The sequence below is a fragment of the Rhodnius prolixus genome, unplaced genomic scaffold (genome assembly GCF_049639745.1).
Source record: "Rhodnius prolixus isolate KJV_2025 unplaced genomic scaffold, Rpr scaffold_18, whole genome shotgun sequence".
NCBI lineage: Eukaryota > Metazoa > Arthropoda > Insecta > Hemiptera > Reduviidae > Rhodnius > Rhodnius prolixus.
Genome location: NW_027411636.1, coordinates 2,604,615 through 2,855,031, shown reverse-complemented (window position 1 = coordinate 2,855,031; position 250,417 = coordinate 2,604,615). Strand labels below are relative to the sequence as shown.

The window sequence follows — 250,417 nt, the reverse complement described above, 5'->3', positions numbered from 1 at the left end:
TGGTAGATCTTGGCAAGAGAGAAAGAAGCTGGGTAAAGCAGAATCTCGTGGATGGATAATGATTTGAGGAAATGCTACTGCATGAAACGGCACATGCAGCATGAGTTCCTCAACTCGCTCTCTTTGAAAAGGATATACTCGTATCACAAGAAGAAGAATAATGCCAGTTGGTTGTAATTCTGAATTTGGGATACAATATTTTGTAAAAAGGAAATACCCCTAGAAAGATCGTTTCCTGTTAAAGAGGGCAACTGTTTTCTGATAATTATTAACATTCGGGACGGAAAGCATTATTCAAAATTTCGATTTTTTTTTTGGTAGGGATGGGATTAGCTTTGCGGTTAGCGTATTGGATTCCCGTGCGGAGATCCCGGGTTCGAATCCAGGCTGCTGGCCTTTAGATTTTCTGTTCCTAGAAGCTTATTACAGCTCACTGTGGCGTGGGTAGTGTTGCCTATAAAGAGAGAACATTTCCTGTGGCCGGCAGTGCGCTGAAAAAAGCTCAATAACCTCAGGATGTTGACGCGCCTTAAAATATATATATAAAACTAACGGGGTTCAAATTTTTTTTCACGAACCTAAGTTATCATTGTAAATTTATAAATTCCAAATGCCAAATTTAAATGTCAGCCGTGATAAGCGAAGGTCGAACAAGATAGTTGTAAACTAACGGTCACACCCTGATAAGTAAGGTGTGCTGCATTTCCAAATTGAATTCCCACCTCGTCCAAAAAACTAAAACTAAAATAAAAAATAATATGTAATGTGCAATTTATTAAAATTGGAATATTAAGAAATGGGATACACGTAAAAGTGGTTATTTGATTAAGTTCTGCTCCATAAATTTAACCATTGTAATGCTGAATTTATTTAATTTTAATTTCAAAATTATTTTTAGTATTTATTTTCAAATTTTAATTCAATCTAAGTAAAAATTAAGAGCTAAACTACATATTATGTAGCTAATATGAATATTATGTAAGGTGTTGCCCTCTATCAATAAATAATACAAAACTCTAGTTTTAGAAAGTTACACTAGAGGACGAATTATACGAATAAACGGCTGTATATTTCTGTCTAAAAGGTAAACAGCTGACGGCTTGGACATTGTTGACCAACTGAGTTTAAAAAAAACTGACATCCCAGAGAGAAGACCCTTTAGTTTGACGAGGTTTCACATTAGAACCATCTGTTTTTAAACAACTTAACATCAAAATACTTAACTTTTGGTTAGGTTTGTATAAAAAACTTTTAACACTATTCGAAAGATCTATCTTAGTGTTTAAATCAGCTACTCATTTCATAATGCCTACACATTTTCTTTTATAGTCCATTTCTCCTGATTGAATAATATAAAATGATTAATGAATGTACGCCTCGTAATTATAAAATCGATTATTAGATAAGGAATGATTAAAATGAACGCATACGGGGCCGGATGTAAAACTCGAGTATAATATTGCATGTTTTAATATCGCAACATCATTCTGTATTCATAATTTCTTTGAACAAATTAGGTTAGTTTTTTACTTTACTTCTAAGAGGACGCATTGGGATGTGACAAATTTTTGGAAATTGATTTTTCAAAGTTCAGGAAACTTAGACAATAACTTAGGATTTATCGATGAAAATTCCGCAACTTTCGATACTGAAGGATTTTTTTTTCTTCGAGATTTATCGAAAACCTGCACTACTTTTACGATTTAGTAGAGATTGGATATGGAACCAAAACGTGTTCTAACTGAGACTGCGCAATAGGCCGCTTCATTTGGTTACTGAATGTATGAAGAGGCTTTTAAAATATTTCTTCAAAAAAATTTTTGGGCAAAGTAATTATAGCATTTCATAAGAACCAAAAATCAAATATTTATTTAAACCAGTTTATAGATCAACACGTGCACACTAAAATTATCAACCTATATGCATCTAATCAAAAATTGTAAGACGAAAAACATAACGAATTATCATAAAATAATTAAAATCGATTAAAAAAAAGATGAATAATCGATTGCTGTAAATAAGATATCAAAAGTGCCTTGTAACAGGTTAAACAAGATTATTGTCAAGTTAATTTGGGTAGGTTATTCCGTAATAAGGAAGTGCTCATCTTCAACTTATCGTTCAACTAAACTTTAGTGAAATTACTTTCTCAACTTTCATTTTGCAGCATTTATTACAGACATAATACTGTAGCGGTTTTTTTTTTATTGCTGATCATTTAATTGTGCATACTAATCTGGCAATATTTTAGTATTTGTAGAAATAAGTGTGATTTTATTTCGATCTTCCTAATAAGGTTGTGTTTTTTATTTGTATTTTAAATTTAAAGAACATTTTTAAGTACGAGGTCTGTAAATTAAGTAATGAGACTGTGTAATTCTATATTGTCACCTTCAAAATAACTTCCTTCTGAAGCCACACAGCGCTGGAGACTTTTCTTCCACTCCTCATAGCAGTGCTCGAACTCCGATACTGGAATAGCCTTCAGCTGGTCTCGGTTACAGCCGTTTTGAATGTTTTCGACTGTCCCAAAATGAGTTCACCTTGAGGTGATTTTTTAACTTCGGGAAGAGACTGATGACGAGTCTTGGGTGTTTGAGTACAACCCAGAAACCAAGCGCCAGAGCATGGAGTGTGGCACACTTCAACCTCTCCAAGGCCCAAAAAAAAGCAAGGATGGCGAAGTCGAAGATCAAAATGCATGCTGATTTGTTTTTTTTCGATATCCACGGAATCGTCCACAAAGAGTTTCTACCTCAAGGTCAAACGGTCAATCAACGGTTCTTGAAAACCTCTTCGAAAAAAGGGTCACTCGTGTGAGACCAAACATCAAGAACAATTTGGGTGTTGCATCACGATAATGCTCCTTGTTTCGCACAGCAATTTCAACAAACCAGAGTTTTTGGCCAGTAAAAACATTCCTGTGGCTCCTCAGCCTCCTTATTCCAGCCTGACTTGAGTCCTTATGACTTTTTTTTCTATTCCAGTATCGGAGTTCGAGCACTGCTATGAGGAGTGGAAGAAACGTCTCCAGCGCTGTGTGGCTTCAGAAGAAAGTTATTTTGAAGGTGACAATATAGAATTGTAATTCTTTTTGAATAAAAAATTTTTAAACAATCAGTCTCATTACTTAATTTACAGACCTCGTATACTGTTCAGTGTTCTCTTACAGTGTCGTGAACTATAAGAAGAGCTAGACAACTAGACAGTCTCGTAACTTTCAACTTTATTAATGTTTTTTTGGACTTATTCTGATCAGAATCGCACTTAAAAATAATACGCAAAAAACTTTTTATTCAGGTAATCACAAAATATTTTCTCCCAATGAACATTCAATTTGGAAAAAAAAATATAACGATTACAACACTTCCTTTTCCTGGATGTTACAGGAAGTATATAAAAAAAAAGCCCTGAATATGTGATAACCATAAAGATCGCCTTCAATTAAAAATCCTGTCAAAACAAAAAATAGAATTTCACTGAATGATTTCACATTAGAAAGTCCGGTGATAATTTTAAATACCAAAAATAAAGTAAAACTGAATTAATTTTATAATAGAGAATATTCTAGATTTCTATTTGAAATAATCCTCTTATTACAATATTAAACTTTCTCTTGATTATCTAAATTATGTAAGCGTTGGATAACATGTATCTTTTCTGTATTTACGTCTGTAGAATACTGCAGCTGCAGCTGTAAGAACTGGTGCTGATGTCCTTATTCTGCATACACTAAAAGGGCCAGCAGACAACCTCTTCGCCTGAGATTGGCGTTGGCGTGTGGTACAGGCGACTTCCTGTTGAGGCATGGCAGAAGACAAGGTGACCGTGTTCATTATGGATCCTAGAGGAAGTCGGTTAGGACGATTCGAGGTATAGTACCCCGTAAGTAAAGATATATCATACTAAGTTAGCATTTAGCCTGTATAAATAATGCCCTTCTGTCAACAAGGCTAACGAAAATCCCTAAAACTAAAAGAAAAAAAACTATAATTCTATCGTATTACCCATTAAACGACACTACGAGGGTCGTTTGAAAAGTCCGTGCAAAAATAAAAACTACTTAATTTTTTGGGGTAAACCTTTTTTATTTTTCAACATAGTCTCCTTTTAGGCTTATACACTTCGTCCAACGCTGCTCTAGTTTGTTGATCCCTTCCGAATAATAGGATTTGTCCAAGCTCTGAAAAATAGCCATTCGTTTCTGCAATCACCTCCTCGTTTGAATAAAATCTTTTTCCCGCCAGCCATTTCTTCATATTGGGGAACAAATAGTAGTCCGAGGGAGCCAAGTCTGGAGAATAGGGGGGATGTGAAACGAGTTGGAATCCTATTTCCATTAATTTTGTGACCACAACTGCTGAGGTGTGAGCTGGTGCGTTGTCGTGATGGAAAAGGACTTTTTTGTGGGCCAATCGTGGGCGTTTTTCTTGCAGCTCGGTTTTCAAACGGTCCAATAACGATGAATAATATGCACCTGTAATAGTTTTACCCTTTTCCAGATAGTCGATGAGGATTATTCCTTGCGAATCCCAAAAGACAGTCGCCATAATCTTTCCGGCCGAAGGAACGGTCTTCGCCTTTTTTGGCGCAGATTCCCCCTTGGTAACCCATTGTTTAGATTGTTCTTTGGTCTCAGGAATGTAGTGATGTATCCATGTTTCATCCACAGTGACGAAACGACGCTTAAAGTCCTGCGGATTCTTCTGGAACAGCTGCAAACCGTCCTTGCAACACTTCACACGATTTCGTCTTTGGTCAAGCGTGAGCAATCGCGGCACCCATCTTGCGGATAGCTTTGTCATGTCCAAATGTTGATGCAAAATATTATGTACCCGTTCATTCGAGATGCCCACAGCACTAGCAATCTCACGCACCTTCACTTTTCTGTCATCCATCACCATATCATGGATTTTATCAATGATTTCTGGAGTAGTAACCTCAACAGGGCGTCCAGAACGTTCAGCGTCACTTGTGCCCATATGGCCTCTCCGAAAATTTTGAAACCACTTATAAACTGTTCTAATCGAAGGTGCAGAGTCACCATAATGTTTATCAACCTTGTCTTTAGTCTTCTGAGGCGTTTTGCCTTTCATAAAGTAGTGTTTAATCAACACACGGAATTCTTTTTCGTCCATTTTTTGAAAATCACTCGACTTCCTCGATTCAAACGAATGCCAAACACAAAGAAATAGACCGATCTGGCTGAAACTTGGGTGTGTTCTTCCAAGAGATGCTACTAACTAAACATAACCTCGATACGCGCCAGTAGTGCTATCTCTCTGACTTTGCACGGACTTTTCAAACGACCCTCGTATACACTAAGTTAGCATTTAGCCTGTATAAATAATGCCCTTCTGCCAACAAGGCTAACGAAAATCCCTTAAACTTAAAAAAAAAAAAAAAAAAAACTATAATTCTATCGTATTACCCATTAAACGACATTACGTTTTCATGTAAATAACATTTCTTAGTAGGTAGGTATGTTGGCCGGTAACTGTTTTCAACACAAATACATCTAATTACATCTGGATCAGTTAGCTAGCGGTTAGTACCAACCGGTCTGCCTTGAAAGTAAAAAAATACACAATAATTGAGTGCTTTAGAACTTACTAGGTGTTAGTGTGTGTGTATCTATTGAGAGAGTGGAGTGCACACACTGCTCTGGACCAGGGCGTTACGTCACCGGACAAGGACGCTCGTTCATGCCGTTAGTGGAGTTAGCCACTTCACAAGCTGTGGAACCTACTTTGCTCTACTTTCTTGTGTAAGCTCTTAATTGATCGCTTTGAAATCTGAGATCTTCCCTTAAATCCAATACTGGATCCGCTCAGTCCAAAATTTTATTTCTAAAACAATCAATTGAATGTAATCCTTAGTCCACATGAGCGAGTAATAAATAAATACACAGAGCGCGGATAGTGGTTATGCTTTCTGCGAAGGAAGTGGCTAGTTTACTCTTCAGTTGTTGAGACCCGCAAAGCAAAGATGTATTGTTGGTTTAGTGGGTTCGATTCCTCCGGTCTAGGTCTTGGATTTTATTTAATGGTTAATAAAAGAAATTTACAGTAAATTATGTTTGCTAGTCGCCTCCGTCCACGACACCTAATTTGATAGTTGGACGTAAAGCCCCGCCTGAAAAAATAGGCGATTACTTTACTTTACTTTTACTCTTCACTTCTATAACAGTACAGCTTCTCGTATAGAATCTCTCAGAATGTCAGACTTACGAAGAGCTGAAGATTATTCTAGAAAATTAGCCGTTTGTCTCTTCTAGACTTTTTCCTTGTAGAAGTTCTAATGAATGTAATGCAAAGAATGTGGATGAACTATTGGCTGACCTTTCTGACTACTTCAATCACCTAAGATACGCCGCTGCTCCAGTCTATCAAAGAGAAAGTTCAATTAAGTTCATATCTCTTAGTCGGCTGTATGAAATCACCACACTCGTATCTATTACTCTCTCTTGTACTAAAAGGCTGTCCAAGTATTCCAATCATGCCCAGATTTTCTAAATCGAAATTTCAAATTGAATATGCATTTTGAGGTCCCCTGAATCCTTGTTTTGGGAAATGGTTTGCATATGTATCATGTGTACACTCAACTTCAAAAGGAAGTCAGTAGAGTATCAAGTATTCTTGAAGAACTTGAGAGTAACTGAACATTAAAAAATCCCTCAACCGCAAGTGTCACTCTCCATCACCGGACTGAGAGATGTATGTAGCTTCCAAGAAGAGAAAAATCCAAAGAGCTAGCAGCTGGTTTTCCCAGGGGTCTAAGCATGGGAATCCAGGACGCTAACCCCTTCCTTATTTAACTACTTTAGCTTAAGATTAAATGTGTTGCTAAGATTTCCAATTTAAATACAATTCTTGAAAAATCTACTCATCCTGGAGAGACCCAAAGTAGATGTAGGAACATTATTACGGCATTATCCACACCTTTCAGATTCGCTCCCTCTCTCTTCCCTGAGCTATAACCACGAAATGACCTGGAGAAATATATACCTAAATGGCCAATATCAGTTTCAATGTTCAATTGATTGAGTGGTATCCGTTTCAAGGCAAATATAAAGTTACTGACCGGAAATGAAATAAAACTAAAACTGACAATTTGATACATCATTTCATTCAAGCGGCCAAACAACGGATATGCTTTACCAAAAACTAACTACAAAAACCCCTATAGATCATATTACATATTGACGAGAATAGAACTAGTCAAAGGAACATCCTCGAGTCTCACTAGAGCAACCCCTTCAAAGACTGGGTGTGCATAATGGAGATTGGAAACTCCAGGCTATATGCTGGAGAAGAAGTTCATTATTAGCTGCTCACCTAGGAGGATAACTGAGGTATTGTTCCAAGTTTTGAATGGTTTTAAGTTTGTCTCTTTAGAAAAGAAAATGCTTGAGTTCCAAGCATTACCATGTAGCCGATCTCCAGACTTATTATATATCTAGTCAAACAACCAGATCTGTATCTCCTTTCTGTAGATGTTTAAAGCCATGGATGGCTGGCATAGGCTAACGGTTAATTCATTCCGGATGACTCAGATTGATGGCACGATTGGAAGAGGTTCTGAGTTATGGAAACAATGATCAGAAAACTTATACCCTGACGGCATGACAGTCTCATCATGTTTTGCTTGAACATCTGTTGTTACTGATTGTCATCAACAGTTCTTGTACAACCCATCTCTCATCTCCACCAAAGATTTTGGTTTTGAGCCTTCTTAAGCTTATAAATTTTGCTTCATTTCCTAATACATAAATTCCCATATCCTGATTGAAAATTCTTCTTCAGTAATGCTTCTACTGTCGCCACTTCAACCTTAGAAGTGCAAACAATTGTTTAGGGTTCCATTCAGTTCAGACTTTTTGTTTCTTGAGATAAATTTGAGATACTGTAGCACCTTCAGACTGCTCAGTTTCCAGGCATTCTTAACAATAGGGCACTTTAAGGTTTAAACCTCGTAGTGTCAAATTAACTGTCTTAAAATAAACACCTATTCAGGAAATCACATAGTCTTTTTTTAAACGAAAATGAAAGTTATTATGAAATAGAACCAGTTTTTAAGTTACAATATTTATTAAATAACAGGTCAAGCAAGCCGCTTTAAGCTTGGCCTACATTCTCTATTTAATAAAATCAAATTAGATATCCGCTTTTATATGAAATCTTCACTTTAAAGAAGGGAACGATAAGTTTCGTACAACTTCCTGTAAGAAAACGGCTGGTAATAATAGGATTATTTGTAACAGTGTTCTAATTTTTTTTTTCAAAATTAATTGGCTATTGGTCGCTTTAGGGTAAACCAAAAACTAGACCAGTTTCAAGTCTACCCTCACATCTTTAGCTGTGGCCATCAGCGCCCATAATCATTTTTCTTTCTCATCGTACGGCCACTCTAGCTGATCTGCTAAATTTTATTCCATCTGATTCTCTTCGACAACAATTCGACTCCAGACATCTCTATTGGATGTGTTTGCTTTCCATCCCGATACTCCAAGGATTCTCAAGTCCTCCTCAACATCATCAAGCCAACGGCTTCGCGGTCGGCCAACTCTCCTCTTCTTCATGCCTATGACGGGTACCACGCAGCAGTCTTCTGGCATTCTTGCAATGTGGCCTAACCATTCCAATCGTCGAGCCTTGATGAAACGGAGGACCACATTCTCATCCCCATACAGAGTATATAAAGCTCACGGTTCTTTCTCTCTCCATGTGCGAGAAGTAGGGTCGAAAACTGGACCATAAACCCTCCTTAAGATCAAAAACTTTGAGACTATATATCATGGCAGATGTGAACGTCCATGTTTCAGCACCGGCCTGATTAAGGTTCTCTAAAGCCTTGTCTTCGAGGTTCTGGACAGATAGGAGGGTCTTAAACAATCTCATGTTAGCAAAGTATGCTCGATTTGCAGACATTATCTCCCATTCACTTCGCTTATCATTCTATTTCCCTCGTTTAGTCCAGATCCCAGGTAGGTGAAGCTTTTAACACGTTCGGATTCTCAATATAAATGGTCCTTATGTCCCACAATGGGTGATGGATATCTACCAAACAACATCTTGCTCACCTAGGCTTGATGGAGCCTCCAGATCCCATCAATAACCTCAAAAAAAACAGTAGCGTGTAAATAGAATTGTAATAATTGGATGAAAATGAGAACGTCATATGAGTTGCCACCAGCTATGCTTCTCCAATGAAGTTTCTCAAATTGTGGAAGCCGTATATTTGAGAAAATCGTAAAAAATAAAAGCCCATCCAGAAAAGTGATAATTCTAGTTTATCGATTATCATTTTCATTTACGAGTTATGATGATATACACCTATATTTCCTTTATTAAAAACTCGATAGTCGAAAATCTTACTGCAGTAAGTAAAAAATAGAATTCAGGACAAGGTTACCAATTTATATAGTTTAATACATGAAATCTCTTTTACATATATAAAAAGAAACTGGGAACTGCTAGTATTAGGTAGATAAATAAATGATTACATATGTACTTTAGTCAGGAGAATTATCGATACCGGTTGGAATCGAATCTACTGGCATACTTCCTACACAAAGCGCATAACCGTAACATATATAGCTTTATACCTGAGTATTTATATAATACTAGCAGTCCAGTTATTATTGTTATTTGTATGTCTGTCGTATTGAGACAATATTTCCCCGTTTGTGACAAGCTTTTTTAGTTGGATAAATTATTTGAAATGTAGAGGTCTATTCAACTTTATTTTTACCATTTTTCCAGTAAAATTCTATTAAGGGCACTTTTTTGAGAGAGGGTTGAGGGAAGAATGTACCATTTCAGAAGCGACGACCTGTGTCGTTATAGCAAATAATAACTGTTGTCAAACACAATATTTGATGCACGGACAACAATAAAAACACAAAACAAAGAGTGAGTGGTTAGCGTTATTACCATTTAATATTAAATTCTGACCTGACGATTCAACCATATTTAGCTCTCAAACTAACCTGCCTCCTGCACCCAGATTAATAGCACTACTTCGCACTTCTAGCAAGTATTTTATTAAAATGACTACTGGACAAGGATACTGTTTATCAATATAAATCCCAGATATTTATTTCGACATGCAAAATCCTGCATTGATTCCAATTGCATGTAACGGGTTTTTGAAGGTTGATTTAAAGTTGACTATTTTTGGAAACTTTGATGAGTGGGTTGTGATGAGATTGTTGATTAACCTTCAACTGATATTTGCATTCAACAACTGCCTGCCTACATAATGAAATGATTCTGTGTTAGTGATGTAGAATTAATTTTGTTCATAAATCATTTTCAACTGCAATTTAACCGTAAAATACAATTTCTAGGTGTCTCCAGGGTTGCTTTTGTTTAGATGTAAGTCGAGTGAGCTTAATGACCACAAAATTTTCTGGGATGTAGATGACCTTGTTGGTGGCATGTTGTTAAGAGGTAAACTAGCGTTAAACCCAAGTATTTGGATCATTCTTCTACTTGTGCCAGTTCTACTTATGTTGGGGGTTATAAGAATCAATCTTGTTCTTGTTTGTTACAGCTGGGATACTCGCTAAGACCTAGCCGAATTCCCGAAAGGAAGTAGTAGCTGGTCCATTTACTTCTTTCTAGGACATTGTGAGGATTGAATTATAAGCGTAAAGGTATTCTAACGGGTAGGTTAGGGACTCGTTGTCCTAGGTCCTAAGTCTTAAGGCATCCGTCTCGAATAATAATGTTCTGCCAAAAATATCTGGTAGGAGGGCCATCGTTCGCCCCCCAAAAAAGTTACAGCTGAAAATGAAAAAAAAAAATTCCCTGATATTCTACGTTTCCCTACTACCAACGTCAGCATCGTTATAGGTTAAAAAAAAAAATGAAGTACGAGTAAGTAAACAAATCGTTAACATTTGCATACATTAAAATAAATAAATAAATCCAGTAATCTCTTCCCCAAAAATACGGAAAGAAAGAAATGTCAGTGAAAGTTAAGGAAAAAGATATTTTTGTTTTTAAATAAATTAACCAGGGCCACCTTTATCTGCTGTAGCATTGAAAAATGAGATAGTTAATATAACTAATGAGCAGGTCAGCGTTCTATCTTGTGAAACCTTCTTCTAATACACTTCTAGCTCTTTTTTGTAAGTCAAACGTAAGTAATGGAGTTGTATTTTTGTTTCTAACGTAATACACTAAAAGATGAGAACTGTCTACTCAGATGAATAAGAAACTTAAACCAAATTTAAAATTTAAACTTTCTCCTTTTTTCATCGTTTTTGAGTGATGCTGTGCAATACCAATGTATATATTATACACTATTTGAATACAGGGTTATTATATTTCATTTAAAATTACGATTACAAAACTAGTATATCCAATTTCCACACTCAGAACTGTTTGTAAACACTTCCTTGTTCTACATATGTAAATTATAAGAAAATTCATAATTAATATCCGTTTACTCGATAAAATCTCATTAAGGAAAGAACTAATATTTAAGGTTTATCAATTTTTTATCTATTTTAACTAAAAAAAACACGCATAATTTTGTTCGGCCTTTCTTGTAATGTAACCAATAATTGCTAAATATGTAGAAACAATGTAGAATGCGGTTTACCACTTTTATAAACAAATTATAAGTTCCACGATTGGCTCATAGAGTCCATCTACATTGAAAAAGAAATACGATGTGTAATTTAATGGTAATTTACATGAAATATGTAAATAAAAATGAATCAATCTTTTTTTTAAAAAAAGTAAAATAATAGAAATAAGTTGATAGTTTATATAAAAAAAATGTAACCACAATTGTGGTGATAATAATCAATTAACTAAAGTAAATATGCGTACTAAGTAGTTCAATAGTTTTGCTAACTATCAATAGAAAACAAAAAATAAAAATATAACCTCAAAAATGAAGAGTAAAAACTATAACAGTATGAAACCTTCCACAGGAATGTTATTTACAAAGCCTTACCAGCTGGGTTTTCTTTCAGTGGTGAAGACAGTGAAGTTGAACAGTTATTCTTTGAATGTTTAGGTTAATTTCTCTGGACAGCGTAAGAACTAAATGGGTTGTTTTACTTTAAATGAATGTTTGGGGGAAAAAAATTACTTCGAAACCAATAACAGATAGCCTAGCTTTTTCATAAAGTTTGGCTTCATTTGTTTTCAAACAACTTTGTATATTGTAGTTGTCTCACCTCTTCGCAGAATCTGCATATTATTCAGTAGAGGTAAATTTGCTACACTGATTACGAAGTTGAAGAAAATTCCTTGAATCAGAATTAATGTACGTATGTACTTTTCTGCAATTTTCCTTTACACGTACATAGATCTTTTATTTGAATACCTTTTTTAGTAGAATTCGTTTTAGGACATCCTGGAACGATATAGGATAAAATCATTGTCTTAAATATCATTTTACTGTAATGTAAGGTTTTAGAAATGTGGGTAAAAATGCAGAGTTTTGAAAACGTATAAGTTGGGCCCTGATATTATACTCAGAAAATTATAGTCAGGACATTAGATTTTTAGTTCTTACTTTTACTGTATTCAAAATAAAGTTAAGAAATAAGGATATAATTATTTTATATGTAAGGCAAACTTGAACAGGCTGAATTCGGTTCTGAGTGACCTTTAAGAGACGTTACATTTGAAGACTGGGGCCGCACCTCTAAGTGGTTTTCTAAAACTGATCTTTTTTTAAAATATGTTTTCTCTAATGTAAGGTGTTACGTAAATGTATGAATTCAGTAATTTGGTTACATGCTTTTTTTTTTGTTTTAGGTAAATGGTGCAAAAACTACTTCATCTACATTAAGCAACTTAATATCATTGCAACATTAAAATGAATCATTCATGGAATTCACCAGAGCAGTTGCCAAATTAATTTCCGCCCCAGAGACTATTTTTAAAAAAAGAAAATATTTTTCATAAAATAAATTATGTCAAATATTTGGCTGGAACCAAAAGATAAATTACGCTGTAAATGTGTTGCACTTTTAATTAAGAAAAAATGTGTCTAATAGTCTAAAATTGTGCAAAATTTCATGATGATAAAGGATAGTGTAGTGAAATATTGGGACTTGAATTTTGAGTATTTTAGCAGATACAGAGAGCAGTTGATAACCTCCTGGCTAACCATGAGCATAAGAGCATGAAAGGTTTGTCAATTCTGTATAATACTATATTTTGTTGTTAAACTCTTGGTATTTTTACATTTTTTTTAGGCGATAAAGGTGGCGTTGTAGTTTGAAAAATTATACAGCATTAATAATAGTGATAATGTCCACAAACAATCGGGAAATAAGGGTAATTCTAAATCTAGAAGGCTTATAATGCAAAGAAACTGGAAAAGAGGTTTTCCACTATGAAATAATGTTTATAAAAACAAACAATTAATTATTGTTAAATTATTTAAAACTGATTTTATTTTTGTAGGGAAATATTTTAAACATATTAGGAAGATTTATTTTTTTTGTTCCTAATCTTCCTAAATTTTATCATTTTGTATCTATTATTAAACTTATGGTTTATATCTTTTACTTGTGTGTGTATTCTTATAACCTAAATCTTTCCCTTTACAAACATTTTGCAAAAGAAGAAAGGTTATTTTATTTTGTTTATACAGGGTGTTCATTTTAAGACGGCTCAAATGCATTTCATGCTTAAACGGTTGATCTGAGCGAAAAATGGTGGAGAGGTGCCGCCCCTTCTGGCTCGCAAGCCAGGTTAGCCTGGAGGTTATCAACTGCTCTCTGTGTATGGGGAGGCACCTTTAAAGGCACAGTACATGCTTCACAAGTTGAGTAAAGTGCATTATTTGATAAATTAAGGAATAAGCTTGATCCTTTACATGAAAGATATTGATCACTTAAATATGTGGCAGGAGATTTCCAATTTTTTTGCTAATTAAACGCAACTCTCCCAAAATTACCAAATAATTATTAAACCTTCTTGTTTGTAACAGATGTAAAATTAATTTTTAGCCATTTTGTGTATGCTTGAGAACATCTAAAGCTCTTAACATTTGATTTTTCTTAGAAAATCACTCGGAAAACGACTTATTTCCCCGATATTAAGAAAAAGACTAGCTTTACTGCCATGGCAATATTTTTAGTAGAAAGAGGATGAAAAAATACATAAAAATGACCTATCGCTTGCTCTTCTTTCTCTTTGATAACAAGTTAAAATATTGAAATATGATTAATAAATACCAGATTTTGAAATGGCCTAGCACCTTTAATTTTGAAGATATCGAATTGCGGTTTCCGGTTTCTTTCATAACTTTTTATACTCTTTAAAACTGTGTATATGAAAATAAGGGTCAACTGCGAACCCTCACTTTTGGTTGCGCGTCAGCCGCGTGTAGCGGGCAGGAATCTAAAATCAAGGTCACATATTCTGAAACTAGAGGTGACGGGCAACAAATTTTTCCTCTACCATTTTTTGCTACTATCTGTATTATAGATTGTTTCTTTGGTTCACCACTTTCTTTCGTAAAGCTATTAATCTCTATATAACCCCCAATTGATCATTATAAACCTTTATTGTCAGTCTAACGGTAAACTTAATACTATCGAGCAGGCATATTTTTAGTAGATGGTATACGCGCACGGCTAATATATCAATGTACGTGTTTAAAGCGATAATTGTCAGATGAACCTTTCACTTATCGATATTTATTTCGATATGTAACCATTGGAAAGTAGTCAACCAAAAAAGAAAACTATTAATTATTGTAACCATCTTAGATTTTTATTTAAGCCAACGAGTATATTGTCTTACACCAAAGTAGAAGAAGTATTGTTATTGTGAAGTATTGGTAATAAATTTTATCAAAGTTTTAGTAAGATGTAACATGCTCAAAACTTCAACACTTCTATATGTCCTAAACTGATTCATTCCAAATGATATAATTTCGCTCAATTGTAGAACTAGTTATTCGCTATAATTGAGTAATACTTAATATGTAAATCGATTATAAAAAAATATATAAATGAGAAACTGAAGCTTTACTAACAATATCTAAAATAAAGTCAGAAATTTAAGTTTATTAAATATTTATAAGGATTTGAACCGTGACTAAGTTGAATTGAAGGCTAACCAAATATGTCAGGATCGGCTGCTCTGTTTTATTTAAGTAACTAGTAATGACCCACTTCACTTGACAACAGGACGAATTTTATTTGACTTTTCAATGCAGAAAACTTGACTTTAAATGAAATACGTTTTAATGATTGACCATGACATTTAACCGCAAACATTCTTTGGGCTAGTGCGCAAACTCTAGTGGCTATATTTAAGGGTGCGACTTTCCATCAATTGTGATACATTCCGTTCTTATCTTTTAGGAACAATGTTGGGCATAATTATTGTAAATAGTTGATATTAATGTTTCGACTGCAGGTCGTGTTTAGAATTTGAAAAACTAGGTTTGTTATTTGTGTAAGATTTTGTTGTATATGTTGAGTACAGAAAAGCGAAAGATTTGTTCATTATAGCTTTTTTTTTAAGAAAAGCCGTTAAAAACATATCTAAAATTTCGTTTACATACTTCATATACACTAAGTAGTAACTTAGACCCCTCCATCGGAAATACCACTTTACAGAATGTTTACTTCCGCCCTACAATTTATATTTACGTATAGTTACGTCTATTTCCCTGGAACATCCGATTTAAAATCTAAAAGGCCGTTTTGATGTGAGAGAAAAGTGGGCTCTCACTAATGTAGAAATCGCCAAGTAGTCTATATAGACCACAAAGGGGTCTATTTAACAAAAGTAGGAAGTCGATCTGAGCCAGCGGGTCGAAGGAAAAACAATTTCGAACCCAATATAGCAAACCTTCCAAAGAAACGCCAGGCACACCCATCTCATTAATTAAGAATCAATACTGCAGTTACTTTACTAATTTATAACTACTTATCAAACGAAACCTAAATTTAACTCAAAATATCTCGTTTCCTACTACATTTTACACAATTATATACTAAAGTAGTCTCCAGATACAGGTAAAATATAAATAAAATCTATCGACTAGTTTTCGAGATATTTGAAGTTAAATATTTCCACTGTTTCAAAAACTCAAAATATCTCGTTTCCTACTCGACAGATTTTTACTAGATTTTACACATTTATATACAAAAGTAGTCTCCATATACAGCTAAAATATAAACAAAATCTATCGAGTAGTTTTTGGAAATAATTGAAGTTAAAGATTTCCACTGTTTCAAATAGAAACAAATTTTAACTCAAAATATCTCGTTTCCTACTCGACAGATTTTTACTAGATCTTACACATTTATATACTATAGTTGTCTCCATATACAGCTAAAATATAAACAAAATCTATCGAGTAGTTTTTGGAAATAATTGAAGTTAAAGATTTCCACTGTTTCAAATAGAAACAAATTTTAACTCAAAATATCTCGTTTCCTACTCGACAGATTTTTACTAGATCTTACACATTTATATACTATAGTTGTCTCCATATACAGGTAAAATATAAACAAAATCTATCGAATAGTTTACGAGATATTTGAAGTTAAATATTTCCACTGTTTCAAACAGAAACAAATTTTAACTCAAAATATCTCGTTTCCTACTCGACAGATTTTCACTAGATTTTACACATTTATATAATAAAGTAGTCTCCATATACAGGTAAAATATAAACAAAATCTATCGAGTAGTTTTCGAGATATTTGAAGTTAAATATTTCCACTGTTTCAAATAGAAACAAATTTTAACTCAAAATATCTCGTTTCCTACTCGACAGATTTTTACTAGATTTTACACTTTTATATACTATAGTTGTCTCCATATACAGGTAAAATATAAACAAAATCTATCGAATAGTTTTCGAGATATTTGAAGTTAAATATTTCCACTGTTTCAAACAGAAACAAATTTTAACTCAAAATATCTCGTTTCCTACTCGACAGAATTTTACTAGATTTTACACATTTATATACTATAGTTGTCTCCATATACAGGTAAAATATAAACAAAATCTATCGAGTAGTTTTCGAGATATTTGAAGTTAAATATTTCCACTGTTTCAAACAGAAACAAACTTTAACTCAAAATATCTCGTTTCCAACTCGACAGATTTTCACTAGATTTTACACATTTATATACTAAAGTAGTCTCCATATACAGGTAAAATATAAACAAAATCTATCGAGTAGTTTTCGAGATATTTGAAGTTAAATATTTCCACTGTTTCTAATAGAAACAAATTTTAACTCAAAATATCTCGTTTCCTACTCGACAGATTTTTACTAGATTTTACACATTTATATTCTATAGTTGTCTCCATATACAGGTAAAATATAAACAAAATCTATCGAATAGTTTTCGAGATATTTGAAGTTAAATATTTCCACTGTTTCAAACAGAAACAAATTTTAACTCAAAATATCTCGTTTCCTACTCGACATATTTTTACTAGATTTTACACAATTATATACTAAAGTAGTCTCCATATACAGGTAAAATATAAACAAAATCTATCAAGTAGTTTTCGAGATATTTGAAGTTAAATATTTCCACTGTTTCAGACAGAAACAAACTTTAACTCAAAATATCTCGTTTCCAACTCGACAGATTTTCACTAGATTTTACACATTTATATACTAAAGTAGTCTCCATATACAGGTAAAATATAAACAAAATCTATCGTGTAGTTTTCGAGATATTTGAAGTTAAAGATTTCCACTGTTTCAAACAGAAGCAAACTTTAACTCAATATATCTCGTTTCCTACTTGACAGATTTTTACTACATTTTACACATTTATATACTATAGTTGTCTCCATATACAGGTAAAATATAAACAAAATCTATCGAGTAGTTTTCGAGATATTTGAAGCTATAGATTTCCACTGTTTCAAACAGAAACAAATTTTAACTCAAAATATCTCGTTCCCTACTCGACAGATTTTTACTAGATTTTACACAATTATATACTAAAGTAGTCTCCATATACAGGTAAAATATAAACAAAATCTATCGTGTAGTTTTCGAGATATTTGAAGTTAAAGATTTCCACTGTTTCAAACAGAAGCAAACTTTAACTCAATATATCTCGTTTCCTACTCGACAGATTTTTACTAGATTTTACACTTTTATATACTATAGTTGTCTCCATATACAGGTAAAATATAAACAAAATCTATCGAATAGTTTTCGAGATATTTGAAGTTAAATATTTCCACTGTTTCAAACAGAAACAAATTTTAACTCAAAATATCTCGTTTCCTACTCGACAGAATTTTACTAGATTTTCCACATTTATATAGTATAGTTGTCTCCATATACAGGTAAAATATAAACAAAATCTATTGAATAGTTTTCGAGATATTTGAAGTTAAATATTTCCACTGTTTCAAACAGAAACAAATTTTAACTCAAAATATCTCGTTTCCTACTCGACAGATTTTTACTAGATTTTACACAATTATATACCAAAGTAGTCTCCATATACAGGTAAAATATAAACAAAATCTATCGAGTAGTTTTCGAGATATTTGAAGTTAAATATTTCCACTGTTTCAAACAGAAACAATCTTTAACTCAAAATATCTCGTTTCCAACTCGACAGATTTTCACTAGATTTTACACATTTATATACTAAAGTAGTCTCCATATACAGGTAAAATATAAACAAAATCTATCGTGTAGTTTTCGAGATATTTGAAGTTAAAGATTTCCACTGTTTCAAACAGAAGCAAACTTTAACTCAATATATCTCGTTTCCTACTCGACAGATTTTTACTAGATTTTACACATTTATATACTAAAGTAGTCTCCATATACAGGTAAAATATAAACAAAATCTATCGAATAGTTTTCGAGATATTTGAAGTTAAATATTTCCACTGTTTCAAACAGAAACAAATTTTAACTCAAAATATCTCGTTTCCTACTCGACAGATTTTTACTAGATTTTACACAATTATATACTAAAGTAGTCTCCATATACAGGTGAAATATAAACAAAATCTATCGAGTAGTTTTCGAGATATTTGAAGTTAAATATTTCCACTGTTTCAAACAGAAACAAACTTTAACTCAAAGTATCTCGTTTCCTGCTCCACAGATTTTTACTAGATTTTACACATTTATACACTATAGTTGTCTCCATATACAGGTAAAATATAAACAAAATCTATCGAGTAGTTTTCGAGATATTTAAAGCTATAGATTTCCACTGTTTCAAACAGAAACAAATTTTAACTCAAAATATCTCGTTTCCTACTCGACAGATTTTTACTAGATTTTACACAATTATATACTAAAGTAGTCTCCATATACAGGTAAAATATAAACAAAATCTATCGAGTAGTTTTCGAGATATTTGAAGTTAAATATTTCCACTGTTTCAAACAGAAACAATCTTTAACTCAAAATATCTCGTTTCCAACTCGACAGATTTTCACTAGATTTTACACATTTATATACTAAAGTAGTCTCCATATACAGGTAAAATATAAACAAAATCTATCGTGTAGTTTTCGAGATATTTGAAGTTAAAGATTTCCACTGTTTCAAACAGAAGCAAACTTTAACTCAATATATCTCGTTTCCTACTCGACAGATTTTTACTAGATTTTACACATTTATATACTAAAGTAGTCTCCATATACAGGTAAAATATAAACAAAATCTATCAAATAGTTTTCGAGATATTTGAAGTTAAATATTTCCACTGTTTCAAACAGAAGCAAACTTTAACTCAATATATCTCGTTTCCTACTCGACAGATTTTTACTAGATTTTACACAATTATATACTAAAGTAGTCTCCATATACAGGTAAAATATAAACAAAATCTATCAAATAGTTTTCGAGATATTTGAAGTTAAATATTTCCACTGTTTCAAACAGAAACAAATTTTAACTCAAAATATCTCGTTTCCTACTCGACAGATTTTTACTAGATTTTACACAATTATATACTAAAGTAGTCTCCATATACAGGTGAAATATAAACAAAATCTATCGAGTAGTTTTCGAGATATTTGAAGTTAAATATTTCCACTGTTTCAAACAGAAACAAACTTTAACTCAAAGTATCTCGTTTCCTGCTCCACAGATTTTTACTAGATTTTACACATTTATACACTATAGTTGTCTCCATATACAGGTAAAATATAAACAAAATCTATCGAGTAGTTTTCGAGATATTTAAAGCTATAGATTTCCACTGTTTCAAACAGAAACAAATTTTAACTCAAAATATCTCGTTTCCTACTCGACAGATTTTTACTAGATTTTACACAATTATATACTAAAGTAGTCTCCATATACAGGTAAAATATAAACAAAATCTATCGAGTAGTTTTCGAGATATTTGAAGTTAAATATTTCCACTGTTTCAAACAGAAACAATCTTTAACTCAAAATATCTCGTTTCCAACTCGACAGATTTTCACTAGATTTTACACATTTATATACTAAAGTAGTCTCCATATACAGGTAAAATATAAACAAAATCTATCGTGTAGTTTTCGAGATATTTGAAGTTAAAGATTTCCACTGTTTCAAACAGAAGCAAACTTTAACTCAATATATCTCGTTTCCTACTCGACAGATTATTACTAGATTTTACACATTTATATACTAAAGTAGTCTCCATATACAGGTAAAATATAAACAAAATCTATCGAATAGTTTTCGAGATATTTGAAGTTAAATATTTCCACTGTTTCAAACAGAAACAAATTTTAACTCAAAATATCTCGTTTCCTACTCGACAGATTTTTACTAGATTTTACACAATTATATACTAAAGTAGTCTCCATATACAGGTGAAATATAAACAAAATCTATCGAGTAGTTTTCGAGATATTTGAAGTTAAATATTTCCACTGTTTCAAACAGAAACAAACTTTAACTCAAAGTATCTCGTTTCCTGCTCCACAGATTTTTACTAGATTTTACACATTTATACACTATAGTTGTCTCCATATACAGGTAAAATATAAACAAAATCTATCGAGTAGTTTTCGAGATATTTAAAGCTATAGATTTCCACTGTTTCAAACAGAAACAAATTTTAACTCAAAATATCTCGTTTCCTACTCGACAGATTTTTACTAGATTTTACACAATTATATACTAAAGTAGTCTCCATATACAGGTAAAATATAAACAAAATCTATCGAGTAGTTATCGAGATATTTGAAGTTAAATATTTCCACTGTTTCAAACAGAAGCAAACTTTAACTCAATATATCTCGTTTCCTACTCGACAGATTTTTACTAGATTTTACACATTTATATACTATAGTTGTCTCCATATACAGGTAAAATATAAACAAAATCTATCGAGTAGTTTTCGAGATATTTGAAGTTAAATATTTCCACTGTTTCAAACAGAAACAAACTTTAACTCAAAGTATCTCGTTTCCTACTCGACAGATTTTTACTAGATTTTACACAATTATATACTAAAGTAGTCTCCATATACAGGTGAAATATAAACAAAATCTATCGAGTAGTTTTCGAGATATTTGAAGTTAAATATTTCCACTGTTTCAAACAGAAACAAACTTTAACTCAAAGTATCTCGTTTCCTACTCGACAGATTTTTACTAGATTTTACACATTTATATACTATAGTTGTCTCCATATACAGGTAAAATATAAACAAAATCTATCGAGTAGTTTTCGAGATATTTAAAGCTATAGATTTCCACTGTTTCAAACAGAAACAAATTTTAACTCAAAATATCTCGTTTCCTACTCGACAGATTTTTACTAGATTTTACACAATTATATAGTAAAGTAGTCTCCATATACAGGTAAAATATAAACAAAATCTATCGTGTAGTTTTCGAGATATTTGAAGTTAAAGATTTCCACTGTTTCAAACAGAAGCAAACTTTAACTCAATATATCTCGTTTCCTACTCGACAGATTTTTACTACATTTTACACATTTATATACTAAAGTAGTCTCCATATACAGGTAAAATTTAAACAAAATTTATCGAATAGTTTTCGAGATATTTGAAGTTAAATATTTCCACTGTTTCAAACAGAAACAAATTTTAACTCAAAATATCTCGTTTCCTACTCGACAGATTTTTACTAGATTTTACACAATTATATACTAAAGTAGTCTCCATATACAGGTAAAATATAAACAAAATCTATCGAGTAGTTTTCGAGATATTTGAAGTTTAAGATTTCCACTGTTTCAAACAGAAGCAAACTTTAACTCAATATATCTCGTTTCCTACTCGACAGATTTTTACTACATTTTACACATTTATATACTAAAGTAGTCTCCATATACAGGTAAAATATAAACAAAATCTATCGAGTAGTTTTCGAGATATTTGAAGTTAAAGATTTCCACTGTTTCAAACAGAAGCAAACTTTAACTCAATATATCTCGTTTCCTACTCGACAGATTTTTACTACATTTTACACATTTATATACTAAAGTAGTCTCCATATACAGGTAAAATATAAACAAAATCTATCGTGTAGTTTTCGAGATATTTGAAGTTAAAGATTTCCACTTTTTCAAACAGAAGCAAACTTTAACTCAATATATCTCGTTTCCTACTCGACAGATTTTTACTAGATTTTACACATTTATATACTAAAGTAGTCTCCATATACAGGTAAAATATAAACAAAATCTATCGAATAGTTTTCGAGATATTTGAAGTTAAATATTTCCACTGTTTCAAACAGAAACAAATTTTAACTCAAAATATCTCGTTTCCTACTCGACAGATTTTTACTAGATTTTACACAATTATATACTAAAGTAGTCTCCATTTACAGGTGAAATATAAACAAAATCTATCGAGTAGTTTTCGAGATATTTGAAGTTAAATATTTCCACTGTTTCAAACAGAAACAAACTTTAACTCAAAGTATCTCGTTTCCTACTCCACAGATTTTTACTAGATTTTACACATTTATACACTATAGTTGTCTCCATATACAGGTAAAATATAAACAAAATCTATCGAGTAGTTTTCGAGATATTTAAAGCTATAGATTTCCACTGTTTCAAACAGAAACAAATTTTAACTCAAAATATCTCGTTTCCTACTCGACAGATTTTTACTAGATTTTACACAATTATATACTAAAGTAGTCTCCATATACAGGTAAAATATAAACAAAATCTATCGAGTAGTTATCGAGATATTTGAAGTTAAATATTTCCACTGTTTCAAACAGAAACAAACTTTAACTCAAAGTATCTCGTTTCCTACTCGACAGATTTTTACTAGATTTTACACAATTATATACTAAAGTAGTCTCCATATACAGGTGAAATATAAACAAAATCTATCGAGTAGTTTTCGAGATATTTGAAGTTAAATATTTCCACTGTTTCAAACAGAAACAAACTTTAACTCAAAGTATCTCGTTTCCTACTCGACAGATTTTTACTAGATTTTACACATTTATATACTATAGTTGTCTCCATATACAGGTAAAATATAAACAAAATCTATCGAGTAGTTTTCGAGATATTTAAAGCTATAGATTTCCACTGTTTCAAACAGAAACAAATTTTAACTCAAAATATCTCGTTTCCTACTCGACAGATTTTTACTAGATTTTACACAATTATATAGTAAAGTAGTCTCCATATACAGGTAAAATATAAACAAAATCTATCGTGTAGTTTTCGAGATATTTGAAGTTAAAGATTTCCACTGTTTCAAACAGAAGCAAACTTTAACTCAATATATCTCGTTTCCTACTCGACAGATTTTTACTACATTTTACACATTTATATACTAAAGTAGTCTCCATATACAGGTAAAATTTAAACAAAATTTATCGAATAGTTTTCGAGATATTTGAAGTTAAATATATCCACTGTTTCAAACAGAAACAAATTTTAACTCAAAATATCTCGTTTCCTACTCGACAGATTTTTACTAGATTTTACACAATTATATACTAAAGTAGTCTCCATATACAGGTAAAATATAAACAAAATCTATCGAGTAGTTTTCGAGATATTTGAAGTTAAATATTTCCACTGTTTCAAACAGAAACAAACTTTAACTCAAAATATCTCGTTTCCAACTCGACAGATATTCACTAGATTTTACACATTTATATACTAAAGTAGTCTCCATATACAGGTAAAATATAAACAAAATCTATCGAGTAGTTTTCGAGATATTTGAAGTTAAATATTTCCACTGTTTCAAACAGAAACAAATTTTAACTCAAAATATCTCGTTTCCTACTCGACAGATTTTTACTAGATATTACACAATTATATACTAAAGTAGTCTCCATATACAGGTAAAATATAAACAAAATCTATCGAGTAGTTTTCGAGATATTTGAAGTTAAATATTTCCACTGTTTCAAACAGAAACAAACTTTAACTCAAAATATCTCGTTTCCAACTCGGCAGATTTTCACTAGATTTTACACATTTATATACTAAAGTAGTCTCCATATACAGATAATATATAAACAAAATCTATCGAGTAGTTTTTGAGATATTTGAAGTTAAATATTTCCACTGTTTCAAACAGAAACAAATTTTAACTCAAAATATCTCGTTTCCTACTCGACAGATTTTTACTAGATTTTACACAATTATATACTAAAGTAGTCTCCATATACAGGTAAAATATAAACAAAATCTATCGTGTAGTTTTCGAGATATTTGAAGTTAAAGATTTCCACTGTTTCAAACAAAAGCAAAATTTAACTCAATATATCTCGTTTCCTACTCGACAGATTTTTACTACATTTTACACATTTATATACTAAAGTAGTCTCCATATACAGGTAAAATTTAAACAAAATCTATCGAATAGTTTTCGAGATATTTGAAGTTAAATATTTCCACTGTTTCAAACAGAAACAAATTTTAACTCAAAATATCTCGTTTCCTACTCGACAGATTTTTACTAGATTTTACACAATTATATACTAAAGTAGTCTCCATATACAGGTAAAATATAAACAAAATCTATCGTGTAGTTTTCGAGATATTTGAAGTTAAAGATTTCCACTGTTTCAAACAGAAGCAAACTTTAACTCAATATATCTCGTTTCCTACTCGACAGATTTTTACTACATTTTACACATTTATATACTAAAGTAGTCTCCATATACAGGTAAAATTTAAACAAAATCTATCGAATAGTTTTCGAGATATTTGAAGTTAAATATTTCCACTGTTTCAAACAGAAACAAATTTTAACTCAAAATATCTCGTTTCCTACTCGACAGATTTTTACTAGATTTTTCACAATTATATACTAAAGTAGTCTCCATATACAGGTAAAGTATAAACAAAATCTATCGAGTAGTTTTCGAGATATTTGAAGTTAAATATTTCCACTGTTTCAAACAGAAACAAACTTTAACTCAAAATATCTCGTTTCCTACTCGACAGATTTTTACTAGATTTTAAACAATTATATACTAAAGTAGTCTCCATATACAGGTAAAATATAAACAAAATCTATCGAGTAGTTTTCGAGATATTTGAAGTTAAATATTTCCACTGTTTCAAACAGAAACAAACATTAACTAAAAATATCTCGTTTCCAACTCGACAGATTTTCACTAGATTTTACACATTTATATACTAAAGTAGTCTCCATATACAGGTAAAATATAAACAAAATCTATCGAGTAGTTTTCGAGATATTTGAAGTTAAATATTTCCACTGTTTCAAACAGAAACAAATTTTAACTCAAAATATCTCGTTTCCTACTCGACAGATTTTTACTAGATTTTACACAATTATATACTAAAGTAGTCTCCATATACAGGTAAAATATAAACAAAATCTATCGAGTAGTTTTCGAGATATTTGAAGTTAAATATTTCCACTGTTTCAAACAGAAACAAACTTTAACTCAAAGTATCTCGTTTCCTACTCGACAGATTTTTACTAGATTTTACACATTTATATACTATAGTTGTCTCCATGTACAGGTAAAATATAAAGAAAATCTATCGAGTAGTTTTCGAGATATTTGAAGCTATAGATTTCCACTGTTTCAAACAGAAACAAATTTTAACTCAAAATATCTCGTTTCCTACTCGACAGATTTTTACTAGATTTTACACAATTATATACTAAAGTAGTCTCCATATACAGGTAAAATATAAACAAAATCTATCGTGTAGTTTTCGAGATATTTGAAGTTAAAGATTTCCACTGTTTCAAACAGAAACAAACTTTAACTCAAAATATCTCGTTTCCAACTCGGCAGATTTTCACTAGATTTTACACATTTATATACTAAAGTAGTCTCCATATACAGATAATATATAAACAAAATCTATCGAGTAGTTTTTGAGATATTTGAAGTTAAATATTTCCACTGTTTCAAACAGAAACAAATTTTAACTCAAAATATCTCGTTTCCTACTGGACAGATTTTTACTAGATTTTACACAATTATATACTAAAGTAGTCTCCATATACAGGTAAAATATAAACAAAATCTATCGTGTAGTTTTCGAGATATTTGAAGTTAAAGATTTCCACTGTTTCAAACAGAAGCAAACGTTAACTCAATATATCTCGTTTCCTACTCGACAGATTTTTACTACATTTTACACATTTATATACTAAAGTAGTCTCCATATACAGGTAAAATTTAAACAAAATCTATCGAATAGTTTTCGAGATATTTGAAGTTAAATATTTCCACTGTTTCAAACAGAAACAAATTTTAACTCAAAATATCTCGTTTCCTACTCGACAGATTTTTACTAGATTTTACACAATTATATACTAAAGTAGTCTCCATATACAGGTAAAATATAAACAAAATCTATCGTGTAGTTTTCGAGATATTTGAAGTTAAAGATTTCCACTGTTTCAAACAGAAGCAAACTTTAACTCAATATATCTCGTTTCCTACTCGACAGATTTTTACTACATTTTACACATTTATATACTAAAGTAGTCTCCATATACAGGTAAAATTTAAACAAAATCTATCGAATAGTTTTCGAGATATTTGAAGTTAAATATTTCCACTGTTTCAAACAGAAACAAATTTTAACTCAAAATATCTCGTTTCCTACTCGACAGATTTTTACTAGATTTTTCACAATTATATACTAAAGTAGTCTCCATATACAGGTAAAGTATAAACAAAATCTATCGAGTAGTTTTCGAGATATTTGAAGTTAAATATTTCCACTGTTTCAAACAGAAACAAACTTTAACTCAAAATATCTCGTTTCCTACTCGACAGATTTTTACTAGATTTTACACAATTATATACTAAAGTAGTCTCCATATACAGGTAAAATATAAACAAAATCTATCGAGTAGTTTTCGAGATATTTGAAGTTAAATATTTCCACTGTTTCAAACAGAAACAAACATTAACTCAAAATATCTCGTTTCCAACTCGACAGATTTTCACTAGATTTTACACATTTATATACTAAAGTAGTCTCCATATACAGGTAAAATATAAACAAAATCTATCGAGTAGTTTTCGAGATATTTGAAGTTAAAGATTTCCACTGTTTCAAACAGAAGCAAACCTTAACTCAATATATCTCGTTTCCTACTCGACAGATTTTTACTACATTTTACACATTTATATACTAAAGTAGTCTCCATATACAGGTAAAATATAAACAAAATCTATCGAATAGTTTTCGAGATATTTGAAGTTAAATATTTCCACTGTTTCAAACAGAAACAAATTTTAACTCAAAATATCTCGTTTCCTACTCGACAGATTTTTACTAGATTTTACACAATTATATACTAAAGTAGTCTCCATATACAGGTATAATATAAACAAAATCTATCGAGTAGTTTTCGAGATATTTGAAGTTAAATATTTCCACTGTTTCAAACAGAAACAAATTTTAACTCAAAATATCTCGTTTCCTACTCGACAGATTTTTACTAGATTTTACACAATTATATACTAAAGTAGTCTCCATATACAGGTAAAATATAAACAAAATCTATCGAGTAGTTTTCGAGATATTTGAAGTTAAATATTTCCACTGTTTCAAACAGAAACAAACTTTAACTCAAAGTATCTCGCTTCCTACTCGACAGATTTTTACTAGATTTTACACATTTATATACTATAGTTGTCTCCATATACAGGTAAAATATAAAGAAAATCTATCGAGTAGTTTTCGAGATATTTGAAGCTATAGATTTCCACTGTTTCAAACAGAAACAAATTTTAACTCAAAATATCTCGTTTCCTACTCGACAGATTTTTACTACATTTTACACATTTATATACTAAAGTAGTCTCCATATACAGGTAAAATATAAACAAAATCTATCGAATAGTTTTCAAAATATTTGAAGTTAAATATTTCCACTGTTTCAAACAGAAACAAATTTTAACTCAAAATATCTCGTTTCCTACTCGACAGATTTTTACTAGATTTTACACAATTATATACTAAAGTAGTCTCCATATACAGGTAAAATATAAACAAAATCTATCGAGTAGTTTTCGAGATATTTGAAGTTAAATATTTCCACTGTTTCAAACAGAAACAAATTTTAACTCAAAATATCTCGTTTCCTACTCGACAGATTTTTACTAGATTTTACACAATTATATACTAAAGTAGTCTCCATATACAGGTAAAATATAAACAAAATCTATCGTGTAGTTTTCGAGATATTTGAAGTTAAAGATTTCCACTGTTTCAAACAGAAGCAAACTTTAACTCAATATATCTCGTTTCCTACTCGACAGATTTTTACTACATTTTACACATTTATATACTAAAGTAGTCTCCATATACAGGTAAAATTTAAACAAAATCTATCGAATAGTTTTCGAGATATTTGAAGTTAAATATTTCCACTGTTTCAAACAGAAACAAATTTTAACTCAAAATATCTCGTTTCCTACTCGACAGATTTTTACTAGATTTTACACAATTATATACTAAAGTAGTCTCCATATACAGGTAAAATATAAACAAAATCTATCGTGTAGTTTTCGAGATATTTGAAGTTAAAGATTTCCACTGTTTCAAACAGAAGCAAAGTTTAACTCAATATATCTCGTTTCCTACTCGACAGATTTTTACTACATTTTACACATTTATATACTAAAGTAGTCTCCATATACAGGTAAAATTTAAACAAAATCTATCGAATAGTTTTCGAGATATTTGAAGTTAAATATTTCCACTGTTTCAAACAGAAACAAATTTTAACTCAAAATATCTCGTTTCCTACTCGACAGATTTTTACTAGATTTTACACAATTATATACTAAAGTAGTCTCCATATACAGGTAAAATATAAACAAAATCTATCGTGTAGTTTTCGAGATATTTGAAGTTAAAGATTTCCACTGTTTCAAACAGAAGCAAACTTTAACTCAATATATCTCGTTTCCTACTCGACAGATTTTTACTACATTTTACACATTTATATACTAAAGTAGTCTCCATATACAGGTAAAATTTAAACAAAATCTATCGAATAGTTTTCGAGATATTTGAAGTTAAATATTTCCACTGTTTCAAACAGAAACAAATTTTAACTCAAAATATCTCGTTTCCTACTCGACAGATTTTTACTAGATTTTTCACAATTATATACTAAAGTAGTCTCCATATACAGGTAAAGTATAAACAAAATCTATCGAGTAGTTTTCGAGATATTTGAAGTTAAATATTTCCACTGTTTCAAACAGAAACAAACTTTAACTCAAAATATCTCGTTTCCTACTCGACAGATTTTTACTAGATTTTAAACAATTATATACTAAAGTAGTCTCCATATACAGGTAAAATATAAACAAAATCTATCGAGTAGTTTTCGAGATATTTGAAGTTAAATATTTCCACTGTTTCAAACAGAAACAAACATTAACTAAAAATATCTCGTTTCCAACTCGACAGATTTTCACTAGATTTTACACATTTATATACTAAAGTAGTCTCCATATACAGGTAAAATATAAACAAAATCTATCGAGTAGTTTTCGAGATATTTGAAGTTAAATATTTCCACTGTTTCAAACAGAAACAAATTTTAACTCAAAATATCTCGTTTCCTACTCGACAGATTTTTACTAGATTTTACACAATTATATACTAAAGTAGTCTCCATATACAGGTAAAATATAAACAAAATCTATCGAGTAGTTTTCGAGATATTTGAAGTTAAATATTTCCACTGTTTCAAACAGAAACAAACTTTAACTCAAAGTATCTCGTTTCCTACTCGACAGATTTTTACTAGATTTTACACATTTATATACTATAGTTGTCTCCATGTACAGGTAAAATATAAAGAAAATCTATCGAGTAGTTTTCGAGATATTTGAAGCTATAGATTTCCACTGTTTCAAACAGAAACAAATTTTAACTCAAAATATCTCGTTTCCTACTCGACAGATTTTTACTAGATTTTACACAATTATATACTAAAGTAGTCTCCATATACAGGTAAAATATAAACAAAATCTATCGTGTAGTTTTCGAGATATTTGAAGTTAAAGATTTCCACTGTTTCAAACAGAAACAAACTTTAACTCAAAATATCTCGTTTCCAACTCGGCAGATTTTCACTAGATTTTACACATTTATATACTAAAGTAGTCTCCATATACAGATAATATATAAACAAAATCTATCGAGTAGTTTTTGAGATATTTGAAGTTAAATATTTCCACTGTTTCAAACAGAAACAAATTTTAACTCAAAATATCTCGTTTCCTACTGGACAGATTTTTACTAGATTTTACACAATTATATACTAAAGTAGTCTCCATATACAGGTAAAATATAAACAAAATCTATCGTGTAGTTTTCGAGATATTTGAAGTTAAAGATTTCCACTGTTTCAAACAGAAGCAAACGTTAACTCAATATATCTCGTTTCCTACTCGACAGATTTTTACTACATTTTACACATTTATATACTAAAGTAGTCTCCATATACAGGTAAAATTTAAACAAAATCTATCGAATAGTTTTCGAGATATTTGAAGTTAAATATTTCCACTGTTTCAAACAGAAACAAATTTTAACTCAAAATATCTCGTTTCCTACTCGACAGATTTTTACTAGATTTTACACAATTATATACTAAAGTAGTCTCCATATACAGGTAAAATATAAACAAAATCTATCGTGTAGTTTTCGAGATATTTGAAGTTAAAGATTTCCACTGTTTCAAACAGAAGCAAACTTTAACTCAATATATCTCGTTTCCTACTCGACAGATTTTTACTACATTTTACACATTTATATACTAAAGTAGTCTCCATATACAGGTAAAATTTAAACAAAATCTATCGAATAGTTTTCGAGATATTTGAAGTTAAATATTTCCACTGTTTCAAACAGAAACAAATTTTAACTCAAAATATCTCGTTTCCTACTCGACAGATTTTTACTAGATTTTTCACAATTATATACTAAAGTAGTCTCCATATACAGGTAAAGTATAAACAAAATCTATCGAGTAGTTTTCGAGATATTTGAAGTTAAATATTTCCACTGTTTCAAACAGAAACAAACTTTAACTCAAAATATCTCGTTTCCTACTCGACAGATTTTTACTAGATTTTACACAATTATATACTAAAGTAGTCTCCATATACAGGTAAAATATAAACAAAATCTATCGAGTAGTTTTCGAGATATTTGAAGTTAAATATTTCCACTGTTTCAAACAGAAACAAACATTAACTCAAAATATCTCGTTTCCAACTCGACAGATTTTCACTAGATTTTACACATTTATATACTAAAGTAGTCTCCATATACAGGTAAAATATAAACAAAATCTATCGAGTAGTTTTCGAGATATTTGAAGTTAAAGATTTCCACTGTTTCAAACAGAAGCAAACCTTAACTCAATATATCTCGTTTCCTACTCGACAGATTTTTACTACATTTTACACATTTATATACTAAAGTAGTCTCCATATACAGGTAAAATATAAACAAAATCTATCGAATAGTTTTCGAGATATTTGAAGTTAAATATTTCCACTGTTTCAAACAGAAACAAATTTTAACTCAAAATATCTCGTTTCCTACTCGACAGATTTTTACTAGATTTTACACAATTATATACTAAAGTAGTCTCCATATACAGGTATAATATAAACAAAATCTATCGAGTAGTTTTCGAGATATTTGAAGTTAAATATTTCCACTGTTTCAAACAGAAACAAATTTTAACTCAAAATATCTCGTTTCCTACTCGACAGATTTTTACTAGATTTTACACAATTATATACTAAAGTAGTCTCCATATACAGGTAAAATATAAACAAAATCTATCGAGTAGTTTTCGAGATATTTGAAGTTAAATATTTCCACTGTTTCAAACAGAAACAAACTTTAACTCAAAGTATCTCGCTTCCTACTCGACAGATTTTTACTAGATTTTACACATTTATATACTATAGTTGTCTCCATATACAGGTAAAATATAAAGAAAATCTATCGAGTAGTTTTCGAGATATTTGAAGCTATAGATTTCCACTGTTTCAAACAGAAACAAATTTTAACTCAAAATATCTCGTTTCCTACTCGACAGATTTTTACTACATTTTACACATTTATATACTAAAGTAGTCTCCATATACAGGTAAAATATAAACAAAATCTATCGAATAGTTTTCAAAATATTTGAAGTTAAATATTTCCACTGTTTCAAACAGAAACAAATTTTAACTCAAAATATCTCGTTTCCTACTCGACAGATTTTTACTAGATTTTACACAATTATATACTAAAGTAGTCTCCATATACAGGTAAAATATAAACAAAATCTATCGAGTAGTTTTCGAGATATTTGAAGTTAAATATTTCCACTGTTTCAAACAGAAACAAATTTTAACTCAAAATATCTCGTTTCCTACTCGACAGATTTTTACTAGATTTTACACAATTATATACTAAAGTAGTCTCCATATACAGGTAAAATATAAACAAAATCTATCGTGTAGTTTTCGAGATATTTGAAGTTAAAGATTTCCACTGTTTCAAACAGAAGCAAACTTTAACTCAATATATCTCGTTTCCTACTCGACAGATTTTTACTACATTTTACACATTTATATACTAAAGTAGTCTCCATATACAGGTAAAATTTAAACAAAATCTATCGAATAGTTTTCGAGATATTTGAAGTTAAATATTTCCACTGTTTCAAACAGAAACAAATTTTAACTCAAAATATCTCGTTTCCTACTCGACAGATTTTTACTAGATTTTACACAATTATATACTAAAGTAGTCTCCATATACAGGTAAAATATAAACAAAATCTATCGTGTAGTTTTCGAGATATTTGAAGTTAAAGATTTCCACTGTTTCAAACAGAAGCAAACTTTAACTCAATATATCTCGTTTCCTACTCGACAGATTTTTACTACATTTTACACATTTATATACTAAAGTAGTCTCCATATACAGGTAAAATTTAAACAAAATCTATCGAATAGTTTTCGAGATATTTGAAGTTAAATATTTCCACTGTTTCAAACAGAAACAAATTTTAACTCAAAATATCTCGTTTCCTACTCGACAGATTTTTACTAGATTTTTCACAATTATATACTAAAGTAGTCTCCATATACAGGTAAAGTATAAACAAAATCTATCGAGTAGTTTTCGAGATATTTGAAGTTAAATATTTCCACTGTTTCAAACAGAAACAATCTTTAACTCAAAATATCTCGTTTCCTACTCGACAGATTTTTACTAGATTTTACACAATTATATACTAAAGTAGTCTCCATATACAGGTAAAATATAAACAAAATCTATCGAGTAGTTTTCGAGATATTTGAAGTTAAATATTTCCACTGTTTCAAACAGAAACAAACATTAACTCAAAATATCTCGTTTCCAACTCGACAGATTTTCACTAGATTTTACACATTTATATACTAAAGTAGTCTCCATATACAGGTAAAATATAAACAAAATCTATCGAGTAGTTTTCGAGATATTTGAAGTTAAAGATTTCCACTGTTTCAAACAGAAGCAAACCTTAACTCAATATATCTCGTTTCCTACTCGACAGATTTTTACTACATTTTACACATTTATATACTAAAGTAGTCTCCATATACAGGTAAAATATAAACAAAATCTATCGAATAGTTTTCGAGATATTTGAAGTTAAATATTTCCACTGTTTCAAACAGAAACAAATTTTAACTCAAAATATCTCGTTTCCTACTCGACAGATTTTTACTAGATTTTACACAATTATATACTAAAGTAGTCTCCATATACAGGTATAATATAAACAAAATCTATCGAGTAGTTTTCGAGATATTTGAAGTTAAATATTTCCACTGTTTCAAACAGAAACAAATTTTAACTCAAAATATCTCGTTTCCTACTCGACAGATTTTTACTAGATTTTACACAATTATATACTAAAGTAGTCTCCATATACAGGTAAAATATAAACAAAATCTATCGAGTAGTTTTCGAGATATTTGAAGTTAAATATTTCCACTGTTTCAAACAGAAACAAACTTTAACTCAAAGTATCTCGCTTCCTACTCGACAGATTTTTACTAGATTTTACACATTTATATACTATAGTTGTCTCCATATACAGGTAAAATATAAAGAAAATCTATCGAGTAGTTTTCGAGATATTTGAAGCTATAGATTTCCACTGTTTCAAACAGAAACAAATTTTAACTCAAAATATCTCGTTTCCTACTCGATAGATTTTTACTTGATTTTACACAATTATATACTAAAGTAGTCTCCATATACAGGTAAAATATAAACAAAATCTATCGTGTAGTTTTCGAGATATTTGAAGTTAAAGATTTCCACTGTTTCAAACAGAAGCAAACTTTAACTCGATATATCTCGTTTCCTACTCGACAGATTTTTACTACATTTTACACATTTATATACTATAGTTGTCTCCATATACAGGTAAAATATAAACAAAATCTATCGAGTAGTTTTCGAGATATTTGAAGTTAAATATTTCCACTGTTTCAAACAGAAACAAATTTTAACTCAAAATATCTCGTTTCCTACTCGACAGATTTTTACTAGATTTTACACAATTATATACTAAAGTAGTCTCCATATACAGGTAAAATATAAACAAAATCTATCGAGTAGTTTTCGAGATATTTGAAGTTAAATATTTCCACTGTTTCAAACAGAAACAAACTTTAACTCAAAGTATCTCGCTTCCTACTCGACAGATTTTTACTAGATTTTACACATTTATATACTATAGTTGTCTCCATATACAGGTAAAATATAAACAAAATCTATCGAGTAGTTTTCGAGATATTTGAAGCTATAGATTTCCACTGTTTCAAACAGAAACAAATTTTAACTCAAAATATCTCGTTTCCTACTCCACAGATTTTTACTAGATTTTACACAATTATATACTAAAATAGTCTCCATATACAGGTAAAATATAAACAAAATCTATCGTGTAGTTTTCGAGATATTTGAAGTTAAATATTTCCACTGTTTCAAACAGAAACAAATTTTAACTCAAAATATCTCGTTTCCTACTCGACAGATTTTTACTAGATTTTACACAATTATATACTAATGTAGTCTCCATATACAGGTAAAATATAAACAAAATCTATCGAATAGTTTTCGAGATATTTGAAGTTAAATATTTCCACTGTTTCAAACAGAAACAAATTTTAACTCAAAATATCTCGTTTCCTACTCGACAGATTTTTACTAGATTTTACACAATTATATACTAATGTAGTCTCCATATACAGGTAAAATATAAACAAAATCTATCGAATAGTTTTCGAGATATTTGAAGTTAAATATTTCCACTGTTTCAAACAGAAACAAATTTTAACTCAAAATATCTCGTTTCCTACTCGACAGATTTTTACTAGATTTTACACAATTATATACTAAAGTAGTCTCCATATACAGGTAAAATATAAACAAAATCTATCGAGTAGTTATCGAGATATTTGAAGTTAAATATTTCCACTTTTTCAAACAGAAACAAACTTTAACTCAAAGTATCTCGTTTCCTACTCGACAGATTTTTACTAGATTTTACACATTTATATACTATAGTGGTCTCCATATTCAGGTAAAATATAAACAAAATCTATCGAGTAGTTTTCGAGATATTTGAAGTTAAATATTTCCACTGTTTCAAACAGAAACAAACTTTAACTCAAAGTATCTCGCTTCCTACTCGACAGATTTTTACTAGATTTTACACATTTATATACTATAGTTGTCTCCATATACAGGTAAAATATAAAGAAAATCTATCGAGTAGTTTTCGAGATATTTGAAGCTATAGATTTCCACTGTTTCAAACAGAAACAAATTTTAACTCAAAATATCTCGTTTCCTACTCGACAGATTTTTACTAGATTTTACACAATTATATACTAAAGTAGTCTCCATATACAGGTAAAATATAAACAAAATCTATCGTGTAGTTTTCGAGATATTTGAAGTTAAAGATTTCCACTGTTTCAAACAGAAGCAAACTTTAACTCGATATATCTCGTTTCCTACTCGACAGATTTTTACTACATTTTACACATTTATATACTAAAGTAGTCTCCATATACAGGTAAAATATAAACAAAATCTATCGAATAGTTTTCAAAATATTTGAAGTTAAATATTTCCACTGTTTCAAACAGAAACAAATTTTAACTCAAAATATCTCGTTTCCTACTCGACAGATTTTTACTAGATTTTACACAATTATATACTAAAGTAGTCTCCATATACAGGTAAAATATAAACAAAATCTATCGAGTAGTTTTCGAGATATTTGAAGTTAAATATTTCCACTGTTTCAAACAGAAACAAACTTTAACTCAAAATATCTCGTTTCCAACTCGACAGATTTTCACTAGATTTTACACATTTATATACTAAAGTAGTCTCCATATACAGGTAAAATATTAACAAAATCTATCGAGTAGTTTTCGAGATATTTGAAGTTAAATATTTCCACTGTTTCAAACAGAAACAAATTTTAACTCAAAATATCTCGTTTCCTACTCGACAGATTTTCACTAGATTTTACACATTTATATACTAAAGTAGTTTCCATATACAGGTAAAATATAAACAAAATCTATCGAGTAGTTTTCGAGATATTTGAAGTTGAATATTTCCACTGTTTCAAACAGAAACAAACTTTAACTCAAAGTATCTCGTTTCCTACTCGACAGATTTTTACTAGATTTTACACATTTATATACTATAGTTGTCTCCATATACAGGTAAAATATAAACAAAATCTATCGAGTAGTTTTCGAGATATTTGAAGCTATAGATTTCCACTGTTTCAAACAGAAACAAATTTTAACTCAAAATATCTCGTTTCCTACTCCACAGATTTTTACTAGATTTTACACAATTATATACTAAAGTAGTCTCCATATACAGGTAAAATATAAACAAAATCTATCGTGTAGTTTTCGAGATATTTGAAGTTAAATATTTCCACTGTTTCAAACAGAAACAAATTTTAACTCAAAATATCTCGTTTCCTACTCGACAGATTTTTACTAGATTTTACACAATTATATACTAATTTAGTCTCCATATACAGGTAAAATATAAACAAAATCTATCGAATAGTTTTCGAGATATTTGAAGTTAAATATTTCCACTGTTTCAAACAGAAACAAATTTTAACTCAAAATATCTCGTTTCCTACTCGACAGATTTTTACTAGATTTTACACAATTATATACTAAAGTAGTCTCCATATACAGGTAAAATATAAACAAAATCTATCGAGTAGTTATCGAGATATTTGAAGTTAAATATTTCCACTTTTTCAAACAGAAACAAACTTTAACTCAAAGTATCTCGTTTCCTACTCGACAGATTTTTACTAGATTTTACACATTTATATACTATAGTGGTCTCCATATTCAGGTAAAATATAAACAAAATCTATCAAGTAGTTTTCGAGATATTTGAAGCTATACATTTCCACTGTTTCAAACAGAAACAAATTTTAACTCAAAATATCCCGTTTCCTACTCGACAGATTTTTACTGGATTTTACACAATTATATACTAAAGTAGTCTCCATATACAGGTAAAATATAAACAAAATCTATCGTGTAGTTTTCGAGATATTTGAAGTTAAAGATTTCCACTGTTTCAAACAGAAGCAAACTTTAACTCAATATATCTTGTTTCCTACTTGACAGATTTTTACTACATTTTACACATTTATATACTAAAGTAGTCTCCATATACAGGTAAAATATAAACAAAATCTATCGAATAGTTTTCGAGATATTTGAAGTTAAATATTTGCACTGTTTCAAACAGAAACAAATTTTAACTCAAAATATCTCGTTTCCTACTCGACAGATTTTTACTAGATTTTACACAATTATATACTAAAGTAGTCTCCATATACAGGTAAAATATAAACAAAATCTATCGAGTAGTTTTCGAGATATTTGAAGTTAAATATTTCCACTGTTTCAAACAGAAACAAACTTTAACTCAAAATATCTCGTTTCCAACTCGACAGATTTTCACTAGATTTTACACATTTATATACTAAAGTAGTCTCCATATACAGGTAAAATATAAACAAAATGTATCGAGTAGTTTTCGAGATATTTGAAGTTAAATATTTCCACTGTTTCAAACAGAAACAAACTTTAACTCAAAATATCTCTTTTCCAACTCGACAGATTTTCACTAGATTTTACACATTTATATACTAAAGTAGTCTCCATATACAGGTAAAATATAAACAAAATCTATGGAGTAGTTTTCGAGATATTTGAAGTTAAATATTTCCACTGTTTCAAACAGAAACAAACTTTAACTCAAAATATCTCGTTTCCTACTCGACAGATTTTTACTAGATTTTACACAATTATATACTAAAGTAGTCTCCATATACAGGTAAAATATAAACAAAATCTATCGTGTAGTTTTCGAGATATTTAAAGTTAAAGATTTCCACTGTTTCAAACAGAAGCAAACTTTAACTCAAAATATCTCGTTTCCTACTCGACAGATTTTTACTACATTTTACACATTTATATACTAAAGTAGTCTCCATATACAGGTAAAATATAAACAAAATCTATCGAATAGTTTTCGAGATATTTGAAGTTAAATATTTCCACTGTTTCAAACAGAAACAAATTTTAACTAAAAAAAACTCGTTTCCTACTCGACAGATGTTTACTAGATTTTACACAATTATATACTAAAGTAGTCTCCATATACAGGTAAAATATAAACAAAATCTATCGAGTAGTTTTCGAGATATTTGAAGTTAAATATTTCCACTGTTTCAAACAGAAACAAACTTTAACTCAAAGTATCTCGTTTCCTACTCGACAGATTTTTACTAGATTTTACACATTTATATACTATAGTTGTCTCCATATACAGGTAAAATATAAAGAAAATCTATCGAGTAGTTTTCGAGATATTTGAAGCTATAGATTTCCACTGTTTCAAACAGAAACAAATTTTAACTCAAAATATCTCGTTTCCTACTCGACAGATTTTTACTAGATTTTACACAATTATATACTAAAGTAGTCTCCATATACAGGTAAAATATAAACAAAATCTATCGTGTAGTTTTCGAGATATTTGAAGTTAAAGATTTCCACTGTTTCAAACAGAAGCAAACTTTAACTCAATATATCTCGTTTCCTACTCGACAGATTTTTACTACATTTTACACATTTATATACTAAAGTAGTCTCCATATACAGGTAAAATATAAACAAAATCTATCGAATAGTTTTCGAGATATTTGAAGTTAAATATTTCCACTGTTTCAAACAGAAACAAATTTTAACTCAAAATATCTCGTTTCCTACTCGACAGATTTTTACTAGATTTTACACAATTATATACTAAAGTAGTCTCCATATACAGGTAAAATATAAACAAAATCTATCGAGTAGTTTTCGAGATATTTGAAGTTAAATATTTCCACTGTTTCAAACAGAAACAAACTTTAACTCAAAATATCTCGTTTCCAACTCGACAGATTTTCACTAGATTTTACACATTTATATACTAAAGTAGTCTCCATATACAGGTAAAATATTAACAAAATCTATCGAGTAGTTTTCGAGATATTTGAAGTTAAATATTTCCACTGTTTTAAACAGAAACAAATTTTAACTCAAAATATCTCGTTTCCTACTCGACAGATTTTTACTAGATATTACACAATTATATACTAAAGTAGTCTCCATATACAGGTAAAATATAAACAAAATCTATCGAGTAGTTTTCGAGATATTTGAAGTTAAATATTTCCACTGTTTCAAACAGAAACAAACTTTAACTCAAAATATCTCGTTTCCAACTCGACAGATTTTCACTAGATTTTACACATTTATATACTAAAGTAGTCTCCATATACAGGTAAAATATAAACAAAATCTATTGAGTAGTTTTCGAGATATTTGAAGTTAAATATTTCCACTGTTTCAAACAGAAACAAACTTTAACTCAAAATATCTCGTTTCCAACTAGACAGATTTTCACTAGATTTAACACATTTATATACTAAAGTAGTCCCCATATACAGGTAAAATATAAACAAAATCTATCGAGTAGTTTTCGAGATATTTGAAGTTAAATATTTCCACTGTTTCAAACAGAAACAAACTTTAACTCAAAATATCTCGTTTCCTACTCGACAGATTTTTACTAGATTTTACACAATTATATACTAAAGTAGTCTCCATATACAGGTAAAATATAAACAAAATCTATCGTGTAGTTTTCGAGATATTTGAAGTTAAAGATTTCCACTGTTTCAAACAGAAGCAAACTTTAACTCAATATATCACGTTTCCTACTCGACAGATTTTTACTACATTTTACACATTTATATACTAAAGTAGTCTCCATATACAGGTAAAATATAAACAAAATCTATCGAATAGTTTTCGAGATATTTGAAGTTAAATATTTCCACTGTTTCAAACAGAAACAAATTTTAACTCAAAATATCTCGTTTCCTACTCGACAGATTTTTACTAGATTTTACACAATTATATACTAAAGTAGTCTCCATATACAGGTAAAATATAAACAAAATCTATCGAGTAGTTTTCGAGATATTTGAAGTTAAATATTTCCACTGTTTCAAACAGAAACAAACTTTAACTCAAAGTATCTCGTTTCCTACTCGACAGATTTTTACTAGATTTTACACATTTATATACTATAGTGGTCTCCATATACAGGTAAAATATAAACAAAATCTATCGAGTAGTTTTCGAGATATTTGAAGCTATACATTTCCACTGTTTCAAACAGAAACAAATTTTAACTCAAAATATCTCGTTTCCTACTCGACAGATTTTTACTGGATTTTACACAATTATATACTAAAGTAGTCTCCATATACAGGTAAAATATAAACAAAATCTATCGTGTAGTTTTCGAGATATTTGAAGTTAAAGATTTCCACTGTTTCAAACAGAAGCAAACGTTAACTCAATATATCTTGTTTCCTACTTGACAGATTTTTACTACATTTTACACATTTATATACTAAAGTAGTCTCCATATACAGGTAAAATATAAACAAAATCTATCGAGTAGTTGTCGAGATATTTGAAGTTAAATATTACCACTGTTTCAAACAGAAACAAACTTTAACTCAAAATATCTCGTTTCCAACTCGACAGATTTTCACTAGATTCTACACATTTATATACTAAAGTAGTCTCCATATACAGGTAAAATATAAACAAAATCTATCGAGTAGTTTTCGAGATATTTGAAGTTAAATATTTCCACTGTTTCAAACAGAAACAAACTTTAACTCAAAATATCTCGTTTCCAACTCGACAGATTTTCACTAGATTTTACACATTTATATACTAAAGTAGTCTCCATATACAGGTAAAATATAAACAAAATCTATCGAGTAGTTTTCGAGATATTTGAAGTTAAATATTTCCACTGTTTCAAACAGAAACAAATTTTAACTCAAAATATCTCGTTTCCTACTCGACAGATTTTTACTAGATTTTACACAATTATATACTAAAGTAGTCTCCATATACAGGTAAAATATAAACAAAATCTATCGAATAGTTTTCGAGATATTTGAAGTTAAATATTTCCACTGTTTCAAACAGAAACAAATTTTAACTCAAAATATCTCGTTTTCTACTCGACAGATTTTTACTAGATTTTACACAATTATATACTAAAGTAGTCTCCATATACAGGTAAAATATAAACAAAATCTTTTGAGTAGTTTTCGAGATATTTGTAGTTAAATATTTCCACTGTTTCAAACAGAAACAAACTTTAACTCAAAATATCTCGTTTCCAACTCGACAGATTTTCACTAGATTTTACACATTTATATACTAAAGTAGTCTCCATATACAGGTAAAATATAAACAAAATCTATCGAGTAGTTTTCGAGATATTTGAAGTTAAATATTTCCACTGTTTCAAACAGAAACAAATTTTAACTCAAAATATCTCGTTTCCTACTCGACAGATTTTTACTAGATTTTACACAACTATATACTAAAGTAGTCTCCATATACAGGTAAAATATAAACAAAATCTATCGAGTAGTTTTCGAGATATTTGAAGTTAAATATTTCCACTGTTTCAAACAGAAACAAACTTTAACTCAAAATATCTCGTTTCCAACTCGACAGATTTTCACTAGATTTTACACATTTATATACTAAAGTAGTCTCCATATACAGGTAAAATATAAACAAAATCTATCGAGTAGTTTTCGAGATATTTGAAGTTAAATATTTCCACTGTTTCAAACAGAAACAAATTTTAACTCAAAATATCGCGTTTCCTACTCGACAGATTATTACTAGATTTTACACAATTATATACTAAAGTAGTCTCCATATACAGGTAAAATATAAACAAAATCTATCGAATAGTTTTCGAGATATTTGAAGTTAAATATTTCCACTGTTTCAAACAGAAACAAAATTTAACTCAAAATATCTCGTTTTCTACTCGACAGATTTTTACTAGATTTTACACAATTATATACTAAAGTAGTCTCCATATACAGGTAAAATATAAACAAAATCTATCGAGTAGTTTTCGAGATATTTGAAGTTAAATATTTCCACTGTTTCAAACAGAAACAAATTTTAACTCAAAATATCTCGTTTCCTACTCGACAGATTTTTACTAGATTTTACACAACTATATACTAAAGTAGTCTCCATATACAGGTAAAATATAAACAAAATCTATCGAGTAGTTTTCGAGATATTTGAAGTTAAATATTTCCACTGTTTCAAACAGAAACAAACTTTAACTCAAAATATCTCGTTTCCTACTCGACAGATTTTTACTAGATTTTACACAATTATATACTAAACTAGTCTCCATATACAAGTAAAATATAAACAATATCTATCGTGTAGTTTTCGAGATATTTGAAGTTAAAGATTTCCACTGTTTCAAACAGAAGCAAACTTTAACTCAATATATCTCGTTTCCTACTCGACAGATTTTTACTACATTTTACACATTTATGTACTAAAGTAGTCTCCATATACAGGTAAAATATAAACAAAATCTATCGAGTAGTTTTCGAGATATTTGAAGTTAAATATTTCCACTGTTTCAAACAGAAACAAATTTTAACTCAAAATATCTCGTTTCCTACTCGACAGATTTTTACTAGATTTTACACAATAATATACTAAAGTAGTCTCCATATACAGGTAAAATATAAACAAAATCTATCGAGTAGTTTTCGAGATATTTGATGTTAAATATTTCCACTGTTTCAAACAGAAACAAACTTTAACTCAAAATATCTCGTTTCCAACTCGACAGATTTTCACTAGATTTTACACATTTATATACTAAAGTAGTCTCCATATACAGGTATAATATAAACAAAATCTATCGAGTAGTTTTCGAGATATTTGAAGTTAAATATTTCCACTGATTCAAACAGAAACAAACTTTAACTCAAAATATCTCGTTTCCTACTCGACAGATTTTTACTAGATTTTACACAATTATATACTAAAGTAGTCTCCATATACAGGTAAAATATAAACAAAATCTATCGTGTAGTTTTCGAGATATTTGAAGTTAAAGATTTCCACTGTTTCAAACAGAAGCAAACTTTAACTCAATATATCTCGTTTCCTACTCGACAGATTTTTACTACATTTTACACATTTATATACTAAAGTAGTCTCCATATACAGGTAAAATATAAACAAAATCTATCGAATAGTTTTCGAGATATTTGAAGTTAAATATTTCCACTGTTTCAAACAGAAACAAATTTTAACTCAAAATATCTCGTTTCCTACTTGACAGATTTTTACTAGATTTTACACAATTATATACTAAAGTAGTCTCCATATACAGGTAAAATATAAACAAAATCTATCGAGTAGTTTTCGAGATATTTGAAGTTAAATATTTCCACTGTTTCAAACAGAAACAAACTTTAACTCAAAATATCTCGTTTCCTACTCGACAGATTTTCACTAGATTTTACACATTTATATACTAAAGTAGTCTCCATATACAGGTAAAATATAAACAAAATCTATCGAGTAGTTTTCGAGATATTTGAAGTTAAATATTTCCACTGTTTCAAACAGAAACAAACTTTAACTCAAAATATCTCGTTTCCAACTCGACAGATTTTCACTAGATTTTACACATTTATATACTAAAGTAGTCTCCATATACAGGTAAAATATAAACAAAATCTATCGAGTAGTTTTCGAGATATTTGAAGTTAAATATTTCCACTGTTTCAAACAGAAACAAACTTTAACTCAAAATATCTCGTTTCCAACTCGACAGATTTTCACTAGATTTTACACATTTATATACTAAAGTAGTCTCCATATACAGGTAAAATATAAACAAAATCTATTGAGTAGTTTTCGAGATATTTGAAGTTAAATATTTCCACTGTTTCAAACAGAAACAAACTTTAACTCAAAATATCTCGTTTCCAACTAGACAGATTTTCACTAGATTTAACACATTTATATACTAAAGTAGTCCCCATATACAGGTAAAATATAAACAAAATCTATCGAGTAGTTTTCGAGATATTTGAAGTTAAATATTTCCACTGTTTCAAACAGAAACAAACTTTAACTCAAAATATCTCGTTTCCTACTCGACAGATTTTTACTAGATTTTACACAATTATATACTAAAGTAGTCTCCATATACAGGTAAAATATAAACAAAATCTATCGTGTAGTTTTCGAGATATTTGATGTTAAAGATTTCCACTGTTTCAAACAGAAGCAAACTTTAACTCAATATATCACGTTTCCTACTCGACAGATTTTTACTACATTTTACACATTTATATACTAAAGTAGTCTCCATATACAGGTAAAATATAAACAAAATCTATCGAATAGTTTTCGAGATATTTGAAGTTAAATATTTCCACTGTTTCAAACAGAAACAAATTTTAACTCAAAATATCTCGTTTCCTACTCGACAGATTTTTACTAGATTTTACACAATTATATACTAAAGTAGTCTCCATATACAGGTAAAATATAAACAAAATCTATCGAGTAGTTTTCGAGATATTTGAAGTTAAATATTTCCACTGTTTCAAACAGAAACAAACTTTAACTCAAAGTATCTCGTTTCCTACTCGACAGATTTTTACTAGATTTTACACATTTATATACTATAGTGGTCTCCATATACAGGTAAAATATAAACAAAATCTATCGAGTAGTTTTCGAGATATTTGAAGCTATACATTTCCACTGTTTCAAACAGAAACAAATTTTAACTCAAAATATCTCGTTTCCTACTCGACAGATTTTTACTGGATTTTACACAATTATATACTAAAGTAGTCTCCATATACAGGTAAAATATAAACAAAATCTATCGTGTAGTTTTCGAGATATTTGAAGTTAAAGATTTCCACTGTTTCAAACAGAAGCAAACGTTAACTCAATATATCTTGTTTCCTACTTGACAGATTTTTACTACATTTTACACATTTATATACTAAAGTAGTCTCCATATACAGGTAAAATATAAACAAAATCTATCGAGTAGTTGTCGAGATATTTGAAGTTAAATATTACCACTGTTTCAAACAGAAACAAACTTTAACTCAAAATATCTCGTTTCCAACTCGACAGATTTTCACTAGATTCTACACATTTATATACTAAAGTAGTCTCCATATACAGGTAAAATATAAACAAAATCTATCGAGTAGTTTTCGAGATATTTGAAGTTAAATATTTCCACTGTTTCAAACAGAAACAAACTTTAACTCAAAATATCTCGTTTCCAACTCGACAGATTTTCACTAGATTTTACACATTTATATACTAAAGTAGTCTCCATATACAGGTAAAATATAAACAAAATCTATCGAGTAGTTTTCGAGATATTTGAAGTTAAATATTTCCACTGTTTCAAACAGAAACAAATTTTAACTCAAAATATCTCGTTTCCTACTCGACAGATTTTTACTAGATTTTACACAATTATATACTAAAGTAGTCTCCATATACAGGTAAAATATAAACAAAATCTATCGAATAGTTTTCGAGATATTTGAAGTTAAATATTTCCACTGTTTCAAACAGAAACAAATTTTAACTCAAAATATCTCGTTTTCTACTCGACAGATTTTTACTAGATTTTACACAATTATATACTAAAGTAGTCTCCATATACAGGTAAAATATAAACAAAATCTTTTGAGTAGTTTTCGAGATATTTGTAGTTAAATATTTCCACTGTTTCAAACAGAAACAAACTTTAACTCAAAATATCTCGTTTCCAACTCGACAGATTTTCACTAGATTTTACACATTTATATACTAAAGTAGTCTCCATATACAGGTAAAATATAAACAAAATCTATCGAGTAGTTTTCGAGATATTTGAAGTTAAATATTTCCACTGTTTCAAACAGAAACAAATTTTAACTCAAAATATCTCGTTTCCTACTCGACAGATTTTTACTAGATTTTACACAACTATATACTAAAGTAGTCTCCATATACAGGTAAAATATAAACAAAATCTATCGAGTAGTTTTCGAGATATTTGAAGTTAAATATTTCCACTGTTTCAAACAGAAACAAACTTTAACTCAAAATATCTCGTTTCCAACTCGACAGATTTTCACTAGATTTTACACATTTATATACTAAAGTAGTCTCCATATACAGGTAAAATATAAACAAAATCTATCGAGTAGTTTTCGAGATATTTGAAGTTAAATATTTCCACTGTTTCAAACAGAAACAAATTTTAACTCAAAATATCGCGTTTCCTACTCGACAGATTATTACTAGATTTTACACAATTATATACTAAAGTAGTCTCCATATACAGGTAAAATATAAACAAAATCTATCGAATAGTTTTCGAGATATTTGAAGTTAAATATTTCCACTGTTTCAAACAGAAACAAAATTTAACTCAAAATATCTCGTTTTCTACTCGACAGATTTTTACTAGATTTTACACAATTATATACTAAAGTAGTCTCCATATACAGGTAAAATATAAACAAAATCTATCGAGTAGTTTTCGAGATATTTGAAGTTAAATATTTCCACTGTTTCAAACAGAAACAAATTTTAACTCAAAATATCTCGTTTCCTACTCGACAGATTTTTACTAGATTTTACACAACTATATACTAAAGTAGTCTCCATATACAGGTAAAATATAAACAAAATCTATCGAGTAGTTTTCGAGATATTTGAAGTTAAATATTTCCACTGTTTCAAACAGAAACAAACTTTAACTCAAAATATCTCGTTTCCTACTCGACAGATTTTTACTAGATTTTACACAATTATATACTAAACTAGTCTCCATATACAAGTAAAATATAAACAATATCTATCGTGTAGTTTTCGAGATATTTGAAGTTAAAGATTTCCACTGTTTCAAACAGAAGCAAACTTTAACTCAATATATCTCGTTTCCTACTCGACAGATTTTTACTACATTTTACACATTTATGTACTAAAGTAGTCTCCATATACAGGTAAAATATAAACAAAATCTATCGAGTAGTTTTCGAGATATTTGAAGTTAAATATTTCCACTGTTTCAAACAGAAAGAAATTTTAACTCAAAATATCTCGTTTCCTACTCGACAGATTTTTACTAGATTTTACACAATAATATACTAAAGTAGTCTCCATATACAGGTAAAATATAAACAAAATCTATCGAGTAGTTTTCGAGATATTTGATGTTAAATATTTCCACTGTTTCAAACAGAAACAAACTTTAACTCAAAATATCTCGTTTCCAACTCGACAGATTTTCACTAGATTTTACACATTTATATACTAAAGTAGTCTCCATATACAGGTATAATATAAACAAAATCTATCGAGTAGTTTTCGAGATATTTGAAGTTAAATATTTCCACTGATTCAAACAGAAACAAACTTTAACTCAAAATATCTCGTTTCCTACTCGACAGATTTTTACTAGATTTTACACAATTATATACTAAAGTAGTCTCCATATACAGGTAAAATATAAACAAAATCTATCGTGTAGTTTTCGAGATATTTGAAGTTAAAGATTTCCACTGTTTCAAACAGAAGCAAACTTTAACTCAATATATCTCGTTTCCTACTCGACAGATTTTTACTACATTTTACACATTTATATACTAAAGTAGTCTCCATATACAGGTAAAATATAAACAAAATCTATCGAATAGTTTTCGAGATATTTGAAGTTAAATATTTCCACTGTTTCAAACAGAAACAAATTTTAACTCAAAATATCTCGTTTCCTACTTGACAGATTTTTACTAGATTTTACACAATTATATACTAAAGTAGTCTCCATATACAGGTAAAATATAAACAAAATCTATCGTGTAGTTTTCGAGATATTTGATGTTAAAGATTTCCACTGTTTCAAACAGAAGCAAACTTTAACTCAATATATCACGTTTCCTACTCGACAGATTTTTACTACATTTTACACATTTATATACTAAAGTAGTCTCCATATACAGGTAAAATATAAACAAAATCTATCGAATAGTTTTCGAGATATTTGAAGTTAAATATTTCCACTGTTTCAAACAGAAACAAATTTTAACTCAAAATATCTCGTTTCCTACTCGACAGATTTTTACTAGATTTTACACAATTATATACTAAAGTAGTCTCCATATACAGGTAAAATATAAACAAAATCTATCGAGTAGTTTTCGAGATATTTGAAGTTAAATATTTCCACTGTTTCAAACAGAAACAAACTTTAACTCAAAGTATCTCGTTTCCTACTCGACAGATTTTTACTAGATTTTACACATTTATATACTATAGTGGTCTCCATATACAGGTAAAATATAAACAAAATCTATCGAGTAGTTTTCGAGATATTTGAAGCTATACATTTCCACTGTTTCAAACAGAAACAAATTTTAACTCAAAATATCTCGTTTCCTACTCGACAGATTTTTACTGGATTTTACACAATTATATACTAAAGTAGTCTCCATATACAGGTAAAATATAAACAAAATCTATCGTGTAGTTTTCGAGATATTTGAAGTTAAAGATTTCCACTGTTTCAAACAGAAGCAAACGTTAACTCAATATATCTTGTTTCCTACTTGACAGATTTTTACTACATTTTACACATTTATATACTAAAGTAGTCTCCATATACAGGTAAAATATAAACAAAATCTATCGAGTAGTTGTCGAGATATTTGAAGTTAAATATTACCACTGTTTCAAACAGAAACAAACTTTAACTCAAAATATCTCGTTTCCAACTCGACAGATTTTCACTAGATTCTACACATTTATATACTAAAGTAGTCTCCATATACAGGTAAAATATAAACAAAATCTATCGAGTAGTTTTCGAGATATTTGAAGTTAAATATTTCCACTGTTTCAAACAGAAACAAACTTTAACTCAAAATATCTCGTTTCCAACTCGACAGATTTTCACTAGATTTTACACATTTATATACTAAAGTAGTCTCCATATACAGGTAAAATATAAACAAAATCTATCGAGTAGTTTTCGAGATATTTGAAGTTAAATATTTCCACTGTTTCAAACAGAAACAAATTTTAACTCAAAATATCTCGTTTCCTACTCGACAGATTTTTACTAGATTTTACACAATTATATACTAAAGTAGTCTCCATATACAGGTAAAATATAAACAAAATCTATCGAATAGTTTTCGAGATATTTGAAGTTAAATATTTCCACTGTTTCAAACAGAAACAAATTTTAACTCAAAATATCTCGTTTTCTACTCGACAGATTTTTACTAGATTTTACACAATTATATACTAAAGTAGTCTCCATATACAGGTAAAATATAAACAAAATCTTTTGAGTAGTTTTCGAGATATTTGTAGTTAAATATTTCCACTGTTTCAAACAGAAACAAACTTTAACTCAAAATATCTCGTTTCCAACTCGACAGATTTTCACTAGATTTTACACATTTATATACTAAAGTAGTCTCCATATACAGGTAAAATATAAACAAAATCTATCGAGTAGTTTTCGAGATATTTGAAGTTAAATATTTCCACTGTTTCAAACAGAAACAAATTTTAACTCAAAATATCTCGTTTCCTACTCGACAGATTTTTACTAGATTTTACACAACTATATACTAAAGTAGTCTCCATATACAGGTAAAATATAAACAAAATCTATCGAGTAGTTTTCGAGATATTTGAAGTTAAATATTTCCACTGTTTCAAACAGAAACAAACTTTAACTCAAAATATCTCGTTTCCAACTCGACAGATTTTCACTAGATTTTACACATTTATATACTAAAGTAGTCTCCATATACAGGTAAAATATAAACAAAATCTATCGAGTAGTTTTCGAGATATTTGAAGTTAAATATTTCCACTGTTTCAAACAGAAACAAATTTTAACTCAAAATATCGCGTTTCCTACTCGACAGATTATTACTAGATTTTACACAATTATATACTAAAGTAGTCTCCATATACAGGTAAAATATAAACAAAATCTATCGAATAGTTTTCGAGATATTTGAAGTTAAATATTTCCACTGTTTCAAACAGAAACAAAATTTAACTCAAAATATCTCGTTTTCTACTCGACAGATTTTTACTAGATTTTACACAATTATATACTAAAGTAGTCTCCATATACAGGTAAAATATAAACAAAATCTATCGAGTAGTTTTCGAGATATTTGAAGTTAAATATTTCCACTGTTTCAAACAGAAACAAATTTTAACTCAAAATATCTCGTTTCCTACTCGACAGATTTTTACTAGATTTTACACAACTATATACTAAAGTAGTCTCCATATACAGGTAAAATATAAACAAAATCTATCGAGTAGTTTTCGAGATATTTGAAGTTAAATATTTCCACTGTTTCAAACAGAAACAAACTTTAACTCAAAATATCTCGTTTCCTACTCGACAGATTTTTACTAGATTTTACACAATTATATACTAAACTAGTCTCCATATACAAGTAAAATATAAACAATATCTATCGTGTAGTTTTCGAGATATTTGAAGTTAAAGATTTCCACTGTTTCAAACAGAAGCAAACTTTAACTCAATATATCTCGTTTCCTACTCGACAGATTTTTACTACATTTTACACATTTATGTACTAAAGTAGTCTCCATATACAGGTAAAATATAAACAAAATCTATCGAGTAGTTTTCGAGATATTTGAAGTTAAATATTTCCACTGTTTCAAACAGAAAGAAATTTTAACTCAAAATATCTCGTTTCCTACTCGACAGATTTTTACTAGATTTTACACAATAATATACTAAAGTAGTCTCCATATACAGGTAAAATATAAACAAAATCTATCGAGTAGTTTTCGAGATATTTGATGTTAAATATTTCCACTGTTTCAAACAGAAACAAACTTTAACTCAAAATATCTCGTTTCCAACTCGACAGATTTTCACTAGATTTTACACATTTATATACTAAAGTAGTCTCCATATACAGGTATAATATAAACAAAATCTATCGAGTAGTTTTCGAGATATTTGAAGTTAAATATTTCCACTGATTCAAACAGAAACAAACTTTAACTCAAAATATCTCGTTTCCTACTCGACAGATTTTTACTAGATTTTACACAATTATATACTAAAGTAGTCTCCATATACAGGTAAAATATAAACAAAATCTATCGTGTAGTTTTCGAGATATTTGAAGTTAAAGATTTCCACTGTTTCAAACAGAAGCAAACTTTAACTCAATATATCTCGTTTCCTACTCGACAGATTTTTACTACATTTTACACATTTATATACTAAAGTAGTCTCCATATACAGGTAAAATATAAACAAAATCTATCGAATAGTTTTCGAGATATTTGAAGTTAAATATTTCCACTGTTTCAAACAGAAACAAATTTTAACTCAAAATATCTCGTTTCCTACTTGACAGATTTTTACTAGATTTTACACAATTATATACTAAAGTAGTCTCCATATACAGGTAAAATATAAACAAAATCTATCGAGTAGTTTTCGAGATATTTGAAGTTAAATATTTCCACTGTTTCAAACAGAAACAAACTTTAACTCAAAATATCTCGTTTCCAACTCGACAGATTTTCACTAGATTTTACACATTTATATACTAAAGTAGTCTCCATATACAGGTAAAATATAAACAAAATCTATCGAGTAGTTTTCGAGATATTTGAAGTTAAATATTTCCACTATTTCAAACAGAAACAAACTTTAACTCAAAATATCTCGTTTCCTACTCGACAGATTTTTACTAGATTTTACACAATTATATACTAAAGTAGTCTCCATATACAGGTAAAATATAAACAAAATCTATCGTGTAGTTTTCGAGATATTTGAAGTTAAAGATTTCCACTGTTTCAAACAGAAGCAAACTTTAACTCATTATATCTCGTTTCCTACTCGACAGATTTTTACTACATTTTACACATTTATATACTAAAGTAGTCTCCATATACAGGTAACATATAAACAAAATCTATCGTGTAGTTTTCGAGATATTTGAAGTTAAAGATTTCCACTGTTTCAAACAGAAGCAAACTTTAACTCAATATATCACGTTTCCTACTCGACAGATTTTTACTACATTTTACACATTTATATACTAAAGTAGTCTCCATATACAGGTAAAATATAAACAAAATCTATCGAATAGTTTTCGAGATATTTGAAGTTAAATATTTCCACTGTTTCAAACAGAAACAAATTTTAACTCAAAATATCTCGTTTCCTACTCGACAGATTTTTACTAGATTTTACACAATTATATACTAAAGTAGTCTCCATATACAGGTAAAATATAAACAAAATCTATCGAGTAGTTTTCGAGATATTTGAAGTTAAATATTTCCACTGTTTCAAACAGAAACAAACTTTAACTCAAAGTATCTCGTTTCCTACTCGACAGATTTTTACTAGATTTTACACATTTATATACTATAGTGGTCTCCATATACAGGTAAAATATAAACAAAATCTATCGAGTAGTTTTCGAGATATTTGAAGCTATACATTTCCACTGTTTCAAACAGAAACAAATTTTAACTCAAAATATCTCGTTTCCTACTCGACAGATTTTTACTGGATTTTACACAATTATATACTAAAGTAGTCTCCATATACAGGTAAAATATAAACAAAATCTATCGTGTAGTTTTCGAGATATTTGAAGTTAAAGATTTCCACTGTTTCAAACAGAAGCAAACGTTAACTCAATATATCTTGTTTCCTACTTGACAGATTTTTACTACATTTTACACATTTATATACTAAAGTAGTCTCCATATACAGGTAAAATATAAACAAAATCTATCGAATAGTTTTCGAGATATTTGAAGTTAAATATTTCCACTGTTTCAAACAGAAACAAATTTTAACTCAAAATATCTCGTTTCCTACTCGACAGATTTTTACTAGATTTTACACAATTATATACTAAAGTAGTCTCCATATACAGGTAAAATATAAACAAAATCTATCGAGTAGTTTTCGAGATATTTGAAGTTAAATATTACCACTGTTTCAAACAGAAACAAACTTTAACTCAAAATATCTCGTTTCCAACTCGACAGATTTTCACTAGATTCTACACATTTATATACTAAAGTAGTCTCCATATACAGGTAAAATATAAACAAAATCTATCGAGTAGTTTTCGAGATATTTGAAGTTAAATATTTCCACTGTTTCAAACAGAAACAAACTTTAACTCAAAATATCTCGTTTCCAACTCGACAGATTTTCACTAGATTTTACACATTTATATACTAAAGTAGTCTCCATATACAGGTAAAATATAAACAAAATCTATCGAGTAGTTTTCGAGATATTTGAAGTTAAATATTTCCACTGTTTCAAACAGAAACAAATTTTAACTCAAAATATCTCGTTTCCTACTCGACAGATTTTTACTAGATTTTACACAATTATATACTAAAGTAGTCTCCATATACAGGTAAAATATAAACAAAATCTATCGAATAGTTTTCGAGATATTTGAAGTTAAATATTTCCACTGTTTCAAACAGAAACAAATTTTAACTCAAAATATCTCGTTTTCTACTCGACAGATTTTTACTAGATTTTACACAATTATATACTAAAGTAGTCTCCATATACAGGTAAAATATAAACAAAATCTATCGAGTCGTTTTCGAGATATTTGAAGTTAAATATTTCCACTGTTTCAAACAGAAACAAATTTTAACTCAAAATATCTCGTTTCCTACTCGACAGATTTTTACTAGATTTTACACAACTATATACTAAAGTAGTCTCCATATACAGGTAAAATATAAACAAAATCTATCGAGTAGTTTTCGAGATATTTGAAGTTAAATATTTCCACTGTTTCAAACAGAAACAAACTTTAACTCAAAATATCTCGTTTCCAACTCGACAGATTTTCACTAGATTTTACACATTTATATACTAAAGTAGTCTCCATATACAGGTAAAATATAAACAAAATCTATCGAGTAGTTTTCGAGATATTTGAAGTTAAATATTTCCACTGTTTCAAACAGAAACAAATTTTAACTCAAAATATCTCGTTTCCTACTCGACAGATTATTACTAGATTTTACACAATTATATACTAAAGTAGTCTCCATATACAGGTAAAATATAAACAAAATCTATCGAATAGTTTTCGAGATATTTGAAGTTAAATATTTCCACTGTTTCAAACAGAAACAAAATTTAACTCAAAATATCTCGTTTTCTACTCGACAGATTTTTACTAGATTTTACACAATTATATACTAAAGTAGTCTCCATATACAGGTAAAATATAAACAAAATCTATCGAGTAGTTTTCGAGATATTTGAAGTTAAATATTTCCACTGTTTCAAACAGAAACAAATTTTAACTCAAAATATCTCGTTTCCTACTCGACAGATTTTTACTAGATTTTACACAACTATATACTAAAGTAGTCTCCATATACAGGTAAAATATAAACAAAATCTATCGAGTAGTTTTCGAGATATTTGAAGTTAAATATTTCCACTGTTTCAAACAGAAACAAACTTTAACTCAAAATATCTCGTTTCCTACTCGACAGATTTTTACTAGATTTTACACAATTATATACTAAAGTAGTCTCCATATACAAGTAAAATATAAACAATATCTATCGTGTAGTTTTCGAGATATTTGAAGTTAAAGATTTCCACTGTTTCAAACAGAAGCAAACTTTAACTCAATATATCTCGTTTCCTACTCGACAGATTTTTACTACATTTTACACATTTATGTACTAAAGTAGTCTCCATATACAGGTAAAATATAAACAAAATCTATCGAGTAGTTTTCGAGATATTTGAAGTTAAATATTTCCACTGTTTCAAACAGAAAGAAATTTTAACTCAAAATATCTCGTTTCCTACTCGACAGATTTTTACTAGATTTTACACAATAATATACTAAAGTAGTCTCCATATACAGGTAAAATATAAACAAAATCTATCGAGTAGTTTTCGAGATATTTGATGTTAAATATTTCCACTGTTTCAAACAGAAACAAACTTTAACTCAAAATATCTCGTTTCCAACTCGACAGATTTTCACTAGATTTTACACATTTATATACTAAAGTAGTCTCCATATACAGGTAAAATATAAACAAAATCTATCGAGTAGTTTTCGAGATATTTGAAGTTAAATATTTCCACTGATTCAAACAGAAACAAATTTTAACTCAAAATATCTCGTTTCCTACTCGACAGATTTTTACTAGATTTTACACAATTATATACTAAAGTAGTCTCCATATACAGGTAAAATATAAACAAAATCTATCGTGTAGTTTTCGAGATATTTGAAGTTAAAGATTTCCACTGTTTCAAACAGAAGCAAACTTTAACTCAATATATCTCGTTTCCTACTCGACAGATTTTTACTACATTTTACACATTTATATACTAAAGTAGTCTCCATATACAGGTAAAATATAAACAAAATCTATCGAATAGTTTTCGAGATATTTGAAGTTAAATATTTCCACTGTTTCAAACAGAAACAAATTTTAACTCAAAATATCTCGTTTCCTACTTGACAGATTTTTACTAGATTTTACACAATTATATACTAAAGTAGTCTCCATATACAGGTAAAATATAAACAAAATCTATCGAGTAGTTTTCGAGATATTTGAAGTTAAATATTTCCACTGTTTCAAACAGAAACAAACTTTAACTCAAAATATCTCGTTTCCAACTCGACAGATTTTCACTAGATTTTACACATTTATATACTAAAGTAGTCTCCATATACAGGTAAAATATAAACAAAATCTATCGAGTGGTTTTCGAGATATTTGAAGTTAAATATTTCCACTATTTCAAACAGAAACAAACTTTAACTCAAAATATCTCGTTTCCTACTCGACAGATTTTTACTAGATTTTACACAATTATATACTAAAGTAGTCTCCATATACAGGTAAAATATAAACAAAATCTATCGTGTAGTTTTCGAGATATTTGAAGTTAAAGATTTCCACTGTTTCAAACAGAAGCAAACTTTAACTCATTATATCTCGTTTCCTACTCGACAGATTTTTACTACATTTTACACATTTATATACTAAAGTAGTCTCCATATACAGGTAACATATAAACAAAATCTATCGAGTAGTTTTCGAGATATTTGAAGTTAAATATTTCCACTGTTTCAAACAGAAACAAACTTTAACTCAAAATATCTCGTTTCCTAGTCGACAGATTTTTACTAGATTTTACACATTTATATACTCAAGTAGTCTCCATATACAGGTAAAATATAAACAAAATCTATCGTGTAGTTTTCGAGATATTTGAAGTTAAAGATTTCCACTGTTTCAAACAGAAGCAAACTTTAACTCAATATATCTCGTTTCCTACTCGACAGATTTTTACTACATTTTACACATTTATATACTAAAGTAGTCTCCATATACAGGTAACATATAAACAAAATCTATCGAGTAGTTTTCGAGATATTTGAAGTTAAATATTTCCACTGTTTCAAACAGAAACAAACTTTAACTCAAAATATCTCGTTTCCTACTCGACAGATTTTTACTAGATTTTACACATTTATATACTGTAGTTGTCTCCATATACAGGTAAAATATAAACAAAATCTATCGAATAGTTTTCGAGATATTTGAAGTTAAATATTTCCACTGTTTCAAACAGAAACAAATTTTAACTCAAAATATCTCGTTTCCTACTCGACAGATTTTTACTAGATTTTACACAATTATATACTAAAGTAGTCTCCATATACAGGTAAAATATAAACAAAATCTATCGAATAGTTTTCGAGATATTTGAAGTTAAATATTTCCACTGTTTCAAACAGAAACAAATTTTAACTCAAAATATCTCGTTTTCTACTCGACAGATTTTTACTAGATTTTACACAATTATATACTAAAGTAGTCTCCATATACAGGTAAAATATAAACAAAATCTTTTGAGTAGTTTTCGAGATATTTGTAGTTAAATATTTCCACTGTTTCAAACAGAAACAAACTTTAACTCAAAATATCTCGTTTCCTAGTCGACAGATTTTTACTAGATTTTACACATTTATATACTCAAGTAGTCTCCATATACAGGTAAAATATAAACAAAATCTATCGTGTAGTTTTCGAGATATTTGAAGTTAAAGATTTCCACTGTTTCAAACAGAAGCAAACTTTAACTCAATATATCTCGTTTCCTACTCGACAGATTTTTACTACATTTTACACATTTATATACTAAAGTAGTCTCCATATACAGGTAACATATAAACAAAATCTATCGAGTAGTTTTCGAGATATTTGAAGTTAAATATTTCCACTGTTTCAAACAGAAACAAACTTTAACTCAAAATATCTCGTTTCCTACTCGACAGATTTTTACTAGATTTTACACATTTATATACTGTAGTTGTCTCCATATACAGGTAAAATATAAACAAAATCTATCGAATAGTTTTCGAGATATTTGAAGTTAAATATTTCCACTGTTTCAAACAGAAACAAATTTTAACTCAAAATATCTCGTTTCCTACTCGACAGATTTTTACTAGATTTTACACAATTATATAATAAAGTAGTCTCCATATACAGGTAAAATATAAACAAAATCTATCGAATAGTTTTCGAGATATTTGAAGTTAAATATTTCCACTGTTTCAAACAGAAACAAACTTTAACTCAAAATATCTCGTTTCCTACTCGACAGATTTTTACTAGATTTTACACAATTATATACTAAAGTAGTCTCCATATACAGGTAAAATATAAACAAAATCTATCGAGTAGTTTTCGAGATATTTGATGTTAAATATTTCCACTGTTTCAAACAGAAACAAACTTTAACTCAAAATATCTCGTTTCCAACTCGACAGATTTTCACTAGATTTTACACATTTATATACTAAAGTAGTCTCCATATACAGGTAAAATATAAACAAAATCTATCGAGTAGTTTTCGAGATATTTGAAGTTAAATATTTCCACTGATTCAAACAGAAACAAACTTTAACTCAAAATATATCGTTTCCTACTCGACAGATTTTTACTAGATTTTACACAATTATATACTAAAGTAGTCTCCATATACAGGTAAAATATAAACAAAATCTATCGTGTAGTTTTCGAGATATTTGAAGTTAAAGATTTCCACTGTTTCAAACAGAAGCAAACTTTACCTCAATATATCTCGTTTCCTACTCGACAGATTTTTACTACATTTTACACATTTATATACTAAAGTAGTCTCCATATACAGGTAAAATATAAACAAAATCTATCGAATAGTTTTCGAGATATTTGAAGTTAAATATTTCCACTGTTTCAAACAGAAACAAATTTTAACTCAAAATATCTCGTTTCCTACTTGACAGATTTTTACTAGATTTTACACAATTATATACTAAAGTAGTCTCCATATACAGGTAAAATATAAACAAAATCTATCGAGTAGTTTTCGAGATATTTGAAGTTAAATATTTCCACTGTTTCAAACAGAAACAAACTTTAACTCAAAATATCTCGTTTCCAACTCGACAGATTTTCACTACATTTTACACATTTATATACTAAAGTAGTCTCCATATACAGGTAAAATATAAACAAAATCTATCGAGTAGTTTTCGAGATATTTGAAGTTAAATATTTCCACTGATTCAAACAGAAACAAACTTTAACTCAAAATATCTCGTTTCCTACTCGACAGATTTTTACTAGATTTTACACAATTATATACTAGAGTAGTCTCCATATACAGGTAAAATATAAACAAAATCTATCGTGTAGTTTTCGAGATATTTAAGTTAAAGATTTCCACTGTTTCAAACAGAAGCAAACTTTAACTCAATATATCTCGTTTCCTACTCGACAGATTTTTACTACATTTTACACATTTATATACTATAGTTGTCTCCATATACAGGTAAAATATAAACAAAATCTATCGAGTAGTTTTCGAGATATTTGAAGCTATAGATTTCCACTGTTTCAAACAGAAACAAATTTTAACTCAAAATATCTCGTTTCCTACTCGACAGATTTTTACTAGATTTTGCACAATTATATACTAAAGTAGTCTCCATATACAGGTAAAATATAAACAAAATCTATCGAGTAGTTTTCGAGATATTTGAAGTTAAATTATTCCACTGTTTCAAACAGAAACAAACTTTAACTCAAAATATCTCGTTTCCAACTCGACAGATTTTCACTAGATTTTACACATTTATATACTAAAGTAGTCTCCATATACAGGTAAAATATAAACAAAATCTATCGAGTAGTTTTCGAGATATTTGAAGTTAAATATTTCCACTGTTTCAAACAGAAACAAACTTTAACTCAAAATATCTCGTTTCCAACTCGACAGATTTTCACTAGATTTTACACATTTATATACTAAAGTAGTCTCCATATACAGGTAAAATATAAACAAAATCTATCGAGTAGTTTTCGAGATATTTGAAGTTAAATATTTCCACTGTTTCAAACAGAAACAAACTTTAACTCAAAATATCTCGTTTCCAACTCGACAGATTTTCACTAGATTTTACACATTTATATACTAAAGTAGTCTCCATATACAGGTAAAATATAAACAAAATCTATCGAGTAGTTTTCGAGATATTTGAAGTTAAATATTTCCACTGTTTCAAACAGAAACAAACTTTAACTCAAAATATCTCGTTTCCAACTCGACAGATTTTCACTAGATTTTACACATTTATATACTAAAGTAGTCTCCATATACAGGTAAAATATAAACAAAATCTATCGAGTAGTTTTCGAGATATTTGAAGTTAAATATTTCCACTGTTTCAAACAGAAACAAACTTTAACTCAAAATATCTCGTTTCCTACTCGACAGATTTTTACTAGATTTTAAACAATTATATACTAAAGTAGTCTCCATATACAAGTAAAATATAAACAATATCTATCGTGTAGTTTTCGAGATATTTGAAGTTAAAGATTTCCACTGTTTCAAACAGAAGCAAACTTTAACTCAATATATCTCGTTTCCTACTCGACAGATTTTTACTACATTTTACACATTTATGTACTAAAGTAGTCTCCATATACAGGTAAAATATAAACAAAATCTATCGAGTAGTTTTCGAGATATTTGAAGTTAAATATTTCCACTGTTTCAAACAGAAAGAAATTTTAACTCAAAATATCTCGTTTCCTACTCGACAGATTTTTACTAGATTTTACACAATAATATACTAAAGTAGTCTCCATATACAGGTAAAATATAAACAAAATCTATCGAGTAGTTTTCGAGATATTTGATGTTAAATATTTCCACTGTTTCAAACAGAAACAAACTTTAACTCAAAATATCTCGTTTCCAACTCGACAGATTTTCACTAGATTTTACACATTTATATACTAAAGTAGTCTCCATATACAGGTAAAATATAAACAAAATCTATCGAGTAGTTTTCGAGATATTTGAAGTTAAATATTTCCACTGATTCAAACAGAAACAAACTTTAACTCAAAATATCTCGTTTCCTACTCGACAGATTTTTACTAGATTTTACACAATTATATACTAAAGTAGTCTCCATATACAGGTAAAATATAAACAAAATCTATCGTGTAGTTTTCGAGATATTTGAAGTTAAATATTTCCACTGTTTCAAACAGAAACAAATTTTAACTCAAAATATCTCGTTTCCTACTTGACAGATTTTTACTAGATTTTACACAATTATATACTAAAGTAGTCTCCATATACAGGTAAAATATAAACAAAATCTATCGAGTAGTTTTCGAGATATTTGAAGTTAAATATTTCCACTGTTTCAAACAGAAACAAACTTTAACTCAAAATATCTCGTTTCCAACTCGACAGATTTTCACTAGAATTTACACATTTATATACTAAAGTAGTCTCCATATACAGGTAAAATATAAACAAAATCTATCGAGTAGTTTTCGAGATATTTGAAGTTAAATATTTCCACTGTTTCAAACAGAAACAAACTTTAACTCAAAATATCTCGTTTCCTACTCGACAGATTTTTACTAGATTTTACACAATTATATACTAAAGTAGTCTCCATATACAGGTAAAATATAAACAAAATCTATCGAGTAGTTTTCGAGATATTTGAAGTTAAATATTTCCACTGTTTCAAACAGAAACAAATTTTAACTCAAAATATCTCGTTTCCTACTCGACAGATTTTTACTAGATTTTACACAATTATATACTAAAGTAGTCTCCATATACAGGTAAAATATAAACAAAATCTATCGAATAGTTTTCGAGATATTTGAAGTTAAATATTTCCACTGTTTCAAACAGAAACAAATTTTAACTCAAAATATCTCGTTTTCTACTCGACAGATTTTTACTAGATTTTACACAATTATATACTAAAGTAGTCTCCATATACAGGTAAAATATAAACAAAATCTTTTGAGTAGTTTTCGAGATATTTGTAGTTAAATATTTCCACTGTTTCAAACAGAAACAAACTTTAACTCAAAATATCTCGTTTCCTAGTCGACAGATTTTTACTAGATTTTACACATTTATATACTCAAGTAGTCTCCATATACAGGTAAAATATAAACAAAATCTATCGTGTAGTTTTCGAGATATTTGAAGTTAAAGATTTCCACTGTTTCAAACAGAAGCAAACTTTAACTCAATATATCTCGTTTCCTACTCGACAGATTTTTACTACATTTTACACATTTATATACTAAAGTAGTCTCCATATACAGGTAACATATAAACAAAATCTATCGAGTAGTTTTCGAGATATTTGAAGTTAAATATTTCCACTGTTTCAAACAGAAACAAACTTTAACTCAAAATATCTCGTTTCCTACTCGACAGATTTTTACTAGATTTTACACATTTATATACTGTAGTTGTCTCCATATACAGGTAAAATATAAACAAAATCTATCGAATAGTTTTCGAGATATTTGAAGTTAAATATTTCCACTGTTTCAAACAGAAACAAATTTTAACTCAAAATATCTCGTTTCCTACTCGACAGATTTTTACTAGATTTTACACAATTATATAATAAAGTAGTCTCCATATACAGGTAAAATATAAACAAAATCTATCGAATAGTTTTCGAGATATTTGAAGTTAAATATTTCCACTGTTTCAAACAGAAACAAACTTTAACTCAAAATATCTCGTTTCCTACTCGACAGATTTTTACTAGATTTTACACAATTATATACTAAAGTAGTCTCCATATACAGGTAAAATATAAACAAAATCTATCGAGTAGTTTTCGAGATATTTGATGTTAAATATTTCCACTGTTTCAAACAGAAACAAACTTTAACTCAAAATATCTCGTTTCCAACTCGACAGATTTTCACTAGATTTTACACATTTATATACTAAAGTAGTCTCCATATACAGGTAAAATATAAACAAAATCTATCGAGTAGTTTTCGAGATATTTGAAGTTAAATATTTCCACTGATTCAAACAGAAACAAACTTTAACTCAAAATATATCGTTTCCTACTCGACAGATTTTTACTAGATTTTACACAATTATATACTAAAGTAGTCTCCATATACAGGTAAAATATAAACAAAATCTATCGTGTAGTTTTCGAGATATTTGAAGTTAAAGATTTCCACTGTTTCAAACAGAAGCAAACTTTACCTCAATATATCTCGTTTCCTACTCGACAGATTTTTACTACATTTTACACATTTATATACTAAAGTAGTCTCCATATACAGGTAAAATATAAACAAAATCTATCGAATAGTTTTCGAGATATTTGAAGTTAAATATTTCCACTGTTTCAAACAGAAACAAATTTTAACTCAAAATATCTCGTTTCCTACTTGACAGATTTTTACTAGATTTTACACAATTATATACTAAAGTAGTCTCCATATACAGGTAAAATATAAACAAAATCTATCGAGTAGTTTTCGAGATATTTGAAGTTAAATATTTCCACTGTTTCAAACAGAAACAAACTTTAACTCAAAATATCTCGTTTCCAACTCGACAGATTTTCACTACATTTTACACATTTATATACTAAAGTAGTCTCCATATACAGGTAAAATATAAACAAAATCTATCGAGTAGTTTTCGAGATATTTGAAGTTAAATATTTCCACTGATTCAAACAGAAACAAACTTTAACTCAAAATATCTCGTTTCCTACTCGACAGATTTTTACTAGATTTTACACAATTATATACTAGAGTAGTCTCCATATACAGGTAAAATATAAACAAAATCTATCGTGTAGTTTTCGAGATATTTAAGTTAAAGATTTCCACTGTTTCAAACAGAAGCAAACTTTAACTCAATATATCTCGTTTCCTACTCGACAGATTTTTACTACATTTTACACATTTATATACTATAGTTGTCTCCATATACAGGTAAAATATAAACAAAATCTATCGAGTAGTTTTCGAGATATTTGAAGCTATAGATTTCCACTGTTTCAAACAGAAACAAATTTTAACTCAAAATATCTCGTTTCCTACTCGACAGATTTTTACTAGATTTTGCACAATTATATACTAAAGTAGTCTCCATATACAGGTAAAATATAAACAAAATCTATCGAGTAGTTTTCGAGATATTTGAAGTTAAATTATTCCACTGTTTCAAACAGAAACAAACTTTAACTCAAAATATCTCGTTTCCAACTCGACAGATTTTCACTAGATTTTACACATTTATATACTAAAGTAGTCTCCATATACAGGTAAAATATAAACAAAATCTATCGAGTAGTTTTCGAGATATTTGAAGTTAAATATTTCCACTGTTTCAAACAGAAACAAACTTTAACTCAAAATATCTCGTTTCCAACTCGACAGATTTTCACTAGATTTTACACATTTATATACTAAAGTAGTCTCCATATACAGGTAAAATATAAACAAAATCTATCGAGTAGTTTTCGAGATATTTGAAGTTAAATATTTCCACTGTTTCAAACAGAAACAAACTTTAACTCAAAATATCTCGTTTCCAACTCGACAGATTTTCACTAGATTTTACACATTTATATACTAAAGTAGTCTCCATATACAGGTAAAATATAAACAAAATCTATCGAGTAGTTTTCGAGATATTTGAAGTTAAATATTTCCACTGTTTCAAACAGAAACAAACTTTAACTCAAAATATCTCGTTTCCAACTCGACAGATTTTCACTAGATTTTACACATTTATATACTAAAGTAGTCTCCATATACAGGTAAAATATAAACAAAATCTATCGAGTAGTTTTCGAGATATTTGAAGTTAAATATTTCCACTGTTTCAAACAGAAACAAACTTTAACTCAAAATATCTCGTTTCCTACTCGACAGATTTTTACTAGATTTTACACAATTATATACTAAAGTAGTCTCCATATACAAGTAAAATATAAACAATATCTATCGTGTAGTTTTCGAGATATTTGAAGTTAAAGATTTCCACTGTTTCAAACAGAAGCAAACTTTAACTCAATATATCTCGTTTCCTACTCGACAGATTTTTACTACATTTTACACATTTATGTACTAAAGTAGTCTCCATATACAGGTAAAATATAAACAAAATCTATCGAGTAGTTTTCGAGATATTTGAAGTTAAATATTTCCACTGTTTCAAACAGAAAGAAATTTTAACTCAAAATATCTCGTTTCCTACTCGACAGATTTTTACTAGATTTTACACAATAATATACTAAAGTAGTCTCCATATACAGGTAAAATATAAACAAAATCTATCGAGTAGTTTTCGAGATATTTGATGTTAAATATTTCCACTGTTTCAAACAGAAACAAACTTTAACTCAAAATATCTCGTTTCCAACTCGACAGATTTTCACTAGATTTTACACATTTATATACTAAAGTAGTCTCCATATACAGGTAAAATATAAACAAAATCTATCGAGTAGTTTTCGAGATATTTGAAGTTAAATATTTCCACTGATTCAAACAGAAACAAACTTTAACTCAAAATATCTCGTTTCCTACTCGACAGATTTTTACTAGATTTTACACAATTATATACTAAAGTAGTCTCCATATACAGGTAAAATATAAACAAAATCTATCGTGTAGTTTTCGAGATATTTGAAGTTAAATATTTCCACTGTTTCAAACAGAAACAAATTTTAACTCAAAATATCTCGTTTCCTACTTGACAGATTTTTACTAGATTTTACACAATTATATACTAAAGTAGTCTCCATATACAGGTAAAATATAAACAAAATCTATCGAGTAGTTTTCGAGATATTTGAAGTTAAATATTTCCACTGTTTCAAACAGAAACAAACTTTAACTCAAAATATCTCGTTTCCAACTCGACAGATTTTCACTAGAATTTACACATTTATATACTAAAGTAGTCTCCATATACAGGTAAAATATAAACAAAATCTATCGAGTAGTTTTCGAGATATTTGAAGTTAAATATTTCCACTATTTCAAACAGAAACAAACTTTAACTCAAAATATCTCGTTTCCTACTCGACAGATTTTTACTAGATTTTACACAATTATATACTAAAGTAGTCTCCATATACAGGTAAAATATAAACAAAATCTATCGTGTAGTTTTCGAGATATTTGAAGTTAAAGATTTCCACTGTTTCAAACAGAAGCAAACTTTAACTCATTATATCTCGTTTCCTACTCGACAGATTTTTACTACATTTTACACATTTATATACTAAAGTAGTCTCCATATACAGGTAACATATAAACAAAATCTATCGAGTAGTTTTCGAGATATTTGAAGTTAAATATTTCCACTGTTTCAAACAGAAACCAACTTTAACTCAAAATATCTCGTTTCCTAGTCGACAGATTTTTACTAGATTTTACACATTTATATACTCAAGTAGTCTCCATATACAGGTAAAATATAAACAAAATCTATCGTGTAGTTTTCGAGATATTTGAAGTTAAAGATTTCCACTGTTTCAAACAGAAGCAAACTTTAACTCAATATATCTCGTTTCCTACTCGACAGATTTTTACTACATTTTACACATTTATATACTAAAGTAGTCTCCATATACAGGTAACATATAAACAAAATCTATCGAGTAGATTTCGAGATATTTGAAGTTAAATATTTCCACTGTTTCAAACAGAAACAAACTTTAACTCAAAATATCTCGTTTCCTACTCGACAGATTTTTACTAGATTTTACACATTTATATACTGTAGTTGTCTCCATATACAGGTAAAATATAAACAAAATCTATCGAATAGTTTTCGAGATATTTGAAGTTAAATATTTCCACTGTTTCAAACAGAAACAAATTTTAACTCAAAATATCTCGTTTCCTACTCGACAGATTTTTACTAGATTTTACACAATTATATAATAAAGTAGTCTCCATATACAGGTAAAATATAAACAAAATCTATCGAATAGTTTTCGAGATATTTGAAGTTAAATATTTCCACTGTTTCAAACAGAAACAAACTTTAACTCAAAATATCTCGTTTCCTACTCGACAGATTTTTACTAGATTTTACACATTTATATACTGTAGTTGTCTCCATATACAGGTAAAATATAAACAAAATCTATCGAATAGTTTTCGAGATATTTGAAGTTAAATATTTCCACTGTTTCAAACAGAAACAAATTTTAACTCAAAATATCTCGTTTCCTACTCGACAGATTTTTACTAGATTTTACACAATTATATACTAGAGTAGTCTCCATATACAGGTAAAATATAAACAAAATCTATCGTGTAGTTTTCGAGATATTTAAGTTAAAGATTTCCACTGTTTCAAACAGAAGCAAACTTTAACTCAATATATCTCGTTTCCTACTCGACAGATTTTTACTACATTTTACACATTTATATACTATAGTTGTCTCCATATACAGGTAACATATAAACAAAATCTATCGAGTAGTTTTCGAGATATTTGAAGTTAAATATTTAGACTGTTTCAAACAGAAACAAATTTTAACTCAATATATCTCGTTTCCTACTCGACAGATTTTTACTAGATTTTACTCAATTATATACTAAAGTAGTCTCCATACACAGGTAAAATATAAACAAAATCTATCGAGTAGTTTTCGAGATATTTGAAGTTAAATATTTCCACTGTTTCAAACAGAAACAAACTTTAACTCAAAATATCTCGTTTCCAACTAGACAGATTTTCACTAGATTTTACACATTTATATACTAAAGTAGTCTCCATATACAGGTAAAATATAAACAAAATCTATCGAGTAGTTTTCGAGATATTTGAAGTTAAATATTTCCACTGTTTCAAACAGAAACAAACTTTAACTCAAAATATCTCGTTTCCTACTCGACAGATTTTTACTAGATTTTACACAATTATATACTAAAGTAGTCTCCATATACAGGTAAAATATAAACAAAATCTATCGTGTAGTTTTCGAGATATTTGAAGTTAAACATTTCCACTGTTTCAAACAGAAGCAAACTTTAACTCAATATATCTCGTTTCCTACTCGACAGATTTTTACTAGATTTTACACATTTATATACTCAAGTAGTCTCCATATACAGGTAAAATATAAACAAAATCTATCGTGTAGTTTTCGAGATATTTGAAGTTAAAGATTTCCACTGTTTCAAACAGAAGCAAACTTTAACTCAATATATCTCGTTTCCTACTCGACAGATTTTTACTACATTTTACACAATTATATACTAAAGTAGTCTCCATATACAGGTAAAATATAAACAAAATCTATCGTGTAGTTTTCGAGATATTTGAAGTTAAAGATTTCCACTGTTTCAAACAGAAGCATACTTTAACTCATTATATCTCGTTTCCTACTCGACAGATTTTTACTACATTTTACACATTTATATACTAAAGTAGTCTCCATATACAGGTAACATATAAACAAAATCTATCGAGTAGTTTTCGAGATATTTGAAGTTAAATATTTCCACTGTTTCAAACAGAAACAAACTTTAACTCAAAATATCTCGTTTCCTACTCGACAGATTTTTACTAGATTTTACACATTTATATACTCAAGTAGTCTCCATATACAGGTAAAATATAAACAAAATCTATCGTGTAGTTTTCGAGATATTTGAAGTTAAAGATTTCCACTGTTTCAAACAGAAGCAAACTTTAACTCAATATATCTCGTTTCCTACTCGACAGATTTTTGCTACATTTTACACATTTATATACTAAAGTAGTCTCCATATACAGGTAACATATAAACAAAATCTATCGAGTAGTTTTCGAGATATTTGAAGTTAAATATTTCCACTGTTTCAAACAGAAACAAACTTTAACTCAAAATATCTCGTTTCCTACTCGACAGATTTTTACTAGATTTTACACATTTATATACTGTAGTTGTCTCCATATACAGGTAAAATATAAACAAAATCTTTCGAATAGTTTTCGAGATATTTGAAGTTAAATATTTCCACTGTTTCAAATAGAAACAAATTTTAACTCAAAATATCTCGTTTCCTACTCGACAGATTTTTACTAGATTTTACACAATTATATACTAAAGTAGTCTCCATATACAGGTAAAATATAAACAAAATCTATCGAATAGTTTTCGAGATATTTGAAGTTAAATATTTCCACTGTTTCAAACAGAAACAAACTTTAACTCAAAATATCTCGATTCCAACTAGACAGATTTTCACTAGATTTTACACATTTATATACTAAAGTAGTCTCCATATACAGGTAAAATATAAACAAAATCTATCGAGTAGTTTTCGAGATATTTGAAGTTAAATATTTCCACTGTTTCAAACAGAAACAAACTTTAACTCAAAATATCTCGTTTCCTACTCGACAGATTTTTACTAGATTTTACACAATTATATACTAAAGTAGTCTCCATATACAGGTAAAATATAAACAAAATCTATCGTGTAGTTTTCGAGATATTTGAAGTTAAAGATTTCCACTGTTTCAAACAGAAGCAAACTTTAACTCAATATATCTCGTTTCCTACTCGACAGATTTTTACTACATTTTACACATTTATATAATAAAGTAGTCTCCATATACAGGTAAAATATAAACAAAATCTATCGAATAGTTTTCGAGATATTTGAAGTTAAATATTTCCACTGTTTCAAACAGAAACAAATTTTAACTCAAAATATCTCGTTTCCTACTTGACAGATTTTTACTAGATTTTACACAATTATATACTAAAGTAGTCTCCATATACAGGTAAAATATAAACAAAATCTATCGAGTAGTTTTCGAGATATTTGAAGTTAAATATTTCCACTGTTTCAAACAGAAACAAACTTTAACTCAAAATATCTCGTTTCCAACTCGACGGATTTTCACTAGATTTTACACATTTATATACTAAAGTAGTCTCCATATACAGGTAAAATATAAACAAAATCTATCGAGTAGTTTTCGAGATATTTGAAGTTAAATATTTCCACTGTTTCAAACAGAAACAAACTTTAACTTAAAATATCTCGTTTCCAACTCGACAGATTTTCACTAGATTTTACAAATTTATATACTAAAGTAGTCTCCATATACAGGTAAAATATAAACAAAATCTATCGAGTAGTTTTCGAGATATTTGAAGTTAAATATTTCCACTGTTTCAAACAGAAACAAACTTTAACTCAAAATATCTCGTTTCCAACTTGACAGATTTTCACTAGATTTTACACATTTATATACTAAAGTAGTCTCCATATACAGGTGAAATATAAACAAAATCTTTCGAGTAGTTTTCGAGATATTTGAAGTTAAATATTTCCACTGTTTCAAACAGAAACAAACTTTAACTCAAAATATCTCGTTTCCAACTCGACAGATTTTCACTAGATTTTACACATTTATATACTAATGTAGTCTCCATATACAGGTAAAATATAAACAAAATCTATCGAGTAGTTTTCGAGATATTTGAAGTTAAATATTTCCACTGTTTCAAACAGAAACAAACTTTAACTCAAATTATCTCGTTTCCTACTCGACAGATTTTTACTAGATTTTACACAATTATATACTAAAGTAGTCTCCATATACAGGTAAAATATAAACAAAATCTATCGTGTAGTTTTCGAGATATTTGAAGTTAAAGATTTCCACTGTTTCTAACAGAAGCAAACTTTAACTCATTATATCTCGTTTCCTACTCGACAGATTTTTACTACATTTTACACATTTATATACTAAAGTAGTCTCCATATACAGGTAACATATAAACAAAATCTATCGAGTAGTTTTCGAGATATTTGAAGTTAAATATTTCCACTGTTTCAAACAGAAACAAACTTTAACTCAAAATATCTCGTTTCCTACTCGACAGATTTTTACTAGATTTTACACATTTATATACTCAAGTAGTCTCCATATACAGGTAAAATATAAACAAAATCTATCGTGTAGTTTTCGAGATATTTGAAGTTAAAGATTTCCACTGTTTCAAACAGATGCAAACTTTAACTCAATATATCTCGTTTCCTACTCGACAGATTTTTACTACATTTTACACATTTATATACTAAAGTAGTCTCCATAAACAGGTAACATATAAACAAAATCTATCGAGTAGTTTTCGAGATATTTGAAGTTAAATATTTCCACTGTTTCAAACAGAAACAAACTTTAACTCAAAATATTTCGTTTCCTACTCGACAGATTTTTACTAGATTTTACACATTTATATACTGTAGTTGTCTCCATATACAGGTAAAATATAAACAAAATCTATCGAATAGTTTTCGAGATATTTGAAGTTAAATATTTCCACTGTTTCAAACAGAAACAAATTTTAACTCAAAATATCTCGTTTCCTACTCGACAGATTTTTACTAGATTTTACACAATTATATACTAAAGTAGTCTCCATATACAGGTAAAATATAAACAAAATCTATCGAATAGTTTTCGAGATATTTGAAGTTAAATATTTAGACTGTTTCAAACAGAAACAAATTTTAACTCAAAATATCTCGTTTCCTACTCGACAGATTTTTACTAGATTTTACACAATTATATACTAAAGTAGTCTCCATATACAGGTAAAATATAAACAAAATCTATCGAGTAGTTTTCGAGATATTTGAAGTTAAATATTTCCACTGTTTCAAACAGAAACAAATTTTAACTCAAAATATCTCGTTTCCTACTTGACAGATTTTTACTAGATTTTACACAATTATATACTAAAGTAGTCTCCATATACAGGTAAAATATAAACAAAATCTATCGAGTAGTTTTCGAGATATTTGAAGTTAAATATTTCCACTGTTTCAAACAGAAACAAACTTTAACTCAAAATATCTCGTTTCCAACTCGACGGATTTTCACTAGATTTTACACATTTATATACTAAAGTAGTCTCCATATACAGGTAAAATATAAACAAAATCTATCGAGTAGTTTTCGAGATATTTGAAGTTAAATATTTCCACTGTTTCAAACAGAAACAAACTTTAACTTAAAATATCTCGTTTCCAACTCGACAGATTTTCACTAGATTTTACAAATTTATATACTAAAGTAGTCTCCATATACAGGTAAAATATAAACAAAATCTATCGAGTAGTTTTCGAGATATTTGAAGTTAAATATTTCCACTGTTTCAAACAGAAACAAACTTTAACTCAAAATATCTCGTTTCCAACTTGACAGATTTTCACTAGATTTTACACATTTATATACTAAAGTAGTCTCCATATACAGGTGAAATATAAACAAAATCTTTCGAGTAGTTTTCGAGATATTTGAAGTTAAATATTTCCACTGTTTCAAACAGAAACAAACTTTAACTCAAAATATCTCGTTTCCAACTCGACAGATTTTCACTAGATTTTACACATTTATATACTAATGTAGTCTCCATATACAGGTAAAATATAAACAAAATCTATCGAGTAGTTTTCGAGATATTTGAAGTTAAATATTTCCACTGTTTCAAACAGAAACAAACTTTAACTCAAAATATCTCGTTTCCTACTCGACAGATTTTTACTAGATTTTACACAATTATATACTAAAGTAGTCTCCATATACAGGTAAAATATAAACAAAATCTATCGTGTAGTTTTCGAGATATTTGAAGTTAAAGATTTCCACTGTTTCTAACAGAAGCAAACTTTAACTCATTATATCTCGTTTCCTACTCGACAGATTTTTACTACATTTTACACATTTATATACTAAAGTAGTCTCCATATACAGGTAACATATAAACAAAATCTATCGAGTAGTTTTCGAGATATTTGAAGTTAAATATTTCCACTGTTTCAAACAGAAACAAACTTTAACTCAAAATATCTCGTTTCCTACTCGACAGATTTTTACTAGATTTTACACATTTATATACTCAAGTAGTCTCCATATACAGGTAAAATATAAACAAAATCTATCGTGTAGTTTTCGAGATATTTGAAGTTAAAGATTTCCACTGTTTCAAACAGATGCAAACTTTAACTCAATATATCTCGTTTCCTACTCGACAGATTTTTACTACATTTTACACATTTATATACTAAAGTAGTCTCCATAAACAGGTAACATATAAACAAAATCTATCGAGTAGTTTTCGAGATATTTGAAGTTAAATATTTCCACTGTTTCAAACAGAAACAAACTTTAACTCAAAATATTTCGTTTCCTACTCGACAGATTTTTACTAGATTTTACACATTTATATACTGTAGTTGTCTCCATATACAGGTAAAATATAAACAAAATCTATCGAATAGTTTTCGAGATATTTGAAGTTAAATATTTCCACTGTTTCAAACAGAAACAAATTTTAACTCAAAATATCTCGTTTCCTACTCGACAGATTTTTACTAGATTTTACACAATTATATACTAAAGTAGTCTCCATATACAGGTAAAATATAAACAAAATCTATCGTGTAGTTTTCGAGATATTTGAAGTTAAAGATTTCCACTGTTTCTAACAGAAGCAAACTTTAACTCATTATATCTCGTTTCCTACTCGACAGATTTTTACTACATTTTACACATTTATATACTAAAGTAGTCTCCATATACAGGTAACATATAAACAAAATCTATCGAGTAGTTTTCGAGATATTTGAAGTTAAATATTTCCACTGTTTCAAACAGAAACAAACTTTAACTCAAAATATCTCGTTTCCTACTCGACAGATTTTTACTAGATTTTACACATTTATATACTCAAGTAGTCTCCATATACAGGTAAAATATAAACAAAATCTATCGTGTAGTTTTCGAGATATTTGAAGTTAAAGATTTCCACTGTTTCAAACAGATGCAAACTTTAACTCAATATATCTCGTTTCCTACTCGACAGATTTTTACTACATTTTACACATTTATATACTAAAGTAGTCTCCATAAACAGGTAACATATAAACAAAATCTATCGAGTAGTTTTCGAGATATTTGAAGTTAAATATTTCCACTGTTTCAAACAGAAACAAACTTTAACTCAAAATATTTCGTTTCCTACTCGACAGATTTTTACTAGATTTTACACATTTATATACTGTAGTTGTCTCCATATACAGGTAAAATATAAACAAAATCTATCGAATAGTTTTCGAGATATTTGAAGTTAAATATTTCCACTGTTTCAAACAGAAACAAATTTTAACTCAAAATATCTCGTTTCCTACTCGACAGATTTTTACTAGATTTTACACAATTATATACTAAAGTAGTCTCCATATACAGGTAAAATATAAACAAAATCTATCGAATAGTTTTCGAGATATTTGAAGTTAAATATTTAGACTGTTTCAAACAGAAACAAATTTTAACTCAAAATATCTCGTTTCCTACTCGACAGATTTTTACTAGATTTTACACAATTATATACTAAAGTAGTCTCCATATACAGGTAAAATATAAACAAAATCTATCGAGTAGTTTTCGAGATATTTGAAGTTAAATATTTCCACTGTTTCAAACAGAAACAAATTTTAACTCAAAATATCTCGTTTCCTACTTGACAGATTTTTACTAGATTTTACACAATTATATACTAAAGTAGTCTCCATATACAGGTAAAATATAAACAAAATCTATCGAGTAGTTTTCGAGATATTTGAAGTTAAATATTTCCACTGTTTCAAACAGAAACAAACTTTAACTCAAAATATCTCGTTTCCAACTCGACGGATTTTCACTAGATTTTACACATTTATATACTAAAGTAGTCTCCATATACAGGTAAAATATAAACAAAATCTATCGAGTAGTTTTCGAGATATTTGAAGTTAAATATTTCCACTGTTTCAAACAGAAACAAACTTTAACTTAAAATATCTCGTTTCCAACTCGACAGATTTTCACTAGATTTTACAAATTTATATACTAAAGTAGTCTCCATATACAGGTAAAATATAAACAAAATCTATCGAGTAGTTTTCGAGATATTTGAAGTTAAATATTTCCACTGTTTCAAACAGAAACAAACTTTAACTCAAAATATCTCGTTTCCAACTTGACAGATTTTCACTAGATTTTACACATTTATATACTAAAGTAGTCTCCATATACAGGTGAAATATAAACAAAATCTTTCGAGTAGTTTTCGAGATATTTGAAGTTAAATATTTCCACTGTTTCAAACAGAAACAAACTTTAACTCAAAATATCTCGTTTCCAACTCGACAGATTTTCACTAGATTTTACACATTTATATACTAATGTAGTCTCCATATACAGGTAAAATATAAACAAAATCTATCGAGTAGTTTTCGAGATATTTGAAGTTAAATATTTCCACTGTTTCAAACAGAAACAAACTTTAACTCAAAATATCTCGTTTCCTACTCGACAGATTTTTACTAGATTTTACACAATTATATACTAAAGTAGTCTCCATATACAGGTAAAATATAAACAAAATCTATCGTGTAGTTTTCGAGATATTTGAAGTTAAAGATTTCCACTGTTTCTAACAGAAGCAAACTTTAACTCATTATATCTCGTTTCCTACTCGACAGATTTTTACTACATTTTACACATTTATATACTAAAGTAGTCTCCATATACAGGTAACATATAAACAAAATCTATCGAGTAGTTTTCGAGATATTTGAAGTTAAATATTTCCACTGTTTCAAACAGAAACAAACTTTAACTCAAAATATCTCGTTTCCTACTCGACAGATTTTTACTAGATTTTACACATTTATATACTCAAGTAGTCTCCATATACAGGTAAAATATAAACAAAATCTATCGTGTAGTTTTCGAGATATTTGAAGTTAAAGATTTCCACTGTTTCAAACAGATGCAAACTTTAACTCAATATATCTCGTTTCCTACTCGACAGATTTTTACTACATTTTACACATTTATATACTAAAGTAGTCTCCATAAACAGGTAACATATAAACAAAATCTATCGAGTAGTTTTCGAGATATTTGAAGTTAAATATTTCCACTGTTTCAAACAGAAACAAACTTTAACTCAAAATATTTCGTTTCCTACTCGACAGATTTTTACTAGATTTTACACATTTATATACTGTAGTTGTCTCCATATACAGGTAAAATATAAACAAAATCTATCGAATAGTTTTCGAGATATTTGAAGTTAAATATTTCCACTGTTTCAAACAGAAACAAATTTTAACTCAAAATATCTCGTTTCCTACTCGACAGATTTTTACTAGATTTTACACAATTATATACTAAAGTAGTCTCCATATACAGGTAAAATATAAACAAAATCTATCGAATAGTTTTCGAGATATTTGAAGTTAAATATTTAGACTGTTTCAAACAGAAACAAATTTTAACTCAAAATATCTCGTTTCCTACTCGACAGATTTTTACTAGATTTTACACAATTATATACTAAAGTAGTCTCCATATACAGGTAAAATATAAACAAAATCTATCGAGTAGTTTTCGAGATATTTGAAGTTAAATATTTCCACTGTTTCAAACAGAAACAAACTTTAACTCAAAATATCTCGTTTCCAACTCGATAGATTTTCACTAGATTTTACACATTTATATACTAAAGTAGTCTCCATATACAGGTAACATATAAACAAAATCTATCGAGTAGTTTTCGAGATATTTGAAGCTATAGATTTCCACTGTTTCAAACAGAAACAAACTTTAACTCAAAATATCTCGTTTCCTACTCGACAGATTTTTACTAGATTTTACACAATTATATACTAAAGTAGTCTCCATATACAGGTTAAATATAAACAAAATCTATCGAGTAGTTTTCGAGATATTTGAAGTTTAAGATTTCCACTGTTTCATTCAGAAAGAAATTTTAACTCAAAATATCTCGTTTCCTACTCGAAAGATTTTTACTAGATTTTACACAATTATATACTAAAATTCTAAATTTATCTTGTCTGCTTTAACGTGTGTTAAGTGTTTATTTATTTTTTTTTGAAGAGATTTTCACCTTTTATCTGTTTCCCCCCTCCTGAAAACAGTTTCAATTACTTTGACCTTGGCTTCAGTTTTTTCATATGTATGCTGGAATGAAGAAACTTCAGTGGGGATATTTTGATGTAGGAATAAAATAGTTAATCCCGCCACTTTATCGTGACGTTTCGGTTGTATTCGGATTTAATCGGAAGTGCGCTTGTTTTTTCTTGAGATTTCTTTTGTAGTTACTTGTAATGGCGTCATTTGAACACTTTTCAAGTGAATAGGTTAGGCCTATTATTTTACTTTACAACTCTTTCTTCCGGAGTATTGATTTTATTGCGAAGTTTTGGAGACTGTTACGTCACGTTAGATCAGGGTTTAATGATGATGATAGCGCTGTACGTGATGGGCAAAGTAATAAACTTGCCACTTCATTATCTGGATAGAGTCATAAAACTATTATAAAGGTAAGATGTCAAGTTAAAATCATAAATAATTAATGATTTACAAAGAATTTTATAAACTTCCTTAATTCTTAAAAAAAAAAAAATTAAAAATAACACAGGTTGTTCACCAAGCTTGTAAAAAAAAAAAAAAAAAATTATTCAACGTTATACCACCTGGTATTAACAAAATTATCGTATTGCTAGAGTCCATTAAAGTAAGGTTGTTAGCCTTGGTCTACAGCGAGCTTTGCTTGTTTAGACAAGTTTTTAAAACGAGGGGGGGGGGGGGGGTAGCACCCCTGTAAACTGTTCAGCTCTAGTTTTTGCTTTATTAGTCTTGGCGGCACCACGCCCTAGTTCGCTTTCACCGTGAGACTTGTCTTTTTAGTCCTAACTGATCGCCCACCCCTCCACGTAATGTCATGAAGTGTAGATGAGGCTGTGTTTATGGATTGTTGAGGACGGTCTATAAAAAGAAACCTACTGGTAGTTGAATTTAATTACATCTCCACACTACTAAGAGACGGGAATCAGTTCAACCGGTCATTAGGTTTATAATTGTTAACGGTTACGTCATAATTGTTATTCCAGTTACCTCCATGGAATAAAATAATATAATTATTTCTATTATTATTACTATTATTATTATTATTATTTTTTTTTTTTTTTTGGCGCATCAACAGCTGAGGTTATTAGCGCCCGGAGCTTTTTCCAGTGCACTGCCGGCCTCCGGACAGTGTTCTGTCGGTACAGACAACACTGACCATCACCGGAAGCTCCTAGGAAGAGAAAATCTAAGGGTCAGCTGCTGGAATATTATTATTATTATTACTATTATTATTATTATTATTATTTTAATGATTTAAGGCGCGTCAACATCTAAGGTTATTGGTGCCCGGAGCTTTTTTCAGTGCACTGCCGGTCTCCGGACAGTGAGCTAATAAGAAGCTCCTAGGAAGAGAAAATCTAAGGGTCAGCAGCTGAATTCGAACCCGGGACCTCCGCGTGGGAGTCCAGTTTGCTAACCGCATAGCTAATCCCTTCCCTTTATTATTATTATTATAGCACGAGGTAGATCCTGCTCCCTAAGGCACTGCAGCTAAAGGAGCGGCATCATACCTTCACTTTTTCTAGCATTGTGAGGGGATTAAAAGCTGGTGTGCCACTGATTCGACTTTTTCATGCTACTTTTCTCATTAATATCATTCAAACTCAGAACGTTTGTGTCAGATTTCATTTTATTTGTTTTTTTTTTTTCTTAGGTGCGACAACATTTAAGATCATTTGCGTCGGGAGCTTTTTTTTTTTTTTTTTTTAAGTACAATGCCTGGACTCCTGAAAGCTCTCTTCTTTTCTTTTCAGACTCAATACTTGGTTATTTTCAGCACTACACACAGTAGGAGTATCTACAAAGGTATGGCGAGGTGTGGCTATTAAATAACGAGGACTGATGCTGCTACAGAAGAACTATGCATGCGCCAAATCCTAACGATCGCGACAGCTGTGCAGCGTAAAGCCTTCTCTTTCGATTGTGCAGCGTCTCAGCGTGTTTGTTAGAGAAATCAGTATGACCGGAACCGTCGTTTGGGTAAGAGATGATAGTTTCGTTTTGCCGAAAACATGTTACTACACATAGTAGTAGAGCAACGAATTGTCGTGAAATTTCACAACAAAACTTGGGTAAAGCCGCTACTGAAACTTATCTTTTATTAAAAGAATGATTTATGACGATGAATGTTTATCACGTGCGCAAGATTTTTGAGTGGTTCAAGAGGTTTCCAAGATGGCCGAGAAGACGTCGGAGATGATGTCCGCCCGGGTCGGCCCTTTCACATCCAAAACGGATGAAAATATCGATTATAATTAATCAACAGTTACTACCGTGAGGTGCTTGCTTAACTCCGTGAAAGAGTTAGGAAAGAAACGACCTGATTTGTGGAAGAACAAGTTACGGGGTTCTCCATCAAGACAACGCGCCGGCTCACACTGCATTGTCTGTCGCAAGACGTTTCTAGCCAAGTACAACATCCCAGTTTATAAGGCCATCCGCCTTATTCGCCTGACCTGGCCCCATGTGACTTTAGATCTGTTCCCCAAAGTCCAAATCTGCATTAAAAGGAACACCATTTTCAGTCCGTTGAACATGTGAAAGAAAAAGCTGCACGTGTCATGCAGGAGCTCACAGAAAAAGACTTCCAGCACTTGGTAAATTCGCATGGAACGTTGTAGGGATAGGGGATGGGTGTATATTGAAGGTGATAATAACTAAATATGTATAAATTTAAAATAAAATGTTTTACAGCATCAGTCTCGTTCTTTAATAGCCACATCTCGTATCAGCAGAGATGATACCCTGGAAGGCCTTTAAGCAGGGACAGAAATCTTTTTCTTTAGTGATTTTTAATCAGAAAAATTACTTAATTTTGAAGAATCAAACACCATTTCACTGTAATTGTGTTCTCCTGGTCACGAATTTCACCAAAACTCATGATTACTAGTTTTAAAATTCTTTCAAGGTTCATCTGACACACGCGTGCAGATGCAACTTCAACGAAGATTCTCCTGTACTTCTCGTCATGCTTGAGCAATGTTACTTTTCCTTCAGTTCCATTCGCCATCTTCTGTGAATTAGAAGTCGAACAGTCTGTGTAACGAAGCCTAAACTTGGAGATTCCGTTGAAGCATATAAAAAAAAACTCGGAAGTTTAAGATGAACTTATCTACCGGAAATGCAATTTTACCGGAAGTCGTTTTCTTTCAACTGAAAACCTCTTTTGTCCAGGAGATGGATTTCTTTTTTTGATTTGATTGTTTGGGGAAACCTCGTAAGTTTAAGCGCTTCCCTAAAATGTGCCCCCTTTGCCCGGGATATCTGCATCATCATTTCATCGAAATGACACTTTGTAGGTAATCCTAATCATCCCCCTCTCCCTCCCAAATCTACCTTTACTCGAATTGTCCGGAAAAGGAATTCAAATTGTATCAAAATGAAAAGTAATTTTTAGCTAATTTCATTGTTTCTTTTTTCTGTTTTAGAGGACCTCAAATCAGTTATATCTGGAGAAAAATTCGATATCCGAAAAGTTGGGCCGATAGCAGTGCGTCATTCTTATCTACTGAGAGAAAGTAACGATATATAAAGGAAGTGGTGATAGCGATAGAAAAGAATTCCAATTAGATGTAAGTAGGGAGAATAAATCTAGATGGCAATGAGCTTAATTGTTGTTACGTAGTTAACAATGCTTAATTAGGCTAACCAGGCACTTTCTACACTGATTGCAGGATAATTAAATGTTGACATGGCACCTCTTAATTGTAGCAGTTACTTAATAGCGGTACTTAGCGTAGATTCCATTGTCAATGCTCGTATCTATTTCTTTTCTTGTCGGAAGTTTTTCCGGTCGTGTGGTAGCAGGGCGTAAAACTGTGAACACACCTACTCTTTCTCAAGATTTTTCTGAACATTGTGATTTTTCCGGCAAAAATCAGTAGGTTTACGTCTAGACAATATACGGAAGTTGGAAGGTTCATGAGTGGGCCCACTTCCGGTCAGGCTAATCGATATCTTAGCTTGCTCAACTCTTTTACGGAGGTTTCCAAGATGGCCGAGAAGACGTCGGAGATGATGTCCGCCCGGGTCGGCCCTTTCACATCCAAAACGGATGAAAATATCGATTATAATTAATCAACAGTTACTACCGTGAGGTGCTTGCTTAACTCCGTGAAAGAGTTAGGAAAAAACGGACCCGAATTGTGGAAGAACAAGTCATGGGTTCTCTCCATCAAGACAACGCGCCGGCTCACACTGCATTGTCTGTCTGTCAAGACGACGTTTCTAGCCAAATACAACATCCCAGTTTATAAGGTTTATTAGCCTGACCTGGCCGCCCCATGTGACTTTTATCTGTTCCCCCAAAGTCCAAATCTGCATCAAAAGGAACACGATTTCAGTCCGTTGAAGTCCGTTGAAGCTGTGAAAGAAAAAGCGGCACGCGTCTTGCAGGAGCTCACAGAAAAAGACTTCCAGCAATGGTTTCGATCAATGGTAAATTCGCTGTGGAGCGTTGTAGGGATAGGGGAGGGGAGGGCTATAAAATGTTTTATAGCAATAGTCTCATCATTTAATCAGCCATACCTCGTAATCGGATTCTCACTAATATTCCGCACATGTTAGTACCGTAAAATTCTGTGGAATAGCACCACTGTACAACGAAACTAACTCTCCCATAGAAAATGAATTTTTCTCAAAGAAAAATATTTCGAAGAAAAAAATATATAGTAAAATCATACATCACACTAAAAGCAGCACATTAGAGCAATGCCTACCCTGCATTCATTGCACAAAATTAATTTATCCGTAAATACTGTGGAACTGTAAAAGCTGTGCGTGTGTGATGTGTGAGGTACTCCCGAAGTTGAAAGAAAATGGCAGGAACCGTCTTCGAGGAATTCCTCTCCAAAAAAAAAAAAAAGTACGAAGTAGTTACTTCCGGTTTTTAGGAATTTCCTTCGCTAAGTTCCTGTCTAGGACCCCATGATGGGTCGGCAAACGACAAGTTTAAGCCGAGCTTTGCTGTTTCCTGTTTTGAAGAGAGTGCTCCTTAAGACGGATATTGAAAAGTCCTCATCGAAAATTTTGTAAATTGCTATGCCTGGCAGCATGATGATGTAATGAACTGCAGATATTGCTAAGAAAATACTAAGTTGCAAGATGGAAAGAAACAGAAAGTTACAAGTTATGTAGGTAAAACATTAAAGATGCACCGCTCGTCTTACTTTAAGAGATGCAGTTGAATGGTACACATTTCCTCATCTGTAAAAAATTAGAAACTTTCTTTTCGACAGTCTGTTCCTCTGTACAGCATCTCTTCTGGGAACAGACAGCGGCAGATCTCCGCCCACCGGCTCAATGTGAAAGGGCATCGTAATTATCTACGTACTATCTGGTAATCAGTGGATTGTAAACATCCTCTTAGACGCAGACTGAAAGGCTGGAGAAATCTACAAACTAACCAAATATCTTCCATAATTAAAATGGTAAATCAATTAACAATCGATCGAGCAGAATTAGGATTCTGTGATTCAGCATAACTCAAAAACGGAAATTAACAAACATTTCACTTTTGATATTTCTGAAGAAAAAAAAGAAGTCACCACAGAGCCCTGTAAATGGGTTCCGGTCAAAATCGCTTCACCGGAAGTAATGCTTCATTGATATTACGAATTCTTCTCAACGTAAGTGTGTAAATACTTGACATTGTAATTTTCAAGAATTACAATGGCGGCATGAAAGTGTCTTTTGGGTACTTAGCATGGAAAAAAACTTTGAAAAAGATCCATTAAGTTCTTTTTTTTTTGGTTTCTCTTTGTAGATAAGGAGAGTGAGGCAGTATCAAGCTTTCGAAGTCGCGTTTCCAATAGAAGTGACCGTTTCGAGCTCTAATGGCTATAACTTAGCGGAAAAGTTAGCTCAGTTGCGACTAGAAGTTGGATAACCTAGAAAATTGTGAGATGAAGGTGGGTATGTCATGCTGGATATTTTCCAATGAAGTAAAAAATTAACGAAAATTGCCCAAAATGCAGTTCGTTCGTCTAACCAGAATATAGTGTTTCCAGGTACAGGAGGCCCAAATTGGTGGAACGTTGCTGGACATGGTTCTGCTACTCCGCGAAATAGAATCTGCCAAGAAAGATTTTGATTGAAATCCGATGACACTGCGGCAATCGCTGGTGAATCAGCTGGTTACCGAAGGAAATACAACTGATTCAGTGTGTGGGGATGTTACGGAAGTGAACGTCGTAGACAGACATGCTCCGGTGTCTGGAGAGTTCACTCAGAGGTCACTTGACCTCTTGCCTCCCACTGCAGATTACTTTTCCTTGTGAATTCGCTGGGAATCTGGGAGATTCTCCCACAAGAATGCAAGGCAAACTAGCCGTAACTGTTTGAAACAAGTGTCGCAGTTGTCGAAATTCTCGGTTTGTGTTTCCGCGAGAAATTTAGGCTTTAGGCTTTCAGTAAGGGCAAAAAAAGGATTTATTACAGTAAAAGGTCTGTGTGACCCAACATATCTCCAATAAATAAAAATCCTGGAGCTGAAACCTTCAATAATATTTCGATACAAAATCACCAGGTGAACTCGATTATATTTAACGATCAATGTCTCTCAAACTCGATTTATGGAATCGATTTAATTTAAGTCAGTGATGGCGAACCTATGACCCGCGCAAGCTTTTTCACTGACCCACACAATTGCTAGGCAACCATTTGTTTTGTTTGCACGCCGGTTGATTTAGATTTTTCTAATTGTGTGGATAATTTATAATCTATCTGTATTTTTTTTTCCAATCACTTATTGACACAAAAGCAGTTTAAATGCTATCTATAACCTTTAGTTTGATCATTACAGTTCTAAAACGCAAATAACGTCAAATGCTTTTTGTAGTATTTGAAATAAAGCAAAAGTGTTTACAAAATATCAAATAAAATGTATAATTTTACTCATATTTTGTTTGTTACAAAAAAAATCGACAACCCAAAGCAAATAACCATATTTAGATTTTTCTTCAGATAAAACACACTTTTGTTCAGGTTTTGTTCAGGTTATGTTTGTAAAAAGAGAGACTTCCATAGCCACTTGTATCGTCCCGTTTTACCCAGTTAAGCCAACTGAATTTTAAAGATGTCTAGTTTTGAAAATATTCAGTTTAAAATTTTTAAACTTAACTCTTGTGCAAATGAGCATTAGTGACACAAGAGCTAGTACTAGAAAAAAAAAAAAAAAAATGAACAAAATTTGACCCACATCTCAAAAAGGTTCGCCATCCCTGATTTAAGTATTATGTGCCATCCTATTACTTTGAACACTTTTGAGGACAGTATTGCGTTAAGTTCTGAGTTTGAAGCAGCAAAGCCACTGTTCAGGCCGGCCAGGAATCTGTTCTCAACAAAGGAGCACCCAATCTCTGAATTCATCTTCTCCTGGTATACTTAATCTTGAAGAGCCGGAACGATTCTTGGATACAGCATCAAAATTTTAGCTTCGTGTAGTAATGAAACTGATATTTTCTTTAAAAAAAAAAAAAAAAAAATGGCGACGTAAATGCAGTAATGTTGAATAAGAAATACATACACTTTATACGGCCTAGTTAGGCTTTTAAGTAAGGGAACAACCTGAGACGGGGTTATATAAGAGATTAAGGAAAGTTGGTTACTAATAACAAGATATGGAGCTGCACACCTCGTAGTCAGGGCGCAGTATTACATACTGGTCAGAGTTGGGCCCCGACCTCTCTACGAACGGCTCACCTTTACGCAAACCAAACCTTCACTTCGGCGCTTTAAATTTGTTTCCTTACGAGTGTATTAGTACTTCTATATTACCCAGGTTAGTTCTGTAACAGAAACTTTCAACAATGACCAAAGAAAAGTTCAGGAAATTGGGATCTTGGGTGCTGTAAAACCCCAAATGATATTTCTAAGTCAATTTCCGGCACAGAAAGCTGTGGCAAACCAGGAAAAGCTAAAATCAAGACTGTGTGTGAGGAGATGCTGCTAAACTAGGTCTTCCTTGTTTGGGACACCGGATATATCAGATTCAGAGGCAATGAGGCTGTACTTTGGAGGAAATTTCCAGATCCTACGTCATTGTGCCACTGCCACAGTGATCTTAAAGGAAATCCTATGGGAGTCGTTTCCGAGAAAATCCTATTCAGTAACGTCAGTCAATCCGGGTTACTGATTTTGTCCAAATTCTAATTTTGTGGCATCAAAAAAAAAAAAAAGTATCAAATTTGAACTTTCTGTGCGATTTTTCGTGTTTTTATTTCCGGTGTAGACATCGCTCTCACACTGAACTACTTTTTTCAGTGATCAAGCCGGCCGGATATTTCCGTTGAAATCCCAAATCTGCACGATAAAGTGAGAGGAAGTGAAACGAATTGGAACAGTGATACCAATCTTTTTTGCTCTTAACAACCCAAAATAATTTGGTTTCACCCGCAACCAACCCGCAGGCAAACTGCAGTTAACACGTGATATGCCCACATTGTAATGATACTCTGGAGGGCCCCTCCCCCCAAGTAGCCACGCCTACTTCTATCGCAGGAAAACTCGGGTCCAGCAAATAAGGTTAAATGGGCAAGCTAACTCGTTTAAAATTGAAATAAGTAAATAAAATACAGTAACGGTACCCACAGCCGAAATATTCCTTGAGCGCCTCGTGTTTTTATCAAGGCTACGTGTTATACGATTATTTTTTCCCCCCTAATTTATTATGTTCGCAATAGTTATTAAAATGCGGTGTAGGAATTTTTAAATTATTAAAATATTGGTTTTGTTTTCAAATATGAAAAAAATGTTGATAATTATAAAAGAAACCTAATAAGGGGAAGTGGACTAGTCACTTGTTCAGGAAGCTGGGGACTTAGTGGATTAGTCACCAATTTTCAAACTAATTAGCACGTAGTAGAGAGCTTGTTCTCACTAAGTCTATTTCTAACTTAAGTAGTGAATTCATTTCTTCGCAGAAATAAAGTGTGTTTCCTGTAGATGTTCTGCTTAATCCATGAATTATTAACTTCCGGTAAAACTGGTAATTTACTGGAAGCTCTCTTACTTTTTCCTGCAAGATGCTTTTATCTATCTGGTCCGGAAATGAGAAGGAATTAGTAGAAGGGGCAGTAGTTTCCTTAGAAGGAAGTAATTAGCTCAACTCTTGAGCAAGCTTCATTCTCACTAATTCCCTTTTCTGAGTGGAACTTCCGTCCTATGAAAGAAGACATACAGACATACTGATCTTTTAATTTTAAAAAAAGAAAAAAACAAAGGAGGCTTAAATGGGTTTGTGTGGTGGTTATGGGGCGTGAATTTTCAATTAGGAATGGTTCCATCCTGCGTGTAGTTACTTTTTATTTGTTAGAAAAAAACTAAGTAAAAAAATGTATAAAGTATGTGCTCTCGTCACCTAATTGGTTGTTGGGTAAATTTAAGCCAATCAGAAAGTTAAAGCCCCGCCCAAAAAAAATGGGCGATTTTTGATTGGTTTATTTTTAAATTCATTACATACGTTGGTAAAATACTGCGATTGAAAAGCCAGGATATACTTCGCGTTGAGCGAGTCATCGTAAGTGGTTCCTATGATTTTCTCTTAGAACAGCACATGCGCATATAGTGCTAGATCTATTTGTCTAGTCTAGGGAAACTCATTTTAAGGCATCCTATTACGGGGAAAAGTTAAATAATTCGTAAAAATTCCTAGCTGGAGGGCAGGAATTATAAGTTAATAATCGATAATTGTAGTTGAGAGAGTCGAGTGTGTACACATCCGGTTCTTTGCTGATAAAATAACTTCAAAATTTTGTATTTCCGGTGGCAACTTGTTACGAAATAATATTATACGTTCGTAATACTTCCTTTTTTTTAAAGTAGCCATTGAATGTAAAATAATGTAATTTATTGAAAATACTAGAGAACAACGGAACAGGATAACAGAATTATTGTAGCATGCCGAGAACGTAATGAATTCTAAATCTATTAAATGTAACAATAAGATAAGGTTATTGTTTTTTTTGTATGCACAATCGTGTTATATTCATTCTTAGGCAATTTTTCATGTTTATTTATAACAGTCTAAGCGATTATAACCTTCAAACGATTAGCCACTTTCCTTTTTTCTCTTTATGTTCGCGCCATTTTGACCAAAGAGAAATTTTTACCACATACTACGACCGACACTTACAACAATCTAAATTCCTTTACGATGATTTGATGTGCGCCAAATTGCCCAATACGAGGTTAATTATATCGTTCCATCCACGATGTTGATGATGATGATAATACATGTGTTTTTTACAATCGCCATGTTTTCTCAACATGTGCGTGTTTAACCTTTTCACAAAAGTAAATTGCAGAAGTCGCGCAAGACTATTATTGTTGCCGGGGAATTATCACTTTCATGAAGCTTGGACTTGTGAATACCTGCCAAGTTTTTCGGCCTTGGCTCTTAGTGTCAATCTTCATTTTGGAGGGGGTGTAAATTACATGATGATCTTTAGATACAATACAGCTTCCACCAGAACTCATGACCTCTTGGAGTAACCATTAGCTCAGCGTGATGAGTTTATTTGGGTAGACTAGTTCGTGATAACTCTCCGATTTTATTTAGTAAAACTTCTACTAAGAATCATCTCCGAGTAGTGAACCATCAAAGAATGGTTCCTCCAATTTCAATACAGGAAGGAAGCCGAGCGATTAGAGGCGAGGCCCGCAGATCTAAGATTAGTTTCTTGGTACTGGGTTTGATTCCCGATCGAAATTTTGGGTTAGTAAGTATGAGAATTTATTAGTAGAGTAAGTTTGCTAGTCACCTGCCTAATTTGGGTAGTTGGACGTTAAATCCGCCAGAAAAATTAGGCCATTAATTTTCTTGTATGAAAGGAATTTTTTTAGAAATGACGTAAAAACTTCCCATTAAACCTCCTTAAAGAAGTAGGTATAGTAAGTAAAGCATTGCGGTCGTGTAAATTTTCTATTTTCCAGTTCTTACTGGAATATTGAGGTTTGACTGTGAAAAAATATGGATCTCAATGCAGAATCTCAACTTTTCACATTCTATCAAACCTTCAAAATAGTTTTTCTTTTTAATCATAATGTTTATTTTCTAAGATTCAGCGATTACTGTAGTCTTAGATATCAAAAAAACGAAGACTAAATAAGCATTGGTAAGACGCATACAAAGAAAGCAGTATGCATGTTATATGGTATAAGATTAGGTGATTACTGAAGTCCTAGAGATCGAAAAAACGAAGACTAAATAAGCATTGGTAAGACGCATACAAAGAAAGCAGTATGCATGTTAAATGGTATAAGATTAGGAGATTACTATAGCCCTAGAGATCGAAAAAACGAAGACTAAATAAGCATTGGTAAGACGCATACAAAGAAAGCAGTATGCATGTTATATGGTATAAGATTAGGCGATTACTGTAGTCCTAGAGATCGAAAAAACGAAGACTAAATAAGCATTGGTAAGACGCATACAAAGAAAGCAGTATGCATGTTAAATGGTATAAGATTAGGAGATTACTATAGCCCTAGAGATCGAAAAAACGAAGACTAAATAAGCATTGGTAAGACGCATACAAAGAAAGCAGTATGCATGTTATATGGTATAAGATTAGGCGATTACTGTAGTCCTAGAGATCGAAAAAACGAAGACTAAATAAGCATTGGTAAGACGCATACAAAGAAAGCAGTATGCATGTTAAATGGTATAGGATTAGGAGATGGATCGAAAAAACGAAGACTAAATAAGCATTGGTAAGACACATAAAGAAAGCAGTATGCATGTTATATAAAATGTTTCATTTTTTAAGATTGTTCTATTACTGTAGTCTTAGAGATCGAAAAACGAAGTCTAAATAAGCATTGGTAAGACACGAACATAAAGAAAGCAGTATGCATATTATATAAAAAAAGAAGAGTATAATACTACACCTTCTTAGTTCACATAACAGCTCCTTTCTAGTTTATAGATCTTAGTTGGTAGACCTGTCAGTAGTTTTAATTTAATACAACACTCTCTGAAAAGTAAACATCTGTTTTCTATTCGTAATAATTCTCAGTTATTTAGTTAAATAATTAAATCTCTCTGTGATTAGTTTTTTTTTGGGGGGGGGGGGCCCAAGCCTTAAGAACGATACTCTATTGTCGAACAGAATCGACTTTTTTTCTCACGCAAAAATTTTTAAAGAGAAAAGTGCCAGTGTTTACGCCAAATTTTTTATTCGGGTGCGGCCCTACCAACTTTATTAGAAGTACAATGGCGTCCAGTTATTTGGATCCCAGTGATCCAGATTGCAAAAAAAAAAAGAGTTTGACCATGAAAAATATAACCTATTCAATGCTAAAGATCCCACAATTATAGTGAAATTCTACGCGCCATCTTGTGGTAATGTCAAGGGAAATTTATGCTAAAGATTTCCCACACAGACCATTGTAGTAAAATCTAGTTGTTTGAAGACATAATTCGCAGAATATTCTGTATTAGAGATCACTAATCTAGTTATTCATTCATTTTTTTGTCCGTGCTGAATGAACGTTGCGTTCATTGAGTTTTCTAGTAATTTGGGAGTGTTCTTTCTTAATATATACTTATATTTTTTTTAATGAATAGCAATGCCATCTTGATCCTCTTAGTTCTAAATCCGAACACTTTCATTCATACTTTCTTACTGCAGAATATATTGATTGCTATCTGGTCACTATTTAAACTTGGAGAGTTTCGACAGAGGAAGTACATACATATACAGGGTGTCCCAAGCTATATGGATAACGACTTTTTCTCGGAAACTAAGATAGCTAGAAAAAAACTAAAAAATACGTGTTCCCTTAGTTTTTTTGTTAGGAATCCAAATTTAATTTGTAAATTTTTTCGGTGCTTCCTGAAGCGAGATTCAGGCACCAACTTCATTTTTTCAAATGGGAAGATGTGGTTTTTATTTCAGAAATAGATTCCTCTATTTTTTTTTAAGAAAAATTTACTTGAACGGTTTTTTTCTGTGAGCGATATTTTGCAAGTTATGAATGAAAACATGATTCTTATAAGAAATTTCAAAATGATAATATTTAAAGGTTTTTTCATTAAATAAGAAGAAAAGTACTGTTTTATTATAAATTTTACTCCTCATTAATATTACAGATCATGCTCGAAATGGCCTCCACCATTAGAGATGCATAGACATGCTCTTTCCAGCCAATTATCCCTTACTGCCAAAGAAATAGATTCAAATTTAACCGAGTTACAGGCATCCTCCCGTGTCGATATAACATGCCCATCAAATTGCCTATCGAGATATCTCTTTACATGCCTGATGGTGTTATATCGACACGGGAGGAATTCAGTGGCCACCTCGTTCACCGGATTTGACTCCTAAGGATTATTTCCTTTGGGGATACCTGAAAAACAAGGTGATTATTCATAATGTTTTGCTTTCTTTCCTTATTTCTGCTTATCTAAAAGCATTTCTAAATCTAGTTGTATTAGAATCAAGCCGGAATTGCATCTGTAGATGAACTAAAGCAAAGAATAATAGATGCCTATAACTCGGTTAAATTCAAATCTATTTCTTTGGCAGTAAAGGACAATTGGCAGGAAAGAGCATGTCTAAGCATCTCTAACGGTGGAGGCCAGTTCGAGCATGATCTGTAATATTAATGAGGAGTACAAATTATAATAAAATAGTACTTTTCTTCTTATTCAATCAAAAAACCGTTATAATAAAATTTCTTAAAAGAATCATGTTTTCACTCATAACTTGTAAAATATCGCTCACAGGAAAAAACCGTTCGAGTAAATTTTTCTTTAAAAAAATAGAGGAATCTATTTCTTAAATAAAAACCGCACCTCCCTATTTGAAAAAATGAAGTTGGTGCCTGTATCTCGCTTCTGGAAGCACCGAAAAAATTTTACAAATTAAATTTGGATTTCTAACAAAAAACTAAGGGAACACGTATTTTTTAGTTTTTTTCTAGCTATCTTAGTTTGCGAGAAAAAGTCGTTATCCATATACCTTGGGACTTCCTGTATAAACGAAATAAATATGCATTTTAATAAAATATTTTGATAGGATGAAAAATTAATGCCAGTTTCAGTCATGATAAACTTAATTATGCCGAGCTTTCGACCTAGGGACTAGGTCGATCTTCAGGGCTAATTTACAATATACTGTTTTTACATCATTATAGGGTTGGTGTGTCTTCTGTCTTGCCTGTCAGTCCATGAACAGATTCATCCTAATTTTTCATCCCACTGAAACTATGATTCAGTCACCAAAAATAATGAACAGTATAATATTTTGGAAAGCGATACCTTACAATTTTATTTAAAAAAAAAACAACACTCGGTAGAGACAGCCTGTGATAAAAGAAATTGAAAATGAGCACAAAATTAACCATATTGCAATAGATCTAAATGGACAATAATTGGATGGACCCTGACCAAAAAATAAAAATAATATATCTCCTAGATATTGTTACGTAAAAACCAGTTTGTATGTCTAAACACATGTAATTGCACTAAATTTTGTGTTAATTGGAATAATTTGTTAATACAATTAAAAAAAAAAAGTACCGTGCGGAAATAGTGCACATTAAAGACTTATGTTGTTGTTATGAGCGTGGCTTTGTAAGTGGGAGATGCTCGGTTCTAATCGAAGAGTGTAGCGACTTTTGAAAAAAAAGTATTAATAGTAAACTATGTGGTTCTGCCCCCCGTCCACCGACACCTAATTGGTAGTTGGACGTAAAGCTCCACCGGAAAGAAATAGGCGATTACTTTACTGCACAAACGACTAGGCCCTAAAGTAAAATAACACTTCCTCAAAAACGCCGAATTTTTAAGATGTGTAACTCAACTCCAAACAACGGAGGTGTGGTGAGAACCTCTCTTCCGTAATCAGGATTTGAGATCTACCTTAATCGGAAAACCCCACTGTGATCTTTCTGGGGAGACGGGCAAAAGAAGGCATCAAAGGGCCGGGAAGAGGGAGCATTAGGGATCCAAGACATCTATGACAGCGTGGCTCCCCCTTGAGACTCTGCGAACCTCTTTTTCAGACTACGTGTACCTGAAAACGGACATTTCCGGTGAGATCTTAAATCCGCAATTCTGATTCGACCCTTTCTCTTACTAACAGACCAGAGTAAGAGAAACTAAACTTGGGATTTGCCCTACTAACGGCTGCCCTAAATCACCTTGTCCCAAATCTCTTTTGACGCTCCAGTCTACTAGGATTTTTTTTTTTTTTTATATATCTTTTATTTGAAATTTACACCTGCACTCGTGCAGTACAATAAGTAAATATGCTGTGCGTACAATAAAAATGGCGTGGCAATCATGAATGATGATCATCCAGTGATGACCATCATTAGTCTACCAGTTGGTCACGGGGCCAACGGCGCCTCAGCCGTCTTCGGGGGTTGGAGGGAAGTGTGGTTGAGAATAGGTTTGCAGCTAAAGGATTAGGGTGAAATGATAGTACTAGGATGTTTAAATTAATAATCGCCTAATTAATTATTGTTATTAGACCAAATGAATGTCATTTCTAGCTTTTGCAATTCATAACACTATTTTTTTTTTTTTTAATCTTTTATCAAGTTATTGAAGCGGAAATAGGCACGATATTGTAATCATTTTCAGATTTTCCCTGATGTAACGCTTGAACGGAAGTTATACGTGATATAGAAAGATTTATAGTGATAAGTTCACATAGAGAAAATCAGAAATGTATCAAAAACAAGGTTAAATGTGCAACAAGAGTTGCACCTCAGAAAAAAAAAGAAGGTTGCCAATTGCAATCAGTGTAACTGCAGGCATGCAACAGTTCTTTACGTTAATTAATACTTTATACCTGCTATATTAAATATGTCTACATAGTATTTATGAAATAATGGAAGAAATAGTAACTTTCATTGCGCTGATATTATTTTTTAAGTTTAGGTTAATTTAGCTCGTCAACATCTGAGAGGATGCCAAGAAAAAAATGCAGCTGAAATTTTGTCAGTCCAATTTTGCAGACTAAATCATGACATTAAACATAATCACAAACACTTTTTTGAACAAAAAGTAAACAAAATTTACTGCGACAGTGTGCGCTAAATTGCGCATCAGGATGAACAACACCGAACAGCTGGACAAGTTTTTTGTTTTTGAGTAAAAGTTGTTTTTATTGAGTTTTTGAATAAATTTATTTGAACTGTCCGATAGTTTTCTTTTATTATTTTCTTTTAGATTTTAGAATGAGTTCAGTTTCCATTTTCCCAAGTTGGACCTCTTCTAATATTATTATTTCAGTGATAATTATTGGTTTTAATATCTGGAAATGTAAAACTCGATTTTTTTGGTGATTAAGCTAGATCAATATCTCTGTTGATTGTTCCAAATATGATCTTTAAAGAATACATCGAACGGGAGTAGTTTATATTACTTTAAAATTGATTTTATTGGTTTTAATATTTGGAAATTTAAAGCTCGATTTTTAGGTGATTAAGCTCTGATCGATATCTCTGTTAATTGTTCCAAATATGATCTTTAAAGAATACATCGAACGGGAATAGTTTATATTAGTTTAAAATTGATTTTATTGGTTTTAATATCTGGAAATTTAAAGCTCGATTTTTAGGTGATTAAGCTCTGACCGATATCTCTGTTAATTGTTCCAAATATGATCTTTAAAGAATACATCGAAAGGGAGTAGTTTATATTACTTTAAAATTGATTTTATTGGTTTTAATATCTGGAAATTTAAAGCTCGATTTTTAGGTGATTAAGCTCTGATCGATATCTCTGTTAATTGTTCCAAATATGATCTTTAAAGAATACATCGAACGGGAATAGTTTATATTATTTTAAAATTGATTTTATTGGTTTTAATATCTGGAAATTTAAAGCTCGATTTTTAGGTGATTAAGCTCTGATCGATATCTCTGTTAATTGTTCCAGATATGATCTTTAAAGAATACATAGAACGGGAGTAGTTTATATTACTTTTAAATTGATTTTAATTGGTTAAACTATCTTTTTTTATTAACCAGTTAACTGTTTTATGACGAATATATTCGTCAAACCCAGAGTATGATCGATATGAAATTTGTTTGCAATGAAATGACTTTTGTATTTTGTTTTCGTTATTTATTTCATGTACATTTATTTATATTAACATAAATAGGAAATACATCAAAAATAGATTTACGAATATATTTTAGTTTTAACTAAAATTGCAAAATTAACTGCCGATGGTCACTACTGAAAACGCGTGACGAATATACTCGTCATAACACAAAATTTTACACTTTTTTTTTCATGACGAATATCTTCCGTCATAAATAGTTAACTGGTTAAATTGTATGTGATCCGGGTTAGAATCCGGTAGCTTAGCGCTTAGATTTCACTTTCTAGGAGCTTCTTTCAGCTCACTAGTCGCTGGCAGTGAAAATTATTACTTTGACTTTGACTTTAAGAGCTCCAAGGCGTCAATGATCTCAGATTTTGAAGCGCCCTTAAATTTCAGAGAAAAAATGAAAGTTATAAGATCTCTTAGTATGCAATATATAATATAAAGTTTATGCAACAAAAAAAAAAAAAAGTATCACGTCCGGTTGTGGAAAGATCTCGAAAAAAGTGCTTTACTTCCGGCTAAGTAATCTTAAAAAAATTGGAATTTCAGCTTCAAAACCAAAGTTGTGTACCAAAAAGAGTGTAGATAGTTGAAGGAGAACTGTCTCAGCCGTTATCAAGAAGGTCTCAAATAAAAAACCAAGTGGAACAAAACTTAGCATCACTTCCGGTAATGGATTTTAATTCTCTCGTAGACGTATTCAAACAAAATATAAAATCTTAATTAATCTACAGTAATTTTTGTTTTTGGGCTAGGGGTGTTTACACAAACAAAAACCCTTTTCTAAGGACCATATTTTTTGATCTCAAGAGAAACTCAGAACAATTATTGCCGGAAATAAACAAAACTTGATGAGAGAAAGTAAAAAATATGGCCATTAAGTCAATACGCACTTAGATGAAGTACGGCTATGTAATGCTGTTTAGCACAGTTAGTATCCTAATCAGAACGTGACAGTTAGGCGGGGATAGCGTGAGGAGCGACGCGCAATCAATCAACACTGCTCCCCCTCTACCCCATTGTATTATACATGTGTGTAGCGATATATGTCTTGAAGTATTTTAGTATTATATGATCAACAATGCGTTTGATCAAAGCTCGTCTTTCCTTGCTAAAAAAAATACATTTCAATTAGTTGTGATGTTCCGCATTGTGGTGAACCAGCGGCGCTTGGATTCATTTCCAACTGGGAAAAGAAAATTTCCACAGTTTGGACTTTCACGCATACACACACTCACTCAATTCACAGGCAGTTATATCAATTTTCCCTTTATTTCTGCACAGACTTTATTTTCGATATATCGCATTTATTATCTATCGATTAATTATAAGTAACTAAGTAAATCGATTAGTAACATAAATTAGAAATAAAAAAAAAATCTAACGTTAATGTGTTCACACTAATTTCTCGTATCGCAATGACGTAATTTAATTAAGTTTTCCTGAAACTAAGAAGTCATAGAGTTGCAAGATTCTACATGTTCACTTTAAAAAGAAGGTGCTTCTTTCGAGAACAAAAAAAGACCACTAAAGGTATATAAATCTTAGCAGCAAAAAATGGAAGTTCAGGTTAGCCAACTTTCTGTAGCAAAAATGTTTTGTAATAAAATACTTTGAGCTAGTTAGACATATAAGTGTATAAAAATTCAAGAACAATTTAAAAAATACTGAACAAATCAAATCGAATAAAGTGGTACTTGATTGGCTAATTTTGTATTATTATCAGTGTCAGCTAATCGATGGTGGCACCAAAATTAGATATCGAGATTTGTACTTAATGCGATTTTTCTTTTATTTTTTTTTTTTACTCACGCTGATCAACTTCACAGACAGACACGCCAAGGCGTAAAATCCCGTTTTTCCGGGACAAAAAACTTTTGTTATCGAAAATTTGAAACGATTGCAATACTTCCCCTTACCCTAGTACATTAAAACAAAAATTATCGATTTCTTTGTTATTTCAATTCTCAAGATTTTTATTCAAATCTCGATTGTTTATTAAATGTTATTTTTCTTTTAACTGATTCACTGTATTAACTAAGATATTTAATGGAAGGTGTAGCCATCTTGAAATCTCTTCTTAAAATCGATTTTCCACGATCAATACTATGTGCGCTGGTTAATTCTTCTGGTTAATTTTAAACGCATGCCTTAATTCCTATCTATTAGAATAGTGAAACCAGTCAGGAGTAGATAATCTACGCAAAATAATTGACGCAGAATCGTTTTTATTTGTATAAATTTCATGAACGCTCAACTGAGTGAAGTAAGGTAATCATTCAGTTTATTAAATTGGTTATGTTCAATAAATCGATACTTTTCAAATTGGAATGTGTTTTCATTTTATTCTTTCAGGATCCTGATTTTTTTTTTGACTTTTTACCAGAAATAATCGATCTGAGATCTCCTGAAGTGGAAAGAAAGTGTATTTTACGAATTGATCTGTGCGTGGTTAGTGTAGGGCAAAAAAAAACTGAATATGGCAGTAAGTTCGACGAATTTCCCTTGAATTTCCTAAATGTGTACCATGGCTTTTTTTGTGGTGGAACAATGATCTAACGACTCGCTGATGGTCCATCGCAGCCTGAGGAAAACTACTTACATCGTGTGAGTCCAAACTTACAATGGACTTCGCCAGACTACTCTAACAGAATAGGTACTCTAAACCAACCAATGGATGTTTTAAAAGCCTCCATTGCTTGGCGTTGACATAAGCCATCTTTCATCTCCCTTCAGATACAATCCCACCCTAACTAGATTTATACTAAGAACAACAAAAACTTTGAGCATAAAAATTCCAATTCCCAAATCAATTTGCCAAAATATCCCAAACTCAAATCCCCTGGGCCTTTTTCCTTACACTAATGCAATCAATCTTAAAGTGTGGAGAGGGGAGAGATTGAATTAAGGTGGATTTGAAGGACAAACCTTTCGGTCAGTGCCAATCACTTTTACTTTTTCGAAAACTATCTTGCTTCTATTAGCGTGTCCAGAGCCATCTTTTTGCTCACGTAATCTAATTTCATCACCAGCAGCTTACCTGTAGTAGCCACCCCCCACACAATTAGAAACAAAATGACATTTCATCATTATTATTATGTCCATCAAATGAAATGTAATTTCTACTTTCTCCTAGTCTGCTGGTTAGAGAAGGTATTTAGATGGCGCAGATTGTCCAGTTTTAACAGGGAATGCCCGTTTTGTGCCGCCCCCCCTAATTCTGGAAAAGAGGTTTTCACAAATTAGTTTTTTGGGGGGCTTGCCCGAATATGATGGAGCACTGGAACAGAACTTATAACATCTTCCACCCGTAAAGTTTATCGATGTTGGGGCCTCAACCAACTGGTTTTCCAGGTCGTGAAGTCTAGTTTTGTTGAGTGGGTAGATGTTTTTGTCGTCTACTTAAGTCAGTTGGGATGACCTAAACTTTTATAAAAATTAAATTCAAGGAAGTAATAACCTAAATTATAAGCGCCTGCGCAAAAGTAAAAACCACTATAAATGAATGCCTTTTTTTTAGGTAACCTATTATTAATTTCACTTCTCCTGGTTGGATATTATGCGGATTACGCAACAAAGTTAAACATAAATTGAGACGGTTTTTATTATTACATTCCAGTTTACTGCGTCTAAAGTCCCTGTGGTGGGGGCAAAATTCATGTTTAAATTTCAAAGGTCAGAAGACTTGCTCTTCATTTCTTACTGGTAATGCCTTATTTGTCCATGACGACTTCACGAAATTAACAACTTCCGCTCCAAAACAGCATGTGAAGCGTTAAAAAAGGTTTCGGCTACTTTCCGGCTTTCTAGTCGAAGGCGCTTTTAACAACTTGGCTTTCGAAGCTTTTTTTTCAGCACACTGTTAGCTTGTGAATAAAGTTCTCTCGTAACACTATCACCGCACAATGTGAGCTGTAAGAAGCTCTTTGAAAGAGAAAAATGTAAGGGCCAGCCAGCCAGGATTTCGAACCCGATAAGGGAATTCAGCATCGTGCTAATCCCTTTCCCAGTAGTAATACTCTAGTGAAAATCCGCTAACCTAACCTAAGACTTAACTGAATAGAGTTTTTTTAAGGACCCTCTAAAAAATGTATCAAATTAGGTAAATGGAAACACCATTTTTACAGAATAAATTCTGTGATTTGTAACGATTTTTTTGTAACGACCCCCCCCCTCAAAAAAAAAAATCAAGTCGTATGAGTGTTCGTGTTCCGGATTTTCCGTTTTTACCGCAATAATAGTTTAGTGTCTCCTAGTTTTGAAATTGTAGTTTTTGCCAATAGGTTTGTGAGTGCGATTGTGAATCGAGGTCCAGTACAACTCAAAAAAAAACAAAAAAAAAACGGAAAACCTCTGAAAATTTGTAAGTATAATTCTAAATTTTGAGGTGAAAAGTCAATTTAACGGAATGGCCATTTTAGTGAATACAGAATTCACAGCTCAGCTGTTTACTTTCAAATTTTAAATATAAAAATAAATATAAGACCTGCTATTTTAATGTTTTGAATTAATAATATAAAGTTAGAGAAAGATTATAGATAGCTAAGTAGATCGCGTACTAGATTACCACACAGATATTCTGGGTTCTAATCCAGTTGCTGGTCCTTAGATTATATTAGGAGCTTCTTCTTACAACTCACTGTCCGTTGATGAACAGTGTTGTCCCAGACGAGTGAACTAGTAAAAGCTCCGGGCGTCGGTTACTATTAATCATGGAAATATATATTTATATATTTATTTTATATACAAACTAACTTACCGTATACGATGTATTCCTAATTGACCAACACTTCACTAAGTACATAGTCTAGTAGCACATTCTTGAAACTAATTTACGTTAATTTTTGTTTATATATTTTACATATATATTTAACACTTTTAGAGCTGTTTCATTTGAATATAGAATTTAATTTAATTGGAAAAAAATTTTTACTAGAAAAGTTAGCCGAACTACATTACCCGAACTGAGCCGAGAGTGGTAAATATTTGAAAGTAATCTAACGCGAGGCGGTCTGTTGTGAGAAGTGGTCAGGTTACTGCCAGGTTACCCTCTCTCTATTAGGTCTATATCTTTCTCGTATACACGGTGGGAGTGTGCACAGCATCTTTGGTACTTTGTGCACGCATAAAAATTATATGGAGGTCTCAAGCTGCCGATACTTACTTAAAATTTTAAGTTTTGATTTTTTTTTTAAATTCTTTTAAGTACTACTTTCCTGGACCTCGGAAAAAAATGGTGGGTTTTTGTATTCTCTGATGACTTTACTCTTTACTGCAATTTACGTAAATTTTCTTGAACCCTAGAAATTTTCCCTTAAAAGATGGTGGAAGCCTTGGAGAAGTACAATATCGTAGGACTAAGTTGGTGGAAGTGCTTTAAAGGTATGGAAGGTAAGATTGGCCAACTCGAAAGCGCTACTGGAGAAGGTGTTACTTAAGATCTTTGTAGAAGGAACTAAACTAGACCCGCTCACCGCTTACCTTGGAGGAATGAAAATGAAGCTGAGAAAGATTACTGGCCCTAGTCACAGAGCATTGTCTCTTAACCAGTTAAGCGTGCAATTTAATTTTTAAAAAACCCCGCCCACAGTGTGCGGAATTAAAATCAGACAATGACGTGTATACACGTCGAACGTAGGGCAAAACAACCAAAAGTTTACAACGTCATAATAGTCGCACTGCAAGCGACTTTTTCTGCAATCTCTCTTTGGGTGGCTTGAGATTACCAGAGAGCATTCTGTGCTCATTCCAAAATCTTGCACAGCTTCACGTATGCATTGCTCCTAGTTAACTAGGGACGCAAGTTGCTTTTACAAGGAAGAAAAGAGCTTTTTGAATTCTGTGCAAAATGAAATCATGCTCGTACTGTGAGGTCTGAATCTCTATCTAAGAGGTAAAAAACCGGGCATTGCACAAGGGTTGAGAGTTTCTATTTGTGTGCATAATTCCCCAATCTCTAATGCTGAGACCAACCACTTATCATTTGGCTGACTCACACCACCTCCCTCCGTACAAAATACTTGGCAGTTCTATTGGTAAGATAAAGGAAACATCCCACCAAATAATATTCTTATTGTATTCTATTAAAATTTCTAGAGTTTTTATAGTTAATGGCAATTTTATATTTCACAACGAGTATACACGTCGAACGCGGGGTAATGGAGATTTGGTTTGACGTCAAACATGCTTAACTGGTTAAGAAAGCATCCACCCACACTGTACTTGTTGTTTTTAAAGTTTATTTAAAATATTCTTCTTGGTAAATTTTATTCGATCATCTTAAAGACAACAATCTTGTTTATGTCATCTCGTCTATTCCAATCTAAAGACAGAGGTCACAGAAGGAAGTAAAACGTGCTGCTGAACTGCTGTGCAGGAAGTGAAAAACCAAAAGGACTAATCCGTCATTCCATGATCTTGGGAAAGTGCGCACATTATATTCCTATTTGTAAGGCGTACAGTAATCCGTAGTCCAATTAGGGAGTCGAAGTCCTTCGCTCCCCTTCTGCCCAACGGTTTTTGGAAAGAGATTTGAACTAGCTAATGTCAGCTGTTTCCCATGGGGAGCACATTGATCCCCAAGAGCTCATCTTACTTCCATCAGGAAGCGCCAAAAGTCTGGATTAGATTGGATGAGATTTCATTTATTTCAAAAAAGATAATTAACTTTAAGGTTATAAAATAAACGTGACGTAAAGCTCTTAACCAAATTTTCCGGGAAAAATGTCTGAAAAATCAATTTTTCATGATCTAAAAAAAGGATATTTCGAGTAAATTCTCGAAATCGAAAATTTGATTTATTTAGTTGAAAGAAAATCAAAAAAATCCCATTCAGATTCTGCTCACTAATTTAGAACATCACAATTAATTGTTCTATCAAAGTTCTTTTCGACTCATTTCGTTGCATGTCTGACATTTCATGCAGCTTCATTGAACATCATTACTTTGGTCAGTGATGTGCACGAAAGACACTTTTTTTTTTCCTTTTTTTTGAACATCTCAAATAATTTCGGGAATATTTATTTTCTCATGGTTTTATGTTTTTTGTAAACGTTTGGTAAGGGACTCAGTTGAAATTCCGTTAACTCTGCACTTAGAGGCTTTGCATTTTTATGAAATATTTTGAATATTCTTCCTTTTATTTCATGCTCCCAGAATGTCCTTTAATTGAAGCTAACATTTAGTGAAAATTCGAAACAATTAAGAAAACTGTTCACATGATATTTGTTTTATTTTACTAGTTCGTCATTGCACTACAAGGTGTCGTCTTCACCTTTGAGGAAACAAAAATATGTTTTCTGACTTACCACATATGATTTTTAATCAATAGGTAAATCTCAGTATTTTTTTGGTGAACAAAGTAGAAAAAAAAATTTAATGCAAATTACTTGAATAATAGTACCATGAATAATGATCAAGAAAAAAGCAAAGAGAATGAGAGGGGGGGTAAGTCAGGTTTGTTGTTTTTCTCTTTGTTTTCCTAATTAGTAATTATTTAAATGAATTATAATTTATTTGTGGCTTCTCGGATCATGGAACTCTTTTCCGCATTTTCTGCATTTATTCACTCACTAGCGATGTATTTTTAGCTTTTGTTTGTGTAAATTTCATTATGTTGTTATCGTACGCTTGAATTCTAACCTTTCAAGAACCTCTGAAGTTTGGTTACCCTCTATTTTTTGAGTGTACGGAATTCGTGTTCTAAATTGGTGTTGATTCTATATGTTTTTGAATCGCAAAGTTGGCGTTTATTTTAAATACGTGGAAATTCTTTGTAGTTTTTCTATTCGGCATGTGTAGTGAATAAAATATGAACTTGGTGGAAATCTAATTCTCTACACCAAAGTGATAAAATCAATCTCGGATGGTTGGATTAATGTAGGAAATCGGCAATAAACCATAAATTAATAAGCCTTCGTGAATGGATAAATTCAACGAAGATTTCCACAAAAGATATGATACATTAGAGCAGGAATGGCGAACCTTTTTGAGACGTGAGTCAAATTTTGTTCTTTTTTTTTTTAGTGCTAGCTCACTAATGCCCATTTGCACAAAAGGTAAGTTTAAAACTTTGAAGCTCAATATTTTCAAAACTAAACATCTTTAAAATTCAGTTGGTTTAACGGGTAAAACGGGACGAAACAAGTGGCTATGGACGTCTCTCTTTTTACAAACATAACTGAACAAAAGTGTGTTTTATCTGAAGAAAAATCTAAATATGGTTATTTGCTTTGGGTTGTGGATTTTTTTTAACAAACAAAATATGAGTAAAATTATACATTTTATTTGATATTTTGTAAACACTTTTTGCTTTATTTCAAATAATTCAAAAGCATTTGTCGTCATTTGCGTAATGATCAAACTAAAGGTTATAGATAGCATTTAAATTGCTTTTGTGTCAATGCGTGATTAAAAAAAATACAGATAGAATATAAATTATCCACATAATTAGAAAATCAACCCGCGTAAACAAACAAATGGTTGCCTAGCAATTGTGGGTCAGAGTGTCTGACCCGCGGGTCATAGGTTCGCCATCACTGCACTTGTGAGTGGTCACAGCTTCTGCCGAAAGCACAGTGAAATTGGTATTCCCTGTGTATAAGTTTCAAACCAAAGTTTACATAGGATCATCAAAGTTTACAGGTAGGAGTTATTAGTTTTACTTCTGTTAGTATAATAAGCGTATTGGATTCAAGATCTTGGGTTAGATTTACTCTAGCTAGGTGCTTCTTACAGCTCACCAACTGGTGATGATGGAAAGTGTTAACTATAACGAGAGAACACTGTCCGTGGCCGGGTATGCACTGCAACAAAAAAAAAGCTCCAAGCGCTAATGATCTTATTGAAGCTGTTGTAGCGCCTTAAATAAAAAATATTTACAATAAAAACTTAGTGAAAATCAAAACGGGATTTTCTTGAGTGAAACATCAATTCCGAAAATTTGAAACATGATCGCAATATTTCCTCTTCAGAAGAAAACTTCCCTTAATTTTGCTAATAGTTTTATTGTATGTACATAAAAATTATAATATTTATTATTATTTGCCTAAATAGCTCCAGGTCCAACTAAAAAAGCAGAAGAAGTTGAAACAAATATTATGAAAAGATTCTACCGTCCAGTGATTTCAGAAAAGTGTGAACAACAGGTAAGTGAAGTAACTAATTCATCTGTAGTCATCAAGAAGCTGTGATTTACGTATTAATCAGTATATTCTGGTACATCATTTTATAAAAGTACAAAATAAGCATCATAACAAATACTGTGAGGACTGTTATTTCTTTCTGACAGTGTCCAAGAATTAGGGTATTACCTGTAAGATGATGTTAGGGATATTTAAAAACGCGCTTAGATGTCTAATGGCGCTTATCACGACGAAAAATTGTTTCAGGGACTTCTGGCTCTTTTTTGGTGAAGTGAGAATTGGTAATTACGCCTGTTAGGTGGGCATATTTTTTTTAGGGTTTTTAGAGCTCTCTAACAGCTGTTTAAAAGTGAACGAATCCACATATAATAATAAATGAACTTTGATGATGAAATATTAGAAGGTTATATTTTTGTTTGTTTACATTTCGCCTTTGAAACGAAAAGGAACGAAGTAATTTCCTAAAAGAAAGCAACTTTCTCTAACATTTATGTAAAACTGCCTAAATTTTTGTTCTTGTTTTTATTTCAAAACAAAAATTACATCTCGTTTAACATTCACAGAGCGTTCTATGTGACCTTTCACACTGAGCTTTGTAAACAGAACGCATATATATATTTTTTTTTACGTTCCGTAATTTGTTTGCGTGAACTAGTAATAAAAAGTTTGTTGTTTTTAACTCAATTTTTTTTTTTTGTATTTTCTTGAATGAGTACAATTTTTTCGGTCATACCTTCTTAAAGAACATAACAGGAATTTGGGTAGTGGTTACATAAGTTTGTGACGACATGAATCTCTTATAACTAGGTTATGAAAACTATTACTTATGGGAAATATTGACAACACATCCTGTTACAGTCATGTGTCATCGCATCATTAACATAGATTAGGCCAGGAGGCTTGTTCCGTCTCCTATGACGGCAAATGTAAGCGTCAATATACAGAGTGATCCATTTAAAACGCACCAATTCGCTAATAACTTTTTAGGAAAACGGAATTTCGAAAAAAACCCACGAAGTAAACTATATGTTTTTTTGGGTCTAGTTTTCAAATTTTCCACCCCTGATGCTGAATCTTCATTTTTGGCGGAGTTAAGGGCCAAAAACCCGATTGGGGTTTCAAAAGGACCACTAATTTCGACAATGATTATGAAAACTACATAAAAAAAAACTGTGAAAAATGACGTTAACCCCATTTCGATATGCCTAATATTAGACGAGATATTTGAGATCAAATTTACAATTTTATCTATTCTTGAACGGTTTTCGATATTAATTTTCCACCAGAAATACACGTTTTGGGGAGGTCCTCTGACTGCAGAAAATGTTATTGGTGACGCAAAGAACAAAAATTATAATAATAATTGAAGATTTTAAAGAATGTAGAGTAATGTAATGGTTGTGGGTGAATCAGGATAAATTAGGTTTTATCATCAAATAAAAGCAATCATCACATCATTTTAATGTACCCCAGTATGCAAGACTTCTTGACCTATGATTGACGGTACTGCCCTCCTGCTTTGGGATGCAGCTTCTAGGCGTGTATCCCTAACATCTTCCGCAATATTCTATCGTAAGTTCTGGAAATCATTCATCCGCTCCAGAGTAGTCTATCCTTATCTTGGAACTTCTTCATTTCTTCTGCAGTCGATTTGCCTTAGAGGTAAGCATCTTTCCGAATCTTTCAAAAAGGGGCTGGAGAGAGCAATAATCTGGTAAAACTTAAGTGTTTTAGGTTGCTAGGTTGCGCTACTTCCCTAGCAACCAAGAGATGCTGCACACAAAGCTATGTCCTCTACATTGGAAGAGCCACAATAGTTGAAAATGCTCAACTGTACTGCATTTCGGCTTCTTGTTTACTATCTTAGATCCACGGACTGATTCCCTTGAACTCTATCTACTTTAGTTTTATAGTTTGAGAGACAAAGCCCACAATAACAATATTGAAATCAAAATCATTTATTGTTAAACTTCAATAACTCATACTGTTGATTGACTAATGTTGTCCATAGAAAGTGTATTTGGTAATATACAATGAAAGTCTTTTCTAGTGACCAGAAATGCCATTCACTTTAACATTGCTAGTACTAAATCAGTCTAGGTCATCTGAGATTGTTTTGTATGGGCGATAGTCGGAACTATGCTCTAGAAGTAAAACTGTAACATGCTGTCTATCAGGCTCAAGGTTAACGGAAAAGTAAGTTGAGGAACTTGTCACGTAGTGTTTGTTCGTTACTGTGCATACTTTATACAGAATTAATATTACTGTCAATAGTTTTACATTCTAAAAGAAATTGTACTTTAAAAGAGCACATCCGGGAAACGAAGACGAACAAAAGCACTCAGGAAGAAGATGAATGCTTGACGAGAAAATTCTAAAATAAAAATTACAATTAGCCGAGGGTACATCAACATTTTCAATAAAAGCACAAAAGTACCTCTCCCGAGTCCGATGTTGACAATACTACTGCTGAATAACAGAAGGACCCTTTGTTAACAAAGTTCTCGCTTGAAGCTAACGATCCAAAAAATAAACATCTTTGTCATACTGCAGAAGAAAAACCTGTGATTATGTAAGAAATTTTAGCAGTCAAAATTTCCTTTATCTTAAAAATGTTTAAAGTAATTCAATTTTAGTAAAAAAAATGTCAAGTTGAAATCGAAGAAAAGATGTGTTCACATAACATTTCTCACACCACGAATAACGAAAGTAAAAGACCTTAATTCTTGACAGATTGTTTACTGTATAGGTATTATGACACAGATATTACCTCAACTATACACTCAAATGACTAATTTACTTATATAACTTACTCTAATTTAAAGAATTATCGATAAACTTTAAAATTTTAATTTAATGTTCTTTTGTTTTCTTCGTAGTTCTTATATAAAATAAAGTTTAAAAAGTTGTAATTTTGTTCATCAGTGTTATTTATTTAAAGAAAGAAAACACAAAAACTATAATACAGTGTTTATTAACTGGTATAATATACATGTAATGCGTGTTTAACGTAATGCACCTCATCTCACACATCACCTGTAACCTCCTCGATTTGTTACTATCGATCCTTCCGCATCGATATTCACAATACATATCAACCAGTTAGCGTACCGAAATAGTTTTTAAAACTGCCTCTAATTCCATCATTTCAGCATATGTTCCCGTTAGACCATAAATTGTGTTTTGTTTTTTTTTTAATGTTTGCACAGCGCCGTGAAATGTCAAACAGTTTGGGGTCCATACCCATGGATTCACTTAATACGGAGTTCATTTACTATTCAACCGTTCTCAAGGATATCCTACCAGCAATGAGCAAAATTGAAGATAAAAATGCCCTGTTGCCATGGGTTGGCCGACTATACGCCCCAGAATACCATAGTACAGCGCTGAGAAGTAAACGTAACAGGTCTGTAATTTTAACTTCTTTTTCGTAAGTTTTAACAAATAAAAATAAAGTGCGGATCAATTGTGGCCTATTTGTATACTAATTGAATATAAGACAGTTGTGTTATCGAAATTTTGTTGCTAACCAAATCGTTCCTGAAGTGAACATTAATTATCGATAAAAATTGAATTTTGCGATTTTGATATGATTACGATACTTATTCTTATTTATGATGAAAATAAAAATCAAAATATAGGCATTCATTTAAGTTAAATTCACTCAATATATTTTACAAAAACAAAGTTGATTTCTTAGGCATTTATTACAACTTTGTCTAAGCATGCTGAATGACGAAGTATTACCATGTTTCCAAAAAAAACCTGCAGATGATGTTCCATTGCCGAAATTAGAGGAAATGGCCAAAATAGATACCGCTCCAGCCAGATGGGAGAATGAACATTATTGGCAAGATTTGATCGCAGGTTTGTGTTTACACAAAATAATTTTAGTTTGAAAATTAATTTTTGTAAAGTACTAAAAGTATCTTCGTTTTTTTAAATCTATTCCAGATCTTCCAGAAAAGGATGCCAGAATGGGGTGCAGTGTCCATGAGGAATGCTCTCAAGTTAGGACTCCATCTTTTTTCTTTTTTATACAATACATTTAAATTTTACAATGGCTCAATTACGGACTTCCACTCATTTAGTCCAGGTTCATCTACTTTGTGTAAATGATGTTACCACAAACTTTATTAATCATTTGGCCAGAAAAAGTTCAAATTCAAAGGGATCATTTTAGTCGTCCTGCATGCCAAACTACCACTTCTCTCCCATTTTCAGCCTAAATTTAGGTAGCAGTCTAGGAATTCAAAATTTAGGCCCTACATTTCAGGATATGAAGCGCAAAATTTGGGCATCAAGAGTAAGCTATTCCCCGCTATGAAGGATGTAACAAAACTATTAACTTTTATGATTTTGTACTCTTAGAATAAGAATTTCGAATAGCAGTTTATTTCGAGTTCCTGTTGGGTGAGCTATCCTATCTGTTACTCTATCAGCACATGTGGATGGAAACCATGTTGTCAAAAGTACCTTCTCTTTAGTCAGTCGGAAGTACAGCGGAGTCTCGGTTATCCGTCATGACCGGGACCGGACACGTGACGGATAGTCGAATAGACGGATAATGGGAAAAAACAGGAAAATTTCCAGATTCTTTTGTTTAACGTGTATAAAACTTTGTATTAACTGGTATACATATTTTATACGTTTATACGCTTAAGCCTTAAAGGTCAGCTATCTTTCATTATTCAATTCATTCTATTGTGTATTAAAATTAATGAATACAATGTCTGCGACATAATTTTTTTTTTTTTTTTTTTAAATTTAAATACTGAGAACAGTGACGGTTAATTCGAATGGACGGAGAAAAGGGTGACGGATAACCGAGACTCCACTGTAGTTCTTTTTACGCATTATAAGACTACACTCTTTACACACAAAAAAAAGAAGAAGTCTTCTTAAGAATAAATGAGCTGCAGTTCGTAATTCATCCTCATCCTACTGACAGTCTAGACTGGTCAAACATTCCGAGTTCGAACCATATTACTGAGATAGAACTTTAAGAACATTAGTAAGGGAGAGTGGGCATTTTACGTATTTCTCCTCTGTTTAGGACGCAGTTGAAGAAGGCTGTAATCCAAGAGCTGGAGCACTATTAGATCAAGAATTTATGTACTTTTTGCACATGGCAAAACCTTACGCCGCTTTAATATCGATTCCAGCTGGTAAGGCAAAAGTTGCTCTTTGGTTGCAGACGTTGGCCACAATTCGTGTCACCTCCTGTCTAGCTATGAAGGGTATTCGCAATGATTATATGCAAACATTGCTTGGGTTAATATAATTTTTTTTTAAAATTTAATACAGTAGTTCTTAAATCGTCATTAATTTATGTTTCTTTCTTTCTTCATTTAATACTTCAGGTACATTCATGATTTGCGGGTAACTGGACCCTTCCAGGATTATCCTTCGAAAGACTCACCACTGCCTCCGCTAGCGGAATTAGCAGAACTTTATCCCAATGCCAGCAATATTGTAAGTTCCTACTAGAGGCAATTATATTAAGTTAACAATTCAAGTGAGGCATGAGATGGAAGAAGGTAGCTTACAAGAATGGAATTCTTCCCAAGGAAAAAAAAACTTATGTAATTTTGTAAATTGGTTAAAAAAGTACAAAGTTGAGCTGAAAACGTAAAATTTTAGGGCAAAAGAAAAAAAATTCAGTGAGCTTAAGGTTTTATAACCTAAAATTCCCAATAAACATGGATTTGTTGGAGGTATAAGACGTTAAGGAAGAACATTTCCTGTTCTTCAATTTCCGTATTGGAATTTAGGTTAATGTTAAAACAAGAGAGTTTATTTGAAATTTTGATAATTATTACAGCTGTTTAATTTTTTTAGCTCCCATAAGAGAAGGTAATTATTTTAAGAGGTTATAGATTAATGAATGTACAAAGAGATTTGGCAGCTTATGGCTCAAATAGGAACAAGAGAGTTTATTTGAAATTTTGATAATTATTACAAATATTACGGTCTGTTTTTGTTTTTTTTGTTTTAATGTATTCATCATGATCTTCCACTTATACGAACTTTGAACCTTTCGCATGCACATAACAATCGTAAATCAAATTCCTATCATTCAAAAATGTGTTCGTATAACTAATCTTAGCAAAATCTCGAATCTGTCTTTAGGGTATAACGAATCCAGGTTGTGCAGAAGCAGATGAATTTATAGCTTCACAGCCAAAACCAGAGAATGGAGCGTTCTGTTATGTAGCGGTCACTGGTAATCTGAAAAATGTTGTAACAACTTCGCCATTTTCACGACTATAATGTGGATGTTTTTTTTGTTTTTAATAATAAAAGTCTATTTTTGTTTTGGTTTATCAAAACCAAGTTTTTAATTATCTATAAGTGCATTTTTTTTGGTAATCAATAAGCTAGTAACACGAAGTAAATTCCTGAGATTAGTATCTGGTACTTGACAATCTTCTTTTCAGAACAATATAGCCGCATACAGGTAAATAACAGGCAACACTTAGGTGAGTTTCGTGTCGTTGTTTGCTTAAATTTTAAGTTAATAAGCATTTATTTTTTTTAAAAAACTTAGTATCCATTCTTTCATTTATACAGGGTGTTCATTTTAAGACGGCTCAAATGCAGTTCATGCTTAAACGGTTGATCTGAGCGAAAAATGGTAGAGGAAAAATTTGTAGCCCGTCACCTCTACTTTCAGAATATGTGACTTGATTTTAGATTCCTGCCCGCATACGCGGCTGACGCGCGACCAAAAGTGAGGGTTCGCAGTTGACCCTTATTTTCATATACACAGTTTTAGAGTATAAAAAGTTATGAAAGAAACCGGAAACCGCAATTCGATATCTTTAAAATTAAAGGTGCTAGGCCATTTCAAAATCTGATATTTTTTAATCATATTTCAATTTTTTAACTTGATATCCAAGAGAAAGAAAAGCACATGATAGGTCTTCATTATGTATTTTTTCATCCCCTTTCTACTAAAAATATTGCCAAGGCAGTAAAGTTAGTATTTCTCCTTATATCCGGAAATAAGTCGTTTTCCGAGTGATTTTCTAAGAAAAATCAAATGTTAAGAGCTTTAGATGTTCTCAAGCATACACAAAATGGCTAAAAATTAATTTTACATCTGTTACAAACAAGGGGGCTTAACAATTATTTGGTAATTTTGGGAGAGTTGCGTTTAATTACCAAAAAAATTGGAAACCTCCTGCCACATATTTAAGTGATCAATATCTTTCATGTAAAGGATCAAACTTGTTCCTTAATTTATCAAATAATGCACTTTACTCAACTTGTGAAGCATGTACTGTGCCTTTAAAGGTGCCTACCCATATACAGAGAGCAGTTGATAACCTCCAGGCTAACCTGGCTTGCGAGCCAGAAGAGGCGACACCTCTTCACCATTTTTCGCTCAGATCAACCGTTTAAGCATGAAATGCATTTGAGCCGTCTTAAAATGAACACCCTGTATAAACAAAATAAAATAACCTTTCTTCTTTTGCAAAAAGGTTTGTAAAGGGAAAGATTTAGGTTATAAGAATACACACACAAGTAAAAGATATAAACCATAAGTTTAATAATAGATACAAAATGATAAAATTTAGGAAGATTAGGAACAAAAAAAATAAATCTTCCTAATATGTTTAAAATATTTCCCTACAAAAATAAAATCAGTTTTAAATAATTTAACAATAACTGTTTGTTTTTATAAACATTATTTCGTAGTGGAAAACCTCTTTTCCTGTTTCTTTGCATTGTAAGACTTCTAGATTTAGAATTATCTTTATTTCCCTATTGTTTGTTGCCATTATCACTAAATTAAAGCCGTATAATTTTTCAAACTACAACGCCACCTTTATCGCCTAAAAAAAGGTAAAAAACCAAGAGTTTAACAACAAAATTTATATTGTAATTTTGTTTTAAATAGTACAATGTATAATATTATACAGAATTGACAAACCTTTCATGCTCTTATTCTGTCTCGGCTTAGCGGCAGGTTTAGGAGGTGACGGAGTCATAGTACTAGAACTTGCCGAATACCCATTAGCAGTGGTCATCTTTTGTAACTTGTAAAACGAAACAAAAAGAAAGATAAGTATCTGTCCAAAAATTAAAAGCAGCTGACTAAATCTATTGCCAAAAAAAAAAAAAATAATAATCTTACATAGTTATCAATAGCATTAAACTGCCATCTAAAAGAGATATTGTAAAGGAATGGCCTCAAATCAAATCGATTATCGTCTGGTGAATAACCTTCAGCATGAACACTGGGCGTAAGTACGGTCATTTTATGGCGATTCAATGCATAGCATCGATAAAAATGTTTCACTTTTTCAGCCACCTAATACAGAAAAATGCATTTTAAAACAAATTATTTGAACTCAAATTACTACTACGATTCTCAAGGTGGTGGATAGAGTACAAGTTTATTGTCATAAAAAAAGAAAAGAAAAATCCATCTGAGTTTGAAATTCAGGTTAAGAAATTGTCCTTAAACTCGTTTTCATCAATACATTTCAAACCTCCCTTGAACAGTGAACAGCAGTTAAGAGAACTGTTAAAAAAAATAATAATAACCTTCCCTCACCAGAGAAAGGCAAAAGAAAAATTATAGTGAAAAAATCAAAAGTGCGCCCGGCTTGTTTAAAAAAAAACTCTTAAAGATAAACCACGAACTATTTGGCTTGTTTTCATCTACCTATCACCTAAAATAGCTCACCTGCTGTGGATGTACATCTCTCCAAGCAGACGATAGACTAACAAACATAGAGTACGGTCCAGCTCGGTCAATCTTCCTGGCCCTACCCATAGTGGACAATTCAGCGTAAGTCATGCCCATATCAGCTTCATCAGTCTGGACAAGCTCTCCATCAGCTAAGGGCATTAGTTCTGCCGTAGCAGGAGCGTCTAAGATATCGCCCAATACTGGTAAATCAAATCTGTTTTTCAACATTGAAAGAATTACGCTTTTGACTAGTTAAAATATACATAAAAATTGATTTATAGATATTATTGATAAAATTAATCACCTATCTTTAGCAAATTTAAGAAACAATTTGAGATCAGTCTTCGAAATACCACCAATTGGATTAACATCGGCTGAACTACAATCATATTTTGTTAGATAACCTCTAAGCGACTCATCAACATTAGCAGAACCAAGAACCAATAGTCCACCAGGTCGACCTTTGGCCCAGAGCATTAATTGTGCAAACAGGTATGCCATAACCATTCTTACACGAGCCTTAAATGAGTGAAAAAACAAAAAATGAATCATACAAATTAATGAATTTCAAAAAGAAATTACCTTTTTTCTGCAACCATGTAGGAATGTTCTCATTACTCAATTAAAATCTCCTTAACAAAAACTTACAGTTTAAAATGTTTAGTATAAGGGTTGATTGAACGCCAAAATGCACACAAATCAGCGAGTACCCAACATTTCATTAATACTTCATTAATAGTTGAGTAATTCTACTGCATTAATTTTCATTAATGTTATTTTTTAGAATTTATTAGATGTCACAGACCCTTATGCTAGCCACTTCATTTATAATATTTTTTTGTTATAATTATGATAAATCACATATACGTATTTAGTACAAATCTATCGAGCAGAAAACGAGATATATAGTGTTTAATTTTATTTCCGTTCTATAAAGTAAAAACTATAACTTCAAATATCTCGAAAACTACCTTTTTGTACCTTTTGGATAGATTATCATTTTTGTCTATTTTGCAAAGTTACATATCTGCTTTACAGATTTTTTTTAAAATTTGGAATAAGCAATTCTATCATTATAACCTGATAAGGTGTTAAGTCGGAACCGTAACTACCACTGGAGAGGTTTTTTTAAAGAATGATTATAGTTGCGGTGCCCAAACCATCCTCAATAACAAATTTTTTTTGAGAAAACGTTTTGAATAAAATAGGAAGGTATTTGTACGTAAATAGCAAAATTAAACTGCGATTTCAGTACTTCCTATTAATTAAGAGGAGAAAGAAAAATAAACTATGATTGCAGTACTTCTCCCTAAAAAGCAAAGAGGCAAAGATTTTTTAATCGAACGACAATTCATTGATTTAAATCGGTTCACTCATTGATAATTTAAACGATTGCAGTAATTCCTCTTAGTAGGTGCAAGAGCATGATATCACTTCACAGCCACGTAGAGGAGCTTTAACCACTTATTTGAGCTGAATTTTATCAAAATCGGACTAAGCGTTATAGAAATACTGGTAGTAATAGTTTTAGAAAGGGCCTTACTTGGGTGGGGCAAACTCCCCTCCTTATGAGGCACAGCGTCGAGGCTTTTAAAGTGCAAATCTGTACAAAATTTCGATTCGAATGACACTTCATTCATGAAAATCGGTTCACGTGTCGATAATTTGAAACGATTGCTATACTTCCCCTTAACAAGTGTAAGAGCAGATCGTCGCTTTATTGTTAGGTAGGGGAGCCCTAACCCTATCATCCTACCAAATTTTATCAAAATCGGGCCAAGATTTACAGAGTAATTAGTAATAATAATTTTGAAGGGGGCCTTACATAAAGGGGGCTAACTCCTCTCCCATTCGATGAACAGCGTCGAGACCACCAAAAGGCACATCTACATAAAATTCCGAATCGAATGACACCTCATTCATGAAAATCGGTTCACGCGTTTAGGCGCTACGTTGTTTACAAAAAAGGTAACAACAACAACAACAAGAAGAACAAGAACAAGACCAATTTTTGATGAAAATGCCGTTTTTGCTCATTTTCAGTAACTTTTTTCTCTTAATATATTAAATCTGGGTCTTGACAAAAAAATTACAGTTATAAAGGAGGGTTTGCCCTATATTTTAAAGAAAATTTGGGAATTTTATCTTTTATTGAAAAAGAGAAAAAAATTGTCAAAGCTGGGTGTTTTTCAACGTTACGCTTTTCCGTGCAGTTTTTGATGATCAACCCTTATACAACTGTCCTACCGGACAGTTTTAATCAGCTGTGTAATGCCCAACTTTACCTCACTAGTGGGGAAAAATTCCCATTTGTGTCACTTTCCTCGCTACTGAGTGGAAAAACTTTATTGTGCTTCCTTGATATAAGAAGTTTTGTTATTAAATATTTTCTGTAAAACTTTAATAAGCTTATTTAAATTTATTTTATCTAAATAATTAAAAAACGAATATTAAAAAAAATCAAATAAAAATTGAAAGGAATATAGAAATAAAAATATTTTAATAAAAAGGGAAGGGATTAGCTATGCGGTTAGCATACTGGACTCCCACGCGGAGGTCCCGGGTTCGAATCCAGCAGCTGACCCTTAGATTTTCCCTTCCTAGGAGCTTCTTACAGCTCACTGTCCGGTGATGGACAGTGTTGTCTCTAACGAGAGAACACTGTCCGGAGGCCGGCAGTGCACTGGGAAAAGTTCCGGGCGCTAATAACCTCAGCTGTTGATGCGCCAAAAAAAAAAAAATTTAATAAATAATTAGATATTTTTAATTATAACAGTTAAAAAGGCTATAGTGTTACCTTATAGAAATTTAAAATGGATTCTAGTGATTCCTGTTTAGTTTGTTTTTTTTAGTTAATAACCCTAATGGTTGCAGAAAAAATATAATATTTAACTCGAGTGTAAAGTATTTTCCTCACACTCGGCAATTTGCACTTGTGAGGAAAAGTACTACTTTCCACACTTGTTAAATAAATAACTATTTTTTTTTTTTTTTTTTTTTTACGAAAGTGCTACTCACTTGGACATTTTGCATTGCTAGACATTCTCTAGGTGAACCGCCATGAACAGAGAATCTAGGTCTCATACCAGTTATTAGGGCGAAAATATTCAACATGGCGCTTACGGCTCCGGAAATGTTTATCTCACTGTGGTAACTATAATAAAATTAACAAAATAAAACATTAGAGGGAGCATTTCTTAATCCTTTTTTCAGACTTAAAGGGAACAAATTTCACTTTTGTTATTGTTCATGCGTGAACATTAACATACAAAAAAGTTAGGAAACGCTCGAGAAATAGCATCTAAGATCCAATAATAATTACTTACATTCTAAACTGTTCTATAAATACTTCATTTAAGGGGAAAAAAAGGAAATGAACAGACCTACCAATCTGATGAGACAATTGTTTAGCCCGGGCTTTAGTGTCTGTTGATGAATTCTCTGTCGCCATGTAACAAGTAAAGAACAGCCTTCCACACAGTTCCTTAGGATCAGCTGGTGTATAGTTTGGATCGGACACAATTTTTCTAATACATGCTAAAACTTCCTCTTTGGGAAAAAAGACAAATATATACTTAAAAAAAAAAAAACTAGAAAAAGGTTAATCATCACAAAAATTACGTACTTCGTAAGTATTAAATTTACCTGAATGTTGACAAGAGTCTACAACCATGTTACACATGGAATAAACGATGCAGGCAGAACTGCACGAATCCACTCCACCGCTAAGTGGTAAAAAGAAACCACCCTGGCCAGACCTCCTGAGAGAAAAAGGAACAAAAAATGGCGTGACTAATCTCTCGACTTTCTCCTAATATTCAAAATTCGTAAACTGCAAATTCTGGAAATTTGAGTAACGTGTATTTCTTATCATTAGAGAAGGAATTTATCCTCTCCTTTTCTCAAAAGTAACTTTAATATGTCCAGTAAAAGTTACCAACACTTACGTAAAAAAACAAAAATCCTTAAAAAATTGGTTAACATAATACTTCCGTTTGTTCAATTTTGAGTTGAAAAAAAAAAGTCAACACACCTTAAATAATCCCATAACCAACAAGCTGGCCCGAAACAAATCTCTTCTTCGGGTGTATGATATTGCCAAACAATTGGCGCCGTCAAAGGGCCAGCAGTATTATTCGAAAGCGTCATATCAATATATACTCTACGATAAGGTTCAGTATTCAGAGATGATAGATAACATCGAGATCTTTTAGAATTTCTATAGCTTGACACTTGGTCCAGATCTACTGTCGCTGCAACCACTTCCTAGAATAAGGGAAATTAACTGGTTAGTAAAGATTTCTAAATTTTTCGAGAAAGAAAAGGAAGACGAAAATCTTTAAGACACTGTTTACTTACAACGTCAACCAAAGAGAACTGGTCAGTTCTGGCTAATACGTTACCATTCAGTGAAATGCAAGAACAACCATTGAAAAATACTCTTCCTCCATCGCAACCGCGTAAATTACTGAACAAATAACAACCTCCTGCCTTCGAACAAGAACAAAATCTCAAATACAATCATTGAATAAAACAAATTATCGATTGTAATGTTAAATTAGAACATATATCGAAAAAAACAAAATATCGATTGTAAAGTGAAATTAGAACATACATAGAAAAAAACAAATTATCGATTGTAAAGTGAAATTAGAACATATATCATCAGCTGTACCTTATAAGTGGCAGCTTTAATCAGATCAACTGTGACGTATGCTTTATGCAGTTCCATATATGAACCTGAAGAATTGACTATGATTTCCGCTCCATCAATTGATAAAGGAATGTGCGAACTGAAAAAAATTATTTGCTCCATTTAAAAAAAGAAAATTGCGTGTTAGAGCTTAGCATTTAAAGAACAGAATTAATTAATCTTTACAAAAAGCAACCCAATTAACATAAATTAATGTTAATACGATAAAAGATCCACCACAAGTCAAAAAGTTAATTTTAGATCAACATTAAATATATGATATTTAAATAATAATAATAAAATAATCATAATAAAAATAATAGTAATAAAAATAATAATAATAATGAAACTTGGCAGCCCTGCAATGTAACACTGCATTATTACACTAATTCTGACAGCCTTAGAGTCGCTGAAATGGAAACTCTATCCCGGCAAATTCTACGTCACTTTCACTGTCACTATACGTAATAATCTTCCCAGACCACATACTTTGGCATCTAAATATGTAACAATTATGGTCGTCCGCTTAAAAATTCCTTCTAAATTTTTATAATTATACCCATATTACCTTTGAGGATTCCAAAGTTCTTCGCAAATTTCATAACCAATTACAGCGTCCTTTGTACACAATACAGCATCTCCAATTACAGTGCACTGTTGGCCAGTAGCTGAGACAATGAATTGTGGTAAATAATATTCTTCAGTAAGTTTAGCCTAACAAAAAGTCAGAAATGGTTAAACGTTGTAAAATTCGTAATATTTTAATGTAAAATTTTATAATTAAAAAAAAAGGAAGAGAAATAATTTTTTCCCCCCTGCAGCTATTTTGTGCCTTACAAAATTAATAAATAAATGTGAGTTTATAGCAATAAAAGTTCAATATAACTTCGAAATTTTAATTCTCTTACTACTCGTACATTTTCAACTTTATTTCCATTTTCTTCATTTTTCCTTCATTAACTCGTGTTTTTTTTTTTGGGAGGTTATTTAAATTATTAAAGGCTTCCTCCTTGTGAACAGCTGTTCGAAGAGCGAAAACATTTGTGAATGCTTACACTTGTTTTTCAACCTTTCACTTGAAAAAAAAAACAGGAACTCGGAAATATATTCCGTTAAGTATCATAAACATTAGCCAAAAGTTTATTAAACCTTACCACCAATAAATATTTAGTCGTATTAAACGTTGAAATATGCTGATTAGAATTTCCCATACACTTATTTCTAGTAAATATTTTTAATAGCCACCATTTTGTTTACTGGCTAGTTCTGGGTTTTCATTCGTTAGGGCGTGGTCTGATTGAAGAAGGTGGGACCAGCTAACAATCTCGGATTTCTATTGGCCCATCAGACCGCCCACATTTTAACACCTAATACTCCACTGTGATTGGTCAATTCTTTATCGTTAATTATTTTCAAGAAAAATACAATCAAAATTTTCCATACTAATTTTCCCCCATAGGTATTTGATGAAGTATCGAATTATGCAATAAAATTTTTTGACCCCAAAAACTCAAAAAAACAAAAGTATTTCCTGCATTATCTTTTGTAAATTATACTTCTAACATAAACTAGAAGCAAAAAAGTTAGAAATATGGTTATTTAAAAACAAAACAAAAAAAAGTGAAAACTGGGCATGTTGTTTTCAACATGAATCCGCCATTTTCTACATTTATTTCAATGTGGCTGACAATTAATAACTCTGCAGGTTGCACTGGCCTAGTTTAGAGCTTTGAAGTTACTGGCTTGGTATGCCAGCAAAGAAAAAGCATGGTGTCGTGGGCCAAGTTGCGAGAGTAGAGACACTACTCTAAGTTCTGCTGAATTACTTACATATTTCAAAGATTGTAATCTGTAAAAGAGAAGCTAATATAGTTTGTAGTGAGGTGTTTGGATTTGTAGAAAAGTCCGTACCACAACCGAGTCCATATCGTTAAATTACTAGTACCTATTTATGAAACTACAATCTAAACTAAACTTTAAAATTCAAAAAAACAAATAACCTTTCTCCACGGTGTAAACCATCTAGACTCCCTATAGTTGCCATCATCACATAAGAGCACTTTGGGTCGAATTAGCACAACATTTCTATAACCAATTATCTTTTATAAATTATAATTATTCAAATTGATGTTAAATTATGAAAATAATTTTATTTACCTATTGTAAAATATAACACGACAATTGTAGACACAATTCTTATACATAACGGGCATACCCACGTCTATAACTATATTCTGACTTAACGGAGAATTCATTAAGCTCAATAATACTTCCCAAGAATGTAATATTGTATCCTCTTCTAAATAATGATCTTCGCAAGTGTATCCGCTGTAAGAAATAATGAAAATTTAACAAAAACAAAACAATTTTCCATCCAAGAGTAAAATTAAGGCTTGAAACATTCAGTTTACTCAGATTAAAGTAAGTTGTAAACGATTTCAAGGAGGAAGATGACAAAGAACAAGTTCAATAATGCGACAAGGCCATGGATAGCATTCTCTAACAAGAAGAGTCCATTGAGATGAACAATGAGCTTTGGAGGTACACTATCCAAGACGGCGACGCAGCACCTCTAAGTTGTTTGCAGATTAGGCAAAAAATAAACTAGTTTAAATTCTCACATGTGTCATATTGGGTTTTAATCAGGAGAACAGCAAGGCAGGACAAAATTTCAACTGTTTTTGTCATTTAAACATGTAAGAATTCTTGCATCTTAAGATCGAGCATTGTTCTTTATCAACTGAAATCATTTACCACTTATAACTATCGATAATAAGCTGAGAAAGTTTCTTGCCTGTAACATTACAGATATCAGATAATGGTTTGCTTTTTCTTTTTTTTTTAACATTACCATATTTCTAGCTCAGGGCCACTTCTATACTTAGCTCCTAACTGTTTAGCTAAGCGAATACTTTGCAGTATTCTGTTCATATTTCCTTCGAAGTCCAGAGCCCATTGATTTAGCGTCGAAACTGCGACAATCACTTTACGCACCATTCTAAATTAAAAAAAAAAGAAAAGATAATTGTTTAGCAACAATTATGGTTTTCCAATTATTTAAATTTTAATAATCATTATACGGCTTACCTGAGGATTATGTTGGCTTCCAGTACAACTATTTTATTGATTAAACAATAAAGACTGTCCCGTATGTTGTCAAGTTAATTTCAAGGTCTAAATAAGATCAATTCCTTTCAAAGGTTATCTAAATAAAATATGTATCTTACAATCTTGCAGCTTCTTGTGTACTACAAACTGTACATGTAAAATTGATTCTTCAAAAACAGAATTACCGGAACCAAAGTCGAATTACTTATAGCATTTCTGTGATGATTCACGTTTTGATATTCCGGTTTTGACACTAAACAGATAAAACAAAAAGAAATAAAACAAAATTAAAGTTCGTATCAAATCAAACTAAATACTGCTATTAATTTTAAAAGATTGCATCTATTGATGTCACCTAACAAAATGTGTTAGGAGACCACAGCAAGACCGCTTTTACTTTTTTAGTCTACTGTTGTTAGCAACCAGTAGTTACTAGTTACAACTAGCGGTCCGGCAATTCAATCTCCATAACCTGAACATATTTATAACCATACATGAAGAAAAGGAATATTAATCAGAATTGAGAAGATAACGAACCGCTAACTCAAATGTCGTGGAATTGGAGGCTTATTTTTTTTAATTATTTTTGAATAATTACTATTGAAAACTTGTTATTTAACAATCTACAGTTGTTGTATCTACACAAAAATTCCAGGAAAAAAATGTCTTCTAGATGGTGAGTTTAAAGATTTTCTTTTCTCCTAAAAATATAGCCTCATGAAGGTGTACTTTTTTCATGATTTTCATCCTATTAATGTTACAATTTCCTATGTACTCCAGGTATCCTATATACAAAAAAGGTAACCCACAACGTAGAATATTCTTACCAAATTTTTGGATGAAACTAGTACGCCCATTGTTCAAACAACCAACAAATATAGTTCAATTTATTACACCTACAGAAATGACTGATTATGATATAAAAAATTACCTAGAAAAGATTTATAAAGTGCCAGTTGCTGAAATAAGATCCGAAATTGTCGAAGGTATTTATAACCCCAGGTTATATTTCTTTCATATTATTTAACTTTTTTATTTGGAAAAATTGAGTACTGGTTTTGCCTCAACGTTCTGAAAACTTTACAATAATAAATGATTATTGGCACTTTGTTCTACTAGTGCCCTATACATTTCATTAACATAAAATATCCTAAAAATTATATTCTTTTGCAGGTGATTTAAAGAGAGAAAGGACTAAAGGATATATAATCAAAGAAGATGATTATAGGAGAGCTTTCGTCACACTGGTTAATACTCCTTTTTTCAATTTTGTTTATTAACTCTGGTGTAAGTCTATTGTGGTAGGCCCTGTTTGGGAATATTAAATGGAGGATTGGTTTTGTTCTTCAGGTACCACTGTCAAAAGAGCTTTGCGCCGACTTCTTGTAGTTTTACTGTTAGAAACTTTCTGTTTTCTAATTTTAGTGACCAATCAGGTTCTATAGTCTCTTAGCCCTGTCATTTAACTTTTCTTACTGGGAAAATTATATTTAGGGTGATTCTACGAAATGGGTGGGCGTAGGCTTCCTTCTAAAGTGTAATAAACGGTTTTATACCAATAATGGTGGTAATTAGAAGTAAATATGAGTCAAAAAATTTCAAATTAAAAGAAAATTTACGGATTTAAACCTTGAGAATTGTTGCGATAAAGAAAAAAAGTTGGAAGTGTTCAAATCAGATGTTTTATGTTAACAGATGGTAGGTGAAAAGTTTGAATTTCCGGATATTTGCAAACCAAAAGAGGAAAAAGATGATGAAGAATTTAAAAAGATGAAAGAGCAAGCTGAGGCTAATTTTAAAGAATTCAGTAAAAGAAATGTAAATAGACCAGGAGTACCTGGTTGGTTTGGTATTTGAATTTTGGCTTTTATCCTATTTTTGTTTTAAGTTTTCCTACACAGCCATTGTAGATTGTAAATAAAGAAATTTGTTTTTCATCGAATTTATAAATAAATTCCTTTTATTTTCTCCAAATAGAAACTTTTTCCAGAGTTCTATTTGTTTTTTTTTTCGATGTTAAACAGTTGGTACTTATTCCTGACTGGTTTCGAATTTCTATCCATCTTCATAGATATTTGTTAATTAGGTTCTTGGAGTTATGAGAATTTGAGTTCCTGTGCGTATTGAACACTCTTTAAACTTCATACACTAGTTGTGCATATGTAGCTCTATAAAATTTATTTGCAAAATTTTAGCAGTCACAAAAAAAAATCCATTAAGGGCACCCAAGTTGAGGGTTAGAGTAGGTTTCTTCGAAAGTGTATTTTGCAAGTAAAAAGTTTGCAAGAGGAGCTTTAGACCTATAGACTTGTAAACATTAATAAAATTACACCTGTCTTTCAATATTTTTTTTAATTAAAAACAGAAATATACAAATCTTGCTTTCATTGAACTTTGAAAAAGTACATTAAAAATTAAAAACATATCCACAAATATTAGCTAACATTCCACATGTGCATAAGATTATCGACTCCAACACAGATATAGGGAAGATGGTGATGACAAGTGAGGCCATGAGCTAACTGAAATTTTAAAAACATTCAAATTAGACAAGATTTATAGGAAAAATGTGGATTATATTTAAATAGGGGTTTAAAAAAAAAAGAGTAATTTCTTGGCATTGTTCAAAATGGAACCCCAACATACTGTAATTATAAACACAGTCCTAATACGAGTAAATAAAACACTCCATAACTTGAGAAAATGTATTTTGTACGCACCTTTAAGGTTGTTACAGTTTGTGGATATCGTTTTGTCGTAGAAAATATCTTCAGTGTATTGTCCGGAGCGCCTAGACTGACCAGTTTCTGCTCTGACAATGGTAGAAACTTGACATGAAACCCTCCCTCAGGATGTACTAACTGTTCATAAAATGGGCTACTACAAAATAAAAAAGAATACAATATTTAATCTATTGTTTACTTTATTTTAATAGTCAAGTATTCTTTAATTAAAAGGTGTTTTATTGTTTGATCAGATTACTAGAAAAATGAAATGTTGAAATAAAAACTGATTTCACACTCAATGACTTTCTTGTAATTTCATTAAACATTTTATTTCCTTCGAACAAAGTTCGCCTGCAGGAGTAGATAGTTTCTTTTCCCGGAATAAAAATTGGGGGCAACGTAGCAGTCCATTTCATTCGTAACTGATACTATCCCATCTGAAATTTTAATTTACATGACCATTATATGTACGGCGTTTTAGAATATTGTTCAGAAGAAGCACTGGGAAGCTGAATGTTACCTTTCACAAGAATCCTCCCCCACAATCAAAAAGAAAAGTTCTATAGAAAACTTTTCAAATAAAAAGAGATATTTAGTTGGTAAATAGTATCCAAAGTTTAATAAAAACATTGCAAGGCATCTACGAGAACATAGCGTCTGTAAAATTAAACATTAAATAATGGATTTCAGCAAAAACGTAGCGTAGCAATAGTATCCAAACAATGCTAAGGTGGGCTTCTAAGATTTTTAGTTTTGAACAAATTCTGTTTACAAACCCCTTCATAGATCTGCGATATAAACCTTTTTTCCTGTGCGCAGTGTTTAGAAAAACTATATTTTCAGTAAACATTCTTAGAAGAAGAAGAAACAAAAGAACGTTTTAGTCTTTATTAACCACGATCAAACAGCCTAAAACGAACACCTTTGAAAATTATATAAAAATTATAAATACCTCGGATTAGGTAAATACCATATCACTAAATTTCCACCACACATTGCCGATACATAAGAACTGTCCGAAGGCGACCAGTCTAAAGAGAGTAATGGACTAGCCTGAGATCTCAAAGACATAATAGCATTTCCAGTGGTTACATTGTAAAATAATACAGAACCATATTTCTCTCCAACCATAACTTGTCCAGAATTGTTTTGATGCCATTTTACAGCAACGCCTGTGTGAAATTAAGCATTAATTAGTACTTTTAAGGCAATAATAATAAAGTTAAGGAATAAGTACAAAAAAAAGTGTTTTACCAGGTGATTTTAAGTGGAATTTCCTCATTTCTTCATAATTGTTGGTCACCAACCATATTCTACACGTTAAATCATCACTAGCCGAAGCTAAATATTCACCAGTAGTATTGTAGGCAATATCGTTTACGTAATTTACATGCCCACAGACTACCTAAATTTAAAACAATCATTTATACAAAAAAAAAGATCGTAAGATCCAATATCTGTCCAGCTAGGGCATATTTACCTTCGATGGTAGAATTTCTTGGTCAGTACTCGTTAATTTGGAACTATAAACGTTAATTTTAAAATCTGCCATGGAACAAGCAAATAAAATACATTTTGGTGCCGATCTTATATTAGCTTCAGGACTCCAAGAAATGGAATGTACACGTGAATTACATGGAAAGTCTTGTAACTTTGTAAACTCTACTTCTTCTAGCTGACTATCATTTTCTTCCTAAACAAAATAACGGAAATAAAAATCTACTACATAGATTACGAAAAAAAAAAACTTAGTAAACTAGTTAAGTTACTTACCTGGAATTTAATTGCAGCTACTCTTAATTTGTCAATAAATGCAATACAGATCAAATCGTGAGACCAGAGATATGGCGAAAATTCTAAATTTATTATCTGTTTATCAAATTCAAATATATGTGCCGGGGCTTCAATAGTTGTACTTGATTGTAACTTATCAATTATGTAAGAGGAGGACATTATTTATAATAAAAAATGTGTGAATAGTTAATACTTTATCATCATATAAACAAAACTAGTTAACCTCCCTTAAGGTTATGAGACATATTCATTTAAAAACTAAACATGAATTTTACCGCCAGTTGTACTTTGCAGGAATTTCTGTTAGGTTTTCGACAGATTACGTAGGTATCTAGAATTCATGTTTTTAGTACATGTTAAGCATTTAATTTGCATTAAAGTAACTTTATTATTCGGAATAACTAATTATTGAATAAGAGATGGAGTGAAAAAAGAAAAAGTAATGATTGTTTACAAGCATAACGTTTTATTATAAATTGTGCAAACAACAATAAAAAATTCACTATTACTAATATTATTTATAAATTATAATTAATATAATTTATTATTTACAAATAAAATTACATTAATAAATATAATTTTTTTTAAATTTAGTTGCGTGTTGCATTTAAACTCTTGTTCAAGGAAAAAGATTCGACAGTTTGCTATAAAGAATGGAATTTCTTCGAGCATGCTTCGATCTGAGCATCTGATTTTGCATCACCAGAGTTTTGGAAAGACAGATAGGACTCGAAACATACCTCCTAAAGAATTGCGATGTCAAGGAAAATCGGAGTAGGATATCTTCCCTAAAAACTTAAGATTTTGTAAATAACTTTATTTGAAGATGAATGCAGTTAGGTAAGCACTTTTACTAGGGCACTATTAGTGGCCACAATAACACAATTTGGAACCAAAATAACAAACAATTTTTTTTTTTTAATTAATTTATTTTGATAAATAATACAAAAAGTGTACTAACATAAATACTATTCTATTTCTTTAAAGTCCTTATTAATTAGACACATATATGAGCGGAGGCTTAGTTTTGCCTTAAAACAAATTAAAATTACATTGAGAATAGTGAAGTAAAAATTAATTTTTTGTATAAAAAGGAAAAAAGGAAAATCTTGACACAATAGCTTTTTTTTAAAAAAAAATGTTGGCCAATTTTTTGGTTTCTGTGCAAATATTGTTCAAATTACATTTTATACAAACATAAAGTTTCTTACATTCCATGAAATCCAGTAAAAATTAAATATAAAAAGTTAAGTCACAGTTGTTTTTGTTTCAAAATTATTATATTTTAATTATACAACAAATAGGTGAAACTTAATAAAATACTCTTCTTTTCCTTGTCTAATTAATACTTATTTTTTTGGAAAAGTCATCTCTTGAGTCCTAGAAAAGTTAAAATATTGGTTTTATTAATTAAATTTATCCTTGTGTAGACTGTTGCTACTTTATAGACTTTTTTGCTATCCAAGATATTTAGGCAACAAACATTGTGGGATTGACAATAATGCCACAACAGTGAGTAGCGAAATCTTAAAGTAACATTACATAGAAGCTTACCATTCTCATCAGATTACTTTTTTTTCTTCCTCGCCGGACTGTTCTTGTCCTGAGCCGGAGGTGGTGGTTGAGGTGTGGCTCCTCCTTGCTGAGGTGTCGAAGGCGCCGAGCCAGCTGGTACGGATACGCTCTCGCTCTTACGTTTCCCAGCCATTCCTCCGCCTCTTCCGCCGCGACCTTTCCTCTTCTCAGCTCTTTCACGTTCTTCCAGCTCTTGGTTCTCTCTTTCAATGAGGGTGATCAAGGTGTTACATCGCCGTTGGAGTTCCATTGCTGTACGCGACTTAATGAACCAATCAAAACGAAATTGTGGGGAACACCTGTAAGCGCAATCAAGTATATCAATTTGAATGTAAATAAATTTTATGATCGATAATCAGCTTTAACTACAGTTAAAGAGGTTCCACCTTTAAAGCAAAAAACACGAACTATCCCTTAAAGATGCCACAACAGGTAGCCGAGTAGTAAGAGTCGAGACCCACAAAGCTAAAGATCTTCTATTGTGTTCATGAATTCTCGGTCATGATCTGGTTTTACTTAATGGTTAACGTTAGAAATTTTGTAAAGAACGTAAGCTGGCCACCTACGTCCACGACACCTAATTTTTGTTGTTTGATGTAAAGCCCGTTTAAAAGGCAGGCATTACTTTACTTTCTTTATCATCTCCTCTGTATTTATATGACTTTCTCTGATTATAGATTCCTATAGCGCCATATTTTTGAAGAAGGAAGATCTATAGATACAAATTAACTCTGTTGCCGAATATAAGTTTTATACAGTATAAGTAAAAAATAAAGTGATGCCTATTTTTTAATGCGGGCTTAATGTCCAACTATCAAATAGTGGAGTATCAATACAGTGTGTACGGAGGCGAATAGCAAACATACTTTACTATAAAATTTCTCATATTAACCATTAAATATAATCCAAGCCCTAGACTGGGAAATCGAACCCTGTACCACCACACATCTTAGCTTAGCAGGCAGAAATATTATTCTTCAAAAACCTACAGCTTAAGCTCATACCCTTCTCATTTTCTAAATTACCATAAAAAAAATAGCTTAAATAAACCAGGCTCTAGAAAACACGCTACAAATTTCGGGTACGAGATTTGCCAAGTGATCTTCCGTCTCAAATAGATCTCGTTGTAGAGCATCTATCCCACAGGATCTCATATCAAACTGATAATTTTCTTTTTCCCTATTTTAGTGTAACTATCCCGCAGGATCTCATATCAAACTGATGACTTTCTTTTTCCCTATTGTAGAGCAACTATCCCACAGGATCTCCTATCAAACTGATGATTTTCTTTTTCCTTAACCTTTTACTTGTAACTTCCAATTTTCCCCATTTCACATACCTGACCATAGCTCTTAATTCTTCATATACATTCTCCTTGTCAAATCCTAGTTTATGTAACATGCACACCAGAAATCTATCTTCTTCTTCTGTATAATTCTTCCCTTTATTTGTACCGTAGGCGATTCTCAATTGATGGAATGCAGCTCGATATCGGCTCATCTAAAAATAAAATTCAAAATAATAATAAAAAAAAAACTATTGAAAATGAATTGGGACATCCACAAAACTGGACAATATCGTTGATATTATTATCCGTCGTAGCGTGCATGTTTTTTCCTGTTTCAAGTTTGCCTGAGCCAGCACAGGTGCAGTTTATGACAGAAATAAAGTGGAAGTCAAATCAATGATGGATGAAAATCCAAAACCAGTAAAAAAAAATGCATGCGTGCTACGGCTGATAAATCAACGATAATCAAACGTTTAGCCCCAACGACCCTTCCAAAAATAAAACAATGCTAGTTGCATAAAAAATTAGAATATACATATTTTTGTAATTTGTTCCTGAATTTTAAGTTCTTCAACCATCAAGTTAATTGAACACTCTAAATATTAGTCTAACCTTCAACGGTTAGCATTTTCTTCTAAATTTAGCGTATTCTTCTGAAATATTGTAACGATTAAAGGTAAAATTTAATACTGAACACTTGAAAAGAAGTGTTTATCACTCAAGACCAGGTTTTAACCCATACGAGAGCATAGAGAATGTGCACAACTCGACGAGGGAATGAAATCTAAAACTTCTCCTCACACTTTGTTAGAACAAATATTTTTTTGTTTTTCCAACCTTTGTATCTAATGCTTTCTTAATACTAGCACGCCGTTGAATTTTTGCTTCTCCTCTATCGATTTGTCCCATAATTCGATCAATATCTTGTAATTCGTTACATCTTTCCCAGAATACTTCCGAATATGCTCGCACTTCTTCCGGTGTTTTACCTTTATTAAAAAAAAAAGAAAGGAATTAATCAATAATTTCAGTTTCCACCCATATGTACAAAAGCCTTCTGGACAATCTTCAACTTACCTTCAACATCTTTAGAAATATTGTCAATATCATCACGTCCATATTTTTCATTCGCTTTTATAAACTGATTGAAATCCCTTTTTGTCCAGTTAGTGAATCCCTGTTAAAACAGAAAGAGAGAGATGATAAGCATAAATAACGCACTCAAGGATTATTCAATTATGAGCTAGCACTGGGTTCATTCATATTTAGTTTTTTTTTTAATCCGAAAATCAGCTGAAGATAACAATCAGCATGAAACATGAACTCGTCTAAAATTGATTCTAGAGTGAAAAAAAAGCATTTTTTTGGTCAATACTGGATTTAAATAAACAATCCAGACACTGTAAGGAGCTGGAAAGATAGCCCTGAATTGGAACTAAATAAATACATTACGACTAAATAACAGGCACATACGTGGCCAAAGGATAGCATCTTCATCTAGGTTAATTTTTAGATGAACCAGTCTTAGGATACTCATAGAAATGCCCAGAAAGATTTGAGTCTTCTCCCTGTCTGAACTCAAGGAGCAAGGGACTAAAAGCTTTACTTATTTTAGGCAGAAATTTTGTTGTCTACAAAGAACAAAGCGGTCATCTAGCTGTCTATCCCCTTGACCATGCTTCTATCAGAGAAATTATCTGAGGACTACTCAGCATTGCTAGGGTGATGCTGAACGAATACCTATTAATAAACTTTTTCGCCTTTTTTTCACAAGAAAAGGAAAATTCCGTACCTGAGTTAACAATCAAATCATTTTATTTGCACAAAAGAGTCACCTGAGTTAACAATCAATCATTTTATTTGCACAAAAGAGTCACCTGAGTTAACAATCAATCATTTTATTTGCACAAAAGAGTCACCTGAGTTAACAATTTCTCTTTTTCAGCAACTTCTTCTTCAGTTAATGGCTCAGCCTCATCAATTTTCCTTTGTTCTTCTTTTTGTGCACGAGGAGCGTCAGATCCTAATTCAGGATTTTTAGGAACCTACATAAATAAAAAATAAATTAAAAAAAAAAGATGATATGGTACCCACCAGTAAAAAATAATTTTTTTTTTTTTAATTTATTTACCTTATAACCGACAGTTTTTCTAAAGTAATAGATTTCTTGATCGAGCAGTTCAAACAATCGATTTGGGAAAAATTGAAAATCTTGAACTATAGGTTGTTTAGGAGGTCTGGGTGCCTAAAACAATAAAAGGTTTTTTAATCTATAAGCAAAAAAACAACAAAAATTCTTTGACTAATTTAAGTATTCATAGTTTCAATTGGAAAGATCCAAACGATAAAATACCTGAAATATTAAACAAATCTGAATAAAAGAATTTAATAGTCGAATCAATTTTTTTTTTATAAAATATTTTTGATTATTACAAAGGCAAAATCTTGCCATTAGTAATACAACTGTTCTGAACCATAAATAATATTAAATCAGAGAAGAAACTACCCAGTGGTAGCACTTCGCATCAGAGATTTGATAGCTTTAATCACATATATTCACTAGAGGAAATAAGAGGTCATTGGCGGATAAGTCGTCTAAGAGGATTGTCAGAAATTGTTCAAGGGAAGCGACGCGACAGACTAAAGGATTCTCATGTGCAGGGCCGGATTTAGATGAAACAGAGACCCTAGGCTATTCCACTTATGAGGCCCTTTCACCTCCCATTTTTAAGTTTGTAAATTACATGAGAGATAATACAATACATCACTACTGTGATATATATCAATTATGTTAAATGAAACATGTTATTGGTACTGTTTTTAGAATAGTTTAATAGTAATTTTGCTAACAATTTGAATGTTGGCCCCCTCTTGAGGCCCTAGGCTGAAGCCTAGTTAGCCTATAGGAAAATCCGGCCCTACTCATGTGGATTCTTTTTTATAGCTTTTTTGGAGGATACGATGGATAGAAAAGGAATATTATTAATGATTCGGTTGGATACATAGAAGGGGGCAACTGAAAATTGCTTGGAGAATTTTCGAATGTAACTTTTCAATTCTTAGGAGGTTTGGGACCGCTTGGCAGAACTCCGTTGGTCCATTTTGGTTTTAAGTAAATTTCTGTTCAAACGTTTCTCTAGTGTTACTCGTGATCGCCAATTTGTTTGAGTTGTCTTTATCGTGTGTTCGATTTAGAACAATTTTAAAAATATGTTATTATATTTTTCTAATACATATATTAATTAAAATACTTTACCTTTGGTGCTTTAGGTTCTGAGACTCGTAATGCTTCCCTAAAGTAAGCATCTACTGCATAATTCGCTTTTCTTTCCCTTTTCGGCGGCTCTATCCAACTTCCAATACCTAGAACTTTCTGTTTTTCCCTGAAAGTAATAATAAAATTAACACTGCCCCAATTAGATCAACGAATTTACAAGGGAGGAGATGGACTGTTTTCTCTTTCATGGATATTGGTGTCACTGGGCACAACACAGCTAAAAATAATGACCGAAGTTACACAGATACTTCTAAGCACTAATATAATACTCAGGGAGAAGTAGGTGATGTATACATCTTCTTTGTTTAAATTACCCATAAGCAATTTGTAAACTCGACCATAAATGAAACATATCGTTGAAGTCCATGCGATTGCATAAAAGCGATTTATAAAAACAAACGTAAACATCTTCTTTGTTTAAATTACCCATAAGCAAATTGTAAACTCGACCATAAATGAAACATATCGATAAAGTCCATGAAAAATCGATGAAAAAACAAACAAACGTATTGTCTTGCGAAAAGAGCTACTTCCACAGTCAAAACATTTTCTTTAAACTCAGAAGTTTAGCGACGCACTTAATGATCTTCCAATAATATGATGATATTATATAAGCGGCAAAAACGTACACTATATCGAAATACGACACTTAAAAGGGAAGTCTAACCAAACCCCCTTTTTTCAGAGGTGCCCTTAATTGAATTTTTATAACATAAAATTCATAGAAACAAAAAATAATTAAGATGCCACAACTAACCTATAATCTTCTCCCTCAAACTGATAAACAGATTCTGTAGGTGCCTCCATCATGAAATCTTTTAAGGAAGAATCCACGCCTAAAGATTCTAATTTTTTGGTCATCTCCACTGTCTATAAAAATATTTCAAATCTTAATAGTAATAATCTTATCCAAAAAATTAGTCGTAAACCGTGATGAGAATAAAATAATGATTACTTCTACAGAAAAATAATATTAATAACCTTTGCTTCACCACGTTCTAGTATTGTATCGATATCTTCGTCGGTGATCTCAGAATCTTTACTAGCAAATACATGGTTAGCACCGTGTCTGATCATGTTCAACATTTCATCTTTGTTCAATGCGGTTTTATTATCAACCAGGCGACCTGCAAAAAGAAAAAATCTCTCTAATGTCCCATAAATTTTTGAAAAAAAATGCATGTTCTGAAACAAACAAAACTATTTGACAAGCCAGACGGTATAGAAATATAGAATTTGTTACAATGAGAGTGGAAAAAGAAGTGGCAACACTAAGACAACAACAGACAGGCTGTTCACAGTCCAGGCGTTCAACCAAAATTCAAGATAACAGAATTAAAATATGTTTACCACAGCAGCCTACCTTGTTGGATAACTAATTTGTCCAAGCGTAACTTAATTTCCGCTCTCTCGACAATCTTCTCTTCAACAGTATTCTCAGTGATCAATCTAAAAACTCTGACTTGTTTTTTCTGTCCAATACGATGAGCACGATCCATGGCTTGTAAATCCATCTGTGGATTCCAATCAGAATCATAAATGATGACCACATCGGCCGTCGCAAGATTGATACCCAAACCTCCGGCTCTTGTTGAAAGCATAAATATGAACTTTTTGGAATCTTCTTCATTGTATTCATTAATCTGCCTTTGCCTGTCCTCGTGTGGGGTGTTACCGTCAAGTCTGCAGTACTGGGAGATACAAGATGTTATTATTATAAAAAGTATATATAAATAAAAGACAAGATTATTATAAATTCTTGTACACACATTGTAACCTCTCCAGAAGCAATAATCTTCCAAAATATCAATCATTCTAGTCATCTGACTAAATACTAGTACTCGAGATCCTTGCTGTTGCAATTTGGGAAGAAGTTTGTCTAAAATTACCATCTTACCGCTGTTGTAGATCTGTATAACAAAATCATCCATAATTAACTATAAAATAATCAACAAAAATTAACGATTACATAGGAAAATACTTAAAAAATAGCCACAAACCAAATGTTCATCTGTCGTATAAGGTGGTCCAGGTTCAGCACCATCAAAAAGATATGGATGGTTACTACATTTTCTCAATTGCATCAAAATGTTCTGCAATCTCATTTTCTCCACACGACCCGCGCCGTTGACAATGTCAATATCTTTCATCAATACTTTTGTATACCTGTAAAACAAAATTTTAAAAAATATAAGAATGGTTATGGTTACAAATAACTTACATAGAATATGGAAGTTATTCCAGTTTCTGCTGCGAACATGAAAGTTATCCCAGTTTCTGCTGCCTTTTACAGTACTCCTTAGAGGGAGGTGGACTATCCAGTTTCAAATAATTACAAGCTAATTTCAGCAATGTCATAACAAATGTCTAATTTGACATATTGTTAACTGAATATGAAGTGTATGATTCATTTTATTGAGAAATATGTGACAAAATTATATCTTTGTTGTTTTCTTAGATTTAATTTTGTTTGTAAAATAAACAATAGATTAAAATTGTATTCAAAAGTACGAAACATTGTGTTTCAATAAAGTAAAAAGAAATAAGGAAGGAAGTAAAGAAATGTTTAAACACTATTTTCACCTACCGGACAGTTTTAATGCACAAGGACTGTACGGTTTAGCTTTAATTAACCATAGCTTGATTGAACTTTTCGTAATGATAGCTTTCATGTTACGCAAAATTTCTTGAGGAGCATATCCAAGAAAAAAAAAACTTAGCAAATATGTATCTTTGTGGCCAGATAAAGCTTCTTTTTGTGGCGAACGTTTTGAACCACTTCAGAATAGTATGTAATCTATAACCACTACGTTTCATTAATTTTGATCTTCCGGCCTTGAGCGAGTTTTGGTAAGTTCGGTAAGCTAGATGATTTTTGATGACTAGAACAAATCACAAAACACACATACCATTCGCGCTGCATTTTACTAAGTCCAACATATATTTTCACTTCTTTCTTAGGCTTCAGTTTCTTTTCCACTTCAGCCTTCAGTCTTCTTAAAAGGAATGGACGTAAAACCTGTGAAACATTGTGAAAAGAAGACTATTGTAGAAATAAGTAGATAGTAGACATTAAATAAACAGAAAACATTTACTTACAGCATGAAGTCTCTCGACTAAGGAATTGTCGCCAAGGAAGTTATTAGTGTTGAACCATGAATCAAAATCCTGAAGAAAAAGAAGACTCACTAAAGATTACAAAAAAAAATACAAAGAATTTATAGTAAATCAAAATCTTATTACTCACATCTGAAGAATTAAAAACATCAGGTAGTAGAAAATTAAGTAACGACCACAACTCGTGCAGATTATTCTGTAAGGGGGTCCCAGTAAGTAGTAGTCGGTTTGTAGTCTTAAATTCTCTAACAATTTCAGAAAGTTTAGATTTTTCATTCTTAATTCTATGCGCTTCATCTATAACCATATAACGCCAATTGAATTTCTTAAATACACTCTTCTCTCTGATGATCATCTCATAGGAAGTTACACAAACATCCCATTCACCAGGCATCAGGGTGTCTCGGATGAAAGCATTCTGAAAAGTTTTAGAAAAAGTGCTTGAGAAAATGAAAGAAATAATTAAAAATGTTTTTATAATGCAAATAATTTACTAATCTAAGAGAAAGAATCCGAAAAAATGAGGAATATTATTATTATTTGATTTCAAAATTCCTTGTTCATCTGAAGATTAATGAATTTTAGATCGCAAGCATAAGTCTAAAAATCTTTTCGTTGGGCTAAGTAACTCCTTTAGAAATTAAGTCATGCAAGAAGGTATCCGAGCTTAACAACTTTGACATTGAAACAGCAACACTCAAAGCAAAGCTGAACTGATAATTGTAATCGTGTTTTAAAAAATCTAAGAATTACAACCTGCCACTTGTTGCAAAATTACATTAGGTGGAACCATTTCATTCGTTTCATTTTATCGGTTAGCAGTAACGACTGCTTCAAAATCCTGATGGGGTACAAAGACGGCGATACCACTAATTGGCCATTGATAAATGACTAATAAAATAGATAATTTATCTACCATAAAAATTAAAGATATTTTAGGCCATTTATCGTTTATATTTTATTTTGCGCAGGATTTATAGCGGAGACCGGCATTTGACTTCCGCCTTACAGTTTTGTTTCATCATCTTTCTAAATAAATACATACTCTGGCTTCCTGATCACCAATAAGGCAGACTGCTCTAAGTGATGGACACCACTTTTTGAACTCATTCATCCAATTTGCTAAAGTCGATTTGGGTACTATGACCATATGAGGTCCAGGAATGTTTCGATAGTGTTTCATATAGCTGTGAAAATATATAAGAACAATCATCAATAGTTTTTTAGTTCTAGTTAAATATACAACAATAACTTTCACCAAAACTTACCCAAGCAGTGATATAGTTTGTAAAGTTTTGCCAAGACCCATTTCATCTGCTAATATACCATTGATACCATGTTCATATAATGAAATCATCCAATTCAATCCTCTTATTTGATAATCTCTTAATTCCCCATTTTTAATATAAAACGGCGATGTATCAAATCTGGCAACAGTTTTTGTAGCAGTATTATTCTCGGCCAACAGTTCCTCATCTTCTTCCTGTTCAGTCATACGATGTCGATGGTCACCAGCGTCTCCTGAAGCGGCATTAGGCGGTGGTAGCCCTTGTGGTGGTTTATTTGCATCTTTTCTCGGACGTCCTGGTTTTGGTTTTGTTGGGCTGTTGGTTTTTCCTTGATTTGTCATAAAATGTGAGAAAATTTCTGTTTGTTTTAAAAGAAATTCAAATCTTTTGGCACGATCATTTTCCTGGAAAGAAAAAAGAAAAAAAAACAGATCAGCACATATGAGGAAGATGGCAAGATTTTCTTTCTGGCAGTGACTAAGTTCTTCGTTTATAAACATTTAGAACCTCAAAGAGGCTTCAGTGAATGGCTGATTAAAGGAGCGTCCGGCTGATACTACCTCAAGTTTTACACGAACATGCCTAGAATGTAGGAAAGGTATAAAGGGATGTAAACTCTCCATTTTGAGAGGCCAACTATGGCCGGCTCCCTGTTATTCCTTGAACTTCCTTAGGTAACTAAGATAAGGTAAAAAGGGTTTATCACCTGTAAGTTGGAACAGATTTTTAGTGCAACGGTTAAGTCTATTTCCCCCTAGGTTGTCATATTTGTTCATATTGCTGTGGAACCTTAGGGGTTACTGAAATTCAAGAGTTTTTTTTTATCCCAAAGCTAGGCTTTATTCATTTATTTTTAAATTTAAAGCATCATACATTTATGAGGTTATTGATGCCGGAAGACAGAATTCGAATTCTTAATAAGCTCATAAAAAGAAAAATTTTAAAAGGTATCCTGGACTCTACCAGGAACTTCAGTTTACAAGGGTAACTACAAACAACTTAGCAAATTCCATCTTAGATAGGGGCAGTAGTTGTATTTCTTTGAAATAGCCCAAGGTGTTTTGGATCTCTTAGGGCTTAGTCCACCATTACAGCAAATAAGTAAAATCAATGAAAATATATATTAAACTTAACTTACAATCTTTGTCTCAAAATCTTCATTTTTTCCTTTTGATGACAGCGTGTCCCCAGAGGAATCATTCTAAAAAAGAAAAAAATCAATGAATTAATTTAAACTTTATTTTAGCAGTAAAAATTCAAAAAAAAATTATTTTCTATACTTTAATTTTCATTATGTTACGTTTATTTACTCGAACCACTCTATTAGACATAAGTTTCCAAAAGAGATAAACTATAGATTTTAAAAATCTTTGTATGGGAATCAAAACGCTAACAGTATTTTATCAACAAAATAATCAGCTGAGATGATAAAATGGTCATAGATGCGCAGCTTATTTGTTTAAAGACATTAGGATCAAATTAAGGTTTGTAAACATTCTCGGATTCATATATTCATAAGTTTGAATTATACATTTTATTTATAATGTATAAAAGTGTTTATTATATGAGATGTTACTTTTTATGAAAAATGACATCTCACTAACTACTCCTTTTTTAAGTGCATTTTTGAAGTGATTGTAGTTTATAACTGTTTGGATTAAATCAGACTATCTTTTAGATCACTTAATGGAGTTATATCATAAAAATGATCTGAAAATAGTTGATATTCAACAGACAGTTGAAGAGATGTCTCAAAAATTGTATTGAATCTTTAAATCTCTTGATCCAATTTCGAACAAATTCTCATTAAAAGTGCCTCCCACTGATTTATTAGCATGTGGAAAACGATCATTGAACTTATAACCTTTAAGTAATCACTAAAATAGGCTTTGGGGAAAAAAGTATCTAAATACCTAATAACCACTACGATTTATCAAATTTCTATAAGCATTTGGCAAATTACTGAATAGAAAAGTATTAATAGAGGGACTTTTTGAAGAATAATCGAATTGCCCTAAGCTACAATTTACATACCGAGTTCTCTGCCGTATCTCCAGTATCCAAACTATCTTCTGGTTTTGACATATTTGTTAATAAATGATAAAATACACCAAGTTTATATTTATAATTAAAAAGACTTTAAAGTATTAGAATCAATATGTGTGAACATCGCTGCAAAATGCGAATAATGTGAGAAATGTCCTAACAATATTACGAAATTGAACGTTAAACATCTACTTAGTTCACATTACACATTAAAAAAGGCTACCACAGACCGCACTCACAACTGCTACAAGTGACACCAGAGAGCTATAGTGTATTATATTTTTTTTTGTGCGGTATATTTGAATGAAAAATATATTTCTTAAAGAAATTAAATACTCCATAAAATTCTGAAAGTTATATTAAAAATATATAATTAAAAATACACCTAAAAAATCTATATCAAGTAATGGTTGAGAGTTTTTTTTTCATCAAAATTAATCGAACAAATGTAGTTAACTTTCAAGTTTTCCATTATTTTGTTTGAAGAAGGATCTTTAACTTAAAACTTCAAAGCTTTCTTGGTAACATTTTTTTCAAATTCAGAACTTCAGTTTTATTTTCTGTTATTATCATTATTTTATTTTATTTTTATGAAGATGGTTTACAAAATAATCACTTCTAAATGATACCATTCAATTTTTATATAATCAATACATAAATAAATTTTTTTGTACCGATTTGTAATACATTTTACCCTCTCTTAACACATCATTAATCCTTTTTTTAATTATATTTTTATTTTTTGTAATTTGTAACATAATATTAGACCAAGGCAAAGTGCAGCGTTTATTAAGTGCGATATCTAGATGGCCTTTTAATTTTTTATTTCCTGTACTTATGTAAGAGGACTATTGATTGATCTGCCTGGATATTTATCTATTTCTAGATTTCAAATTTTTTCTAGTTCGATAATCGCAAATCTCTAAAAATTAATAACAATTTCAAACATGTTTCGAAGAATTGATGGGTAAGTCTCTAAAATTTTAAAATATTTATCAAAACTGTTGTACTAAGGCTCAAATCATCAGTACATTGTAACTATGTGTAAAACAAAAATGTTGTATTTATTAATCGGAAATGTACAAACTCTATTGTCACCTTGACAAACTCTGGAGCAACATCCCCTTTTGGAGCTTATGTAATCATGAAATGGAAAATTTCATTATACTTTTTTATGAATATATTTATAAATACTATGATAAATAGAATCATTTATTGTTTTTGTCAAAATTAAGTTAACATCCGTTGAATTGAATTCAGTTTGTAAAATCTTCCTGAAAACTGACGCTAAGCCTATTGAAGTATTTAAAGTTTAAAGTCTGTTTGGATGTTTCCCAGAACTAAATAAACTAACAGAGTTGAAAAGTATTAGTTGTATAATAGCAAATAAATTTGTCCATAGTAAAAATGTTAAAGCTATCAGCTGTTAAAGGTTGACGTCACTATCGGAATTGCGATGTTTTTAATCCTGGTCGAGTACATCCTTCAGCTTTGCCACGCCTTCGTACGATGGAGAAAGATTAGGAAATAAATTTTCCGTACTACAAGTGAAAGCATGTGAAAATTCCCTGTTGCTTATCAACGTGTAGCCGCTTTTCACAGAAAAAACGAAATAAAAAAGACCTAAGACAGCCTCAGTAATTTTTTTATAGAGTTTAGTCAAAAAATCAAATATATATGTACTTACATACTTACCACTAGAAATGATTAGAGGATTAAAAAATAAAAAATCAATTAGGTTATTAAAATTTTTATAAAAGCTAAAATACGATACAATGTTATTCCTTGAGAAATTATTTTCATCATTTTTTAAATTAAATTATTGGTAACAATACAATATTTCATTAATTATAAATAATATATACTTATTTATTTTCATACAAACATATGCTTCGGCAACCAAGGCGTCTTCTCTCAGTTAGTGGTAACATCTGCAGTTGCGATGGAGCGCTTCAGGTGTGGGTTCCTGAACTGCCTCCATCTCTTTTATTCCAGGTACAATTTAGTTGACTAAACTATGCATAAATTTGTACAAACTATTTGTTCAATCCAACTAATTTTCCACCTATTTGGTTTAAGACGTCGGTAACTCCTTTGCTAAAGATAGAAATCTTCTGTTGTGGTAACTAATAAATGCAGAAAAATAAAACATTTTGTCAGTAGAATATTATTTTGTAGAATTAAAACAAAAAAATAAAATATTTCCTCACACCATTTTTTCTCATTACTATTCTCAAAGTCCTAACACACAATTTTTTTTTCAACCCTCGAACGTTTGAGCCGTATTTAAATCTAATCAATTTAGAAAGGGAATTTACCAACCCTCTTTCACAGTAGTATCCCTAATGGAAATTGCGCAAAAACTTTGATTGAGCAAAACTTCAAAGAGTTTAGAAGTTCAAGAACTTATAATTTCTATAATATTGGGACCTAAAGTTTGAAGTGGTATAAGATTCTGCACATTTCTTTCACTTGGTAGAATTAATAGCTTTGTTATGTTGAGTGTTATTTTTAAACATGTTTTTTGGAGGTATTGATCTTAAAAATCATGCATTTACAAAAGTTGTTAGACTCCGCGTACTGCCAATTATGGTGTTTGTATCTTCGTTTTGTCTTAGTACATCTGGCCTGCTCCCTTTTCATAATTTTGACGTTTTATTGTTCGCACAAGTTCTTCATAGATGGAAACAAAATGGTGAAAGAAAACTTGTATCTGTGTGTATACAGCCCGTACATTTAGGTCATCGTGTTAAATATTTTTAAAAAATATTCAACTGATGGTTATATAACCTCTATAACATGTTTATTTACTTAAGTAGAACGGCAGACAGCATGCAAGTGATTTTAATCTTTGCTTTTCTTACCTAATTAACTACAATTTATCGGTATTCTTTAATAAGTATTTTTTGACAGTCTATACTTAGATTCGATTAAATTCGATTTTTGTTCTTAGTTATTTTTACTGCACTAGTAAGGGAAGGTATCCGAATTAATTGTTTTTAGGTTTTTTCGAGATATATGTATTTTTATTTGTGTGGTTTTGATACGAGAGTGGGAGTAATACAACTTAAATACGGAAAATTGTAGGATGTTCACGTTTGATATTTCTAATCATATCGATAGCGATAAAATTGGTAATCACCTTTTGAATTAATTCAGCTAATCAGAAGTGCCTCTGAATCGATTGTATTGATCGTTTGGTTTGTTAATTTGTTTGTTAAAATTACGATTTTGTACAACTTCGCAAGCTCCTAGATCTGTTGGTCATTGACAACTCCCAGTATCAAGATAAGCGAATGGTCCACTTTCGATAACCTTGACCTCCAGAGAGACCAGACAGTTCCACCACTACTACCTACTGGTTCAGATTCCTGTGTATAAGCACGTATACGCTTTAAATGCATCTAGCGATGAAGTGGCCCGCAACGTTGAACTACTTCAGCTTATAAGTAGTGAGTGGAACTGACAGAAAATTAAATTGTTTTTGGCGAACTATCTGCAAACATATCATCAGATAGAGAGGGTTTCCTTTAATATGCGTTAACTGGAAATGCGACTGGTCGAAGGAGTTTTTTTTTTTTTTTAATCTTTTTTCTCAATGTTTGTATAAATTTTACTGAGAGAGGAATGAACTATTCTTTGGATATCCTAAGACTCCAGGATGTGATTGTTGTGGCAGTTTTCAAGACCGTGTATAAGAGGTAACCGGAGAAGGAACTGACTTTATGACTCTACACTGATGTTTTATCCAACCCGGAAGTGAAGAATCTGGTGCTTTTTTTAAGGATACAATGGGGGCTCTCCTGTGGACTCTCAGACAGCTTTGCCGACAATCAGCGGTGATCGGTTTGTTTATAAGTTTGTACAATAATATTATTTCTCATTTATTATTGTTTTCTGAAATAAGATATTCGGAAAATTTAGTTTTTCTTTATTTAAGTTCTTGGAAAACAAACACTTGGTTATGTATTCACTTTGCCTTTACGGCAACAGCCAGCGCGTCTAGAGAAATATTTGACCTATAAAATGAGGTTATAGCTTGCAAAATGAGGCGGGGGTATTGGGGAGACTGTTTAGCTCTGTATCCAGCTGAATGTCCGATATTTTATACATTTTCTGTAATAGCCTCATTTTTCATAAATCAAGTTATAGTTTACTGTTGTTACTTTGTTACCTATTTGTGGTTTGTGAATTAAACCGTAAAATTAGTTATTAAAAAAAACAACTATATTTATTTTCTATTATTTCACTTTTGAACATTCCCAGCATTTCTTTTACCACATTATATTTATTAGGAATTTTTTTTAAACGTGGAATTCTTACTAAAAACTGTTGATTTCAATACTACAATCTGCAGCTTTGTATTAGAAGTGATTAGGTCACTTTTTTCAATTAATTTATTTTCTCTTTCTGTACTAAGATCCAAGGATTGTCTTTGTGTCGATATTTTTTTTTTACTTTTCACCGGAAATAACTGATTTGAGGTCCCCGGAGTTCGAAAAAGTGGTTTTTACAAATTTGTGTGTGTGTATCGACTATAACTCAAAAATATAGAATAATCGCAGTGAAGTTGAAGTTTCGATTAGATGAGATTTTTTTTTCGACTTAAAAACTTATTTTTGAAGATCTATAACTTTGGTTGGGAACATTTATCTACGGAAATTCTATTAAGGGGTTCCGTAAGCGTGCAATTTTTTTTACGTGTACTTGTGTAATAATAATAAGAATCGACGAGGTTACTTGAAGCGATCGATTTCAGCAAAGGCCCTCACAATTTACCTATTTGGACTGTAAAACTGCTTTTTTTTTTCTTTTTTTTTCAAAAAAAACGAATGGTTTCCTTTACAACAAACGAACCTACGCCAAAAAACGTAGGTTTATGTAGCACAAAAAAAATATCATGAATCATATCGAGCCATATACGAATACTGAAACTGCGTAAACCCAAATTCATTTTTGTGTGTGCTGATTTTGGATAGTCAAATTTAGCTAAAAAAGAAAAGTCTACACGCTTTGTTAGCTGGAAAATATCCCTTCTTACTCGATTGATGTTAATCGCATAAGAGACTACATCGTAAAGCTGCGCAGGTGGGGAATAACAAGGATGGTTGAACGTTTTCAGGAAACAAAGGCGTCCGTGCAGGTACCCAGCTGACTACAAAAAGTACACTACACTGACTCCCAAACGCTCGCACAATATACGAATGCTTGGGATAATCCAACTACATGAACAGTACTTATTATTGTGCCTTGATTACCCAGTTAATATTCTTAAGAGCCATCATAGATAGTTGATACTATTAAGGATTACCGAACGTCCCATTAAATGTTCATCGTTAAAAATTGTTCACTTTACAGATCTTACATTCAAAAAACAAACTTTTTTCTTGTACTCCAGCAAAGTTGCCTTCACAGCAACACCCACTGCAAGCTGAATCCAATCTTCCTATTGGTAGGGCATAGAATGATTGACTCTAAGAGAGATTCACGTTATAGAACATGATAGATAGCCCTCAAATCGAGGATTAAGGTTATTATTTTCATTATTATTATTTTTTTAAGAAACAAACCACTTTTTTAAGGAGAAAAATGAAGAAAATGCTTTCCTCCTTTAGTAACTTGTTGAGAATTTTCAGAAAAAACCGTAAGAGTATTAAGTTAATACTCCTAAGTTTCCTTAATTAAAACTGTCCCAGTAGGACCAGTTGTATAAGGGTTGATCGTCAAAAACTGCACGAAAAAGCTGTAACGTTGAAAAACACCCAACTTTGACAATTTTTTTCTCTTTTTCTATAAAAGATAAAATTCCCAAATTTTCTTTAAAATAAAGGGCAAACCCTCCTTTATAACTGTAATTTTTTGCAACCACCCAGATCTAATAGGTTTCGAGAAAAAAATTGCCGAAAATGAGCAAAAACGGCATTTTCAAAATATACTACACATGTCTTATGTCACTTTAATTTTTTTTATTTTTTTTTTGCAAATAAAAAATTCATTTAAATGAGATTTTTGAAATAAAAACTATTACCTGTATCGCATTTGCCAACACTTTTGATATTTGTTCGTATGTATCAACAAATTTTTTCCCAATTAAATGCTGGACATCATTACAACAGATCTCTGCTTGGGAAATTGTATCCAGAATTGGTTGTGGCTGGAAAGAATTGGTTTTACTTTGGTGAAAAACCAAAATTTTAAATGAGAAAAATAAAAGTACCAGTAAGTATACTTACATTAAAAGTTTTCTTTATCGTTTCTTGTATGGCGTTCAAATCTCTCTTCTCTCTTTTTGGGTCATGTTTGACATCAAAAGGAAAAGAATATACTAAATTTATGGTAATAAATAGGAAGATTAATTGGACTAAATTTAAGTTTAAGCTCAACATTGTCTAAAAATTTAAAAGAAAAGCAAAACTCATCATAATTGAGTACAAATAAAATTAGAAAATTAAATGAATAAATATTCTTACAAGCGTTACTTCACTGAACACGTATAGGTACTAAAATAAAGACTACATACACTGTCGGTCACATACAAGCTAGTACCCGCTCTTAGTGTGTGCAATCAACACAACTAAAGCCTAAACTGACGCAATCTACGACCAATATATAGACAAACAGCTGCACAAACGGCCAACACTGACACAGTAATCCCCCTCCACCCTCTCTGCAACGACTACAAAGCGCACCTTCTTTAAAGCAAGAGTATTGACAAAGTGGGGTAGTGATTGTGGTTGAAGCGCGCCGGTTTGGAGTGAGACAGTGGTAAGAAGAAGAAGAGTCTTCATTAATGATTCTCTTATCTGTGCGGCAAGTGTCCCGTGATACGAATTGATAAATCGATTGGATGAGGAAGCGATGTTCTGGCTTTCTTACGCTCTTCTCTCGCAAGCGGAAGTTGGCGATGATTGAAAATAAAAAATTCTTGAAACAAATAATACTCAAAGATTCTTTAAAGTTAGAATAAATCTACAAAATGGACGCGTCTTACTTCCTTTGAATTCTCTTGTAAGAATGAAGCCCTGAAGTGTTGCCGAGGAAGCAGTTATACTCGTACCTTAAGATAAGATACTCGTAATCTGTACATTGCACCAACTTACTACCTGTATAATATTAAAGCGCGTAATATTTTAATACCTCCCAAATTATACCTGCAAATTAATAGACATACGTTCAACATACGATGGATAGAACGAGATAGCTTATATTTCTCAAATTAGGCTTGTAATAGGCGAATAAACAATTTTTCTATTTTTAGGATTTTAAAAAACAAAATTTGTTTGCAGTTTCAGTTTCATTATTTATATTTTTACCTCGCTCTGCCGGAGGGTTATTCTTTCTTTTTATATAAAACTATTATTTAGCACAAAAATAGCTTCTGTTTTGTGAGATTTTAAACTATAAATCTACTAAAAAATGGAGGAAAACAAAAGATCACCTGAATGTTCATGATTGATAACTCTCTTAATTAGTTTATGTCTCATGTTAAGACCTCACCTTATTTTGGGTTTATTTAGATGTCAAACCTTGGGTTAGTCCTATTTTATGTGGAGAGCCATATCTGCTTTAATAATTTTAATAAATATTACCAAGAGCCGCAAGGATAATAGTGTTAAAAACCTCAGAAGATCATTTGTATTCACTAATAATTATTTTACGATATACAATAACATTTAAATGTTTTATACATTTATTTTCACATATTGCAAAGTAAGTAAAGAAATAAATAATAACTAAACCTGATTGAAACGGCGGCAGTCTTATATAATTACGTACTTCATTTTAATTTAATTCTATTCAAATTACTAACCTATCAGTTAAAATTCTTTTTGAAAGAATATCTTTACTTTAATAAATGAAATTTTCATTTTTTTCAACAAAATCAAAATATACAATATATTTTAGACTGGCTGAAGAGCCACACAATTTGGATAATAGAGCCGCGGGTTGCCGACCCCTAGTTAGTCTAATATGCTTCGAAATATCTATTTGCCTGCCTTGGAGCCGTTCGGGTATCAGACAGAGTTGCTGGTCAACAACGGTCCATGCTTTCAAGCCTCTCTGCCTGGAATAAGAATTTTCAAAAAGCTTGCCAGCTTCTTCGGTAAGCTTCTTATAAGGAATGAAGTTCCAAAAACCAATTTCTATTTGTCTGCCTTGGAGCCATTCGTATAGTTGCTGGTCAATAACGGTCCATGCTTTCAAGCCTCTTTGCCAGGAATAAGAATTTTCAAAAAGCTTGCCAGCTTTAACGGCAAGCTTCGTATTTACGAAAGGAGATTCAAAAACTGAGTTCGCTTTTAACTGCTCATACCTAAAAAGCTAATATGTATTGATGGTTAGTGGGTTCGATTCCCGGTCTTTGGTCTTGGATTTTATTTAATGGTTAATATGAGAAATTTACAGTAAAGTATGTTTGCTAGTCGCCTCCGTCCACTATACCTAATTTGGTAGTTAGACGTAAAGCCTGCCTGAAAAAATAAGCATTACTTTACTTAACTTTTTTTTTTACTAGAGCCAATAGTATGCTCCGCTATTGTATTGAGCAAATGAGAGTCCTCTCATTGGAAGTATTCTTCTACGACTCCGGCCCTTCGCCGACGATTTAGAGTGGTGTAAGTTCAGAAGTACTCTCTAAGGCTGCAGTGATGCTGGTAAAGCTCGGGCAAGCAATTCTTTGAACGTACCTTGTATCATAATTTCGTTAAGGATAAAAGGGTAAACAAGAAATAAAAGTTTTTCAAACTTAGTTCGAATTTTATTCGTAAAACTACAAAAAAAATAATTTTTAAGACTATATAGTTATGACTTACATATAACTTTTTTGAACCATATTTTGTTTATCTTTTTTTAATAACAAAAATATAACAAAATTTTCAATTAACAGTAAAGAAAAACTAAAAATTGAAATTACAATTAAATGAAAGTTAAAAATTTGTGAAGTACTTTCACTACAATATGTGTAATAGAGAGCATATTAATGAGTTTTTAATACGTGTGATTAATAGACGAGCACTATTTACTTATTCTATCTGTTAATGTGTACTGCATATACTGTACTTTCACACTTCCTTTAATTCATCCAATAATTAACAAATAGACCATGTACTTGTAAATTAAGTCTTATTTATAAAAATTATAAAAACTACAAAATTTTGTTTACAGATATACAATGTGATGTATAAAGTCAGCTTTTAAAGTTGATGGAAACAGCTGATTTAAAAACAGCTGTACTGCACCACAATGAGAAGGTTGTATTGACTGTTATATCACCTAATAATATTTTAAGTTACGAGTTCTTCTTTTTTTTTTTTTTTCTTGAATTTGCTTTTTTTACTTTCCGTTCAGAAATTGATTTACACTAGTGAGCGCGGCGATGGGAATCTGAAAAAATAATGTAACAAGAATATATTAATTACATTTCTTTATTAAAATTGTTTTTCTTTAATTAAGAATATATTTAGCCACCACAAATGAATAAATAATAAATAGGTCAACATGAACCATCGGAAATCTGTCAGTTTGCGGGTAGGAATTTCATTCCTAAATCTAGTTAGGAGGCCTCCGACTATCTTTGCTGAGGCCACCACCCAAAAAAAATGAAAAATTTGATCGATTAAATTTTTATCGATTTTATTTTTGTACAACTAATAAAAGCTTTCACTTTTCTAAATATAGACCTTATGAAATTGTAAATATTGTAATTTTTGCTCTAGCAAGGTTTTACTGGACTGCAGGCAATGTTCTGATTACATTTCTTTGTTCAAAAATAGTCTTTAAGATTGCCCAATTAAAGCGAGATGGAATGTCGATTTTTATAATCTCTACTTAGAGTTTTAAGTGGTGTCCTAGCCCAGGGATCGGCAACCTATTTTAAATAGAGAGCCATTTCTCCTTAAATAATTTTAATAAATCTTACCAAGGGCCGCAAGGATGATAGAGTGTAAAAAACCCTGTAGATCATTTGTATTCACAATTTATTATTTTATGATATACAATAACATTTAAATGTTTTATATACTTATTTTCGCTTATCGCAAAGTAAATAAACAAATAAATAATAACTAAACCTGTGTTTGAATGAAAATGGCGGCAGTCCTATATATTACGTACTCTATGTTAATACGAGTATATAAATTCTATTCAATTTCAAACCAAATCTCATTTAAAATTCTTTTTGAAAAAATATCTTTACTTTAATAAATGAAATTTTCATTTGTTTCAATAAAATTGAAATATACAGTTTATTTTGGGGCAGGCTGAAGAGCCACAAAATTTGGATAAAAGAGCCGCAGGTTGCCGACCCCTGTCCTAGCCCATACCCATACCCTGTGTTAATAAACCCCTTCTAATCTAAGGCAGCAAATCTCGCGATAACTTGTGAAAAGATTCACAGAAAGCAAGGATGTAGAGAAATGTGATTGGAAAATTTGTCTGGATTGTAAAAAGACATTTTCACTCATCTGTTTTTTTTTTTTTTTTTATAAAAAGCGGCCATCTTCGAGTTTGTTTTTATTATAAAAATAACTTTTAATTATCGGAGATAAAAACTATAGCAAATTTAATAACAATAATCAATGGTTAATTCAATTTTCCACAAGAAGATGATATCATTTTGCCTATTTTTATAAGGGAGAATATCAGCTGGGAGCTTAAAATTAAACAGCTGTAATAATTATCAAAAATTTCAAATAACTCTCTTGTTTCTTTTTGAGCCATAAGCTACCAAATCTCTTAGTATATTCATTAATCTGTATAACCTCTTAAAATAAATACCTTCACTAATTGATAGTAGACAAAATGACGTCATCAATGAAATGTAAATGTAAAGTTGCTTTCGACTATTGTTAATTAACCACCAGCTATAACCTCCCTTGAGTTATGATCATAATATAATAATAGAAATATGGTTTACATGAACTTATATTTTTTTTTTATTTTAATTATTAATGAGTGACTCTAAAGCAGCAACATTTACATAATTTGTACTTATTACATATTCACCTGAGAATAGGTTTTACGAAGATGATCTTTATAAATTATTTTGCCTGCAATTGTATCGGTTTATAACCTAACCTAACCTATATGTTTATTGTTATTAATATTTTTTATTCATTAACCCAATTTCTGTTGCATTGTTTAATTACTATTAATGATTGCATAACTTATTATAATTCACTCATAATCATTAATGGTTAACTTATGTAATTGTAATGTTGTTTTTTTAACACTTTTTGTTAATATTTCTTCACCTTTTCTCTATTTATCTCTCTCTAACACACTTTCTCTCTCTCTCTTTATCAGAACCTACCGCAAATGTACTGTCATAATTTTTCCTAACGTTCACTGATGCCCCTGCAGTAGCTCCAGCACCTGCTTCTGCTGCCCTATAACCTACACCACTGTTGGCACCTGCGGAAGCTGACGCCCCCGCACCGGCTCCATGTAGCGTTGCAGCAGAACCTTTAGTCCAGCGAATATAAATTAGTATTTATTGTAGCAGACACACAAAAAATGGAACTAAGTAATTGATTTGACAATGAATTTAAATGATATTAATCATAAAACTTGGCCCAAGCATAAGTTCTAACAGCATTTACTTATTCTATTCACACTTCTTTTTTGTTCAGAAAAATCAGACCTTCATCAGCATAGTCGTCATAGTAACGCCATCGCCTTCCTTTGCCTCTTTGCAGTTGTCGCCTGGGAGGAAATCCCTGCTCTGCTGAACTCGTAACATGGAGTTTGTTTTTGGAAAAAATTATTAATTTACAAACTGGATGAACAAATTCACAAAAAAAGAATTTTCAAGGCACAATTTTTTTTGCGCATACATAAAGTCTATTTCTTGTGTAAACAATGCTTTGCTGTGCTTCTACAATTTACAGAAAATAAAAAAATCGAATGAAACAATCCATGAGCGCTAATCGATCTACATATGTACAGTTTTGTTAATTGCAGGATTTTAATCTAGTTAGAGTTTAAAGAAATAGTCTGCCTTGTACAGAGGAAAGAGCACTTCTTCACAGATTTTGATGTTTTTGTGCACACCTCATCCAAACAACACAACCAATAATGGCTTGGACTCAACTCAAGTTACTATATTATCAAAATCGGGCCAAGATTTACAAAGTAATTAGTAGTAATAATAATTTTGGATGGGGGCCTTACATAAAGGGGGCTAACTCCTCTCCCATTCGATATAAAGCGTCGAGACCCCCAAAAGGCACATCTACATAAAATTCCGAATCGAATGACACCTCATTCATGAAAGTCGGTTCGCGCGTTTAGGCGCTACGTTGTTCACAAAAAAAGGTAACAACAAGAACAACAAGACCAATTTTTGAAAATGCCGTTTTTGCTCATTTTCAGCAACTTTTTTCTCGAAATCTATCAGATCTGGGTGGTTGCAAAAAAATTACAGTTACAAAGGAGGGTTTGCCCTATATTTTAAAGAAAATTTAGGAATTTTATCTTTTACAGAAAAAGAGAAAAAAAATGGTCAAAGTTGGGTGTTTTTCAACGTTACGCTTTTTCGTGCAGTTATTGATGATCAACCCTTATACAACTGTCCTACCGAACAAGTTTTAATGTAACCCGTGACTACGGATAAGATGACTACGCAATGGGTAACTTGTCGAAAAAACAGAGCCTCCTGGAGAACCAGACTATCCTCTGTCTTAAATAACCTTCATTTAGCTTGTGGGTAACTAGAACGAGGCATGTATTTCCAGAGATAAGTAAAAGATACTAGCAGGCTATGAATCTCAGGATCTCAGAAGACACTGCCGGGAAGGAGAGTGGGCACGAAGAATGTTGATTAGCCATATTTTTAAAAGGAACGAAGGCACCGACCGTTAGCATTGCTAATGGCTAAGAAAGCTGATGCTTTTTTCTTAAAGGAAGCATTGCAGTTAGAATGGACTCCTGGGTTTGTTGATAACTCCAGCACATTCTGGGATGCTGCGAGTAAAGAAGAAGATTACTATTTATCCCGCCCATACCTTGTACCATCATTTTTGGAAGTTTTAAAAGCTCAGCTAGCAATTCGAGTGCCAGAGGAGCAATATCCTCTCAAACTAAACCTTCCCAGATCCTGAGGTTGCTACAAGAGAGCGGTCATATCCTAGCAACGTCTTCCTCTAAACATTTAATCTGTAAACATTTTCTTATCTCATGAAGAAGAAGAGCTATGGTCAGTAAAAATACGATACACAACGAGAACAGAGAATTAAAAAACATGTCCTCATTATACATACTGCATATCGTAACAACTCATTGAAATGAAGAAGTATATAACCAAATAGCCGATAAGTTCCCATGGGATTCTTTAACTCACACTATAAAACTGAACGAGGTTACACTTTCTGTATTCACTGGCAATGACACAAGGATGGTAAATAAACCTATTTCATCAAGTGAATGATGGCGTAAAAAAATAAGGAATAATAAACCAATCGTGACTCTATGAATGTACATTTTATGTAAACGTAACCTGTTTAGCTCTAACCTACACACCATGTCATATTCTTAAAACACATGTTAACACTTCGACAATAAATCGAGCCTAAAGTTTCAAATTAATTATAAAATTTGTATCTTTTCATAAAGCGTGCTTAAATGCAAATAATTCACATTAGAATTATGTGTATACATTTTATTTTAAATTTAAAATACTATTCAGATATTTTACAAATAATTTCTAATAACAACAAACTGATTTGACTGATTAGTAATACATAAGTGCTGCTAGAACTGTGCTGTTATATTCATATAGTATTCATAACGTCAAGCGATTTCCATTCATAGCGTTTTAGCTGAATACGCATACGGTGCAAGGTAATAAGGAACCAGAAACTGCGCTCGCACACAATTTAATGGTGGTTCCAGTCCAAATATGAATGAACCATCACATGCTAATATAAAACCATGTAAAAACCTCAATAGAGGAAGCTTTTTGATTTTTGTAAGCAACAATTTAAGCATGCCAAATAGTTTTTCAAATAGAAATCCAATTGAATAACCTTGTAGCTATATAATGGGTGCTTACGTACCTCTATTGTTTAGGTGTCTGTTGACGGAGCTTAAAACAGAAATGGGAATCTGCAAGCAAAAAAAAAAGTAAAGGAAGATATTAAAAGTAAGAAATTTAATTTGTACTAAAGTTAAAGTACTCAATAAAATCAACGAACTCCGGAAAAAGATTCCAGTTATCAAAAAGATAACAAGAAGTTAGCAAACCAAGTTAAATGAAACCTCCCAATTTTTGAAAATCAGTTCAATTTACAGGTAATCGATTTTTTTAAACTTAGAATTTTGATTAATCTATTTTTTAAGCTTAAAATTTTGATTACAAGCTCCCTCCAGTATCTTCCAAAAAAAAAAGTGTGGAAACGTTCATACGATCTTTTCTCAAGTCTTAATCCAGTTCATTGCCTGAAATCTCGCCACGCCTTGGTACTGACAGTACTGTTTAGTTCCCTTCAATGATCGTGACTTTTGGCCACATCATTCATTGCTATGGTTTCGTAGCACCTAGGTTTTTAGTCACCAAGGGGGCGTTCGCGTCAGTTGTGCTCCCTGGCGTAGCGAGTATTAATTTTTGTCCCCATTTCTGACAGTTTTTTTGGCATTCCAATTCCCATTATCAGAAGTTAATTCATCAGTTTGGTACAGAGAGCGTTTTACTTCAATTATGTTTCTGTCCGACACTACTCTTGCTGACTCTGTTGGCTAATCTGCTGCTGAGGATACGAATTCTGTAGGGTGTGAATGAGAAGGTCGGATTTAGAATGTTCGATCGGAACTGTGCTGGAGTTTCAGACTATTTCCCTTTATTTGTTGTTGCTCGATTTGTTAAGACAGAATTCCTTGGTGGGCTAAAATCTGAGATTGGATTTTTATTTTAGACACGTTTTGTTGCTGTTATTGTTTTTCTTCAAGGGTTGCTGAATGGATTTTGGATAGCGTAGTTTTTTCCACTCCACTGACAAAAATTAGAAAGATTGAGGTAGAAAAATGATATATTTATGGCAAGCAATATCGATTGATCGATCGATTATAACAAATTAAATCAATGCTGACATTCTTCGCTAACAATGTAGCAAAAGAAATCTTGAAAGAAATTGTAAATTAGGCACTTACATTGAATATACTATCGAAGAAAGTGCCACCGCCTTTGTTTCCGCCACCTACGCCCGCTGAAGCACCAGCCGATGCTGAAGTTCCACCTCCGATACCTTAAACAAATGAAATTTAGAATAATTTGATAATATCTCGATGTCTAGAGCCAGGATCTCTTGTGGTTTTTGCATCGTGATATCAGTTTAGTTTAGTAAATAAAATGAAAAAATTATTGCCTACTGCTTTAGCTTCTGTTACAGAATCTTATTTGTTATAAACAGCATTAGTGCTGAATTAATCTTAAGTGGTAAGAGTAACTACTGCTAAGGGATCTGTAATATTTTCAAGGTCACATAACTGTGGTGAAATTAGGCCGCAAAGTAGCTACTCTGTACATGTCCAAGTTTCTCTCATCGTGACTGGTGATGTCTTGGGGAAGAGAGGTAGTTGGGACTAGTTTTTAGGGCTTTAAAAAAATGTCGTAACGAAAACTTTGTTAAGAACTTTCTTCAGGTAGTTCTTTGACAGTCAGACTGCTGTCGGCCATGCACCAAAGCTTTGATTTTTAGAACAAAGACTGTCATCAGTTGAGGTCTAAGGGTCATTTGTTATCAATGAATTCATCTTGCACAGCTGACGACTGAAAGTTTGTTTTGAAACCTTCATGTGAGATCGCACAGTTGTTCTCTCACTTACTCCCAATTTATAAACTCACCCCAAATTGCACTAAGATTTAGAACAAGATAAAAATAATGCTAAACAGAAGCTAATATTAGTACTTACTAAGAAGTGTTAGTTATAAAGAGATTCATGTGAAACAAGAGTAGTTTCGAGTCCATCGATTGGGCCCCTGTGCACGGAAAGTAAAAGTGAACCAGAAAATGTGCAAGCCAATCAAAAAGAAGAAGGAAGTGTGTGCAAAAAAAGTGAATTTACGAAGATGATGATAGGAAAAACTTTGTAGCAATATCTCCTACAACATGCTTTCTCTTACAATTGTAAGAGAAAAACTAAGAATACCTGCACTGGCGGAACCTGCAGGAGCGCTGGCACCGGCGAACAATCCGCCTCCATCTGCTGAACCACCAAGTCCTGGAAAAATGAATTTTTAGCCACAAACTTCCTACAATTGTATGATTTGTAATTCGAATTATTATACAGGGTGATCCATTTAAAACGCACCAATCGCTAATAACTTTTTAGGAAAGCGGAATTTCGAAAAAATGTACGAAGTAAACTATGTTTATTTTGGTCTAGTTTTCAAATTTTTCACCCCCGATACTGTATCTTCATTTTTCACGGAGTTACGGTCAAAAACCCGATTGGGGTTTCATAAGGACCACTGGTTTTTACCGTGACCATTGTTCACGCCTCTGTAAATCTCTGACACCTAATTGCATATTGTAAATCAGTAAATTCAAACAGCGCAGGTAAACGTGCTGGAATATTAAGTTATACTTTGCAAATTTAATGTAGTGTGAAACCTGTATCAGTACTAGGCTGGCCTAAGAATGAATCTTGGGTACTTTCACTAAAAAACAATAATTTAGTCATGAAATAGTGTAACTACTGTATTGAGAGTGGCGCTTAGATGATTGGTTTAAATATAATGTAACATATTCCTCTTTAAAACAATAACCTCCTATTCTGTGACGTAATTATATTTCCATTCATTTATAGTGATCATCAATAATTAAGATCAAAGTAATTACTTATGTTTATTTTTAATTAACCGTCCATGAACATCATAAAAAGGAAGAACGAATCTCAAGGTTAGGAACTGCTTCAATTACTAATTTAATGAAAACTGATGTTTTACAGAGATTACACTTAAATGTAATTAACTCCTCCAAACTTGATGGAAAACGCAAATAGGAAATGATAACAATTAATCGCTCAAAAACAAGAAGTAAAAAGATTTCCGTCACTAATTAACTTGATAATAAGTAAAGCAGCTTACCGGCACTTGCAGAATAACCACCCCAAGATGCTGAAGCGCCTAGGTTACCAACTGCGACTCCATTTGCTGGCGGTACCTGCGACAATAATTGATTTTTCTTTTAAATAAATACTAAGTTCTTCGCTTATTTTATTAAGTGGAAGTACCGCAATTGTGCGCCTTTTGTGTCTCTTTCCTCTGTGTATCGAAAACAGTGTTTTCAAAAATTGGCCATATAAACGAAGTCCTGACTTGAAGAACTACACCAAAAGTAACCGGTTTTCCACAGCCTTTGTACATGCACATTGCTGCTATCACTATTTGAGAGTCTTGGAAACGGAAAGAGATCCTTCGGCGCGAAAAAAGAGGCGCGTATTCGAATGGTTTCCTTCAAGTTATGGTCCCGTTATCACTTCACTTTTTAAAATTACTCCGTCAAATCTGAACAAGCGTCTTACTGCTGACTTGTTGAGTCATAATTTTAAGGGCAGTATCGAGAACTGAGACTTTTGGAAGGCGTTCCCTCTGATCAATTTTCCTAACTAATTTAAGTTTGGGAAGGCAAGAACACACCCCCTGAGAGCCAGCGTAGTTATCCAGGATATGGTACATATGCTCTTATAGAGGAAGAAGGTGTTTAGGCACAAGGAAATAAGTTATTCTATTTTGTCGGTTCCAATATTTTCTTGAGGCTTACCAAGCAAGAGAACTGGGATGGCTACCAGGTGTTAAAATAGGGTTAATCCTCCCTGAGAGGTCTCGAAAAGGAGTGGGCATGGCTCCAGGATGTGATAGCTTTCCGCATTCCAGGGTTTTCTCTGTACAGCCTTAATTAGTAGAGTCCTCAAACTTCTTAATTTATTGTTCATTTTTTTTTTTTTTTTTTTTTGTTATTTATGGGAGGGATGCATTGGACAGCTGGGAATGGTCATCCGGCTCTCCCATCTTTCTCAAAACTTGTTTAGAGAATCTGGTTCCTTTAATTTAGGGAGAAATGCTCAAATATCTGGAGTCAGCTGGCGTGAATGCACCAAGACAGACTATGCCAAACTATCGACTCTTTTCTCTACTTGGGGCTTCCTTGAAGAGTTTAGACTTGGTTACGTACAGTTTACTGGTTTTGAGAGGTTAATATAACCTACCTTAACCCAATCAGTTTTCTTTATTTTTTAAGTAGTAAAGTTTTGTAACCTAAATAGTTCTAAAGAAGGTTTAATGAGTTTCCCAAATCTCGTGTTTAAAGAGATAGGCGTAAACCTAAAAGTAGAATGAATTTTATCGAAATTTTTTCGTCTTCAGTATATCAGACTTGTATAGAACATTTGTACTTCATAAAAATGCTGGAAATGGTATTTCAGAAAAATTCATCTTACGCCAGTACCGGGAAAAGATTGAGAATTTGTTAATAAAACTGATAAATAAAAAACGTTATCGTTCAGATCTTTAGAAATAATATACCTTATATAAAGTTAAATCTTTAATTTATGAAATAAATTCTAAAATGAAATGCGCAACAGGTACACGAATCCGGAAATTAAAAAAACAAAAAACTACCTGTATAAAAACCAGAAATATAAGATGGCCTTCACAAAATCTATTAGAATGAAGTGTTTACTTACTCGTTTTAATTTCAAAGGAAGCAGAAAAAAAACTCTACAATGAAGTGTTTCAATGCTTAAGATAATTCTTTTGAGTACAAAATTAGTTTAAAAAACAGAAAATGTATAACTAAATTAATTTTCTGCGGTCATAACACTGGATAAACAATTAAATGTGTTGATTACAAATCAACGTTTATTATTTAAATTTATAACCTTCAACTAATGAGACGGCAGTTTAGGTTAGCAGGTAGGTTATACTTACGTATTTCGGTTCTATGGAAGACCACAAACGGAAATTTTTTAGATCAAGGTTGCGTAGGTATTTTCCTTGAATATTGCTATGAAATTCTTTGAGTTCTCATGATTATTTTTTATGTTTGCTTGATTATTGATAATAATTAATTTGGTTATAAGTTAGTACTCTAGTTGCTGCAATTTTTGGGCTACACTGGTTATACTTTTTTTTAAATAAGTACATTTTTCTATATCCAGTTTGATATTGTAATTTGATAAACATATAGCTATCATTGATTTTTGCGAAAAATCGCTTGATTGAAAACCTGATCTGTTTGAACTCTAATCTTCGTATACCGCCTACTTAAGTTCAATACCCAGATGAAACCCTATAGAGAGAAATACGTACACTAGCTGCTTCTTCAGGGATTTTGGTAGGTTTTTGAGCTTTAAAGCCCTGACTTTGACATTCTCCCAGTACATACACTGATGCTCCAAACACTTACAATGAGAACAGGGCGTGCCAAGGTGGTTGGGTTTACAACTACCCTCAGCCAAACTTAAGCTCGTCGTCACACATTATAATCGCCACGTAGACATGCTTTACAAATGATAAAATTTCCCTGCAGTTCCTAACGAGCTCCTCTTATTAGCCAAATATCAATTTAATAAAGCCAAGATCTTACTAAATAATATTATTATTATTCAGTGTGAACTAATTTTCTAAGTCACCTGACTAAGTCATTTATAAATTTAGATATTCTTTGGAGACTCACCTGCTTCTCGACGATCACGGTCTTCAGATGATTTGGAGCTCCATAGGTCACGCTTAGGATCGCCAAACAAACAAACACCTTTGTGTACATCTTATTTTCTGTAAACAAAGTAAAACAAAAAACAAAAAATTAGTCATTATTAATCAATACTCTCTTCGTAGGGGCAAGTTGACCAGCCACGACGTCAGGGTTCCCGAGTCATCAAGAACAATAGAAATACAGGCATCACCCATAGCCCACAGAACACCCAGGGATTGCAGAGGAAGTTGATTTGTGCATTTCCCTAAACAAATTATCCTGACTGAATAAGTAGGGCTGAAATGAGCTGCGGAAATCTAGTACAGCTGGCAAGTCTTCTAAACAACGAAAAAACTGGTATTTGTACACTTATGTCTTTATCTTTCTACAACTGGAACTCTTAAGGTTATATAACCTACCCAACTTCTTCGAGTTCTGCCTTCAAAAAACCTATTTAAATCCAACTTTGTAAAGTTTGTGTAACCTCCCCTAGAAATGCCCTTATCCTTCTTCTCCTTGTAAAATTGTGTTTGTAAAAGAACTACGTGAGTGCAAGTATTAATTTCAATTTAAAGAAAAAAAAAAAATCATTGGTACTGTTTTCAAGAAAAGCTCAAAAATCAAAAAAATACTTTCAACAAATTTGAACATCCGGTTAAGATATTTTGACCATTGACTTCCTGTTTGAATTCTGTTGAGTTATAATACTCGTATGGTCTGGATCCAAACAGTTATAATATAAAGTTGAAACTATCGGCGAGTTCCTGTTTTTGATCTACAGTCTCCATTCTCACAAGATCAATCATGTAAAGTCACTCTTTTGATTCTGGGAAAACCAAAATTCCAAATCTACAACTAGACTAAATTGCAATGACACTACGCAAGACAGAGAGAAAAACAAAATAAAATGTATTAGAACTTTTCTCAGCAATGGCAGTACCATATTCAATAGCACGTAATTATTTTTAATGATGTTATTGAATTAGATTGCCCCATTAAATAATAATAATAAGTTATATCGTTGTTTATAAATTTCCCAAGAAAAGTTCAACGTTTTCCATCGTCGCAAGGACATTTTATTCCATGATTTTCTAATTTTTCCATTTTTATCTTATAAATTTGTCATATTTTCTTTTTATATTTATTTAAATCATTGTTTCAGATTTTACGTGAGACAAGAGTTTCGTCTGAAATTTCTACTTGTTTCTACAATGTGACTTGATTACACTCAATTTAATTCATTGTGATAAATTGTTCTGATAAAAACTGAGGAAATTCCCAAAGGAATGGTATTTAAGTGATAGTAGGGATGGGTGGTTAGGAATACTGGATTCCATCGTGAAGATTATAGGTGCGAATCCAGCTGCTGGGAACCTTAGATTTTTCTCTTCTTCCTAAAAACTTCTTACAGCTCACTGTGATGGACCGTGTTGAAATCGCTTGAATGGTGGAAATTCAGGTTGAATTCAACATGCGGATTGCTGTTTAAGATTTTTTTTTTTTTTATTATTTTGTACAAAATTTTTAAATTAAGGTGCGATGAGGGGCGCTCGGAGCTTTTTTGCTCAATGTACTGGCGGTCTCCAGACTGTTTTTTTAAAAAGACAACTACGTCCATCACTCGAGCTGTAAGGAGCTCTTAGAAATAGATAAAATCTAAAAGCCTGCTATTGAATTCAAACTCGGAATCTCGCGAGTGAGAATACAGTACGCTAGCCACTTATTTATTCTTTCCGTCAGAGGTAAATACAGATCATTTCTAATTAACCCCACAGATCCACCATTACAATTTTCAGCAGTTGCTAAGAATTTAGCTAAACTCCTATTTACACCTTTCGCAGAATCTTTAAAGTTCCATTGACCCTGATAATGTTACGAATGTAAAACAGGTGGAATTCCCATGTGAACCAGTCTTGGACTACAGCTAAGAAGGTAGCAGAAAAAACTGTTCCAACCCAGTTCAAGGTCAACGAGCCAAGTTATAGACAATAACAATGACGTATTCATTAATCGATAGCTTCTAAAATGTTTCAGTAACCAGATAATATAATATTGTGTAATTTTGCATAAACTTTGATACAAAGATTAAGATTAATTATCAATTATCATCGTATCGTGGAACTTACGCTACACGAAGACTTGTTTTGGTAAGACATGTATGTAACATTCCATAGCTCTAGGTGGTGATTATTTTATTTTATTTTCGTAGTTCGTGAAATTTTAAGAGTTGTTTTTGTGACGCTTCTATCTCTGGTTAAGATTTGGAGCTGCTACCTCTCTAGATTGGTCTGTGCCAATTAACAAACCACTCTACCATCACTAAGTAAAATTAACGTAGATCCCTATTTAGCGCAAGTAGTAGGTGAAATAGAGACTTTTTTACCATCTATATCCAGCCCATGAATTCTAGATAGAATTATTCTGACTTCTTTGGGTAAACCGATGGACATAAAAATACTAAGAATTGTTGGATGATCAGTGATGCACAAAAAAAAAAGTAGGTTTAAAAAATAAAATTCCCTTTTTCTTTTTTGTACATAAAATATATCTACACAACTTACGTAATTTCCATTAGTTTTATTGGTTACACATAGAGAAGGGATCAGCTGTTTTCCTGGCTCGAGGTTTTGTGATATTCTTTGTTTTTTTGGTTCAACTGGTACGTAACTCCCAGGGTGTTAAGAGATTAGGTGTAGATCTTGGGTAGGAGTTGGCGCAGTAAATGTTTCTCCTTAAGTTTATTGTTCTGTTTTATTTTTCAAGAAAAATCCTATTTCCTGAAATGAAATTTTTAAATGAACACTTCCATATGTAATCTCGAGGAAATTACGAAAATCTGGAATTCAATCCAAACTCACTATTCGCCATTATTTCCTGTAACTACCAGAAAAAAAAAGAAACTAATAAAAATTCCGCCAGTCATTGATGACATATCCCTTCTCTATTTTCATACCCACACCGATTTAGTCCATTGTAAAAATAGGGAACACAGTGAAAGTGCACAGACAATGACACTAACCTGAAGGAAAAGTGTTACTGACCAACACTTACTTAAGCACAAAAGGCCATGTATTAAAAAAAATGTTGTTGACTAAAATATTGAAGATAATAAGAAAAGATTTACATGACTAGATATCGCGGAGATATCCTTGGCCCAACTAAAATGAACAGCCGACGGAAGTTGTTGCTTTGATTGTTGACATTTTTGGCCATTAACAGTTTAATTACAAGCTCAAAAAAATAACATATGTGTGTGCAACCTCAGAATCACAATAATAACTGAGTTTAACCAAATTATAGTTATTATCAATCAATTACATTTAATACGTAGTTTAGTAGTGATTTTTATTTTATTGATTTATTTCAATGACACCAAATACCTTTTCGCCAAACTTCCCGTATTAAGTACACACATATAATGGTTGTATCATTTATTCAACAGTTTACCAGAAACTGATTGTCCGAACACGGAATCAGCAAGATAAATTTCAAATAACCTCGTCATTTAGAATCTTGTAAACAAAAAGGCAGATCATAATTCAATCGTCTAACCTCAAGGGAATCAAAATTCACCAAGTTGTCGTTGAACATTAGAAGAAGCAAAAAAAATTTATTTTTACAGTTTTTACAATCATTTTATTTCTCGTAATATGTACGAATTCTCCAACTAATGGAGGCGTAAATCGTAAGTTAAAAACCTGACAAAAAGAATTATGGCAGCAAACAGCTGATGAGAGTTCTGTTATAGTTACAGCTGTGCGTGCATTATAACAGTCTCTAGTAGTTTTACCATAGAATGCATATTAGTGATGGGCAGAACGAGTCCGTCTTTGGACTCGTTGGATTTGAATCAGTTCCAGGGTTGGAATCGATTCCAACAACTCGTTCACCGATTCCGGTCTCTGTACTTACCCTATGCATTAGTAAAAATGTCACGCAATTTATTAAAAAATATCATTAAATGTTAGCTTTCCCAGTTAATAACAAAACTATATTTCTTTAACACACATTGAGTACTATCCCTAATTTCCAATTGCACTGATAAATATAAAATTAACAACGTAACACAAAAATTAACATAAAAATAGACTAGTCAATTATAAAAATTAAAGCAATGCTGTTTAGTCATTATCTAGCTTGACCACTGGAAGACTGGAGTTAACGTGCTTCAAGAGGATCCAAGGTAGAGAAACGGAAATGGGTAGGAAATTATTCCCATAAAAAAAATTCTAACCCTTCAAGCAAAATGATAATTACTCATAAATAAAGAAATATTTATTTACTAGGACTTGTATATCAAGCTTTAAAAATATTATCTTATTATCTTACGAAAAGAAAAAGCTGTGTGCTTAATCTTTAACATAGCGCTGGACACTCTTATTCTTATCTTCATTGGGTAACTTTAACCGTGTACATGACCGTGAGACAGTCAAAGTAACACTGAGCCAAAATTTAGTATTACCTAATTGGTTTACTTACTGCAGTATCCCTCCCAATCTATCACCAATTTCACAAACATTCATCGATTGGAAATAATTTTTAGTTAAATATTCGTTTTATTTGAATACAAAAAACATTATAACGCTTTCTTAAGATGATTTTAATTTTTAAAATTTGTTTTTGTCCATTACTCTTATATAATACGAAGAATTTCAAATAAAATATAATATACAAACACAATGATCTAGTATGCAGGTGGAGTCAGTCCTCGTTACCATAGCAATGGAACCGTTAAACAACTCCGGTTCCAGCTCCAGCAATTTCTATTGGCTAGATTCAGTGAACGAAAAAATGGAACGAGTCCGGTTTCAAAAGGATTTAAATCACTCCGGATTCGACTCCACCAACTCCAGTGGATTTAACCAATGAAAATGCTAGAGCTGGGCCGGAGTCGTTTAACGGTTCCGTTGTCATGGTAACTACGACTGACTCCACCTGCACACTAGATCATTCTGTGTTTGTATATTATATTTTATTTGAAATTCTTCGTATTTTATAAGAGTAATGGACAAAAACAAATTTTAAAAATTCAAATCATCTTAAGAAAGCGTTATAATGTTTTTTGTATTCCAATGAAACGAATATTTAACTAAAAAATATTTTCAATCGATGAATGTTTGTGAAATAGGTGATAGAGTGGGAGGGATACTACACTAAGTAAACCAGTTAGGTAATACTAAATTTTGGCCCAGTTTTACTTTGACCGTCTAGCTGACATGTACACGTTCAAGCTTACGCCAATGAAGATGAGAGTAAGAGTGTCCAGCGCTAAGTTTAAGATTAAGCACACACCTTTTTCTTTTTGTAAAACAATAAGATAATATTTTAAAAGCTTGATATTCAATTCTTAGTTAATAAATATTATGAGTAATTATAATTTTGAAGGGTTAGAATTTTTATGGAATAATTTCCTACCCATTTCCGTTTCTCTACCTTGAATACTCTTGAAGTAAGTTAACTCCAGTCTTCTAGTGGTCAAGCTAGATAATGACAAAACTGCATTGCTTTAATTTATATTTGACTAGCCTATTTTTGTGTTAATATTTGTATTACGTTGTTAATTTTATATTTATCAGAGCAATTGGAAATTAGGGATAGTACTCAATGTGTGTTAAAGAAATATAGTTTTGTTATTAACTGGGAAAGCTAACATTTAATGATATAATAATATAATAAATTGCGTGACATTTGTTCTTATGTTTAATCGTTCCAAACCTTCTGCTGCCTCATTTTCATTTTTATTTGCCTAAATTTTTTGGGGCGGGGCGGAATCACTTTTTTTAAAAATAGGGATTTGAATCAACTCGTTCCACCATCGGACTCGTTCCAATGGAACGAGTCCGCTCAAATAGCCCATCACTAATGCATATTACTTTATGTGGATGAGGACATCGTTTATAGTTCTGTAATAATTTCTCTCCTTGTGTAAGAGCGGACATTTCTTAAACTCAGTTCATGTAAATAAAATTACACTGTTGCATTGCCGTTAGAAAAACTATTAATAGTTCTAAGTGTATTACATTAGCAGGTAAAAAATTTATAGTAATTTTGAAATCATTGCATTTGTAATATCATTTTATATTCTTTCACTCGAAAATAAGCAGGGCACAAAGTATCTTATTTATTAACTTGAAATTTCAACGATAATACAAGTTTTTTTTCTTTTAAGATTACTAAGAGGTAATTTATGTCCCGGTTACTTATTAATTGTGTTGATGCTTAATTTTGATCCCAATTAATATTGTAGGTAATAAGTAGGAAAAATTTGAACACTGCAGAAAATGTGTCACTGTTATAAGAATGGTAAATAGTAAAAGAGTCACGTTGAGGTTCACATTAACTTAAAATATCTCAGATAACCTCAAAAATTTCAAATCACAAGTAAAAATCTAGATGAAACAAATGTGCACCATAATTTTATATTCCGGAATTATTTCCTCCCAAGATAGAAACCGGAAGATATATTACTACTAGTCAGTTTGTAGAACAAAAATTTCCTGCAGATAAATTTTCTAAAAGGAAGTGAACACTACTACTACGTAGTGATACTAGACTGAAAGAAAAAAAACCTAGTGAGTCAAATCTACGTAATAGCGTAGCAACTTTGTCATCATTAGTGATAATGATTCTTGGAAGCAAGAAATAACACTCAACACACAGCTGATTATATTAATCAGAGCGTGGTAAAAAGATTTGCGTACATTTGTAAAGTATGCATCTTCATGTATTAGTTTATTTGTAATAATACTTGACATTTATCTCGTAGGAATCATTTTGGAATTTCCAGTTCATTTGTTGAGATTATAACTACGAAATTACAAACTACCCCGGGCATCGTTTACCACAAATAAGAACTACAAACAAACAATTCTACATTCCTGCATACAATGGTGAAATTAATTTAATAATGCCTTCTTATTGTGTTCAAGTTAAATATCTTTAAAAACTAGGCCACACTGTTCGGTTCCGATCCCATAGTTAAAGCAATCTTCCTACTTTGTTTCTTGAACATACCCTCTCGATCCAGTTTTTTTTTTTTCGTTCCGTCAACAATCCTGGAGTATTTGCTGGATCAGCAACTTTCCTGGAAGTCCCATGTTGTTCAAAAATATCCAAACAGTCTATTCTCTCACCTTAAAACCTTCATTTCAATCAGTTCCGTCACCTACTTTCCCAAAATTCCAGCCAATGCTCGTCTTTGTTTATCTTCGGGATTCCCTGGGAAAAACTGTTAAAAAGTATCTTTAAAACTAAGCCCGTACTTAACATTCTACTGCCAGTATCCCCTTTAAGGGTCTTCCTATTCCAAGCTATTAAGTCTCCCTATACTCCGAAAAGTTCAAATTGAAAATTGTTATATTTATGAAAGTGTAAGGGATCGAAGTTGAGTTATCAATGTTTTAGTTAGGGTAACATATGTTTTAATAGCAGATTGTATTATAATTATTGTTGATAGTAATTGCAATAAAAGTTGTTTCCTATAATAAGAAAGTATTCATTGACAGTTATGAAATAACTCGTATAACCTCTACTAGGCTTGCCAACGAAGACATTCGTAAAACTGAACGACTTGTAAAAGACTTTAGTGTGATTCGTTCAATTCACGTCCGAAATTCTAACTAATTAAATCCTTGATTGTCCCAAGTAAACTTAAATGCATTCTTCAGACGTTAGAAAGAATTTCTTTTTAATTTTTCAAGTAGATGATAACTGTTTCGTAATCAAATGTAATATTTATTTTTTTTGTGGAGTTAATATATTATATTTAAAAAACAATATATGAAACAAAATGAAGAAACAATAGTTATAACAGCAGTTTGTGTAACCATGATTATCTGCGTAATCAATTTTGATCAGTACTTAGTATTGTTGAATCTAATTACATTGTAGGTCAGTGCAGAAACATTCGCAGTAAGTATGCTAGTTGATCTCACGTTATACAAATGATCAATAAATTCACTGTGATGAAACCATTCTGTATTAAATAGAGATAGATGTTTGATGCAAAACAATGACGAAGATAATGGCAATTAGTTTTGTAAATATTGTGTAATGTTTATCTATTGTTTAATATTGTTTTCTTATAATAAAGGTAAAGTAGGGTTTCTAATTTAATGATATAATCTTGCCGGTTTTTAGTTTTTACATTATCACTTACTGATGACAAGATTTTGTTCACGTAATAAATTCATTTAGATTAGTAAAGTACACACAGTTGAAATCCACAAAGTTGAAACGGAGTAAGGTTTCACTTTAAGTTTTTAAGAAAAGTAATACCCATTTTTTTTTTCAGACAAGACAACTACCAGATTAGGCGAACGGGGAAGCAACTATCAAACATACTTAACTATAATAAATTCCTTTTTAATCATTAAATAAAATCCAAGGCCTATATCCCATTACCTATTGGCTTTGCAGGCGTCGCCTCTAACTGTTCGGTTTACTGTGGTCCCTATAAGGTGTTATTTAAGCGGTTTTTCAACCTTCAAGCTCCAGGAATTTGCAAAATTTACTTTTTTTATCTTTCTCTGTGGTATAAAAAAAAAGGCTACAAGAATGCTTTTTTTTTTTGTTTAAAAGACGCTCACTTAGGAAGAACTGCTCAGACGAGCCAAAGAACTTGGGACAAACTCTTACTTAGCCACAACAAAGGCAAAAGCCTGATGTAAACATTCACACCAATTATGAATTTATACCTAAAAAGGATGTATGACTTCTATATTCATATACTTTTAATAAATAAAATACTCGCTTGTGGAAGGAAAGACTTGTGCGAGACGTCGTAGATCACCTAAAATCAGTGTGTCTTGAGAAAGGTCCATTTGAATACTTTCTAGAAAATTACTGGAAATTCAAAACAGCTGTTGGAGGTTATTCCTTGGTTATACATTTCATAATATTAAATATAAAATAGAGAACTTAAACTTCAGTGCCTTTTGAGAAAACTAATCTATTAAAAGTTACCTAATTAAAAATAACATTTTGAGTTTCCGTGAGTTCTCAGAAAAGTTGTTTGTGGAAATTTCGAGCAACAAAGAGGCCCACTTCTAGGGAAGAAGGGCCATTTTATTGGAAAGTCGAGGCCTATCACTTGTTCAACATTTTTAATGAAGATTAATTGAATGACTACACTTTCTGCTATTATTATTTACATACTTAACCTTTAGCCTGGCAGCTAACCCGAGGAAGGTAACATTTCTGCTGAAATAGAGGTTACGTTAAACCAAGTACCCTAAAGTTTCAGCAGACACTTCATTATTACCAAAAAATTAGAACAAATTTAGTTTTCTGCAATACCCGATGTCCGATGCAGAAACTCTTGTCCATTGTCAAAACAGCTGACCCACGAGTGCGATAGAAACTGTGAGAAATCCACCAATTATAGAGTTTGTATTCGCTGAATGTGAATGTTGCTTTCATTTCAGATTTTATCTCAATCGAAATGATCTCTTTAATTTTTTTTTTTTGCCGATTTGCTTGCTATAGATTTTATGTAGATTCCCGAGGGAGAAGTTTTAATTGTATTCCATGGATTTCATTTCTATACAATATTACTGCGCATTAAGTTGACAAAATTACTGTGTTCTAAAATAATCGACAGAAATTTATCGAATGAGAATTTTGAATTAATCGAATGAAAAATGAGAATATCGAGTGAGAAAAAATAGACTGAGTGTTCACATCAGTTTCTTTTTAAATATTTAGATTCATCATCGTCTCACATTAATTAATATTAAGTATTAGCTTCTACAACTACCGCTTATACTTGTATAAAGATTTTTGTTAAATGCGACTTAATTTTTAAATACTTCAGGTTATTTTATAAGTAAAAGCTCCCAATATGTGAGTCGGAGAACAATTCAGGAAGTTTTAACTGTTTAATAATTTACGTAACAGGTTATAAATTAAGATAAGGTAACATTTATAACTAATTAATATTCCAAAAATGATTTTATTAGCCTCTAAAATGCCAATTAATATGGCGAACAGTAATCGGCCATTTCCGTAGTATTAATATTAATATTACTTACATATATATTATCTGCTTGATGCCTTTGCAAGTCTTGCTACTTATAACTGCCAAGCACCAACTGATCATGTACTCTTCTGGTGTCTGTAGTAATTTAAGATCCCCAGACGAAACTGTATGAAGGACATCACCCCTTCTATTTCTGCTTCTCAGAGTCCACCAAGTCTCGGTTACGCTATTGCACAGTTGCCCCTTCCTATATCAGTATGTACTATTAATCATGGTAAAAACTCTAGTTCTAAAACCGACATTACTAATGTTTATAGTTTTACTAATACAATTTTTCTCGTAACTATAGTAAATTCTCATTTCTTCTAACTGACTTATTTTGTATTTATTGTATGAATTTTTTACAATTTAGTTAGTTGGCATCAATGGTACATGGGTTTTTTTGAAAAAATAGAGTTCTTTCAATGCAGCTCTTCCCAAGTACGCCTCTCTCTTTTGAGAAAATGTTTTAAGTAGATAGGAGTTTTTACTTGTCCAGAGAATAAATTTAATTTGAATTAGGCTTATTATTTTCTCTTACTCCTTGTGCATTTTTCGATTTCGAGTTGCTACTGGATAATTCCATTTTGATGATCCTACAAAAGATAAATATTCAAGGTGGAGAAGTAAGGAGGAACCCTTCTTTCAAAATACAATGTGCGGAAGTGCACCTTTTTGATGATTATTAATATGAAATTTTGGGTTCCCCACCGAGATAATTTTCTTACAAAATGGCGTAATAACCACACTACTAGATATATTGAAGAAGTTTTTTTTAGAGCTAGGCGTTTACATCAGTTTTTTTGCTAATGTCAAGACTATGTAAACATTGAGAGTTAACTCCAGTCCCACTTCTTTGAGAATGAATCTTCCAGAACATCTACGACGACTACTGGTTTTACTCAAAAGTCATGAAAGATTTTCCAACAGCTTGGCTAGAATAAAATGGAATGCCGTTTGACAAAAAGTGGTATGATTACATCGATGCACCTTACTATTGAGACAGTATCAGTATTTGTGAAAGTACAAAGTACTTTGGAGGTTAGAAAAAGTTAAAATTTGGCAAAACTGTAAACGTTATAAGATTCGTTCAATCTAAGTTATTTACTTATAGGTCACGAAACGTTCAATAAATTGTATCAAGTTATTACTTATTTACAGTTACGGAAAGTTTTAGGTTAATATCATCAGGTAAACCAAAAACATTTATTCTTAATAAGAATTAAGATAAGTAGTTTAATGTTCTATTTTCTTACTGTATCATTCCACTGCGTATATTCTAAATATATTCAAGTTAATTGAATTCATATTTTTAATTTTATTGTTGTCTTAATTCTAACTATATCATATAATGATTCACGTCATTCAAATGTGGGAATTTCACAATGATGCAAAAATACCTTTCTTCAATTATCTTGTTGAATCACTGGAATTATTTTGAATTACAACTTTTAACTGCTTTTAATATTTTAATAAAAAAAAAAATCTTAATTCATAGAAACTTGTATCACATTAATTGAATTTTTTTAAATATTCTTGTCTATCAATGTTTCTTCGAATGCAAATTATGCTTGATTCTCTTAAGTAGTGTCCGTAGATTCTACGCTACTGAATCCAGGGCTAAGTCTACCCCAAAAAAACTTCTCAAAAAAATAAATTTCGTTTAATAGTCTTTTATAAATGCTAATTATAATGAAGAATGTAAAATTCTTCAAGAATTATATTAAGTTTGCTCTTTTTGTACCCTCATACATTTGCGCAGTTGTCAACTTCAATTTTGATTACTGTTTGATGATAGTCTTCAGAATTCTAGGAGTTAGCCAAGAAATTGTTGAAGAGATAAGGTGTTTTGACCTGTAAAACTACATTGAATACTTTGTTAATATTTGTACGTCTATTTAGGATAAGCTTATTCTATAGGTCGTCTTGAAAAGCACTTAGGTACCTACGGAATTAATCCTCAGAAGAGTTGGGAAAATCCGCAATAAAAGACTTTTCTTTTTGACAGAATAACAACCACATTCCTGAGGAATGATGGTTTTTGGTTTTCAACTTTTCTTATTAGATTATCCTAAGGAATTTATTGTGGTGCAGTCAATAAATATTGTAAACAAATTTAATATAACCTTTTTCAGGTTATAAAATTTTTGAAGTTTAATGTTGAGCTACATATATCAACATCAACTGTTTGAACAACATTAAACTCCTTTCGAAATTCTGAAATGAAACAACAGTGAATCATATTGGGATTCCCCGTTGTACTTAAAATAGACATGTGTTTGTAGCGTCTTGGAATTTGTAAAATTTTTACTTCTTTAATAATTTGATTTAGAACACGATTAGACAAAGAATTTTTAGCCTAAAACCTTTCTGATTCATTAAATGTAATTGATTTTAAATTAGAAATCTGAATCTACTGAAAACTGTCGGCCATCCGCTTTCGAAGGACGCACGCAACTCATAGTTCGGCGGAAATATTTGGTAGAAGTAATTCGCCGGAATGTTTATTCTATTTCTTGTAATACATTCAGCAGATATAATTTAGATAGAAAATCATGACGCTCGATAGTACTATCAATTTCTTCATTACCCTATTAATAATAGTTGAAGCTATTTTTAATAACTTCATAATAGTTATTACTTTCACTTTAGAAAACTTTCATGTAGTTTACCTAATTTATAGTTGAACAATGGTTCAATTCTAATAGCCTTTTTTTTCGAACTTTGAGTTTTTACTGATTCTTAATTTTCTCCAGTAAAGTATTTGAGTTAATCAGTGCTTCTATTAATGCTCCCATATTTTTTAAAAGAAAGAGCATTAAAAATTGAAATGTGTCAAAAACTTTAAACCAAATTACTTTCCTTAAAATCCAAAAATATACCGTATCAAGCGATATATGGTTGCTACCTAAATTGGCATACCAAAACAACAAAAAATCACCTTAAACCCAGGCATTTAATGTCTTCTCATTATAAAGAGAGAGATATCTCACATTATACGAGAAATGGTAACTTACGACGAATTTTCAGTAAAACATAATTACACAGAGAAGGTATGTATACAGCAGGTGGACAAAGAATGCGTTAAAAGAACAAGGAACTTCTTAAATCTGGCTAGAGCTGTTTACAGTCCATTACCTTAGAAAAGGTACTAAACGTCTTTAATATTACTATTTTTACAGTTTCTTTAAGAACGCATAATAAATTTGTCAATAATTATTATTATAAGAAAAAGTAAGCCAAAAAGTCATTTTGTGCACAGAAACTTTATTAATAAAAATACAATTATTAAGCAAAAAATAAATCGTGTTTACATAATGTTTTCAATAAACCAAGGAAGGTCTAAGAATAAGCAAACGACGTTGGCGGCAGATCGTAAGGCATAGGAAATACTGGTGCATTCTTGTCTGCCAATTCTTTTGTTAAAGGAAAATAATCTCTATCAATTTGAAGAACTAATTAAAATAATTTTGTAGTTTTCCGTAAACTAAGTATGATTATACTGGAGGGCAACACTGCTCACAAAGAAGGTAGTAAAAGGTTATCAAAGTTAGGTTAGACTGCCCATGAACTGTGGTGAGACCAGTACATACACCAGCTTCATATGATAGAATGTTCAATGAGCCAGATTTTGAGAGCACCGCACCCCAAGCTGCTTTGGACATATTTGCACTGGTCAATACAAAATATGAAAGCTTTGAACAATCTGGTGAAACCCGGCAATAAGTTTTTATATGCGGTGGAGCTCGTGTACGATGTCGATGGTCACTGATCCATTGACTAGAAGAGAAATAAAAAAGATGTAATTTAGTGGGTGATTAATTTATTTATTTGGCGTGCAATTGTTAGGATTTATAATAAAACGTTTTGATTTTAAATAATAATTACTATTTCATTCACTGTTCGGCGATGGACAGTGTTGTCTGTAACGAGTGAACACTGTCCGGAGGCCGGCAATGTACTGAAAAAAAAGCTCCTGGCGCCAACAATCTCAGATGTTGACGCGCCTTATATAATTTTTTTTAAAAAATACATGTTTTGTACCAAGTTAAAACCAATGCGATGTAGTGGAAGAACTGAGAAGTATTTTAAAACTGTCCGGTAGGTGTAGACAGAGTAGTTATTGGTTTAGCCAATAGAGCGCGCTTAACGACAAATTTTGTTGGAAGTGTTCACACATATTCATTATCCCTGCAATTTAAAATGTCATCAATTATTTATTTACTTTTTGTTCTTTTTTTATGCAATGTGTATATTAATAAGGGCTTTAGCCAAAAGTTTTCAATTATTTAGTACTTAAAACTTATTAAATGCCATAATAGATAAATACTTAATAGATATGACTACGTTCCACAGATGGTTTGTATATAGATTCCTTTGTTTAGTTTATTAACAGAAATAGAATGTGGGCGATTCACCTCACATTTAAAGTCTGATAATGGAGGGACCCTTGAAGTAATGATTTCAGGTGATAGCTGAGCTTAACGGGGGCTGCAAGTTGACAAAAGATCGAAAAAACCCAAGGATGAAAGCAGTGCATTAAATAAGTAAAAAATACTTCATTAAAACATCAGTAGTCATTTTCAAATTTAATTCACACAATTTTAATACTATTACAACGTAAAAATTTTTCTAAAAGTAGAAGGAAACATCTGCTTCCAATTTTCTTGAGAACCAAAAAAAAATTATAAGGTTTAAGAAGTTTGCCTATTATCGAAATAAAATTGACTACTCACGCATAAATCTTGAATAAACTAAATAAACTTCGTTGAAAATAAATCTACAGTGTTGACTATCTTTATATATATTTTTAACAAATTAAAACTGTTTTGTAATAAAATCGAATAAAAACTACAAAAAAAACTTAATTTTATTGTCAATTAGGTTTATTTGTTTAAAAAATAAAATGTTAACATTTTTAAATATAACAAGTTTTCTTCACTTTCAACCTTTTTTTTTCACGAAAGTGGAATCATTACTGATACCGATTCAAGAAGGTTCTAGTTAATGATGTAATACTTTGTATGTACTAAATAATGGATAAGAATTACCTGAAGTATCATATTGAAATCATGTTTTAAAAAAGTTACGTTTGACTAAATAATGTATTATTAGGTTAATAAGTTACAATTTACGTACCTTTCACGTTAAATATTTCAATAAAATTTAATTTTTTACACCCCAAAAACAGTTGGTAGCACTTATTCAGGGCAAAGGAGATTATTAAAACTGATAGTCAAAAAGTGCACGAAAAAAAGGGAATCTTTGAAAAACATTCAACTTTGACAATTTTTCTTTAAAAAGATAAAATTCCTAAATTTTCTTTATAATTTAGGGCAAATCCTTGTTTGTATTAAAAATTGAGTTTAGTTTATGTTCATACATATAAAAAATAATAGATACCTGAACTACCTGGACAACTTATAGTCTTAGTAAATTGATTAAAAAAAAAAAACAATACAAAAGAAAATCAGTGTTACGAGTTAATAAAAAAGTAGAAATGAGGTTGGGTCAGAACAATACAAGAAAGGGTATCAAATATTCAACAAATTGCCCTAGATAGGTTTTTGTAAGAACTGTCTTTTTCAGTGAAACCTACCTCACACTCGAATAGATACTAACATGAACTTTATAAATTCATTAAAGAATCCTTTGCTCTTGATATTAATCAAAAATTATGATTAAAACTAATGATGTGATACTCATTTTTTTTTGTTTTTTTGATTGTTTTATTAATTTTTAATATGTGTCCTCCATATTATATTGCTAACACACAATATGCGACATAATTCAGTAAATTTTCTTTATAGACATAACGTGTCTATTGTGAAGAAATGTATAAAACTATAGTGTTTTCATTTAGTGTTATAGTTTTCAAATATTTTACAGTCTATGGGATACGTAATGAATTTGTGTCGGAAAGAAAAGCTAATGATACATTGTGTAAGTAAACTTATATTTCTTATGTTTATTTATTTTTTTAAATTCCTTTAGTAAAAGTGAAGTGTTGATATCTTTTCAACAGTTCAAAATTTTTAGTTTTATGAAATACAAAATACCAGATTTGTGGCGTTTTGAATTGGAAAAAGAAGAAAAGTTTGTAGACAATGATGTGAACATTTAAAAAAGAATCTCTCAAATATATTTCATTTTAACAATAACTTTCTTTTAACCTTGTAAATTAAGAATGTCTAAATAGGTATCCCTTTAGATATAAAGCTTATTGTAATCTGGGAATTCCTAAAAGTGTTCCTGTATTAGAAAAATTATTGGGGGAACTTTTTCCAGGAACTGCAACCTATTTATACATTCTTTCTTTTTTTTTTTTTGAGAAGCTTTCCCAATTTCCAAAATTTTCACTCATATAAAGGATAATGTTAGTTAAAATCGGCCTCAAATAGTCCCCCTGTACTTGTAAAGACGATTTATTAAAACGTTAGTTAAAGCAAAAATTTGTTTTCGAAGACCAATTTGGTTTTCTTTACTTTCTTACTAGAACTTATTATTATTATTTTTCCACAACTCATTTATTTATTTATTTTCTAAATAGTGATTTTAGTTGATCCATTCTTCATGTATCCAAAATTCAGATATTTTGAAAATAAATTGAAAGAAATAGTGAACTCCAGGATTCACAAGTTTCTGGATGATGGAAGTCTCAGTGTGATATATAATGGACGAGATCTCAAATCTAAAGAAGGTAAAAAAATGTGATCAGAAGGAATTTTTAAATAATTTTTGATAATTTCAAAAACTAGGCATTTTTATTATTATTTTTTTTTTTAAATACAGATCTTACAGCTATATTCAGTATAACATCTTGTGAAGAGATGTGGAATCTTTATAGCAATTTCACTGGCAATGGTATTATATTTATAACTATAACTGGTAAGTGTTAATTATAATTAAAAATTGTATAAAAATAATTACAAAAACGCAGATTTTCCAACTAATTTGAGAAAATCCCATGAAAAAAGACTCTAGTGAGCAAAAAACGTTTACCAATAATCTGTATCGTGTTTATTCGATATGAATAAGAAGTTCATGATCATTTTAAATGCCCGTGACTTCGAATCTAATTTCATATTGGCTGTTTTCGAGAGAAATCTTTTTAAAAAACTGAAAAATTAATGTTTTTTCTCAAAACGATAGTAATATATTACGATTGAAATGAAAGAACAGAAAATTATAAAATCTTATTCACACGATAATTCAAATTACTAACTTATTCTTTATATATGTATTTATTTTCCAAATTACAGAACCTGACTGTCCCAGACTTCCTCAACATGTCGGCACAACTTTACCTGTTTATGAAAGAGGTTCAGAAATATCACAATTGATACTTGATTTACGATCAAAGGAGAAATTAGATTGGCAGTCTGTAACTATTGTCCACGATAACTCGATTAGTATGCATGAATATTACATAATTGAAGTTTTTTTTTTTTGTTTTACTTATAAATTTTGTAGAAGAAGAAGATTATTGAATGTTTTTTTTGTAGAGAATCCTTTTCTGTTATAATTTTACAAAATTTAATTAAAAACGTTCGCATTAAATAAATATTGAATAAGAAAGTAAAAATGATCTGAGACCTAGAATATTATGGATCTGTTCAAACATTCTGAAATTTACAAGAATATAGAATTAGGAATTCTAGTACACTATAAAGAAAAGGAGGAACTCCTTGAATCTTGGGCTTAATCCTAGGAGTCAACTAAGGAGTTGCTGGTCCATAAGGTAGCAGAATCATCATCTGAATACCAATCTACAGGGCTGATAAATCCTTAACAAGGAAGAGACTATTCTAAAGACAAATTTGAGATCGCCCTTCTAATTCTATTTTCTGGTCAAAGATCAATTTAGGAACTGAGGCCAAACTCGAAAGATTCGTAGTCGGCAAGAACATAATGTAATGGAGGCTTGATCATCTCATCTCACCATGGCAACTGCATAGGCCATGACATTCTACTTCATGCCATCATGAGACTCTACAATGCTCCCATGAGAAAACCTTTCAAACATTTGCATCGTCGAAATCATTATAATGATCCCAGTCAGTTTTGAGACAAGTTTAGTATTCTTCAGAGCAATGTTATCTTGTCTTTCTCCTTCAATCTCAAAAGACGGTTCAGGTTACTAACAAAGAGCATTTTGGTTACTATTAACTGCGCTCTATCTTGCCCAGGCTATTTGTCATTTCATTATCTTTCACTGGCAACACCCTAGTACACCAAAACTTATAAGACTTTCCATCATTACATACGTGCTTAAAAGAAATAATCTCAAGAGCTTTAGTTGCAGATGGAACTGCAATTATTATTATAAACTATCTCCCTTAGTGACGACTGTCCAAGATTGTACATATCTGACTTTAAATTTGTAAATATTTTTAAAAGAAATGAGAACTCTAGAGTTAAAGACCCATTTCACTTTGTAAATTCTTTTCAGTGGAATACATTCAATCAAAATCCTACTACAAGGAAAAAACAATAATATGTTTTTATATTGGCATATTTAGTTCCTAATATGTAAATAAATAACCTTAATTTTTGAAACCTACTTATTTATTTATTTATTGTTTTTAAGGTGACAAACTTGTTGAGAAAATCACTCTAGCAGTGACAAAATCATTACCTATCACTAATAGCACCTGCGCTATATCACTTTATAAAATAGAATCTTCTAAAAATGATGTTGATGTAAAAAGGTAAATGCAACTTTCTTTTTAATTATAATTTCCCCCCCCCCCCCCCCACGTTAAGTATTTAAACGTTTCTGTAAATACTTGAAAGTGATGAAGAGATTACTGTATAGATGCAGATCAATCGTATTTGAGATTTTTCATTAGAAATATTTAAGCTTCAAACATAAGAGAGCTCTTTTTTCATGATCCTCGGAGAACTATTTCAATCAAGATTAAAGATATGTGCAAAAGAGATCATCGCTCAGAAATTACAAATCTTTATTGAATGAAAATCCCAGTAGTTCAGGCTGCATTTATTGCACTTTTCTATTTTTATTTGATGTTATTAAGAAGATTTCTTATTTTCCGAGATGAAAACAGCTTTATTGTGTTTTGGATTGATTAAAGCGAGCCTCTTTAATAGTAGAAATACTTGGAAAGAATGATGAGCACCATAAGTGTTTAAAACTTAGTTATTCACGTTGTTTCAAGCCCACTCAATGTCAATAAATAGCTTTTAACCCTTTTCTTACAATGTACGAGGTGTGTTCAAAAAGTAACGGGAATTTTCGTTTTTTGAAAAAAATATTTATTTATTCATCTACATTAATATTGTCGCCTTCAAAGTAGTCCCCTTCGCATACAATACACTTGTGCCAGCGCTTTTTCCAATCCTCGAAACACTTCTGAAACTCGATCTTTGTGATAGCTTTCAGCTCTTTCAGCGATTCGCTTTTAATGTCATCTATGCTTGTAAAACGACGGCCTTTTAATGTTCTCTTTATGTTTGGAAATAGAAAAAAGTCACATGGAGCCATGTCTGGCGAATATGGAGGCTGGGGCATCGTTAAAGTTTTGTTTTTGGCCAAAAATTCACGAACAAGTGTGAGCAGGTGCATTATCGTGGTGCAAAATCCATGAATTGTTTTGCCACAAATCCGGGCGTTTTTTTCGGATTGCTTCACGCAAACGGCGTTGAACTTGTAGGTAGTACTCCTTATTGATTGTTTGACCTTGTGGCAAGAATTCATGATGCACTATGCCATTAAAATCGAAGAACACAGTGAGCATAACCTTCACATTCGACCGCACTTGTCGAGCCTTTTTCGGTCTTGGCGATCCAGAATGCCTCCACTGGGACGATTGAGCCTTAGTTTCGACATCATATCCGTAAACCCATGTTTCGTCACCTGTTATAACACGTTTCAGTAGATCCGCATCGTTGTCGACTTCATTGAGTGACTCTTGAGCAACTTCCATTCTCCGCTGTTTTTGTTCGAAATTCAACAATTTTGGAACAAATTTTGCTGCCACACGTTTCATACCCAAAACATCCGAAAAAATTTCATGGCATGAGCCAATTGATATGGCAACATCATCAGCGACTTCTCTGATTGTGATTCGGCGATTGTTCATAACCATTTCTTTCACTTTTTTCACGTTTTCATCGGTTGTTGATGTGCTTGGACGTCCAGGTCGTTCGTCATCTTCAACGTTTTCGCGGCCATCTTGGAAACGCTTATACCACTCGTAAATCCTTGTTTTACTCATAGCAGACTCACCATATGCCTTTATTAACATTTCACACACTTTATTACACTTTATTTCATTTTTTACGCAAAATTTAATACAAATTCTTTGATCCATTTTTTTTTAACAAACAAAAATCGCCAAGCTCGAAAAACACGTCTAACCTTAACGGCTGCCACTTAAGAAGTAAACAATGAATATTACTGAAAATTTTATCGTACTTTAAGGGCATGTGTACCAACATAATAAAAAAAAAAATTTTACAATCAGACTCTCCAAACCCGCGAAATTTAAAAATTCCCGTTACTTTTTGAACACACCTCGTATCTGTGGAGATACATCAGAATTTTAAAAAAATCTAATGCTATTATTTTTTTAGCGCAAACTTAATATTTTTATATGAATATTTATGAATGATTTTTTTTAACTACCCTCATGAGATTATTTTTAGTTTTTTTCCCAGACATCCTTGGGTCATAAGGGTTAAGTGGTATGAATATTATTTTGATATTAAAAAATAAAATAAAATTCTGTCAAGTTAAGGGTTAAAAATGGCAACGATTGCAATATAACTGTGAAGAAACGCTCAAAAAAAAAGTGGTTTAAATGGTGACAAAAAAAAACAAAATCAACAAATAAAAGCGTCGAAAAATATCTTTGCGTAATTCTGGATATAAAAGAGAAAAGATAACAGTTAAAAGTCAACTCACCTACTAATTTATCTCCTAAACTTTAATTATGTGATGATTGATTACAGGAATAAGGAGATATTTAACACAATATCCTCATTGCCATCACTGGAGATCAATAGGAATTTTCTTATCCTAGCAGAAGTGGACATCATTCCCGTGGTGTACGAATCTGTAAGTAAAACAGATTTTAGAATAGAATTCATTAAAAATTATCATATTACATATAAGTAAAAAATGCATTTTATAACTATTTAACAGGCAAAATCTGTTGGACTGGTAGATCCAACCAGTAAATGGCTATTTATTGGAATGAAAACGGATTTTTCCAATCATAATAATATCAATAAGTTTATCCATATCGTCGGCGATGGAGAGAATGTAGCGTTTATTTATAATTCTACGGATGATACCGGTCTCTGTCTGGTTAGTGAGCTTTATTTTTAATTTGGTAAATAAAAAAACATTAATAGAGTGAGATTTTAATGAAGCAAGAACTATCATTCTCAGCTTTTATGTTTATCATAAGAAAGATTTTTTTCATTCTAAAAATGCAACTATATCTGTGGCCAAAAATCCAGGTCAGAAAATATTTCGTTCATTTTATCCGACTGTATGTATTTTCCATTTCTGATTGGTTTTTGGATTACTTTAATATTAAAGGTTGATCAGAGAGTCAGCTGTGAAGTATGACACCTTAAAGTACATTAGGATTGGAGCTGTGTGTGTTATCAGCTCAGGGATCATCCGAATGGCCGCCTAGTCTGGTTTGAATAAAACGAGTGAATTTAGCTGAAAAACTTAGTAATAAGCTTTTCGCCCTACCCCTGGCCTGGACTTTTCCGCACCATTTCGGAGGATTGCTGTGCACTAGTAAAGCAATCTCTCAATGGACACAAGGATTAGTTGCATGGCTAGCGTTCGGCTCTTCGGAAAGAGAGAGAAAAACAGAAAACTTTACCAAAAGTCTCTCACTTAAGTTCTAATTCATTGAACAGCCAGCAGAATTGAGTGCTGCACCAATGGATGTCTCTCAAATCTAATCTAGTCTATTTTGAAGGGGAAGAAAGATTATTGCTAATTTCAGTCACTATCAGTACCAGAAAAGTCAAAAACAAAGACACCAAATTTTATGTTAACATTCACAATATAAAACCAATTACAAAGTTAATAAGTAAAAGTCCTGAAGATGTCTAGTTCCTAGGTTGAAAACTTGACTGAAATTAGCATTAATCTAATCTTTCTTTTGGATTAATGATCCAGTCGCCAAAATCTTTGATTGAATGAAAAATAGGCACAGAATACTGGTCTTTCTATTAAGATGAATTTTAGTAAGATACTAATCTTCAATCTTCTTACTAATAATTTCTTTCTACAATGCAGAACAATTTACTCTGCCACGCTGAAGAATTAGTGGGAAATCTTGCTGTAGCATTGGATTACTCCATAGAAGAAGAGATACGATTATCTGAACAAGTTTCTGACGAAGAATGGGAAGTCATAAAACCGACGAAACAGGAACGAAGGGAAGCTATTCTAAATTTTATGAAGGTAAACAAAGAAAACATCAAACAATATCTTTGTGTATGGCCCAAATTATCTAAGAAGTAAACATGAAAAAACTGTTCCCTGTTTCCTTCAGAATAAACAAGACGATATTGGTACATGTGATAATTGTACCTTATGGTATTTCAAATCAAGTGAATCATGGGGTATGGATTATTTTCATAAGGGCAATGCTAGTCTACTTGAAGTAGGATACTGGGCACCTAAACCTGGTCCAGTACTAGTCGATGAACTATTTCCAAATATTGTACACGGTTTTCGAGGGCGCAGTATTCCAATTGCTACGTTTCATGTAAGTTTACTAGATTTAATTTTTGCTATTTAGTAATTTGTAAAAGAAATATTAACTTTAATTACACTATTTTCTGTTTTTGTTTCTTACGTTCAAGTATCCTCCATGGCAGGTGATTAAATACGATGATGTTGGAAAACCTACTGAATATAAAGGATTGGTGTTTGAAATCATCAATGAACTGTCCAATAGTTTAAATTTCACGTAAGTATCGGATACTTCTGCCCCTTTTCACATTGATCTTCATCAAATATTCCATTGTGTAGAATAAAATTTCTGTAAAAATAAATGAAATCTTAAACAAAAATTATTCAGTTAGATTCATCTCTTACAGATACGATGTCATCATAATATCAAACAGGACTGTGCTGAAATCTATAACTAATTCCTTAAAAATTGATGAGGTAATCTTATCTCTTTACTTAATGAAGGATGAAATAATATAATTATTAATAATAAGTGTAGGAAATACTTGTATTGAAACAGCTGGAAGTCAGAAAAAGTCTTGAAATTTTCTGATTTTATTATTTTTTGTTTTTTCTTCTTTACATTAACTAAATTTTTGGTTTTTTACGGAATAAAACCACTCAACTTCTAAGAACATAAGAATTACTTCTTCTGAAAAAAAAGAGAGAAAAAGTTAAACATAAGATTGCCAAGAAATCCAAATTAAAACGACTGGGAGTTCTGGCGTGCTCCTGTAATCCAGCTACTTGGAGGTCAGATTCTGAGGATGGTTTGAGGACGGGGTTCACTGCGGCTGGGTGTTACACGTTGACCGGGCGTCCGCACTAAGCTGGCCATCAACATGGTGTACTACTGGGAACTCTAGTGCACCAGGTTAGCTAAAGAGGGGCGAATCGGGCCAGGGAGGAAACTCAGCAGCCAAAAGTCCCCGTGGCTTGCAGTAGTGGGATCGCGCCTGTGAGTGGGACCCCAGTTGTAGCCCGGCCAATACAACTAAACCAGAATCTTTTTTTTTATTTTTTACAAAATTTTTTATTTTTTTTTTTAAATTAAAATAAATAATAATCAGTACTTACAGGGCTGCACCTTTTATTTATTATTTAATTATTTTGTTTGATGGCTTCTAGCTTTATAGTTCATATTGTTTCCTGCCAGGGGCGTGCTATAATTCCATGTTTTATAGTAAAAACTACTAGCTTATTCATTGACAGCTGACATCAGTATTAAGCAGCAATTCCATTTTTAACCTTAAGTTATAATAAATATGCTTAGTTAAAGATCAAACAAAACTAAATTTAATAAAATTAGTTCACAGCTCTCTGGTATTCCATATTCACAATAAAGCAGAGAACCTGGAAGTAGGCTACCTAACATAACCTTAATTTGAATCGTTCGTTAAATCGTTTTGTTATTAATCGATTTCTGCAAGTGAATTATTTTAATGAGGGGGCCTTTCAAAAGATTCTTTTTCTTTTTTTCTTTCTTTTACTTCTTTTTTATTTTCATTTTCTTTTTTTTTGTTAAATGCAGATTGTATCTTATTTATTCATTTTAAATGAACACTCTCACGTCTTGCTCTTCCACATTTTTCAAGTATTTAAATTAAATTGTCTTGAAACCTAGAATTGTTAATAAGTATACTTGTTAATAGAATAAAAATTCAAACTTTTCCGGCAATCGTAAATACTTAAGCGAATTTCTTCAGATTCTAAAAATGTCGTAACTAATTTTGTTTTATTGGTATAACAATAGATGTTTGGAAGTGAAACCTCCCCCTCAAAAAATAAAAAATTGTAGGTTTTTATGTAGCGATGACTATACCCAATTTAGCGAAATTAGCTAAAGAAAATCGCGTAAATCTTATTAAAATATATATATATATATATATTTATTTTGGAAAAGATTTAAAGTATTTTCCTAATTTTGTTACGCCCAACTTCTCAAAAATGAAGCAAAAGCTGCACTCACTCACTGTTCAAATAGTGTTAATTAATATTAATTTCATTTTCACTTGTTGAAAAAAAACTCTGTTAAATTTTAAATTTGACGTGACACTTAAACACATTTCGACTTTTTTGAAAAACTTAATGGAAATTTCTTTCAAGTTTTAGTATTTTATGAGTTTCATGTGATAATTACCCTATGTAGATCCTGAAAGTAGTGTTCTTAAGGGATGGTAAACCGTGATGAAAGAAGGTAGTGTATTTGTTTCATAATAAATTAACAGTTTCTAATGAAAATGTTCTTTGTTGCACAGAAATTGGGAGAAGTTAGCCTAGATGGAAGAATTGAAACTTCTGCTTGGAAGCAGGCATTAAAATTATTAGAAAATAAAAGGGTTAGTACCAAATAAATTGTAGATTTTATAAAAATCATTATAGCTTTCTTTTTTAATCAATATTTTGGTGCAAATCTAAGGTACTCATCGCTGCAGCAGCATTTACTGTGACGGAAGATCGTAAAAAAGAAGTGAACTTCACGTATTCAATAAGTATAGAAGCTTACGCATTTTTAGTGTCTCGCCCGAAGGAATTAAGCCGAGCTTTACTATTTATACTTCCTTTTAGTTCAGACGTAAGTAAAACAGAAGAAATTTAGTTTAATCAGAAATGTTCGTTTATTAAAAAACTTACTTTTAATTTCTAGACATGGTTGTGCATCATTGGAGCTATACTGCTAATGACACCACTTCTATGTTTTGTCCACCGTATTAGCCCATTTTATGATCATTACAGCCATAGAGGTAAAGGTGGTTTTACGAAAATGATGAACTGTTTTTGGTATCTCTATGGTGCATTATTGCAACAAGGTAATCATGATTTTTTTTAAAAAAACAACTTAACGTATTATAAGATGCAATACGAAAGTAACTGAACTGATGCAATAAAAATGAAGAACTCGAAAGCGGCTCCGTTATGCTATAACCAAAAAGGAAGGTTATACTATTAGTTGAATAACAAACTCTAAATGGTCGAAATTCCATTACTTTTTTAAACGCAAAATTGGTAGTTAACCTTTTTGGCTCTAACATATTTATTATCACAGGTGGTGGAATAATGCCGGAAGCTGACAGTGGTCGGCTGGTAATCGGAACTTGGTGGCTAGTAGTTCTGGTTGTAGTAACTACATATTCAGGAAATCTAGTAGCATTTTTGACATTTCCTAAAATGGATAAAATTATTTCTAACGTTGACCAGTTAATGGAACGAAGAGAGTCTTTATCTTGGGGTATGCCAGAAATCTCGACTCTGCATAGTATTCTTAAGGTAATAATATCTTTTGTTGAGTAAGTGAATTCAGATTTTATTAAAACGAATATCCTATATTTATTTATTAATTTTGTTTCAGAGTACAGATAACAGTAAACTTAACGCACTATCAGATGGTGCAAAACTTCATTCAAAGTTAACACCAGAAATTATATCAGACATACAAAATGGGAAACATATTTATATCGATAGAAAGACTATCTTAGCTTTTGTAATGAAGCAGGAATTCATTAGAACAAATCGATGTGATTTCTCTTTGGGTAAGTTGCTTTATTATATAATCATTAAGTGTTATTAGAGTAACTGGGGATGAGATACCGAAAGTATTTGGAGCATGATTTGATTCGTTTTTAAACTTCTTATCCCTATTTTCGATATCTTTAAAATTGTTTTGTGTTTATGTAGATCGATTATCTATCATAATGGATAATCGATATCGTTTGGGTAGTCCTTTAATCTCGTTAAGATTTTGTAACCTTCTCCTCACTTACTAAATAAATCAGTCAAGTATTGCGATCTGTCAAACAAATTTAATTTCGAGTTTTTTTTTCTGTAAAATTGAATTTATTTTGTATTAAAGTTGTACCTCAAAAATGTAAAAATGGCAGAAAGCTGGAAATCTTAAAATTTAGATTTTAAGTCTCTCCAGGAGATCCGAATGTAACTTACCGAACCCAATTTCTCCACCGGAAATACCATTTTAATGAACAGATTTTACACTTTTTTGAATTTTTTTTTTCCAGAAACTAGCTGAGATGTTTCTTTCCCTAAAGTTGTTTTTAAGATTTCCCACACGTAGATATATAAATTTTGTTCCTTGAATTTTTAAAGGAAAAGCTCTTTTTTTTTTACAGCATTTTTAGTTGTTTTCAATTATGTTTTCGTAGTCTACAAAATACATATATGAACTGGTGAGGAAAATACTTTTGGGCGTATCTTTCCGGGTTTTCTTTTTTTTAATTTCCGATATGCTTTAGGTTTTTTTTTATCGATCCTCTTCTTTGTTCTATAATCGTATGTACTGGCCCAATTTGACCACTAAAGAGTAAAGAGAAGTTTCATGGAATTGTATTAATGGAAGGTAATAACCTGCGCTTTTTGAGAGTCACTACAATTTAGCGCCCTCTACCTTTTATTTATTATTTTTCCCAATACCTATCAAATAATAATTCAACTACTGAATTTTAAAACTATGTTGAAACTACAAAACCCAGGTGAAGAAGAATTCTTGGAGGAACATTTAGCGATGGCCTTGCCAGTACATACACCGTATTTGAAAATATTCAATTCCAGGTAAGTTAATAATTATGCCAAAAATTAAAAACAGAAAATTTTAAAATTCATAAACAATAATTTTCCAGGATTTATGAAATGCATAAAGTTGGTTTGATCCAAAAATGGTTGGTCGATTATCTACCAAAAAGAGATAAATGTTGGGACGCCAAATTGTCTGGCGAGAGTAATACGCATACAGTCAATATGGACGATATGCAAGGATCATTTTTCTTATTGTTTTTAGGTAATTTTTTCTTTTTCTTTTTATATAAATAACAGATGTTTTGATTCAGCGCGCCCACATAGATCTAAAACTTCTATTTTGATAATATCTTTAGATAACGATCATTTTACGGCAGTTGTGGGGATAGGCTAGAGAGACACGTTTCTCTTAATTGTATCATTTCTGAGTGTCGATCAGTTTTACAGTTAGTAACAAATAACCATACTAGACTGAAAAGACAATAAACTAACCAAACGCTAGCAAAACTTCTCGCCAGACTACTTGACAAACGTTCAAAACTTAACCTACATAACAAAAGATTCTTATAGATCTACTGTTACTGCGACCTATTTGGTCATAAGGAAGTATGGGGAATCGACTAAGCGATATAGAACTCACAGACGATAGGTAATATAAGCAGGCACTGGCCAGGCCGAATGTACGGTAGAGAATGATTTTTTTTTTATTTTGGAATCTTGGCTGTAAATAGCAGCTGGTCTTGCAGTCCAAAGTTCAAATTTATTTTATGTAGCAGCTCCTGCCATCTATGACCATTTTTCGGTTACAAACTGCTTTGCTTCCATCGCCCCAAATTGTGGGCTAGCCACATTTGCTGGTAGTAGAAGTTCCCTTGCGGTTACCCCAGCCTAAAAACACTAACTGAGGCTAGGCCCACCGCGCACACAACAATCCAATTTTACCACACCCATAGGCAAACTGTAACTCCAAATACTACATCCTTATACTACAAACAATAAGGGCCTGTTAGGGTTTAAGTACCCAAGACCCTCGCTCCTTTCTTACTATCACTTTTATATGATTTAATACTTCATATTGTTTTTATAATTTCTTGCAGGAGTTTCTTTGGGAATAATGTTGATAATTGCCGAATATTTATACCACAAATGGAAAACTACTCAAGAAAAACATGTCATCCAGCCGTATGTTAGCTAATGTTTAAAATCTTAATGCAAGAGAAATGTTGAATTTTTCCAATTAAGGATGTGTTATGGATTATTTTTTATCCATTAAATCAGATACGAAATCTCGCAGCCCAAGAAAGAATCGCTTAAACAATAAGTTGGAGTGTAATTTTTTGTGAGTAATAGGAGTTTAAATGCAATCAATTTCAAAAGTGATTTTGATTGCATTTAAAGATGGGAATTTAGTAAATAAGCAATTAATAATTTGTTAAATAATTATTTATAAAAAACAGACATACAATCAAAAACCATGTTTTTTTGCAATGGTTGCAATAAATAAAAATTGAAATTTTGAATCAAATAACAAAAACAGTTTCAAAACAGTTTTGTTTTATTATTCTTATTAAATCTTTTATTTCTTTTTTTTTTTTAACAATTAGAGATTCCAACACCATATTTAATCAAATAAAACGACTGTTATTCAAATTTTTTAACAATTGTGAAGGCTAGCAAAATGTTGTTGATTTTTGTAGACGGGGCCCCACGCTCCATATTTTGATTTTTCTTCAGTTTTGCTGGTGGTCGTCTGCTTTGAATTATTATACTTGTTCAACGCTTCGAAACCTGCTTTCCTATAGAGATAACAGAGAAATAACCTTACCATTAACTAAGAGAAGCAATTGTTATTTGGTCAAGATTAACTTTTTTATTACATTATTTTCTATTACGCTTTTGCTAGAGCTTCTAACCTTGGGAAAACTTTTGAGTTACTAGTGTTCTGTGGACAAATATGAAGTAAGTGCCCCTACTGATGCCAGATGAAACTATTCACCCCATAGCAACTTCACCGAATAGAAATCTGAGAAGTCTCCGAAATCTAGGAGGGTTTTAAGGATAAAGGGGATATCCACCTCCGATACCTGTTTTTTTAAGACTTCCAAATCTTCCTTGATCATTTTCATTGAAATAAACTGCTTCAACACTTGTGTAATATTAATGAGCATTATGTGAGTTGACAAAAAATGGCCGTGGCCGGAAGGAAATAGCTCGACCGAAGTGCGTATTTCTCGAAGATTTCGGATCTCTCCAATATTTTCGAAAATTAAAGTGCCATTTCACGAAATATACGGTGTAAGCACCTATTAGTAAAAATTAATATATTAAATTAGGTTAAATTGAGCCATCCCTTCGCAAAGTGGAAGTATTGTGATCGTGCTGTTATTATATATTATGTTTCCATCGGAAATACATGTTCTAAGTTTCCGTCTTATGAAATGGTGGTCTTCACAAATTGGTCAACATAACCCCCCCCCCCACAATAAAAGTACCAAAAAAGAGGTAGAAAAGTTCAACTTAGGCTAAGTACAACCAAGCATTCGACAATATGATCACTATTCTTCCCTCTAATGTGCGCTATTCCAGTAAAATTTTAGAATTGTGAGTGTTTTATATTGTAAAGAAAGATTCCTTGGATTAATTTCCGAGTTCGTAAAAATACCAAAACTACCCGGAAGTATTAAATTACTCAATTTCCCGTTTCTGAATTATTATTGCTCGAAAATGTTTTCTAAACGTCGTATTTATATTAAAAGTTTTCCCTTTATACAATTTTTTTTTTGGGGGGTGAAAATTCGTTTTAGGACATTTTTATTTATTTTTAAAAATAAATAATCCATTTTCTTACCTGGCCTCAGGTGTTCTGGCTGACTTGAAGCTTGAGCTGTAAGCGAACGTAATCTCTTCTTGAACCATTTTTCTCTCTTTCTCTCAATAAATTACTCCAAATATCGATGTCTCAATTAAAACGAACCAAAAAAAAATTATCGAAAATAATGAGATCTCTTGAATTTAATTGCAACTAGGATCTAAGCAAACAATCTACGGGGGAAAAAAATTAAAGAGATTAACTCATATTAATGAATAAATTGTCGTATCAAGTTAACACTAACTCAAAATAAAAGAAAAAACAAATCAAAAACTTACCTATGGCACGTTATGTAGTAATGTCAACACTGATAGTTCTAAATAATTGCCAGTATTACCACGACGGCTGCCTAAACTAGTGCATAAGTTTTTGCTCAGCCTGAAATGTACGGACATCAAGTTAGCAGTGATCAAAAATTAATTAATGAAAATTAAAGAGCACGTGAAAGAGTATATATTTCTTTGTTGACCCACTTTTTTAGTTTTTATCGCTGATCGTATTTTTTTAGATTAGATAAAACATAAAGAAAAAATTATTTTAATTTATAATGATTTTTCAACCTTACTGATAAATTATTGACGAGATTCTCAAGTGCAATTAATTTAAATAAGAGTTTCAAGAAATTAAAGGTTTATCTAAGAAAAAAAAACAGATGCAGGGAAAAGTGGATTATCAACATTTTCAAGAATCATAGCGTCCCTGCGTGCATTCCAGCTTAATAACACTCAATACAGGCACTCACATAGTATTCGTAGAACTACAGAGTTTGGTAATGTGTGCAAATATTTGGATTTAGCGAACCTGCAAACTATAGTTAAACCGAATTAACCGTAAATGTATCTGATAGCGATAGACAAGCTGCTTATTAACGCATATCGTATATCATCTCAAAAATGGTTTAGGGAAAACTCAAATGACTTGGGTAAGGAATAAGAAGTTTTATAGGAGCAACTCAAGACGTAATCAGAGCTCCTAAGCTCACGAATGATTACCCAAAGTATTGGGACAAGCAAAAGTGTGCTGCAATGTAGTTGGGGCTTCCTTTATAAGTATGGTGACCATTATTTTTGTATCAAAAAACAGGACAAGGAGCAAAAAAAGCCTATAAAAAATATTAATACGTTTATTTACACGAGATCGGTTATTACAAAACAATGGCCATATAATAGTATAGGTTAGTTTAGTTATTAGTTTTTACATGACGTTTAGCGATCGAAGTTTACACTAGTCGACTAGTGTACTCCATCGGTAAAACAGGTTGTGTTTTACGCTAAAGGTTCGTCCAAAAGTAGAAAATTTTTTTCTAAACGATTATTTGCGAACTTTATTATACATTTATACTATATTTTTACATTCAAAAATTTCGAGTATAATTTAAATTTCATTGAAAAACAGGACATTTATGCTTAAAAAAAAAAAAAATGACAGCGTCTTAAAAAAACAGTACTGTCCTGCCGAATACAGTACGAATTGTCACCGTATTTACAAGGAAACTGTCGATTCAAAAGATAACTGGGCTTTAAAATTAATCATGTTAGTGGCAGATTCTTATGGGTTATTGGTGGTGACTCTAATACGCCACCTACCTTCTATCGTCCAGGAAAGATTCAGATGCCTGGATTAATACCTTCTGTCTAGAGAAGGACATACCTTCCTTGGCAATCTTCTGGATTCTAGAAGATTCACAGAAATCTCAATTTAAAGAGAACTCTGTAAGGGTGAACGGTTTAATCCAAATCCCACTCTCAAAAAAACTCTCTTAGTTGAAAACTATCTGTATTACAGTATAGTCACTCAATTGTTCTTTGCTTCACAGAAAATACTATGACATTGTCGATTCTACATAGACGAGATTCGACTCAGTAAAACCAAGGACTACAAATAATTTGGCTTGTTTAGTACGCAAACATGTTGGCGAACAAACTTAACTTGAGACCTCCCAGACTATTTACAAATATTTACTTTCTGAATTGTAAATAAATAACTTTTTTCAGATAAGAGAATACATGGTCAGTATTTTAATAGACATCTTAAGAATTATAAAATATTTAATAAAACAAATTTATTTCGTGAAAATAGTAAAATTACCTTATTGTCGCCAGATATTTATCCGTATTTAGATACAATACTCTCCTCATGGACACATGAATTTTTAAATTTCAATTTAGAAGAAAAAACAAAATTAACTCAGAGAAGAAATAACAAAAAGAAAACAGTATCTGTACTGTGTAAGACTCCCAGACTGGAATGAAAGGTCTCCAGCTACAGTTGCTGTATAAGTCCGGCCAGTTGGTGGACAAGGAAATTATATAGAAACTGGTTTTCTATTGGCAGTTCGCCCAAACATCTGACTTGTTTTTTTTAAAATAAATATAATGCACGTCAATTCTTCTTTCGTTGCACAAGACTTATTCTATGAAATACAATTTTATTACTTTTTTTTTTGCTGTAAAAGTTGAATATTTAAAAATAAACAGGAAAAATTAATAATTCTGAGAAGTTTTATTCTTCTTAGTATAAAATAACAAATTTGAAAATTTCCTCAATAGTAAGGAAACGAAAATTTGTTTAATTCCAAAATTTAGGATTTGGGTGGAAGGTTATCTTGTCTATCTCTTACACGTCTGGCTTCTATCTAACTTATGAAAAAACCTTTACGATTCATAAAATTTGGTGTCTTAACCTCGAATTTGTGTGAAAAAAATGTTGAAAAACAAAAACTTAACAGATTTTCTTCAATTTTACTTACGGTATTGAATCCGTACCTGTATTATACTGGTAAAGAGTCAGTGTCTTTCTTTTTCATGAGCTTTTAGAAGAAATGGATTCCATCTCTCCCTCCAGAGCTACGTTAAGATGCATTTTCATGAGGTAAAGTTTCCAATAAAAGTTATAGATCTTCTTTTATTTCATGCAATAAACGAAGCATTAAGTGAATCTTTGGAGCCGTTTTCGAGATACCCCCCCCCCCAAACTCTGAAGAGAAAACAATTAATTCAGTTGCATTTCCAGTTTTATCAAAAGCTTATTGCTTTACGGTTTAAGGGTGTTCTCATTAAAAAATCTTCTTGATTTTCGATTTATAAAGCAAAAATTGAGGGTATTCTTTAACATGAATCATTATTAGTTCTGCTCTTACTGTGCTTCAAAGGAGAAGTTCTGTGAAAATGATGCTTTGTGCCTGGAAGTACTTGGAAGGAGAGATACATTTAGGGTTGCCAACTCTATAAAGTTCCAAAAAAGAACAACCTAAAAAAATTAGGTACATTCAGGGCCGTCGACAGGATTTTGGGCCCGGGAATGTATATCATTCGTTTTCCTTTTTTTTAGGTGTTCATGCAGAGACTCCGGCCCCGGGCCCCGGGAAATAGTCCCTTCTCCCCCGACTGTAATCTGACCTGGGTACATTTACGTCTTTACATACTTATTCATGAAAAGTTCATCGTTACATCAATAACCTGTCAACCTACTCAGTTCAGTTAGAACAGAAAAACAACACGCCATATGAAGAAGTCTCAGAAATCAGAACTTAAATCAAATATACAATTAAATAAATTAGATTTGTGCGAACAATATCTGAAAAAAGGGCATAAGGCGCCCTTTCCTAATTTAAGAAAGGACAAGTACAACCAGGTGTTAAAAAAGGACTGTCCTTTCAAAAAAAAACCCTAGATAAATTTTAAGTTGGTGATTGGCGAGTTATCATATCTGACCTATTAAGGTCAGTTGAATTAGAATTACTTACAAGTGCAGGACGAAAATTCCAACGTTTAGTCACCAGATAAAATGTTCTTCTGTAGCAGGATAATAGAAGGCAAATATTTTCGTCATAATGCCTAAAACAGGGGTGTCAAACTCAAAAGCTAACTTGGGCCAAATAAACAATGCTTAACTTTAGGGGGGCCGCAAAAAAAAAAAAAAATCAATGTTCATAGAAACAAATATTTTTATTTTGACTAGTAAATTGTAATAAACATATATAAACTTAAATTATTGTTTACGTCCTGATACTTGACATCTCTCCTCTGATACTATCTTTCCTATTTCGGGAGAAATTTTATTGCCCGAGACTACTTTCGTAATGACGTATTATATAACTTCGGTATATTAATGGTACTATTGCAAATCAAACATACTATTTTACCATTTAATTCAAAGCAAAAATATTCCAATTCCCATTTTATATGCTGGTTTCGTTTCTAATTCACATTGTAACTTTGCGTCGGATATATTGACTGGGCCGCAAAAATGTTCATCTCGGGCCGCGAGTTTGACGCCCCTGGCCTAAAACATACTGACCTGGAATTTGAAGTTCTTTCTTACCGATCTATAGCTCATTTTTTTTTGCGAATTTATTATTTATATTTGAAGTTCAATGCGGGGATAACAGATTTTACAAAATTCTTATACTTTAAAAGAACTTGTAAACAAGAGGAATGGAATCAGATGGGCTGAATTGTTTGCAATAATAATGGATTACACTTTGAAGAATGAACTGATCTCTTATTATTTTAATACTCGTTAAAATAAATTAATTAAAACGCAAACTTTTGTTTCGCCGTTGTAGTAGAGACAATCAAGCAGTACTATTGAAGAGAGTAAATATTAATAAATCATAAGATTCCTTTTAAAATAAATAAAATAGTTCATATTTAAAAATAAAGGAAGTAAAAATAAATAAAAATCTACTCGTGATAAATAAAATTTTCTGCCAGACTGTACCAAGCAAAAAGGGAAGGTATCAATGATCAAGGTTAACCACAACAAAATGCTGATGTAAAATTTTACAAATTTTCGTAAGATTTCTAATTTTTATATTTAAATAAATAAATATAAATACATAACTTGAAGATGAACCTACTTAATTCTGTCAATGTTTTTTTTTTCCTGTCCTACTTATTATTTTATAATGATAATTATAAAACCTTGTTTCAAATTGGCGATTTAACAGATAACATAGATACATCGACATTAGAGCAATAATAGCAGGTACTCACTCGCATTGTGATAATTCATTCGACATTGGAATGATTATCTTTATTCAATATTTTCTGAATAGTATTAGGAAATATGCGTAACAGTAAAATACACTCAGACATATTACTGGAAAGATCACTCAAGAGTGTTGACGTACAAAAAGAAGAAAAAAAAAAAAGATACTGTTTCTTAATGGAAATTTTTACAAACAAACAAAACCTTGGCGTACAGCTTTCCACAAAAATTGGTTAACCTTGTTCATTGCTTCTTCTATTTGTTTACGATTGGTTACTATAAATTTTACTATTATATCTCACAATTTCATGGCAGAATTTCCAGAAATTGAACTTTCTATAGAGAACATTCCATGTTTCAAATAAAATCGAAAATAAATCGTATGAATTTCTTCGAAATTTAACTCATTAAAGAGAATTGGACGAATTACTAATTACACACGAAGTCCTCGCCTAATTTGTAATTTAATGGTTATTGCACTTAACGTAGACAACACGTTGAGTAAGATAGGATTGAATTCAGTTCAAAATACTTTTTTAATGATGTTCCCTTATTGAATCTTTATCAACTTCGAACTTGATCAAAGGCAAATTGGAAATCCATTAAGCGGTAAGTGATTTATATGATTTCATACATTCATAAAAGTTCTATATTAGCAAAACATAATTTAGTTTCAGGGAGAGCAAAATGCTTAGATTTTACATAAACCACTGCTTAATTCTGTATTCTGAGAGCTTAATTGAAAATGAACACGCCACACACCAACTACACTCTGGTTAGTCGGCGCTGATTGGAAATGCACAAAGAAGATCAAGGATTAAGAGATAGTTTTGGAACTGGCATATGTAATAAGCTCATAGTTTGGTCTTGTCTTGATAAACTCAATGGCCTATCTCAACTGTGGCACTACGGTCCTTGTAGTGCCTCCTTCTAAGTTGCAATATACCATAATCCTCGCCTAGGTCCATTTCCCAATTAAATCCATCCGGCTTGTTTTCTTTCTTGGCGGTTTCGTAACTATATGGTTTTTTGGTTGGCTCCAAAACCCAGGAGGGGAAGTCTCTAAAAAAAGTATTTTAAGAGAACGCGTACTATTCTTCGAGAATCCCTAAATCAGGGAGTTTGACATCGGGGTCTCCATCCCCTAGATGGGATTCCTTTACCGCGACCCAGAGCCCTATCAAAAAGGGACTGTCTGTGGGCTCAGGGAGGGTTCTCTTTCAGTCGCCTCTTACGACAAGCAGAGAATACTGTGGATGTATTCTAATTCCTCATCCACAAGGAGTAACTCAATGGGCAATACCATGTAAAGTAAAATCATCTTAGTTTGGGAGCCAGTAAATGTGGCAAGAACTGTAGTGCCCGCTTCCAGAGTACAATCGAGAAAGAGAAGAAATCCAAGAAAGCTAAACTCGGGGAGTACTCTTCCAGAACTAAAACAGTTTAAGATCTCACACACTTTCTCTCTAGGTAATGATAACCAAAAGAAAACTGAGGATCTCCTTGGTTTGAGCAAAAATAGCCAGCGTACGCTGAATAGTTTTCTTATGAGGCATTGTCAACCAGATGGGCAACACCCACAAAGGAGACTTAGACGCCAGAATTTCGGAGAAGGATGTACTCTTTTCACAGATATCTTCCAGATTGTGAATTTTTCTAAGAGATCTGGTAGGAGCAAGCTTTTCGCCCCCGCACAGTAGGGGTCACTTTTTTTTTTTAAATCTCTTTGTTATTGGCCTCTTCAGCTAGCAAATCAGCCATTTACATTCTTCTTTCGAAGTTTCTTTAGTATATTGAATATTTACACAGTTATCTTGTGGTTTGCTATGAACTCAAAGAGCTCTGTGTAAATGCTGCCATCATCAGCTGCCAGAATAGTATTTAAATTGGCAGGTAACGGACATCCAGTCGCTGTCACAGCCCTGGAACAATCGTTTTCTTCCTTTAGTATTATTAGCACATTCCAGGATTAGATGGTTGGCGTCTGCTATTATTCCAGAAGTACAGGAACACTGGCGGAGACGTTTCCACCCCAATCCCCTGGCTAGATGGTGCGGCGAATAATTGTGGTTAAACCGCAATTCTAATGACTGTGGCTAACAAACTTCCTATTGTTGTTCTTATATCTGAAAGACCAAGGTCTTTTAGGGGACACTAGATTGGATGGATGTGTAAAACTGGTCTTTTCTCGCCTTTGACAATTCGTATATCCGCTGCCATTCTGTATAGCACTCCGCTTTTGTGTTATTTTTAATATCGGAGACTAACATTGAGTATGGCGCTGTATGTTGTAAGGAGATCGCTTCCTTGGCTTTATGATCCACGATTTCATTTCCTCTCAGACCTGTGTGGCCCTTAATCAAGATTAAATGTACCCGATTTGTCTTTTCTTAGAATACCATTTAATAATTGGGAAGTTTCTAAGATCGGCGGGCCCTTCTTCTTGCGCCAGAACTTTTCAGTAAAAATTCGGGCTGTTATTCTGCTTATCTTTTGAATACAGGGTTGTCTTTTAATACAGAACCTTTCAATGATAAAGCGTGAAGCTAACAACTTCCATCTGGTTGCCAAGGGTTGTTGCTTGGCCCTCTGCTAGGAGCGCATTAGTCGGCGTAGAAGTCAGGGGTCACATTGGGCGCATTCAGCAGACAAGAGCGCTACCAGATCGCTCCCAAAGGGAGCGCTTTATTTCTCTGAACGCTCTGCTACTAATGTAACCTAAACATAACCTTTTTTCGAATTAAGATTGGCGAGGAATCGGTCAAATAAAAAACTCGTCTTTTAAATTAAAAGGTGCTAGGCCATTTCAAAATCTGGTATTTATTAATCATCTTTAACTTGTTATCAAAGAGAAAGAAGAGCACGCGATAGGTTATTTTTATGTATTTTTTCATCCCCTTTCTACTGAAAATATTGCCAAGGCAGTAAAGCTGGTATTTTTCTTAATATCGGGAAATACATAAATCGTTTCCCGAGTGATTTTTCTAAGAAAAATCAAATGTTAAGAGCTTTAGATGTTCTCAAGCATACAAAAAAGTGGTTAAAAATTAATTGTACATCTGTTACAAACAAGAAGGTTTGATCATTATTTGGTAATTTTGGGAGAGTTGCGTTTAATTACCAAAAAAATTGGAAAAATTTCAAACTTGTTTTGATAAATACACGTACTTTGCTAGTAGCGATCACCGCTCCGTCGAAGTAGCATAGAAAATTTCCGCTCCATAAGATGGCGACCGCTCCCACAACATGTGAGAGCGATGCTAAAAGTGCGCCATTCAGCGGTTAGTTCCGTAGCGCTCTTGTCTGCTGAATGCGCCCATTAAATCTATGGATATCACAGGGCACTTGATGTTAATGAAATCACATGTTATTTTGAGCGTGCTACTTTGATGTTGGAGATAGATCTCGACAGTCTCACATACTCCAGCTTATCATCCCTCTCACTCACTCCTTCTATCTCACAAACACATATTTATTGTATATTTCTAGAATTTAAACATAAACAATAGTTATTTTATACATTTTTTTTTTTTAATCGAAATAGATATTTTTTTTTTACTCCTTAACTTGCAAGACATGAGATGCAAGCTTTACAAAGAAGAGCTTTGAGGGATCGAACAACTTGGTAACTTCATTGACGGAGGGCCAATTTTCTATGGAGATTTTGTTCCTTGCACATTATTTACATCTTAGTTTTAGTCTTCACAAAAAAGAAAAAGAAAAAAGAAAAGAAAATAATTCAATGTAAATGAAGGTTCCCACATTTTTAGCTAGAAAAATAAAATAAACTCCCCCAAAAAAGATTCATTTTTTTCTAACAGCAGTCTGTATTCTCATGAGGGCATGCGATCTGATAGATGAACTCTATGAGAGTTCTAGTCGGCCTGCCGGTCATCATACCTTTACGCAGATATGGATAGCCAATTCCTGTGGACTTCATACCAGTTCCTGTAATGTCCAGATGCAAGAAATCTGAACATGGGGCGAATTCCTGTACAAACAAAGAAAACAAATAACAAAAGATCAATTTCAGGTTCAGTTGTAGTAGTAATAGTAATAAAGAAACAAAAACAAAATAATAGATATAAAATTTGCAATGATGAAACAAGTGAACTTTTTTACATCATAAATATTTGATTAGTAAATTATTTACATATTCTAAAATAAACAAAAACAAGTGTGCATTTTAGATTTAAATTTTAAAAGATGTTAAAATTGTTTTATTAAAAGTTTATTGTGAAGAGAAAAAAAAAACAGAAGCGTAGATAAGCAACAAATGAATCATTTGTGTGCATCATCACTTACAATTTATCGGATGCTTGAAAAGCCGATCTAAATACGAAGCACAAAAAAAACCTTAAAATTACCTTCCTGAAACATCGAATTCATTTTATTCAATTTGTCCAATTCAGAGGGTCAATTTTTGGGTGAATTGGTTATCAATTACAAAATTAAAATCGTAATTTATAATTGATAAATTAATAACCTAAATTTTAAAAATCTGAAGAATGATTGGCTGAACTACATTTCACTGAACTGTTATTTTTTTTTGTTTTTGGAGGGAGGTTAGGGATTTTTCTTATCCGAAAATAAAAAGGTTGCCCACCCTGTAAGCTAGTTGGAAAAACATATATTGAGGTCAACTAATTTTTTAGCACAACTTGGTAAGTTTTCAGACAAAAATTTAATTATGAAAATTGTGGCGTGAGTGTTCACAGTAAATGATTTTCTAGTATTATAAAACATCTATCCTCAGCATCAAAATATGGCCTGCAAACTGATTAAAAATAATAATAATTTTGTTGTTTTTTTTTATTTTTTTTTAAAAAAAAGGGTTGGCCACCCTGTAAGCTACTTGGCGATTATTATAACTGTTCCAATAGGACCAGTTTAAGTAAGGGTTCATACGACAGCAACTGCACGACAAAAGCGTAACTTTGAAAAACACCCAACTTTCGACAATTATCATTTTCTTTAGAAAAGAAAATTCCCAAATTTTCTTTATATTATAATAAATATTCTCGTTTAAAAGTGTATTTTTTTTTGTAATAGCTAACTACAGGTGATCAGCTTGGACATATACATATTTGCTAGCCATGTGGCTACCCCTAAACCTTACTGGTTTGGTTATAGTATTGGATATTGCCGTACCATTAAAAATGCAGCTCCCAGACATGAAGATCCACCGAGTCCTTTGCCAACGTTACTTACGTCCACACCAACGTAGTCTGGAATTTGGAAAAACACAAAATAAGGTCAAGATATTTCTTCTTTTTTTTTTGATAAACTTTAATCTATAATTCCGAGACTTGCAATAAATACTGTAATCTTAGAAATAGAAAATCAATATTTTCATGGTTTTGAGAGTCCCGGTAAATTAACGAAACAGGTAAAACTTCGACATAGATTTTGCACTTTCTTCATGAGTACGTAAATTAAAGAAATCGCCTATATTTTCAAGCTGACTTAACGTCCAACTACTGCGTCGTGGACTAATGCTGAAGAACATACTTTAGAATTAAAAAAAAAATTTTTTTCTTCTAACAAATAAAACAGAAGCTTACACGTGGAGTTCCAAATAGAGATCTCCCCATTACATATACATATACAGGTATTTAGATGCACCATTTCGCTACATTATACGAGGGTCGTTTGAAAAGTCCGTGCAAAAATAAAAACTACTTAATTTTATGGGGTAAACCTTTTTTATTTTTCAACATAGTCTCCTTTTAGGCTTATACACTTCGTCCAACGCTGCTCTAGTTTGTTGATCCCTTCCGAATAATAGGATTTGTCCAAGTCTGAAAAATAGCCATTCGTTTCTGCAATCACCTCCTCGTTTGAATAAAATCTTTTTCCCGCCAGCCATTTCTTCATATTGGGGAACAAATAGTTGTCCGAGGGAGCCAAGTCTGGAGAATAGGGGGGATGTGAAACGAGTTGGAACCCTATTTCCATTAATTTTGCGACCACAACTGCTGAGGTGTGAGCTGGTGCGTTGTCGGGATTGAAAAGGACTTTTTTTGTGGGCCAATCGTGGGCGTTTTTCTTGCAGCTCGGCTTTCAAACGGTCCAATAACGATGAATAATATGCACCTGTAATAGTTTTACCCTTTTCCAAATAGTCGATGAGGATTATTCCTTGCGAATCCCAAAAGACAGTCGCCATAATCTTTCCGGCCGAAGGAACGGTCTTCGCCTTTTTTGGCGCAGATTCCCCCCTTGGTAACCCATTGTTTAGATTGTTCTTTGGTCTCAGGAGTGTAGTGATGTATCCATGTTTCATCCACAGTGACGAAACGACGCTTAAAGTCCTGCGGATTCTTCTGGAACAGCTGCAAACCGTCCTTGCAACACTTCACACGATTTCGTTTTTGGTCAAGCGTGAGCAATCGCGGCACCCATCTTGCGGATAGCTTTGTCATGTCCAAATGTTGATGCAAAATATTATGTACCCGTTCATTCGAGATGCCCACAGCACTAGCAATCTCACGCACCTTCACTCTTCTGTCATCCATCACCATATCATGGATTTCATCAATGATTTCTGGAGTAGTAACCTCAACAGGGCGTCCAGAACGTTCAGCGTCACTTGTGCCCAAATGGCCACTCCGAAAATTTTGAAACCACTTATGAAACTGTTCTAATCGAAGGTGCAGAGTCACCATAATGTTTATCAAGCTTCTCTTTAGTCTCCTGAGGCGTTTTGCCTTTCATAAAGTAGTGTTTAATCAACACACGAAATTCTTTTTCGTCCATTTTTTTTGAAAATCACTCGACTTCCTCGATTCAAACGAATGCCAAACACAAAGAAATAGACCGATCTGGCTGAAACTTGGTGTGTGTTCTTCCAAGAGATGCTACTAACTAAACATAACCTCGATACGCGCCAGTAGTGGTATCTCTCTGACTTTGCACGGACTTTTCAAACGACCCTCGTATTCTCCACCAACATCTATAGCAGAGCTAGCAATGAAATATGAATGTATTTAAAAGTTATAGCCGATTAGAATGAATGAAAGAAAATGATTAGAGAAGGATTACGTGATTTTAATTTAGGTTAAACTATAAGGATGGCAGGAATATAGAGTACTGATCCATCCATTAGTTGTAAGTTTTTATGTAAATAGTTAGAGAGATGAATGTGTGAAGCGAATGTATTTATCAGTAAGAATGGAGAGTGAGTGATATTCTAGTGATAAGCACCTAGACGATGCTGGCTGTATGGCGAAAGCCAATGCCAAAAAAAAAAAGAAAATAACAAAAAATTTCCCCATTACAAAACCACGCTCATAACCACTTTACTCCCCTTTATATAAGACAGTATATTTGTTTACAAATAAAAAAAATTATATAAAAAAATCTTGGATTATGACATCGCTCTTGAATACCTTATGATGTCACACAGAAAACTGTTCGACAGAAAATTGCCTTACTTGTCAAGAAGGAAATGCAAACGTTCGCATTCCTTTATTTTGGCCATGCTCATAAATACGTTTGAAAGCTTCCATTCTAATAAATAAATTATATACTAATCAACAAGGAAGGATTATTAAAACATGGTTTTTCTTTATTTATATAATGATAAAAAGTTTTAAAAGTATTAATAAAACAAAATATAGACAGTTATTATATAAATATAAAAAAATTATTCAATTGATTCCTTTTTAAAAAATTAGTACAAGGACATTCAACGTGTTTTACAGAATAAACAAACACTTGTAGGTTAAAAAAAAAAAAAATTATTTAAGAGAGAGTAAACATTTTTTAAAATAATTTTTGTTTAATTATTACTTGTCACAAATAATTAATTCACACATCTGAAGCATTATCTGAAGTGAAAGTAAATGTAAACATATATTGTATTCGGAGAAAGGTAGGATCCACAAAAATGTTTTACGCATATTAGCGATTAGCGATTTCACAATCATCTTTGAACACACGTGGTTAGATGCACGTAGCAAACTGATAAACTCAGCTGGTCGTCTGTGAAGCGTTGTTGATATTACCAACAGTCCCAGAACTAGCCAAAACAACATCAGCTGGCCCCCTCCACCATGTTGTCCTGTCACCTCATACTACTTCTTGTCAAACCTGCCTCTATTTCATCACACTCACAAAAAGAGAGTTGACCCTAACACCGTTTATTTATGGCAAAGATCTTATTTTATATGGTCCTCCCCCCCCTTCAAAAATATATCTATAAATTAAAATTTTTAAAGATTTTTTTTCAAACTTTTTTACTTTCTCTAATTTTTTTATCATTTAAGAAGCGTCAACATCTAAGGTTATTGTCGCCCGGTGATTTTTTTCAGTGCACTGCCGGCCTCCGGACAGTGTTCTCTCTTGATATACAGACAACACTGTCCATCACCGGGGCAGTGAGCTGTAAGAAGCTCCTAGGAAGAAAACATTTAAGCTGGATTCGAATCCGGGACCTCCGTATGGGAGTCCAGTACGCTAACCGCATAGCTAATCCCTTCTCTACTTTCTCTAATATTCCGTAAAATAAGGAATAAATAATCAAGCAAATTTTCGAATTGCAATTGAGCAGTTTTTCACCGGTTTAATGGTCCCTTGAGTTCGAAAAAGTAGTTTTTTTCACAACTCGTTCTGTGAGTAGTCCGTCCCTCTGTGGATGGGTGCACATGTTTGTATGTCCAACACAACTAAAATACGAAAAATCATAGGATTTTCCTACTTTTATACTGCTACTGACGATGCCACTAAAAGCTTTCTATTTTAAAATCACTCAATCGAAAGTACCACTTTAAAAAAATTAATTTTTCATTTTTCCCCTCAGATTTTCTTTCAACTTGTTATAATACTTACGCCCAAGTATTTCTAAAAGTTTAATTTGATACGTTTTCCCCGTGACAGATCTACGTGAGAGGGATGGTCGGCCTTCCCTCTAATGTGCTAAACTATCCTAGAATTATCCTGGAACAAAACTAGTATAAAGGGACTTCTAGGCAAAGGGTGTGGTTGGGATTATCTCTAAGTAGCCCTTTCAATGTATGTTCTTGTCACGTTTCAACCAAGGTTTCAAATTTGAAAAAAAAAATGGCTGACCAGAAGTATATTTATTCGAAAAACCCTAAAAGTTAACATGTCATCATTTTTTTTTGTCGAAATTTTAAGTTTCAAGGAAAACTTGATTACGTCATCTGTGGCGAGAAAAAAAAATCGAATACATGTGAGTGATCGATCTCACCAGATTTGGTTTCAATGTTATGACGTAGACTCAGTGTTGCCCATGCCTCTACACCATGATTTCTAAATAGCAAGACTGAATAACCGTACTGCTTACAATTTCCCAACCCGCCAAGTACCAAACACCATCTACCATGTTTATTTACCAAAATTTAACCAAAAACTATTAATGAACAGTTTACCAGTAATCTTGTGCGTGAAATATTTCCACAAAGGAAGTCTCCATACTCGATCACCAGTGAACGCACCTGCCTTGCTAATTTGACGCCAGACCACGTCCGAGGTGCTGAACACTCCAGAAGTTCCGGCTCCAAGAGCTCTTCTGATGCCCACTATATCATTAGATTGTGTATTAGAAATTAATTTTTATTTTTAACATGAGTAGATTTAAATTTATTTATAAATTAGCCATTATTTTCTTTAGCAGCAGTCAAAACAACTGGCGACTCAAGGTCATGCCACTCCTCTCCGGTGGCTCATATTTACCTCCACTCTTTGGTCTTATACCTTCCCTGTGATATCTTTCTAGTCACCCACGTTTCTGTGTTCCAGCATATTTAAAGTAATAAGGTAAAGAACATTTTTCAATATACTGAAGGTCTTTAATTCCTGACCAGCTTTGAATTTTCATCCATTATCAGAGATTAATTTCAGTTAAATGTAGACAATTGACATTCACTTATAAAGCTTTGTGAGTGACAGAAGTTTCGTCAAGTAGTTTCCAAGCTGTAAAAATCGCTGGACAAATTTCTTCCACAAGAAGTGATGTGAATAGAAAAAAAAACTAATGAAATCCAAATTCTTTGTTGAAACAACATCTAATGATAGATGAGAATCCAAAAAAGTGAGAAAATAAATAAATAACGCGTGCTATGATAGGTAAAATCGATTTTATAAGGAAGATTTTTTTAATAAAGGTTTTTGAAATTATGAAAACATATAGAAAAGTAAAATAAAGTTTTTTTTAAATAGAAAATAGGTAATTTGCATGTTACAGTGTTTTTTAACACAATGAAATGCAAAGTATAATATGACCTATGTACCTTTATAAAGTAATAACCTATCTTTGTTTACGTTCATTCGGTTTAGAGGAAGGTTATAACGCGCAGGTTTAACAGCGTAGAAGTACATAATTTAGGTGATCCGCAAATTATTCTGCCGACGTCTATAAAATTTCTCTATTCTACACCATATTTTATATGTTTATAGAAAAAAATATTCACTCACTTGTAAGCGTTGCAATATTTATAGTTAGACATGGGTCTAAAGTTCCAGCAAACGAGAGTACATCCGCCAGCAGTATTCTACCTTCGTAGTCCGTGTTTTCTATACGTATTGTTTTCCCATTCACAGCGGTTACTATATCTCCAGGCTTCATTGACATACCTCCGGGCATGTTTTCACACAAGGGTACTAAAGCTGTTCGAAAGGAAAACAATGTTAACTAAAATCATAAATAACAATAAAAGATCCAATAAAATTTTCTAGGTACACTGTAGTTTAGTTTAAAAACGTAGATAGCAGCTAGTTAAACTAGGTATTAATGGAATGCCATATGGAATCTGAAGTCCTGGACAAGCCGTAACATTAAGATTATGACTGCACTGGGTAAACTCACCTGTAACATTGCACGGAAGTGCCATAGTGGCCACAGCCTTCATCACCGCTATGATGATGGCCGCGCCGGCCAGATCTGCTCGAAATTCTGACATATTCTCACACTCTTTCAAGCACAGTCCACCAGTGTCGAATGTTATACCCTTGCCTGTGGTCCAACAATAAGTTATACATTAAACTTAATATTAATTAAATACAATCTGCGTTGTTAATACAGTGGCGGACCCAAACGGAGTTTTTTTAGGGAGGTAAGTTCTACTTGAAAATGTGTAACAATGTTGCCAATAATGTCTTATTCAAAATTATTAGAGTGTTCTTTATTTTTTATTTTCTATCACTGTGTTAGAAAAGTATTGCGAGCAGGTCAAATTTTGGACTTACTAGTTTTCTCAAAAAATATCCTGAGTCCACAAAAGTGGATTTTAGAAAATGATATGTGGGAATTTTGTAGACTAATCTGTGTAGTAGGTTGGCCATCCTGGCACAGGAGACATTCTTCTTGAATAAAGGAATTGCAATCACAGATCAACTATTATTATTATTATTATTGTGTTCTTTTTAAAGGAGCTCAACATCTAAGGCCCTTCGCACCTGATAATGTTGCTGAATGACACTACACTAGCTCGCTCTAAACTAAAACTATCATTCTAATAAAAAACAATCATGCGTATAAATATCCAAATAAATACAATCACACACATTAAATCTAATCGCGATTTGTGATGGAGTACTTGATATTCCTCGCATCACATTAATAACCTAATCTAAGATAAAAACATAGTTTGCATACTTTCATAATTAGAGACTAGCATAGTGTCATATGAGACTATATAAATCTATATCTTTAAGGTATTGCAAGGCTTTTCTTGCATTGTCTTCATTATCGTCCCAGTATCTCTTTCATGCTATTACCCATGTTTAACTTCCGCCTAGCCCATGTATATCTGGGTACATTCTACGAAAATATGATGGACCGATAGTATTACATTGCAGGTTCCACATATGGGTTGCTGCTCACCTCTAAAGATGATAGCCATGGGTTAACATCGTATGGCCTATTCATATAAGTATGACTTCTTCGTGGCGGGACTGTCACAGATCAAGAATCATCACTTCCGCAGAGCACACATAATGGGGACACTAACTATTCTTATTCGAAGCAGCAAGTGGTTGGAGTGTCCCTAAACTGATTTACAAACTGTGGAGGTCGAGAGGCTCGAGACCTCCAGATGTTCACCTTTATTAGCTCGGGACTATTATTTAGAGAAGCGTCGTAAAGTTGGGCAGAAATTAAATAAATTGTTTTTAAAGGGAAAAAGTAAATCACTTGATTCTAAAGCAATAGAGCTCCCTCCCAAAAACTGGGTACGCCACTGTATTTCTCAAATTTCATTAATAATTTTTTTTAAAAAAAAGATAAAGTGTAACTGACCGACTAAGACAATAGGCTTATCATCTAAAGATCCGCCACAGTAGCTCATCTGCAAGAACAAAGGCTGCTCGCATGATCCACTAGCTACAGCCAAAAAGCCATTCATCTTCTTGCCCTCTATCCAGTCACGATCGCGGGCATCCACTTGGATCCCGCAAGCGCACAGCGTGTCCAATACAGTCTAGAACAAAAAAACAAAACAAAAATCTCTCGCCATTACTCTTACCGGAAGATCCTCTATAGATCCTCACCGAGTTTTCTCATAGAAATTATTTCTGAAAATAAACGAAACGATCTGCACATAAATATAGACGAGCGGGATTGAAGTTATTATTATTTTTTAAAGGCTCATTTTGAATTTAGAATTTAATATGTAAATGGCAACACTGAAGTGTCAAAAACTATTGCAGGTTAGTTTTTTTACCGAATGTAATTTATTATAATTATTCTAATTTAAAAAAAAGGAGGCTTATTACAGTTTTCCTCCATTATTACAAGTATAATGTGTTTAAAGAAAATCATAGATGATAGTGTTTTCGATACAATTTACTCATAATCGGATGTACTATGCTGAAACGGATGCAGTTAAGGCAGATATCCCATTTTTCATTTACGAGACAACACATACTAGAAGTAAATACTTTTCTAACTTAAGGGGACCTCAAAAAACATTTATTTACCATGAAAAGTTTATTATTTACCATTTAAAAGAATTTTAATTACAAATTAATTATTTTACACAGATATGAGTCTAAACTTAAACACGTCCGGGATTTCTACTGATGGATATTTTAAAAAAAAAAGTATTTTAAGAGAACGCGTACTATTCTTCGAGAATCCCTAAATCAATTAACCAGTTATGCGTGTTTGACGTGTTTACGGTTCGACGTGTATACTCTTGAGAAAAATATAAAATTGCCATTAACTATAAAAACTCGAAATTTTAATAAAATAAATAAGAATATTATTTGGTGGGATGTTTCCTTTATCTAACCAATAGAACTGTGATGGGAGCCAGCCCAATGATAAGTGGTTGGTACAGGTTTGGTCTCCGCTTTAGAGATTGCGTTGGGAATTAGGACACAAATAGAAGCTCTCAACCCTTGTGCAATGCCCGTTTTTTACCTTTTAGAAAGAGATTCAGACCTCTCAATACGAGCATGATTTCATTTTGCACAGAATTCAAAGCTCTTTTCTTCCTTGTAAAAAAAGCTCTTGCGTCCCTAGTTAACTAAGAGCAATGCATACGTGAAGCGGTGCAAGATTTTTGAAAGAGCACAGAATGCTCTGGTAATCTCAAGCCCTCGAGAGAGGTTGCAGAAAAAGTCGTTTGCAGTGACTTGATTACGACGTTGTAAACTTTTGGTTGTATTGACACGTCACTGTCTGATTTTAATTCCGCACACTGTGGGTGGGTTGTTTAAAACTTAAATTCCACGCTTAACTGGTTACGCTAATTTATAACTATCCATAGAAATTTAAACTACTCTTAGGAGAATGTTAGGGAAATATGAATCCTAGGATTACCTGAGTGAAGATCGTCGGGGTCATAAGGTTGCCCGGAGTCTCCTCTAGCTTCCTGGCAAAATTCTGAGCATCTCCCTTCAACATTCCTCGGTCCCATAGTTGTCTGAAAGAAAAAATAGGTAAATTATTTATAAGATTCAGTTCTTTCACCAAAAAAAAACCTTTGATCGCGCAGGGACTAAAATATTTAAAATTTACACTAAATTATATTTTATTTGTTTACCTGCACACTCATCAGAAGAATTACTTTATACTTGTTACATTATAATTGTTATTTACATTATTATTTTAATACCTATCGTCGCTTCCAAATAGATCCACTTTGGAAGCTACCCCTTGCATGTCTTTGTTTTTAAATTCTTGGTACTTCCAAGCACCTAAACTGGCACCCTCTGCTGCAGCTTCAGCATCGGTGAAGGCTTCTACAAAAATCATGCCAATGCCCTAAAAACCAAACAGAAACAGAATGATTTAATGGAAATTAAGTACTTTCAAAATATAAACTACCAAAGGAAATGCCTTAAATTTTATAACTAAAACATTTTTTTTTGTACTTTAAACCCCCTTTGGGAAGAGTGAATCAGCCAATTCTTCAGGGATTTTTACATCACTGCAGGTATTCCAGCCGTAACTATGGGGAACAATAATGCACTAACAACACCAAACGCATCCACAATTCGCATAGGGTCTGAACAATTACTTGATGCAGATATTAACTCAGGTGTGTACTTGATTTGGCTATGACACTCAGGCAAACTCCAGCACTAATTTCACAACCCTTATCATACATTTATGAACCCAACAGCAAACTGAAACACTCTCTAGAGATCCATTGGAAAGTTATTTAAAAATTGATTTTCAAAATTCTGATACGTTGTAGAGTTTATGAGTGCAAACTAGTTGGTGGGAGTCCCAATTTAGGTCCTGGTGTAGCTACTTTCTATAAATTCGATTAATATTAATAGTTCTATAATTAATAGATTAATAATAATGAGCTTCCACCCTCTTCCATGTGTATGGTGTAAGCTTGTTAATCAGCAGGATCATAGATTAGCTTCAGATTACCTGATCTTGTAATGCAACTGCACCAGCTCCCGCTGCAGCTCTTATATTTTCTCTGCAAACATCTAAATTTTCCAACATATTATATCCAACACCTTCTTTGCCAAGTCCTGCCACGGCCACTCCATGGAAATCGTTGCACACATTAGTAAATACTCTTGCTATTCCTCTTTTTATCCCAGCTCTATTAGTTACATGGGGTAAAACAAATAGATAAATCATCAGTGGACAATGATAATAGCAACAATAAAGTGCACATGTAGAGGTTATGTTTACCCCTTGATGAGTTCCCTAAGATTGCCGCCCATTTCTTCGTCGAACTTCGTACCGATTCGGGTAAGTTTGACTTCTCCGGGATCTGCCCCATCGTAAGCACCTAACACTACACCTTTCTGTAAAAAAAAAAAAAAAAACATAAGCAATGTATTCTTTAGCTATAAATATAAGTTTCTTACAAAATATAAACAACCCTAGTAAAATTAGAGTCATTTCGAGTATAGAAACTAGAGGTTACATCTTTTGTGAATATTCACCGAGGCTCCTCACCTCGAAATACGTACATAAATACAGATACCTCTATACTAACAAAAAAAAAAAAAAATTATGTAGATATATTCGGATTTAGCATACAACGTTTAGATTTGGTAAATTTTAATAGTGAAAGAAAAATCATTGAGGAAACTAAGCTGGCCGATGGTCATTGTTTCCTTCCGGAGTAGTGAGGAATGAGGAGTATTTAGACCTTTTTTTCTACGTTTTCAACTCGTTTGTATATTTTATGCATGTTTTATTTGTACTCTGTGTTTGAGTATTTTCTTATTTGCCAAAATTTAAAAAGAAAATTCATCTATTTTAAGTAATATTTTCACGGAACTCAAGAATTTACTAAACTGAAATCTTTCGCTCTTTAAGTATCACTGAACTAGACTAATAATTTCATTTTTTCATTATCGATACTTTACCTCAACTTAAATGATGTTGATGGCAATAAATATTTAGTACAGTAGATTATCTACTTTTCGACCCGTAGTTTTTAAATCGAATTGAATCATTCACGAGTTGTTTTCCACAGGTGAGTTTCGAGTAAGGATTCGTTCATAGTTCAGATGGCATGATTATGTAAGTAAATTACACTAAATTTGTTTATTCAACAATAATTGATTAATTTATAAATGTTCGACTGGTAAAAAGTATAAAAATGCTACCTTGCTTGCTGCTGAACTGGAGTCCGCCAGGCATCTGCAATTTAATTTCTTTTTTATTACTACTCGATAAACAACACTACTGTTCCTATACATTTTGACATGTTGTAAACATCTGTATACCGAAGAAAATTAGATTTTTGTTTCCATGGTTTGTAGCAAATCAAAAATTAAATAAAATAAAAAATACTCGTACAAATAAAAGTATTAATTTTTTTCCCCGCTACATCTAAGAAAACAAAATAAGAAAGAAACAAATTCTTATGAACCTCAATTTTTCTTCACCTTCTCGTAAGGGAAAGAATTGTTGAACTTAAATTTCGACCAAAAATACCCAAGTAGTTCTCAGAGTAGGAAAAATGTAGTTTTTCTCAATTAATTCTCTACCGTGTGATAAATTGAACTTTTTCTTATCAAACTTCTTATTGTTTTAATTTAGAACATACTGCAGATTTCAGCAACATGGTTATGTACAACGAAGTATACCGGTAAAACTGGAGAGTTCATAGAAACGACTCTAAAAGGAAGTCCCAATTCACTCTTTCTTCGGAAACCCAACTCAAAGTAGTTTTCATTATAACTCACGATTATTTGGCCTTCATTACATATCCACCCATACACCAGTTCATTTTCTATAGCATTTTGAGGCACCTGTGGTGCGTTTCTGGGAAAAAAGTTCGTTTAGAAAACTTACAGCCAAAAGAAATTCAAAGCTATAACGTATTTGTATTTTATGAATCTCCTTTATTGTAACAATTTTTTTCTGAACCATTTATTCTAGTTATTATACTGTTTCGAGGAATAATCAATCACGCTGTTAATTGAATTATAATTTATGACGCTCCCCCACATTATTTAGATAAGTTTATAAATTACTTAAGGAGGAGTATTAAGAATAAATTTATTTTATGTTGCAATTATTGTATTTGGGGGATATTGTATTAATGTTTCTTATGAGATTTAGTTCATGTTTTTAAAAACAATAATTAACTATCGATAATCAACGCATGAAAACTATCGATGTCTTAATGATAAGTGGAATAAGTGGATTTGAATTTCCAGGGAAGGTTATTACTACTTAATGAAGGTTATGATTATTGTTTGATGCCGTCAACTCCACTTCAAACTTCTAAGTTCTAATCTGGAAAAACATTTTCTGTAGAAAATGGCTACAACTACTAATGGAAATGGAAATCTAGTAGATGAATTCGAGGAAGCATTTCAAGTAAGTGACTTTCATTAAAGAATATGTTCATAAACTTTTCTTAATTTAATATTTTTAATTGATATTGCTAGTCATGTCTGAGCGTATTAACTAAAGAAGAAGCTTTGGCGACAATGGAAAAAGAAGAAATGAGAGCGGAAGTTGATCATTCAGTGTTAAGATTTATAGATTTAGCTCGTCAAATGGAAGCGTTTTTTCTACAAAAAAGATTTCTATTGTCTGCCTTAAAACCGGAACTTGTTGTAAGAGAGGTATTTATCGTTTTTTCTGTTATATAAATTTACAACTTTGTGTATTTGTAATGAAACTTTAAATCTGGCCTACGGTTTTTTTGATAAGTACTTTTTGCAAGCCACTTTAAACTATCCTCTGCTTTATATCCTTATTTAATTGAACATGTTGATACGATAATTAATGTATTATGGTTTAATCTGATTGTCGGTCATTAGGATATCAATGATTTAAAGTCAGAATTAGCCCGCAAAGAAGATTTATTGAAGCGACATCATGAAAAGATAACTCTATGGCAAAATTTATTAGCCGATGTACAAGGCTGGGCGAAATCACAAGCCCAAGGACCGGCTACACCTTCTGGCATGAATGGAGTGCCTCCAAGTGGGACTCCACCTCAGCCGGCCATGATGCAGCAACAATTGCAACAGCAACAACAAATCCAACAGCAGATGCAAATACAACAACAGATGCAGCAACAAATGCAACAACAGCAGGTGAGATGTGTTAAAACATTAATGGGAAGAAAACTCATAAAGGAAAACATTATAATGGAAATGGGAAGTTTTCTCGCTTTAGTCAACCAGTAAAATACAAAATACTACTATCTGTAAATGCGTTGTATAGCCCACAACAAGAGCCAGGTTGGCAGAGCAATGTTTCAGTTTTGCTTTTGTTGCTGGCTCTAGTGAGAGCTGAAAGTATAATTGGTTCTGAAAAAGGAGTTGTTGGAGTATTATCCTGTGAGCGCCGATATGGAGATTGATGAGAGTGTGGTTATTTTCTATAAATAATTTTTTGGTAGCAGTATTTGCATCAGTAGAGAATTGCAATGGACTGTTCGCCTTAAAGTGTGGTTTGCTTTTCTTCTTTGTAGGAAAACATTCTTATTGAACTTATACATCTTCCTAATACCCTACTTCATTTTGCTACAGGTCGGCAACGCTGCTGGTAACATGATGATAGGCCCTGGTGTTGGCATGCTGCACGGTCCTTTGGCATATCTAGAGAAGACAACAAGCAACATCGGCGTCGGGGAAGGTCGCAGGTGACGCGGGAGAGGGAGGGGCAGGGGGCGTGGTCGTGGCAGGGCCCGCGGCCACTACGCTAACACCCCTTAACCCTCCGGGCTCTTTCAGCCTCTTCATTTTGGTTGAGTTATCTGCTCTCACACTCTTTTAGTCCAGGTCTCTTTGGTTTTTTTTCTATTATTTATTAATTTAAAAGAATTAAATAAATTCCATAATTTGCCTCTACTTTTATTTTTTGCTCGTAAATACTAAAATAAAGGACATGGAATCAAATTCGTCGGTTTTCAGTTTCTTGGGGGAGGTAATGGTTCGTATGTCCCCTTGTTATAGGTACGCTAGTGCGAATAGATGAAATAGCGTTAGGTTACCCTGAAAACAACCCCTCTCAAGGGAGCTTAAAATGGTGGGTATAATATTATTACAGTATTAATACACTCCAATTTTTCCAATCTCACATTTAATTTACTAGTCCAAGCCAACCGCTCGGATTAAATATCTGTTTATGTCTATTTGCATAAGCTGTTATTCCACCAAATAAGTTTTGGGAAGTTTGTTTTATTTGAAAACATAAAGTGTCTTAAGGTAAGGCTGGTTATTACTTTTTGGTGGTAATATTATCAAATTTCCTAACTCAAAAACTTACTTTTTATTAAACAAAAAAAAATTAATATTCATTTTTATTTATCATAAAAGGTGATTAATTTTGTTCAGACAAATTACTTGAAATATAAGAGGGAATATGAACAATACAAAAAAAAAAAGCGCGTGAATCCCAAGATGGGTTATTAATTAAACAACTTAGTTGTGTTTTAAGAGGGAAAATATCTCCTGCATAAAACAGCTTTACCTTTACATTTTTTTTTTTTTTTTAGATTTAAATTAAGTATTAATTTAATTTCATTTTAAAAATTTTTATTTGGTAAATGTGATTTACGGTTGGTACCATCAAGATGAAACCTCCAAATTACCAAACTTTCTTTTACTTAGTCACTTCAATATAATATGTTCTCTGATTGTCCCATATGTAGTTACAACTTTCACACGTTAAATCGATTTAATCGAACAAATTGTTAAATCGATTCAATCGAATAATTTTGTAAATCGATTCTCAATCAATCGAAATTATTTTTGATCAGAAAATTCTTTTTTTTTTTTAACATAAAATTCAAAATGAAAAACTAAAAAAAGTATTTGAAGTAAAATGTAAATATTTTTAAAGTGACTTGCTTTTTCAAATTGTTCCGAGATTGTTTTACGTTATGTCTGCAACGAAACTCTTGGAAGTGACTACAGAGTGTAGCTAAACCAATCGAATGCGTAAAGGCTTAACGAGCTTGTACTGTTACAAAAAAAGTATGTTATTTAAAAATAATTATTATTATGGATTAGATTAATTTAAATTTTTTTAATAAAAGTACTAGGAAAGTTATGTTAGTTTGGTGGTAATGTATCTTAATTCACAATTACCTTTAAATTTGTTTAATTAAAATGTTTAAATTTTAAGGTTAATTTCTTTTTAAGTTACATCACATAAGTTAATTTAATGGGCGTTTAATTTTATTTTTAATTAAGTAAAAAAAAAAGAAGTTACATTTCATCTCTCAAAATTTAAATTACAAAAGGGGATGTACTAACCTAAATATATACCATGTCCTCTTTAGTCAACTATCGTATTTGTTTGTTTAATATTTAAGTTTTAAATATTACGATTCTAATATCTCTTTTATTTGTATTTTACAAGAACAGAAAAAAAAACCAAAATATTAGACTTACCAGTTTTACAAAAAAAAGAAAAATTACTGAATTAAATAGATTCTTTTTTAAAAAAATTAAAAGATAAGAAAAAAGAATGTTTAATTGTTCTTCACAAAGAGATGAATTGTAGTCCTATAAAGTACAAAAAAAAAATCCTCTTTTTTTTAAAGCTATTTTTATTTAATTTTTAACTATTTAGTGGTATTATAAATAATAGTTATAATATTATAGGTGAATTTTAAATAAAGTGCTCTAGCGCTGAGTTTAATGAACAGAAACAAGATTGTTACCTTCAACATAACCTGATCTCCCAGAATAACCTGTAATTGGTAATTGAAAAATCTCGTAGTTTCTTCCTTATAACTCATAGATTTACAAACTTTAACTCAGTGTAAGAGCATTTTTCTTTGTTCTGTTTAAAAGTACACTTATTTTTATTTTTTTTTAATAAAAGAAAAGAATATTAATCTATTTAGCTTCTTTTTTTTTGAATTTTTGTCCCTGATTATCAGTATCTATGATTAGGAAGTAATTTTTTTTTTCTGTAATCTCATTATTTTGGGCTATATTTATTTTTTGAGAAAAGCTTCGTGATTTTTATTTTTGACTAGGTTTGATTTTTTTTAAATTTTGTTTACTATTTCTTGGGGGGGGGGGGGGGTCAGAGAATTTTGTAGTTTGTATAAATTGGTGGGTTCGATTCCCTGGTCTTAGGCTTTGGATTTTATTTAATGGTTAATAAAAAGAAATTTACAGTAAAGTATGTTTGCTAGTCGCCTCCGTCCACGATACCTAATTTGGTAGTTGGACGTAAAGGACGCCTGAAAAAAAATAGGCAATTACCTTACTTTGCTCTACTTTTAATTGGAAAAACACAACTTCTAGGCTAAAGCTATCTGAGTGGTTTTTTTTTCCACATATTGAGGAATCTATTCAGAGATGGCAGAAAACATGGATTATTTGGATCTTAACGGTGTCTCTCTCCTGTAGCCAAGCAACCACTTCAGATCGGTGCCTACAGAATCATGTTTTTTCTCTCTATCTCAGTGGTTCTTAACCTTTTCAAAGACGTGGAACACTAACATTAAAAAAATTGAAATTCGGTATTTAGCAAGAACTTAAAATTAATGAATAATAAAAAGTCGAATATAATTTTCAAGAAAGATATAGGTGTATTAATTAAAATTAACAAGGATAAATTATTACATAGTTTTAAAAAATATATTCTGAAAATTAAATTAATCAAATAATGAACATAAAAAGTACGTTGCTACAAATAAGAAATGCTGTAAAAGACTTTGACTTAAAAAGATAGGCCAGCTTTGGTAGTAGAAAATTCAAATTTAATAAAAAAGGAACGATTTTTTGTTTTCGTATCTTTCTTGAAGTTTCTAATTTTCAATACATTTAAAATTGAAATTTCGCGGAACACCGGTTAAGAACCACTGCTCTATCTCTTTCCTTGGCCTCTAAGACCTACAGAGCACGATAAGCAAACCTACTACGGACCTTGGCGATATAAGCTCATTCTTTAATGGACACCTTCACGTGTTGAACTGTAAAGACTTGATTTTATGTAGCTGCAAGGTTCTATTCTATTGAATGGTTTGTTTGAATCTATTCAGGACCTCCTGTATGGTACTGGTATCCAGGGACCAGGATTAAAGTAAAGGCATAAGATCTATTTTATAAAAAAAAAAAAAGCTCCTACTCTGTTTAATGATTGAATGAAGCATGCGCGTTGAGAGTTTGGTGTTGTAACAGAATTCAAGCTGATTTTATGACGGATGTTCGTTCCATCAGCATTCCGACACTCAATCAGAGAACCAAATCATGTTATCCGATCAGTACGGGACACTTGCAGCAGGCCACTTCATTTGTACGTCTGTTGCAGTAATGTTTAAAAAAATAAACATTTTTGGGGCATGTGCAAAAGTAATTGAAGTATTTCATTAAAGTAACATTCAAATCTAATTCAAAGCGGTACAAGGATCGTGCACGCTTCTTAAATAATCTTAAATCAATTAACAACTGATCTCGAAGTACCTGATAGAACATGGTAAAGTAAACATTTTCAGGTGTTTGGAACAAGAAATAAAAATAAAAACAGTCTCTCTTTTTTATATTTGATTTTTGTTTCGTTCTAATTTTTTCTTTTCTTTTTATTTGGCATTAACATAAAATCAAAACTTTTAGGCTTACAATTTATCAAAAGTAAAAATAAAAATCAAATATCCGAAACAAATAAGTTCAACTTGCAAGGATTTTGTTATAAAATGAAATTAAAAAATAAAACACCCAAAATACAAAACCACACATGTACATACTTTGTAACATAGCTGTCAGCTGTTTTAAGAAACAAAACATCAAAACACATGATTAATTGCACAAATAATATTTACTCAGGAATGAATTTTGTATACGAACTTCTCTTTCCCTGAATTTAAATCTTTAATAATAAAAATTAATTGACAAAATATATTTTTTTTAAAAAAACCTGTAATTGTATTTGAATAAAGTTTACAGATATAATGAGGAAATTTATTTGAATTACAGTTTAACAGATTTTTTTTTTAAACAAATATTGTTTTCCCTCCTTTTTAACAATAAGAAACAACTAATTATACTGTGGTAAATGATTTAGTTATTACGTATTATCTCTTGTATTTATTTTTGTGCCTTTTTTTCTTACTCCAATATTACAAATGTTATTCATTTTTTGTTCAGCCTTTAACTGGTTGTTAATTTATTAATATTAATAATGAATGTAATAAATGTTCATAAAATAATTCAACATATTTTTTGGAGGGTGTATAATATGGGGGGTGCGCTTAAATGTTTACAGGGGAAAAGTCATGTTTTCCATGTATTTATACCTGTACCGTGATTGGACGTAAAATCGGACATCCGTAGGTGAACTAAAAAAATATTTGTAGTTAATTTTAAATGAGTTCTTAATTTTTGTATGCAATTTAAGTAAAAACAATGGAATGTTTTTGTTTTTTAATTTTCTTTTATAATCATGTGAACAACGATCTTTTACTGTATAGTTCCAAGGTGCCACTGCGGTCGAACGGTTAGAGGTCAAAGCTAAGATGTATTGTGATTAACTCTGTTTGATTTCACGTCTAGATCTTGGATTTTTATTTGATGGATAGACGTAAAGGGCACGCCTGGAAAAAAATAGAAATAGGTATTCATTTTTTTTTTACTTTACTCTACAATTCTTATACACTCCCCATCGATCTGCCTAGATCAACAGCTGTGGCATGCTTTAGATTATTGACGGGGCATGATTACCTTCAGAAGCATCTCCACCGAATTGGCATTAAGGACAACAGTATCTGTGTGCTCTGTGGTGGAGATGTTATGAACGGTCCGCACCTGCTAGCATGCTCCCAACTGCAGGATGTCCGGGACAATATGCCCACGGACCCACACAAAAAAAAATAGTATTTTATATTGGGCCGTAGTAGCCATTGACCGTGAAGGCGTAGGGTAAAAAAAAAAAAAACAATTCTTATAAAATTAACGCACCACCCTTATTTTATTTTTTTTATTATATCCAATTTGTGCAAATTTTGGACTTTCAAAATATTTTTGGCTGAAAAAATAAACCATTTGTAACTACGGCCATCTGGAGAATTTAGGCCTATTCTCACCTCATCTGTAAAGAGAACTCTCTTCCAGTTCGTCTTAAGTCTAATTCACATGTTCACATGTTCATGTGCAAACTGAAGTCATTTTGTGAACTGTGGCCAAGGAGAGGGCCATGAGCAGGATGTCGGGCTCTAAGGTTACTTTAATTAAGTCTTCTTCTAACAGTCCTGCTGGAGATGGAAACATTTCGGACTTGCTTTATGAGACAATTTTTATCTCATTTACCGTTATGCTCCTGTTTCGCAAAGCCAGGTGCCGCCGAATGTACCTATCGTCACTCTCTCTCTCTCTCTCTCTCTCTCTGCTGTACATCTCTTCTTGAATGACCTCTTGTCTCCCTAAATCGCTTTAGACAAGTGATGTACGTCCAAAACAATAGCGGAAAAAAATTTATTTAATTTTAACTAGACAAAAACTGAATGGTGCGCTAATTTTGTCGCATCAGTATAGTTGTGTCAATAGTCTGCGGATTTTTTTTTAGAATAATCTCGAAACTTCACTTGGTGATAATGCTACATAAGTTCCCGGAAATGTCACTTTTTTTAGGGAGATCAATACTTTGGTAGACGAAAATTCCTCTTTTTTGTGTTTGTTTTTAAATGCCCATTTCAATAAATTTAAAGTAAATAAGGGCATCATCAGCATTAAATTAATCGGTCTTACCATTACACTCAGTGGTACTTAAAAAAAATACTTTAGAGATAGTTTGTAAAAATCATTTAGTTTTTATTTTCTAAAATGGAATGTCCGATTTTATACGATATTTTGTTTGTTATTAAAGGGAAATTAAGTATAACTGCCTATTTTTAAAGCCCCCCTTCCTTATACAAAAAAAAAAATATACAATACAATTTTCGATGTGATGTTTAAAATACTGTATCAATAATATCGATATTCAAGTAAAACTGATGTATTCTTTGTATGTAATTTACTATTAATTGTTTTTCTTTTTTAAAGGTCCCCCCTCCTAATTCATGGATTAAAGTTCATATTTCGTAAAAAAATGCCTTTTTATATAAACTACTTCTCTTATTTTATATTGTATTCATAATTATAATTTGTTTTCCTTAAATTTTCAAATTATATTTTACTAAATGAAACAGTTAATTCAACCAAACTCGTCTAAATGTTATTTAAATGTATTATTGTAGTAAAATTATAAAAGGAAAATAAAATTAAACCGTGTACAAAAATACAATATAAATAAAAAGTAAACAAAACACAAAAAAAAAAGATTTATTATTTTTTTTTAGAACCAATACACAAAACAGGCGGATGAGGCAGGCACTTTACTAGCAACTGGACAGTTGGCTAAGAAACTGGATCAAAGTTCTGGTTGGACGCCCACTGCAACCTTTAGAAAGATATGGAGTACTCAAATCTGGTTCTGGACCCACTACTCCAGCTATATCTAAATGCATCCAACCACCTTTGGGTGCGAATTCCTATTAAAAAAAAAAAAAAAAACGAAAACTGGAATGAAACTAAATCCAGCAAAGCTTTTTAAAGGATTTTTAGGGATAAAAGAAGAAAATGTTGGGGGTTTTAAGATTGGAAAAAAATATATTATTCATGACTAACTTTTAAAAATGCTGCAGCTGTACAAGCTCCGCCTCCTGCACCTTTACCCACGTTGTTCACGTCTACAGCTGGGTATTCTGTGTAACATATACAAGAAATGATGGATTAGTAATAGTTATTTATTTAACAAGCGTGGAAAGTAGTACTTTTTCTCAGGGTTTGCCGCTTTGAAGCGTGGGTTTGCTCGTGCAAGTGCAAATTGCCGAGTGTGAGGAAAATAGTTTACTTTACACTCGAGTTAAATATTATATTTTTTCTGCAACCATTAGGGTTATTAACTAAAAAAAAAAACTAAACAGGAATCACTAGAATCCATTTTAAATTTCTATAAGGTAACACTATAACCTTTTTAACTGTTATAATTAAAAATATCTAATTATTTATTAAAGTATTATTTTTATTTCTATGTTCCTTTCAATTTTTATTTTATTTTTTAATATTCGTTTTTTAATTATTTAGACAAAATAAATTTAAATAAGCTTATTAAAGTTTTACAGAAAATATTTAATAGCAAAACTTCTTATATCAAGGAAGCAGAATAAAGTTTTTTCACTCACTAGTGAGGAAAGTGACACTAATGGGAATTTTTCCCCACTAGTGAGGTAAAGTTGGGCATTACACAGCTGATTTTAATTGAGTAATGAGAACATTCCTACATGGTTGCAGAAAAAAGAAAAATTATTTTATTTTTTTTTTATAGGTTTAACACAATTTGGCGTGAATCCTCACACGATTTTATCTTACCTCAGTTTATGTAATTAAACTATTCAGTTACACAGTGGAGTCTCGGTTATCCGTCATGACCGGGACCGGACACGCGACGGATAGTCGAATAGACGGATAATGGGGAAAAAACAGGAAAATTTCCAGATTCTTTTGTTTAACGTGTATAAAACTTTGTATTAACTGGTATACATATTTTATACGTTTATACGTTTAAGCCTTAAAGGTCTGGTATCTTTCATTATTCAATTCATTCTATTGTGTATTAAAATTAATGAATACAATGTCTGCGACATCTAATCGGTTTTGTGGGCGGTTTTGTTTGTGGTTGATCTTTTTAGGAAAAAACCCACAAACTGTCGAATGATGGACACGAGTATGTACCTAAAAGACAAAGGAAAAAATCTCAAAAGAAAATATTCACACTCTGCGTTGAACTTTTCTTTTTTTTTTTTTAATTCTTATATACTGAGGACAGTGACGGTTAATTGGAATAGACGGATAAAAGGGTGACGGTTAACCGAGACTCCACTGTACTTGAAAATGAAAATTTGTAGTTGTCTTTAATGAAAAAGTAGTTGGAGTTTAAAAACTTGTAGAAACCTGACTTTGTTTTTTTTGTTCACTTAAAATAAAACATCGCTAAAAACTACAAACATCTAAAGCAAAATGGCTATTCCGATCAGCTAGTTTTTTTCGACGTTAAAGGTAATTCTAGCATCAAAATTTGAAAAAAAAAAAAAAATTGTCCAACAAGAACTGCACAACTTTCAGGGATGGATTTTCTGAATTTTTTGAAATCATTTGATGTTTTGAGTCAACTTGAGATGAGTACGAACACGTTGCGTAGCACCTCACTCAGCGACTGACGCGCTAGAAGGCGGTGACAAAATTCACACATGCGCATGAAGGTGTCTTCCTTTACTGAGTACAGTGGTGGCCGCGCTATTGTCTTTATTTTGCGAGGGAAAAATAAAGGTCGGATACTTTTTAGTCAGATCTCGTATATTATTAAAAGAACTTTGGAGGCGACAGATAGAAGAACTTAAATAGAAATTTCCAAATTGACGGAGCCATAACAGGGTCTCCTATTTTCTCAACTAGTATGTGATTGACGAGTCCAAATGGAGCTACTAATAATTAATTATTCAGTAAAGAAACTCGAAGCGAATGTGCACATTAGGATTGTATTTTCATTCATACGCTAAGCGTTCTTACCTGTCATTCGTTTGGTAAATTCTTTTATCAATGGAAACCTCCACACTCGATCACCGGTGACTTGACCAGCCTTTTCTAAACTTTGCCATAATTCCTCGCAATCGGAAAAGACTCCGGTCATAGCACCGCCCAGAGCTACTCGCATAGCACCTAGAAATATTACGATTATTTATTTTATATGCTTCAACAAGTTACATTAAAAGCTCTTTATTTCATAGCCATTCGTTCATAAACAGATCGTAAGATGTGATGTTATTAAGTACTAAACTGAAACTTCTTCCAGGTGTACTGTAATAATAAACTTAAGAAGAACAATTCCTAATTTCCCGTATTCTCAGAAATGATGCTAAAGGATGGACGACCTCAAGCTAGCACCAGAAGGGATACTGTTTAATACCACTTGCAGTGGCAACGGTCAATAACACAATACTTCCCTCTTAATGTAGGCTTACCTGTTAGAGTAGCGATATCCAGTGTAAATCTAGGCTCCAGTTTTGCAGCATAACATAAAGCATCAGCTAGAATCAGTCTTCCTTCGGCATCCGTGTTATCAATCTGAATGTATTTCATATTCATTGCTTGCACTATATCTCCTGGTTTGTTCGCTTTATCGCTAGGCAGATTTTCACAAAGGGGCGTAAGTCCTGTAAAATTAATTTTATTATGACGGATATAGGGGGGTAAGGTGAAATGTGCTCGGCTACGTAAAGGGATGGTGTTTCTAACCAGTGAAATTTTGTTTTTATTACGTCAATGGTCAGCTTAAACCCATGTATGCAGGTAAAAATCAAATTAATTAAGTGGTTACAACTTTTCATTCATAAAATCGTAAGAAGAACCGTAAGAAGTGAACTAACCATTTCTTCAGGAATCTTAAGGGTGTCTTTAACCTAACAATACGAACAACACTTATTTTGACATATTCAAATTTAAAACCAATCAAATAATGCTTTTCAAACAGTCTAGAAATGTTTTTTTACCAATCACGTTGATCGGCAGTTTTAGTTGTGCAACAGCTTTCATAACTCCGACAACACAGGCAGCGCCAGCCATATCGGCTCGCATTTCATCCATTTTATTCGCACCTTTTAAGCTGATTCCTCCACTATCAAATGTAATTCCTTTACCTGTAAACAATTATTATTGTTATTTATAAAAACTTTTATTTTGTAAACGAAAAAACATAATTTCAAATTTACAAAGATTTACAGATCTACATTTGAATAATTGGTAATTAATCAATTACAAAAATTGCCCTTTCGATTTTCTTTAAACTATTGCCCTTAATTAGTTCAACTTTTATTTGAAACATTTTTCTGGGGAATATCGAATGACAGCACTATTGGTTAAATCGATTTACAGGAATCGCTTTTCACTGATCAGATTTTTGTTTAGGTTATTAGCGATTTTTTTTTTGAAATGGCAACCCTGCCGTGACATGCGTAATTTTGAAATCAATTACTTTTAAAACAAACTTTTAAGTTTTCAGAAAAATTAAGTACGTAAGGGAAAGTCTTATACCTTCTTTATTCAGACCGAGATAGCTTTTGAGTTTAAGATCATTTTTACTGATCAAAATTAAACGGAGAGAGACGTAGAAATAACTACATTAGCGAAGAGAAGGTGAGTGTGCGGAATTACAATTGATATGTCTAAAACAGAAAATTGAAAATTAAGTCCAAGCCTACAACTTTGCTTCCGATAAGGTTTAAAATAGAATTTTATTTATTTATGCTAACAAATATAAGATATAAACAAAGACTGACCAACAAGCACTACTGGTTTTCCAGATCCGCAAGAATAATTCATTTCAAGAAATCTAAGTGGCTCGCACGATCCTTTGGCTACAGAGAGAAATGCACCCATTTTGTTTTGTAAAGCCCAATCTTCTTCATGCGCGCAAACTTGTATTCCAAGACAACCTAGCTCGTCAGCTGCACTCTACTTGAAAATAAGATATTATTGTTTATAATATTATTTGATTCGTACTAGGGTATTTTTTTTTTTTGTTAATTTAATCAAAAGTGTGACGGGCAGAACTTCAATTGCTGATTTTGAAGAACTACGCAGATTTGAGAGAAATGAGATCACACATAAGACATTTGATGATGCAGGTAATGTAATGCTGTCCTAACACAGGCACCTATGTTAAAGGTGTCATTTTTATAGAAATTACTTCTATAATTTCTCACCACATAGTGGACACGTGTCCTCCACTATTCTTCGGTTAAACAGGGTTTATACTAACACTTTCCTGGGATACACCGATTTCGTATTAGATTTTTTAGATAGAACAGAGCATCCACGAAAGAAATTCAACCATTTTGGATGATGAGTAAAAAGAAGATAAATATCTTAAATAAAATTAAGAGATTAAAAATCAAATCTTAAAACTAAAGGTAATTTACCTGTGCAAACTGTCTAGGTGTCATAAAATTAGCTGGTGCCTCTGCTAAATGCCTCACCAAGTTTTGAGCTTCAGCTTTTATTATTCCACTATCCCATCCTCTCCTTAGACGTAAGGCAGAAGAAGAAGAAAAAGATAAATAAAATAACTTAAGGATACAATCAATTAAACATAATATTCAAAATTGCTTACTTATCTTGCAGTTTAAATGGCCTAATGTCTGGTATTTTCTTCCTATTTTGCCTTAGTTTCCATTCTTGGTAAGACCAAACGGCTAGAGTGGCGCCTTCAGCACAAGCTTCAGCGTCACCCAGTTGTTCTAGTTCTATCTCATCAACGTCTAGCTCTTGCAAACTTTTGGCTCCAGCTTGAAAAAAAAAAGAAGTAGAAGTTTAAAGGCGACAACACAAGTTTAACATCATTTCTGAATAAAAATCCATCATTAGAGACCTTCACACAGATAAAATCAACCCAACAATACTGGGACCCAACTACAATTTTATTAGATTAAGTTCGAGTTACAGCAAAGAGGAAATATTAATGGAAGTTTTAAGTCACGCAAAGCACCAAGCGGGACTTTTATATAACTGTCCTCTTTCTACCATCCTCGTAGGTCCTGGTCCCTATACCTTAAAGAGGTTCTTTTATTGCCTAGTTCCTTCGGTTCTAATTTAAAAACTTTCTAACGTTCTAATTTAAAAAACTACTTTATCCCGTGCGTAAAACTAATTGTTATTACACCATCCCTTCTCAGTACTGTAAAATCATAAAAATCCACTAGATTATTATTATATTCATGTATACTATTTTTTCAAGACAAATTTACTGTACCTGCTGCTGCAACTCTAATGTTTTCCTTTTGCTCATCGATACGTTCAGCCGGATTGAAACACGCAGACTCTTTGCCCAAGCCGACAACTGCAACGGCGGCATAGCCATGAGAAGGATTGTAAATTATTCTACTTTTACCTGGCTTTAAATTGGCACTAGAAAAACAGAAAACAAAAAAAAATCTACTGTGAAGACTGAAATGACTTTCGCTACTATTCTGAAAACCAATTCACCAAAATTTCTTTGAACTCTGAACGGTTTGAATATATATTTACTTCTAATCATTTTAAGAAGAAATCTATCCTTCACCTTTCTCAGAAATGACCGTAATTGAATTTCTGAGAAAAGTGATAAGATTTTTGTTTCTTTTTAAATAATTACACAAATATAAATAAAAAAGAAAATCATATTGGGTTAAGTGGGCAGTTCTGGTCAGTTGATTTCCATTAAATTTGGAAATTCAGTCTCCATATTTGCTTTTTTATTAATATTATACAGGTGGTAAGTCAGTACAATAGATGGCGACAACACTTTAGAGGAGAATACGTCTTACCACTTCTTCTCCCAGAAGATCCCCTTAACCGAATTTTGCTCTAAACAAGTTTCCCCAATAACTGGTAACTAACCGACGACGGCTAGGACCTCTAAGCTACCTCAGGGTGTGTACTTCCATACTTGGCGGGGACGTCTAGTGACAATTCTAAGTGTGCACCTGGCTGATTGATTACATTCAATTTTATTTTGCATCACTTCACTCTTGATTCAGCTGATTTACCTCTTCTTTTTTTTGATTATGTTACTTTTTTTTTTTGCGTTTATTTTTGCTACAATCAGCGCGTTGGCGCTATAAGTAACAGTGATAACAGTAACAACAAATAACAGAAGAATACGAGTGGAGAAGTTACCCAGCGGTAACACTCCAAAATAGGCTATTAGTCGCTCTCTTCACTTGAGAGGAGATCACGAGGCCACTGTCTCTTAAGGCGTCTTGTCGGGTTGTCAGGAAGAGTTCTAGAAGAAAGATTTTTAGCTAGTGGATTTATATGAGATTGCAGGTTGAAGTGGAGTTTTCTGTATCTTGTTTTAGCAACTTGTGTGACAAAAGGAATGTTTAGGTCAGTGTGTATAGTCAAGTTGGAGGCATAAAAAGGAGCGTTTACAATAGTTCGAAGAATTTTAGATTGTAGAGATTGAATCCTTTGAAGATTGGAGCGTTTGGTTGAACCCCACAGCTCTATTCCATACGCCCAGATGGGTTTTAAAATAGATGTATAAATTAGTCTTTTGTTGTCCAGAGAGAGTTTTGATCTGTCGTCTAAGAGTCTTTTAAGTAGTCGATAGCGTCTGTTCAATTCTGTTCTTTTAAGTCTAGTGTGGGGATATGTTACTTAATCTTTGATTTGACGCCCTAAACAACAACGGGTGCAGATGTGCCCAGTAGGTTGATAAAAAAAAAATTTAGTCTATAATTTATAAATAAAGTTTGCTTATAACGTTTAGCTTCCACATTTGGCAATTCTCGATTTTTAACAAATAACCGGGCAAAATGGTTAACTGTAAAGGAGGCCCCAGGGCTGTACCTTCAAAAAACGGAGATAGTTTCAGGCTAAACGATATATTGTAATTAAATGTAAACAAGGCCTATAAGAATATTCTTCTACAATATTTTCATACGAGTATCTTCAGTAGTCAGATCTTTGTTTGTGGTAAGAAGGTACCTTGTTTTGGGATGCTGGTGGATGGATAAGAGATGTAATCCCGAATAGGGAGAGAAACGTTGTCCAAAATACTTTTCTTTTTTTTTTTAGAATCCTTAGAATTTGGGATTGTACTAAATTAACCTATTGCCAAGAAAAATACACTCCAGATATTTTTACAAATGATTAAGTTTTATTTTTTATTTTTTTTCCTCAGAAAATATATAACCCATACACATAATAAATATACTTCTATTTATGAATTCTTTTTAGTATCTTTTCTTATTTACAACTCATGCCATTTTTATGGATGAAAGAAAAAAATAAAAGAACTAAACAAAATATAGTGTTGAACATTTAAGGTACATCATTAGTTCTTGTATGGTCCACTTCGATTCATCATCTGTAATTAACTAGAATTTTTTTTTGTCAAGATGGTTAAAAAAAAAGAAACACACCTCCAATATTAACAAAATACAAAAACAAATAATTTCTTAAAATAAAAGGCCTCAGAACTTCACTAAAACAAGCCTCAATAATATTTAATAGTTACTATAAAATTACTATTTTTTAAACTAGTTCAAAATAACAAAGTTAACCAAAATAAAATTCAGCCTTTTTTAATAATGAAATTTAAATTTAAAAAAACAAAATTATATAATAAATTAACAAGGAAAATTAAGTAACAATAAATATATACATTTTTTTTTTTTAATCAATGTTACACCATTTACACGTTTTTCTAAAAAATAGGAGTACGCTACAGAAGCTAACAGCTGTAATTCTACTTTACAGGTTATGTATTATTGCATCACAGTATTTCTTTTATTTATTTTATGTTTATTTAAAATAATTGGTACACAATCATTCCTCTAGATCTGTTTTTTCTAAATTTATATTTAATAATTAATAATGTTTACATAAGATTGTGACAGTTGAAAGATGGGGACCAGTTTTTGACTGAATCAATGTTTTTATTTGATTATTCAGCAGCCATTTGCATTTTTGTTTGTTTTGTTTAAATTTGGAATCTTTGCATCCTTGAGAGATATTTCAGTCCAAAAATGAGACTGATGCAGGACTATAAAAAAAGTCAGAATTGAAATTAAGAGTAAAATTATAACTTTCGCAGACTAGCAAAAATAATATTGTGATTTAAGTTAGGTTACACTTAGGTTACTAAATGTCATGTTTCATACTTCGGCCCTTCCATTGAAGAAACCAGCTGTTCACGGACTTGGAATCACAACTATCCGATGTGATTCGGTACCGCTAAAAAGCATCTTAATTTACTCTGTCTTTGAGCTCGACTATGTCAGGATGAAGTAATCCATTAGCTAGCAGACACACACATCCCATATTGTAGCCATATTTTAGCAAGCAATGAACTTATATGATCGCGATTTACAAGAAATGTACCTCCAGTTGCTAGGATACTTGTTATCTCTATTGAGCATTTTCACAAGTTTCGGTGGTAGTTTTCTTGAATAATTTTATAAGATTAATTAAAGTCAAAGTTTGCTATCTTTTTCTTGGTAGGAGAGTAATTCACTAGTGAACGAGTGTATCTCCATTTTCAGCTACAACTAGGAAATAAAATCTCTTCCAGGCTTTACTAGACGATTATTTCTGAACTAACTACGTGTAGCTGCATCTTAAAGCAAATGAATAGACCTAGAAATCTTCCTTCTTGAGCGACTGGATGCGAACTTGCGTATTCATATCCGTACAGCATGGCCTAACTCACAAATATTGCTCTTTATGGAAACGTAAATAATCAAAGAAGTAGCTGGTACCAACAAAGATATTAATAGAAAGCTGCTTGGGAGTCCGCCCCATGTTGGGTCACACCATAGTTCATAATTAACAAAATACTTCCAACTGGCATTACGGCATGCACTATTTTTTACAATATCCACGTACAAGTAAGTACTATCAAATGATTTGAACTATTAATTACTTCCTTTGTTTTTAATAATTGAACTTAAGTCTTTTAATTTCAGTTTTTTTTTATTAAATAGTTAATTTAACAATAAAACGAACTAACATAATTCTAATATTTTAATGATTCCCTGACTGTTCGCCGCTACAACTACATTAGAATGCTGTCTCCAGCAGACAGCCGACACAAACTCATTTACATCTTCATCCTTCTTATCTTTTTCCAGAACACTTCTTACAGCATCAAATTTAAAGCTAAATATCTGTTTCGATAAACCTTTATAGTAGACAAACAGTGAATTATTTTCCGAACCACACGCAACATAATCTCCATTCGTTGCTAGACCAACAAAATTTTTCTCATTAATATGGCCAACAAATGAACGCAAACAATGGGAACTGTTTATATTCCATAATTTTAATTGACTATCCGTTGAAGCTGAGACGATATCTTCACGATTCAAGAATTTCACATAGGATACGGCTTTTCTATGGCCTTTGAAGACGCACAAAGCTTCTTTCATATTGCGTAAATCATAATAGTGTACACAATGATCGGCCGAACCAAAAGCTAAATGACATGAACTCCTTGGATTGAACTTCACACAACAGACGTTCGCTTTTGCTTCCAGAGATGCTACAGAATGTTCCATGTTTAATGACCAAAGCTTTACCCTTGCATCATCCGATCCGCTGGCGATCAATCTAGTGTCCACATCGTTGAAATCCACACTCCAACATCTTTTCTCATGCTCTTGAAAGGTTTTTGTACGCTGACCGGTACTAACATCCCAAACGGTGACTGAACCTTCATAGTCACTGCTGGCCAAGGTGGATTTATGATAGGAATTCCAACTGACACAGGATATCTTGGAACTTGATATCATCTCGATCGAGGGATAGTGGATATCCACTACGTCTCGAATTACGGACGCATAATCAAACACTTTAATTCTCTTAGTGACACCAGCTATTGCGAACAGTTCGTTATCCTTATCGAATTCAATACTGGAAACGATCGTGGAATTGTTGAAAATATCTGAAGAATAGTTCAAGGTGGCTAAAGGTCTTAGTGTGCTATACCTTGAAAATTTCACTAGATTCTCGCGAAATACATCCAATCCGGAAGGTGTGCTAGTAGATTCAGCAGCTGTTTTGGTGGAATCCGATTTGCTAAATAAAAGATCAGCAGCTCTTACTGACAAATAGCATTGCACGAAATCATCAAAATGTGCATGCATTCTTTTGCGGCATAATGACATCGTGTTCATAGCATTTTCTGGATTTTTCTTACTACCATTAAAGCTTTCCTCTTCATCCTTCATCTCTTGATTCAAATCATTCTCCACTGCTTTACACTTATCCTCAAGTTCAGATCTTCTTGCGTCCGCATCTTTCAATATTACTTCTACATCCTTTATATCCCTTTCAATTAGATCTACTTCTCTAGCTAGTAAAGTTAATTGAGTTTTCTTCTGATTTAAAAGATGCTCTAGAAATTGGTGTAGCAAACGATTTTGTGCTACACAAGTTTCCGCTTCAAGTATATGCTTCCTTTGAGTTAACACTTCCAAAATGACGTTCACATCAGGAAGGCTGAGATTTTCTGATTCTGACGCTAAAAATTGCCTTAAACTATCGACAGGCGCGTCAGGACTTTCAAAATTTGGTGTCAATTCTATTTTCCTTTTTAATTGCATTTTATGTTTAGAGATTAATTCATTTAGTAAAAAATTTGGAAATATATGCTCTGGGCCGTTCAATACGAAACTACATTTAGGACATCTACCATACGTTTCCAAACTCCGAGCTATACAACCAAAGCAAAAAGTATGTCCACATCGGGTTATATGTGCTTCTTCGATGAGTTCAAAACAGATTGGACAGAGAAAATCATTAGTTTTATCTTCAAATGATCCACCGACGCCGTTAAGTACTGATGGATGTTGTCGTTTCGATGGGCGATGTCGCTGTGGCGTGGCGATATGTGCCAAACCTTGTGACGATGAAGGTCGATTCGATGCCATCCTTATATATAGCTATCTATCACTCAATTTGCCCTATCAAACCTGAAACAATACAATATTGCTTAATGCTAAAAGTTACATACAATAATAATAGTGTGTATTTGCTTCGAATTTTACTTACTTTCATGGAACATCAAGCAATTTTGTATTGTTTCAAGTTTTAATTCAGATAAATTCTTTTAATTAATTTAAATAAACTAATTCCAATTCAAATACACACTGCTGAAATAATTACAAAATACAATATAATTGTATTAGATTGATTTTAGTAACATTAAAGATTCTCGTAGCATCTTAGTTAGGAACTAAGATAGCAATATTTAATGATTTCAATTCGATATAGTTTTCATTTAAACAAGTACTACTCAATGCAGATAATTGTTGTGCATCTAAAAGCTCTAGATGCTCATTTGCGAATGCATCTAATAAATCATTTGGAAAAATTTGGGTTATTCGTGTTCAGTTATTTACTTTTATTTTTTGAAAATTACTTGGTTTATTACAGTACTATTACTCTAAATTAATATCTTAATCAAATTAATAGGTAATAACTATTGCTTACTTAACAATTACAAAACATGAAATGATCTCTACTTTTTTCTATTTATTCGTTATTTTTAATTAAAACGTATCATTAATCCGACCCGGTTTAAAAACCTACATAATTACAAATTAATTCGATCAAGAATCTACATGCCTAGGCAGATATTATATGCTAATGATTTGTTCCAAAGTGCGTAATTTTAACAACAGTTCTCTCCAAGCTGTGGTAGAATTTGATGAGGATCGTTTTTTTAACAATTTATCTACATGGATCATCGTCAAATACTCGCAAATCGCCGGCATTCGTATAACACTCCAAATTGTGATGGAGAGTGGACTAGAACACAGTTTTAAGTCGGCTTGCATCACTTAGGAAAGGTCCCAGAGTGGTCTTACTTCCTCAGCAAGGTTAACAAGAATTGACGAATTGCCATAACCTGATTTCGGGTGAGGATTCCTTGTTTAATAATTACCGGAGAAGGAAACGTCTACAAGACTATCCTATATTGTGTTGACGATGATCAAAATTGGGTGCTTAAAAGAATGGAGGATCCCTACAGAAGTGACAAGTCTATTTTGTTTTCTGAGAATCAAAAAGTGGAACAGGATACTGAACAGTGCAATTAAGAAGGAACAGTATCATAGTAAGAACCTTTATTTTAATGCAAGGAATGAAACTACACTGTTATGTACTGTTCAATCGGTTACCCAAACAGATAAAGTTATAACTATTACAACATCCGTATATCTACCACTTCCAATAGGACAATGTGGGTAACCTAATGTAACACTTGTTTGACATCCCAAACTTCAGAGAAGTATTAATGTAAAGGCACTTATTTAGGGTTTAACGAACCTACAAGCAAACTGTAGCTCCCTGTATTTTGTGAACAAATACTTATCGCAATAAGGCCACAATAGTTCTTTAAGGACGAAAATTGTAGACATTAGGTCATCCTCAATCAAAAAATTCACGTTAAAACAGAGTAAACAAGATTAAATTAGCCGTTCCAGATGAGGGTCTCCAGTTGTTCAGTATTTTGCAAAAAAAAAAAAAAAGCTTCTGCTTTCCCCAAACCGCTGGGATTTCATTTTAATAGTAGACAGCAATAATCTAATCAAAAATATTATTTCTATGAGATTTTTAATGAACGTCACAACAAAGTGGATCATAAAAGAAAACTACACTTTGAGCAAAGAAAAGCCAGAGTTATTAACCAAATAAAAAATATAAGAAGCAAACAAATTATTTACTTACGAATCTAAATTTCTCCTTAATACAGCACAATTTTCGTGATCAAAACAATCAGCTACTCCTGTGAGTTTATAAGAATCTCCAACATTGTAGGCACCCAATACAAGACCTTTCTGTAAAATACACGTACATACTTAAATTATCAGCACAACTTGAACTAAACAAGCAATAGTTATTTACCTTAGATGGGCAAGTAGACGCATATCTAACGGTCCCGTATTTTAACAAACTTTTACTAACAACTCTCAAAGCCGCCATTTTCCAAGACCATTGGAATGAAACATTCTTTGTGGAAACTATAAGCGGCTACATTAGGAATTTTAATTGAGAAAGTTTAAAAAACAAGTTTTAATTCTTAAATTATAATTTGGGAATTGTGTAAACAAAATTAATTATAAATACACCAAAAGGGACAATTTCTATCAACTGGGAAACATCAACAAAACTAATGTATATCATCTACAGCTGGATTATTTAGTATAACCTCTTCTCTAAATTGGAGGGATAACCATGTTAGGAACGTTCTACCTATGAGAACGATTACTGTTACTTTTTCACTCACTTAGCTTTAATATTAACTAAAATTTATCTTAATTTCCTTGAAAATTCTTTCCTTATTTATTACATTAGGGTTTTAGGAAATCCAATAAAAACTACTCTCAGAAGATTATAAATGAACTTAATTTTCTGTAAGATAAAATTGCAAAAATGTCGTCCAACCTTTTAAACAATCAGGTAATTTCAATGTAAACTATTTTTATTTTCTTGAATGTTTACTTTATTTTATAAAAATTATATAACAATAACAACTTTATTTGAAGGCTGAAAAGGAGCCAATGGGTCTTGATGTGCTGTCCAGGCCAGCTGAAGAATTTGAAAATGATGTAAGTACAGTTTTATGTGAAGCGATTAACGATGAAGTTTCACCGTATTTAGAGGCTTTCTGAACAGTGGATTTTTCTGACAAGTTCGTGTTCTTTATTTAGTAAATGCGTTGTATTTTTACATAGTTCCTATTAGTGCAATGTAGATGAAAAAGTGAAGTACTTTTTTGCCGGTTGTGAATCAAGAAACTAAAAGCATATAATTGCACTCATATTTTCTTGAGTCACACAAGCACTGTTGCGTGCTAAAGGCTCTTTTTCTGTCAATAATAAGAGACAAATTTTTTATTGTATTACAGCCACAATTAGAAGTAATGTGGGCGATGAAAGCTTACGAACATGCTGAAATTTACTTTAATGTAAGTTATGTTTTTTTCCCCCCATTTTTAAGTTCAGTAGCTGGACAAGTTTTTGTTAATGAATAATATCCTTCTAGATACTATGTTCAGTAGACCCAAGGTCACTACGGTTGACTCCAAGAGATGATAAAATCTATTCTACTTTTCGACAAGAATTTCCTAATTTAGATGTACGCGTATTAATCGAGGATGAGTTGAAAAGTGCTGATGGGAAAAAAGTAGGTATACAAGGATTTTGTTTTGTTTTTTTCATTTCATTTTGTAACTGCTTACATTGATGCCAAAGTGAAATATTGATGAAGTGGCAAATCTTATGCATGCCTTAACGTGGTAATATGACGTGGTCCTGGTCGACGATCGACTTTATGGTTACGAGGCCATCGGTGCGAGTGTTCAAGGAAAGTTAGTCGTGTGTATTCAGGATAAGAGAAAGCAGAATTGGAGGATTGTAATGGGAAGCTAATTTGGCGTGTTATTTAGTAGGATTGTTATTTAGCCGTCTGTGTCTGAAGGTTTTAAGTGTTTTATTTTTTCAAAATTATTTCATGTTTTTCAATTTAATGGGGAAAAAAATACTGTGGCTGCGTCTTGGACCCGGCCGTGTGTTGTACGTGAATACGTTTACGTAACGGGTTATATTTTGTATAAAAAATATTTTTATTTATGTATTTAGGATGAAATCAAGGAAACAAATAATTACTGTGTTACAATATAACTTTATTAATTATAGGTCTGTGATTCGAAAAGTATGACACAAATGGCATACAAGATACATCGAGATTTCTGGTAAACGTTAAATCAATATAGGTATTACCTAACGTTGTTGGAGAAGTTTCAATATAAGACAAATTGAACTCGCTGAGCATGAAGTCGGGCAATGAGCGGTTTTAAGAGACATCAACATTAAAGTCTCCAATTATCATAATTGGTGTAGTAAGGTGTAATCGGGTATAATTTTAGAGATGTTTTTGGAATATTTTAACAACGATCGTAAAACATAAAGAGTTTAATTTCTGCTAACGCTGTGCCCGGATGGATATACACACACCCGAGTACGAATTTGAAGATGCCATTGGCCTTTTTCGTTTACTAGACAGACATCATCAGCTTTTGCGTCTTTCATTTCCAAATAAATTTCCGAAATATCAATGTTAACTCTATTACAATCAGTGAAAGCTATTGATGTTGCGATATATGGCGACTCCACCGGCTTTGCGACTTTTACCATTCGATTGTTCTTGAGAAGCCCTTTCCAACCGTATACGATCTCTGTATTTGGTTTTGGCTTTTCGACGCGTATAGGCCAACATTATATATTTTTGATATTTTTTTATTCTAACACCTTATTATTAACTGCTCCTATTTTACACTAAGATTTTATACACAAGCGATAGATTGAGACGACAGCTAACGATTAAAACTTAAAAGAACAAAAGCAAAAGTTATTCTAATTGCAAATCTCTATACGCAGCAAAATTATCTCAAAATGTCGGCGCTTCCCCCTCGACCGCGCGCGATGCGTCACAGTCCTCGCTAATCGTAATGAATTCTTTGATCCTTTAGCTATCCAGTGGTCTAATTTAATTTTGGATGTAGACGATAGATTCGAAACTATAATACCAAACTGTATCCCCCGATTTTGTTATCATTTGATTTTTTGGATTGCCACCATATGATTCAAATTTAAAGACGTATTCACGTCAAAATCACGGTTACCCTATCAATATCAATTTGTTCAGCGAATTTCACTACAACTTAAACGTTCAGTTTAGATTTTATCATAAGTCTCGGTATTTCAAAATATCTCAACATTTCCACTTATTTTCTTTGTTTTTCCAAGTCCAATGCTGCCGTCGTTGAATAACTTTCAGCTCCATAAATATATAAATATGCAGTTATTTCTGGATATCTAAAAAAATAAAACACCTTGTCCATAACCTTATGGAAAGAAACTGTTACCATTTTCTCTCTTTGATTTTATTTCAGAAATGGAGAGAATTTTGCGAACAATTCAAAGAAGAAGTTGAAGATTACAGTTTTGGTACGCTGATTAGAACGGACGTATCTGAAGATTATTCTGAAAAGAATTCCATATTAGTCACTAGGATACAGTTCTTTGCCATAGAGATTGCCAGAAACAGAGAAGGGCATAATGATGCGATTCGAACCAAGTTCAAACCGTCCAGAACAAAGAAGAAGGAATAATCTTAATAATCTCTTAACTGCTTTTTTAAATGAATTTTTGTATTTATATTATCAAAGCAGTTTATTTTATTAAACATAACATATGTGTATATATATTTTTTAAAAATTGTTCAAGAAACTAAAAGAGAAACATGTAAATAAACAAAGAATGGGCTAATCAGCTGATTATTAATTTATTTACCTTTTTCTTCTCAGTAGGTAAAGGAAGTATTGCTTTCATGTCGAACTTTCGATTTTAATTTTTTCACAAGAAATATCAGGCGCCACGGTAGCCGAGCGGTTAGAGGCGAGACCTGTTAAGCTAAGATGTATTGTGGTACTGGGTTCAATTCGCGGTCTTAGGCCTAGGATTTCATTTAATGGTTAATAAAAGAAATTTACAGTAAAGTATGTTTGTTAGTCGCCTCCGTCCACGACACCTAATTTGGTAGTTAGACGTAAAGCCCGCCTGAAAAAAATAGGCAATTACTTTACTTACTTTCTACTTTTACTAGAAAAATCACTTCTGTGATGCCCTGAGTCCGAAAAGTGGTTTTTAGACGATTTTCAAAAAACAGTGGTAGGCAACTAAAAAAAGAAGTGTCATTGATTTTCTTTCAGGAAAACGTATAGAGGTGGAACTAGTTTAGGAAAATATAAAGTTTAATCGGAATTAGCTATAAAAATAATAATATAAGCCTAATGCCCTTAGAGCTGAAATTGTTGCACCATCATTAATGTAAAATGATGTAAAATTAATAAATCATAATCTTAAAATAATATATCAGCAGTAGTTCTTAAAAGAAATCAGTCAAGAAAATTGTTAAATTTGAAACAGAATTGGTGTACAAAAATGAGGAAGATTTAATCTTTCCAAGGGTTATACTTCGAAATAGTCTTAATATATATTTTTTCTACATTTTCTTTACTAAAGAAAACTATGAATCTGTAATTTATGTATTAAAGCTCACGTTATTACGAATTCTTTGATTTTAATAAATGCTACACTAAAATCAGCTGTAGAATACGTTTGTATTACAGAAATTCACATAAGTTTATTTATATAAAGATTGAATAGAGGTAAGCTGTCGCTGCATATCCAAGGAAACAGATCAACAAAGATGCTAGGAGTCACTGCATCTAAAATTAATAGAACGCTCAAAATAATCACTAATTTAAGGTAGATTTCGAAGTTCTGTGCTTGAACAGATAAGCTAATTAGCATGTAAATACTTATTTTGACTAGGTATGAATCTCAATAATTTAAACATATTCACCTTTTACGTTTCAAGACTAACTAAGGTTTCAACCTAATTCTGAAAAAACACGCATATGCTGTCTAGTGGCGTTTCTTAGAACTACTCAGCTCTTGTAGCTTTATAAAATTGTGACGGCACATTTGGAAGATTTTGTAACCTACCCCACTAGTAAAAATAAAACATTCTTTACATATTTCAAATATATTATTTTAAACATTATTATAATTTTAAACTTTAGCATTCAAAAAGCAGAATATTATGTCACAAAAAAAAAGTATGTATAATCAAACCTAAATCTGCAAACATAACATTTATTTTGTAAGTAATTACTTTAAAAGAATAACAGCAACGTTACGAATTTACCTTACACGAATTATATTTTTTAGACAAATTAGCTCTATGGGTCATTCCATGTCAAATCAACACAAAAAAAGACCATTTTTGACCTCACCATCTCGGATTTTCTTGAAATTTGGCACATGTGTACTATTGGTATAGACTTGGAAAAATATGAAATTTTACTGTGATATGTCAACTGGTTTATGAGTTACAGGGCTGTAAAGTTGCCAAAAATGGACTGAAAAACAGGGAACCCCGTGTTTTTGAATTACTGTAGAAGCTTTCCTAATTGAGCTACAGACTTGGAATTGGTGTCATTTTATAGCATATATAATGCACTTTCCTGTGATATGCGACACCATATGGGTTAGGGTAAATAAAGTTTGTTAAATTTAAATTTAAAATTTAAATTTTAAATTTTTTAAAAAGTACATATTTTAAAATTTTAAAATTAATACTATGAATAGCTAGTAGTGTTATGAATCACTGGGCAAAATATTAATTTGGGACGACAATGGCTTCATTGTTAAAAAAATTTAAGACTAAAGCTCCTTTTCATGGAAAATATATTTTAATAAAATTAAAGTAATAAATAAATTGAAAATAGTAATAATGAATCAATGAATCATAATTAATAATTATTAAGATTTAAAATATTGATTTTGAAATCATTTTTAGAATTAATAATTATGATTACAGTAATTATTCATATTAATTATAATACATTATTTTAATGAAATTATGCAGTTAATCAAATTATACAAAAATAATTCAATTCAATATCTTTGTTCAAGAATAGTCTTCTTTGGCTGAGATATCAGCCTCTTTAAGTTGGTTTAAGTCGGCAAAGGGCCTTGTGATTGCGTAGGGGGTACGGTAAAGAGACTGGCAGCTCATGCCAGTTTGCAACGACCCTATGAAAATCAAATTCAAACTTCACTACAACTTTTTGAGTGGGCAGTAGAAAACATCACCAACATAGACTTTGCATATTCAACCCAGGAAGACTATGTTGAATCTGAGTATTTTTTAAAAAATCGGTTTGCTCAAGCATTGGCTATTAAAGGAACACAGCAATATCATGCTTTCATTCCCAGAAGTAAATCCAAAATATTGGTTAAAAACTTTTCTATGAACTCAGAAGCTTGCGAAATGGAAGTTTCAAAATTCCCTGATAAACTAAAATTAGCCGACATATCAGGTTATATCAGGGTAGTCTATAAAGAAACTGGTGGCTTGGATATTTTTTTAGAGAAAAATGAAGAACTTGATGAAGTAAAAGTAACTTTTCTTCATCCAGCTGGTCCCTCTAAATCATCTCGCATCCAAGAAATGCCGATATTCTTAGGGTCTCAGTAGTGGATGTTTTGATAAAAATTGATCCTGTGACTCTGACTGGAAGAACTTACATATGTCCTACTAGAAAGTGACGCATGTCAAACAAATGAAGCGTTTTCAAGCTTAAAATAATAAAGAGATCCTATTACTTAATAGTATGTTTTACTTTGGACTTGTTAGTGGAATTATTATTAGCATTATTGTATTAACATGAATTCAGAGTTGAATTAATCGGATTGGAGCTTTAGTCTTAATTTTTTTTAACAATGAAGCCATTGTCGTCCCAAATTAATATTTTGGCCAGTGATTCATAACACTACTATCTATTCATAGAATTAATTTTAAAATTTGTACTTTTTAAAAAATTTAAATTTTAAATTTAAATTTAACAAACTTTATTTTTCCTAACCCATATGGTGTCGCATATCACAGGAAAGGGCATTATATATGCTATAAAACGACACCAATTCCAAGTCTGTAGCTCAATTAGGAAAGCTTCTACAGTAATTCAAAAACACGGGGTTCCCTGTTTTTCAGCCCATTTTTGGCAACTTTACAGCCCTGTAACTCATAAACCAGTTGACATATCACAGTAAAATTTCATATTTTTCCAAGTCTATTCCAATAGTACACATGTGCCAAATTTCAAGAAAATCCGTGATGGTGAGGTTCAGACCCCGTGTTGATTTGACATGGAATGACCCCTATTGAAAATTAAATTATACTTTTAATGTTGGAAATTTAAGTCATTTTGATAAAAAATTCATGTCATATTTTAATAAAAAAGTTTTAAGTTTTTTTAAAAAATTATTGTAAATGTTCATAACAATACTGTATCTATATTATGTAATCTTTAATCTTAACATTTATCAGATATAATGGATGTAGTTTCTATAGCTTTTTTTTTTTTGTTTGTAAATTAGTTTAGTGCATAGGTACATCGTTGGTAATATTTTAAATTGTAAAGTTGGTACAAGAAACTTGAGAATCGCAGCGAGAGAAAGTCCACGACAGATTTGTATTTTCCTAAAGTTCGAGTGAATTTTACAAAATGGCATCACTGTTCGCCCATCATTACATTATTAATTTGGGGAAAAATAACATGTCCCCCTGACTCAAGTCAAGTTAACTTAGTACATCTACATAAAAAAAAGGAAAGCTGTTGAATATATAGCTTTTATGAAGGTAGCAACAGTTTTATAAAATGGAAATAAAAAAAACAGTTGTGCCAACATTGCCCCGGGTTACATAGCACTCCTTGGGGAGATGAGAGTTTCATTCTTAAGCATTACTTTTTTTTTCTTTCTTAACCTTGCTCCCTCCTCGGGTCCGACTAATTGCTTTGAATTAATCACTGCTAGCCATTTTGTTCACAGAAGCCAGCTGGAGGAAAGCATAAATTTGAAAATACTTAAAGTAACCTTTTCTGAAAAGTTTTAATCTTAAAAAAACAAAAAAAAAATCTGGCTTCTCTTCGCAGAATCCCACAACCAACTGAAATTAGCGAAATAATTAACTTTTTTTTCCCCCACTGAACACTATATCTAACAATGTTGCAGTAATTTCTAACTTTTCATTTCAGATTTGGAGCAGCTGGTAGGTAATCGATAGAAAAGAGAAATCATATTTAGACATTCACTCGACTTTCTCTTATCGATATTTACGTAATTAGACTCTGTCTAGAACTACACTATAATCAAAATACTAGACCTAGCATAAGTAACAATTATGTTTAAATCATATTTAGAGAGAGATCTACTCCGCAAAAACTAAACCTTTCTAGTTTTACTCGGCAATTACTTGGATTAGTAATTACTAGATCAATATTTATAAATTAAAAATACTTCTTTTTTTTAAACTGAACTGTTTTTTAATTACTTACCACAATTATACACATATTCTTTCTTTATCTGGAGCCGATAGATTTAATTAAGACTCCTTTTTCTTTAATTAATGACCAAATGAAATTCAGTAACTCTTGGTTTGTTGAGGAGTTCATACCTTCAATAACTGAACAACTTTTATGATCACCAAGTACAGGGATGTGCCAAAATGGTTATCTTTTTACAAAGTATATTTTTTTCAACAAAACTACTCCGTCTGTCTGTCGCTGCACCAGTGTAACCGAAATGTTTAAACCATTTTATAATCTCTCCTCCGCGTTTTGTAAGAAGTTTAAGAGACGGTCAGGGCCGGATTTAGATGAAAAGAGGCCCTAGGCTATTCCCACTTATGAGGCCCTTTCACCTCCCATTTTTAAGTTTTTAAATTACATGAGAGATAATAAATTACATCACTACTGTGATGTACAGGGTGAATCAGTAAGTATTGTCCATAGGGCCTACTGTGTGTGGTACATCTGAAGTGGAGTTCAATGACGTATTGACAAACTTCATATTTTCCACTGTTCACTTGAGAAACGTCACTTTAAATTTTTTTTTTCTAAAATCATTACTTTTTTTGCAATAAAAATTGCTATTACTCAGTCAGTTTTAGTCCGAATTCGATTCTGATGGCAGAGGTTAGAAAGACAGATGAATTTTCTAAAAATTGACACCATTTTGAAGCACAAGTTATTCTCCCAAACAGCCTCAATCTTCCTCTTGGATACTGGAGAAAATAAAAGTAATCGAAAATTTTTGAAGAAAACTCATTAGGCCCTTATGGGGATCATTATCCGACCTAGGTGCTGGCCACTTTTCAGTAAAAGTTTCCTTGTCTAATGTGGCACTTTCAAACGGTATATTATTTTCCAGGATTCCTTTTATCTTCGTATGTGAAATTACGTTTGTTTTTACAAGAAAACGTGTTCACGAGTAGCACACAACAGTGTTAGTTTATCAAGTTGTTTAATTCATTGAAAACTCTTTTAGATGGACCAATAGTCAATTTCAAAGTAGATTGTCTTAAAATAGGGAAGTCAAAGGTTACAAATTGCACTTTAAACATTTACTTCTGATCTCTCTGAAATATTTGAGAAAATGTTTAGAAATATTTTAAACATAATCGAATGTATACTGGTTCACGCTGTATATCAATATGTTAAATGTTAATATAATAAGTTATGTTTTTAGAATAGTGTAATTTTAATTTTGCTAACAATTTGAATGTAAGGCCCCTTTTGATCTTGAGGCCCTAGGCTGAAGCCTAGTTAGCCTATAGGAAAATCCGGCCCTGGAGACGGTCGTAGAAATCATTTTCGACAAAAAAAAATTTCTATAAAGGGTAAAATCCATGAAAAACATGGTATTTTCTTAAGAAATTTTTGACAAAAAAGTTTTGGTCTTATCAGTAAACTAATAAGTTACAAAAGTTTAATTATTACAATATTTAATAATTGAAGATTCGTTAAGACCAAAACACGAAATCGCAAAATAGATGAAGATCCGCTTTTACTAAACATGTGTTTAACAACCTGAGTCTTGACAAGTTTAGGATCCTTTCTTGGCTGTAAAACACGAAACAAAAATGTTTTGTAATCCCATTTCGTGACATTATAAAATCTACATAGAGATTAAAGTTTGGTTTGGCAGTAAAGCCATAAACAAAAAAATGTAAATGGGGTTTTATACATAAAATAAATAAGTGAGAGAGTTTTTAGTATAAAATAAATAAAAAAAATAGGACCAAAGGCTGCGTTTACGTACAATATCTGATGATGTAAAGCGTGTTTACTTGTTGTGCCTTGGACACCCATCTTTGACGTCAGAACTAATTCCAAGTTGGGCTAAAAAGGGGGAAGGTTACATTTGTCACAGACAGTGCTTCTTAGCAGTTTGCCAAGGCGAGGGACTGTGGTCCCCAGGGTGCCATGATAGGCACCGACTTCCCAGTTATGGTGGGACACACTCTCTCTGGTCCCTTCACTTCCGCTTTCCTGTGGACTTCCTTTAACTTGCCGCCCCCATCCAGGACGCTGAACGATATCACTAGTGTACAAAACTTTTCCGTTTTTCTCGCCACCCCTAACATCCTGGTAGTATCCTAAATAATTTTTTTGTTTTCTTTTTTCCAACCAAGCTTCTCACGCGTGCTCTTGGAGACGGCTTACTATCCCAGCCGACATCTCATCCTAAACTACGTGAGCATCGTTCTTCCAAAACATGCTATAATGGTTAGTCTCTTAGTATTTATGTATATTTATTAAATTTAAGAAAAAAGTAAAACAATCGGCTACGAACATGTATTTCAGTGCACGCTGCAGGTCGCAGGTTCTTTGGAGTGTGAAGGTTATACTACTGCTTCCATCTTATAACTATTGAAGTTATAATTAAAAATGACACTGCTTTAGGTTATTTACTTTACTTCATTTTAGTCCAGGGGTCGGCAACCTACTTTAAGTAGAGAGCCATTTCTCCTTGAATAATTTTAATAAATCTTACCAAGAGCCGCAAGGATGATAGTGTCTAAAAAACTCTGTAGATAATTTGTATTCGCAAATTATTATTTTACGATATTCAATAACATTTAAATGTTTTATATATTTATTTTCACTTATTGCAAAGTAAATAAATAATAACTTAACGAATGAAAAGGCGGTAGTCTTACAATATAAATCAAGTACTTTATTTTGATATTGTACCTAATTCTATTCAATTTCGAACCTGTCCCATTTAAAATTATTTTTGAAAAAATATCTTTGAGAAATGGAATTTCCATTCCTTACAATAAATTTAAACTATACAATATATTTTGGGCAGGCTGAAGAGCCACTCAATTTGGATAAAAGAGCCGCATGCGGCTCGTGAACCGCGGGTTGCCGACCCCTGTTTTAGGTTATTATTCTATTATCATTCTATCTAAAGCCAGGAGTGCCCGCGTGACGTACAGTAAATGGCACTGGAGAGAGACAGCGCAGTGGCAATTTCTCGGAGTATAAGACGCCGCCTTCCCCTGGCTAACTTGACGGAGGAGGTTTATGCAAGTTCCTCAGAGATCCTGCGGAGGAGTCGGTGGCCACAGGCCGTTCAAGCTCCAGGGAGTGGTCAGTTTCCCTGCCCTGCTAGAGGTATCTACTAAGAAAGAAAAAAAAAAAAATCTCGAACCTGGGTTCTCTTGTGCTAATTCTTCTCTTTAAATGATACTTACGTATGTTCAAACCTCAAACGTATGTTTGGTTATTTTTTTTTTTTTTTTTTTTTTTAATGATTTAAGGCGCGTCAACATCCAAGGTTATTAGCGCCCGGAGCTTTTTCCAGTGCACTGCCGGCCTCCATCACCGGACAGTGAGCTGTAAGAAGCTCCTAGGAAGAGAAAATCTAAGGGTCAGCTGCTGGATTCGAACCCGGGACCTCCGCGTGGGAGTCCAGTATGCTAACCTCATAGCTAATCCCTTCCCCTGTTTGGTTATTATCTTTATTTTTTTAGTTACTATTTTGGTAATTAATGATAATTGAACATTCAATTGCAAATACTTTAATTACACTAATTGGAAATACTTGTTTTCTATTTCTAGAATCCTTAATTTGTTATCCATTATATGACGTAGTTACTTCATCAGCTGTTCGTAAAATTATCCAATCAAATCAAATTCTTGCAATAATCCTTTTTTTTCCAGATATTTTGAGCAGATTATTCGCTCATTCCTTGGATGTTACCCACATTAATCTGAAGGAAAATGATCTGTATTCAAGATATTGTCCAGCATGAGTTAGTAAATTGAATGCTCATCAACGGATATCCTGCCCTTTTAAGTTTCTCTCATTGGATTGAGTAGTGCTCTAAATTGAGGTTACCCACAGTTGGCGCTGAGCTGTTTTTTTTTTTTTTTTTTTTTTATGAATTTTAGGAGCAGGAACAGTTTCTTAATGGCTGGATAACTCTTCATCAGCTGACCTAGCGTGTTAAAATCATGCACCATCAGAAAATTTTTGCATGAATCAATTGAAGTGAGGAACTGCGTGCGTAATGCTTCAATACCTTTCTAAAGTCTTTTCCAAAACTGTACATTCTCCAGCTTCATAATATAATAAATCTACTTGGAAGATTGCATAACACACCAAAAAATAATATATATGTACAAATGATAAGTAGTGCGTAATTTTTAAAGTTACGTTATAGTTTATTTTTATTTTTTTTATGTAATAGATGGCACCCGGGCTAACCAAGATCAGTAATGTGTAGATCGTTTAGATGTTAACTTCTTCTTGGGTTTAGAGTTTTTGAAAATTTGGATTAACCTCATTTCAAACTATCTTTTTCCAAAAAGAAAAGGTTAGTTATTTATTTAATTGTTTAATTTTTTGAATGTGATTTGTGTGTGTGTGTGTGTGTGTGTACAGTGTATATAGAGTATTTGAAAATCAAGTACTTACGGAAACCCTAAACTCAAACTTAATTACAAAACAGCAATGCTTGAACGGCTTTCTTTGAACTTAAATTTGCAACAGGAAAAAATGTGACTTTTCTAGGCCAGGGGGTCGGCAACCTATTTCAAGTAGAGAGCCATTTCTCCTTAAATAATTTTAATAAATCTTACCATAGGTTCAACCACAATTATTCTCCACATTATCTTGGCAGAATTGGCATTAACACCGAACCAATATGTTCCTGCGATAGGGAATCCATAGCGGATGGTAATCACCTAATCCTAGCATGCCCATAGTATACGCATGGTAGAGAAATCCTCTGGCAACGTATCATCGAAGCTAAATTTCCACTTCCGCCACATCTCTGCCACAATTCTAAACCGCCAAACTAACGATCTGCATGTAGATATAGTCAAATTTATCAGAGGCAACAATATAAAAATTTAAAGGTACCCCACCAATATTAATATGGCTAATTTGTTAACCACAAAAGGCAAAAAAAAAAAAAATCTTAAAAATCAAGAGCCGCAGAGATGATAGTGTGTAAACAAACTCTGTAGATCATTTGTATTCACAGATTATTATTTTATGATATTCAATAACATTTAAATGTTTTATATATTTATTTTCACATATTGCAAAGTAAATAAACAAATAAATAGTAGCTAAACCTGTGTTTGAATGAAAATGGCGGCAGTCCTATATATTACGTACTGTATTTTAATATAATTCTATTCAATTTCAAACCTATCTCATTTAAAATTCTTTTTTAAAAAATATCTTTACTTTAATAGATGAAATTTTAATTCGTTTCAATAAAATTAAACTATACAATATATTTTGAGCACGCTGAAGAGCCACACAATTTGGATAAAAGAGCCGCATGTGGCTCGCGAGCCGCAGGTTGCCGACCCCTGTTCTAGGGGGTAAAATTTCCTTTTTAAGTGTTATTTCAGTAAGAATGACAACACTTAATCACCTATATGTGATTAAGGTGGAAGCGGTCACTCCCAATCGCCAGCCAACTTCCCGCAGCACTCCTAGCTAGGCCTTCTTCCTCAAATAAATGTTACAGCCTCCTACAAACGTAAAATTCGCGAAAGATGCTGTCGCCTGAAACCTTGCTGGGGATCTATAACACATGAAACAATAGCAAACACCAGTAAAAACTGTACGACACAAAGTTCAAGAAGACTGATAGAGATACGAGTAGAAATAGCCCCCAAATCGGTCATTATGAACAAAGAAAACAATAGCCTCTTGAGACAGGTCTCAGGGTTTATCTTAATCCTAACCACAATTTATATCTCTTCAAAATATGTTCCAGAGTGCCGCCACTCATTCACGTAGAAGAAAGACAATTTTGACAAGAACGACGTGGCCCTTTAATTTTCTTGCCATGTCTTTATATACGTCTTTACTCTACCAAGCCTCAAGACCAACTCCTTGTTGAAAAGAATTAAAATCTTTAATAAGAACTGGACACAAATTTAGAAAAATCAAATTATTTATTTGTTAATACTAGCAAGAATCTACTTTGCGATAGCTGTAGTTGGAATTATTGGGCCTAAATGAAATTACTTCAAGTTGAGCGAGATTGATGAATTTTCTGAAGAAGAGTCGTAGATAAAGAAGACTTTCTTGCTTAAAAACACTAGATTTGGTCACTTTATAGCTTGAAACACCTTAAAAGTATAAAAGCAGTTAGCTTAATGTAGTACCAGCGTTACCCAACAGATGTAGTGTGCTTCACTATAACATGTTGGCCAGCTAAATTATTGCAAACATTCCTTTTAAAATGTTCATAAATAAAAAAGAAATAACTAATAGAGTATAATAAAAGTCACATTTTTTTGGGAGGGGTTTCCTATTTCTTGTATTGAACGAATCTTTTACTTGTACTTACATAATTGCCACTTCTGCCTCTTACACTGATTACTTGACATTTATTTTTTTAAAAAAATATCGATATTTTTATTATCGCGATAAATATCGCTGTGACTGGTTTGAACTTCCAATCTGTAAACAGAGGTGGATCGATCAGTTCAGTGTAGAGAATTCGATTTTACGTTTTTTCTAATACGTTCACAATTTATGAAACAAGGCCTCTCTTATATTTTCTTAAAACTTAAAAACAGTCTGAAAAATGTTAAATTCTAAAATATTATGCACCTTATTAGTAAATGATTATAAATATATGTAAGGGTGAACCAGCAAGTAATGACCATAGGGCCTACTATGTGTGTAGTACATCTAAAGTGGAGTTCAATGACGTATTGGCCAACTTCATATTTTCCACTGTTCACTTGAGTGACGTCACTTTTAATTATTTTTTTTCTAAAATCATCACTTTTTTGCAATAAAAATTGCTATTACTCAGAAAGTTTTAGTCCGAATTCGTTTAAAATATAATCCTAACATTTTCTCAAATATTTCAGTGAGATCAGAAGTAAATGTTTAAAGGGCAATTTTGTAACCTTTGACTTCCTTGTTTTAAGACAATCTACTGTAAAAATTGAACTACTGGTCCATCTAAAAGAGTTTTCAATGAATTAAACAACTTGATAAACTAACACTGTTTGAATGCTCGTGAACACGTTTTCTTGCAATACAAACTTAATTTCTCATACGAAGATAAAAGGAATCCAGGAAAATGATATACCGTTTAAAAGCCCATTAGACAAGGAAACTTTTGTAAAAAGTGCCAGCACCTAGGTCTGAAAATGATCACATAAGAGCCTAATGAGTTTTCTTAAAAATTTCTATTACTTTTATTTTTCCCAGTATCCAGGAGGAAGATTGAGGCTGTTTGGAGAATAACTTAGGCTTCGAAATGGTATCAATTTTTAGAAAATTTATCTGTCTTTCTAACCGTGTCATCAGAATCGAATTCGGACTAAAACTTTCTGAGTAATAACATTTTTATTGGAGAAAAGTAATGATTTTAGAAAAAAAAAAATTAAAGTGGCGTCACTCAAGAACAGAGGAAAATATGAAGTTGGCCAATACGTCATTGAACTCCACTTTAGATGTACTACTACACAGTAGGCCTATGGACATTACTTACTGGTTCACCCTGTATAAAAATCATATAAAGGTACTTACAGTAATTGTTTCAGTTTGATAATTTTGTAACAAAATTGACGCTTAATTGTGGTGTTAATACTTTAAATTCAATTCCTGCCGCATACTTGTCAAATGTCAGAGGACATGATCTTAGGCAACCGCATATTGAGGCAGTAATAAAACACTTTCCACACGTGTTAATAATAAATATATTCTGCAATTATTTCTATAGCCTAGAGAAGATTAACTCTAAACTTAGCCGAAGACGATTACTCGCTGAAGGTTAGAAATAAATTACTATGCTAATATAGTTTTGAATTGTATGCAAATGATTTATTTAAATTGATGTTGATTGTACTTGGCCAATAGTTCCCGTAACTGGCTTGCTTAGATTATCCCTTTTTTTGGGTGGCTAGTTTGTTCGAAGAATAAATGGTTTTGAAAAAGCAATCTTGCTAAAGCTCCAAGTTCTGTAAAGATCAAGTAAAAGTTCTGGATTATTAATTTTTTTCCCTTTTCCTTCTCGCTTCATTCCCAACTGGGGGATCTACAAATTAATATTCAAAAGTGATAAAACGAGTGGGACACCCGGGAGTGAATAAAACGTTCCTAAAGCGTTGTTGAAGAAGTGGAAGAAGAAATGGCGACTGTATTAATTAAAGAGAAGACGACTATATTAAAACAAGACTGCTCGAGCAGACCGAGGGTCCGCTGGACACTTCACCGCCCCCGGGGTGTCTCCACGTCCCCAAGGTACTTGCCCAGGACATATTATACATTTAGAGCGAGCAAATTTATCATTGCCTTTCCTCCTAGCACCTCTTTATGCAGAGTATTCTCTCTTCTTATTACCACTGTATTTTTTATTATTTTTTTTTTAAAGTCGCTAAAATAAAGATGGAGACAATGGTAGATATTTTTGTTCGTCTTGCACAGAAGAAACTAGAACTTCAGCTTCAAATTTTCCTGAATAGAGGCTAGAGTTTTATAGATTCATTTCTGAAAATGACATTTTGTTTTGTGGTTTCCTCAGACTGGTGCGAGTCCACCAGTTCAACTGAACGGTGTAACGATTCCTTCAGCTGACGTAGTACGATACCTAGGACTGTACATTGACTGGAGACTCACGTGGAACCCACATACTCGACTGAAACGACAAGAAGTGAACAGACACTACAAGACTACTTGACAGCAAATCCAAACTCGACTTGAATCACAAACTGACTATTTACAAGACACTGTTAAGACCCATATGGACATACGAAGCAGAAATGTGGGGCTCAACCAAACCTTCTAACTCCAAACGCCTGCAGACACTATACAGTCTAAAATCCTACAGGAAAATCCTGAATGCTACAAACTACATTTCTAACCTAACCATACACACTGGACCTTCACATCCCTTTCGTCACTGACCTAATAAAGTCTCGCTACCGCAAATTTCACAGCCTCCTAGCTCTCCATCCTAATCCTCTTGTCCAACAACTCTCCTCTCCTCACCTTCCCGACAATCCTCTTCGATGTTTGAAGCGGAAGTGGCCTAGAGATCTGTTGTGATTAAATCATTGCGAAAGAGTTTCACAATTCAGTGGGTGATTGCTCTAACCATAACATTACAAGTGAACTGAACCAGTAAGATCAAATTTACTTGATGCAAAAATTGTTGCAGTTGTAAATATACAAATAAAGTGGAAAATAAAAAAATAAAAATGTGAGTTTGTGGTAACAAAACTAAACTACAGATAGTAGCAAAAAGTTGGAATTAATGATTTCGAATCGATGCCGGCCCATATCCGGTAATGAGTAATCTATTTTGGAGGGAGTGGGGAAAGAATCAGCCAATCAGCAGTGCCAGCTAATTCAATAGTCTACACTAAATCTTCTATTAAGTAAGCATGGCAGGAAATGTAGACGTCTTTTCTAAAATCATTTTCCGAAATACTTTTCTATCGGGAAATTGAAATGTGAGGTGGTGCCGTCCATTACCTGTTAGAAGATTCCATCGTATAGCAATGGCAGTGGCAAACCTCACTGGCCAAAATAACTGACAGAAAGTGAAAGAAGATACTTCGCTGTTCAAACAAGAACTTACTGACTTAACGCTACTTAACTCCTTAACAAAAACTTACAGTTTAAAAAGTTAAGTATAAGGGTTGATTAAACGCCAAAAGGTACACAAATCAGCAAGTACCCAACATTTCATTAATACTTCATTGATATCATTTAAGTAATTTTGCTGCATTAACTTTTCCTTCACATTTTTTAGAATTTATTAGATGCCACAGACCCTTATGCTGGCCAGTTCATTCATAATATTATTTGGTTATAGTTATGATAAAATGTATATTATATCTTCGTTTTTAAATAGGTACTTTATTTTAACTCTATTCCAAATTATTCTTCTGATTTATCTTTAATATGCCCTTTATTCTGAAGTTGTCACATCTTATACATGCATGTTAAACTAGAAAAAGACAAAGTTAGAGTCGGCTACTGTTTAAATTTGAATCACGGAGGATTTAAAACAATATTTCAGACTTGAATTCGTCTTACCGAAATATTCGTGAGCACAAATAACACACAGTTAATAACAAGTAGATTATTCAAGAACAATTATTCATTTCTCAATTGTAATTTAATTTTACTTATAGTAAAATACTGGAATAATTAGCTGTCCTAAAAATATGCATATCTTATTTATTTTATATTACATATATTCAACATTGTGAGAAGAACAGCTACATTGAGAGTGTGATTGAAGAAAACTATATTATTTGCGATAAAGCCAGATAATTATTACCTATTATTATAAACGTTTGACTACTACATAAAATAACAATTACTTTAATCGAAGAATAAACTTAAACAGACGATTTTTATTAAAAATAAAATAATCGAAATCATTGATGTATGTTGGTGTAAGCATTTTTTTAAAAAAGTTTTTAAATTTTGTAGCCTCGTAATTTTTTTTATTTTTATACCGTTTTCTTTTTAACCTGTAATTAATAGTTTGATTATTATAGATTAATAGATATTAAAGTCAATCTACAGTGCTACTTGAACAAATATTTTGTAGATGAAAATGGCCAGCATAAGGGTCTGTGACATCTAATAAATTCTAAAAAATGTGAAGGAAAAGTTAATGCAGCAAAATTACTTAAATTATATCAACTAAGCTTGAATGAAATGTTGGGTACTTGCTGATTTGTGTACCTTTTGGCGTTTAATCAACCCTTATACTTAACTTTTTAAACTGTAAGTTTTTGTTAAGGAGATTTTTGTACCTTTTGGATAGATTTTCATTTTTGTCTATTTTGCTAAGTTACATATCTGCTTTACTGTTTTTTTTAAATTTGGAATAAGCAATTCTATCATTATAACCTGATAAGGTGTTAAGTAGGAACCGTAACTACCACTGGAGAGATCTTTTTAAAGAATGATTATAGTTGCGGTCCCCAAACCATCCTCAATAACAATTTTTTTGAGAAAGCCTTTTTATATAAAATAGGAAGGTATTTGTACGTAAAAAGCAAATTTAAACTGCGATTTCAGACCTTCCTTTTAAGAGAAGTAAGAAAAATAAACGGGCGATTACAGTACTTCTCCCTAAAAGGCAAAGAGGCAAAGATTTTGAATCGAACGACAATTCATTAACGTAAATAGGTTCACCCATTGATAATTTTAACGATTGCAGTACTTCCTCTTAGTAGGTGTAAGAGCATGATGGCACTTCACAGCCATGTAGAGGAGCTTTAATCTCTTCTTCGTGCTAAATTTTATCAAAATCGGACAAAGCGTTATAGAAATATTGGTAATAATAGTTTTAGAAACGGCCTTACTTGGGTGGGGCAAACTCCCCTCCATATGAGGCATAGCGACGAGACTTTTAAAGTGCAAATCTGTACAAAATTTCGATTCGAATGACACTTCATTCATGAAAATCAGTTCACTTGTCGATAATTTGAAACGATTGCTATACTTCCCCTTAACTAGTGTAAGAGATGATCGCCGCTTTAATGTTACGTAGGGGAGCCCTAACTCTATCATCCTACCAAATTTTATCAAAATCGGGCTAAGATTTACAGAGTAATTAGTAATAATAATTTTGAAGGGGGCTAACTCCTCTCCCATTCGATGTACAGCGTCGAGACCCCCAAAAGGCACATCTACATAAAATTCCGAATCGAATGTCACCTCATTCATGAAAATCGGTTCTCGCGTTTAGGCGCTACGTAGTTTACAAAAAAGGTAACAACAACAACAAGAAGAAGAAGAAGAACAACAACAATTTCTGAAAATGCCGTTTTTGCTCATTTTCGGCAACTTTTTTCTCGAAATCTATTAGGTCTGGG

The 250,417-nt window shown here is 31.9% G+C and overlaps 12 protein-coding genes and 6 long non-coding RNA genes across 35 annotated transcripts; 10 read left to right on the top strand and 8 right to left on the bottom strand.

The window, feature by feature from the left end:
- Positions 1–80,927: 80,927 nt before the first annotated feature.
- On the top strand, positions 80,928–84,380 carry LOC141462145 (uncharacterized). The gene is made up of 3 exons (XR_012463122.1): positions 80,928–81,066; positions 83,259–83,403; positions 83,503–84,380. It is a non-coding gene; the product is annotated as an uncharacterized lncRNA (long non-coding RNA).
- Positions 84,381–101,860: 17,480 nt separating this feature from the next.
- LOC141462127 (uncharacterized) lies at positions 101,861–110,034 on the top strand. Of its 5 annotated transcripts, none has more exons than XM_074143739.1 (9): positions 101,990–102,018; positions 103,618–103,709; positions 106,014–106,278; positions 106,916–107,112; positions 107,407–107,573; positions 107,661–107,716; positions 108,763–108,980; positions 109,070–109,181; positions 109,839–110,033. In XM_074143739.1, the coding sequence occupies exons 4-9, from the start codon at positions 106,925–106,927 to the stop codon at positions 109,977–109,979; spliced, it is 882 nt and encodes a 293-aa protein (XP_073999840.1). In that variant the 5' UTR covers positions 101,990–102,018; positions 103,618–103,709; positions 106,014–106,278; positions 106,916–106,924; the 3' UTR covers positions 109,980–110,033. The 5 variants fall into 5 exon arrangements, with proteins under 5 accessions (XP_073999839.1, XP_073999838.1, XP_073999840.1 ...); XM_074143740.1 differs by lacking the exon at positions 101,990–102,018 and adding an exon at positions 105,757–105,902; XM_074143738.1 differs by lacking the exon at positions 106,014–106,278 and having other exon boundaries at positions 101,861–102,009; positions 109,839–110,034.
- A 1,203-nt stretch (positions 110,035–111,237) lies between these two features.
- Positions 111,238–120,615, bottom strand: Nadsyn (NAD synthetase). 2 transcript variants are annotated; one of them, XM_074143731.1, is made up of 17 exons: positions 120,397–120,615; positions 120,191–120,308; positions 119,955–120,101; positions 119,261–119,431; positions 119,104–119,188; positions 117,672–117,817; positions 117,086–117,203; positions 116,770–116,901; positions 116,444–116,676; positions 116,056–116,171; positions 115,794–115,959; positions 115,429–115,564; positions 112,715–112,929; positions 112,405–112,624; positions 111,850–112,026; positions 111,646–111,751; positions 111,238–111,547 (listed from the first exon to the last, which is right to left on the bottom strand). In XM_074143731.1, the coding sequence occupies exons 3-17, from the start codon at positions 120,098–120,100 to the stop codon at positions 111,522–111,524; spliced, it is 2,193 nt and encodes a 730-aa protein (XP_073999832.1). In that variant the 5' UTR covers position 120,101; positions 120,191–120,308; positions 120,397–120,615; the 3' UTR covers positions 111,238–111,521. The 2 variants fall into 2 exon arrangements, with proteins under 2 accessions (XP_073999832.1, XP_073999831.1); XM_074143730.1 differs by having other exon boundaries at positions 120,191–120,615.
- Positions 120,616–120,670: 55 nt separating this feature from the next.
- mRpL23 (mitochondrial ribosomal protein L23) lies at positions 120,671–122,153 on the top strand. The gene is made up of 4 exons (XM_074143749.1): positions 120,671–120,887; positions 120,992–121,197; positions 121,385–121,458; positions 121,907–122,153. Exons 1-4 carry the CDS (start codon positions 120,874–120,876, stop codon positions 122,066–122,068), a joined length of 456 nt encoding a protein of 151 aa, XP_073999850.1. The 5' UTR covers positions 120,671–120,873; the 3' UTR covers positions 122,069–122,153.
- Positions 122,154–122,544: 391 nt separating this feature from the next.
- On the bottom strand, positions 122,545–124,890 carry Nup37 (nuclear pore complex protein Nup37). Its single transcript, XM_074143741.1, has 6 exons — positions 124,711–124,890; positions 124,418–124,630; positions 124,192–124,342; positions 123,890–124,109; positions 122,932–123,091; positions 122,545–122,733 (listed from the first exon to the last, which is right to left on the bottom strand). The coding sequence occupies exons 1-6, from the start codon at positions 124,888–124,890 to the stop codon at positions 122,647–122,649; spliced, it is 1,011 nt and encodes a 336-aa protein (XP_073999842.1). The 3' UTR covers positions 122,545–122,646.
- A 37-nt stretch (positions 124,891–124,927) lies between these two features.
- On the top strand, positions 124,928–126,065 carry LOC141462136 (uncharacterized). Its single transcript, XR_012463117.1, has 2 exons — positions 124,928–125,054; positions 125,326–126,065. It is a non-coding gene; the product is annotated as an uncharacterized lncRNA (long non-coding RNA).
- On the bottom strand, positions 125,865–137,564 carry Iswi (nucleosome-remodeling ATPase imitation SWI). Of its 2 annotated transcripts, none has more exons than XM_074143727.1 (20): positions 137,312–137,564; positions 136,416–136,478; positions 135,257–135,681; positions 135,034–135,175; positions 134,119–134,406; positions 133,971–134,039; positions 133,781–133,890; positions 132,872–133,037; positions 132,641–132,781; positions 132,235–132,562; positions 131,853–131,998; positions 131,629–131,741; positions 130,851–130,977; positions 129,726–129,839; positions 129,514–129,639; positions 128,672–128,771; positions 128,432–128,583; positions 127,646–127,806; positions 126,286–126,605; positions 125,865–126,111 (listed from the first exon to the last, which is right to left on the bottom strand). In XM_074143727.1, the coding sequence occupies exons 1-19, from the start codon at positions 137,360–137,362 to the stop codon at positions 126,299–126,301; spliced, it is 3,129 nt and encodes a 1,042-aa protein (XP_073999828.1). In that variant the 5' UTR covers positions 137,363–137,564; the 3' UTR covers positions 125,865–126,111; positions 126,286–126,298. The 2 variants fall into 2 exon arrangements, with proteins under 2 accessions (XP_073999828.1, XP_073999829.1); XM_074143728.1 differs by lacking the exon at positions 137,312–137,564 and adding an exon at positions 136,558–136,637.
- Positions 137,565–139,259: 1,695 nt separating this feature from the next.
- On the bottom strand, positions 139,260–143,959 carry LOC141462133 (uncharacterized). Its single transcript, XM_074143750.1, has 4 exons — positions 143,794–143,959; positions 143,557–143,712; positions 143,352–143,477; positions 139,260–139,449 (listed from the first exon to the last, which is right to left on the bottom strand). Exons 2-4 carry the CDS (start codon positions 143,707–143,709, stop codon positions 139,360–139,362), a joined length of 369 nt encoding a protein of 122 aa, XP_073999851.1. The 5' UTR covers positions 143,710–143,712; positions 143,794–143,959; the 3' UTR covers positions 139,260–139,359.
- On the top strand, positions 143,403–146,815 carry LOC141462138 (uncharacterized). Its single transcript, XR_012463119.1, has 3 exons — positions 143,403–143,542; positions 144,841–145,033; positions 145,839–146,815. It is a non-coding gene; the product is annotated as an uncharacterized lncRNA (long non-coding RNA).
- Positions 146,598–167,231, bottom strand: LOC141462129 (uncharacterized). Of its 4 annotated transcripts, XM_074143742.1 has the most exons (9): positions 167,046–167,203; positions 156,997–157,094; positions 154,407–154,482; positions 153,467–153,538; positions 152,468–152,562; positions 151,378–151,426; positions 148,965–149,048; positions 148,635–148,786; positions 146,598–146,707 (listed from the first exon to the last, which is right to left on the bottom strand). In XM_074143742.1, exons 2-9 carry the CDS (start codon positions 157,084–157,086, stop codon positions 146,657–146,659), a joined length of 669 nt encoding a protein of 222 aa, XP_073999843.1. In that variant the 5' UTR covers positions 157,087–157,094; positions 167,046–167,203; the 3' UTR covers positions 146,598–146,656. The 4 variants fall into 4 exon arrangements, with proteins under 4 accessions (XP_073999843.1, XP_073999845.1, XP_073999844.1 ...); XM_074143744.1 differs by lacking the exon at positions 148,965–149,048 and having other exon boundaries at positions 167,046–167,231; XM_074143743.1 differs by lacking the exon at positions 153,467–153,538 and having other exon boundaries at positions 167,046–167,204.
- LOC141462137 (uncharacterized) lies at positions 151,378–160,278 on the top strand. Its single transcript, XR_012463118.1, has 3 exons — positions 151,378–151,612; positions 157,158–157,371; positions 158,177–160,278. It is a non-coding gene; the product is annotated as an uncharacterized lncRNA (long non-coding RNA).
- A 1,448-nt stretch (positions 167,232–168,679) lies between the features above and the next one.
- Positions 168,680–181,129, bottom strand: LOC141462134 (uncharacterized). 5 transcript variants are annotated; one of them, XR_012463113.1, is made up of 7 exons: positions 180,840–181,129; positions 180,269–180,414; positions 179,887–180,072; positions 177,960–178,110; positions 170,921–173,723; positions 168,982–170,812; positions 168,680–168,894 (listed from the first exon to the last, which is right to left on the bottom strand). It is a non-coding gene; the product is annotated as an uncharacterized lncRNA (long non-coding RNA). The 5 variants fall into 5 exon arrangements; XR_012463114.1 differs by having other exon boundaries at positions 171,077–173,723; XR_012463112.1 differs by having other exon boundaries at positions 168,982–171,223; positions 172,172–173,723.
- On the top strand, positions 172,838–185,836 carry Ir93a (Ionotropic receptor 93a). Its single transcript, XM_074143729.1, has 19 exons — positions 172,838–172,975; positions 173,583–173,732; positions 173,825–173,920; positions 174,295–174,444; positions 175,623–175,743; positions 178,007–178,112; positions 178,200–178,364; positions 179,322–179,489; positions 179,581–179,796; positions 179,894–180,000; positions 180,131–180,200; positions 182,021–182,101; positions 182,182–182,337; positions 182,410–182,572; positions 182,809–183,029; positions 183,112–183,292; positions 184,247–184,325; positions 184,394–184,551; positions 185,387–185,836. The coding sequence occupies exons 1-19, from the start codon at positions 172,867–172,869 to the stop codon at positions 185,482–185,484; spliced, it is 2,595 nt and encodes an 864-aa protein (XP_073999830.1). The 5' UTR covers positions 172,838–172,866; the 3' UTR covers positions 185,485–185,836.
- A 1,494-nt stretch (positions 185,837–187,330) lies between these two features.
- Positions 187,331–189,411, top strand: LOC141462135 (uncharacterized). Its single transcript, XR_012463116.1, has 2 exons — positions 187,331–187,927; positions 188,975–189,411. It is a non-coding gene; the product is annotated as an uncharacterized lncRNA (long non-coding RNA).
- Positions 189,412–195,587: 6,176 nt separating this feature from the next.
- On the bottom strand, positions 195,588–208,365 carry LOC141462126 (cytosol aminopeptidase-like). The gene is made up of 11 exons (XM_074143735.1): positions 208,207–208,365; positions 207,278–207,393; positions 207,005–207,185; positions 206,235–206,383; positions 205,940–206,042; positions 204,413–204,593; positions 202,982–203,128; positions 202,591–202,782; positions 201,546–201,695; positions 197,302–197,378; positions 195,588–196,141 (listed from the first exon to the last, which is right to left on the bottom strand). Exons 1-11 carry the CDS (start codon positions 208,297–208,299, stop codon positions 195,965–195,967), a joined length of 1,566 nt encoding a protein of 521 aa, XP_073999836.1. The 5' UTR covers positions 208,300–208,365; the 3' UTR covers positions 195,588–195,964.
- On the top strand, positions 208,024–217,579 carry MED28 (mediator complex subunit 28). 2 transcript variants are annotated; one of them, XR_012463110.1, is made up of 6 exons: positions 208,024–208,120; positions 209,266–209,428; positions 209,500–209,679; positions 209,878–210,156; positions 210,595–212,043; positions 217,359–217,579. XR_012463110.1 is itself a non-coding variant. In XM_074143746.1 (5 exons), the coding sequence occupies exons 2-5, from the start codon at positions 209,369–209,371 to the stop codon at positions 210,709–210,711; spliced, it is 636 nt and encodes a 211-aa protein (XP_073999847.1). In that variant the 5' UTR covers positions 208,024–208,120; positions 209,266–209,368; the 3' UTR covers positions 210,712–212,499. The 2 variants fall into 2 exon arrangements, 1 of the variants encoding a protein (XP_073999847.1); XM_074143746.1 differs by lacking the exon at positions 217,359–217,579 and having other exon boundaries at positions 210,595–212,499.
- LOC141462125 (E3 ubiquitin-protein ligase COP1-like) lies at positions 217,326–230,780 on the bottom strand. Of its 3 annotated transcripts, XM_074143734.1 has the most exons (11): positions 230,509–230,755; positions 230,332–230,441; positions 222,866–223,020; positions 222,227–222,401; positions 222,036–222,138; positions 221,394–221,568; positions 220,608–220,754; positions 220,080–220,271; positions 219,628–219,777; positions 217,687–217,763; positions 217,326–217,550 (listed from the first exon to the last, which is right to left on the bottom strand). In XM_074143734.1, exons 1-11 carry the CDS (start codon positions 230,584–230,586, stop codon positions 217,398–217,400), a joined length of 1,515 nt encoding a protein of 504 aa, XP_073999835.1. In that variant the 5' UTR covers positions 230,587–230,755; the 3' UTR covers positions 217,326–217,397. The 3 variants fall into 3 exon arrangements, with proteins under 3 accessions (XP_073999835.1, XP_073999833.1, XP_073999834.1); XM_074143732.1 differs by lacking the exons at positions 217,326–217,550; positions 217,687–217,763; positions 219,628–219,777; ... (4 more) ...; positions 222,227–222,401; positions 222,866–223,020 and adding an exon at positions 224,734–228,572 and having other exon boundaries at positions 230,509–230,780; XM_074143733.1 differs by lacking the exons at positions 217,326–217,550; positions 217,687–217,763; positions 219,628–219,777; ... (6 more) ...; positions 230,332–230,441; positions 230,509–230,755 and adding exons at positions 224,734–228,572; positions 228,652–228,742.
- A 51-nt stretch (positions 230,781–230,831) lies between these two features.
- On the top strand, positions 230,832–233,936 carry LOC141462131 (protein PBDC1). Of its 2 annotated transcripts, XM_074143747.1 has the most exons (5): positions 230,836–231,063; positions 231,150–231,212; positions 231,512–231,571; positions 231,649–231,789; positions 233,558–233,936. In XM_074143747.1, exons 1-5 carry the CDS (start codon positions 231,037–231,039, stop codon positions 233,774–233,776), a joined length of 510 nt encoding a protein of 169 aa, XP_073999848.1. In that variant the 5' UTR covers positions 230,836–231,036; the 3' UTR covers positions 233,777–233,936. The 2 variants fall into 2 exon arrangements, with proteins under 2 accessions (XP_073999849.1, XP_073999848.1); XM_074143748.1 differs by lacking the exon at positions 231,512–231,571 and having other exon boundaries at positions 230,832–231,063.
- The last annotated feature ends 16,481 nt before the right edge of the window (positions 233,937–250,417 follow it).

Bases quoted from the DNA above. Each gene is read 5' to 3' on its own strand.
- LOC141462127 (XM_074143736.1), top strand. From the start codon at position 102,485: ATGGATAAATTCAACGAAGATTTCCACAAAAGATATGATACATTAGAG. The intron at 102,558-103,617 runs GTGAGTCAAATT...TTGCCTAAATAG, and splicing joins ATGGCGAACCTTTTTGAGAC to CTCCAGGTCCAACTAAAAAA. The intron at 107,717-108,762 runs GTTAGGACTCCA...TCCTCTGTTTAG, and splicing joins TCCATGAGGAATGCTCTCAA to GACGCAGTTGAAGAAGGCTG.
- Nadsyn (XM_074143730.1), bottom strand. From the start codon at position 120,100: ATGGTGCGTAAAGTGATTGTCGCAGTTTCGACGCTAAATCAATGGGCT. The intron at 117,204-117,671 runs GTAATATGGGTA...AATTTTTTTCAG, and splicing joins GAACTTTGGAATCCTCAAAG to TTCGCACATTCCTTTATCAA. The intron at 115,960-116,055 runs GTAAATTTAATA...TTTTTCCCAAAG, and splicing joins AGACTCTTGTCAACATTCAG to AGGAAGTTTTAGCATGTATT.
- mRpL23 (XM_074143749.1), top strand. The intron at 121,198-121,384 runs GTATTTATAACC...ATTCTTTTGCAG, and splicing joins AAGATCCGAAATTGTCGAAG to GTGATTTAAAGAGAGAAAGG. The intron at 121,459-121,906 runs GTTAATACTCCT...TTATGTTAACAG, and splicing joins GGAGAGCTTTCGTCACACTG to ATGGTAGGTGAAAAGTTTGA.
- Nup37 (XM_074143741.1), bottom strand. From the start codon at position 124,890: ATGTCCTCCTCTTACATAATTGATAAGTTACAATCAAGTACAACTATT. The intron at 124,631-124,710 runs GTAAGTAACTTA...TATTTTGTTTAG, and splicing joins TAGCTGCAATTAAATTCCAG to GAAGAAAATGATAGTCAGCT. The intron at 124,110-124,191 runs GTAAAACACTTT...AATTTCACACAG, and splicing joins ATTCCACTTAAAATCACCTG to GCGTTGCTGTAAAATGGCAT.
- Iswi (XM_074143727.1), bottom strand. From the start codon at position 137,362: ATGTCAAAACCAGAAGATAGTTTGGATACTGGAGATACGGCAGAGAAC. The intron at 136,479-137,311 runs GTATGTAAATTG...TTTCTTTTTTAG, and splicing joins GAGATACGGCAGAGAACTCG to AATGATTCCTCTGGGGACAC. The intron at 133,038-133,780 runs GTATGTGTGTTT...TTTGTTTTACAG, and splicing joins AGTAAAATGCAGCGCGAATG to GTATACAAAAGTATTGATGA.
- LOC141462133 (XM_074143750.1), bottom strand. From the start codon at position 143,709: ATGTTGAGCTTAAACTTAAATTTAGTCCAATTAATCTTCCTATTTATT. The intron at 143,478-143,556 runs GTAAGTATACTT...AATTCTTTCCAG, and splicing joins CGATAAAGAAAACTTTTAAT to CCACAACCAATTCTGGATAC. The intron at 139,450-143,351 runs GTAATAGTTTTT...TGCATTTATTAG, and splicing joins TGTTGGCAAATGCGATACAG to TTACCACAACAGAAGATTTC.
- LOC141462129 (XM_074143742.1), bottom strand. From the start codon at position 157,086: ATGTACACAAAGGTGTTTGTTTGTTTGGCGATCCTAAGCGTGACCTAT. The intron at 151,427-152,467 runs GTAAGTGCCTAA...TTTTGCTTGCAG, and splicing joins TCTTCGATAGTATATTCAAT to ATTCCCATTTCTGTTTTAAG. The intron at 148,787-148,964 runs GTCTGATTTTTC...GCTGGACTAAAG, and splicing joins TGACGACTATGCTGATGAAG to GTTCTGCTGCAACGCTACAT.
- Ir93a (XM_074143729.1), top strand. From the start codon at position 172,867: ATGTATAAAACTATAGTGTTTTCATTTAGTGTTATAGTTTTCAAATAT. The intron at 180,001-180,130 runs GTAAGTATCGGA...CATCTCTTACAG, and splicing joins TCCAATAGTTTAAATTTCAC to ATACGATGTCATCATAATAT. The intron at 182,573-182,808 runs GTAATCATGATT...TTATTATCACAG, and splicing joins TGGTGCATTATTGCAACAAG to GTGGTGGAATAATGCCGGAA.
- LOC141462126 (XM_074143735.1), bottom strand. From the start codon at position 208,299: ATGTATAGGAACAGTAGTGTTGTTTATCGAGTAGTAATAAAAAAGAAA. The intron at 206,384-207,004 runs GTAATCTGAAGC...TTTGGTTTTTAG, and splicing joins CAGTTGCATTACAAGATCAG to GGCATTGGCATGATTTTTGT. The intron at 204,594-205,939 runs GTAATCCTAGGA...TTTTTGTTCTAG, and splicing joins CCCCGACGATCTTCACTCAG to ACTGTATTGGACACGCTGTG.
- MED28 (XM_074143746.1), top strand. From the start codon at position 209,369: ATGGCTACAACTACTAATGGAAATGGAAATCTAGTAGATGAATTCGAG. The intron at 209,429-209,499 runs GTAAGTGACTTT...TGATATTGCTAG, and splicing joins AATTCGAGGAAGCATTTCAA to TCATGTCTGAGCGTATTAAC. The intron at 209,680-209,877 runs GTATTTATCGTT...GTCGGTCATTAG, and splicing joins CGGAACTTGTTGTAAGAGAG to GATATCAATGATTTAAAGTC.
- LOC141462125 (XM_074143732.1), bottom strand. From the start codon at position 228,530: ATGGCATCGAATCGACCTTCATCGTCACAAGGTTTGGCACATATCGCC.
- LOC141462131 (XM_074143747.1), top strand. From the start codon at position 231,037: ATGTCGTCCAACCTTTTAAACAATCAG. The intron at 231,064-231,149 runs GTAATTTCAATG...CTTTATTTGAAG, and splicing joins CCAACCTTTTAAACAATCAG to GCTGAAAAGGAGCCAATGGG. The intron at 231,213-231,511 runs GTAAGTACAGTT...ATTGTATTACAG, and splicing joins CTGAAGAATTTGAAAATGAT to CCACAATTAGAAGTAATGTG.